We start from the raw sequence: 288358 nt of genomic DNA, 5'->3' as shown, positions 1-288358 counted from the left end.
TGGATTTGGGGCTGTTAAGTAATCAATAGTCTCCACCAAATTTTCTCTGGTAAAAAATTTAAAAGCATTGTTAAACACATCATGAAAATGCAAGTGGAATGAGAACTTCAGAAGATGGAGTTGCCATGACAACCCTCTCCTTGACTCTTTTGCAGATTGTAGGAACAGTGCCTGGTAATTTTCCTCCAGGAAATGCTCTGACTGCTGAAGCATGTTAGCTATTTTAGACAGGGGTGGCAATAGCCCTTCAAAGGCTACTGATGGATAGATGGGGCCACAGCTTGTGCCAGACAAGTCAATATATCACTGTAGTCTTTCATTATTCATGTGTCTTCTACTGAATACTAATCTGTAGTTGCCATCTTTATTTCATTTTCCCTGGCTCTAGATCTCCTTGTCTTTGTCTCTTCATCTCCATGTCTGTGTTTTGTTATAGGTCTTTCAATACAGACCACATAATCAGAGCCTGTGTGCACATACGTGTGCGTTTGTGGGTACCTCCTGATATTTTGTAGCCCCTGGTGATTTAGATCTACTCTCAGCTCAAGTCCATGACAAAACTGGGGAGAAACCCCGCCCCAGCCTAGGGAGCATAATGGAGGCCTGAAAAAGGAGTAGCCTGAGTGCCAGCAACTCAAGAATACAGGTATCTTTGGCAATAACCAGTTACCACAGCAACCAGTGATTAGAACTGGCTGCTCCCGACTAGCTGGACACTTGAATAACTTCATCTGAATTTCCACTGGAAAAGGAGTGAGACCCACCTCTCCTCCTCCCTGCTCTTTGAACAAGCCATGGGCTAGCATGCTGGGGCCCAGGGAATGGGCTTTTTGGCACCTACTGTGCCCGTTTATACTTTCGTATTTATATTGATTAAATGATTCACCTCATCAAAAATTTACACTGGTTGAGCCCAAAACAATTAACACCAGTCACACATACAATGGCAGTAGGTTAAGTTCTGCTGGGCTTACATGAGTTCATTTGTGCAAGCTGGTAAGGGAAAAAATCCATTTTGTTTTTTTTTATTCAGCTATTACTAAAGATGACTGGGAGGAGGGCCTCACTCCAGTATTAGAGAGACTACATTTGCACCATACAAACACCAGTTGCTGCCACAGGTCAGATGGTGGGAGAAAAAAAGGTACACGAATTAATTGTTGGTAGAGGGGTCTGCTGGTCCCCTCATTGAGGAGAACAATTTGGACCCATGCCCAAAAGAATAGAAACCCAGTCATATACTTTTATTCGGCAGTGCCACTACAAGTCTATTATCTGGAAGAGATCATAAAAATGGGAAAAGAACCCACGTGCAAAAAAATATTTATAGCAGATCTTTTTGTGGTTGTCAAGAATTGGAAATTGAGGGGATGCCTATCAATTGGGGAATGGATGAAAAGTTGTGATATATGAATATAATGAAATGCTATTGTTCCATAAAAAATGATGAGCAGGAGTACTACAGAAAAATCTGGAAAAACTTACCTGAAATGATGCTGAGTGAAGCAAGCAGAATCAGGAGAACATTGCACATAGTGACAGTCACACTGTGTGACTAACAACTTTGATAGACTTGACTCTTCTCAGCTATGCAAGAATCTAAGACAATTGCAAAAAGACTCATGATGGAAAATGCTATTCAGAGAAAGAACTGTGGAGTCTGAATGCAGATTGAAGCATGCTATTTTCTCTTTCTTTTTTGTTTCTTCTTTCTCATGGTTTTTCCCTTTGGTTCTAATTCTTCTTTTCAACATGACTAATGTGGAAATATGTTTAATATAATTTTTCAGGTAAAGCCTATATCAGTTTGCATGTCATCTTGGGCAGGGATTGGGGAGGAAGAGGGAGAAAATTTAGAACCTATAATCTTATACAAGTGAATACTGAAAACTAAAAATAAATAAAAATAGAAAAAATGGACTGTTTAGTGAATTGAAAATTGAGGGGATGACCATCAAATAGAGAATGGCTGAACAAGTTGTGCTGTATGATTGTGATGGGATATTATTGTGCCGTCAGAAATATTACGGTACTGTAAGCAGGATGGTTTCTGAAAAACCTGAGAAGATTTATGTATACTGGTAAAAACTGAAATGAGCAGAAGTCAGAGAACCTTGTAAACAGTAACAGCAATATTGCCATGTTGATTGACTTTGAGAGACTTAGCTACTCCAATCCACATGTTAATCTAAGACAATTTCAAAGGAGTCATGATGAAAAATGCTACCCACCTCCAGAGAGATAACAGATGAACATTGAGTGTAGACTGGAGCATACTTTTTCACTTTCCTTTTGCCTTTGCTTGTAGTTTTTTTTATCTTTTGCAACTTGGCTAAAGTGGAACCAAGGTTTGTAACAGTTCACATGGATAATTGATATCATATTCCTTGTCATCGAAATATGGGGTGGACAGGGAGAAAGAAGTCAGAGAACGTGGAATTGAATTTTTTTTAAATGAACATTAAAGATGAATAAAATAAATGGAAAGAAAATTACATGATCAGATCCTTTGAAAATTCGTTTATTGGGAAATGACTCTTAGGGTTCTAAATATGAATCAGTCACACAAGAAACATTTATGAAGCACCTACTATGTTTCTTGCGCTAAGCCATGGGGATACACAAGACAGATAAGAGACAGCCTCTTCTTTCAATGAGCTCAGAGTGTACAACATACAAATAACTATATGCAAACACGTTGTTTACAGGATAAATAGGAAATGATTATCAGGAAGAATGCAAGAGAATTAAGGTAGATTGAGAATGATTTCTTAGAGTAGGTGAGATTTTAATGAGATTTTGAGGGCACCCAGAGGTGAAGATGAGGAAGGAGAACATGGTAGGTATGGGGTCAGCTAAGAAAAATGCCTGGAGTCTGATGGTGGAGTATCTTGTTCGCGGAACAGCAAGGAGGCCATTTGGAATAGATAGCAAAATCCATGGGGAATAGGGTATAAGGTAGAAGAAGACTGAAAGTAAGAAGGAGATGAGGATCTGAAGGAGTTTGTATGCCAAAGTAGAGCATCCCATAAACATGGAGAGAAGAGAATAACAGGGAGAAGAGGGAGATCAACAGTCATCCAGGTCCAGAAGGACGAGGACTGAGAAAAAGTCAATCGATTTGGCAATTAAGAGATGGTTAGTGACTTTAGAGGGAGTAGTTTCAGTTGAATGGTGAAGTAGGAAGCCAGAACACAAAGAGTTAAGAAGAGAATGAGAGGAGAAGAAGTGGAGCCACCTGTTGCAGGTGATACGCTACAGGACTTTAGCTACAAGACAGGAGAGCTAAGGGAAGGATGATCATATGAAGCTCTTTGAGGATGGGGATCCATGAGCATGCTTGTAGTCCATGGGGAAGCAACCTGTAGACAAGGAGAGATTGGAGATTCAGAATGTGGGTACAATAAGACTGGGCTAGTCTGCTACATGATAGGATGTGGTGGGATCCCTTTTGCCTGCAGAGGGATTTACCTTGGAGAAGTTAAGAGCTGCCTTAGTATGTGAGAACTGTCTCAGTCCCCCTCCTCTCAACACTCTTCTCTTTCAAAATTCCTTATAACTGTTGATGGTACTATCCTCCCAATGATCAGGCTCACAACCTAGATGTCATCCTTCACTCTTTATTCTCTCACCATTCCCCAAAGCAACATATTGCCAAGACTTGTCAATTTGACCTCTGTAAGATCTCTCATATATGCCCCTTTATCTTCTCTGACAGTGCTACCACCTTGGTGCAGGCCTTCATCAATTCAAGTGACGGACAATTGAAGCAGCTTTCTGGTTGGGATCTCTACTCCCAGTACATCCCCATTGCAGCCTGTCCTATACTCAGCCCTCAAAATCATCTTCTTAAAACATAAGTCGGACCTTATACCCTCCCTCACATCCCTAATTTTTTATTCAACAAAATCCAGCGGCTCCTTATCAACTCAGGATCCATTATGAAATTCTCTTTTACATTCAAAGCCTTTCATATACTACCCACCCTCACTTTTCCAGTTTCTTTGCAACTTCCACACTCCTCTCTTTTCCTCCGGATCTCCCCTCACCCTTATGATAAATAGTCGGTGCAGTGTTGGGGTTCAGAAGGGAGTATCCGCCAGTAAGAGACCTTAAGTTAGAAAACACCTTGCAAACATAAGAGATCAGACCTCCTGCCAATATGGTTGCCTAAATGGGAAGCACATGACTCCTGTTCCAAGTGATCACTTAAGGAAAGCCCTGACTTTTGGACAAGAACCCCCCAAAATGATAGAGGAATGCAATGGGAAATGTCAGTGGGTGATTGATCCAAACACAAAGTGCACACAGAAAAATAAAAGTGCAGCACTCCAATCCCACTACCAATAGGTTCATTATTGTGAAAATGGAGTGAAGGAGGAAATGTCTCCCAGGTTTTTAATTCATCTTCTTATCCATGGGATATGGATGGGATATAATATGATGGGATCATGAATTAATTAGGGAGGTATAAAAATGATTGCCTTGCTGCAGGGAGAGCCTAGCCCAGGATCTTTCATCTCCCAAATCTCAGCCTTTTCTTTCAGTGTCTGCTCCTCACACCTGGAACATTCCCCCTAATCATCTCTGCCACCTGACTTCTCTGACTTTCCTCAAGTCTCAGCTACAATCTATAGGAAGCTTTTCCCTTTCCTACAAATTTCTAGCACTTTCCTTAGTTCCAGTATTTCCTCTGTATGTCCTGTTGTTCATTGTTGTTTAACTGCTGAGTCCCCCAGTAATCTGGGAGCTACTTGAGAGGGCAGGGCCTGTCTTAAAAGTTCTTCATATTTCCAGTTTTGCAGAGATACTGATACATAGTAAGTATCTTAAAAAATTTCAACTTACTAAATGGAACCTGATTGACCCCTGTTTTCCCTCATGTTGCTTCCGTGTCCTCTAAGGCCGTAAAAAGTCCCAGCAATGGAAAAAAAAAGTGTGCTGGGGACCCAGAGTGCAGAGGTGTTCCACCATATCGCGGGACCACGGGGCTCTGGGAGCGGCTCCCTTCCCCAGGCATGTCTTAGAAGCCAAACTTGAATGCCCACATGCCGGGCGTGTCCCTGAAATTGGCTGGGAGTGTCCTCTAGCTTTCCACCAGCATGGCAGTTCCCACCCAGTACCGGCCATTGATCAACTCCCTTCTCAAGGCTATACCTAGGGTACAGGGAGCAGTCAGGTACCCCAAAGCAAATATGCCCAACTCCTAGCTATCATAGAAGAGCTAAGCAAAGAGATCAGACCCACATGTGCAGGAAGCAAAAGCGCCATGGAGAGGCTAAAGTGAGGTATCATTCATGCTCGAGGATTAGTCCGGGAATGCTTGGCAGAGATTGGTCGAAATGTAAGATCCTAGCCTCGTACTTCACTTCCGAAGTTTTCCGTTTCTTTGTAAGTGGAATAGGTTTAGTGAAGATTTCTCAGATTGTAATTCTTCTCCCAGGGGTGAGGAAAGACCGAGAGGCTCAAGGTTACAATATTTTTAGAGTGGAATAAGTCCATATAAGGATATAAAACTGTATAGTACATTAGGGTCTCAATGATTGGATAAAACTTACATAATTCTTCAATGTCTTCATTTCAAAAGGGATTGGTTAGATTTCGTGTCTAGAATGTAAGATCATATTCTCAGCTAGTGAGAATAATGGTCAGTGGGGGGAGGAGGGACTTGCATTAGGGTCTATATAAATCACTGCCTTTTCTTTTGTCTTCGGCTTTCCTACTCCAAGTGAACTGGTATAGGATTGTCCCACTTCTCGAGAATCGAATAAGTAAACTTTCTGTCATCACTTTGAGAGGCCTCTGAGTAATTAATTTAAGTAAGGATCCGAGCCATCCCACACAGTTTTGGGGCCGCGATCTGTGGCTTTTCACAGAGACGGCTGGCAACTCAGTTCAAGGACAGGCACGCCTGTGGGGAGATTCTTGAATCCCCCATAGTCCTTGAAACGGGGTCGCTGGGCCTCCCTCTCTGCAAAGTAAAGACCCAAAGTAGAGGAACTCAGTGAGAACAGAAAGAACAGAGATAAGGAGTCCAAAGACTCTGAAGCTGTGAAGTGTGTGGAAATGCCAACTGGTTGGTGTTGAAGGTTGCAGTCAGGCAATTTGTATGAGAACGACCCTGCGGTAAGCGCAGGGGAGCCTGGGGGTCAATTCATTGAGTCTTAGATAGACTCGGGGAGAAGGTGACGACACCCAACCAAATTAGTGGACTGCAGGACACCAGGGTGAAGGGCCCCCCAAAAAACGTTTGCCAGGTGACTTCTAGTGGGTGGGCGACCCCCACTGAGAGCTGGCTAGAGAGCCAGCAAGAGAGCTAGCGAGAGAGCTAGCATAATTCGTTGAGTCTTAGACTCGGAGGTGTTGGTGACAACCCTCGTGCAAAACAATGGGAAAAAAAAGCAGTCCAAGAACCGAGCTTCAGAGTGGAGTCAGGAAGGCAATACCAGTAAATAGTCCCTTGGGAAATCAATTACAAAATTGGCACAAATTACCAAATTATAGAGGAAAGGACAAGAAGAAGATGATTAAGTATTGTTGTTTCATATGGGGTGAAAAGACATCGGAGGAGGAGGTACAATTTGGCCCAAATATAGTTCCTCTGAGGACTGGGTTTGCCAAAAATTTAAACCTGTATGTACTATTCTATTCTGTTAAATGTTTTGTCTATATATGTTGTGTTGGTATTTCTGTGTGAATGAAAGTCTGTGTGTCTCTGTTTTTATCTGATAAGGTTGTAAATTTAGCCAGCCAGCCAGCAGGAGCAGAAAGGCTGAGCTGAACTGTCCTTGAAATTCCTGTTACTCCTCTCTTCAACCCCTCCAGATTAGTTTCAGAGGGGCGGAGGGACAAGGAGGGAGAGAAAAGGGGAAAAAATTATTTTACTGTTCAGTTTATATGGTTGGTAACAGCAAGTAAAAGAATGTAGGATAAATGTCATGTTAGGAGTAGAAGGAAATAAGTTATGTGTAGTTTCAAAGGGGCTTGAGGGAAAGGCAAGAGAATTTAAGCAGGTAGAGATGATGAGAGGAGCAGGAGTACTGTGTAATCAGAAGGCTTGAAAGAAGTACAAAAGGGAGGGAAGGAATTTATCTTTTTCCCTCAGACCAAAGAGGCATGCTAGCAAGCATTTAACCATTTCCTGCCTCACCCAAAAGAAGAAATTTTAGTGTAATGGGAAATAACAGAAAGTTAATTGAATTCGTTCTGGTCGTATTTGGAATTGTGAATAGGTGAAATGTGTCATTCTTAATTTAATGTTTAAGATAGGTTAGAATTTATTAAAGTTTGGTGGAAGTAAGCAGAAGATTAGGAAGTAAAAAATCTCAAGTAAGCAACTTAGAGCTGAGAGTTTTGAATTTAGGTTTAATTAGATCAATGTATTTGATGCCAGACAATGTATTTAAAGTAAAAAAAAATAAGTTTAAGTTTTTCTTTTTCTTTGCAAGAGTGGGAGAGCCAGAAGGGGGTGGCCTTGGGACTGGCATAAATAAGAGGAGGGCAGAGACACCCAGTGGCATTTCTGCCAAAAATGTTAGATCCACTAACAAAAGGATAGGTATTTGTTAGATGCAACATTAATCTAATGTAATTGTTATACGATTTTAAATTTGTAATTTATTACATATAGATTGGGGTTTTCAAGGGATGTGATAGAAATTTGATAATTTGAAACTTATATTTGGTTATAAAAAAGGAATTGAATAGGTTAATGGCTTATTTTAAGTTTTAAGTAAACTTAAATAAGTTTAAATTTTTAGGTAATTCATCTAAATATTGTATTAGAAATTGTATTGTTAAGTTAATTAATGAATTGGTTAAAAAGAGCTGTTATGAATTTTTTTGTAAGAGTTTCCTTCTTGTAGCATTCTTATTAAGAAAATGAGAACGCTTTAAAAATGTACATGCATATTACATATATAGGTGTGATTTTCAAGCCTGTTCCATCTGAGGATGTATTAAGTATGTTAAAAGTTTATTTCTGCTGTTGAAAAGGAAATTTTAGCTAAAATTGTTTTTGACATGAATCAAGCATTTACTCTAAAGTTATGTTTGTAAAAGAAATTTTATGGGCAAATATGAAAAGGCTTTGGGTTTAGGTCGTTTTTTGTGATTTCTGTCAGTTTCAAGGGGATTGTGATAAATTGTAAACTGTTTGTAAGAGAGGAAATATTTGTTGTATTAAGAAATACTTTGTAAAATCTTTTGTATGGTTTTTGGAAGGCCTACCTATCCAATTTGTATTTGTAAGTTACAAAAGTGGGAAGAATTTAGTTTCTCTAATAGGATATGAAAATGCAATTAATGTCATCTGAAATTTATTGTTCGGGTTCATAGCTAAAACAATTTGTTATCACTTATGAAAATTATGTTTGCTATTTGTAATTCTAATGCTAAAACCTAAAGCTGGTACACTGTGTGTATATGTGGGGGAAAGAAGCAGTCCTCAGGCTATTAACAAGTAGAGTCCCAGCAGCTGAGGAGATTGTATATATATCTTGCTTTGGTGAGAATTTGAAAATGTATAAGAAATGATCTTCAGTGATTGGCTTTTTAGGGCAAATTTAAGATCTAAGATGTAAATAAAATCCCTGGGAACATTCTTTCTAAAATTTAATGGGAATAAATAGATATTGTATCATTGTTCCATAGAACAAGATTGGGATTTAAAGCTAACTGTAATTGTATTTTATTTACAGAGGGATTCAGGGAAAGGAGTCCCTTACAAAAAAAAAAAAAAAAGAGTGGCCCCAGGTGGTCTAGGAGTTCCAGGAATGGTCTTGATGGGAGTGGCCAGTAAACTGGAGATTTGGACTAATAGAATTAAGAGTGGGAAGTAGAATAGACTTGGGCATAGTGATAGAGTGGACCTTAGGAGAGCCGGTTCACGTGGAAAAAAAAACCCAAGGAGTTTTCAAAGTGAGGCTTTCCAGGGCCTTAAGACAAATGGGACTAAAACTCTTTTGGGGTAATGGACAACAGTCCCAACTTGGAATGAGATCTTTACAGGTTACAAAATGATGTAAAAGCAATTAGTATTAAAACAATTAACTGAATTAATTACTGAGGCTAAATCAGAGACATCTTCAGTATGAGGAAAAGAATTTCAGTCTAATTTTCTTAGAGGTAGGTAGCCTCTGGTAATATTTGGCATTGAAAGTTAAATGATTGTTTTGGTTTGAATTCATTACATGAACATAAAAATTCAAGTTAGTGTTTGAACTTATCACATGTGTAACTCATTCTTTTAGATTGAGCAGAGTTAGAAAGGGATAAAGTAGTTTGGGAAACAGATATAAATCTATTAGAGCAATGACTTATGATTGTTATTCAATCAGGAACTAGAACATGTATAGGAAGGCATGTAAGCTACTTAAGACTTGCTTCAAAAGATGTTCCTTGGCCAATGTGAAATTAGTCATGTCTGAAACTGATTATTGGACCTTGCTATTTTAAGATTTTCATGGACTATTATCTGACTGTTCTTCTGAGTCTAACTCCAGGTGTGGATAGCAAGAGAGGCGGTCTGAGCCACTGATCCATGATGCCAGTAAGCCTGTGAGATGGTGGTATGAACTGCAAAAAGGTGATCTCATGGGAAGGTTGGGAGAGCGGCTGTTCAGCCTGGGCTGAGGTAGGATTCTCCTGACTCAGTTTCCCCACTGACACCTGGTAGACTTTAAGCCTGGCTGAATGCCAGTTGACAATCTACTCCTGCCTAGAATTGACATGAAGTAAGGGAGATGTTGTTTCCCTGCAATGTCCCTACTCTTAATGGCAAATTCCTAAAATCAAAAGTTTTGTAAGCAATAATACCAGATCTATCGAATAATAGATTGTTGGTAGGGGAACATCTGAGGTTAAGTCTAAAATTAAGCTAATAGGTTTAGGACTTTAGACCAACAAGAGTAAGTTAGGGTCCTTTAATTCTTAGTAATAGTGTGGAGACAATTAGGTCAAGGGCTTGTGAGACTAGCGTACATAGTTATTATTTTGTCTCAGTTGGTTAATGTTAAATGAAAAATGGTTTGTGGCCTATATTGTAAATGCTTTAAAAGAAGCATCACATGATCAGAAGTTGGAATTGTTTTATGATGTGATATGCACTGTGTTAAAAATGATTATTTATTGTATTTATATAAGTACTGGAGCCTGGTATTGACTCCTTAGTGAAATCTCATCTTTCTAATGAGGGAATGAATAATGAATTACTGTGAAATGTAGAAGCTGCATTTTAATGTGAATTTTCTTTTAAAAAAAAACCAACATGACAATTTTTCAGGTTTCAATTTTGATTTTTGTAAGAATAGGAATGGTAGTCTAAGATGGTATTAAGTTCAGTTTTGTAGGAGAGTGGACATCTGGATTTCTACAAGATAAAGAGAAGAAGATGCTGAGATGCTGTGCTCAAGACTGTTTGAAGGAGCATCCAGACCAGAAAACTGCATAAGATGATACTTCTCCCCAGACTGCTGTATGAGATGGAACCTCTAAATGGACAGTTCATTAATTTAAATCTCTGTATCTGTACTTATAACAAGGGGACTGCCCTCTGTAATTTGCTAATGTGTCAGTCAACTTTGCTTCCTTCCCATATTCATATAAAAAGGGAGATAGATGAAGGGAAGGATTCATAGGGGAAAGAATGTGAAGAGGTATTTATTGATTGGATTTAGGTGTGGAAACAGGAATAAATAAGAGGAGGGGAGGAATATGGCTAAGATGTGCTTGAACCTTGAACTATCTATTTCCCCATCCCAATTCAGAAAATGTTTAGCATGATTAGGAAACCAGTAGACAAAGCTATGGAAGGTTATTGAATTTTAAAAAAATTTAAAGTTGTTTACCGTCATTTATAATTATTACTATTAGTTATTAAACTCCCATTCCTCATGCTTGGGAGACACACTTTGTCAGTATTAAAAGCTCCTTTTAAAGCTTGTGTGAGAACACACAGAATTTGGAAAGAGATAGCCAGTGAGGCCTGTATATAAATTCATTACATGTTTTGTTGTTTGGGGAACTATACTAGGGTTATTATTGGTTGTTCTTAACAGAGCAGTACTACAACATAGATTGATCTCAGATTATTTACTTGCAGAAGAAGAGGGAGTTTGTGGAAAACTCAATCTGTCCACATGTTGCTTGAAAATTGATGATAATAAAAAAATAGTGAAAGAGATCACCAAGAATATCAGGAAAAGTTGCTCACGTTCCTGTACAAACTTGGAACTCCCTTTTCAATACGTCTTGGTGGTCCTGGTTTGAAGGGTGCTGGTAGAAGAGATTACTGTGGTTTGGCCTCATGGCAATTAGTGGTGTTATATTACTTCCGATTTGTTTACCTTGTTTGATTTCACTTATTACTGGAATAGTTAGAAATTCTCTATTAAGGTTTGCTAGGCTAGAAGAGAGAACCGAAGGAGCCATTCGGTTGATGATACTAAAGAAGGAAGGACGGGCACCTGTGGAGACAAAAGACAGGTATAACCCTGATTGGGATGAGGAAATTAATAGACAGTGTGAGATCATGTTACAGAACTTTGGTTGAAATATCCGTGAGAAGTCTTCAGGTTAATAAATAAGAGGAAGGATTGAGTGGAATAGGTTTAGTGAAGATTTCTCAGATTGTAATTCTTCTCCCAGGGGTGAGGTAAGACCGAGAGGCTCAAGGTTACAATATTTTTAGAGTGGAATAATTCCATTTAAGGATATAAAACTGTGTAGTACATTAGGGTCTCAATGATTGGATAAAACTTACATAATTCTTCAATGTCTTCATTTCAAAAGGGATTGGTTAGATTTCGTGTCTAGAATGTAAGATCATATTCTCAGCTAGTGAGAATAATGGTCAGTGGGGGGAGGAGGGACTTGCATTAGGGTCTATATAAATCACTGCCTTTTCTTTGTCTTCAGCTTTCCTACTCCAAGTGAACTGGTATAGGATTGTCCCACTTCTCGAGAGAATCGAATAAATAAACTTTCTGTCATCACTTTGAGAGGCCTCTGAGTAATTAATTTAAGTAGGGATGTGAGCCATCCAACACAGTTGTGAAGAAGAAAAAATAAAACTTATTCTTCTGGTGACTTTCCAAACATTTGTATAAATTCCTTCTTTTGAATGGTCTAAAAGTTTGCTTTACACTTTTCTTTGTCCAATCCCCACCACAGTCTGAAAGAATAGAAGAAAAAGCAGTTTTGTAGTTAAGATTTGCATTATAAGTAGTTAAGAACAACCTAGGTCACTTTTATTTTAAAAGCATTGAGTCCAGAAATGGCATGTAGAAAGTTTTGCTTATGTTGCTGCCGGCTACAGTTTACGGCCCTCATAATCTGCCCCAATCTTTTTCTTCCTTTAAGTACACTTAAAGCCATTCAGATTGTCGTTCTTTTGCATCTTTTCCAGAATTTACAATAACTCTTAACGATTTTTTCATGAGTTAATGCTGACTGGTGGTTGGGTTTCTCCCAGTTAGGTCCACATGATAGAGACCCTGCTTTGAAAAGTAACATGTTTTGTTTGTTTGTTTATTATGTTTTCGGGGTGTAAGCATTTGCATGATTGTTCATTCTTTGAAGTCGATTTGAAACGCAGTAGTTATAAATAAAGAATACTGATCAGCCTACTAAAAAATTAAGAACACAGATAGTTACTTTTTAGATGAAGATTGTAGATATCAGGTCTTCCATTTGCCATAGAATGATTTTTTAAAAATCTGGATAAATTACTAAAACTATTACCTGCATCTTTGTATGTATTTATTACTTGATGTAACAAAGCTTATTTTCATTCACGAAAAAACAGCCCTACCAAAGGGCAGTCAGAACCAGAACCGCTCCAAGCTGGTGGATTCCTGAAGGCCACTGAAGTCCTCATACTCTTCCTTAGTAGCCTGCTCTGTAACCAGATGTATTTATGTAGAGAGGAGAGGGTTGTATTCATTCAGAATGGTTGTATCCATTCATGGTTGTATTTCTATGCTGTGTTGGCACAAAGTATACTTACTACGGTTACCTGCCCAGTGACTCTGAGTACCTCATTTTACCCCAAAACTGACCCTGAATTAAAAGACTGCTGGTGCTCAAGCCTCCTCGAACAGTCCGGCACAAGAGATATACTTAGGGACTTTTGGACTGACTGACATTTTCCAAAAGAAGCCTCCTCCTGGCTGTAGGAACTGCAGGACCAAACCTTTTCTTGTATGTTAGAGTCAAAGAGAAGAAAAATCATAGCAACAATTATATACGCGAAAGAGGTGAGGAAATTGGGGACACCATTCTAAGCTCAAAAATTTGAGGGAGAGCAGAGCTGATGATCAACAAAATGTGAATTAGGCAGTTCCTCATTTATTAGATTTTAAATCAAATTGCAGTCGAATAGGCACCATTAGTTCATTTGTTGAGTACCTACTGAATGTTCCCGTAATGTTAGACTGTGCCAAGGAGTGGTGGGGAATAGGAATGAGGAACGGTGAAGATTAAGGGGAACAGTTCCCCACCCCAGCACCCTAGCAAGTTCCAGAACTACATGAGCTGTCTCTGTTCTTCTCCGTCCTATTTCCCTTCATTCCCTTTGAACCACAGTTCCACCAAATTAGACATCCCTTTGTGATAATAACATTTAATACACGAACATGGATTTATGGGGTTTCAGAAAGTAGAAATGGGGATTGGTAGTAGGGATACGTACTACAACCCTTATTACAATTCTTTGCATAGAGTAAGTGCTTAAGAAATTCATTCATTCATTCATTCATGGCTGGCAATACAGAGGTCTTCTTGAATTGATTATAAATTTGGGGCTGCTAAGTAATCAATAGAGTCCACCAATTTTCCTGTGGAAAAAATTTGAAAACAATGGCCAACACATTATGAAAATGCAAACAGGGTGAGAACTTGAATAGATTGAGTTGCCATGACGACCCTTGCCATTACTATTTTGCAGATTATTGGAGCAGTGCCTGGTAATTTTCCTCCAGGACGTGCTCTGACTGCTTGAGCAGGTCTGTTAGCTGTTTGGGACAGTGGTGTGGATTGCCTTTGAAAGGGTACTGATGGAGAGAAGGGGGAGTAGCAATAGCTGCTTGCTTTGTGTGTCTTCTGCATACTATTCTGCAGTCACCATCTTTATTTCTCTTTCCCTGGCCCTGACCCTGGCTCTGTCTGTCTCTGTCTCTGCATCTCTTTGTCTGTGTTGCTCTCTGTTCCTCAATGTATACACAGTGACTGTACGTACATATGTGTTTATTTGTGTGTATCTCCTGATATTTTTTAGCTCTTGTTGATTTAGATCCCATACTAGCTGACAGTCCAGGACAAAGCTGGGAAGAAGCCCTCCCCTATTCCTGGCCTAGGAAGCATAATGGAGTCCTGATAAAGGGGTAGCCTGAGTGCCCCAACTCAGGATTCCTGGTATCCTAGGTGACTCACCAGTTACCATAGCAACCAGTGATTAGGACTGGCTGCTCTTGCCTTGCTGAACACTAAAATTTGCCTCTAGATAGATTATACTGCTACAGAAGTAGGGTCGGTCATTTGATCTGAGTTTCTACTGGAAATTTTGTGAGACTCCCTTTCCTACTCCCTGCTCTTTGAATAAGCCAGGGACAAGCATCCTGGGGTCCAGGGGTTGGGCTTTTTGGCATAGAGGCTTCAATGCCTGTTTATTTTTTCACATTTACATTGAGTAATTGACTCATCTCATCAATAATTTGCAGAGATTGAGCCAAACAAGTTAGCACCAGTCACTCATACAATGGCCGGGCGTTAAATTCTGCTGGGCTGACAAGGGTTCATTTGTACCACTCGGGAAAGGGAAAATTCCTTTTTTTTCTTTAGTATTGAGATATTACTAAAAATCACCAAGAAGGAGACATTGCTCTAGGATTAAAGAGACTACGTTTACACTCTACACCCTACAAGTCCAACCACACATCTGATGATGGGAGGAAGAGTTTATTCTTAGGTACCTTGGAAGGATCAAATATCTTAGGCAACTGTATCAATAGATTTGAGCTGTTACCGTCCCTAATTGAGAAAATCTCTAGTACAAACTGTGTGAGCTTAGGCAAACTCCCTTCCATCAGTGATATTCAGTGTTCGCAAGACCCTCTCAGGTCTGTCTGTCTGTATGCTCCAGACCTTTCCACTGTGGACAGTCTATTCATCCCTCCCTGGCGCGGTGACATTCTGGGTCCAAGGTCCCTTTCAGATCTGACATTATGTGATGCTAATACGATCTTCCCACCCTTTGACATTTTGTCTTCCAGGGTCCCCTTACATCTCTGACATTCCATATTCTCTGGTCTCTGGGGCCTCCCAGATCACACATTCTATAATCTTAGGATGTTTCCAGGCCTGTCATTCTATGATCTGTTATCTAAGTGTAACAATACCTTACAATCAAGAGCTCATTTTTAAAGTGAACCTAGCAGTAATATAATGCTGCTTCTCAGTCCATATGATTCCCACTTCTGCAGCTTTAGGGAAAGTCTTTTAGATGAAATTTTATAGGTTAGGAAAATTCCCAGAATTTGGGCAGAGATTGGGCTCTCTGCTTCAACTGGCATTTATACCCATTTCTGTTTAATCCCCATCCTTTTGTGGTTGAGGCAAAATCCAGGTTACTAGAAACCTTTGTGTGACTAAAAAGCACATTACTATAGTGTATATGGGTAGACTGATATTAAGGGGGGAAGCTGGGGAAGGAGCAGACATCTTCTTGGAACTTTCCCTGTCCTTGAGTAGGCGGGAGCACTAGTGGAACTAAGCCTGGGTGTACTCCTCTGAGATGCTCATAGAGCCAGTGTCTCTCTTCGATATTTTCCTTCTCTGACCCAGCTCAGTCCTGTCTTCTCTTTCTCCTCTTGATGGTTGACCCAGCTCTGCCAGTTCTTGGCTCATCTTGCTATGACTCTGCTCCTCCCTCTCTGCTTCCAAACCTTAGCAATCTCTTTTTCTGGGATGGGATCTCTCTTTCATGGAAGTTCCTAAGTGAATGACCAAATCCCTGAAGTCAGTCCTTTTGATTGATTCTAGAAGAGATATACAGACCTTGTTCGGACTTAGTTCTCATTAATTGATTCACTTAATATTTGTTGACAGTTTGTGTTTGGAAGTAATCTTATTTGCTGAAGCTTAATTTAGTTTCAGTTTGAATTGGTTCAGAAATGAAAGAGTCTCAAGTTTCATATGTACACACATATATATATATATATATATATACATATATTCATATTGTACTCATCCTTCTTTGCCGAAGAAAACCATGCCATCAAAGAAATGATGACGTGACTTGCACTTGACTGCTTTGAGTGAGGGAGGGCTGTGCAGGTCATCGGCCTCACTTCTCCTCCAGAGCCATCTCAATCCAGTGATCAGACATTCATCAGGATGACTGCAGATGACCCAGGATACACTGGGAGACCTTGGCCCCTTTAGGCCAAAGTCTGTACAGGTACTCAGTTAGGGTGAAGTAACGCCCATTCATTGAATAGACCTGTTTAAGAAGTAGCCTGGGCATGGCCCCTTCAATGAGGCCAAGAAAAGAAAAACATCAGTCTGGGAGGGAAACAGCAAGTTACTCTTTATAATCACTGTTAAGCCAGGATGGTCAAAAAGAGCCTTTAGGCAGGGATCAGAAGCCCCATGGTGTCTAAGCTTCACAGTGAAGTAGATTTAAGGTTCAGGGAAGGGAAGGGAAGGGGAGAAAAGGGAAGTGGAGAGGAGGGTAGAGAAAGGGAGAGGAGGGGAGAAGAGGGGAGGAGAAAGGAGGGGGGAGGAGAGGGGAGGGAAACTAGTCACTAAAATCTAAGTCAACTGGGCATCATTTGGTCATTCAAATTTACCTTCCTTTGGAGAGGAGAAAAAAGGGGAGGAGGACCTGATTCTACTTACAGGGGTATGTTGGTCCTTCATTGCCGAAGAAGACCATGCCATCAGACAAATGATGACATGACTTGCATGTACATATGTATGTGTGTATATATGTAAATATTATATATACATAGTATTGGTATTTGTTAGTAATAATAATAATAATAATAGTAAATAATAGTAGTAATGATGATGATGATGACAAAAGTCTCAGTCATTAAGTCTCAACTGTTAAGCCACAATCAGTAAGTCTCAATAGATATTCAATATTACCACAATTGATCAGCACCAACGGGGTAATAATCTACATCTGAATCAAGCAGGTAGGGAATCCCAGGTCACCCTCCAGAATCCCAGGGGAATGTCCTGGGCTATGCATCCACACCATAGGGAGAGAGGAGGGGTGGGATGCAGAAGGGGATTCTCGAAAATGGCTCAGAACTACCAGTCTTTTGTAGTACCTTCTAACCAAGAAGGCATTTTGCTAGTTGAATGCATGATCGATGGGAAAGCAGCTGTTCTCAAAACATCCTTGAAAGCATTTTTCTTTAGGAAAGTCTGATTTCAGGAGCGGTGGTCAGTCCTCCTTGGTAGCAGACATCATAAAATGTCCTTCAGTGTCTAGCTAGGAATAAGATTAGAGTCAGATTCCAGGCATACTGAGCGAGGCCAGAATGTCCTAAATAAACTTATGCATTACATAGTTAATTTGTCTAAGGAAGGTATTATTTACTTTGAAGGGGTGAGATAATCAGAAAAGTTCCTCACTTTTACATAAGGAGCATTCCACCACTAAGAGTCTGTGATCTAAGGACTCCTTCCCCAACCCTGCCCCCACCCCCACAGGCCAGCACCAGAGAGCTTTCCTTAAAATGAAAAATAAATTCTATCTCAAAACATCAGCAGGCATTATCTGTAGTGGAAATAAGCTAGAAGCCTTTCCAATAAGGTCAGGAGTGAAGAAAGAATCTCCATTATCACCACTATTATTTAATATTGTACTAGAAGTGTTAGCTCAAATAATAAGAGAAGAAAAAGAAATTGAAGAGGTTAGAAAGGCAATAAGGAAATAAATCTTTTTGTCTTTGCAGATAGTACACACAGAACATCCTAGAGAATAAACTAAAACTAATTGAAATAATTAACAACTTTAGCACAGTTGCAGGATATAAAATGAACCCATATCAATCATCAGCATTTCTATAAATAAGCAACAATGTCCAGCAGCAAGAGAAATATCAGGACTGTTTTCTGGGGCAATTTCTTAAAATAATGCCTAGCTTCTTTCTCTAATCACTAATTTCATTGCAGGAAGCAAGCCACCCTCCACTGTGGATGGAAGGGCCAGTGCTGGAAAGCAATACCATACCCTCAACTGCCAGAGCCCTACCTACAATATTAGTGTGAGTCACAGAGACTATAGAATATATATGTGGAGGTTAGGGGGAATGGAAATTGGGAGGAAGAAAGGAAGTAAATCACTGGTCATAATTGCTCATTTGTGTCAACTGTATGTGAGCTGGCACCCAGCAGGGTGCCTATACGCCCATGCCCCAGCCTTGCTAGAGAGAGCCCTGAATTCCTGCTCCATTCTGACCCTTAGACCTGCTCCCCTTCACCTTCTTAATGGTGATGGGGTGGTGAGGATAGTCCCTTCTAGACTCTCAACTCTGCAAGACAGTCTCCAGGATGTGTTTTAGGGAATCCTGGGTCTTGTCATTTGCCCTGCCAGTGGCATCTTTAGTGACCTTTCCATCCACACTGAAGATGATCCTTCCATTGTGCATTTTTGTCCCCAATTATAGTGAAAGGTCCTTTAGAGCACTGACCCTCTTTATATATTTGTAAAGGCAGCTTTTACATTGGTATGTAGAAAGCAATTAACCAATGTCAATCATTCATTTGTTTATTCATTTACTTCTCAGTAAAATCACTTGTATTTTGAGCCTTGGGAGCCTGTGTGCTTCTCAGGAAAGTTGATTCTGCTGGTAGAAGTGGGAGGGGATTGTCAAATGCTGAAGTTCCCATATTTTCTGGAGGGGATGGGGTTGTGGGGCAGAAAAGGTCAGGGACATGAAAGGTCTTTGTATGTATCTGCCCCCTTCATTACAAGGGAGTGTAGGTTGTGTTCAGGAAGGAACAGTACCTTTTGGTCAGATGGCTGCAGAGCCCTTTTCAGGGCTGATTTGCATCTGTTGTGTCCACCTGTTCCACCCAACTCTCACCTGTGGCTCCAACAAGCTGCAACATGAGCATAGGCCACACCCTGGTTTCGGCAGACAGGCCAAAGCAGGTTGAAGGTAACCAAGGGGTCTCAAACACATTGGTGAATTAGAGGGGTGTGTATCCCAAGAACATGAAGACTTCCCCTGGTGGAATGGGTGGATAAGAACAATCTGTTCCAATGACCATGAAGGCAGCTGAAGCAGGTAATGTGGAGTGCTTAGAGCTTGGTTAAACACCAAGGATGCCAAGGTCATCGACTGCATCCTGAGCAAGACCAGTCATCTTGATTCTGTCCTGTCCCTTGCCTCTGATGACTCTGGAGGAGAGAGAGGCTGACAACTTCGTTCAACTCTGCCTCACTTGAATCCAATTTGCACACGAATCAAAAGACATCACCAATACCATTTTACTATTATACTACCTCAAAGTTCTGTGGCGACAGGCAAGTGATGAAGCAGCAGGTGTGGATACACTGGGAGCTGTAGTCACAACCCTGCACACAGGTGGTCCAGGCCATAGGGTCATTTCTCACTGCAAGCAGCAGTGGGATTCGGCAGCCCCTTGGGTGTCTGAGCAGCCTTTTAAGGATAACACTGCTCATCTCCTGATGTGAGGAAGGGGGCTAGAAAAAGTGCCTTAAAAATTATCTGCTTACTGAACCACAGCAAGAGAGGAGTCCCATTCTGAAGCTGAAACACACACAAAAATGTACTGAAATATCTGAAAAGATGATTCCACTCACCATCGGCACATGGAATGTGTGCACACCTATAGAAAACACAAAATTCAGTAGACTTGGAAGACAAACTTCTCTTGTTGCAAGATAACTTAACATCCAAATGGCAGCCCTGAGTGAAACAAGGCTGGTAAATGAAGGCTAGTTTACTGAAGTCAGAGCTGAATACACATTTTTTTTTTCTGGAGTGGCTGCAGTGAAGGGGAGAACCGTGAAGCTGGCATAGTTTTGCAATCAAAACTAATCTAGTTGGCAAGCTAGTATCCCTGCCAAAAGGAGGGAATGACAGGCTCATGACAATGCAATTGCCTCTCGCAGGAAGATGTCATGCCATCATCATCAACCTATGCTCCCATCATGGAGAACCCTGATGAGGTCAAAGAAAAATTTTATAAAGACCAATAGACCCAACATGCCAGAAGAGGGCAAGCTTATAATTCTGGGTGACTTTAATGCTAGAGTAGACTCAGAATACCATACTTGGTAGGGAGTCCTAGGGATGAATGGAGTTGGAAACAGTAACAGTAATGGGCATTTTCTGCTGAAGACTTGTGCATTGTTTGACCTTCTCATCACCAACACTGATTTCCTTTACCTAAACGAGATAAAACTTCATGGATGTACCCTTGCAGCAAAGAATGATATCTAAAAGACTATGTGATTGTAAGGAGAAGAAACAGATAAGATGTGAGAGTGATGAAGGCAATGTGTGGTGCATAGTATTGGACTGATCATAGGCTTATCCTTTCCAAGCTAAATATTCGCATTTATTGAAAGTGTCACCCCTAAGGGAAAATGACTACTGGAAGAATTAACATCAACAAATTAGAGCTCTTCTCTTAACATGAACAGTTCGTTGCTAACTTGGAGGGAAACTGAGCCAACACACAGTTGGCAATAGTGGAGCAGAAAAGAAGTGGGAGGCTTTTAGAGATTTGGTGTGCAGCACTGCATTTACTCATCTGGGTCAGAATACTCGCAAACACCAAGATTGGTTTGATGAAAATTATTGGGAAATCTGGAAGCTGCTAAATGATAAACAAGAACTCCACAGGATTTACCAGCAGGATAATTCATCCGTCTCTAAGAAGGCAGCATTTAATTCCATCAAAAGTACTTACTTGTACTTACTTGGAGAGATGCAAGATTCATGGCTCAGTAAGAAGGCAGATGAAATTCAGTTTTATGCTGATAGTAACAATCCAAATTGCTTTTATGATTCCCTGAAAGCTATTTGTGGACCAAAAACCTATGGTGCATCACAACTAGTCAGTGCTGATGGAGCCCACATTGATTAGTGATAAAGATATGATCCTAGAGAGATGGGCTGAACACTTTTACAGACCATCATCAATCAATGCTAAGACCATTGACTGTTTACCTCAGGTGGAAGTCAGTCTCTCCTTAGCTGAACTTCCAACTGAAGAAAAGGTTTTGAGTGCTGTTAGGCTCCTTTCATGCGGCAAAGCACCTGGTGCTGATTCTATTCCATCTGAGATTTACAAGGTAAGGCGACCATTGCTCACACAAAAGTTAACTGAAATATTCCAGGTTATATGGCAAGAGGAGGTTATCCCCCAAGAGTTCAAGGATGTCTCCATCATCCATCTCTATAAAGGTAAAGGGAATAGGTTGTCCTGCAACAATCACTGGGGGGTCTCTCTCTTAGTTATTGCTGACAACATTCTTGCTAAAGTCCTCCTTAATAGACTGATCCTCCACCTGGAATATGGTCATCTACCTGACAGCCAGTGTGGCTTCAGAAAGGGTCCAGGAACAGTCGATATGGTGTTTGCTGTCTGACAACTCCAGGAGAAATGCCAGAAACAGAACAGAGGCCTGTACACAACGTTTCAAGATCTGACAAAGGCCTTTGACTCTCTTAGTCATGAGGACTTATGGAAAATTATGTCAAAATATGATTGCCCAGAGAAGTTCATCAGCAATGTATGTCAATTTCATGATGGCATGTTTGTGAGATTCTGGATAGTGGACAATGATTTCGTGCCTTCTCAGTCAGTGGAATGAAACAAGGCTGTGTGCTTGCTCCCATGCTTTTCAACATGATGTTTCAGCCATGTTGTCAAATGGTTTCAATGAGGATGAACACGGCATCAAGGTTAGCTACTGTACTAATGGCAAGTTCTTCAATTTGAAAAGGCTACAAGCCAAGACCAAAGTGGAGGGAGTGTTGGTGCATGATTTTCTGTTTGAAGATTATTGTGCACTCACTGCAGTCTCTGAAGCTAAGATGCAACAAAGTATGGATCAATTCTCTGTTGTCTGCGCTAATTTTGACCTAATAATTAACACCAAGAAAATACAGGTGCTCCATCAGCCACCACCACACCATCCATACTTGGAACCATCCGTTACAACAAATGGAGAAGTTTTGAATGCTGTAGATAAGTTCACTTACCTTGTTAGTCTACTTTCCAGGGATGTACACATTGACAATGAGGTTGACGCACGCATTGCCAGAGCTATCTCAGTGTTTGGGAGGCTCTGAAAAAAAGTACGTGAGATAAGAAGTATTAGACTGACTACCAAACTGAAGGTCTACAGAGGCCTTGTGCTGACCTCATTGTTGTATGCCTGTGAAATATGGACAGTCTACCAGCGCCATGCCAGGGAACTGAATCTCTTCCATTTGAACTGTCTTAGGAAGATTTTGAATATCACCTGGAAGGATAAGGTATCAGACACTGAGGTCCTTGCTCGAAGTAAACTTCCAAGCATTTAAACTATGCTTTAGAGAGCGCAACTCCAATGGGTTGGCCATGATGTTCAAATGCAAAATGCATGCTTGCCAAAACGACTATTTTATGGAGAACTTACATGGGGCAGGTGATCACATGGTGGTCAGAAAAAGTGATACAAGGATACTCTTAAGGTCTCCTTCAAGAACTTAGGACTTGGTCACATCAGAAAGGAGGCTATGCTCTATGAGCAAAGCAGAATTGAAACATCACAAAGAAAATGTAGGATTCTCAAATTTGGAGTATCCACCCCAAATGTTCAAATGCCCAATGATCTGTGCCCAATCTGTGGTAGAGCGTTCTGAGCTTGTATTTTTCTGATCAGCCACAATCAGAAATATTGAAATTTGACTTTATCATGGTGAGGTCATTTTGTTCCTCTTTGAGAATGAAGGACAACAACCATCAAGGGAGAGCAGCTGATCAAGGACCATTCTCCTATATCCTCCTATGGTGACGGTGGGGAAACTGAGAAAGATTCTCCTTAGCCGTTCGCATGATTACCACATGACCTAACACAAGGAATGTAACTTAGAGTTGATTTGCTTAACTGTGAGTGCCAGGGGAAGCAGCAGAATTAATGAAGCATGTAGCCAGGGTAAAAAGACCCTTATCTTATGAGTCATAAAACTTCTTAAGGGAGGAGGTGTCTGTGTTCAAGGACCTGGCCAGTCAAAGGCAACAGCTGGAAATTTTGGCCAGAGTTCATTCTTTGTTCTAATGGTCTTCTTTTCCCTGAAGTTACATATATAAAGGGACTGAGTGGGAGATGGATCTTTGAAGGTGTTTTGCAACAGAAGTGGGGATGCCTACTTCTGCTATCCCAGCCAGGACCTTGCCGACTGCTTCCTCCTTTCAACCTCCCCAGTTGTGTCAAAGTGTTGGAGCTCAGATTTGGCTGGTGACATATACTTTTTCTTTTGCTATTCTGTCATAATTTTTGTCTACTCTTTACATGTATACACTTGCTAACTTGCACCATTTGTAGTAACAAAACTTGATTCCCTATTAAGCTTGTTTTAGTGCGTATCATTGTATTTTAAGATCTGAACCTAAAGTAAAATTATTGCTCAGTCTACTTAATCCCGTTCGATTACACAGGGTAAACCGATCACAGACTCACATTTCCATAGGATACAGGGACCAAGTCCTCAGCTCCATGGCAGACAAAGAGAGCGAGGTCCCCTAGAGGAGTTGCCAGTGACTGAGACGGTGTGCAGCTTTTGCATTGTAAGAGAATGTGTGTGTCTCTCTGTGTGTGTATGTCTGTCTGTCCAGTGCTGTATCACTGGCCACATAGCTGCCTTAGCTATGGTGATTACAGGTTTCCTGAACAGAAGCATGCAATGGAACCTGGGGTGGACAATAGTGGGTCAGTCCTGGAGTCAGAAATACCTGGGTCTTTTAACCCCTCTGTGTCCCAGGCACCTCCCTAATCCGTGGTTGAGCAGCAGGACACTCTGAACTAGAGTGCTGCCACACCAGTGAGTCACAGGGGTGGATAAAATAATCACGCCAAGAATCAAAGCAAATCTCTGGGCTCCTGGTCTGACTACACCTGGAATATCCTGTTCACTTCTAGGATCCACATTTAGGAAGGACATTGACATATGAGGATGTTGAGGAGCCAGGAAACCTCACTCTATGAGGAATTGATGAAAGGAGGAAGGTCCTGTAGTGGAAGGAGCTGTGAATGTAGAATCAGAAACTTGGTTTCAATTCCAGCTCTACTTTCTACAACCTGTGAGACGCTGGTCAAGTCATCGAACCCCCCCACCCTCCAGGACTGTTTCCTCTAGTTTAAATTGAGGGGATTGGCTCCTGCCAGTTGTAAATTTCATGAATGTATACGTGGGTGACTTTTCACTCTGAAAAGAGAAGACAAAAGAGGCAGTGGTACCCAGAGGTATCTGAAGGACTATCACAAGGCAAAGGAAGGAGATTTGTACCTAACCCATTCCAATGATCCGTATGTCTATGTCTTAGCTAGTCCCAGATGGTTTTCATGATCACTACTTTATATTACACTTTCAAGTCGAGTACTGCTTCACTGCATTCATTCACATTTTTTTCTTTAATTCCCCTCAAATTCTTTATCTCATGTTCTTCCCAGATTAATTTGATTATTATTTTTCTAGTTCTATAAAATAACTCTTGGTTAGTTTATTGTGGCACTGAATAAGTCAATTAACTTAGGTAGAATTGACATTTTTATTGGTTCAACCTATCGATGAGTACTACGTGTTTATCTCTTGTTTACATCTGTCTTGGTGTGAAGAGTATTTTGTTACTATTTTCATGTAATCCATGGATTGGTCTTGGCTGGGAGACTCCCAACTATTTTAGATTGTTTGCAGTTATTTTAAATGGAATTTCTTTTTCTGTCTCTTATAGCTTCTTGGTAGTAATATAGAAGAGCTGAAGATTTACACGGGTTTACTTTGTATCATGCACCTTTGCTAAAGTTTTTCATTGTTTTCACTAGTTTTTAATTTGATTCTCTAGGGTGATCTAAATATACCACATGTCACCTGCAAAGAGGAGTAGTTTTGTTTCCTCGTTGCGTAATTTTATTCTTCCAATTTCTTTTTCTTGACTTACTTCTCTAGCTAGCATTTCTAGTGCAACGTTGAGTAATTGTGGTGATAATGGACTCCCTTATTTCATCTCTGTTCTTATTCGGAGGGCTTCAAGTTTATTCTCATGACACACAATGATGGCTCTTGGTCTTAGTAAGATGTTGCTTACAATTTGATACAAGGTACTTTTGATTGCTATGCTTTATAGTGTTTTAAATGGGAATTGGTTGTATTTTGTCAAAAGCTTTCTTTCTGAATCTTTTTATATAATTGCGCAATGTGAGTTGGTGATGTTACTGATATGATCAATTTTGCTGATGATTTCCCTAACATTGAAACAACCCTGTACTCCTAGTATAAATTCCACTGGTCATAGTGTATGACCTTTTTGATACATTGCTGTACTCTCCTTCCTAGGATTTCATTTCCAATGTTTTATTACTATTCTTTAACGAAATTCGTCAACAATTGTCTTTTCCTGTTTTTATTCTCCCTCGTTTAGGTATCAAAGCCATATTTTTGCTATAAAAATAATTTGTTTTTTTTTATCTCTTCTTTCAAATAGGTTATATACTATTGGGATGAGTTGTTCCTTAAACATCTACTAGAATTCACTTATGAACCCATCTGGTCCTTGGAATTTTTCTCTTACTGTACTTATTTATGTTTTGATCAATTTCTTTTTTTAGATGAATTTCTTTAAGTGTTCTATTTTTCTTCAGTTAACAAGGACAGTTTATATTTTTGTAAATATTCATCCATTTCCCTTAGATTTTCATTTTACCTGGCTTATGATTGTGTAAAATACCTCCTAATAATTGATTTAATTTCATCTTCATTGGTTATACATTCAGGCTAATCATTTTTGAGACTAGTAATTTGCTCTTCTTCTGTCTTTTTTGTACTCAAATACCCAATGGTTTATTTATTTTATTTATTTTTTCATAAAACCAAATCCTAGTTTTATTTGAGCCATTATTTCGAAGTTGTTTGGAGGGGAATGTTGAGAAATCTTGCTTTAGTGTTTCCTTTATTCTACCATCTAGCATCAATGACTTCTTGAATTGCATTAGTGATCATTTGTTCCTTCAGGAAGTAGAATAATCAGCAAAGGGAATTCCATATTATCACCTGACTCTGAGCGTTTTTACTGACTGTTCCCCCATACCCAGAATGCTCTCACTCTTCATCTCCACCTCTTGGCTTCTCTGACATCCTTCATATCCCAGATAAAATCTCTCCTTCTACAGGAGGTCTTGCTCAATCCCACCTAATTCTAGTCTGTTCTCACTGCTTATTCCTTTTACTTAATCTTGTCCATAGGATGGTCCTCTGTAGTTGTTTCCATGTCATCTTCCCCATTATGCTTAGTTCCTATCTCCCAGAGAATGTCTCTTGCCTTTCTCTGCATTCTCAGCATTTACTTAGCTCAGTTCCTTGCATTTGGTAGATGTTTTTTGACTGACTATTCTGCATCTGATTCTCACTAATAGGGAGGAACTGGTTCCTGGAATGGAAATGCTGGGAATTCTGGGAAGAATTGGTCACTCAGTCCTAGAGTTGGATATAAATGAGAGGCAATCTCGGCATAGTGTGAGAAGCCAGTGAACCCAGTAAGTTAGTATTCCAGAAATGCAAAGACCGTAACTAGTGAGGATAAAGACTTACTTTCAGACAAAAGTTTTGTTGTTTTTTTTTGTTTGTTTGTTTGTTAAAGGCTGGCAGGTTTATTGGATGAGTGCTTCAGTGAACTCCAAGCTCAGTACAAGAGGCAGATGACAAGGAAAAGTCAAGATCGGCCTTGGGCCCAGCACTTACAGAGGGACTTTCCCCCCAAGGACCCCTCCAAGACCCTGCTTTACCAAGAAGATTGTATAAATAATCCTACTTCTGAAACATTCAGACCTGGGTGGCTAGAAGGGGAAGGACCCTCGGAAACCTTAGGCTGGGGTCCTTTCCTCTCCCTGGGCTTTAAGGTATTGGGGGAGGGGGGTTCCCTGTCTTGGGGGAGCCAGGGCTGCCTTTGCCTGTGGCCACCAACACTGCCATCCCACACTGCTGGCCTGCTCTCTCTGACAAAAGCTTTTGAGAACCTAGAAAAGCAGTATGGCAGAAATTAGGTGTAACTCAGCATCTGACTAAATAAACCAAGGGAAGTTTTAAATGAATATATGACTTGGACAAGAGTGATACAGTACAAACAAATTCTCGAATTGAGAAATTACCTTTTTCATCTATAGAGGAAGAGTTCAGGAACAAAGAAGAGACAGAGAGAATCCTATGATGTAAAATTGTTGATTTAAACTAATCAAAATTCAATTTTTTTGTAAAAAGAAAATCAATGCAGCTATATTTTAAAAAAGAAGATAAAAAGGGAAAAAAATATTTGCAGCAAGTTTCTCTATTACGTAAGATACCTGGAGAAGTGATTCTAATTTGTAATCATAAAAAGAATTTCCCAAGTGGTAAATGGTCAAATGTTTTTAGAGGAAGAAATCTAAACTATTCACCATTTGGAACAATTCCCAATTTAATAAGTATAAGAAAAATTAAAATTAAAGCAACTCTGAAGTTCTATTTTACAACCCTGAGTAATTGCGCATTGATAGTAAAGGTAAGAAGATAGTTAAGAGAGTGACTAATTGTCCTTTATGAATTGATTGGTAAAAATGACAACAAAAAAGGGAAAATGACGATTGTTGGAGGGACTGGGGCAAAACAGTCCAATTGTTGTTGCCTGTGAATTGGTCCAGCCATTTTGAAAGTTAATTTTAAATCATGTTCCAAATGCACTAAACTGAGGATACCATTTGACCCAACTATACCACAACTGGGCCTATACCCCAATAAGATTTTAAAAAGAGGAGTACAAATGTGTACAAAAATATTCTAACAATTTTTGTAGAGGAGGTGGTAAAGTGGAGACAAAAGGGATACCCTTCAATTGACAGAATACCTAAAAAAATGATGTTATATGAATTTAATGGAATTTATTTTAGTCTAAGAAATGCCTAAATGAAGAGTTTCAGAGAAAACAAGGACAGAAAAACAAGAAAACAAATACAAAAGTCTGTCATATTGATGAAGGATTGTAGGATAGAAACATGAGCAATAGCTGGAAGTTTTAAAGAGAACAACTTGGGCATGACCTCAGAAAAATCTTTCTGAAAGTGGGAATTCTCCCAACATACAATGGGCTGCCTTGAAGGAGGGGTGTGTTCCCCCTCCTTGGAGGGGAACCAAGGAAAAGTTGGATGATCATTTGTCTGGTATATTATTCTGGGAATTCCTTTCATATATACATTGGAAGAGATGACTGCAATGGACTCTCTAATTATCAAGTTTTGTGCAAATACTGTGAACCAAGGTTAACAAGGAAATCTGAGGACAATATAGGTTTTTGAAAAGCAGTTTACTGGGGCTGGAGCAGATTGCATCTTAGAGCTGAGCTGAGCTCTCCCTGCACACGTCTGAGAATATGTGGGCAAAAATGGCAGACTTTAGGCTAATGCATCAATCCCTTAGTTCCAGTGATAGAAGCAAGAGGAGGCTGACCACATCCCCACCTCAAGCCTTTCCTTCCAGGTGCTTCACTGCCTAAGCTAGGCTGACTTGCCTGGTCCAAAGGGAACAGGTGGTATGAATGGTTGGCTGGTCCATTGTTCACAGGAGCTGCTTTCCCCAGTGATGCCTGTCGGAGAGGCCTGATTTCTAAGAACAAAGAGGTAATAGGCCATCCATGATATACATGAAGACTTTATTGTCTCCACCTAATAGCGTCTTTCCCGAGAAATGACTTTGTTTTTATTATCTAGATAATTTGTTTATATAAAATTAATATATTTTCTACACACACACAGACAGAATCAGAGATGCGTTCTCACAAACATACACAATATATACGGATATGTATATATGTAGGTTTATACATATATATGTATATGTACATATACATATATATATATATACATACATACAAATATGTCTATGCTATCCTCCATGATAGAATCTGTGTGTGTGTGTTCGCCCTTCGTTGTTGAAGAAGACCATGCCATCAGAGAAATGATGACATGACTTGCACTTGACTTTGAATGAGGATGGGCTATGCAGGTCACCAGCCTCACTTCTCCTCCAGAGCCATCTGAATCCAGTGACCAGATATTCATCAGGATGACTGGAGATAACCCAGGATGAGGCAATTGGGGTTAAGTGACTTGCCCAAGGTCACACAGCTAGTGAGCGTCAAGTGTCTGAGGTGAGATTGGAACTCAGGTCCTCCTGACTCCTGTACTGGTGCCCTATCCACTGCACCAACTAGCTGCCCCGATTTGTATAGAGTAAGTGCTTAACAAATGATCATTTATTCCTTCATTCCTTCATTCATGGCTGGCAGTACAGAGTTCTCCTTGAATAGATGATGGATTTGGGGCTGGAGTAACTGCTTTCCCTAGCAGTTTGTGCATAGAGGTGGAGATGTGGAGGAAATCTTCCCATTCCTTCCAATTGTTCAATAGATGCTCTTCCCCTCCCAGCAAATATATGCTGAATCACTAGAGCTCAGTGGCGTGGAGTTATCCAATCTAAAGTGCTGCTGTGGCTTGGGCTTCTCATTCTGATAGTTTGTTCCATTGCTGAATGAAATTAAAGGAGATATCACATTCAAAATGCTTCCTACTGCTTTCATTATTGAATTGGGTGAAAGCTCTTAAATATGTATGATCTAAATCATAGGAGGTCCAGGGTGCTTCCAGAGGTATATGTGTGTGACCCAGTCAAATGGATCCCACGATGAGGTCTTTGACATTGATTACTTTCCCACTTCTTCCCCCAGACCTGTTTTTCCTTAATGCTGAGCAGCTCAGATTCCCTTTTCCTGATGTTGTTCCTATTTCATCAGGGCTGGCACCTGCTGCACCTCTGGGATCATTACCAGGTGTATGCATGGAGACAAACATGAGGCATTTGAAAGGGTAAACTCTAGAGAGTGGAATATTATGTGTCATTCTTGGCAATCTGTGCCATTGGCAAGAAGTCTCTGACCTGATGCAAGGGTGCAGTATGACAGTGGAGATATTCCCTTATATACTTTTATGTTTACCCTGTGTGTACTCTGGCCTTTGGGTATCCATACTGATAGCAGTCACTTAACCACTAGCTGAAAAACGTTTTATGGATGCCGTTAAGGAAACCAACTTAACCCATTCTTAATGGAGGGAATATCCCTGGGAGAAAGCTTATTGGGAAAAAATCAGGGGAGAGCTCCTGGTTAAATCACTCAACAGATCCTTGTATTTTGGTGAGAATTCCTTCTCTCTGTTCCTAAAGGAAGTCTGCCAGAGTAAAACAAGTGTTGGGTATCTCCTGAGTATGCTCAGAGAGTTTTTAGATAGGGAAGCCTATTTTGACTGGAGTTCCACACAGCACTTTTTTTATATGTTCATAACCACAGTAGCTCCCATACCACCTCAGTTACAGCCATGCCTGTAACTCTCAGAATCATCGATGCATACCTTAGAACCCTCTACCTATCATATCAGGGAGAGCCTTTCCTTCTTCACAGACCCCTTTCCAGAAGAGGGCCTCCTTAAAGTTGCCACCCTCTTAGATAGAACTGAGTGTGGAAAAACCCTCTCCTATTTCTGCAAGAATGGGCAACAGACTTGGAAAGTATCCTTAAAAAATCTACTTTAAAATAAAACACAAATATCAACTATTTTCTTTAAAGGCACATATTAAAGAAGTTTAAAACAGACAGTAATACTTGTGGAACACAGAGATGCAACACTTCACTTAGCAATATTAAGTCAACAAATTGTAAGTCAACAAAAATTAAGTAGATGTGCACCCCTGGACGTGTTCTGGGTATCTGAAAATGATCAATCTCTGAGAGAAATCTTCAAAATATCAAAGAGTCAAGAGTGGAATCAAAATGAACTCCATAGTGACATTCCACAGGAATTCATCCAACAATGTGGGTAAAGAGCACCACAGAGCACATGCACCTCACATTTAGAAATGAAGGGGGTTTCTCATGGCAATGTCATAACGGATCATTGTGAGCAGAAGTTATAGATTGTGCTTCAGGTGCCAAGATTCAGCAATCAAAATTACCGTGGAAGGAAATAGTAGAAACCAAGCAAATTTTCCCTGGAGATTGTAAAACATTAGTACCTAATGAATACTTAGCAAGATATGAACTGGAGGCTGGAATTATCCATCAGAAGCTCAATATCTTTCAAAAGTAAATGGATGACAAGTGTTCCTGTTATAAATGGAGAACTCGGGATAGGCTTAGGAATTCAAAAATAAATTGTACTGGAACTGGAATATTGTCATGAGACAAAACTATCATCCCCATCTCCTTGGCATAGTTCTGATCGATACAAATTCAAGAACAATATGTATTTTTTGTCAGTCCACAAATGTTTATTAAGCATTTATTATGGATCAACTACTGTGATAAGTTCTGGGCTTAAAATATGAAAAAGGAAAGCTACTCCTTGCCCTCAAGGAGTATCCAATTAAATTTTTTAACAAATTTATTTGTTTATTTCTAGTTTGTGTCACTCACTTCCAGAAGTTTTAATTTTTTCCACCTCCCTACTACCCATTCCAAAAGATGACATGCAACGGAAACAAGCTTTAAATAATCATTCTTATTAAAGATATTTTCACATTAATCATACTGTATAGATGAATTAGAACATATGGGAGGATCCATGAGAAAGACAAAACAAAATAAAGCAAAACCAAAAATGGGAGCAAATAGTATGCTTCGATTTGCATTTAGACTCAATATTTCTTTGTCTAGACGTGGATGGCATTTTCCTTCATGAGTCTTTTGGAATTGTTCTAGGTCCTTGCATTGCTAAGAAGAGCTAAGTTTACCCAAGTCAGTCATTGCACAATGTGACTGCTACTGTGTACCATATTCTCCTGGTACTGCTCATTTCTCTCAGCATCAGTTAATGTAAGTCTTTCCAGGTTTTTCTGAATTTCGGTTGGTCCTCATTTCTTATAGCACAATAGTATTCCATTGCATTCACATACTACAACTTGTTCAGCCATTCCCCAATTGATTGACATCCCATCAATTTCTAATTCTTGTCCACCTCAAAAAGAACTGCTATAAGTAATTTTGTACATGTGGGTCCTGTCCCCATTGTTATGATCTCTTTGGGATTCAGCTCTAGAAGTGGTATTGCTGAAACGAGAGTATGTACACTTTTATAGCCGTTTGGGAATATTTCCAAATTGTTCTCCAGAATGATTGAATCAGTTCACAACTCCACCAACAACACATTAGTATTTCAATTTTACTGCATCTTCTCCAGCATTTATCATTTCCTCTCTTGTCATGTTAGTCAGTCTGATAGGTGTGAAGGGGTATCTAAGTTGTTTTGACTTCCATTTCTCTAAATAACTGTGATTTAGATTATTTTTATATGAGTATAGATAGCTTTAACTTCTTCCTCTGAAAACTGCCTATACACATCTTTTGACCAATTATCAGTCGGGAAATGACTTGTATTCTAATTAATGTGACTCAGTTTTCTATATACTTAAGAAATGAGACCTATGCTAGAGACACTGGCTGAAAAATTCCCAGTTTTCTGCTTCCCTCTCAGTATTGGATGAATTGGCTTTGTTTGGGCAAAAGCTTTTCAGTTTAATGTAATAAAAATCAACCATTTTGCATTTCATAATATTTTCTGACTTCTGTTTGGTCATATATTCCTCCGGCCACCAAAAATCTGACAGATAAACTATTCCTTCCTCTCCTAATTTGCTTATCATATCAGCCTTTATACCTAAATAGTGTACCCATTTGGATTTTATTTTGGCATATGGTTTAAGATGTTCATCTATGTTCAGTTTCTGCCTTATTATTTTCCACTTTTCCCAGCACTTTTTGTTAAATAGTCAGAAGAACAAAGTTTTTAAGAGCATACCAAGTGTTCCCAATTCCTAAGTTACTTGGATGAAAACCTTCCAACATATACAGACCTAGGAGAAGACCTGAAACCATGTGGGAACTATGTGAGGAACATGTGATCCTCACAGTCCTATCTACTCTTAGAATTGTCCTGTAGATGTATCCATGGAGCCTGCAGTAGAAAAGTTAATATCCAAGTACTTTAATTGAGTTACCAGAGACAGTAGTTCTGAGCAATGATCTGAGGAACATTACACAGAAAAGAAATAAAAACAAAGGTAGATGAATAATGATGATAATAATGATAAGCACTTCTCTTGTGCCTCATGGTTTGAAAAGCAGTTTGTATAACATCTCATTTGAACCTTTAAGATATCCAGAAATTTGCCCTGCACAAGTATTATTATCACCCCCATTTGACAGATATGAATATTGAGCTTTAAAGAGTTTAAGTGATCTGTCGATAGTCACACAGTGAGTAAGGCAGAACTTCAGTCTAGGTCTTGTGCCTCCAATTCCAGGTGTGTCTCCACTATGCCAGTTCACTAGGATAAGGGCACCTGGTATTGGAGAGGACAAAGTCCCCAATCTGAAATAGTTTCAGAAAGACATTTATTAAGAACTATGGTAGAGGAGACTGAGGTAGAAAGGAGGGTGTGGCTCCCTCTTTTACAGGCTCAGGAAATTTTATATGACGTAGGATTTAGATCAGGGCACCCACATACAAACAGTGGGGGTAGACAGTCTGACTCCCAGGGTGCCCCTCTGTCTCTCCTCACCTGACCTGATCCTCATGTCCTCTTTCGAGGAGAAAGGAGGCTGAGCTCTACCTCTTTCAGGAGCCCCCTATTTTCCTCCTCTGGGGCTTGTGAGGAATCCAAGTCCCATTCAAAGGCTGCTGGTTTGCAGAGACAGCTGCAGCTCCTGTGCTCTTTCTTCCCTTTTGTGGAGCCCCGGACCTCCTCTTTCCCCTTTCTCCTCTCCTTTCACCTTTTTGTCCCCCCTTTCCCTCTTTGTCCTACCCCTCCCAGTTTCTGTAAAGTGGTTGAACCTCCACAACCGCAGGCTGAGCTCAGTTGCTGCCCCCACCTATAGCCCCAACAGCTTGCCCTCAGGAACTTTGGAGCTTGTTCTGCCCTGTGTCCACCTCCAGGTAGAAGATGCATCTGCAGCACCCTCCCCTAGATAGATTGTATGATGCTGCCTGAAATGACGTGTGGGGGCCTCCCCATTGCTCTGGGCCTGATGTTAGAGAATACCTCCCTTTCTCTTCCCTTCTTCCTCTGCTCTGGGAGGGGACTAGCCCCTCCATGCAAGGATGTCACAGTACTTCCCCCTCCTCTCTTAAGGGCAAGTCTTCTTTGTCTGGAGGAGGATGTGAGTGGGATGTGCAGGGGAAGGTCTGCGTTCCCCTCACCCACGTCCCTTCCCTTTCCCTTCCTCTCCACTTGCCTTTCCCCCCATCTTCCAGACTAACTGATCCTGAGGGTCCTATTAGTGCCTAAGTGCCTGTGAGTGCGGTAAGTACCCCTGCTCCTTCCTCAGCCTCTCCCTTCGTCTCCTTCTATTCTCTCCCCCCATGGTATTCATGAAGCTAAGGCTCCGCTCCCCAATTGGCTTTTCTCATTGCCCAGGCAGATGTGTGACTGGGTGTGTGGATGGGCCTGGGAATATTGATAATTTGGTTTATGCCTGTATTTTGTATGTAGGGAGGATCATCTATGTTTGTGTAAGAATATCTAGGTGGGTGTGTGGATGTATGGATATGTGGTTATGTGACTCCTCCTCCAGGGATGTTCCTTCCTGCTCGGGCCTTTGTCTGGAGGGTTGGGGCTTGAGTCGCTGTAGGGTGGATTGAACCCTACAAAGAGGCCAACAGGGAGAAGCTTCTGAGGGCACTCCCTCTCTCCCCTCCTCAGGTGGACATTTCCATCTTTTCCTCCTCTCTTCCTCCCATCCTTGTCTTCACCTCGAGGCTTGGGAGAGAGGAGGCAGTCTAGAAACTCTTCCCCTCCCTCTTTCCAAAGAAGCTCTTTTGTTTAGTGTTATTTAATTAAATAGTATATTCGTTTTTGTTCTGGTTTTTTCTTTCGTTCTGAGGAATTTGGGGCATCTTGTCACAGGATTATTGATAGCTTGGATTTCTTCCTTTGAGAACTTCCTGTTGTTTTGATCTATTGGAGAATGACTCAATCTCAGAAACCGGAATCATTTCCTTCTATATCTTTTATATACAACAGTACTTAAAGATTTTTACTGAAAAGTGTCTTCCCTTATTTAACTGCATTCCATCTGTTTGTGCAAAAACATTTCAATTTTGTAGATGCAGAATTATCCATTTTACCGTCTGTGAACATTAGTCTAAGTCTTGTGCCTCCAATTCCATGTGTCTCTCCACTATGCCAATTCACTGGTGCCAGAACAGCTGGTCCTGGAGAGAAGAAAGCCTCCAATATGAACAGTTTTAGAAGAAAATTTATTAGTGCCATGTACACTGAAGCAGAAAAGAGGGTTTGGCTCCCTTCAGGCTATGAAAGGTTTATATGACACAGCACTTAGACCAGGGTACCCACACATAAATGGTGGAGGCATACAAGCTGCCACCCTGAGTGAGCCACCCACCCCCACCCCCGCGGTCCCTTCCCTCCCAACCTGATGTTCTCCTCCATCCTGCAGGAAGGAGGTTGAGCCCTGCCCCTCCCCAGCCCAGCCTTTCCTCCTGTGCTCTGGGGAATGGGAGGAATCCAAGTCCCTTTCCAAGGTTGCTGGTTTGCAGAAACTGCTACAGCAACTGTGCTCTTTCTTCACTTTTGTGGAGTCCAGGACAACCCTCCTTGGCCCTACCCTTTCCCCTCTTTGTCCTCCCCCTTCCAATCTTTCCCTCCTTTCCCCTCTTTCTCCTGCCCATTCCCCTGTTTTTCTCCCCTTTTCTACCTTCTCCTTCCCCTCTTGTCCTTATTCCCCTTTGTCCTCCCTTCACAATTTCTATGAAGTGACCGACCTTCCACAACCCCAAGCTGAGTTCAGCTGCTGCCTCGTCTCCTCCTCCAGCCTCAGTAGCCTGCCATCAGGAACCTAGGAGCTTGATCAGCTCCTGTCCCATCTCCAGGTGGAGGATTCACCTGAGGTCCCCTCCCCTAGCCAGTTTAGGTCATTGGGTCTGAGAGAAAGGACTGTGGGGGTTCCACACTGCTCTCGGGCTGATGTTAGGTATTCCTTCCTCTTCCCTTCCCCTTCTGCCCTGGGAGGAGACCAGCCCTTCCCTGCAGTGAAGTCACAGTGCCCATTCCCTCTCACTCTATATTAAGTACAATTCTTCTTTGTCTGGAAGAGGATGTGAGGGTCAAGCAGGGACTGGTCTGAGTGCAGTTCACCCTCTTTCCTTCCACTTCCCCTCCACACCCCACCATGCACTCGGTTACCCCCATCTTCCAGCCTGACCGATCCTGAGGGTACTGCTAGTGCCTAAGTGACTGTGAATGAGGTACGTGCCCCCTCTTTGCTCCTGCCTCAGCCTCTCCCTTTCTTCTTCTAGCTTCCCTTAGTCCCCTGGGAGGATATATGTAAGGGTGGGTAGAAGAGCCCGGGATATTCATCATCTTTCTTTATTCGTGTGTTGTGTATATAGGTAGAATAATTTCTGTGTGTGCGTGTGTGTGTGTGTGTGTGTGTGTGTGTGTGTGTGTTCAGGGATGATCATATTTATGTCTGCTGCTGCCTCGGGCTTCCTGCTGGCCCAGATATTTGTCTGGAGGTCTTGGGCCTGGAGGCGGGAGGGTCGTTGGATGGGGTGCAGTACAGTCTAGCAAGGGGAAGCATTTGGGGACAGTCCCTCCCTCCCTTCCTGAAGTCGAGGTTTCCATCCTTTTTTCCTCCCTTCCTCCCATCCTTAGCTTGTTCTCAGGGTTGGAGAGAGAGGAGACAGTCTTCCACTCCCCTTCTTCAGATCATCTCTTTTTTTAGTGTTATTTAATTAAATCGTAAATTCGTTTTTGTTCTGGTTTGAATCAGAATCCGATGAAAGGGGCATTTCCAGGTATTTGTGGTTGAAGAGAAAAAGGGAACTGTCCCTGAACTGCAGATCTGTATGATTTGCAGACAGAAATAAAAGAGTTTTTTTAATGTGCACTTCTCTCATTGTGAGAGATTTGGAGCATTTTGTCGAAGGGTTATTGATAGCTTGGATTTCTTCCTTGAAAACTTCCTGTTCCTTTGACTGCTGGAGAATGGCTCAATCTTAGAAACTGGAATCAATTCTTTCTATATCTTGGGTATGCAACCATCCTTAAAGAACTGTACTGCAAAGATATTATTCTTCATTTAATTAAATTTTATCTGTTTGTGCAAAAACATTTCAACTTGATAGAAGCAGAATTATTCATTTTCCTTTCTGCGAGTCTCTCCATAGCTTGTTGTATCATAACCTCTTCCCTTAATAGATGTGAAAAGTAATTTCCTCCTTGCTCCTCTAAGTTATTATGGATTCTCCTTTGACACCTAATTCTTGTGTCTATTTGTACTTTAATTTGAAATATGCAGTATGAAGTGTTGCTGTCCTATCAAATTTCTGAAAAACTGCTTTTACCTTATTCCATCTATATTTTTTAATCAAAAAGTATGTCTTGCCCTTCCCTTCACCCAGCTTGTCTTTGGATTTATTAAACACTTTTATTTCCTTGCTTGTACATATTGCATACCTAAACTTTCCCATATATCAGCCTCTTAATTTCTAACAATTTCTATTTGTTTTCAGGACAGCTAGGTATTCTTCAGGGCCTGAAGACAGGAAGATTCATCTTCTTTAGTTCAAGCCTGGCCTCAGACATCAGCTGCACAACCCTGGGAAAGTCATGACCCTGTTTTCTTCAGTTTCTTATCTGTCAAATGAGTTAGAGAAGGAAATGGCAAAACACTCCAGTGTCTGGTCAGGAAAACTCAGGCAAGACTAAACAATAACTATAATTGTTTCCATAATCACTGGTATGTAGCAGAGTTTGAGATTTGCTACTGATAATCACCCCAAACCCCTTTCTTTGCTCCTCCTTCCCCCCATTATTTCTCTTGAGATATTTGACCTCCTTAAAAAAAATTTTATTTGTGTTTTCTGTTTTTTCTATCGCCAGAGTATTTCATGTATCCCTGCCTCTCCCCATTCGCCAGAGCTATGCCATGTAACAAATTGTCTTTTTGTTTCAGGAAGGAAAAGAAAAACAAGCACAACTGATCAATGCATTTGGGAAAAGGTGTGCAATGTTTAACACCTGTGGAGTTCTGGCCTCCTAGACAGGGTAGGGTGAGGCTGATACTGCCTTCTCATGTTTGGTTTTCAGTACCACTTGATCTTTAACATTTTGGTATAGGTACTTTTAATTTTTTGTATGTAAATCTTTCTGTCTAAATTGTTGTAGTTACTGTGTGTATATACTGTTTTCTTGGCTCTGCTGAATTCACTTTGCATCAATTCACAAAGCTCTTTCCATACCTCTCTATACTCATCTAACACATCATTTCTTATAGCATGGTACCAGTATTCCATGACATTCATGTTCCATGCCTTCTTTAGTCATTCCACAGTTGATAAGCATCTACACTGTTTCCAATTCATACCTGTCACAAAAAAGTGCTGTTATAAATGTTTTGGAGTGTATGGGGACTTTTTTCTTATTGATGGCTTCCTTGGGGTGTAATCGAGTCCTAGTTTTAAAGACTTTGGACATTTTCTTGTTTTTCTTGCAGAATTTCAAATTGCTTTCTGAAGTGGATGTGCCATTTCACAGCTCCACCAACAGTGTATTAGTTTGTGTATACTTCCCCACTCTTATTTAGGTATCAAAACCTTATTTGTGCCATAAAAGAAATTTGATAGGACTTTTACTTTTCCTGTTGTTTCATATAGTTTATATAGTATGGGGATGAAATATTTTTTAAAATATTTAATAGAATTCTCTTTCAAACCCATGTGGTCTTGGGGATTTGTTCCTAGGTAACTCACTTGTGCCATGTTCAGTGTTTTCTTTTAAGGTAGGGTTGTTTACGTATTCTATTTCCTCTTTTGGTAACATGGGCATTTTATATTTTTGTAAGTTCATCCATTTCATGTAGATTGTCAGTTTTCCAGGCATATGATTGGGCCAAAAACCTCCTAAGCATTGCTTTAATTTCATCTTTATAGGTTATGCATTCGCCCTCTTGTTTTTGAGACTGGAAATTTGGTTTTCTTCTTGTTTTTGTTAATCAACTGAACTAATGGTTTATCTATTTGATGAGTATTTCCAAAAAACCAGCAAGTCGGCATCTACTTATATTTATTATTCCGAGTCTTTAAAATGTTTTCATAATCTCATCTTTGATTTAGTGATTTCCATTTTGGCGTTTAATTGAAGACCTTTCAGTGTTCTTTTTCTGCTTTTTAAAATTCCATGCCCACTTCCTTCACGCCTTCTTTCACTGTTTTGTTGATGTAAGCATTTAAAGACAGGGAGAAATTTCCCCTAAGTACTGCTTTGGCTGGATCCCACACACTTTGATATGCTGCCACATTGTTGTAATTGACTTTAATGAAATTATTGGTTAATTAGATGATTTGTTCTTCAATCCACTCATTCTTTAAGATCAGATTATTTGGTTTCCAATTAATTATTAATCTGTGTTTCCACACCTTGGTATTTTGTATTGCACTGTGTTCTGTAAAAAAACTGCATTTAATATTTCTGTATTTGTCCATTTGTTTATGAGGTTTCACATGCTAATATATGCTCATTTTTTGAAGGTGCCATGTATGGCTGATCAAAAAGTTATATTCCTTTTTATTTCTATTCAGTTTTCTCCAGGGTTCCAACATGTCTGACTTTTCTAATAATCTTTTCCTCTCCTTAACTTCTTTTTAAATTTATTTTATTCATGGATTTGTCCAATTCTGGGAGGGGGAATTCAGTAAATTTTGATATTTCCTTCAGTAAATCATTTAACCTTTTCTTTACAGAAGTTGGATGCTCTGCCATTTGGTGCCCATTTGGTTATTATTGATATTATTTCATTGTCTATGGTACATTTTAGCAAGATGTACTTTCTCTGCTCATCTCTGAATTAGGTTTCTGTCACCTTTTGCTTTGTCTAAGATCATGAGTTCTACCATTGCCTTTTATTCTTCATCTAAAGGCAAGGTGTATTTAGTGGGAGACTGTTGAGAGAGGGGCGGGGAGCAGATTGTCTAAAGCTTTTGGCAGTTTTACACTTCTCACTCTACTGTTTTCAGTCCTAGTTCAGGGGTTTGAAAGTTTTTGTGGTTCCAAAGTGATGTGATTTTGGAATAGCTTAGTTCATTTCGTTGCTGGTCTGTGCTCTGGTCCTTACCCAGGAAGAACCACTGATACCTTGGGAGTGCAATCGATACTGCTCCACAAGATCCCTGCACCTTCTTGCCAGAATGTGCTCCTCTCTGGCCTTGAAATGTGACCCAGAAGTCTGTAAAGGAAATGGGGTGTCCAAACAGCTTCCAGTAATTTATCTAGTGCTATCACAGGTGTCTCTGTCGCATCTTTCTAGTCAATTTCTAGATCCCCTTACTGTCTCTGGCTTGAGAGCCCCAAAGCTGCTGCTGCTTCTGACTATTAAAATTTAAAAAATAAATATAATAACTTAATAAAATAAGAATATGATAAAAAGGAATAACAAAATAATTAGAAAATGACTCTGAGTTACAAAATTTCCAAATAAATTAATAATGATTTCATAGTAATGATTGACAGGTTTCCTTTCCATTGGGTCAGCTAATTCCTCAGTAATAAAAATCACACAAAGGAGTGATTTCAGAGCTTCTTTTTATAAGAGAAAAGAGGAATAGGAAATTACAGCAATCTTAGAGAACTTGTTTGGAACATAATTCAGTTGGAACAGGCAGGTTATCCGAGTGCCTGGCTTCTTCCAGGCTTTCTTAACCCAAATTCCTGCTGTTGACAACATTCAGGTGGAAAAGTGGGATTACCCCAGAAGTGCTTGCTCCACATTTTACCACCAGAAAGCTTCCTTTCAAGGGGCCTGTAGTTTGAACTAAGACTGGGAAAGAGGAACTAATGATTTGTAATTAGCAATCACCCTCCACCCCCACCCCCCATCTGGTACTTGCCAGAAAGGGTAACTTAATCTCACAAGACTACACTACTTGACTGATCCTTAAACTCTAAATGAAGAATAACGAGGCAGTTTATTCCCGAAGTCTATCGAATTTAAACTTTTGTCAACTCCACTTTCTCCAGCTGCCATAAAGGGGAAGTTCTTTAAAAATAATTTTAAAAATTTTGCCTTTAGACACAGTCTTCGAATACTTTATTTTGTTCCAACAGTGATATATATCTTACTCTAAATTATGTGCTACTAAATAAGGACGTCTTGTCAGTCTGTCTATTCATTAAATCTATAGGTGACCTAGACTTAAAAGAATACCTTTATTAGTTTGTCTTAGCTCTTAGGGCTAGCTTTTCTTGAAGAAGGAAGCTTTATCCTACAATCCAACTAAAATTAAATCAAAGTGATCAATACTAACTGACCGAAATGTTGTTCCTTTTCAGGTCACCTCTTAGGCCGACCAAGGGTGTTTCATTCACATGGACTCCATTCCATACTCCACACCTATGTTACAGATTTCTTCCAGCTTCTCAAGTTGTCTTGACCTTGAGAGATGTCTCATCCTGACCTTTTGTTGGCTCTACCACTAGAAAATTTGATGTGAGGCATTATTTGGAATTGGTTTGGTGGGGAATGTTGAAAGAGCTTGGCTTAATGCTTCCTCTACTCGTCTTTCTAGGTAACAACTTCTTGAATTGCATCAGCGATCATTTGATCCTTTGTGAAGCGCAGGAATCGTCAAAGGAAAGAGGGCATGATCACCTGACTGAGCATTTTCACTGGCTGGGCCCCATACCTGATAGGCTCTCACTTTTCATTTCCACTTCTTGGCTTCCCTGGCATCCTTCACATACCAGAACAAATCCTACCTCCTACAGGAAGTCTTTCTTTGTCCCTTCTAATTCTGGACCCTTCCCACTGCTTAGTTCTTCCACTTTATTACTCCAAGATCTTATCTGTCCATAGCTATTTGCATGTTATCTTCCCCATTAGACTGTCTTTTTCCTTTCTTTCTCTCCTTAGCACTTATCAATGTGCCTGGCACATAGGAAGTGCTTAATGTATCTTCGTTGACTGACTATTCTAGATCAGCTTCTCAGTAATAGGAAGGAACTGGTTACTAGAATGGAAATGATGGGAATGCTGGGAGGAAATAACCTCTCCATCCCAGAATTTGTGATAAAGGAGAGGCAATCTGGACATAGTCTGAGAAGTCAAAAAACCTAGTAATTTAGTGTTCCAGAAATCCAAAGAACATAATCACTGGATGAAAGGACTTACTTCTTACCAACACCTTCTGAACACACTGAAAAGCAGCATGGTGAGAGTTAGGTAAAGACAAACATCTCACAACATAAAGCAAGACAAGTTCCCAATGAACTCATGAGTTAGACATAAAGACAGATATTATAAACAAATTCCAGAGTTGAGAAATTACCTTTCTCATCTCTCTACAGAGAAAGAGTTCAGGAACAAAGAAGAGATAGACAGGATCCAAGTAAGGAAAAATGTTCATTCACATTACGTTCATTTAAATTAATTCAATTGTTTTTGTGAAAAGAAAACTAATGCAACTAAAACTAGAAGAAAGCCAGTAAATGGGGAGACATCTGTGCAGAAAATTTCACAGTTATGTACGGTGTATAGAGAATCAATTTTCCTTTGGACACTTAAAAGGAATTTCCCAACTGATAAGCGGTCAAAGCCTATAAACCAGTAGTTTTCTCAGGACAAAATCTGAACTATCTACAAACATATGGAACAATGTCCAAAATTACTAATAGTTAGGAAAATGCAAATGAAAGTAACTCTGATGTTCTACTTCATAACCATAGGGCATTGGTACTAAGGAAAAGTAGATAGGTAGTCAAGAGAACCAGTAATTGGCCTTTACCAACTAATTGATAAAATCACAGGATAAAAGGGAAATGACAGTTATTGGAGAGACTGTGTGAAAACAAGCCCAGTAATAAAGTGTTGGTGCTGCTATCAGGAGGTCCAAGCAATCAGGGAATCATTTTTAAAGTATGTTCCCAAAACACTAAACTAAGCATGATTTTTTTTACCCAGCTATGTACTAGACCTATAGACCAAAAAGATCAAAGAAAAATGGGAAAGACTTGCATGTGCAAAAATATTGATAACATCCTTTTTTATAGTAGTCACAATGTAGAGACTAATGGGATGCCCTTCAATTGGCAGAATGCCCCAAAAATTATGTTATATTATTATAATGGAATATTATCCCATGATAAGAAATGCCTAAGTGAAGTGCTGAAAAGAAACTTGGAACATCAAGTTTCAAGAATCAAACGCCTTTTATATGGATAAAAAATTAGACTTGCTCTTTTTTGTCTCCATAGGTCAGGACGATGAGCAGTAGTTTGAAGTTATAAAGGGGCCAATTTAGACCTGATATAAAGAAAAACTTGTTAAAAATGAGCATTTTCCTAAAGAATAGTGGGCTGACTTGAAGAGGTGTTGGGTGCCCCCTCCTTGGTATTCAAGGAAAAGTTCAATGACTATTTGTCTCTATTTGTTTTGACACTGAAAATTCCTTTTATGCATAAATTGGATGAGGTGGCTGCTGTGGTCCCTTCTAACTCTCAAGGTTTTGTAACTTGCGTGAACCAAGGCTGACAGGAAAATCTGAGGACAACATATGGATTTTTCAATGGTATCTCATTTGCCTCCAGATTCATGTAAAGATAATTTTCAACACTCACTTAAAAATATTTTGAGTTGTAAGCTTTTGCCCTCCTTCCCTCACCTTTCCTCTCCCTGAGAGTAAGAAATCTGAGATGGGTTATACATGCTCAATCATACAAATCATATTATCATTTTAATCATGTTGTGAAAGAATACGTATAAAAAGGGGGGAAATCATGAAAAAATGCAGAAAGTGAAAAACTGTGTGTTTGATCTGCACTTAGAATTCATGAGTTCTTTTACTGGAGGCTAATAGCATCTTTCATCATGAGTCCTTTGGAATTGTCTTGGATCTTTGTATTGCTGAGAACAGGTAAGTCATTCACAGTTGATCATCCTGCAATATTGCTCTTACTGTGAACAGTGTTCTCCTGGTTCTACTCAGTTCATTTTGCATGAGTTCATTTAAGAATTTCCAGGTTATTCTGAAATTTAGGTGCACATCACATCTTGTAACACAGTAATATTCCATTCCAGTCATATGTGACAAGTTGTTCAGCCATTCCCCAGTAAAGGTACATCCCCTCGATTTCCAGTTTTTGCCATCATAAAAATGAGGTGTTACAAGTTTTTTGTACAAACAGGTCTTTCCCCTCATTTTCATCTCCTTTGGATATATACTGAGAAGTGGTTGTTGTTGTTGTGCTTGTCCTTCATTCTCGAAGAGGACCATGGCATCAAGGTGATGACATGACTGCAGTTAGCTTTGATTTCAGAGAGGAAGGGCTGCGCAAGGATACCACCCTCACTTTCTTCTCCTGAGCCATCTGGGTCCAGTGGCCTGATATTCATCAGGATGACTGCAGATGGCCCAGGGTGCAATATGAGACCCGGGGCCTTTCAGGGTAAGGTCTTATCACATTCTCACTTTGAGTAAATTATTTGATCAAAGGGTATGCACACATTTCTAGCCCTTTGGGGATAATTTGAAATAGTTCTCCTCAATGCCTGGACTGAGTCATAACTCCACCAACAGTGCTTTAATATGCCATCTTTTTCATGTCCACTCCTACATTTCTTATTTTCCTTTTTAGTCATGTTAGGCAGTCTCCTAGGAGTGAGCTGGTACCTCAGAGTTGTTTTAATTTGCATTTCACTTATCAGTAGTGATTTCTTGCATTTTTGCCCCATGACTATAGATACCTTTGGTTTCTTTGATCTGAAAGATCATCTGAAAGATCTGTTCATATCCTTTAACAACTTATAAATCGAGGAAAAAGTTGTATTCTTATAAATTTAATGTAGTTCTCTATATATTTGAGAAATAAGGCCTTTATCAAAGACAGTTATTGTATAAATAGTTTCCAGCTTTTTTCTTTCCTTCTAATCTTGGTTCCATTGATTTTTTTTGGGCAAACCACTTTTCACTTCAAAAAATTAAAATTGCCCATTTGCTGTCTCATAATGTGCATAATGTTTGGCAGTAAAATCTTACCTTCTCCATAGATCTGACAGGTAGAAACTATTCCTGGCTCTCCTCATTTGCTTATGGTATCTCTCCTTATGTCTAAATCACCTATCCATTTTGATCTTACCTTGTTCTTGTTCATCCTTCCTTCTGAAAGAAGACCAGTGACATCAGGAGGTGATGTCTTCACTTGCAAGTGAATTGGACAAAATGAGCCAGTTATGTGCAAAGTCATCCTTTCCTCCAGAATCATCTGAGGCCAGTAGCATTGGTCAGCACCACTGGAGATGGCCCCAGATGTAGTGGGAGACCTTTGCCTTTTCAAGATAAGGTCTTAGCAAGTCTCAGTTTGTCTGAGGCAATTCCCATCCATTGATTTAAGGTGAGGTAAAAATGAGGCAAAAGATGTCTAGTTTGCCTACTAAAAGAAAAATCCAACTGGGAGAGGAAGACTCCCAGGGTTTCTGGTCAGAACAGAAATAATTGCTGTTGACACTCACCCTGAACCATCAGAGTGGCATAAATCAGGTTGGACTATTCCCCACTGAGTGAGAGCCAGAGTGATTTGGGTTTAAGGCATAGTCTAGTTTTGTTTTATCAAATGCTGCTTTCCCAGAGCTCTGTTTAAAAAAATGGCAAATGATATTAGATGGGACAGAAGAGTTCATTTCCCCAGATATTTTTTAGTGATAGAATAAATAAGTAGGGAAGAGAACAAAAGATCTAGCTATCAAACTCCAGGATATCTTGTGAGATTTATGGACCAAAATTAAGATTACTTTGGGCATAGCACCATAGTATACAATTTAAAGTCTTGGTCAAAACTCAGTTTCCACAATGCTGTTTTCCATTTCCCCCCCCCCCCCCGAAGTTTATATTAATAGTGAGCTCTTGTCAAAAAAAGCAAGGCTACTTGGGTTTATCAAATACTACATTATTTTGGTCATTTACAACTGTGTCTTGTGTACCTAATCCGTTCCATTGATACGCTATTCCATTTCTTTGCCAGTACCAGATAGTGTTGATGATTAGTACTTCGAATACAGTCTGATTTCTGATACGGCTAAGCCACTTTCCTTCCCATTTGTTTTCAGTAATTCCCTTGATATTCTTGACCTTTTGTTCTTCCAGACGAATTTTGTTATGGCTTTTTTTTCTAGCTCTGTAAAATAATATTTAGGTAGTTTGATTGGTATGGCACTGAATTAGTAAATTATTTTAGGTAGAATTGTCATCTTTATTATATTGATTCAGCCTACCCATGAGCAACCAATTATTTCCCATTTGATTAGACGTGACTTAATTTGGGAGAAAAGTGTTTTGTAATTGTGTTCTTATAGGTTTATCTTGGCAGGTAGACTCCCAAGTATTCTATATTGTCTAAAGTTGCTTTAAATGGAATTTTTCTTTCTGTCTCTTGCTGTTGCACTTTGTTAATATATCCTGAAACTGTGGAAAAGTTGGTCATGATTTCAACTAGTTCTCTGGTTGATCCTCTAGGATTCCTTAAGTATACCATCACATCTTCTGCATAAAGTGATAGTTTTGTTTCCTTGTTGCCTATTCTAATTCCTTCAATTTCTTTTTCTTCTCTTGTTGTTAGAGACAATACTTCCAGTACAATATTGAATAATAGTGGTGATAATGGGAATCCTTGTTTTACCCCTGATCTTATTGGGGAAATTTCTAGCTTGTTCTCATTACAGAAAATGCTTGCTTATGACTTTAGAGAGATACTACTTATCAGTATGAGGAAAGCTCCATTTATTCCTATGGTCTCTAGTGTTTTTTCCCAGCAATGGATGCTGCATTTTCTCAAAACTTTTTCTTCACTTCTTGAGATAATCATATGATTTCTGTTTTTTTTTTTATTTACACGGTCACTTATGCAGATAGTTTTCCTAATATTGAACCAACCCTACATTCCTTGTATAAATCCCACCTGGTCCTAGTTTTTGATCCTAACAGTATATTGCTGCAATCTCCTTGCTAGTACTTTATTTAAAATTTCTGCATCAGTGTTTGGGAAATTGGTCTATTGTTTTCTTTCTCTGTCTTAGCTCTTTCTGGTTTAGGAATCAGCACCATATTGGCATCTTGAAAAGAATTTGACTGAACTCCTCCTTTGTCTATTTTCCCAAATACGTTATATAATATTGGATTTTTAATGTTGGGTAGTATTCACTTGTGAATTCTTCTCACCCTTACGATGTTTTCTTGGGGAGTTCACTGAGGATTTGTTCAGCTTCTTTTTGTAAAATGGGGTTACATATTCCAATTCATTTTGCATTATTCTGGACAATTATATGTTTGCAAATATTCATCTTTTTCACTTCAATTGTCAGATTTATTGACATACATTTGACATTGTAGCACCTAATCATTGTTTTAATTTCCTCTTCTTTGGTGGTGAATTCACTTTCTTCATTTTCAATACTGGTCATTTGGTTTTTGTCTTTCCTTTTATAACCAAATGAACCAATGGTTTACATTTCATTCTCCCCCCATTAATTCAGCCCTTCATTTGATTTCTAAGTTCAGTGTTTTTTTTAACTTTACTTCTTTTAAATCCCCTTTGATTTTTAATATTTTCAAATCATTGTTCAGTTGAGGATTTTCACATTGTTCTTCTGTTTTTTTAGTTGCTTGCCAAATTGATCAGTTCTTTCCCTATTTTACTGATGTAAGTCGTTAGAGGTGTAAAATTTGTATGTATCCCACAAATCGTGGTCCATTGTCTCATTACTGTCCAGAGTTCTTTCATATCTAACTTTTCTAAAATTCTAATCACCTCCTTAAGTTTGGTCTTCTTTATTTTGTGGTTAGATGGAATGATTTCTGAGAGGGGAAAGTTCAGGATCCACACTAGTAGTTTCACTGCTAATTTTTTCTTGTAACTCTGTTATACCATTTGGCGCATTTTAACAAGAAGTACTTAGCATCGCTTTTCATTGGATCCATTTTCACTTTTACTTTGTCTGAGATATAGATTGCTATCCCTACTTTGTTTTTCTTACTTCAGATGAAACAAAATGTATTCTGCTGTGGCTTTTTACCTTTACTCTGCATGTGTCTCTACTTCAAATGTTTCCTCTAAACATCATTCTGTAGGATTTTAGGTTGTAATCCACTCTGCTGCTTGTCTCTCTTTTGTGGGGGTCTTCATCCCATTCACATTTACAGTGACGATGACTAACTGTGTATTTACCCTATTTATACTTTGCTTTCTCTCTCCTTTAACCCTGTCCCTCCTAACTAGTACATTGATTCTGACTACCCTTTCCTTCAATATGCTCTCCCTTCTTTCAGCCCCGCCCCCACATATTCTTGCCCCCCTTGACTCTTATTTCCCTATAGGGTGAGATAGATTTCTATACCAAACTGAACGTGTATGACATTTCCTCTTTGAGTCAAATCTATTGAGAGAAGGTTTCAGGCCATGCCCACCCCCTCCCTTCTTTCCTTCCACTGTAATACGTCTTTTGCCCCTTTAAATATGTTATTATTTATTCCATTCTTCCTCTCCCTTCCTTCTTCTCCCTGTACAGTCCAAATCCTCACGCTTTAATTTTTCGTATCATCCTGTTAAAGTCAATTTATACCCATATCCTCAGTCTGTATATACTCCTTCTTCCTGCCCTATTAGAGATAGAATTCTTAAGAGTTACAATTATCAATTTGGGGTGGGTCTACCAGGCTGGCAGAGTTAAAATCAGGGATTTGCTTGAGCTTTCCACCAAACCCCTCCAAATACGTGGCAAAAAGGAATCTAAACAACTTCTAGAGCAGCATAACCCTCAAAAGGACAGAGTGAAACAAATTTCCAGCTCAAAACAACATGGATGATCGATGGAAAAGTTCTATTGCCCTGATTCAGGGGAATGAATCACTGGCAGCTGTGGTGGTTTCTGCATTGTGGGTTGAGCTATAGCTCTCTCTTGAGTGTTTAGAGTCAGGAAGAACTGAGTTCAGATTCTACCTCTGATATACTTATAAATGGACAAGTCTTTTTTCATCTCTCCACCATTTTGGTGCTGGCCTGGGCTAATTAAACTCAATGCTGAGAAGGTTTCCCTGAGACGTTCCTGTTTCAGTTTCACAGGTAACAAACTTGCTAGGACACATACCATCCAAGGGATGGAATTCCTTATGGTATGCCCTGATGAGATGTTGTGTGATTCCAAAGAAAGAAGCAGTCCATGCCAGTGAGGATTATATATGTCAGTTTTACTAGGCTTCCTGGAGCAAAATGCTTTGTGTAAGGCAATTTGCTCGTGAGACCAGCCCTATGGTGGCAACAGGATGGAGTGTTGGATCCTGCACTGCCCATGGGTCAGGCCAGGTGTTGTACAGGGAGAGAACAAAGAAGGCCAAAAGCCAGGGATGACTGGTGGTTATTTTATTTATCTGAGGTTTTCCCATGGGACAACTGAAGCTTCTCTTACTGTTTACATTAAGGGTAGTTTACAACCTCTTTGGGGTGATAGGTCCCACTCTCAGACCCTTGCACTCACTGTACATAAAGCTACTTGGGGAGTACGGAACACAGGTAGGGCAACTAGAGCTTTTCCTTAGGGTGGTTGGTGAATTTAGAAGGGACTGAGCACTTATGGAACTTTACTGATGTGAGAATAAGCTAATTTCTTACCCTTCCCTGACATCAAGGCAGCTTCATGGACAGTGACCTGGCGATACTCCTCTAGGATCTCTGAATTTTTCCATCTCAGTCGTTCACTGGTTAGAGCACTGTGCCTGGAGTTAGGAAGATCTGGGTTCAAATCCAGCCTCAGGCACTTACATGCTATGGGACCTTGAGCAAGGGCAAGTCCAAATGTTTCTGCCCCCTCAGTAATTTAAGCAACCCATCTGAATGTGTCTCTCATCTTACAGAAGGGTCTGGGACATTGAGAGGTGAGGTGACTTGAGTGTGGTCACGCTGCTAGTATGGATCTGAGGCAGGACTTGAATTCTGAGCCCTTCCGACTCTGAAGCAGAGATCCTTGGGCCTCAGAGAATCTCTCCTTCCCATCCAGACACAGTTCATGCATCACCTTTCCATGAAGCCTTTGTTGATCCCAGCTGCTAGTGGCCTGGCTCCCAGACTGCCCTTGTACTTTGATTTCATTTGTCTTTAATCTCTATATAATTTTATGCATTTTCTGTCTCATTAGAACCTAAGCTTCTAGTAGTTAGGGACTGTGTATCTCCAGAATCTAGCCCTGCACCTTTTATGCAGAGGTACTTACGAAATGCTTATTGATTGTTTAATTAGCACACCTGTCTTCAGCATATGTGAGAAGCTTGATCTATTCCTAAGGAATGAGTAAATTATTGAGTTGTAGATCTAAGCTAGAGTGAATATTAATGATTATAATTAAATATTTCATAGATGTCTCATGTATAATTTTCATCACTCCGCATTTTGTTATTTTAGTGATCATATTTACTTCATGTATTCCCAAATACTTTAATTTGATACATGCTGTGAGGTGTTGAATTCCTATCAAATTCCTGCCAAATTACTCTACAGTTATGCCATCTGTTTTTTGTTATTGTTTCTGTTCTTTCAACTGCATAGTTTTGCTTTGTGTAAATGGACTGTTGGGCAAGGGAGGGAGGCAGGAAGTGGGTCACCCACTTGTGAAGGTGGGTGCAAGGAGATAGTTTAAGGACACTCGGCAGCCAGGGACCAAGAAGCCAGAGCAGGAGAAGGATCAGACGATGGTGGAGCCATCCACATGATGACCTGGCTAGAATCGAGAAGAAGAACAAGTGTGGAATAGGCCAGACATGGTCACACACAGGATAGGACAAGCTGTGATACATGAACTGAAGAAAGACACACAATACCCAAGCATGAATGGACAGAAGACAGTCAGGTGGATACCAGACACAGATAAATGGGCAGAACATCCAAAAGTCTCCTCTCTCAGCACTGGAAGTCTCAAGTCAAGCCCTGATCCTGAGAGTGCAGAACTGGAAGGAATCACTCTGCACATAGAAAACCTCTTTCTTTCCCCTTCCCATCTCCCCTTGAATAACTTTTAGATACTTGACTTCATTTAAAAACTTTTTACTGGCGTTTTCTGCATCTTACGTCATGTTTTCCCATGTATTCCTCCCTCTCCCTATCCTCTTCTCTGACAGTCATGCGATGTGACAAATGATATTTTTTGTTTTAGGAGGGAAAAGCAGTCAACATAATTATAGTACACAGAGGAAAAGACAATTGAAGCAGAAGACACACTCTCTGACAACATTCCAGTTACTACAGGCTTACTCTCTGTGGAAACACATCTACCCTCCAAACACTCAGAGGAAAAGATGTTTGTGGTAGGAGACACTCTTTCTGAGAACATTCCAGTTACTACAGGCTTACTCTCTGGGAAGAACATCTAACCTCAGAATACTCAGTAGATGAGATGCTTATGGGTGGAGACACATACTCTGAGAATATTCTACTTGACAGAAGCTTGCTATCTGGGGAAGCACATCTCACCTCAGAACACTGAGTGGATGAGACACTTATGGGTGAGGACAAACTTTGAGAACATACTACTTACTACAGGCTTGCTTTCTGGGGAAGCACATCTACTCTCTGAACATTCAGAGGAAAAGATACTTGTTGCAGGAGACAGTCTCTCTAGGAACATTCCAGTTACTACAGGCTTACTGTCTGGGGAAGCACATATAGCCTCCGAACACTCAGCAGACAAGACATTTGGGGCTGAAGACAAAATCTGATAACATTCTACTTACTACAGGCTTGCTTTCTGGGGAACCACCTCTACTCTCTGAACATTCAGAGGAAAAGATACTTGTGGCAAAAAACGCACTCTCTGAAAACATTCCATTTACTTTAGGCTTATTCTCTGGGGAAACACATTGAGAAAAAAAAATGAAAAATGAAATAGAGACCTCTGAAGCATTCCTGTTGAAAAGACCAGAGCTGAAGAGAAAAATGTGACTTTCAAATACAAGATTCAAAACAAGCATTAAAAGGTAATTATGAAAGAGATGTCATAAGAAACTCAGTAAGCTTAAACTGCGTGCTTTTCTCTTAATAGAAGATGAAATGCATATCTTCTAAGGATTTTATCATTATTCAAGTAGGTAGAAGGATTCTCTTCAGAAAAGTTTGGGAGTGAGCGAATTAGGTGGGGAAAATGTAAAACAAACTGGAGAAATATGGACACTCTGGGAAAAGTAGAAGGGAGAGAAAGATTGGGAGGAATGATCTCACATAAAATATGTGTGTAAGGAAGAGTTTTTACATTGCATTGAAAAACGCGTGGCTGGGGTGGGGCTGGGGATGTCAGGCAGCCATTTCTCGGGCCTCAGTCATCTAAATTCATTCAAAAAGGGTAAATAAATATTGACTCAATTGGTCCTTAAATTCTGTCTTACCCTATAGGTAAGTAGGAGAAGGGGATAAGAGAAAAAAAAGTAGTGGCAAACAGATGAGCAGATAAAAGAAGGCAGTATCCACATGCAAAAGAGACATTAGAGGAACTACAGGATAAAATGAGAGAGAGAGAGAGAGAGAGAGAGAGAGAGAGAGAGAGAGAGAGAGAGAGAGAGAGAGAGAGAGAGAGAAGGAGAAACAGAGGAAAATCGGGAGGAAAATGCATAGTTAGTCATCCTAAAAGTGCCAGTGGAAAGAACTCATCTACAACATTGTAGCAGGTAGCCAAATGGATTAGAAAGCAGAATGGAAATCTAGAAAACTTATTTATGAAAGATTTCTGAAGAAAACTGAATGGGAATAGAGAGGAGTGCAGGCAGATGTTGTTTTGTGTAAATTCACATAAAAATTGGACTTTATGTAAAGAATTCTATAAGAAATCAGCATTTCCAAAGAATCACCCATGTAACCTTTACCAAACAGCAATGGTACCTCTTTCTTCTCCTGCCCCTCGCCTAGACACTCTGTCACCTCCTACCTGCCACTTCCCAAAAAGCCTTTAAAAAGTCCTCCACGTGAAAACAGAAGAAGAAACCTACAGAGAGAAAACCACCACTGCTATATCAGGGCTTGGCTTGGGACGTCCAACACTGAGAGGAGACCTTGGTTTCAGTCAGCCAACTCGCCAAAGAGTTTGATTGCTGATTTCTGGTATTTTGTCCATTCACCTTGGGGTACCGTGTGTCTGGGCCTTGCCTGAATATTCCGTGTCCAACCTGCCAGTGTGTTCTACCTGTCACTTCCAGCCAGGCCCTGGAGTGGCTGGCCCAATTAGCCATGGGTTCTTCCTCCTGCTCTTGCTTCTCCGTGCCCAGTCACTCCTTGTTCATGTCCTGTCAGTTCCTCGTCTGTGGGGGAACAGCCCCTTCCTGCCTCTCTCCTGTTGTTTTCCACATCCATGGACAGATTCACATTGTGGAAAGCGTCTGCAGAATAGTTCACTCAGGTTTTTTCTTTTAAATATTTACTTAGTATTTTATTTTTCCTCAATTACATGTAAAACAGTTTTTAACATTAGTTTATTAAATTTTGAGTTCTGTATTCTCTGCCTTCCTCCCTCCTTACCACTCTCATTGAGCAGGCAAGAAATCTGATATAGGTTATATCAGATATATGTGTAGTCATGTAAAACATATTTCTTTGTTGGTCTTTTTGTAAAAGAAAACAGACCAAAAAGACCCACTTTCAATAAAAATAAAGGAGGAAAAAATGTATACTTTGATCTGCTTTCAGATGCCATCACTTTATTCTCTGGGAATGGATAGCACTTTTCATACTAAGTACTTCAGAGTTGTCCTGTGTCGTTGTGTAGTTGAGAATAGCTAAGTTATTCACAGCTGATCATCTTACAAAATGGCTATTGCTTTGTACATTGTTCTCATGCTTCTACCCATTTCACTTTCTATTAATTCATGTAAGTCAAGTAAGATTTTCCTGAGAGCATCCTGCTCATACTATTTATAGAACGATAGCATTCGATTACAATCACATTTAACAAGTTGTTCAATCTTTTCCCAACTCATGGCTATCCCCTCAATATCCAATTCATTACCACCAAAAAAGAACTTCTATAGATAGTTTTGTACATATAGGTCCTTTCCCTCTTTTCTTTTCAAAAAAATCTCTTTTGGGATACAGTCCTAGCAGTGGTGTTAGTAGGTATATATGTAAGGTAGGTATGGTTTTATATCCCTTGGGTAACGGTTCCAAATTGCTTTCCAGAATGGAAGAGTTCACAACACTACCAACAGTGTATTAATGTCTCAATTTTCCCACATCTCCTGCAACATTTGTCATTTTCCTTTTCTGTCTCATCAGCAAAATTTATAAGTGTGAGGAAGTAGCTTGGAAGTTTCTAAATTTGTGTTTCTCCAGTCAGTAATGATTTAGAGCATTTTTTCATTTGACGCCAGATAGCTTTGAATATTTCATCTGAAAACTGACTTTTCATATAGTTGATCATTTGTCAATTGGAGAATGGCTCTTATTTTTATAAATTTGAGTTATATCTCTATATACTTGAGGCACAAGGCCTTTTCCAGAGAACCTTGGCTTCCAGAATTTTTTCACAGTTATGATTGCTAATTGTATTTCTCTTCATCCTCTTTGACCCTGTTTATTCTATTCTCTCTCTGTTCACCATGCTCCTCCTCAAAAGTCTTTTACTTCTTTTTTTAATGCATTAGAAGATTTTATTCTCTGTGATATAAACACCAATGTGCACAGAGTTGACATAATCTTTTTGCTTTACAAAAAAAAAGGATGGATGGAAATATTTATAAATCCTTCAGTAGTTTGTTGTTTTTTTTAAAATCATAAATGAAATCAGCAATTGTGTCCACTTGTCATCTCTGAATACTACATGAGCTAGTGTTATCTGGGAATTTGCACTTGTGTAGGTACTGAAATTTACCTAAGTCATTTCCTCATTCTTTAAAAATACACAGCAGTGATAGCTTAGACCACTGTGGCTTTTATAATTTAAAACAATTTGAGAATAGCAAATGCTTGTTTCCTTATTAGGAAACAAGAATACTTTCTTGTCATCATCCAGTATCAAAAATATTTCACAGTTTGGTTTACCTTTACCTAAGGGTAAAATTAATCCCTCCTACACCTAGATGAATTTTTTGGTATTCAGTAGTTCCAAAAGCAAATATGTCTAAATTTAGACTAAGTCTATAATGGCAGAGTATCCATAGCTAGGTGCTAATAGTCCACGTGTTAACAAAGAGAGATTAATATAAAATGTTCACCAGCATTATTCTTAGAAATTCTGCCACAGTTCTGCTTAGTGAGAGACCTGATTGGTTCTTGAGTATTTATCATATTCCCTATGAAGAAGCAAACATCAATAGATCTCTTCAAGGTGTTTTCCAATTTGGGCTTTTAATTTCCTAAAACATAAAAGATCTTCCCGTCCAATTTCAACCATTTTTTCTTCCCACGATTTCATTTCGTTATGTATGTATGTATGTATATATATATATATATATATATATATATATATATATATACACCTGCTCCCGAGATGATGACAGACTTTTCCACTCTTCATTTAAAAGCTTCATCATTTCCTGTGACGAAATCCCTTTTGCTTCCTTAAAGTGTTCAGAAATAAAAATGTTATAACCTGAGCGAGGTTTTTTGGGCTCAAGTTAACCAAGAAGGTTAACTCTCGTTTTTTCTTTATTGCTTCTTTTCTAATCTTCCTTCAACGCTTCTCTTCTTTCAAAATTTTTTTCTTATTAGGACTGGGCTTTGCCATATGTTTAGCGGTCTCCTCTTTGTATAGCTGTAAAGCTGCCTCGGTAGCATCTTCATATACTTTCTTCTGTGATTCTGGAAGCTCCCTCCAAGCTTCAGCAAACTTTGTAATTATCTCTGTACTTCTCAAATTTGGATTCTGTTGTGTGACTATGGGTCTACGTTCCATTGTAAATCGAATATATGAAGACCAAGGCTTCTTTGGAGTATCTGATAAAATGCAGTCTTTCATAAACCGTTCCAACCCACAGAGAGAACTGCTTTGAAGAAAAATTCATCGGGGGTGGCTCCAGCAGTGCTCGGCCCCCGCAGGCAGGCCCAGGGCCTTCAGGCCACCCCACCCCCCCCAACCAGGCTCCACCACAGGAGCGCCATGGCCCAGCCCACTCTCGTCCTCCCTCAGCTTGCGGAGGCGGCACGTCCCGAGTGTCAAGTCTTTTGCTTCTGAATGCTAGTTCCCTCAATCTGCCCTCCTTTCTCTCACCCACACCCCTTCTCTTAAGTCTTTCTCCTCCTAATTTCCTGTAGGGTAAGATAGCTTTGAATACCCAATTGAGTATGCGTATTATTCCTTCTTTGAACCAGTTCCAATTAGAGTCACTTACAAGCATTTGTGGCAACTTCTATCATCTTTATCTCATCTGTAAAATATCTTTCTTGCCACTTAATAATTTACCCCCTTGCTAGGAATCCCTTTCTCTTTCTCCCAGCGCATTTCTCTTTCTAACCCCTTCATTTTATTTTTATATATCATCCCTTCATGTTCAACTCACACCTCTGCCCTCTGTCCATATACACTCCTTCTACCTGCTCTATTAATGATAAATTTCTTATGAGTTTCCACGCACAAAGGTAAACAGGTTAACTTTATTAAGTACCTTATGATTCCTCATTCCTGTTTCCCTTTTTGTGCTTCTCTTGAGTTTTGTATTTGGAAGTCAAATTTTCTATGCAACTCTCGTGTTTTCATCAAGAATTCTTCAAATCCTCTATTTCATTGAATATCCATTTTTCTCTGAAGAATACTCAGTTTCAAAAGGTAGGTGATTTTTTGGTGGTAATCCAAACTTCACTACCTTCCAGAATATCATATTACAAGCCCTGTAGCCCTTTTATGTAGAAGTTGCCCAATCTCATGTAATCCTACCCATGACTCCTCAATATTTGAAATGGTTATTTTGGCGTGCTTGTGGTATTTTCTCCTTGACGTGAGAGTTATGGGATTGGGTTCTCCTATTCCTGAGAGTTTTCTGGGATCTGGAAGAAGGTAAGCAGTGTACTCTTTCAAAATCTATTTTGCTATCTGGTTCTAGAATATCAGAGTAGTTTTCCTTGATAATTTCTTGACAGATACTGCCCAGGGTGTTTTGTGTTTTTCATTATTGCTTTATGGTATTCCAATAATTCTGAAATTATTTTCTTCTTTTTTATTAATTAATTATATTTATTTTCAGTGTTCTCCAATTATTACCTATAACTTAGATTATTATTTTCCCCTCCCTCCACTCTCTCTTCTCCCTCTTTCCCTGAGACAGTATACAATTTCGTATAGGTTCTACGCACACATTGCTGCTAAATACATTTTCATTATAGTCATGCTGTGTTGAAGAATTAAAATGAATGGGAGAAATCATATAACAAACTAAAATGCTATACACACATACACACACAAAAAAATGATCTGCTACATTCTGCGATTAAATTCCATAGTTCTTTCTCTGCATGTGGAAGGTATTTTGTCTTAGAAGACCACTGAGAATTTTTTTTAAGTCCTTGCATTGCAATGAAGTTACAAGTCTACCAGAAAAAACTCTCGCACACTGTGGTCGTTGCTGTGCACATAGTTCTCCTGGTTCTGCTCCCCTCACTCAGCATCAGATCATAAAATTCTTGCCAGGCCTCTCTGAAGTCTTCCTGCTCATCACTTCCTATAGCACAATAGTATTCCATTACATTCATATACCACAATTTATTCAGCCATTCCCCAACTGATGGGCATCCACTTGATTTCCAGTTTTTGGCCACCACAAACAGTGCCGCTATAAAAAGTTTTGTACATGTGGGACCCTTTCCCATTATTATGATCTCTTGGGGATAGAAGTGCTATTGCTTGGTCAAAGGGTATGCACATTTTTGCAGCCCCCCAGGCACAGTTCCAAATTGCTCTCCAGAATGGCCAGATCAGCTCACAGCTCCACAGACAATGTATTAGTGTTCCAACTCTCCCACATCCTCTCCAACATCCATCATCTTCCTGTTCTGTTATGTCTGCCAATCTGATAGCTGTGATGTGGTACCTCATAGTTGTTTTGATTTGCATCTCTCTAATCGAAAGTGATTTAGAACATTTTTTCACATGACTATAGATATATTCAATTTCTTCCTCTGAAAATTGCCTGTTCATATTCTTTGACCATTTATGAATTAGGGAATGACTTGTATTTTTGTGTATTTGACTCAGTTCTCTATATTCTAGAAATGAGGCCTTTATCACCGACATTAGCTGTAAAAATTCTTTCCCAGTTTTCTACATCCCTCAGAATTTTAGCTGCATTGTGTTTGGTTGTGCAAAACCTTTTCGGTTTAATGTAATCAAAATTATTCATCTTGCACTTCATAATGCTTTCTATCTCTTCTTTAGTCAAAAATTCTTCCCTTCTCCATAAATCTGATAAATACACTATTCCTTGCTCCACCAATTTGTCTGTAGTATCAATCTTTATGCCTAGATCGTGTACCCATTTGGATTTTATTCTTGTGTACAATGTCAGGCATTGGTCTAAGCCTAGTTTCCACCCCACTTTTATCCAGTTTTCCCAGCAATTTTAGTCAAACAGTGAGTTCGTATACCAGAAGCAGGGGTCCTTGGGTTTATCAAATAGTAGATTGCTATATTCATTGATTACTCTGTCTTGAGTAACTAACCTATTCCACTGATCTAATCCTCTGTTTCTTAGCCAGTACCAAATGGTTAGGATGATTGCTACTTTGAGATCTGGTAGCGCTAGGCCACCTTCCCTAGCATTTCTTTTCATTAGTTTTCTTGATATTCTGGATCTTTTGTTCTTACAGACGAATATTGATAATATTTTTTCTAGCTCTAGAAAATAATTTTCTAATAGTTTGATTGGTATGGCACTGAATAAGTAAATTAATTTAGGTAGAATTGTCATTTTTATTATATGGGCTCGACTTACCCATGAGCAACTGATGTTTTTCCTCTTACTTAGATCTGACTTTATTTGTGTGAAAAGTGTCTTGTAGTTGCATTCATATATACCCTGGGTTTGTTTTGGCAGGTAAACTCCCAAATATTTTATAGTGTCTACCCTAGCTTTAAATGGGATTTATCTTTCTATCTCTTACTGTTGGGCTTTCTTACTAATATATAGAAATGCGGAAGATTTGGGTGGGTTTATTTTGTAACCTGCAACTTTGACAAAGTTATTTATTGTTTCAAATAGTTTTTTACTTGAATCTCTGGGATTTTGTAAGTATATCATTATATCATCTGCAAAGAGTGATAACTTAGTTTCTTCTTTGCTTGTTCTAATTCCTTCAATTTCTTTATCTTGTCTAATGGCTATAGCTAACATTTCTAGTACCATATTAAATAATAGTGGTGATAATGGATATCCTTGTTTCACCCTGATTTTATTGGAAATGCATCTAGCTTATCATCATTGTATATGATGCTTGCAGAAGATTTTAGGTAGATACTGCTTATTTTTTTGTGGAACATTCCCTTTATTCCTGCGCTCTCCAATGTTTTTAATAGGAATGGGTGTTGCATTTTTTAAAACGTTTTTCTGCATCTATTGAGATAATCATGTGGTTTCTGTTAGTTTTGTTGTTGATATTAGTAATGCTAATAGTTTCCCTAATATTGAACCAGTTCTGAATTCTTGCTATGAATCTTACCTGATCATAATGTATTATTCTCGTGATAAGTTGCTGTATCTGTTTTGCTAAAATCTTATTTAAAATTTTCACATCTATACCCATTAGAGAAATTGGTCTGTAACTTTCTTTCTCTGTTTTGTCTCTTCCTGGTTTAGTTATCAAAACCATATTTGTATCATAAAAATGTTATAGAAGGACTCCTTCTTCCCCAATTTTCAAAAATAGTCTATATAGTATTGGAATTAATCTTCCCTTCCTTCTTTCAGCCCCCCTCCCTTTTACTCCCCTTTACCCTTACTATTTCTTCCCTTCCTTTTTCTTCCCCTCCCCTTTCTTCCCCCTTCCCCTCCTACTGTCTATAGAGCTAGTTAAATTTATATACTTAATGAAGTTTATTGTTCCCTCCTTGAACAAAATCAGATGAGAGTATCTCTCAAACAATACTCACCTCCCTCCCCTCTTTCCCTCTACTATAATTTTGTACTTCTTCCTGTGATGTAACTTACCGTTTTGTGCTTCCTCCTTTTCACATCTCCTGTTGCAATCCCTTCAATTGCTTAAATCATATTTTTACCATCACATCATTTACTTTATACTCGTTCCCTCTATGTATATCCCTTTTATATTTCATAATAGATGTACAATTCTCAGAATTAACAAGTATCTTCCCTTATAGGGAGGTAAACAGTTTGCCCAAGTTGAGTAACAAGTTTTTCTTTTCCCCTGTTTACCTTTTTATGCCTCCCTTGTGAATTTTCTACTGAGTTCTAGCCTTTTTGTCAGGAATGTCTAGAAATCCCTAATTTCGTTGAATGTCCATCTACTTGCCTGAAATGTTATGCTGAACTTTGTTGAGTAATTGATCCTTAGTTGTAGTCCTAGTTCCCTTGCCTTACAGAATATCATATTCCAATTCTTTCTGTCTTTTAGTGTAGAAGCTCCAAGGTCCTGTGCGATCCTGACTGTAGCTCCTTAATATTTGAATGGTTTCTTTCTGGCTGCCTGTAGTATCTTCTCCTTCACTTGATGGCTCTGGAATTCGGCAACAATATTTCTTGGAGTTTTTAGTTTGAGATCCCTTTCGGGAGGTGAATGGTGGATTCTTTCAGTGACTATTTTGCCTTCTGGATCTAGCACTTCTGGGCAGTTTTCTTTGATGATTTCTTAGAAAATATTATCCAGACTTTTTTTTTCCATTGTGACTTTCTGGTAGGCTGATAATTCTTAAATTTTCTCTCCTGGATCTATTTTCCAGGTCAGTTGTTTTTCCAATAGGTATTTCACATTTTCTTCTCTCTTTTCATTCTTTAGATTTTGTTTGACTGATTCTTCATGTCTCATAGAATCATTAGTTTCTACTTGCCCAATTCTAATTTTTATCAAATTGTTTTCTTCAGTTAACTTTTGCATCTCTTTTTCCATCTGCCCAATTATTCCTTTTAAGGAATCATTTTCTCCAGTAAGTTTTGCACTTTCTTTTCCATTTGTCCAATTTTCCCAGTTAGGTTTTGTGCTTCTTTTTCCATTTGTTCAATTTTCCTTTTTAAAGAGATGTTTTCATCAGAGAATTCTTTTTTCATACTTTTCAAATCATTGACCAGCTTTTCTTCTATTTCCTTCTTCAGCTGTTCCAGGAGAGATCTTTGTGCATGCGAGCAGTTCATTGTCCCTTCTGAAGTTTCAGATGGAAGTACATTCTCACTACTGAATTTTTTGGTATTCTTCTTTTGGTCATTGCCCCCATAGAAAGAGTCTATGTTTTTTTCACCCTTGTTTTGCTTTCTTTTGCTCATGATGGTGATTTGTGTTGTGGTTTCTGGTTCTTTCAGTTACAAGTTGCAGAACTTGGTGTTGAGCTGACTGGTGTAAAAAAGCTAAGGGCAGATGCCTTTTTATCTTTTTGTTTTGCGTTTTCCAGATCAGCCTTGAGGCTAGCTTGTTAAGTGTGGGGGAGGGGTGGTCTGGTCATGGGAGATCTCCTCAGCTGAGTTGAGGCAAAGGCAAGCTCAGGGGTTGGTGATCTTAGGTGCCCTATTGTCTTCCCATTTTCCCTGGAGAATTGGGGCACACCTAGGTCCTAGTGAGAGTTTCACCTCCCCTGGAGCTCCTCTCCTAGCACTGAGGCACACTTGTGTCGTAGTGCGAGTTTCTACAACCCTGGGACCCCTCTTCTTCTGGTTTACCTCTGCCACAGTAAGAGGAATCCCACTTTGCTATTTTCCTAGCCTCAGGTGTTATGAGACTGTTTGCCCCTTCACTGTTTCCACTGATCCAGGGTTTTTCTGGGGAAATATTTTATGGTTCTTTCGAGGTCAACAAGGGGGGAAGAGAGAACATTTACTGATCATGCCACCATTTTAGCTCCTGGAAATTCAAGTAAGTGACTTACAAATGTTTAATCTTTGGGCCAAAAGTCTCAGGAACTCCTGCAGCTGATATCTGGGGCTCAGTGGCTGTCACTAGCTCGGCTCTGCTGGTCTCTCACCCTGGGCTGCTGCTCTGCCTTTCTGCCTGCTGTTGCCTCTGGCCTCCCCAGGGCCCTCCCACTCTGCTGCACTGGACTTGCTGTGCTGTGCGCTAGGGGCTCACCCCTGTGGAACAGATCCTTCCTGTTGACCTTCCAGTCTGTCCTGGGCTGTGAATCTGCCACAATCTGTCTCTTATTGGAATCTCCACCTCCAAAATTTGGTCAGATTCTCTCTTTATAGGTATCTGAAGGAGTTTGTCTAAGAGCTTAGGTGAGTTGCTGCTCTCACCCCACCATCTTGGCTCCACGCACCCCTGAAATTATTTCGCCTGTATCTAATTTCCTTGTTGGTGGTTTTTCCACTGAGGAATTTTATTTTGATTTATTTTTTCATTCTCTTGATTCTATTTGATTTCTTCTTGCTGTCTGTGTCATTAAATTAGTTTTCTCTTTCTCAATTCTAATTTTTAAGGAATTATTTTCTTGGTTTGGCTTTTGTATTTCCTTTTTAATTATGCCAATTCTCCTTTTATGGAGTTGTTTTCTTTAGTGGATAGCTGTACCTCCTTTTCCATTTGATCAATACTCCTTTTTTTCAGTAGTATTTTTAGGTGAATTTTTATCCGTCTTTGCCCATTTTTAGTTTCCCTTTACCAAGCTGTTTCCTCTTTTTTAATGATTCTCTTTCGTACTTCTCATTGCATCTCCCAATTTTTTTTCTGCCTCTTTTATATGATTTTTAAAGTCCTCTGTGAGCTTTTTCAGGACACGCTTTTAGATGTGAAATGAATTCAGATTTCTCTTTGAGGCTTTGCATGTAGATGTTTTGACATCATTGGTCTCTTCTGAGTTTATGTTTTCATCTTCCCTGTTGCCACAGTAGCTTTCCGTGGTCAGGACTTTGTTGTTGTTGTTCTTGTTGTTTTGGTAATTTTCCAGCCTATGATTTAACAATTGAAGTTGAGTTTTCCTCTTGGGGAACAGGAGGAAGTGTCCCAAGTTTCTCGCACTGAGGGTCAGGGCGTGTTATTCTGGTCCCTGGCTTGCTGTCCAGGTGCCTCAGGGGCTGGCCTTTTGCCTGCTCTGAACCTCCAGGCCTCCCAGGCCTAGACATTAGCCTGCTGATTCATGTATCCCCTGTTGGCATATGTGATATTACCGGAACCCACTCCAGACCTACCTGCATCTCCAAAACCCAACATATAAGGTGAAATATACTATGGATACTCAAGGCTTGTGAAATGAATGAATTTTATGCATGTGAAAGGAGGTAATATCTTGTCATAATAAACATTGTAGTTGACTCAGGAGAGAGAGAGAGAGAGAGAGAGAGAGAGAAGGGGGGTTTTGTATGTGTGTGTCATTATGGTCAGGGAAAGTGGAAGCTGTCTCATGGGCCTTGAGGCCCCTGAAAAGGGGTCCTACTGCATCATAGTCTCAACTATAGCTCTGTCTCCTGTGCTTTGAGGAAGGAAAACTAAGTTCAGATACTGCTTCTGATATTTACAACTTAAGTGACCCTGGACAACTCAATTAACATAACACTCTCCACCATTTTGGTGGCAGGCTTGACTAATTAAACTTAATGCTGAGCAGGTTTACCTGAGGCTCTCCTGTCTCCATTTTAGAGGAAATAAGCCTGTTAGGACACACAACATCCAAGAAATGGAATTTAGTATGGCATACCCTAATGGGAAGGTGTTTGATTGCAAAGAATAAAGCAAGGAGCACACCAGCATGGATTATATAAGTCAATATACTAGGCTGAATTAGGATCACTGTGTTGTACAAGGGAATTTACTCATGAGACCAGCCCTATGGTGGCAACAGTACAGAATATTAGATCCCTGGACCACCATTGGGTCAGGCTAGGTATTGTGCAGACAGAATGAAGAAAGTCAAAAGCCAAGGATGACTGGTGCTCAAGTATAAATTTTCGATGAAATAGTTGGAGCTTCTCTTGTTTACATCAAAGTTAGTTTACATACTCTGTGGGTCCCACTGACAAGTCCCACAGGTCCCACTCACAGACCATTGCAACCACTGAACATAAAGTTACTTGGGGAGTTCCTAATTCATGTAGGGCAGCTAAAGCTTTTCCTTAGGGTGGATGGCGAAATTAGGAGGGATTAAGCATTTGTAGAACTTCCCTGCTGTGAGAATGAGCCCTTTTCTTATCCTTCCCTGAACTCAAAGGCAGCCTCTTGGATAATGAATAGGTAAGAAGGGGCAAAGCCAAGATGGCGGACTAGAAAGAGACACATACGCAGGGTCTCCCCACACAGCCCATAAAATACCTGTAGAGAGGGACTCTCAAAAAAATTCTAGAGCAGCAGAAGTGGAGAACAACAGAGTGGAGGAGATTTCCAGCACAGGGTGAACTGAAAGACCCACGGGAAATGTTGGTTGTACCAGACGTGGACCTTAGCGCAGAGCCCAGCCCAGCCTTGGCCATGCAGCGCAACACAATGAGGCTCTGGGAGGAGGAAACCTTAGGGGTGGAATCTCCAGTCTCAGGAGCAGGTCCTCAGATCCCTCAACCCACAGGCACCAAAAGTCAGTGACGGTTTTTTTTTCAGCTGGCCAGGAAGGGCGAAGGGCCTTCCCACAGCTCTGGCCTCAGGCAGCATCCCGCAGAGGCCACATCCTGCAGGCAGCAGCAGTTTTCACGGTGCCTCCAGACCACTGTTGGATCGTAAAAACCCCTGGGGACCCTGAGGAGCTGATTCTTGCCTCTGCCCTGTGTAGAGGCCCTGAGCGAGACTGGTGACACTGCCCTCCACAGCTTGACTGTATCCCACCCCCCAGTGCTTTCTTGGCGGAACTAGAGGCCAGGTGGCTGTGGAGAGGAAACTCTGATAAGATTCTGGGCACAAAAATCCCTCCCTGAGCCCAGACCAGTTCATATTTGATCGTGCCACCTTGGAGGAAATGAGATTTTGCAGATTCTCAGAGTATACCCTACTCTTGACAAAGGACCCAAAAGTTAAGTAACTAGTTGAGCAAGTGCCCAAAAAAGGGGGAAAAAATAAGACCATAGACAGTTACTTTCTTGGTGAACAGATATCTTCTCCCATCCCTGCAGATGAGGAAGAACAATACTTGCCATCAGGGAAAGACATAAAAGTCAAGGCTTCTGTATCCCAAATATCCAAAATAAATATTCAATGGACTCAGGCAATGGAAGAGCTCAAAAAGTATTATGAAAATCAAGTAATAGAGGTGGAGGAAAAATTGGGAAGAAAAATGAGAGAGATGCAAGAAAAGAATGAAAAGCAGGTCAACACCCTGCTAAAGGAGACCCAAAAAAATGCTCAAGGAAATAACACCTTTGAAAATAGGCTAACTCAATTGAGAAAAGAGGTCCAAAAAGCCAATGAGGAGAAGAATGCTTGAAAAAGCAGAATTAGCCAAATGGAAAAGGTGGTTCAAAAGCTCACTGAAGAAAATAGTTCTTTAAAAATTAGAATGGAACAGATGGAGGCTAATGACTTTATGAGAAACCAAGAAATCACAAAACAAAACCAAAAGAATGAAAAAATAGAAGATAATGTGAAATATCTCATAGGAAAAACAACTGACCAGGAACATAGATCCAGGAGAGACAATTTAAAAATTATGGGACTACCTGAAAGCCATGATCAAAAAAAGAGCCTAGACATCTTTCATGGAATTATCAAAGAAAACTGCCGTGGTATTCTAGAACCAGGGGGCAAAATAAATATTGAAAGAATCCACCGTTCACCTCCTATAAGAGATCACAAAAAAAAGAAACTCCTAGGAACATTGTGTCCAAATTCCAGAGTTCCCAGGTCAAGGAGAAAATATTGCAAGCAGCTAGAAAGAAACAATTCAAGTTTTGTGGAAATGCGATCAGGATAACACAAGATTTAGCAGTTTCTACATTAAGGGATCGAAGGGCGTGGAATATGATATTCCAGAAGGCAAAGGAACTAGGACTAAAACCAAGAATCACCTACCCAGCAAAACTGAGTATAATACTTCAGGGAAAAAAGTGGTATTTCAATGAAATAGAGGAATTTCAAGCATTCTTTTTTTAAAATTATTTTTATTTTTATTTTTTTATTATTTTTAATGGTTTACAGTCACTGCCATAAAATTAAGATTTTATCCCCCCCACACCTACCCCCCACCACCCCCCTCCCCCCTCCCCCCACGGCCGCATACAATTCTGTATAGTTCTACATATACTTTCCTACTGAGTACATTTTCACTATAGTGATGTTATGTACTCGAACTAAAAATGGAAGAAATCATATAACAAATCAAAACACGATACACAAAAACACGCATACACACAAACATGATCTGCTGCATTCTGCAAATGACTTCCATATTTCTTTCTCTGAATGTGGAAGGCATTTTGCCTTACAAATCCACCACTGGGATTTTTTTTTAATTAAGTTCTTGCATTATTACGAAATTCCAAGTCTACCAGAAAAAAACTCTCTCACACTCTGGTTGTTGCTGTGCACAAAGTTCTCCTGGTTCTGCTCCTTTCACTCAGAATCAGATCATATAAGTCCTTCCAGGCCTCTCTGAAGTCTTCTTGTTCATCATTTCTTATGGCGCAATAGTACTCCATTACATTCATATGCCATAATTTATTCAGCCATTCCCCAATTGATGGGCATCCCCTTGACTTCCAGTTTTTGGCAACTACAAAGAGTGCTGCTATAAATATTTTTGTACATGTGGAACCCTTTCCCATTTTTATGATCTCTTGGGGATAGAGTCCTAGTAGTGATATTGCTGGGTCAAAGGGTATGCACATTTTTGTAGCCCTTTGGGCATAGCTCCAAATTGCTCTCCAGAATGGTTGGATGAGCTCACAGCTCCACCAGAAATGAATTAGTGTTCCAACTCTCCCACATCCTCTCCAGCATTTATCATTTTCTTGTTCTGTCATGTTTGCCAATCTTATAGGTGTGATGTGGTACCTCAGAGTGGTTTTGATTTGCATCGCTCTAATCAAAAGTGATTTAGAGCATTTTTTCTTATGATTATAGATATCCTTAGTTTCTTCTTCTGAAAATTGCCTGTTCATATCCTTTGACCATTTATCAATTGGGGAATGACTTGTATGATTATATATTTGAGTCAATTCTCTATATATTCTAGAAATGAGGCCTTTATCCCCGAACTTAGATGTAAAAATTCTTTCCCAGTTTACTACATCCCTCCGAATTTTGGTTGCATTGGGTTTGGTTGTGCAAAAACTTCTCAGTTTAATGTAATCAAAATTATCCATTTCGCATTTCATAATGCTTTCTATCTCTTATTTAGTAAAAAAATTCTTCCCTTCTCCATAAATCTGATAAATACACTATTCCTTGCTTCTCCAGTTTATTCATGGTTTCAATCTTTATACCTAAATCATGTACCCATTTGGACTTTATTCTTGTGTACGGTGTCAGGTATGGTTCTATGCCTAATTTCCACCACACCGTTATCCAGTTTTCCCAGCAATTTTTGTCAAACAGTGAGTTCTTATCCCAGAAGCTGAGGTCCTTGGGTTTATCAAACAGGAGGTTGCTATGTTCCTTGCCTACTGGGTCTTGAGTGCCAAGTCTATTCCACTTGTCTACCTCTCTGTTTCTTAGCCAATACCAAGTGGTTTTGATAACTACTGCTTTATAGTACAATTTGAGGTCTGGTAGCGCTAGGCCACCTTCCCAAGCATTTCTTTTCATTAGTCCTTTTGATATACTGGACATTTTGTTCTTCCAAATGAATTTTGATACTATTTTATCCAGCTCTAGGAAGTAATTATCTGATAGTTTAATTGGTATGGCACTAAATAAGTAAATTAATTTAGGTAGAATTGTCATTTTTATTATATTAGCACAGCCTACACATGAGCAACTGATGTTTTTCTACTTACTTAAATCTGACTTTATTTGTGCAAAAAGTGTCTTGTAATTGTGTTCATATAATCCCTGGGTTTGTTTTGGCAGGTAAACTCCTAAGTATTTTATAGTGTCTACCTTAGCTTTAAGTGGGATTTTTCTTTCTATCTCTTGCTGTTGGACTTCGTTGGTTATATATAGGAATGCAGAAGATTTGTGTGGATATATTTTGTAACCTGCAACTTTGCCAAAGTTGTTTATTGTTTCAAGTAGTTTTTTACTTGAATCTCTGGGATTCTCTAAGTAAATCATCATATCATCTGCAAAGAGTGATAACTTAGTTTCTTCTTTGGCTCTTCTTATTCCTTCAATACCTTTATCTTGTCTAATCGCTACAGCTAACATTTCTAGTACCATACTGAATAATAGAGGTGATAATGGACATCCTTGTTTCACCCCTGATCTTATTGGGAATGCATCTAGCTTATCCCCATTGCATATAATGCTTGCTGAAGGTTTTAGATAGATACTGCTTATTATTTTATGGAAAGTTCCCTTTATTCCTATGTTCTCCAGTCTTTTTAATAGGAATGGGTGTTGTATTTTGTTAAAAACTTTTTCTGCATCTATTGAGATAATCATGTGGTTTTTGTTAGCTTTGTTGTTGATGTGATCGATAATGCTAATAGTTTTCCTAATATTGAACCAGCCCTGTAGTCCTGGTATGAATCCTACCTGATCATAATGTATTAATCTCGTGATAAGATGCTGTATTCATTTTGCTAAAATCTTATTTAAAATTTTTGCATCTATATTCATTAGGGAAATTGGTCTATAATTTTCTTTCTCTGTTTTGTCTCTTCCTGGTTTGGGTATCAAAACCATATTTGTATCATAGAAAGAATTTGGGAGGACTCCTTCTTCCCCAATTTTCAAGAATAGTGTATGTAGTATTGGAATTAACTGTTCTTTAAATGTTTGATAGAATTCACTTGTGAATCCATCTGGCCCTGGAGATTTTTTCCTAGGGAGTTCATTGATGGCTTGTTCAATTTCTTTTTCTGAGATGGGGTTGTTTAAGTATTCAACTTCCTCTTCTGTTAATCTGGGCAATTTGTATTTTTTAAAATATTCGTCCATCTCGTTTAGATTATCGAATTTGTGGGCATAAAGTTGGGCAAAGTAGTTTCTAATTATTGTTTTAATTTCCTCCTCATTGGAGGTGAGTTCCAAGCATTCCTTATGAAAAGACCAGAGCTGAAAAGAAAATTTGACTTTCAAACACAAGAATCAAGAGAAGCATGCAAAGGTAAACAGCAAAGAAAAATCATAAGGGACTCAGTAAAGTTGAACTGTTTACGTTCCTACATGGAAAGACAATATTTGTAACTCTTGAAACTTTTCAGTATCTGGGTAGTTTGTGGGATTACACACACACACACACACACACACACACACACACACACACACACAGAAACAGAGAGCACAGAGTGAATTGAATAAGATGGGATCATATCTTTAAAAAATTAAATTAAGCTGTGAAAGAGAAATATATTGGGAGGAGAAAGGGAGAAATGGAATGAGACGAATTATCTTTCATAAAAGAGGTCAGTAAAAGACTTTTCAGTGGAGGGAAAAAGAGGGGAGTTGAGAGAAAAACATGAAGTTTACTCTCATCACATTCCACTAAAGGAAGGAATAAAATGCACACTCATTTTGGTATGAAAACCTATCATACAATACAGGAAAGTAGGGGAGAAGGGGATAAGCAGGGTGGGGGGATGATGGAAGGGAAGGCAGTGGGAGGAGGGAGCAATTTGAAGTCAGCTCTCTTGGGGAGGGACAGGATCAAACGAGAGAACAGAATCAATGAGGGGCAGGATAGGATGGAGGGAAATGTAGTTAGTCTTACACAACACGACTATTATGGAAATCATTTGCAAAACTACACAGGTGTGACCTGTATTGAATAGCTTGCCTTCCCAAGGGGAATGGGTGGGGAGGGAGAGATGAAGAGAAGTTGGAACTCAAAGTTTAAGGAACAACTGTTGAGTATTGTTCTTGCAACTAGGAAATAAGAAATACAGGTAATGGGATATAGAAAGTTATCTTGCACTACAGAACAAAAGAGAAGATGGGGATAAGGGAAGGGAGGGGTGTTAGAAGCAAGGGCAGATTGGTGATAGGGGCAATTAGAATGCTCGGCGTTTTCAGATAGGGGAGCGGAAAATAGGGAGAAAATTTGGAACCCAAAATTTTGTGAAAATGAATGTTAAAAGTTAAATAAATATATTAAAAATATAAAAATAAATAAAAAAATTTGAGTTCCAGGTTCTCTCCCTCTCTCCCCTCCCCCCCACTGAGGTGGCAAGCGGTTTGATGTGGCTTATACATGTAAAGTCATGCAAACCCTTTTTCTGTGTTAGTCATGTTGTGAAAGAAAAGACAGGCAAAAAAAACTGAAGAAAAATAAAGAAAAATGTGCTTCGATCTGCAAAAAAGAAAAAAAATGAATAGGTAAGAGTTTTCTGAATTTTGTGAATCCTTCCATCTTGGTAGTTCACTGGTTAAGGAACCAGAAATTGTTTGAATTTATTAAGTGCCTTATGTTTTCCTTTTCCTGTGAACTTTTTTATGCACCTCTTGAGTTTTGTGTTTGGAAGCCATATTTTCTGTTCAGCTTTAGTCTTCTCATCGAGAATGCTTGAAAGTTATCTGTTTCATTTAATATCCACTTTCCCCCTGAAGGACTTTACTCATTTTTGTTGGGTAGTCATTCTTGGTTGTAATCCTAGCTCCTTTGTCCTCCAAAACCTCATATTCAAAGCCCTGCCATCCTTGAGTGTAGAAGCTGCTAAATCTTGTGTTATCCTAGCCATGGCTCCACTATACTTAAATTGTTTCTTTCTGACTGTTTGAAAGGTTTTCTGTTTCACCTGGTTGCTCAGGAAGTTAGGTATAACATTCCTGGGAATTATTATTTTGGCATTTATTCCAAGAGGTGACTGGTTGGCTCTTTCGATTTCTCTTTTATCTTCCTCTCCAAAATTTCATAGCACCTTTCCTTGATAATTTCTTGAAAGGAGCTGTCCAGAATCTCATTTTTGATCATGGTTTTCAGCTAGTCATCCAATACTTTTAAACTTTACTCTCTTGGATCTACTTTCCAGGTCATTTGATCTTCCAGCGAAATGACACATTGTCTTCTATTGAATCATTCTTTTGGTTTTGTTTTATTCTTTCTTGATTTGTCATAAAGTCATTAGGTTCCATATGCTCGTTCCTAATATTGAAGGAATTATTTTCTTCCATGAACTCTTGCTCCTCCTTTTCCATTTGGCCAATTTTCCTTTTAAAAATGTTTTTCTTCGGTAAATTTTTGAGCGTCTTTTTCTGTTTTACATTCAGCTAGCTGGGACCATGGGTAGAGTTCAGGCCCTGAAATGAGAAAGACTCACTTTCCTGAATTCAAATTTGTCATCAGACCCTTACTACCTGTTTGATCTTGTGCAAGTCACTTAAGGCAAACAGCCTTACTTCCTTATCCATGAAATGAGTTGAGGAAGAAAATAGCACCTTGTACCTTGGACCAAAAAAAAAAAAAAACATAAATTGAGTCCCAAATGATCGGGCACAACTGAATGGACTCCAAAACAGCCACAACAGCAATACAAATTTGGTTTTCTTTTTCCTTTTCTTAAAAAAAAATCAAATCAATATTAACAAGTCTAAAATTGAATTAATGAATTTGGTATGTCAACTCATTGTTGTCATTCCCTTCTATGAAATTATTGATCTGTTTCTTGCCGTATTCTTCAGGATTAGATTGTTTAGTTTCTAATTGATTTTTAATCTATGTTTTGGTTGCCATTCATTGAATATGATTTTAATGTTCAATGATCTATATAATATTTCTGCTTTTTAGCATTTGTTGTGAGGTTTTCACGCCCTTATAGACTGTCAATTTTTGTGAAGGTACCATATATAGCTCAAAAAATGGTGTACTCCTTTCTATTACCATTCAGTTTTTTTCCAGAAGATTCCCACATCTAACTTTTCCAATATTATATTTACCTTTTTAATTTCTTTCTTGTGCTTATGTGTTTAATGGTAGATTTATCCAGTTTTGAAAAGAGAAAGTTGATGTCCTCCACTTGCATAGTTTGACGTCTATTTTCTCTATAACTCAATTAGCACTTCCTTTAAGATTTTGAGTGCTATGCTATTTGATTCATACATTTTTATCATTAGTATGAATTCATTTTCATGAATGTTAGTTACCTTGAATGAAATGCCATTTCTCTGCTTATCTCTTTTTTAATTAAATTATTTCATTTGTTTTCAGTGTTCTACAATCATTTCCACGTATCTTAGATTTTTTTCATCTCCCTCCGCCTCCTTCCTCACTCAATCCCCGAGAAGGCATACAATATTATATAGGTTCCACATATATGTTCGTATTAAATACATTTTCACCCTAATCATGTGGCATAGAAGAATTAAAAAGAATGGGAGAAATCATAAAACAAAACAAAGCATAATAGAAAAGAAAATGGTCTGCTTGATTCTGCAATCAAATTCCATAGTTCTTTCTGAGGACGTGGAAAGCATTTTACCTCAAGTGTCCATTGGGAATTTTTAAAGTCCTTGCATTGCAATGAAGTACTGAGTCTACCAGAAAAATTCCTCACACACTGTGGTTGCTGCTGTATACAAAGTTTTCCTAGTTCTTCGCCTTTCACTCAGCATCAGTTCATATAAGTCTTTCTAGGCCTCTCTGAAGTATTTCTGTTCGTCATTTCTTTTTCTTTTCTTGCTGTGCAATTATAATTAATTATTTTTTAATTTTTTAAAAAAGTTATTTATTTAAGTTTTCAACATTCGTTTCCACAAAATTTTGAGTTCCAAATTTTCTCCCTGTTTCTCCCCTCCCCCACCACAAAATGCCGAGCATTCTAATTACCCCTATCACCAATCTTCCCCCCTTCTAACATCCTACCCTTCCCTTATTCCCTGTCTTCTCTTTTGTCCTACGGGGAAAGATAAATTTCTATACCCCATTACCTTTATTTCTTATTTCCTAGTTGTATGCAAGAACAATATTCAACATTTGTTCCTAAAACTTTGAGTTCCAACTTCCCTTCCTCCCTCTCTCCCCACCCATTCTCATTGGGAAGGCAATCAATTCAATATAGGCCATATATATGTAGTTTTGCAAATGACTTCTATAATAGTAGTGTTGTGTGAAACTAACTATGTTTCCCTCCATCTTATCCTGCCCCCCATTTCTTCTATTCTCTCTTTTGACCCTGTCCCTCCCCAAGAGTCTAATTGCTCCCTCCTCCCATTGCCCTCCCTTCCATCATCTCCCCCACCCTGCTTATCCCCTCTTCCGCCACTTTCCTGTATTGTAAGATAGGTTTTCATACCAAAATCAGTGTTCATTTTATTCCTTCCTTTAAACAAATGTCATGAGAGTAAGCTTCATGTTTTATCTCTCACCTTCCCCCTTTTTCCCTCCACTGAAAAGTCTTTTACTGACCTCTTTTATGAAAGATGATTTGCCCCATTCCATTTCTCCCTTTCTCTTCCCAATATATGTCTCTCTCATCCCTTCATTTCATTTTTTAAAGATATGATCCCATCCTATTCAACTCACCCTCTGCTCTCTGTCTCTCTGTCTCTGTCTCTGTCTCTCTGTCTCTCTCTCTGTCTCTCTCTGTCTCTCTCTGTCTCTCTCTGTCTCTCTCTCTCTCTCTCTCTCTCTCTCTCTCTCTCTCTCTCTCTCTCTCTCTCTCTCTCTCTCTCTCTCTCTCTCTCTCTCCATCCCTCCCTCCCTCCCTCCCTCCCTCTGTGTGTGTGTGTGTGTGTGTGTTTGTGGAATCCCACCAACTACCTTGATACTGAAAAAAATTTCAAGAGTTACAAATATTGTCCTTCCATGTAGGAATGTAAACAGTTCAACTTAATAAGTCCCTTATGATTACTCTTTGCTGTTTACCTTTGCATGCTTCTCTTGATTCTTGTGTTTGAAAGTCAAATTTTTTTTTCAGCTCTGGTCTTTTCATCAAGAATGCTTGAAAGTCTTCTATTTCATTGAAAGACCATTTTTCCCCCTGAAGTATTGTACTCAGTTTTGCTGGGTAGGAGATTCTTGGTTTTAGTCCTAGTTCCTTTGCCTTCTGGAATATCATATTTCACGCCCTTCGATCCCTTAATATAGAAGCTGCTAGATCTTGTGTTATCCTGATCGCATTTCCACAAAGCTTGAATTGTTTCTTTCTAGCTGCTTGCAATATTTTCTCCTTGACCTGGGAACTCTGGAATTTGGACACAATGTTCCTAGGAGTTTCTTTTTTTTTTGTGATCTCTTTCAGGAGGTGAACGGTGGATTCTTTCAATATTTATTTTGCCCCCTGGTTCTAGAATACCACGGCAGTTTTCTTTGATAATTCCATGAAAGATGTCTAGGCTCTTTTTTTGATCATGGCTTTCAGGTAGTCCCATAATTTTTAAATTGTCTCTCCTGGATCTATGTTCCTGGTCAGTTGTTTTTCCAATGAGACATTTCACATTATCTTCCATTTTTTCATTCTTTTGGTTTTGTTTTGTGATTTCTTGGTTTCTCATAAAGTCATTAGCCTCCATCTGTTCCATTCTAATTTTTAAAGAACTATTTTCTTCAGTGAGCTTTTGAACCACCTTTTCCATTTGGCTAATTCTGCTTTTTCAAGCATTCTTCTCCTCATTGGCTTTTTGGACCTTTTTTCTCAATTGAGTTAGCGTATTTTTAAAGGCTGTTTTCTTCAGCATTTTTGGGGGTATCCTTTAGCAAAGTGTTACCTCCTTTTCATGTTTTTCTTGTATCTCTCTCATTTTTCTTCCCAATTTTTCCTCCACCTCTCTTACTTGATTTTCATAATCCTTTTTGAGCTCTTCCATGACCTGAGACCACTGAATATTTATTTTGCATGTTTGGGATACAGAAACCTTGACTTTTATATCTTTCCCTGATGTTGTTCTTCCATTGTTCTTCCTCATCTGCAGGGATGGGAGAAGATATCTGTTCACCAAGAAAGTAACTTTCTATGGTCTTATTTTTTTCCCCTTTGTTGGTCATTTTCCCAACCAGTTACTTGACTTTTGGGTCCTCTGTCAAGAGCAGTGTGTACTCTGGGGATCTGTAAGTTCTCGGTTCCTCCAAGGTGGCACAATCAACTGTGTACACTGATCTGAGAGCAAGCAGAAAATTTTGTGCCCATAATCTTAGCAGAGTTTCCTCTTCAAAACCACCTCGCCTCCAGTTCTGTCAAGCCAGCACTGGGGGCTGAGATTCAGATAAGCTGCAGGGGTAGGGCCACTATTCATTGTGATATAAAGATCAGCTGCTACAAGGCCTCTACACAAGGTTGAGGTAAGAATCAGCTGCTCAGTGCCCCCAGGGGTTTTACAATCCAACAATGGATGCAAGCTGCTATGGGGGGTCCTGTGGGAACTGCTGCTGCCTGCCCTGATTGGACCTCTGCAGGCTGAAGCCTGAGGCCTGAGATATGGGAAGGCCCTTCTCCCTTCCCAGCCAGCTGAAAAAACCCTGTCACTGACCTTTGGCGCCTGTGGGTTAAGGGATCTGTGAACAGCTGCTACTGTGACTGGGCATTCTGCCCCGGAGGCCTGCTCCTGTCGTCCTCCCAGAGTGGCCCCTCACAGCCAAGAACGGGCTGGGCTCTGCTCTGCATCTGATGCAGCAGATGTTTCCCCTTGCCCTTTCAGGTCACCCTGGCCTGGAAATCTTCTCCACTCTGTTGTTCTGTGGCTTCTGCTGCTCTAGAATTTGTTGAGAGTCTTTCTTTACATGTATTTTATAGGCTGTGGGGGGAGAGATAGCATATATGTGTCTTTCTCCTCTGCCATTTTGGCTCCGCCCCTCCGTTTGTCATTTCTTATAGCACAGTAGTATTCCTACTTATCTCTTTTAATGATATCTCCTTTGACTTTTGCTTTATCTGGGATCACGATTACTTCCCCTGTTTTTTTCCCCATCAGCTGAAGCATAATAGTCCATTATTGCAATTATTTTTCTTCTGTATGTCTCTGTTTCAAGCATGTTGCTTGTAAACAAGATATTGTTGCATTTTTGTTTCTAATCCCTTCTGCTGTCTGCTTCCATGTTTAGCGCTAATTCATACTATTTACATTCAGAGTTATGATAATTATCTGTGTATTTGCCTCCATCTTAGTTTCTGCTGTTCTTATCTTTCTCTCCTCTTACCCTGTTCTTCCTCAAAAGTCTGTTTTGCTTCATACCATTACTTCCTTTAATCTGCCCTCACTTTTATTAGGTCCCTCATCTTTACTTTTTCCTTTGCCTCTCTACTTCCATGTTAGGCTACATAGATCTCACCACCGAAATGAGTGTCATTCTTTGAGTCAGTCATCATGAGATTAAGGTTCAGGGCTTATTCACCACCCCTCCTCATCTTCCCCTCCATTCTTAGAGAAAAAAAACTCATCTTGTTCCTTTCTCAATTTTTTTTTCTATTTAATTAAGAAATATTAACAACATATCTTTTATGTTATCACTGTGTCTACTTATAGCGTTTGGATGATAACATTCTTATTTTAAATCTGACCACAAATACAGATTGAAATTCTAAGACATCTTATAGTAACATCCTACTATGGGAATTCGGAGATCATCTAATATCAGTCTATTAAGGAATAGATTTTCTTTTCTACTTATACAACACCTACTCACCTGTGGAGATCATACATATTTGCTATATAAGGAATATAGGACCACAGTCATATCAATGACATATATAGTAACAGCCAGAAAACTCCCTTAATTCTGTTTGATTTCAGCTATGAGACAGATCTGATGGTCAATTACGTAGTCACAGGGTATCAAAGACTACACTCAGGATTAACCAGGTGGAGAAATTTACTGTTCAGAAAGGAAATAGCAGAATGGAGAAGCTGAGTGAAGAGGATTCTAACTTAGGTCATGCCAAAGTTGTCCCCAGAGCGTTACTGAGCCACAGATACCCACCAGCTTTAGCAGATCTCAGACTGTTGCACAAGTCAGATTCTACTATTAGTTTCAGATCATTACTCTAATCAAGACACAAAACAATAGTAAATTATAATCTCAAAATTTTTGCCTCTAACAGCAAAATTTCACTAAGCACAATTTATGGCTGAAATATTAATAATTCCTCATGTTTCCATGACAGTTACATTTCACCTTTCCTTTACTTATAAATGAAAACTGAGCACATTCTGGAGTTTCAAACATACAGCATGCTTGAGAGTTGACTCATTGATGCTTTTCAGTCACATCCCTAAACCACCCCTATACATTTTTGTAATTTTTATGTGATAGCTCAAGATTTTCATATTAAACTCACCTTATTATAATAAACTCATTTATATTGTTATCTATTTCAAAATAAAATGTATCCCATCAAATGTTTAACACTGTTCAAATATTTGTTTTTAATATGTTTTTAAAGCTTGACTCATAATCTAATTGCATCTATATTAAAAAATATATCTGTCTAACAGCATTGCTGTTGTAATAGAATCTCAAATTTCACAACATAAGAGAATTTAGAAATATACTGCCCTATCACTGTCTAGACCACTACACTTGTTCATGTTGCCTATTGGTCCTGACCAGAGTTGCTCTACACGGCCTGATTGGCCTATGTATCCAGTTGGGAGTGGCAGGAGAGGTGCTGAGTAAGCTCAGTGTGGAAGTCAGTTGATTGGTTTTTGGTTTTAAATTCTATAATTTCTTTCAGGTTCGAGGTGCTTTGTATCATGGAGACAGTGAAAGTTTCTTTCTCTTTAATGCATAATTTCTCTTTTGCTGAGCCTGAGGGGATTAGAGAAAATGTTAGGTTTTCAATCTATCTTGTGTATGACTCTTATTCTTATACATTTGAATCAGCTGAATATACATCATAAAAACAAGACATGTAATTTATTAGAAAAACTTGCTGCGCAGATTTGTTTCCAACTTCAGAAAGGAGGCATAGTTTAATAGGTCTGTATTGCTTTCCAGAATGGCTAGTCAGTGCACAATTCTATTGACAGTACGTAAAAACAGCTGTTTTCCTACACCCCCCTCTAGCATTTGCCTGCTTTATATTTTTATGGATGTTGCTTTTTTCCTTTACTTGCATAGTTTTAAAGTCTTGTTCTAGGGATATTTTAACAGTAACGTTAATCTGAAAATCAATAGAAAATTGGAAATCATAACGAAAGACATTTTTTGGTGACAGCAAATTCTATTCTTTAATGTTAAATTATTGATTCTAAATTGAACTAATAGATTCTGCTTCAGTTCCCCAGAGGAAGAATACATTTTTGGCAACTACTAAACTACAGCAGATAAAAGACAATAATGTGACACTTGATCCAAATAAAGCACAGAAAACTTTGTTTAGAAATATTTTATACCTAGAGCATTACACATTTTTTCTGAAAAACTACAGCTTATAGAAATTATATATGGCCAACTTTTATCAAGTGTTAATATTTATGATATTTTTTAGCTGAAATATCATTCACTTGTAAAACCTATCTCCTGTTACACAAAATAATCACAAGCCTTAATGGATCTGAGAGTTGGTTTCACAAATGCACCCACAAGGTGTCAAGCTAAACAGTATTTGAAATGCAAAAAAAATACTAGTTTTTAAATAGTTTGGTAAAATTATATTTCCGTAGCTTATGCACATTCACACCATTTTTTTTCTGGGAAACGTTTACAGAAGTTAAGAGTAAGATCTAACTGGCTTTTAAAATATACCATATGCAACTTCAGCATCATAAAAATAATTAAAAGAATCATAAAATACTGTTTAGCAGTTAACAAACATCTACTTTGAAACATTAAACAAAATATAACATTTTCTGGAATAGCTCTTTGGTATTCTATTTTTTCTTTTATTATTATTATTATTATTATTATTATTATTATTATTATTATTATTATTATTATTATTATTATTATTATTTTTCACTGTTCTACAATCACTTCCATATAACTTAGAATTTCCTCCCTCCTTCCCATCCTTACCCTCTCCCAGCCCCTCCTCCCCGAGAAGGCATACAATTTTATATAGGTTCTTCACATACATTCCTATTAAGAACATTTTCACCTTAATCATGTTGCATGGAAGAATTAAAATGAATGGAAGAAATCATAAAACAAACCAAAACATAATACAAAAGAAAAATATCTGCTACATTCTGCAATCGAGTTCCATAGTTCTCTGTCTGGATGGCCTTAAGAGACCATTGGAAATTTTTTAAGTCCTTGCATTGCAATAAAGTTTTAAGTCTACCAGAAAAAATGCTCGCATACTGTGGTTGCTCTATAAAGTTCTGATTCTTCTCCTTTCGTTCAGCATCAGTTCATTTAAGTCTTTCCCAACTTGTGTGAAGTCTTCCTGTTCATCATTTCATACAGCACAGTAGTATTCTATTACATTAATATTGCCACAATTTGTTCAGCCATTGCCCAATTGATGGGCATCCCCTTGATTTCAAGTTTTTGGCCACCACAAAGAGTGCTGCTATAAATATTTTTGTGCATGTGGGACCCTTTCCTGTTTTTATGATCTCTCAAGGATACAGTCCTAGAAGTGGTATTGCTAGGTGAAAGGGTGCACATTTTTGTAGCCCTTTGGGCATAGTTCCAAATTGCTCTCCAGTATGATTGGATCAACTCACAGCTCCACCAACAATGAGTTAGTGTTCCAACTCTCCCACATCTTCTCCAACGTTGTCTTGTTAGCCAATCTGATAGGTGTGATGTGGTACCTCAGAGTTGTTTTTATTTGCATCTCTCTAATCAATAGTGATTTAGAGCCTTTTTTCATATGACTACAGACAGCTTTGATTTCTTCCTCTGAAAACTGCCTGTTCATATCCTTTGGCTACTCATCAGTTGGGGAATGACTTGTATTCTTGCACATTTGACTCAGTTCTCTATATATTTTAGAAATGGGGCCTTTATCACAGACACTAGTTGCAAAAATTCTTTCCCAGTTTTCTGCTTCCCTCCTAATCTTGATTGCATTGGATTTGTTTGTGCAAAAACTTTTCAATTAAATGTAATTAAAATGATCCATTTTGCATTTCACAATGTTTTCTATCTCTTGCTTAGTAAAAAATTCTTCCCTTCTCCATAAATCTGATAAATATGCTATTCCTTGCTCCACTAATTTGTTTATGGTATCAGTCTTTATAGCTAGATCATGTACCAATTTGGACTTTATTCTTCTATACAGTGTCAGGCTTTGGTCTATACCTTGTTAACATCATAGTGTTATCCAGTTTTCCCAGCAATTTTTGTCAAAAAGTGAATTCTTATACTAGAAGCTGGGGTCCATAGGTTTATCAAACAGTAGATTGCTATATTCATTGACTACTCTGTCTTGAGCACCGAACCTATTCCACCAGTCTACCCTCCTGTTTCTTAACCAATATCAAGTGGTTTTGATAATTCCTGTTTTATGATACAATTTGAGATCTGGTAGAGTTAGGCCACCTTCCCTAGCATTTCTTTTCATTAGTTTCCTTGATATTCTGTACCTTTTCCTCTTCCAGATGAATATTGATACTATATTTTCTAGCTCTACAAAATAATTATCTGATAGTTTCATTGGTAAGGCACTGATTAAGTAAATTAATTTAGGTAGAATTGTCATTTTTGTTTTATTGGCTCAGCCCACCCACGAGTAACTGATGTTTTTCCACTTACTCAGATTGGGCTTTATTTGTGCGAAAAGTGTTTTGCAATTTTGTTCATATAGTCCCTGGATTTGTTTTGGCAGGTAGACTTCCAAATATTTCATAGTGTCTTCCCTAGATTTAAATGGAATTTTTCTTTCTATGTCTTGCTGTTGGGCTCTGTCATTAATATAGAGAAATGCAGAAGATTTGTGTGGGTTTATTTTGGAGCTTGCAACTTTGGCAAAGTTGTTTATTATTTCAAGTAGTTTTTTACTTGATTCTCTGGGATTCACCAAGTATATCAGCATATCATCTGCAAAGAGCAGTAACTTAGAATTGTCTTTGCTATTGTAATTACTTCAATTTCTTTTCTTCTCTTATTGCTACAGCTAACATTTGTAGTACCGTGTTGAATAATAGTGGTGACAATGGACATCCTTGTTTCACCCTTGATCTTATTGGAAATGAATTTAACTTATCCCTATTGCATATCATGCTTGATGAATGTTTTAGGTAGATACTGCTTATTATTTTGTGGAAAGTTCCATTTATTTCTGTGTTCTCCAGTATTTTCAATAGGAATGGATGTTGTATTTTGTGAAAAGCTTTTTCTGCATCTATTCAGATAAACATGTGGTTTCTGTTAGTTTTGTGTTGATTATAATCAATAATGTTAATAGTTTTCCTAATACTGAACCAGCCTTGCATTTCTGGTATAAATCCTACCTAATTATAATGTATTTTTCTCATGAATAGTTGCTGTATTTTTTTTTTGCTAAAATCTTATTTTAAATTTTTCCGTCTATATTCATTAGAGAAATTGCTCTATAATTTTTTGCTCTGTTTTTGCTCTTCCTGGTTTATGTATCAAAACCATATTTGTATCATAAAAACAATTTGAGAGGATTCCTTTTTCCTACTTTTTCCAAATAGTCTATATAGTATTGGAATTAACTGTTTTTTAAATGTTTTATAGAATTCACTTGTAAATACATCTGGCCCTGGAGATTTTTTTCCTAGGGAGTTCATTGATGGCTTGCTTAATTTCTTTTTCTGAGTTGGGGTTATTTAAGTATTCAACTTCCTCTTCTGTTAGTCTGGGCAATTTGTATCTTTTAAAATAATCCTCCATCTCATTTAGATTGTTGAATTTATGGGAATACCGTTGGGCAAAGTAATTTCTTATTATTGTTTTGTATTCCTCCTCATTGGAGGTGAGTTCACCTTTTTCATTTTTGATATTGGTAATTTGGTTTTCTTCTTTCCTTTTTTAAATCAAATTGACCAAAGGTTTATCATTTTTTTTCATAAAACCAACTCCCAGTTTTATTTATCATTTCAATAGTTTTCTTAATTTCAATTTTATTATTCTCTCCTTTGGTTTTCTGTATTTCTAATTCGGTATTTACTTGGGGATTTTCAATTGGTTTTTGTTTTTTTTTCAGTTTTTTCAGCTGCGTGCCCAATTCATTGATGTCCTCTTTCTCTATTTTATTCATGTAGGTAGTCAAAGATATAAAACTTCCCCTAAGAACTGCTTTTGCAGTATCCCTTTGAATTTGGCAGGTTATCTCATTATTGTCATTCTCTTGAATGAAGTTGTTGTTTGTTTCTATAATTTTTTGTTTAACCCACTCATTCTTTAGGATTAGATGGTTTAGTTTCTAACTAATTTTTGATTTATGTTTCCATGGCCTTTTATTACACTTAATTTTTATTGTATTATAGTCTGAGAAGGATGTATTGACTATCTCTGCCTTTCTACACTGAATAGTGAGGATTTTATGGCCTAGTTACATGGTCAATTTTTGTCTACGTCCCAGTTATCACTGAGAAAAAGGTGTATTCCTTTCTATCCCCATTCAATTTTCTCCAGAGATCTATCATATCTGCCTTATCCAGAGTTCTATTCACTCCTTAACTTCTTTCTTGTTTATTTTGAGGTTAAATTTACCAAGTTTGGAGAGGGAGAGGTTGAAGTCCCCTACTAGTATAGTTTTACTGTCTATTTCTTCCTGTAACTTCCTTAACTTCTCCTCTAAGAATTTGGATGCCATACCACTTGGAGCAAATATGTTTAGTAATGAAATTGCTTCGTATAGTTTCCCTCTTTATCTCTTTTGATTAGATCTATTTCTACTTTTCCTTTGTCTGAGATTAGGATTGCTACCCCTGATTTTTTTTTACATCAGATGAAACACAATGAATTCTCCTCCAACCTTTTACCTTTACCCTATGTGTATCTCCCCTTTTCAAATATGTTTCTTTAAAAAAAAACATACTGTTGGATTATAGTTTTGAATCCATTCTGCTATCCGTCTCTGTTTTATGGGAGAGTTCATCCCATTCATGTTAACAGTTATGATTACTATTTGTGTCTTTCCTTCCATCCCTTTTCCACTTGTTTATGCTTTTATTTCTCCCTTCTCCCTTCCCCTCCCCAATGGAGTTTTAATTTTTGACCACTGTCTCCCTCAACCTTCTCTCCCTTCTTTCAGCCCCTCTCCCTTTTAATCCCCTTTTCCATTATTACTTCTTCCCACCCTTTTAGCCTCCTCTCCCTTTTCTTTCCCCCTTTCCCTCCTATTGTCTATAGAGCTGGTTGTGTTTCAACACTTAACTGAGTTCATTGTACCCTCCTTGAATCCAGTCAGATGAGAGTACCACTCAAACAATGCTCATTTCCCTCTTTTATAATAAACTTTTGTGCCTCTTCCTGTGATGGAATTTTCTCTTTTGCTGCCCCCTCCTTTTCATATCTCCCATTACAATCCCTTCACACCTTTAAATCTCATTTGCTATCATTACATCATTTAATTTATTTCCACTCTCTCTATCTATATCCCTTTACATTTCGCTAAAAAATATACAATTCTCAAAATTAACAAGTATCATCTTCCCTTATAAGGATGTAAACAGTTTGTCCATATTGTGTAACAAGGTATTTCCCCCTGTTTACCTTTTTTATGCCTTTCTTGAGACCTGCATTTGAAGATCAAATTTTCTGTTAAGTTCTGACCTTTTCATCAGGAAAGTCTGGATATCCCTTATGTCATTGAATGTCCTTCTCCTTGCCTAAAACATTATGCTCAAATTTACTGGGTAATAAATCCTTGGTTGTAGTCCCAGCTCCACTGCCATACAGAATATTGTATTCCAGTTCCTTTAATCTTTTAATGTGTAAGCTTCAAGGTCCTGTGTGATACTGACTGTAGCTCCTCCATATTTGAATTGTTTCCTTCTGGCTGCCTGCAGTATTTTCTCCTTCACATGATAGTTCTGGAATTTGGCAACGATAGTTTGGGGTCCCTTTCAGGAGGTGAACAGTGAATTATTTCGATGACTATTTTGCCCTCTGGATCTAGGACTTCTGGACAATTTTCCTTAGTGATTTCTTGGATGATACTGTCCAGGCTCTTTCACCATGGCTTTCTGGTAGACCAATAATCCTTAGATTTTTCTGTCCTGGATCTATTTTCCAGGTCAGTTGTTTTTACATTTTCTTCTATCTTTTCCTTCTTTAGATTCTGTTTGACTGATTCTTGATGTCTTATAGATTCATTAGCTTCTACTTGCCCGATTCTGCTTTTTATCCATTTGTATTCTTCAGTTAACTTTTGCATCTCCTTTTCCATCTGCCCAATTGTTCCTTTTAAGGAGTTATTTTCACCAGTTAGGTTTTGTACTTCCTTTTCCTTATGTCCAATTTTCTTTTAAGGAGCTGTTCTCTTCAGTGAATTCTTTTTTCATATTTTAAAAATCGTTGGTCAGTTTTTCTTCTATTTCTCTAATCTGTGTTTTAAAATCCTTCCAGAGCTCTTCTAAGAAGGCTCTTTGTGCATCTGACCAGTTCATATTCTCTTCTGAAGTTTCATATGGGAGTACAGTCCCAATGCTGACCTCTTTGGTGTTTGTGTTTTAGTCCTTGTCTCCATAGAAAGATTGCATGGTCTTTTCTTTTCTGCTTTGCTTTTTGCTCATGATAATAACCCTTTTCCTGGCTTTTAAGATACATCTCTATGTCTGTGACACAGGGAGCTCTGTCCTACAGTTTTTATGCCTAAAACTTGAGCCTTTATGTGTTGTGGCCTCTGATTTTTTCAGCTAGAAATTAAACACTGCAGCTTACCTGATGCTCAGCTAGCTGGTGTTGGAAATCAGAGGCCAGGTGAGGTCTTTTTGTGTTTCCCCACAGTTACTCTGGAGGTAGCTCGTTAAGTGTAGGGGAGGGGTGGTCTGGACGCTGGAGGCTCCTCTGCTGAGCTAGAGCATAGGCAAGCTCAACTTTCTGTGCTAATGTCTTTCTGATTCTACTGGAGTGCTGAGGCATTCCTGCAGTCCTGGTATTGGCAGTTGCTGACTTCACCCCCCTGGGGTTCAGGAACTTCATTCAGTTTGTTGAAGTGGGACTGCCTGGGATAGCTCTGATACTGCACTAATCACCTTTGGCCACAGCAAGAGGAACTCTCTTTAGCCATCTTTCTAGTCTCCCATGCTGAAAGTCTGTTTGCCCCTTCTGCTGCTCCCACTGTTCCAAGGTTTTTTCCAGGAAAATAACATCTGGGCTGGTCAAGGTCAACAAGGGGAGGGAGATAGAAGTTACCAATCACTCTGCCATCTTGGCTCCTGGAAACTGAAAAATCACTCTTTGGTATTCTAGTTGGCTTTCCAGGACCAAAATATGGACTTCCCACAAATAAAAGCTTCAGTGTGATTTCCCTTAGTGATCAGCTGTGAATAAGTTCCTTCTTTTGACAGTGTCACCATAGGATTATAAAGAGTGTAAATACCTAGGATTTTTACTTCAAATCATACCAGAAACTAAACCAAATTTTACGTAGATAGGCATTGTAAAAGAAATATTGGTTTGTGGTCAGTTACTCCAATAAAAAGGATGCAATTAAATATTTTACAGTTATAATTTGACAAAGCATGTAACAGTAATTATTGATGCATGATTCACTCACATGACAATTTTTGCATAAGCTGAATAAGCATTATGGGAACCACTTAAAAGATGCAAACATTTGTTAGGTGATATTATTATCCTTAGAATACACAGAATCATACTTAAAGTGTTAGAGCACAGAATTAAAATCTTGTAACACAAAATTAAAATTAAAGTATTTGAACAAACAATGAGAATTAAAATATTCACACAGATTTAGAATAAAAGTTTGGGAACACAGAATTAGATTTAGTCTTAGAACACAGAATTAGAGTAAAAGCCTTAGAACACAGAATTAAAATTAATGTCTTAGAACAAAAAGTTAGAATAAGTCTTAGGAAACAGATTTTTATTTAAACTCTTAGAACACAGGAGAAGTATGAAATTTTTAAAGCACAGAATTAGAAATAAAATCTTAGAAGACATAATTAGAATTAAAGTCATTTAACACAGAATTAGAATTAAAATTTTAGAACATAGAATTAAAAGTAAAGTCTTAGAACCCAGGCTTAGAATTAAAATCATAGAACACAGCATTGGAATTAAAGTCTTAGAACAGAACTAGAATTGGTCTTCCAACAAAGAATTAGACTTAGTCGTCGAACAAAGAATTACAATTAAAGTCTTAGAATTAGAATTAATCTTGGAACACAGAATTAGAATATGTCTTAGTTCTCAGTATTAGATTTACAATCTCAGAACACAGAATTCAAACTAAAATCTTCGCATGCAGAAATAGAATTAGTCTTAGAGCACAAATTTACAATTAACATCTGAGGACACAGAATTGGAATTAAAAATCTTAGAACCCAGAATTAGAATTAAAGTCTTAAAACACAGAATTAGAATTAATCTTACAGCACAGAATTAGTATTAAAATATAAGCACAGAGATTTAGAAGTACACTCACAACACTGAATTAGATTTAAAATATTAGCCCACAGAGCTAGAATTAGTCCTAGAACGCCAAATTAGAAATAAAGTATTAGAACACAGATAAAGAATTCAAATCTTAGTAGACAGAATTAGAATTAGTCTTAGAACACAGAATTAAAATCTTAGAACACAGAATTATAATTAAAATCTAGAAACACAGAATCAGATTTAATGTCTTAGAACATAGCATTAGATATAGGCTTATACCACAGGAATACAATTAAATTCTTAGAAAGAATAATTAGAATTAGTTTCAGAACACAGTATACGAATTAAAATCTTGGAATACAGAATTAGAATTAAAACCTTAGAACACATAAGAAGAAAAACTGTCTTAGAACACCGAATTAGCAATAGCCTTAATATAAAGAATTACACTTAAATTCTTAGAAATAAAAATTAGAATTAATTTTAGAACCCAGAATTAGAATAATTCTTAGGAGACAGAATTAGAATTAAAGTCTTAGAAGGCAGAATTAGAATTAAATCTAGGAACAGAGTATCTGATTTACTCTCTTAGAACATAGCATTAGAAACAATCTTATAACACAGAATTACAATTAAATTCTTAGAAGAATTAGAATTAGTCTTTGAAGACAGAATTAGAATTTTCCTTAGAAGACAGATTCAGAATTCAATTCTTAGAACACTGAATTAGATTCAAAATCTTAGCACCCAGAACTGGAATTAAAGTATTTGATCACACAATTAGAATTAAAATCTTCTGACAATGATGTAGAGTTAAAGTCATGGAACACAGAAGTATTAGAACACAGAATTAGAAATAATTGTAAAACACACAATTACAAAATTCTTAGAAAGGAAATTTAGAATTAGTCTTAGAAGACAGAATTAGAATTTTTCTTACAACACAGATTTAGAATTAAAATCTTAGACCACAGATATGGATTTAAAATCTTAGCAAACAGAATTACAATTAAAGTTTTTGGAAACAAAATTAGAATTAAAATCTTATGACAATGTTTTAATATTAAAGTCTTGGAATACAGAATTAGAATTAGTCTCAGAACAGATAATTATAATTAAAACCTTAGAACACAGAATTAGAATTATTGTTGTTGAAAACAGTTTTCGAATTAGTCTTAGAAAACTGAATTCATTTTAAAGCCTTAGAACACCGAATTACAAAGAAAGCACTAGAACACAAAATAAAAATTACAGCCTTAGAAGACAAAATTAGAAATCGTCTTAAAACACAGAATTACAATTAAATTCTTGGAAAGAAGAATTAGAATTAACCTTAGAACACATAATTAGAATTATTCTTAGGACACAGAATTAAAGTATTAGAGCACAGAATTAAAATCTTAGAACACAGAATTACAGCTAAAGTCCTTGAACACAGACTTAGAATTAAAATCTTAGAACACAGAATAAGAAATAAATTCTTGGTACACAGAGTCAGAAATTAGTCATATTACAATTAACGTCTTAGAACACAGAATTGGAATTAAAATCTTAGAACACAGAATTAAAATTAGCACAGAATTAGAACTAACGTATTAGCACACAGAATTAGAATTAGTCTCAAAACACAGAATTAGAATTAAAGTCTTAGGACACAGAATAAGAATTAAGGTCTAGGTACACAGAACTGGAATTAGTTTTGGAATACAGAGTTAAAATCTTAGTGCACAGAAGAATTAAAATGTAAGAACAGAGAATCAGATTTTGTGTGTTAGAACAAAGCATTAGAAATAGTCTTAAAACACAGACTTGCAACTAAATTCTTAGAAAGAAGAATTAGGTTTAGACCTAGAAGACAGAATTAGAATTTTTTACAGGACAGATTCAGAATTAAAGTCTTAGAGTACCAAATTAGAATTTATATCTTAGCACACAGAATTGGAATTAAATTATTTGATCACATAATTAGAATTAAAATATTCTGACACTGATGTGGAGTTAAAGTCTTAGAATATAGAATTAGAATTATTCTCATTACACAGAATTAGAATTAAAGTCTTAGAACACATAATAAGAAGTAATGTCTTAGAACACAGAAATAGAAATGGTCTTAATATACAGAATTACCCTTAAATTCTTAGAAAGAAGAATTAGAATTAATTTTAGAAAACATAATTATTCGTAGGGGAGACAGAATTAAAATTAAAGTCTTAGAACACAGAATTAGAATTAAAATCTAGGAACACAGAATCTGATTTACTCTCTTATAACATAGCATTAGAAACAGTCTTATAACACAGAATGACAATTAAATTCTTAGAAGAATTAAATTTAGTCTTAGAAGACAGAATTAGAATTTTTCTAAGAAGACAGATTCAGAATTAAAGTCTTAGAGCACAGAATTAGAATAAAAATCTTAGAATGCAATGAAAATTAATGTTTAACGACAGAGAATTAGAATAAGTCTTAGGAAAAAGAATTTGATTCAAAGTCTTTAACACAGAATAAGAATTAAAACCTTAAAACACAGAATTAGACATAAAATCTAAGAACACAAAATTAGAATTACAGTCATGGAACACACAATTGGAATTAAAATCTTGGAACATAGAAATAGAATTAAAGTGTTGTGACACTGAATTTGAATTGATCCTACAATGTGACATTGCAATTAAAATTTTAGGAAAGAGTATTAGGATGTGCCTTGGAATATATCTTAGAACACAGACTTAGAATTAGTCTTTGAACACAGAATGAGAATCAGTCTTTGAACCCAGAAATACAATTAAAATCTTAGTACACATAATTAGAATTTAAGTCTTAGAACCCAGGCTTAGAATTTAAAATCTTAGAACACAGAATTAGAATTAGTCTTAAAACAGAGAATTATAATTAACATCTTAGAACACAGAATTGGAATTAAAACCTTACAATAAAGAATTAGAACACAGAATTAAAATTAAGTCTTAGAATACACAATTAGAATTAAAATGTAATTAGTCTTTGAACATAGAATTAGAATAAAAATTTTAGAACACAATTAAAATTAAGTTTTTAGAACAAAGAATTAGAATAAATCTTAAGAAGGAGAATTCGATTGAAAGTTTTTTACACAGAATAAGAATTGAAATCTTAAATCACAGAATTAGTAAAATCTTAGAACACAGAATTAGAATTAAAATATTTGAACACAGAATTCCAATTAGTCTTAAAACGCAAATTAAAATTAACATTTTCAGAAAGAGTATTAGAATGTGTCTTTGAACAGAGAATTATAATAATATCTTAGAGCTCAGAATTAGAATTAGTCTTTGAACACAGAATGAGAATCAGTGTTCTCAGCAATACAATTAAAATATTAGAACACAGAATTAAAATTAATGTCTTCGTCAAAGAATTATAACTCTTAAGAAACTGAATTCGATTGAAAGTCTTGGATCACAGATTAAGAAATGAAATGAAATCTTAGAACACAGAATTAGAAATAAAATCTTAGAACACAGAATTAGAATTAAAATCATTAAACACAGAATAGAATTAAAGTCTTAGAACACAGAATGAGAAGTAAAATCTTAAAAGTAATATCTTTAAATTACAATTGAAGTCATTGAACACACAATTAGAATTTAAATCTTAGAACACAGAATTAAAGTCTTAGAGCACAGACTTAGAATTAGTCTTACAACACTGAATTAGAATTACTGTCTTGGAACACAGAATTAGAATTTCTTAGATATCAGAATTGGAATTACAGTCTTAGAACACAGAGTTACAATTAAAATATTAGCACATAGAATTACAATTTGTCTTGGAACACAAAATTGCATTTGTCTTAGAACACAGAATTAGAATTAGTCTTACAGCACAGAATTAGAATTCAAGACAACACACAGAATTAGAATTAGTCTTAGAACAGAGAATTAGAATTACAACACTGAATTAGAATTACAGTCTTGGAACACGGAATTAGAATTTGTCTTAGATATCAGAATTGGAATTACAATCTTAGAACGCAGAATTAGAATTAAGATCTTAGCACAAAGAATTAGAATTAGTCTTAGAACACAAAATTACAATTATCATCTTAGAACACAGAAATGAAATTAAAATCTTAGAACACAGAATTGGAAGTAAAGTCTTAGACCACAGATTTGAATTAAACTCTTTGAACACGCAATTAGAATTAAAATATTCAGACAGATTTAGAATGAAAGTTGGAACACTGAATTAGAATTATTCTTAGACCACAGAATTAGAATAAACATCTTAGAACAAAATTAAAATTGATTTCTTAGAACAAAGAATTAGAATAAGTCTTAGGAAAACAGAATTAGTGGGGGGGGGGGGGGGCGGAGCCAAGATGGCGAAGTAGAAAGACGCACATACACATAGCTCCGAACCCACAAATCACAGAACGGCTAGAGGAGACCAAGCCAGGGCAAATTCTGCACCCAGAGACCACGGAGTATTGGAGCGAGGGAGATTTCTGCTCCGGAGAGACCTGTGGACCTCTCGCGGGGGGTCCTTCGCCCCGCGGACTGGGCGCCGGGACGGGGAGCAGAGTGCGGCCCTGCAGCGGCCACGACGCTGAGGGGAGGAGATCCGAGAGGGCTACGGGGACGGGATCTCCAGCGGCCACGCGGGTCCTCCCACCCACAGAGGGACCTGAAAACCTCTCGCAAAAGGTCCATCGCGCTGCAGATGCGGAGCCCAGCCTGGACCTGCGGCGGCCCCGGCGGCGGCCACAGCTCTGAGAGGCACAGATCTGAGAGGGCTCCGGAGGCGGGATCTTCAGCGGCGGCACGGGCCCCCCCACCAACAGGTGACTGACAGGGGTGGGTGAGAGAGTCTCTTTGGCGGGTTGAGAGGGGAGTGGGGTGCCCCCAAGGCTCGGGGTCCCCCAGGAGGTGGGGGCTGAGAGGTGGCTGTGGATGGGGGCTCCCCAAACGGGAAGGAGCCTGGATCCATTGTGGAAGGTCTGTACATAAACCCCCAGAGGGAACTATGCCTGAGAGGCGGCCCTGCCCCTGACCACCTGAACTTAATTCTCACACTGAATAGCAGCCCTGCCTCGGCCAAAAATCCTAAGGCGGGAAGCAGCACTTGAATCTCAGTCCCCAAATGCTGGCTGGGAGGACCAGGAGGCGAAGTGGGTGTGAGGAGAACATTCAGAGGTCAGGCCAGTGGTTGGAGAAAATGCCAAGAAAAGGGAAAAGAAATAAAACTATTGAAGGGTACTTTATCAGAGAAAAGACACTTCCTCCCTTCCTTTCTGATGGGGAGGAACAATGCTTGCCATCAGGCAAAGACACAGAAATCGAGGATTCTGTGTCCCAGCCCACCCAATGGGCTCGGGCCATGGAAGAGCTCAAGAGGAAGTTTGAAAATCAAGTTAGAGAGGTGGAGGAAAGACTGGGAAGGGAAATGAGAGGGATGAGGGAGAAGCATGAAAAGCAGATCAGCTCCCTGCTAAAGGAGAACCAAAAAAATCTTGAAGAAATTGGCACCTTGAGAACTAGCCTAACTCAGCTGGCAAGGGAGGTGCAAGGGGCCAATGAGGAGAAGAATGCTTTCAAAAGCAGAATTAACCAAATGGAAAAGGAGATTCAAAAGCTCACTGAAGAAAATAGATCTTTCAAAACTGGAATGGTACGGATGGACGCTAAGGACTTTTTGAGAAAGACAGATATCTCAGAACATACCGCGCAGATTCGAAAAATGGAAGATAATGTGAAATATCTTATTGGAAAAACAACTGACCTGGGAAAACAGAATTAGATTGAAAGTCTTTAACACAGAATAAGAATTAAAATCTTAAAACACAGAATTAGAAGTAAAATCTTAGGACACAGAATTAGAAGTAAAGTCATGCAAAACATAATTTGAATTAAAATCTTAGGTCATAAAAAAAAAGAATTAAAGTCTTGCAACACTGAATTCAAATTAGTCTTGCAACGCAATATTACATTTAAAATTTTAGGAAAGAGTATGAGAATGTGCCTTGGACCAGGGAATTAGGATAATATCTTAGAACACAGAATGAGAAGCAATCTTTGAACTCAGAAATACAATTAAAATTATAGAACACGTCATTAGAATTAAAGTTGAGACCAGTTCACATTCCCTTCTGGGTCATTGTCAGCTGAAATTATAGATTTTGCTTCAGGAATCCATATTTAGCAATCAGCACAGACTATAGAAGGAAGTGGTAGAAACTGAACAACTCTTCACCGCAGGTTGTAAAACATGAGTACCTAATCAAAACGTGGGCAAGACATGAACTGGTGGCTGGAATTATCCATCAGAAGCTCAATATATTTCAGGTGATAGATGTTCCTATTACAAATGATAACCTCAGGAGAGATATCAAATGACGTTCCTCCCCACCAGACCTGATCTTTGTCTCCTCCCGCCTGGAGAAAGGAGGCTGAGCCCCGTTCCTTTCTCAGCCACCCTGTCCTCCTCTGCTCTGAGGGATGGGAGGAATCCCAAGTCCCATCCAAGGGGGCCTGGTTTGTAGAAGCTGCTACAGCTCCTGTGCTTTTTCTTCCCTTTTGTTGAGCCCAGGACAACCCTTCCTCGACCTACCCTTTCTCCTTGTCTTCCCCCGTCCCTCTTTTCCCCCTTTCCCCTCTTTTCCTTCCCCTACTTGTCAACCCTTGTCTCTCTTTGTCCTCTCCCTTCCCCTCTTTTTCCTCCCCATTCTCCTCTTTGTCCTCCCCCTCCCGGTTTCTATTAAGTGGGCGACCCTCCACAACCCCAAACTGAGCTAAGCTGCTGTCCACTCCCAGCCCCAGAATCCTGCCCTCAGCAACCTGGGAGCCTGGTCAACTCCCGTCCCACCTCCAGGTGGAGGATGCATCTGCACCCCCTTCCTTAGCCAGTTTAGGTCATGGGGGCTGAGAGAAAGGACTGTAGGAGGGCTCCCTACTGCTCTGGAGCTGATATTGAAGATTTCTTCCCTCTTCTCTTCCCCCTCTGCTCTGGGAGGACACTAGCCCTTCCCTGAAGTCACAGTGCCCGCCCCCTCCCAGCTTATATTAAGTGTGAGTTTTCTTTGGAGGAGGATGTTAGCGGGTCAAGCAAGGACAGGTCTGAGTTCCCCTCACCCACTTTTCTTCCCCTTCCCCTTCCCCTCCACACAGCACCCTGCCCTCGTTTACCCCCATCTTCCAGACCGACCGATGCTGAGATTCTTGCTAGTGCCTTAGTGACTCTGAGTGAGGTAAGTGCCCCCTACCTACTTCTGCCTTAGCTTCTCCCGTTCTTCTCCTTCTCTTCAGCCCTGTCCCCAAACTTTTCATGAAACAGAGCACGCCCTCTACAATTAGCTTCCTTTAGTCCCCTGGGAGGATGAGTGTAAGGGTGGGTGAAAGGGCTGGGATTATCAATATCTTTGTTTATGTGTGCGTTATGTATGTAGGTAGAATAATCTGTGTGTGTGTGTGTTCAGGGGTGGTCATGTTTGTGTCTACTGCTGCCTAGGGCTTCCTGCTGGCCCAGACATTTGTCTGGAGTTCTTGGGCTTGAGGGAGGACGGGGAGGAGGTCGTGACTTGGGATTCAGTAGAGGACAGCAGGGGAAAAGCATTTGGGACACTCCCTGTCTCCCCTCCTCAAGTGAAGGTTTCCATCCCTTCTTCCTCCCTCTCTCCCATCCTTGACTTGTTCTCAGGTTTTGGGAGAGAGGAGGAAGTCTAGGAAATCTTCGCGTCCCTTTCTCCAGATTGTCTTTTTTGTTTAGTGTTATTTAATTAAATCGTATATTTATTTTTGTTCTGGTTTGATCCAGAATCTGGTGAAAGGGGCGTTTCCAGGCACTTTGAACAAGTTCAAAATGTGGTTGAAGAGAAAGAGGAGACAGTCCCTGAACTGCGAATCTCTATGATTGATTTATTGACAGAAAGAAAATAATTATTTGATGTGTACTTCTCTCATTGTGAGGGATTTGGAGCATTTTGTCATAGGACTATTGATAGCTTGAATTTCTTCCTTCGAAAACTTCCTTTTCCTTTAACTGTTGGAGAATGGTTCTTAATCTTAGAAACTGGAATCAGTTATTTCTATATCTTGGATATGCAACCTCCTTAAATAACTTTACTGCAAATACATTATTCCTCTTTTAATTAAATTCAATCTGTTTGTGCAAAAACATTTCAACTTTATAGAAGCAGAATTATTCATTTTAATTTCTGTGATTCTCTCCACTGCTTGTTATGTCCTAATCTCTTCTAATAGATGTGAAAAGTAATTTCCTCCTCACTCCTGACACCTAATTCTTGAGTCTATTTGCATTTTAATTTGAAATATGCAGTATGAAGTGTTACTATCTTTTCAAATTTCTGAGAAACCCTATCTATTTTTTTTTTTATCAAAAAGTATGTCTTGCCCTTCTCTCTGCTCAGCTCCTGTCTTTGGATTCATTAAACACTTTTATTTGCTTGCTTCTGTACATTATATACCTACACTTTTCCATCTTTCAGCCTCTCAATTTGTAACAATTTTCAATTGTTTTCTGGACAACTAGGTATTCTGCAAGGTCTGAAGACAGAAAGATTCATCTCCTTGAGTTCAAAGCTGGCCTCGGATATCAACTGCACAACCCTGGGAAAGTCATGACATTTTTTTTCTTCAGTTCCTCATCTGTCAAATGAGCTGGAGAAGGAAATGGCAAAACACTCCAGTGTCTGGTCAGAAAATCTCAGGCAGGACTATACAGCAACTATAATTGCTTTTATAATCCCTGTTGTGTAGCAGAGTTTGAGATCTGTTACCAATAATCATTAATGCAAAACCCCTTTCTTTTCTCTTCCATCCCTCCATTATTTCCCTTGAGATACCTGACTCTTTAAAAAAAATTTATTAGTATTTTCTGTTTCTTCTCTTCACAGGGCATCCCATGTATCCCTCCCTCTCCCCATCCTCCAGAGCTATGCTATGTAACATTGTAGTTTTCTTTTAGGGAGGAAAAGAATAGCAAGCACAAATGATCAGTGCATTCAGGAAAAGGTGTGCAATGTGGACCTCTCAGCTCCAGGACAGAGTAGGGTGAAGGTGATGATGTACTCTCATGTTTCCTTTTCAGTCTCACTTAATCTTTAATATGTTGTGATGAGACTTTTAATTTTTTGCATGTAATTCTCTCTGTTTAAATTGTTGTAGTTACTGTGTGTATATACGGTTTTCTTGGCTCTGCTGCTCTTGCATCAATTCACAAAGAATTCTCCATACCTCTCTGTACTTATCTAACACATCATTTCTGAGAGCTTGGAAGCATTATTTCATGACATTCATGTCCCTTGCCTTGTTTAGCCATTCCCCAGTTGATAAGCATCTACACTGTTTCCAATTCATAGCTGCCACAAAAAGTGCTGTTATAAATGTTTTGGAGCATATGGGGACTTTTTTCTTATTGATGGCTTCCTTGGAGTTTAATGGAGTCCTTGTTTTAAAGACTTTGGACATTTTTTTACTTTCCTTGCAGAATTCCAAATTACTTTCTGAAATGCATGTGTCATTAACAGCTCCACCAGCAGTGTATTAGTGTATGTATAGTTTTACACCCTTATTTAGGTATCAAAACCTTACTTGTGCCATGAAAGGAATTTAATAAGACACTTTCTTTTCCTGTTGTTTCAAGTAGTTTATATAGGATAGGGATGAAATGTTTTTTTTAAATGTTTAAAGTACAATTATTTACGTATTCTATTTCTTCTTTTGTTGACATGGGCAATTTGTATTTTTGTAAGCATTCATCCATTTCGTGTCGATTGTCAGTTTTCCTAGCATATGATTGGGCCAAATAACTCCTGAGCATTGCTTTAATTTCATCTTCATTGCTTATGCACTTTCTGTTTTGTTTTCCAGACTGGCAATTTGGTTTTCTTCTTTCTTTTTATTAATCAACTTAACTAATGATTTATCTGTTTGATGAGGATTTTCATAAAACCAGCACCTATGTTTATTTATTATTTTATGTTTTTAAATTTTTTTCATAATCTCTTCTTTGATTTATTGATTTCCATTTGGGTGTTTAATTGGAGACCTTTCTTTTATTCTTTTTACATTTTTTAAAATTTCATGCCTACTTCCTTCATTTCTTCCTTCACTGTTTTATTGATGTAAGCATTTAGAGGTAAGAAGAAATTTCCCTTAAGTACTGCTTTGACTGGATCCCACAAATTTTGATGTGTTGCCTCATTGTTGTAATTCTCTTTAATGAAATTATTGTTTAATTAGATGATTTGGTCTTCAATTCACTCATTTTTAGGATTAGATTATTTAGCTCCCAATTAATTTTTGGTCTGTGTTTCCATCCTTAATAATTTATACTGCATTGAGTTCTGTAAAAACTGCATTTAGTATTTCTGTATTTGTCCATTTTTATGAGCTTTTTATGTGCTAATATATGTTCATTTTTTGAAGGTGCCATGTGCAGCTGAAAAAAGTTATATTCCTTTTTATTTCTATTCAGTTTTCTCCAGGGTTCTATCATTTCCAAATTTTCTAATATTCTTTTTCTCTTCTTGACTTCTTTTTTATTTATTTTATGCATAGATTTACCTAACTGTGAGAGGGGAAATTTGGGGTCACCCCTTAGTATAGTTTTACTATTTCCTTCTGTAAATCATTTAACTTTTTCTTTTCAGAAGTTTTCTCTGTCATTTGCTGCCTTATTGGCTTATATTGGTATTATATTATTGTCTATAGTTCCTTTTACCAAGATGCTCTTTCTCTGCTCGTCTCTTTGAATTAGTTCTGTTTTAGCTTTTGCTTTGTCTGAGATTGTGAGTTCTATCATTACCTTTTATGCTTCAACTAAAGCCTAAGTGTGTTTAGTAGGAAGCTACTGGGAGAGGGACAAGGAGTAGATTGTCTGAAACTTTAGTCATTTCACACTTTTGACACTACTGTTTTCAGTCCTAGTTCAGGGGGTTTGAAAGTTTTTTGTGGATCCAAAGTGATGTGATTTGGGAATAGGTTAGTTCATTTCTCTACTGGTCTATGCACTGGTCCTTACCCAGGATGAACCACTGACTCCTTGGGACTGCAATTGGTAATACTCCACAAGTTCTCTCTCCCTTTTGACCAGAAGTGATGCTATCCCTCAGTACCCCTGTGAAATAGGCATTGCTAGTGATAATTTTCCTCAGTGTCCCTGCAGCCTCTTGCCAAGAATGCTCTCCTCTTTGCCCTTGAACTGTAACCCCAACGTCTGGGAAGGCAATGGAGCATGCAAACAGCTCTCAGTGTTTTATCTAGTGCTAGCACAGGGGACTCTAATGTCTTTCTAGACATTATGATCTCTGGCTTGAGAGTTCCAAAGCTGCTGCTTCTTCTGACTATTAAAATTAATAAAATAAATATAATATAATAAGAACATGATAAAAAGAGATAACAAAATAATTAGAAAATGACTCTGAATTACAACATTTTCAAGTAAATTAACAATGATTTCATAGTAATGATTGACAGGTTTCCTTTAAGTCAGATCTACTAATTCCTCAGTAATTAGTGCCAAAGGAAGGATTTCAGAACTTCTTTTTATAACAGAAAAGAAGAATAGGATATTTCAGCTATCTTAGGGAACTTGTTTGGAACATAATTCAGTTGGACAAGGTAGGTCATCGGAGTGCTTTGCTTCTTCCAGGCTTTCCTAACCCAAATTCATACTGCTGGCAACATTTAACTGGCAAAGTGGTATGACTCCAGAAGTACTTGCTCCACAGCTGAAGCATTTTATCACCAGAAATATTACTTTCAAGGGACCTGTCACCTGAACTGAGAGTGGGACAGAGGAACTTGCGATTTGTAGTTAGCAGTCACCCTCCACCTCCATCCCGTACTTGCATCAAAGGGTAAAAATCTTCAGAACACTACACTACCTTAAGCTCTACCTGCAGAAAAATAAGGCAGATTATTCACGAAGTCTAAAGAACTCAACCTTTTGTCAACCTCACTTTCTCCAGCTGCCATAAAGGGAAACTTAGCTTTAAAAAGAGTCTTCTAATGCTTGATTTTGTTCCTGCATTGATATATGTCTTACTCTAAATTATCTGCTACTAAAATATGAAGTTTTGTCACTCTGTCTATTCATTAAATCTGTAGGTGACCTGGACTTAAAAGAATACCTTTGTTAGTTCGTCTTAGCTGGTAGGGCTAGCTTTTCCTGAAGAAGGGAGCTTACTCCTACAATCTCACTAAAATTAAATCAGAGTCATCAATATTAACTGATTGAAATGGTATTCCTTTTCAGTTCACCTCTTAGAGCGACCATTGGTGTTTCATGCACATGACCTCCAGACGAGCCTCCTCCCCTGTGTTGCAGATGTCTCCTTAGAGCATCTCAAGTTGTCTTGGCCTTGGAAGAATGTCTCAACCTGACATTTTGTTGGCTCCACCACTCAAGAATTTGAAGTGAGGTGTTAATATAAAGTTGTGTGATGGAAAATATTGAGAGAGCTTGGCTTGATGCTTCCTCTACTCAACTTTCTAGCTAATATCTTCTTGAATTGCATTAGTGATCATCTGATCCTTTGTGAAGGGCAGGAACCATCAAAGGGAAGAGGGCATGATCACCCGACTGAGCATTTTCACTGGCTGGACCTAGGCTCTTACTTTTCATTTCCACCTCTTGGCTTCCCTGGCATCTTTCACATTCCACATCAAATCCTATCTCCTACAGGAAGCCTTTCTTTGTCCCCTCTAATTCTTGACCCTTCCCACTGCTTATTCCTTTCACTTTATTATTCCCAGAGCTTATTTGTCCATAATTGTTTGCATGTTATCTTCTACATTAGACTGATTTCCTTCAGAGGAGAGATTGTCTTTTTCCTTTCTTTCTCTCCTCAGAACTTAGCAATGTGCCTAACACATAGAAAGTGCTAGGAAGGAACTGGTTGCTAAAGTGGAAATGATGGGAATGCTCAGAGGAAATTAACACTCAATCCTAGAATTTGTGATAAAGGAGAGGCAATCTGGACATAGTCTGAAAAATCAATGAACTTAGTCATTTGGTGTTCCAGAAATCGAAACACCTTAACTACTAGGGGAAAGGACTTACTTCTTGCCAAAAGATTCTGAGCACACTGAAAAGCAGTATGGTGCAAATTAGGTAAAGAGAAATATCTTGCAACATAAACCAAGACAAATTCCAAATGGAAGCATGAGTTAGACATAAAGGTAGATATTATAAATAAATTCCAGCATTGAGAAATTACCTTTCTCATCTATATATAACAAAGAAGAGATAGAGAGGATTCCAGTAGGCAAAAATGGTCATTCACATTACATTCATTTGAATTACTTCAAATGTTTTTGTGAAAAGAAAATGTATGCAACTAAAACTAGAAAAAGCCAATAAATGGGAAAGCATCTCTGCAGAAAGTTTCACAGATATGTAATGTATATAGGGAATAAATTCTCATTTACAAACTTAAGAGTAATTGCCCAAATGATAAATAGTCAAAGCATATAAACCAGTAGTCATCCCAGGAAGAAATCTAAACTATCTACAAACAGTATGGAACAATGCTCAAAATTACTAATAGTTAAGAAAATGGAAATTAAAGGAACTCTGATGTTCTCCTTCATAACCATAGGGCATTGACACTGAAGAAAAGTAGACAGATGATCAAGAGAATAAGTAATTGCCCTCTACCAAATGATTGGTAAAATGATAGGAAAAAAAAGAAAAATAACAATTGTTGGAGAGACTGTGTGAAAACAGGCCGAATAATAAAGTGTTATTGCTACTATGAGTTTATCCAACCATTCCGATAATAATTTTTGAAGTATGTTCCAAAAGCCCTAAACTAATCATACCTTTTGACCCAGCTATGCCTCTACTGATGCCTATTGACCAAAAAGATCAAAGAAAGATGAGAAAGACCTGGGTGTGCAAAAATATTGATAACATCCTTTCTGATAGTAGTCACAACACGGAGAGTAGTGGGGTGCCGTTCAATTGGCAGAATGCCCCCAAATTATGTTAATATAAATGTAATGGAATATTATCACACAGTAAGAAATGCCTAAATTGTGTTGAAGAGAAACTTGATATATCAAGTATCAAGAATCAAAAGCCTGTTATATGGATAAAGGATTAGACTTTTTCTTCTTGGCTCTATAGGTCAGAACCATGAGCAGTACTTGGAAGTTGTAAAGGGGCCAGTTTAGGCCTGATATCAAGAAAAAAATCCTAAAAATTTGCATTCTCCAAAAGAATAATGGGCTACTTTGAAGAGGTGATGGTTTTCTCGTCCTTCGTATTCAAGGAAAAACTGACCGATCATTTGTCTCTGACACTGGAAATTCCTTTCATGTATAGATCAGATGAGGTGGCTGCTTGGGTCCCTTCTAACTCTCAAGTTTTATATAGCTTGTGTGAGCCAAGGCTGACAGGAAAATCTGAGGACAATATATGGACTTTTCAATAATTTTTCATTTCCCTCCAGAGCCATGTAAATATAATTTTTAACATTTAAAAATATTTTGAGTTGCAAATTTTCTCCCTACTTCCCTCATTTTTCCCATCCCTTTGAGAGGAAGGAATCTGGTATGGGTTATACATGTTCAATCATACAAATCATATTACCATTATTAGTCATGTTGTGAAATAATACATAGAACTAAAGGGGAAAACCGTGAAAAAATATAGAAAGTGAAAAGTTGTATGTTTGATGTGCATTTAGAATTCAGTTCTTTTACCAGAGGTGGATAGCATCTTTCATCAGGAGTGCTTTGGAATTGTCTTGGATATTTGTATTGCTGAGAGCAGATAAGTCTTTCACAGTTGATCATTGTGCAGTATTGCTGTTAATGTGTACAGTGTTCTCCTAGTTCTGCTCAGTTCATTTTGCATCAGTTCATTTAAGTCTTTCCAGTTTATTCTGAAATCTGGGTGCACATCATTTCTTGTAACACAAAAATATTCCATTCCAGCCATCTGTCACAACTTGTCCTGACATTCCCCGGTCACGGTACATCCTCTCAATTTCCAGTTTTTGCCACCATAAAAAAAGTTGTTACAAGTATTTTCGTACAAATAGGTCCTTTTCTCTTTTTTGATCTCTTTGGGATATGGAATGAGAAGTGGTATTGCTGGATCTAAGGGCATGCACACTTTTATAGCATTTTGGGCATAGTTTGAAATAGTTCTCCAGAACGGTAGGACTCGTTCATAATTCCACCAACACTGCATTAATGTCCCAATTTTTCCACTTTCCCTTCTAAATTTGTTATTTTCCTTTTTCGTCATATTAGGCATTCTCCTAGGTTTTATCTGGTACATCAGAGTTGTTTTCATTTGCATTTCACTAATGAGTAGTGACTTCATGTGTTTTTCCCGCATGACTTTGGTTTCTTTTGGTTGATGGCTTTGGTTTCTTTCTTCTGAAAACTGTCTGGTCAAATCCTTTAACAACTTATCAATTGGGGAATAACCTGTATTCTTATTAATTTAATGCAGTTCTCTATTTATTTGAGGAATGAAGTCTTTATTAAAGACAGTTGTAAAAATGGTTTCCAGATTTCTGCTTTCCTTTTCATCTTGGTTGCATTGGCTTTGTTTGGGTAAACCCTTTTTCACTTAAAACAATTAAAATTGTCCATTTGTTGTCTAGTAACGTTTGTTCTCTTCTTTGGCAGTAAAATCTTCCCTTCTTCATGGATCTGACATGCATAAACTATTCCTGGCTCTCCTCTTTTGCTTATGGTATCTACCTTTATGTCGAAATCACCCATCCATTTTGTTCTTTATTGTTATTCTTGATCTTCCTTCTGGAAGAGTATCAGTGACATCAGGAGGGTGATGTCTTGACTTGCAAGTAAATTGGATAAAATGAGACAGGGTGTACAAAGTCATCCTCTACTCCAGAGTCATCTGAAGTCAGTGACAAGACATTGGTCAGCACCACTGGAGATGGCCCCAGATGCAGGGGGAGACCTTTGCTTTTCAAGAAAAGGTTTTCTCATATCTCAGTTTTTCTGAGGCAACTCCCATCGAGTGATTTAAAGTAAGGTAAAAATGAGCAAAAGATATCCTAGTTTGCCTACTAAAAGAAAAATCCATCTGGGAGGGGAAGACCCTCAGGGTTTCTGGTCAGAACAGAAATAATTGCTATTGACACTCACTCTGAGCCATCAGAGTGGCATAGGTCAGGACGAAATATTCCCTATTGAGTGTGAGACAGAGTGATTTGGGTTTAAGGCATAGTCTAGTTTTGTTTTATCAAATGCTGGTTACCCAGAGCTCTATTTCAAAAAATCATAAATGATATTAGATGGGGCAAAAGAGTTCCTTTTTTTTCCAGATATTTTTTAGTGATAGAATAAATAAGTAGGGAAGAGAATAAAAGGTCTAGCTACCAAACTGCAAGATATCTTGTGAGGTTTATGGGACCAAATTTTAGATTACTTTGGGTAGAGCACCATGGTATGCAATTTAAGATCTTGGTCAAAATCTATTTTCTGCAATGCTGTTTTCCATTTTTTTTCCTGAAAATTTTTACAAATACTGAGTTCTTGTCAAAAAAAAGGGACTCTTTGGGTTTATCAAATACTACCTTATTTTGGCCATTTACTACTGTATCTTGTGTACCTAATCCATTCCATTGATGCCCTATGCTGTTTCTTAGCCAGGACCAGATAATGTTGATGTTTACTGCTTTGAATACAGTCTGAGATCTGATATGGCTAGGCCACTTCCCATTTCTTTTCATTAACTCCCTTGATATTCTTGACCTTTTGTTCTTCCAGACAAATTTTGTTATGGTTTTTTTCTAGGTCTCTAAAATAATTTTTAGGTAGCTTGACTGGGATAGCACTACTGTAAGGTAGAACTGTTATCTTTATTAGATTGGTTCATTCTACATATGAGCAACTGATGATTTCCCAGTTGTTTAGACATGACTTTGTTTGTGAGAAAAGTGTTTTGTAATTCTGTTCATATAGGTGCTAGGTTTATCTTGGCAGAAGAGTTCCAATTATTTTATACTGTCTAAAGTTATTTTAAATGGAATTTTTGTTTCTATCCCTTGCTGCTAAACTTTGTTGGTAATATATGGAAATGCTGATGATTTATGTTGGTTTAGTTTATATCCTGAAAGTGTGGAAAAGCTGTTAATGATTGCAACTAGTTTTCTACTTGATTCTCTGGGATTTCAACTAGTTTTCTACTTGATTCTCTAGGATTGCTTAAGTATACCATCACATCTTTTGCAAAGAGTGATAGTTTTGTTTCCTTATTGCCTGTTCTAATGCCTTCAATTTCTTTTTCTTCTCTTATTACTAGAGCCAATATTTCCAGTAAAATATTGAATAACAGTGGTGATAATGGCGATATTTGTTTCACCCCTGATCTTATTGGGAAAACTTCTAGCTAATTCTCATTATAGATTATGTTTGCTTATGATTTTAGGGAGATACTACTTACAGCTCCAATGGGCTGGCCACATTGTTCGAAGGCAAAATGTACACTTGCCAAAAAGATGATTTTATGGAGAACTCGCATGGGGCAGGTGATCATATGGTGACCAGAAGAAGTGATACAAGGACACTCTCAAGGTCTCTCTCAAGAACTGTGGATTTGCCTGTGCAACATGGGGGACATTGGCACAGGACCACTCAGCATGGCTGTGCCCACATCAGAATGGGTGCTGTGCTCTTCAAGCAAAGCAGAATTGAGATAGCACAAAGTAAATGCGGGATGTGCAAATTTGGGATATTCACCCAAATATTCCTACAGACTATCTGTTTCCAACCTGTGGTAGAGCATTCCAACTGATCAATTCATATTGATCAGTCATAGTCAGACACACTGAAATTTCACTTTGTCATGGTGGTGGCATTTTGATTTTCTTCAAAGATGAAGGACAACAACTAACAACTTGCCATTTTAATGAAAGGTACATTTATTCCTATGGTCTCCAGTGCTTTTCCCAGGAATGGTTGCTGCATTTCGTCAAAACCTTTTTCTGCACCTCTTGATATAATTATATGATTTCTTTTGTTGTTTCTTTTTTACATGGTCACTTATGCAGATGGTTTTCTTAATATTGAACCAGCCCTACATTCTGTGTATAAATACCACCTGGTCCTAATTTATGATCCTAGTGATATATTGCTGCAATCTCCTTGCTAGTACTTTATTTAAAATTCCTACATCTGCATTCATTTGGAAAATTGGTCTATAGTTTTCTTTCTCTGCCTTAGCTCTTCCTGGTTTAGGTATCAACACCATATTTGTGTCATTAAGGCAACTTGAATGGACTCCTCCTTTACCTATTTTCCCAAATAGGTTATATAGCATTGGAATTAATTATTCTTTAAATGTTGTGTAGTATTCATTTCGGAATTATCTCACCCTGGGGATGTTTTCTTAGATACCTTTTTCACTGTTTTCATTGTTTCAATGGAATTCATTGAGTGTTTTCATTCAATGGTTTCATTGACGGCTTGTTCAATTTTTTTTCTAAAATGGGGTTACATATTCCATTTCCTTTTCTGTTATTCTGCACAATTTATAATTTCGTAAATATTCACCTTTTTCACTTCGACTGGCAGATTTATTGTCATACATTTGGCAAAACAGCACCAAATCATTGCTTTAATTTCCTCTTCATTGGTGGTGAATTCACCTTTTTTATTTTTGATACTGGTCATTTGGTTTTGTCTTTCCTTTCTTAAACCAATTGAACCAGTGATTTAATTTTATTATTTTTTCTTTCACTAATCCAGCCCTTCATTTGGTTTCTTAGTTTAGGGTTTTTTTTAACTTTCCATCTTTTAAATCTCTTTTGATTTTTAATATTTTCAAATCATTGTATAGTTAGGGATTTACTAATCATTATTTTTCTACTGTTTTTAGTTGCATGCCCAATTGATTGATCAGCTCTTTCATTATTTTACTGAGGTAAGCCTTTAGAGATATAAAATTTGGATGCATCCCACAAATTATGGCCGTTATCTCATTGCTGCCCAGAGCTCTTTCATATATTTCTTTTCTAAAATTCTAGCACTTCCATAAGTTCTATCTTCTTTATCTTGTGACTAGACCGAACTAGTTCTGAGAGGGGAAAGTTGAGAACTCCCACTAGTAGTTTTACTCTCAATTTTTGGGTGTAACTCATTTAATGTAAATATGGATGTTATAACATTTGGTACATTTTAGCAAGAAGTACTTATCAGCTTTTTTTGTTAGATCTATTTTGACTTTTGCTTTGTCTGAGATACAGATTTCCCTCCCTGCTTTCTTTTTTTTTAATTTATTTATTTAACTTTTAACATTCATTTTCAGAAAATTTTGGGTTCCAAATTTTTCTCCATTTGTCCCCTCCCCCACCCCAAAACACCCAGCATTATAATTGCCCATATCACCAATCTTCCCTCGCTTCTATCATCCCTCCCTTCCTTTGTCCCCATCGTCTCTTTTGTCCTGTAGGGCCAGATAAATTTCTATATCCCATTACCCATATTTCTTATTTCTTAGTAGCAAGAACAGAAATCGACAGTTGTTCCTAAAACTTTGAGTTCCAACTTCTCTTCATCCCTCCCTCCCCACCCATTCCCTTTGGGAAGGCAAGCGATTCAATATAGGCCATATCTGTGTAGTTTTGCAAATGACTTCCATAATAGTCATGTTGTGTAAGACTAACTATATTTCCCTCCATCCTATTCTGCCCCCCATTGTTTCTATTCTCTCTTTTGATCCTGTCCCTCCCTAAGAGTGTTGACTTCAAATTGCTCCCTCCTCCCATTGCCCTCCCTTCCATCCTCTCCCCCCACCCTGCTTATCCCCTTATCCCCCACTTTCCTGTATTGTAAGATAGGTTTTCATACCAAAATGAGTGTGCATTTTATTCCTTCCTTTAGTGGAATGTGATGAGAGTAAACTTCATGTTTTTTCTCACCTCCCCTCTTTATCCCTCCACTAATGAGTCTTTTGCTTGCCTCTTTGATGAGATATAATTTGCCCCATTCTATTTCTCCCTTTCTCCTCCCAATATATTTCTCTCTCACTGCTTAATTTCATTTTTTTAAGATATGATCCCATCCTATTCAATTCACTCTGTGCTCTCTTTCTCTCCGTGTGTGTGCATGCATGCGTGCGTGTGTATGTAATCCCACCAACTACCCAGATACTGAAAAGTTTCAAGAGTTACAAATATTGCCTTTCCATGTAGGAATGTAAACAGTTCAACTTTAGTAAGTCCCTTATGACTTCTCTTTGCTGTTTGCCTTTTCATGCATCTCTTCATTCTTGTGTTTGAAAGTCAAATTTTCTTTTCAGCTCTGGTCTTTTCATCAAGAATGCTTCAAAGTCCTCTATTTCATTGAAAGACCAATTTTTCCCCTGAAGTATTATACTGAATTTTGCTGGGTAGGTGATTCTTGGTTTTAGTCCTAGTTCCTTTGACTTCTGGAAACTTCGTGGACTTTCCACGCCCTTTGATCCCTTAATGTAGAAGCTGCTAGATCTTGTGTTATCCTGATTGTATTTCCACAATAGTTGAACTGTTTCTTTCTAGCTGCTTGCAATATTTTCTTCTTGACCTGGGAACTCTGGAATTTAGCCACAATGTTCCTAAGAGTTTCTCTTTTTGGATCTCTTTCAGGAGATGATCAGTGGATTCCTTTAATACTTATTTTGCCCCCTGGTTCTAGAATATCAGGGCAGTTTTCCTTGATAATTTCATGAAAGATGATGTCTAGGCTCTTTTTTTGATCACGGCTTTCAGGTAGGCCCATAATTTTAAAATTGTCTCTCCTGGATCTATTTTCCAGGTCAGTTGTTTTTCCAGTGAGATATTTCACATTATCTTCCATTTTTTCATTCTTTTGGTTTTGTTTCGTTATTTCTTGCTTTCTCATAAAGTCATTAGCCTCCATCTGTTCCATTCCAATTTCGAAAGAACTATTTTCTTCAGTGAGCTTTTGAACCTCCTTTTCTGTTTGGCTAATTCTGGTTTTCAAGCATTCTTCTCCTCATTAGCTTTTTGAACCTCTTTTGCCAATTGAGTTAGCCTATTTTTCAATTTGTTATTTTCTTTAGCATTTTTTTGGGGTCTCCTTTAGCAAGGTGTGGACCTGCTTTTCATGCTTTGCTTGCATGTCTCTCATTTCTCTTCCCAGCTTTTCCTCCACTTCTCTTACTTGATTTTCAAAATCCTTTTTGAGCTCTTCCATGGCCTGAGCCCGTTGAGTGGGCTGGGATACAGAAGCCTTGACTTCTGTGTCTTTCCCTGATGGTAAGCGTTGTTCTTCCTCATCTGAAGGGATGGGAGGAGACATCTGTTCACCAAGAAAGTAACCTTCTATGGTCTTATTTTTTTCCCCTTTTCTGGGCATTTTTCCAGCCAGTGACTTGACTTCTGAGTTTCCTCTCCACATCCACCTTGCCTCCAGACCCGTCCAGCTAGTGCTTAGGGTCTGAGATTCAAATGCTGCTTCCCAGCCTCAGGGCTTTTGGCAGGGGCAGGGCTGCTATTCAGTGTGAGATTAAGTTCAGGTGCCCCCACACGGGGCTCAGTTCCCTCAGGGGGTTTATGTGGAAACCTTGAACAATGGATCCGGGCTCCTGCCCATCCTAGGAGCCCCCATCTGCTGCTGCCTCCTGAGGGGTTCCGAGCCATGGAGACACCCTGCTTGCCTCTGGGCAAGCCAAAAAGACCCTCTCACCACCCCCCAGCTCCCGTGGGTGGAGGAACACGTGCTGCTGCAAGAGACTCTCTCCCCAAAGCCTGCCCAGACTCGCTCCCCCAGTGCAGCACAGCCAAGGCAGAGCTGGGCCCCACTCCAGGTCCAATGCTCGATGGAACCCCGTGCCAGTCCCCCAGGTCTCTCCAGAAGAGAAATCTCCCCCATCCCGCTGTTCCACAGCCTCTGCTACTCCAGAATCCGCTGGGAGCTCCTCCCCACAGGTATTTTATGGGCTGTGGGTTAGGAGCTTGCATATGTGTACCTTTCTACTCCACCATCTTGGCTCCTCCTTTCTTTTTTTTTTTTTTTACTTCAGATGAAGCATAGTATATTCTGCTTTGGCTTTTTACCTTTACTCTGTGTGTGTCTCTGCTTCAAATGTTTCTTCTAGACAACATAATGTAGGATTCTGGGTTTTAATCCACTCTACTATCTGTTACTCTTTAATGGGGGATTTCATCTCATTCACATTTACGGTGATGATCACTAACCGTGTATTAACACTGTTTGTACTTTTCTTTCTCTCTCCTTTCTACCTGTTGCTCCTCAGTAGTGCATTGATTCTGACTACCCCATCTTTCAGTCTGCCCTCTCTTCTATCTGTACCCCTATGTATTCTTGTCCCCCTCCACTCCTACTTCGCTATATGGTAAGATAGATTTCTATGCACGACTGAATGTGTATGTCATTTCCTCTTTGAGTCAAATCTACTGAGAGAAAGTTTCAGGCCATACCCACCCCCTCTCGTCTTTCCTTCCACTGTAATAGGTCTTTTGCACTTTTCAATGTGGTATGATTTATTCCATTCTTCGTCTCCCTTTCATATACTACCATTACAGCCTAAGTTCTCACCCCTTAATTTTTTATATCATACCATCAAAGACAATTTATACCTACACCCTCAGTTTGTATATACTCCTTCTCACAGTCCTATTAGAGATACAGTTCTTAAGATTTACAATTGTCACTTGGGAGTGAGGGTAGCCATGCTGGCAGAGTTAAAAGCAGGGACTCAATTGATCTTTCCCTCAAACCCCTCCAAATACCTGTCAAAAATGAGTCTAAACAATTTCTAGAGAGGTATAACCCACAAAAAGACAGAGTGAAACATATTTCTAGCCCAAGACAACCTGGATGGTTGATTGGAAAGGTCTATTGCCCTGGGCTGGGAGAGGAGCACAGTCCAGTGTGAGCCAAGCCAGCACAGACTGGGCACCCCAGCAAACTGAGAACAAGACTCAGGGAACTGACCACCACCAGCTGTGGTGGTTTCTGCTTCATGGATTGAACTGCAGCTCAGTCTTGAGTGCTTTGAGTCAAGAAGGACAGGGTTTAGACCCTGTCTCTGATATAGGTATAAGTGAAGTGACTCTGGGCAAGTCTTTTAACCTCTCCCCACCATTTTGGTGCCAGTCTGGGCTAATTAAATTCAATGTTGAGAGCATTTCCCTGAGGCTCTCCTATTTCCCTTTCAGAGGAAACAAACTTGTTAGAACATACACCATCCATGAGATGGAATTCCTTATGGTACACTCTAATGGGAAGGTGTGTAATTCAGAATAAAGATGGAGACCATGACACTGTGGATTATATATGTCAAATTTACTAGGTTTGCTGGAGCTAACCATGTTGAGTAAGGCAATTTACTCATGAGACCAGCCCTATTGTGGCAACAGGACAGAGTGTTGATTGTCTGCACTGCCCTTGGATCAGACCAGGTACTGTGCAGGAAGAGAAAAAAGAAGGCCCAAAGTCAGGAATGACTGGTGGTTATTTTTAATATATTTTAATGATCATATTTACTTTGAGTATTCTCTTATACTTCAATTTGATATGTGCTGTGAGTTGTTGATCTATCAAATTGCTGCCAAACTACTTTACAGTTATGCCATCTTTTTTTGTTGTTATTTCAACCATAAAGTTTTTTCTTTGTGTAAGTGGACTGTTGAGCAAGGGAGAGGGGTAGGTTCTATGGTAATGGCATAACACACTGAGAGGAGCAAGTCTTATGCCTGGCCAGCAGGCTGCTCTTCCTCCTGTGGAGCTCGCGAGTAAAAGAATGAGGTGGGAGAGCGGGTCATGAAGCAACTCCAATTTATTCAAGCAAGCACTCTGGTTATATAGTCTCTGCCAGTCAGCCCAACGAACCATGGTAACACACACAAACAAACCTGAAACTATAGTAATGAACACAAGCCGGAACTATAGTAACAAACACAAACCAGGGGTGGGGCCATCCCTTCCAGAGCCATCTTGTTCACCTTTCCCTGCTCCAGACTCAGTTTACCTGATGTCCGTCAGTGTAGTGTCCCAGATGGTGTGGTGGTCAGCGCCCCTTACAGGTAGGAAAGTTGTCACTAGCTTATGAAGGGAGGGTGCAAGGAGATGGTTTAAGGACATACGGCAGCCAAGGACCAAGAAGCCACAGTAGGAGAAGGATCAGATGATGGTGGGGCAATTCACATGATGGTCTGGGTAGAATCAAAAAGAAGAACAAGGGAGGGATAGACACATAGAGGCTGCACATGGCCACAAACAGGAAAGGACAGACTGTTACACATTGTAGGAAACAAAGAAGTTTCATTTCCACAAGGCAAAATCATCCTAAAGTGAAAGTTGATCTGTAGCCTAGTAGAGTCAGGTGAAGAATGTCAGAAACTAATGCCCAGGTCTGATGAGTTTGAGGGAAGGGTTATCAGAAAGGAGAATCCAACCGCGTTTGTTAATAGGACTATAGAAGATTATGACCCTAAGGGGAATGGACCAGTCCATTATCTGATGAGAGGATCTATCCTGCATGAACTTGATAAAAAATTCACTTCCATATCTCACTCTGCCTTTCAGAAGAAGCGTGGAGTTCACCTTATCCAAGGCATTCAATTCCTCTGAACTTCATTTTAATAAATTTTACTTGTTTCCTTTTTGGTGAGTCAAGTTTGTAGCTAACAACATGGACCAAATAAGGACACGAATGAATAGAAGACAGCCAGGTGGATTCCAAACACACAGATAAATGGGCACAGCAGTCTAAAATCTCTGCTCTCAGCTCTGGAAGTCTCAAGTCAAACCCTGATCCTGAGACTGCAGAGAATCACTCTGTACATCCAAAATCCCTTTCTTTCCTCTACCCACCTCCCTGACTTCATTTAAGAACTTTTTATTGGTGTTTTCTGTATCTTATATCATGGTATCCCATGTGTCCCTCGCTTTTCCTTTCCTCCTCCCTGAGAGCCATGCCATGTGACAAATGATATTTTTTTTTTGTTTTAGAAGAGAAAAGCAGTCAGCATATCTATAGTACACAGAGGAAAAGACAATTGAGGCAGAAGACACATTATCTGATAACATTCCAATAACAGCCTTACTCTTTGCAGAAACATATCTACCCTCAAAACATTCAGAGGAAAAGACTTGTGGCAGGAGACACTCTTTCTGAGAACATTCCAGTTACTACAGGGTTACTCTCTGGGAAGAACATCTAGCCTCAGAACACTCAGTGGATGAGATACTTATGGGTGGAGACACGAACTCTGAGAATATGCTACTTACTACAGGCTAGTTCTCTGGGGAAGCATATCTACTCTCTGAACACTGAGAGGTAAAGACACTTGTGGCAAGAGACGCTCTCTGAGAACATTCAAGTTACTACAGGCTTACTCTCTGGGGAAGCACATCTAACCTCAGAACACTCAATGGATGAGATAATTATGGGTGGAGACAAACTTTGAGAACATTCTACTTAGTACAGGCTTACTTTGTGGGGCAGCACTTCCACTCTCTGAACATTCGGAAGAAAAAATACTTGTGGCAGGGGACAGTCTGTCTGGGAACATTCCAGGTACTACAGGCTTACTCTCTGGAGAAACACATCTAGCACATCTAGCCACTGAGCACTGAGCAGACAAGATATTGGGGCTGAAGACACAATCTGAGAATATTCTACTTACTACAGGCTTTCTGGGGAACCACCGCTACTTTCTGAACATTCAGAGGAAAATATACTTGTGGCAGAAGGTTCTCTCTCACAACATTCCAGTTACTATAGGCTTACTCTCTGCGGAAGCACATTGAGAAAAAAAAATGAATAATGAAATGGAGAACTCTGAAGCATTCCGATGAGAAGACCAGAGCTGAAAAGAAAATGTTACTTTCAGTTACAAGACTCAAAAGAAGCTTTAAAAGGTAAATATAAAAGAGAAATCATAAATGACTCAATAAGGTTGAACTGTGTACTTTAATAGAAGATGAAATGTATATCTTCTAAGAATTTTATCATTATCCAAGTAGGTAGGATTCTCTCTAGAAAGAGGATCTGAGAATGAGCCAAATTAGGTGGGGAAAATGTAAAACAAAGAGATAGGGGAGAAATATGGATGCTCTGAGGAAAGGAAGAAGAGAGAGAAAGAATGGGGACAATTATCGCACATTAAATAGGCTTGCAAGGAAAACCCTTTACATTGGATTGAAAAATGCGGGGTGGGGCTGGGGCCGGGGATGTCAGGCAGTCAATTCTTGGACCTCAGTCATCTAAATTCATTCAAAAAGGGAAAATCCATATTGACTCAATTAGTCCTAAAATTCCATCTTACCCTACAGGTAAGTCACAGAAGGGGATAAGAGAAAGCAAAAATAGTGATAAAAACTTGGGCAGATAAAAGACGGCATTGTCCTCATGAAAAAAAATTAGAGGAAGGACAGAATAAAGAAGGAGGGAGGGAGGGAGGGAGAGAGAGAGAGAGTGAAGGAGAAACAGAAGAAAATAGGATGGAAGGAAATGCATAGTTAGTAATCTTAAAAGTGTCAGTGGGATGAACTCATTCATAAAATGGAAGCAGGTAGAAAAATGGAATAGAAAGCAGAATAGATTGCTAGAAAACTTATTTATGAAAGGCCTCTGGAGAAAACTAAATGGGAATAGAAAGGAATGCAGACAGATGTTGCTTTATGTAAATTAACATTATTAAAATTGAACTTTATGTAAGGAATTCTATAAAAAAAAAATCAGCATTCTCAAAAAAACATCCATGTGAACTTTACCATAGAGCAATAGGATCACTTTCTGCTCCTTTCCCTCGGCTTGGATCTCTGTCACCTTCTACCTGCCACCTCCCAAAAAGTCTTTTAAAAGTCCTCCGTGTGAAAGCAGAAGAGACTCTCAAAGAGAAAGCGACCACCACTGCTGGATCAGCGCTTGGCTTGAGACCTCCAGCTCTGACAGAGGAGATTTGGGTTTCTTTCAGTCGACGGACACGCCAGAGAGTACCGTTGAGTAGAGAGTACTCAATTTTATTAGGTCCCTCTCCTCTTTACTTTTTCCTTTCACTCTCTACTTTCCTGTTAGGCTATATAGATATCACCACCAAACTGAGTGTCATTCTTTGACTCAGTTATGATGAGGGTAAGGTTCAAAGCTTACTCACAACCCCTCCTTATTTTACCCTCCATTCTTAGAGAAAAAATTCTCATCTTTTTCCTTTTTAAAAATTTATAATTCCATTAAATTAAGAAACATTTGCATTATATCTTTTATCTTATCACTTTTTCTGCTTTGATCTTTTGGAGGATATCATTCCTATTTTATAATCTGACCACAAATGCAGACTGAAATTCTAAAATATCGCATACTTACATCCTACTATGAGAGTTCAGAGATGATCTAATAATAATCTATTACTGAACAGATTTTGTATTGTATTTATTCAACATCTCCTACTCACTTGTAGAGATTATACAAATTTTCTATAAAAGGAAAGTAGGACCAAAATCGTATCAGTGACATTTGTAATAACAGCAGGAAACCTCCCTTAGCTCTGTTTCATTTCAGGCGTGAGCCATGTCTGACAGGCAATTATGTAGTCACAGAGTGTCAAGAAAAGGCTCAGGATTAACCAGGTGGGGAAATTTACTGTTCAGAAAGGAAATAGCAGAATGGGGAAGCTGAGTCAAGAGGGTCCTACCTTAGGTTAGGAAAGCCGTCCCCAAAGTTTTCCCAAGGCACAGAAGTCCAGCTTTAGTAGTTCTCAGACTGTAGCACAAGTCATTTCTACTATTAATTTCATGGCAATCAGAGCATTCCTCTACTCAAGACTCAAAACAATAATAAATTATGATCTCAAAAGTTTGTACCTCAAATAGTGAAATTTCACTAAGCACAATTTCGGGCTTGAGCATTAATAACTCCTCATATTTCTCTAACAATTGTATTTTACTTTTCCTTTACTTATAAATTAAAACTAAACACATTCTGGTGTTTCAAACATACAGCATGCCTGAGAGTTGACTCATATTGATGTATTGCAGCCACATCCTTAAACCACCTCTATGTATTTTTGTAATTTTTATGTGGTAGCCCAAGATTTTGAAATTAAACTCATCCCATTATAGTAAACTTATTTGTGTTATCATCTGTTTCAAAACAAAATATAGCCCATTAAACGTTTAACACTGTTCAAATATCTGTTTTATCTCACTTTTTAAAAGTTTCATTCTTAATCTAATAGCATCTATATTAAAAGTATATATATATATGTATATATATATATATATATATACATATATATATGTGTGTGTGTGTGTGTGTGTGTGTGTCTAACTGCATTGCCAATATAATGGAACTTCAAATTTCACAATATAAGATAATTTAGAAATATAATAATAAGAAACACAATATCTTGTATTGAATACCTGAAACAAAATTTATTACCAGTTCGATATCAGTTCAGCCAAGTGTATTTCTAAATTATCCCATTTAAAAATAATTATTCTTTTTACCTCTGGTATTTTATATTAGTCATACCTAAAACCAGGTATCCAATTAAATTCAGTTAAAGAAATAATTTTAACAAGGCAAATTTTTATAGTGCTTACCATATGCCAGTCACTGAGTTAATCACCTTACAATCATTGTATCATTTGATTCTCACCACAACACTGGGAGATGGGTATGATTATATGATTTTTTTTTTGCTTAGAGGCCATGAAGTTAATGCAAACATAGATGACATAACTTGCTGAAGATCTCAGAGTTAATAAATTTTCTACGACCATAGTGTAACTGAAAATTGCCTGCTTTTTTAATCACCTTTTTTAAAAATTTTTTAAATTTGTTTTAAATGTTTTCCATTACCTTTATTTGGGAACCTGATCTGAGAGGAGAGGAGTTAACAGGTCCAGGGGTGGAAATTCTCTGTACCTGGGACTCATGGAGTTCTTTGAGTTACAGTGAATTTATCTCAGATAGGAGTCAGCTGAGCTGGGATGGGGTGGGGGATTCAAGATGTCCCTGAACTAAGCAATGATTTTTTTATGGTCAGAAAAGGGTTAACAAGATGCAGTTATGAGATACAACAAAATGTCTTTTTTTTTATCCTTCACTCTGGAATTACTTTCAAACTAACTACATCCATTACACTGAAACAAGAGGTTATATCAAGCTTCAGGGGGGAAAATGTCTAATTTCTGTTTACCACTAAAACTTTTAGAGAATTTAATTCTGATTTTTCCTTAAAACACATTGTACTTTGAGGTACCCCAAAATTCATTGAATTATTTCAGCACAAGTTAAGCTTCTTCTAATTGAAAATTATTAATCATTATTTCCATTTCCTTAATCTGCAAATCTCTACAGCCTACTAAGATGTCTTTGGAAGTTTTTTTTTTTTAACTGAAAGTCCATACTGGATGTTATTCCTGCTTATGGTGATAACTGCTTCAGCTTTTTAGCAGTTTCTCTGGATGTCTGCATTGTTTTTGGAGAGAGATACAGAGATATATAGAGAAGTTTAATATTGTCTCTTTTCCTAATGCCATGTAATATCAATATTTACATATATTTTCCAAATTGTGAGTTTTAATTCTCTCCTTCCTTCCTTTCCCTTGTCATGGAGCAGGCAATAATTTGATGTAGGTTATATGTATGCAAAACAAATTTCCATATTACTCATGTTATGAAAGAAAACAGGCAAAAAACCCAAGAAAAATTAAAAAGCAAAATGAAGTGTGATTTGATCTGTATTCAGAGTCCATCAGTTAATTCCCAGGAGATGGATAGTATTTTTCCCCATAAGTCCTTCAGAACTTTCGTTGATCTTTGTATTTCTAAGGAGAGATAAGTCATTCAGAGTTGATCATCATGCATTATTTCTGTTACTATGTACAAATTTCTCTTGGTCCTGCTCATTTCACTTGCTTCAGTTCATGTAAGTCTTTACAGGTTTTTTTCTGAGAGCATCCGACTTGTCATTTCTTAGAGTACAATAGTATGCCATCACTATCATAGGCCTTAAATTATTCAGTTATTCCCCAGTTAATGGGAAAACCCTCAATTTCCAATTGTTTTCCACCATCAGAAATATTTTCTAGAATATATACAGTACATATAGGTCTTTTTACTGTTTGCTTTTTATGTCTTTGGGATGCCATCCTAATAGTGGTACTGTTGGGTCTAAGATTATGCATGGATTTATTGTCCTTTGCTCTCCAGAATGGATGAACTGCTTCACAACTAGAAGAATAGTGTATTAGTGTCTCAATTTGCACACAATCTCCTCCGCAATTTTTCATTTTCTTTTCTTGTCACATCTGCCAATCTGATAGCTATAAGGTAATACCTTGGGGCAGATCCAAGATGGTGGAATACAAAGACGCATTTTTTCTAACCCTTCCCCCACAGCCCACAAAATACCTGTAAAAATGACTGTCAACAAATTCTAGGGCAGCAAAAGCCACAGAATGACAGAGTGAAAGTGGTTTCCAGCCAAAGGTAACCTGGAAGGCTGACAGGAAAGGTCTATCCCATGGGAAACTGAGCAGAAGAGAACCCAGCCGTGACTACACAGCACGGAAAGGAACAGGACCAGAACAGGCCTCTGGGGCAGAATCCCCAGCAGAGAGGGTCCCAGATCCCTCAACTCACAAGTGACAAAGAAAGCTTTAAAGGTTAGTATGGGAGGGCTTTCCCAACTGGGTGAGAGGGGAGCAGGGTCCCCCCAGCACTGGCTCCTGCGGTGGCAGAGGCAGCGGCAGCAGCAGCAGGAGGTGGTGGGCGGCTATGGTGGCTGTAGAAGCAGCCTAGGTCCATTGTCCAAGCTGCTCAACTTAAAGCCTTTGGAGGAATTGAGCATCTGATCTGAACCTCAGCCCTGAGCACAGTCCTGGGGGAGGAGGAGTACTGGGACCCTCCTCTTGACAAAGGATTCATAAGTCAAGTAACTGACTGGGAAAATGCCCCCAAAAGGGGAAAAATATAAGACCATAGAAGGTTACTTTCTTGGTGAACAGGTATCTCCTTCCATCCTTTCAGATGAGGAAGAACAATGCATACTGTCAGAGGAAGTCAAGGCTTCTGCCCCCAGTACCTCCAAGATGAATACGAAGTGGGCTCAGGCCATAGAAGAGCTTGAAAACCGAGTCAGTAGCTTGCTAAAGGAGAACCAAAAGAATACTGAGGAAAATGACACCTTTAAAAATAGGCTAACTGAATTGGAAAAAGAGAAGAAGGCTTTAAAAAGCAGAAATAGCCAAATGGAAAAGGAGGTTCAAGAGCTCACTGAACAAAATAGTTCTTTAAACATGAGAGTAGAGTTCAGGGGAGCTAATGAAAATACGATAAAAAAGAAGTTACAAAACAAAACCAAAACACTGAAAAAATAGAAGATAATCTGAAAGATCTCATGGGAATAACAACTTACCTGGAAAACAGATCCAGGAAAGACAATATAAAAATTATGGGACTACTTAAGAGCCAAGATCAAAAAACGAGCCTAGACATTATCTTTCATGAAATTATCAAGGAAAACTACCCTGATATTCTAGAACCAGAGAGCAAAATAAATATTGAAAGAATCCACCAATCACCTCCTGAAAGAGACTCGAAATGAGAAACTCCTAGAAATATTGTGGCCAAATCTCAGAGTTCCCAGGTCAAGGAGAAAATATGTCAAGGAGCTAGAAAAAACAATTCGAGTGTTGTGGAAATGCAACCAGGATAACACAGGATCTGGCAGCTTCTACATTAAGAAATTGAAGGGCTTCAAATATGATATTTCGGAAGTCAAAGGAACTGGGATTAAAACCAAGAATCACCTAATCAGCAAAACTGAGTATAATACCTCAGGGGAACAAGTCGTCATGCAATGATATAGAGGATTTTCAAGCATTCATGATGAAAAGACCAGAACTGAATATAAAATCTGACTTTCAAACACAAGAATCAAGAGAAGCAAGAAAAGGTAAACAGGAAAGAGAAATCATAAAGGACTTTCTAAAGCTAAACTGTTTACATTCCTACAAGGAAAGGTATTTGAAACTCTCGAGACTTTTCTCAGTATTTGGGTAGGTGGAGGGATTATACACACACACACACACACACACACACACACAGAGAGAGAGAGAGAGAGAGAGAGAGAGAGAGAGAGAGAGAGAGAGAGAGGCAGAGAGTTCAGGGTGCTGAATCAGAAGAGACGATATCCATAAAAAAAAAATTAAGGGGAGAGAGAAGAAAACCTTGAGAAGAGAAAGGAAGAAATGGAATGGGGCAGACAATCACTCATAAAAGAGATAAGAAAAATCTTTTTCAATGGAAGAGAAAATGGAGGAGGTGAGAGGGGAAAAGTGAAACTTACTGTCTTCACATATGGCTTAAGGAGAGAATAACATGTCCACTAAATTTGGTATGAAAATCTATCTTATACTACAGGAAAGTAGGGGACAATGGGACAAGCGGGATGAGGGGAATGATAGAAAGGAGGGCAAACGGGAGAAGGAAGTAACTAGAAGTAAACATTTTTGGGAAGGACAAGGTCAAATGGGAGAATAAAAAAAGAAGGGGGGACAGGGTAGGATGGAGGGCAATATAATTAGTCTTATACAACATGACTATTATGGAAGTCTTTTGCAAAACGACATATATATATATGTATGTATGTATGTATGTATGTATGTATGTATGTATCCTGTATTTAATTGCTTGCCTTCTCGGTGGGGATAGGTGGGGAGGGAGGGAGGAAGGGAGGGAGAGAAGTTGGAATTCAAAGAATTAGAAACGAATGTTGAGAACTGTTATTGCATGTAACTGGGAAATAAGAAATACAGGTAATTGGGCATAGAAATTGATCTTGCCCTACGAAAAAAAGAGAGAAGATAGGAATAAGGGAAGGATGGGATATGATAGAAGGAAGGGTACATTGAGGGAAGGGGTAATCAGAATGGAAGGTATTATGGCGTAGGGGGAGGGGTGAGATGGGGAGAAAAACTGGAACTCAAAATTTTGTTAAAATGAATGTTGAGATCTAAAAATAAACAAATAAAACTATTAAAAAATAAAAATAAATAAAAAATAAATCTCTCTAATCCTGTGTCCCCTATGTTTGTATGTCCCCATCTGTCTGTCCGTGTTTCCCCATCCATCCGCGAATGTATCCCCACTTGACTGTGTGGGTCTATCTTTCTGTGTGTCCCCAGCTGTCTCTTTGTGTACCCATCTGTTCCGTCCGTGTGGCCCCATCTCTCTCTCCTTGTGTCCTCACCTGTCCGTGTGTCCCCAACCATCCAGGGGTCCCCATAGTCCATGTATCCCCATCTACCTGTGACTCCTTCTGTCTGTGTGACCCCATCTGTCTGCGTGTCTCCTATCACTCTGTGTATCCTCATCTGTCTCTTTGTCCCTAGCTATCTATCTGTGTTTCCACATCTGGGTTTCCCAATCTGTCTGTGTGTCCCCAACTGTCCGTATGTCTCCTATCTCTCCTTGTGTCCCCATCTCTTTGCTTGTCCCCTGCTGTCTGTGTTTTGAAATCTGTTTAATCATGTGTCCCCTTCTGTCTGTATGTATCTGTATGTCCCCATCTGTCTGTCCGTGTGTCCTCATCTGTTGCGTGTCTCCATCTGTGTCATCTATCTGTGTCTCCATCTGTCTGTGTTCCCAAATGTCCATGTGTCTCCTATCTGTCCGTAGGTCCCCATCTGTCTGTGTGTCCCCAGCTGTCTTTCTGTGACTCCATCTGTCCGTGTGTCCCCATCTGTCTGTGCATCCTCACCTGTCTGTCCTTGTTTCCCCATTTGTCTCTGTGTCCCCATCTGTTGTGTGTCTCCATCTGTTGTGTCTCTCCAATCTGTCCGTGTTTCCCCATCAGTCCCCATTCTGTCTGTCCATATGTCCCCATCTCTCTGTGTGTCCCCAACTGTTTTTCCATGTGTCCCCAGTTGTCCATGCCACTCCTTCTGTCTGAGTGTCCACATCTATCTGTGTGTACCTATGTGTCCCCAGCTGTCTCTCCTCGGGTCCCCATCTGTCCACGTGTCGCTATCTGTCTTGTGTCCTTAGCTTTCTCTCCTTGTGTCCCCATCGGTCTGTCCGTGTGTCCCCATCGGCCTGTCCGTGTATCCCCATCTGTCTATCCGTGGGGCCCCATCTGTCTGTCCGTGTTTCTGCATCTTTCCCTGTGTCTTCTATCTGTCCGTATGTCCCCATCTGTCTCTCCGTGTTTCCCCCTCAGTATTTCCCAATCTGTCTGTCTGTGTATCCCCATTTGGCTGTGTGTCTCCTATCTGTCCTTGTTTCCCCATTTGTCTGTTTGACCCCTGCTATCTGCCTGTGTGTCCCCATCTGTGCTTGTGTCGCCATCTGTCCATGTGGCCCTGTGTGTCCGTGTGTCCCCATCTATGTGTGTCTCCATCTGCCTGTGTGTCCCTGTCTGGGTGTCTCCTGTCTATCTGTGTGTCTTCATCTGTCTGTTTTTACCCTGTTGTCTGTCTGTGTGTCCCCATTCTGTCTGTCCGTGTATCTCCATATCTTTGTGTGTCCCCAACTATTTTTCCGTGTGTTCCCATCTATCCGTGTGACCCCATCCGAGTATCCCCATCTCTCTCTGCGTCACAGCAGTCTGTGTATCGCTATTTATCTGTGTCTCCATCTGTCTGTGTGTCCCCATCTGTCCGTGTTTTCCCAGCTGTGTCTGGGTGACTCCATCTGTCAGTGCGTCTGCTATCTGCCCTTGTGTCCCTAGGTGCCTGTGTTTACCCAGCTGTCTGTCTTTGTATCCTCGTCTGTCCTTATGTGTCCTCTCTCCACGTATCCCCAACTGTCTGTAAGTCCCCAGCTCTCTGCCAGTGTTTCCCCCTCAGTGTTTCCCATTCTGTCTGTCGGTGTGTCCCCATAATTCTGTCCGTGTGGATTCATCTGTCTGTCGCCAGCTCTCTGTCCGTGTGTCTCCATCTGTGCTTGTGTCCCCATCTGTCCGTGTGATCTTGTATGTCCCCATCTATCTGTTTCTCCATCTGCCTGTGTGTCCCCATCTCTCCGGGTGTCTCCTGTCTATCCGTGTGTCTCCATCTGTGTTTCTACCCTGTTGTCTGTCCGTATGTCCCCATTCTGTCTGTCCGTGTATCCCCATCTCTCTGTGTGTCCCCAACTATTTTCCCGTGTGTTCCCATCTATCCGTTTGACCCCATATATCTGGGTGTCCTCATCTGTCTATGAGTCCCCAGCTGTCTCTCTTTGAATCCCCATCTGTCGATCGATGTGTCTCCAATTGTACAGGTGTCTTGTATTTGTCCGTCTGTCCCCATCTGTCTGTTACCCATCTCTGTGTGTGTCCCTATCTGTCTGTGTGTCCCCAGCTTTCTCTCCTTGTTTCCCCATATGTCTGTCCGTGTATTCCCATTTGTCTGTCCCTCTGGCCTCATCTGTCAGTCCGTGTGTCTCCATCTGTCCCTGTGTCTCTTACCTATCCATTTCTCCCCATGTATCTGTGTGTCTCCATCTGTCTTTGTGTTCCTATCTGTCTATGTGTCCCCAGCTGTTTCTCTTTGTGTCCCCATCTGTCGGTCTGTGTGTCCCCAACTGTCCGTGTGTCTCGTATTTGTCCATCTGTCCCTATCTGTCTGTGTATGCCTATCTATCTGTGTTTTCCCAGCTGTCTGTCTGGGTGACTCCATCTGTCAGTGTGTCTCCCATCTGTCTGTGTGTCCCCGTCGGTCTGATTGTCCCCTGCTGTCTGTCCTTGTTTCCCCGCCTGTTTTTCCCAATCTGCCTGTCTGTCTGTTTGTGTGTCCCCATCTGTCCGTGTGTCCCCATTTCTTTGTCCGTGTATCCCCAATTGTCTTTCCATTTGTCCCCATCTCTCTGTGTTTTGAAATCTCTCTAGACGTGTGTCCCCATCTCTCCATATGTCCACATCTGTCTGTATGTCACATCTGTCTGTGTATCCCCATCTGTCTGTCCTTGTGTCCCCATGTGACTCTGTCTCCCCATTTTTCTGCCAGTGTGTCCCCAGATGTCTATCTGTGTGTCCCCTTCTGTCTGTCTGTGTATTCCTATCTGTCCATGCATGTGTCCCTATCTGGCTGCCTGTGTTTCCCCGTCTGTCTGTGTGTCCCCAACTTTGTCCTTTTGCCCCCATCTTTCCGTGTTTCCCCTTCTGTCTTTGTGTCCCCATCTGTCTGTCGGTATGTCCCCATCTGTCCGTGTGTCCATGTATCTGTGTTTCCATGCGTCTGTGTGTCCCCATCTTTCCGTGTGTCTCAGGTCTGTTCGTGTGTCCCCATCTGTCTGTTTGTCCTCAGCTGTCTGTCCGTGTTTCCCCATTCGTCTTTCCCAATCTGCCTGTCCATGCGTCCCCATGCATCTGTGTTTCCATCTGTCTGTGTTTCCCCATCTTTCTATGTGTCTCCTATCTGTCCCTGTATCCCCATTTGTGTGTTTGTCCCCAGCTGTCTGTCTTTGTGTCCCTATCTGTTTGTGTATCCCCATCTGTCCATCCATGTATCTCCTATCTTCCCTATGTCCCCATCTGTCGGGCTGTGTGTCCCCATCTGTCCCTCACTAGAGCTTCTTGGAAGACCTCCAGCTGTGGTGATTGGCACCTTGGATGATTCCTGTATTTTATCTTTCAGATCACTGAGGCCCATTGCTTGTGTTCCTTTTAACATGACCCGTAGTCTCTGATTCCTCTCTAGGCCGAGACATAGCACCTCTGTCGTTACATTCGAAGTCTTTCTGAGCCTATTTCGTTTTTTATTATTGCGATTATTATTTTATTTGTTTTCAGTGTTCTACAATCACTTTCATACAACTTAGTTTTTCCCCCTCCCTCCTCTTCCTTCCCCCTGTCCTCCTCCCTCGCTTCCCAAGACAGGATTCAATCTTACATAGGTTCTATACATAACATTCATATTAAATACATTTTCACCTTAGTCATGTTGCATAAAAGAATTAAAATGAATGGGAAAAATCATAAAACAAACCAAAACGTCGTACAAAAGAAAATGATGTGCTACATTCTGTAATTGAATTCCACAGTTTTTTTCTCTGAATATGGAAGGCATTTTACCTTAAGAGACCACTGAGAATTTCTTAAGTCCTTGCATTGCGACGAAGTTCTAAATCTACCAGAAAAAATCCTCACACACTGTGGTTGTTACTGTGACTAAAGTTCTCCTGGTTGTGCTTCTTTTGCTCAGCATCAGTGCATATAAGTCTTCCTAGGCCTCTATGAAGTCCTCCTGTTCAGCATTTCTTACAGCAGAACAGTATTCCATGACATTCATATACCACAATTTATTCAGTCATTCCCCAATTGATGGGCATCACTGTGATTTCTTATTTTTTTTAAGCAATTTCTTATGGGGTTGGATTTTTTCTTATACATTCTTCTCCTCTTTCCCTGAGGAGTTCATTTGGAGGATTGTGGCCTGGTTCCTGGGGTCCCTCTTCACCAAGTGGCTGTCTGCTTTCGAGTTCATGGATCATTTTAGTGGGTTGCTACTGGCACCTCATTTGGGACCCCATGCTGTGAATCATTCCATCGATCTTAAATTTTTTTGTGTAGATTCCTCTTTTACGTACTGGGTCTCGTTTTCAGACCATTGCAGGTACTCTGGCCATTTCCATGTATACACTGAAAGCTTCATGGCTCCATAGGCAATCCGTGGATAGATTTCTTGAGTGCCTGCTACAACCCATCCTCAGCCTTCACTGTGAGTGACTGAATTCTGGATGGACTCTAGCTGCGCATTCCAATTTCTTGACCACGGGGGTACTTTGGGGGATTTCTGCTCTAGTTCTAGCTGTGGTTTCCTTTTACTTATTATGTTTATTTATTTATTTTTAGTTTTCAACACTCATTTCCACAAAATTTTGAGTTCCAAATTTTCTCCCAATGTCTCCCCTTCCACCACCACAAAACACTGAGCATTCTGATTACTCTTTCCCCCAATTTGCACTCCTTTCCATCACATCCTTCCCTTCCCTTATCCACATCTTCTCTCTTTTTTAGTAGAGAAAGATAGATTTCTATACCTCATTACATGTATTTCTTACTTCCCATTTGCATGCAAAAACAATTCTCAACATTTGTTCCTAAAACTTTGAGTTCCAACTTTTCTCTCTTGCTCTCTCCCCACCCATCCCCACTGAGAAGGCAAGCAATTCAATATAGGCTATGTATGTGTAGTTTTTCAAACGATTTCCATAATAATCATGTTGTGTAAAACTAACTATATTTCCCTCCATCCTATCCTGCCCCCATTTATTGTATTATCTCTTTTGACCTTGTCCCTCCCCAAAAGTGTTTACCTCTAATTACTCCCTCCTCCCATTTTCCTTCCCTTCTATCTTCTCCCCCACCCTACTTATCCCCTTCTCTTCTACTTCCTTGTAGTATAAGATGGATTTACATACCAAATTGAGTTTGCATGTTATTCCCTCCTTAAACCAAATGTGATGAGTAAACTTCACTTTTTCGCTCTCAACTCCTCCCTTCTCTCGTCCATTGAAAAAGTTTTTTCCTTCCCTCTTTTATGACAGATAGCTTGCCCCATTCCATTTCTCCCTTTCTCCTCCCAATATGTTCCTCTCACCCCTTAATTTTGTTTTTCAGATATCATCCCTTCCTTTTCAACCCACCCTGTGCCCCTGTCTATATCTAGCTATCTATGTGTGTGTGTGTCTAGATAGATAGATAGATAGACAGATATGTAGATAAATAGATAGATATAAATATAGATGTGTGTGTATGTGTGTGTGTGTATAATCCCTCCACCTACCCAATTACTGAGAAAAGTTTCAAGAACTACAAATGGTATCTTTCCATGTTGAAATGTAAACAGTTCAACTTTAGTAAGTCCCTTAGAATTTCTCTTTCCTGTTTACCTTTTCATGCTTCTCTTGACTCCTGTGTTTGAAAGTCATATTTTATATTCAGCTCGGGTCTTTTCAGCAAGAATGCTTGAAAGTCCTCTATTTCATTGAATGACCATTTTTTCCCCTGAAGTATTATACTCAGTTTTTCTGGGTAGGTGATTCTTGCTTTTAATTCTAACTCTTTTGACCTCTGGAATATAATATTCCAAGCCCTTCGATCCCTTGATGAAGTAGTTGCTAGATCTTGTGTTATCCTCATTACATTTCCACGGTGCTCGAATTGTTTCTTTCTAGCTGCTTGCAATAATTTCTCCTTGAGGCTTCTGGTTCCAGGAGTCAAGATGCTGGAGTGATTTGTAATTATCTCCTTTCCTTTGTTCACCTTCAAGAGAACAGAACATCTCCCTAGGAAAAAACTCTGAAACAGTAAGAGCAGCAGAAGGGGTAAACAGACTCTTATCCTGTGAGGCTAGGAAGATCGCTAAGGAGGGTTCCTCTTGCTAAGGCTGAAGGTGACCAACGCAGTAGCAGAGCTGTCCCAGACAGCCCCACCTCAACAAACTAGGAGAAGATTCTGAGCCCTACGAGGGATGAAGCCAACAACTCCCAGCACCAGGACGCCAGGTGTGCCTCATCACCCCAGGGTAATCAGAAAGACACTAGCCCAAATGGGATCACCAACCACTGAGCTTGCCTACGCTCTGATTCAGCAAAGGAGACCTCCTTTGACCATATTAACCCTACCCCACACTTAACGACTTAGCTCCAGGGTAACTTCGGGAGAAATCCAAAAAGAACTCACCTGGCCTCTGCTTTCCAACACCAGCTAGCTCAGCATCAAGTAAGCTGCAGTATTTTAGTCTCCAGCTGAAAGATCCAGAGGCCACAACACATAAAGCCTCACATTTTAGGCACAAGAAATGTGGAACAGAGCTCCCTGGGCCGCAGACACAGAGATCTACTTTAAAAGCCAGGAAAAAGTTGACTATCATGAGCAATAAGCAAAGCAGAAAAGAAAAGACAATAGAATCTCTCCATGGGGACAAGGAGTCAAATACTAACTAGGTCAGCATTGAGACTGTCCTCCCACCTGAAACTTCAGAAGGGAATATGAACTGATGTGAAGCACAAAAAACCTTCATGGAGAAGCTCAGGAAGGAGCTATATATCCCCACAAAATAAACCCACATAAATCGCATGCATTTCTATATACTACTAACAAAACCCAAGAGAAAGAGGCAGAAAGAGAAATTCCGGTTAAAGCTATCATAGACACTATAAAATATCTGGGATTCTACCTGCCAAAACAAACCCATGGACTATATGAACACAATTACAAAACACTATTCACACAAATAAAGTCATATCTAAGTATAAAATCCAAATTACAGAAATAGAAGAAAATCTGACCAATGACTTTAAAAATATGAAAAAAGAAATCACAGAAGAATTTAAAATGAAAATTGGACAAATGGAAAGGGGGATGCAAAAGTTAAGAGAAGAAAACAATTTAATAATAATTAGAATTGGGCAACTAGAAGCTAATGAATCTATAAGACATCAAGAATCAGTCAAACAGAATCCAAAGAATAAAAAGACAGAAGAAAATGTAAAATATCTAATTGGAAAAACAACTGACTTGGAAAATTGATTCAGGAGAGAAAATCTAAGGATTATTGGTCTACCAGAAAGCATGATGAAAAATAAGAGGCTGGACAATATCATCCAAGAAACCATGAAGGAAAATTGCCCAGAAGTCCAAGATCTAGAGGGCAAAATAGCCATCAAAGAATCCACAGTTCACCTCCTAAAAGGGACACCAAACTAATAACACCAAGGAATATCAGCGCCAAATTCCAGAACTATCAAGTGGAGGAGAAAATACCGCAGGCTGTCAGAAAGAAACAATTCAAATATCGAGGAACTACAGCTAGGATCACACAGGAACTTGCAGCTTCCACATTAAAAAATATAAGGAATTGGAATACAATATTCCTTAAGGCAAAGAAGCTGGGACTATAACCAAGGATTAATTACCCAGCAAAGTTGAGCATAATATTTCAGGGAAGGAGAGGGACATTCAATGAAACAAGGGGCTTCTGGAAATTCCTGAAGAAAATATCAGAACTCAATAGACAATTTGGTCTTCAAACGCAGGTCTCAAGAGAGGCATAAAAAGGTAAACAGGGGGAAAAATACTTGTTACTCAATATGGGAAAACTACTTACATTCCTTAAAAGGAAAATGATACTTGTTAATCTTGAGAATTGTATATGTATTATGAAATATACAAGGGATATACATAGAGAGAAAGAGTGGGTATAAATTAAATGATGTGATGATAACAAATTTGATTTAATGGAGTGAAGGGATTGTAATGGGAATTGTGAAAAAGAGGGGTCAGAAAGAGGTAAATTCCATCACAGGAAGAAGTGTAAAAATATATTACAGTAGAGAGAAAGTGGGGAGGGAGAGGAGCACTGATTGAGAGGTATCTGATTGGATTCAAGGAGGGTACAACAAACTCAGTAAAGTATAGAAATACAACTAGCTCTATAGGCAGTAGGGGAGGATGGGAGAAAGAAAAGGGAGGGGAGGATAAAAGGGAGGGTAGAAGCAGTAAGGGAAAAGGGGTTTAAAAGGGAGGGTGGCTGAAAGAAGGTAGGGAAGACTGAGGGAGGCAGTGGTCAAAAACTAAAACTCTACTGTGGAGGGGAAGGGAGAAGGGAGAATTAAAAGCGTAAACAAGGAGAAGGAGATGGAGGGAAAGACACAGGTAGAAATCATAACTGTGAATGTGAATGAGATAAACTCTCCCATAAAACGGAGATGAATAGCAGAATGGATTAAAAACCATAACCCAACAATATTTTATTTATAAGAAACACATTTGAAATGGTGGCATACAAACAAGGTAAAGGTTGGAGCATAATATTTTGTGCTTCAACTGATATAAGGAAAGCAGGGGTAGCAATCCTAATCTCAGACAAAGCAAAAGCAGAAATAGATGTAATCAAAAGAGATAAGGAAGGAAATTATATTCTGCTAAAAGGCACCATAGACAATGAAGCAATATCATTACTAAACATATCTGCTCCAAGCAGTATAGCATCCAAATTCTTAGAGGAGAAGTTAAGGGAGTTACAGGAAGAAATTGAAAGTAAAACTATAGTAATGGAACCTCAACGTCTCCCTCTCTGAACTTAATAATTCTAACCTCAAAATAAATAAAAAAGAAGTTAAAGAGGTGAATAAAAGGTAGATATGATAAATCTCTTGAGAAAATTGAATGGGGATAGAAAGGAACATACCTCTTTCTCAGAGGTACATGGCACATATGCAAAAATTGACCATGTACTAGGCCATTAAAAACCTCACAATCCAGTGCAGAAAGGAAGAGATAGTCAATGCATCCTTCTCAGATCATAATGCAAAAAAATTATATGCAATCTAAGGCCATGGAAAAATAAACCAAAAACTACTGGGAAACTAAACAGTCTAATCCTAAGGAATGAGTGACTTAAACAAAAAATTATAAAAACAATCAATAACTTCATAAGAGAATGACAATAATGAGACACTTACCAAATCTTAGGGGATACTGCAAAACCAGATCTTAGGGAAAGTTTTATATCTTTGAATGCCTACATGAATAAAATAGAGAAAGAGAATATCAATGGTTTGGACATGCCGCTGAATAAGTTCAAAAAAGAACAAATTGAAAAACCCCAAGTAAATACCAAATTAGAAATACTGAAAATCGAAGGAGAGATTAATAAAATTGAAATTAGCAAAACTATTTAACTAATAAATAAAATTAAGAGTTGATTTTATGGAAAAAAAACAATAAAATTGATAAACCTTTGGTCAGTTTGCTTTAAATAAAGAAAGAAGAAAACCAAATTACCAACATCAAGAATGAAATGTATGAACTAACCTCCAATGAAGAGGAACTTAAAATAATAAGTAGAAATTACTTTGCCCAATTGCATGCCCGTAAATTTGACAATCTAAATGAGATGGATGATTCTTTAAAGAATATAAGTTGCCCAGATTAACAGAAGAGGAATTTGAGTACTTAAATAACCCTATCTCAGAAAAGAAAATTGAACAAGACATCAAGGAACTCCTTAGGAAAAAATATCCAGGGCCAGATGGATTTACAAGTGAATTCTATCAAGCATTTAAAGATGAGTTAATTCCAATACTATACAGACTATTTGGTAAACTTGCCAAAGAAGGATTCCTACCAAATTCTTTTTGTGATACAAATATGGTTCTGATACCTAAACCAGGAACAGCCAAAACAGGAAAAAAAAATTATAGACCAATTTCTCTAATGAATATAGATGCAAAAATTTTAAATAAGATACAAGCAGAAAGAATATAGCTATGTATCACAACAATAATACAATATGATCAGGTAGGATTTATACCAGAAACGCAGGGCTGGTTCAATATTAGTAAAAGTATTAGCATTATTGATCATATCAACAACAAAACTAACAGAAATCACATGATTATCTCAGCAGATGCAGAAAAAGCTTTTGACAAAATGCAACACCCATTCCTATGGAAAACACTGGAAAGCACAGGAATAAATTGAACTTTCCATAAAATAATAAACACTATCTACCTAAAACCATCAGCAAGTATTATATGTAATGGTGACAAGCTAGATGCATTTTCAATAAGTTCAGGGGTGAAACAAGGATGTCCATTATCATCACTGTTATTCAACATGGTATTAGAAATTCCAGGTGTAGCAATAACAGGAGAAAAAATAAATTGAAGGAATTAGAATAAGCAAAGAAGAAACTAAGTTATCACTCTTTGCAGATGATATGATGACATACTTAGAGAATTCCAGAGAGTCAATTTAAAAAAACTACTTGAAATAATAATAAGCAACTTTGGCAAAGTTGCAGGTTACAAAATAAACCCACATAAATCAGTTGCATTTCTATATGTTACTAACAAAACCCAAGAGCAAGAGGTAGAAAGAAAAATCCCGGTTAAAGCTACCATAGACACTATAAAATATCTGGGATTCTACCTGCCCAAACAAACTCATGGACTATATGAACACAATTACAAAACACTATTAACCCAAATAAAATCATATCTAAGTAAGTGGAAAAACATCAGGTGCTCGTGGATAGGCCAAGCTAATATAATAAAAATGACAATTCTACCTAAATTAATTTACTTATTCAGTGCCATCCCAATAAAACTATCAGAGAAATAATACTTAGAGCTAGAAAAAATAATATCAAAATTCATCTGGAAGAAAAAAAGGTCCAAAATATCAAGGGAACTGTTGAAGGGAAATACTGGGGAAGGTGGCTTAGCCCTACCAGATCTCAAGTTGTATTATAAAGCAACAATCATCAAAACCACTTGGTACTGGCTAAGAAACAGAGAGGTGGACCAGTGGAATACATTAGGTACTCAACTAACGTATTAGTTTAGTAAACCCAAGGACCCCAACTTCTGGGATATGAACTCACTGTTAGACAAAAATTACTGGTAAAACTCAAAAACAGTGTGGCAGAAACCAGGTGTAGACCAATGCCTGACACCATACACAAGAATAAAGTCCAAATGGATACATGATCTAGGTATAAAGATTGACAGTATAAACAAATTAGGGGAGCAAGTAATATTGTACTTGTCATATTTATGGAGAATGGGGAAATTTATGACCCAACAAGAGACAGAGAATATCATGAAATGCAAAATGGATAGTTTTGATTACATTAAATTGAAAATTTTCTGCGCAACCAAACCAAATTCAGCCAAAATTAGGATGGAAGCAGAAAACTGGGAAAGAATTTTTGCAACTAGTGTCTGTGATAAAGGTCTCTTTTCTAAAATATATAGAGAACTGAGTCAAATGTGCAAGAATACAAGTCATTCCCCAATTGATAAATAGTCAAAGGATATGAACAGGGAATTTTTCAGAGGAAGAAATTAAATCTATCTATAATCATATGAAACAATGCTCTAACTCACTATTGATCAGAGAGATGAAAATCAAAACAACTCTGAGGTACCACATCACACCTATCAGATCAGCTAACATGACAGAACAGGAAGATGATTAATGTTGGAGAAGATGTGGGAGATTTGAAACACTAATTCATTGTTGGTGGAGCTGTGAGCTCATCCAACCATTCTGGAGAGCAATTTGGAACTATGCCCAATGAGCTACAAAATTGTACATACCCTTTGACCGCGCAATATTGCTTCTCAGACTCTATTCCAAGGATATTATAGAAATGGCAAAGGACCCCACATGTACAAAAATATTCGTAGCAGTTCTCTTAGTGGTGTTCAAAAACTGGAAATCAAGGGGATGCCCATCAATTGGGGAATGGCTGAATAAGTTGTGCACATCAGTGTAAGGGAATACTAATTTGCTATGAGTAATGATGAACAGGATGACTTTAGAGAAGCCTGAAAATACTTATATGAACCGCTGCTGAGTGAAAAGAGTAGAACCAGGAGAACTTTGTACACAGCAACAACCACAGTGTGTGAGGAATTTTTCTGATAGACTTAGTACTTCACTGAAATGCATGGAGTCAAAAAATTTCCGATGCACTCGAGGCAAAATGCCTTCCACACCCAGAGAAAGAACTATGGAATTGAATCACAGATAGAAATAGACCATTTTCTTTTGTATTATGTTTTGTTTTGTTCTGTTTGGTTTTGTGGCTTCTCCCATTCATTTCGATTCTTCTATGCAACATGCTTTTAATAGGAATGTACCTGTACAACCTGTATAAGATTGTATGCCATCTAAGGGAGGGAATGTGTAGGGATGGAACAATGAGGGGGAGGGAGTGGGAAAATACTAAGATATATGGGAGTGATTGTCGAACACTGAAAACAAATAAGATAATTCAATTAAAAATATTTTTCTCCTTGACCTGGGAACTCTGGAATTTGGTTACAATATTCCTAGGAGGTTTTCTTTTCAGATGTCTTTCAGGAGGTGATGGGTGGATTCTTTCTATATTTATTTTACCCTCTGGTTCTAGAATATCAGGGCAGTTTTCCTTGGTAATTTCATGAAACATGATGTTTAGGCTCTTTTGTTGATTATGGCTTTCAGGTAGTCCCATAATTTTTAAATTGTTTCTCCTCCATCTATTTTCCAGGGCAGCTGTCTTTCCAATGAGATATTTCACATTGTCTTCATTCTTTTCATTCTTTTGGTTTTGTTTTTGTAACGTCTTGGTCTCTCATAGAATCATTAGCTTCCATCTGCTCCATTTTAATTTTCAAAGAAAGAACTTCTTCAGTGAGTTTTTGAAGCTCCTCTTCCATTTGAGTAAATCTGCTTTTTAAAGCATTCTTCTTCTCATTGGTTTTTTGGACCTCTTTTGTCAATTGAGTTAGCCTATTTTTAAAAGTATTTTCTTCAGCATGTTTTTGGATCTCCTTTAGTAAGCTATTGACTAGCTTTTCATGATTTTCTTGCTTCACTCTCATTTCTTTACCCAATTTTTCTCCACCTCTCTTACTTGATTTTCAAAATCCTTTTTGAGCTCTTCCATGGTCTGAGAGCACTACATATTTATTTTGGAGGTTTTGGATGCAGAAGTCTTGACTTTTACGTCTTCCTCTGATGGTATGCATTGTTCTTCCTCACCTGAAACGAAGTAAGAAAATACCTGTTCACCAAGAAAGTAACCTTCTATAGTTTTATTGTTTTCCCTTTTGGGGGTATTTTCCCAGCCAGTTACTTGAATTTCAACTCCTTTGTCAAGAGGGGGATATGCTCTAGGGACTTGTAAGTTCTCAGTTCCTCCAAGATGGCACAATCAAGGGAGAGGAGTTTACTCCTCTCCTGGCCTGGGTCCATCTCTGTGAGCAACCACAAGCACTCTTCTCTGCCCTGGATCTGCAAGTAGAATTCTTTCTCCGCAATCACTTCCAGCTCCCCCACACCAGCACTCTTCCTCAACCCAGAGCTGCCACTCAGGGCTGAGATCTAGATCAGCCGCTCAATTCCCCCAGGGGCTTTAGGCTAAGGGCTCCAAAAATGAATGCTGCCACTGTAGTTGCTGCTGTGGGCAGGGCCTGACCCTGTTCCTTCTCACACAGGTGGAAGAGCTTTCTCACTGATGTTTGAAGCTGTCTTTGACATTTGTGGGTTGAGCAATGTGGGAACTGCTGCTGCCAGTCCCTGCCTGAAGTCTGTTCTGGGCCCTGTCCCTCCCATATTGTGAGGCCCATGCTGAGCTGCACTCCACTCTGCACCCAGTGTGATAGACCTTACTTCTCAACAGGCTGTCTTGGGCTGGAAATCTCTTTCACTCTGTCGTTTTGTGGCTTCTACTGCTCTTGAATTTGTTTAGAGTCATTTTTTAGAGATATTTTATGCACCATGGAGGGGAGTTTCTACGGGTCTGGCCTTCTAGTCTGCCATCTTGGTTCCACCCCCTAAAGAACTATTTTCTTCAATGAGCTTTTGTACCTCCTTTTCCATTTGGCTAATTCTGCTTTTTAAAGCATTCCTCTCCTCATTGGCTTTTTGGGCGTCTTTTGCCATTTGAGTTAGTCTATTTTTAAAGGTATTATTTTCTTCAGCACTTTTTGGGTCTTCTTTAGCACTCTGTTGACTTGCTTTTCTTGAATTTCTTGCATCCCTCTCATTTCTCTACCCAATTTTACCTCCACCTCTCTTACTTAATTTTCAAAATCCTTTTTGAGCTCTTCCATGGTCTGAGAGCATTGCTTATTTATTTTGGAGATTTTGGATACAGAAGACTTGACCTTTATGTCTTCCTCTGATGGCATGCATTGGAACCTGTAAGTTTTTAGTTCTTCGAAGTTGACACAATCAAGGAAGAGGAGTTACTCTGTCCTGGCCTGCACTCTTGTCTGGGAGCAATCACAAGCTTTTCTGCCCAGGAACTGAGAGTAGAATTACCTCTCTGGAGCTTCCACCAGCTCCACCAGGTCAATGCTCCTCCTTATCCCAGGACCACCACTCAGGGCTGAGATCAAGTTCAGCTGCTTGATTCCTGGAGGGGATTTAGGCCAAGGACTCCAAAAATGGATGTTGCCACAACCTGGGGCCTCCTGGGGCCAGGGCTAGAGCAAGACCCTGCTCTCTTCTCACCCAGGTGAAAGTGCTTTCTCACTGACCTTTGAAGGTGTCTTTGGCATTCGTGGGATGAGAGATCTGGGAACCACAGCTGCTGCTGGGATTCCATGCCCTGGGGTCTGCTCCATTCCTGTCTGTGCCATGCTGCACTGTGTGGCCAAACTGTGCTCCACTCCCCTCCCAGCCTGGTGTGATAGACCTTTCCTGTTGGCCTTTCAGACGGTCTTGGGCTGGAAATCGCTTTCACCCTGTCGTTTTGTGGCTTCTGCTGCCCTAGAATTTGTTTAGAGTCATTTTTTTCCACAGGTATTTTCTGATCTGTGGGGAGAGAGCTTCTACAGTTCATCCTTCTACTCCACCATCTTGGTGCCACCCCCCTAATTTTTTTATGAAGATAAATGAAAAGAAAATTGCTTTGACAATTCATTTATTAGGGATTGACTCTTACCCTAATAAATTTGAATCAAGTAGTCAATAAACCTTTATGAAGCACCTATTATGTACCTTGGGCTAAGCCCTGAGAATACAAAGACAGATAAAAGACAGTCCCTGCTCTCGGTGAGATCATAGTGTAAAGGGAGATACAATATGCAAATAACTATGTACAAACAAGCTATATACAAGATAAATATGAATAAGTAACAGGCAGAATGTAAGAGAGTTAAGGTAGATTGAGAAAGATTTTCTATAGAGGGTAGGATGTTAGCTAGGTCTTAAACAAAACCTAGGGAGTCAGAAGGTGGAGATGAGGAAGGAGAACATGGTAGGCATGTGTTCAGCTAAGAAAAATATTTGGAGTCTGGAGGTGAGTGTCTTGTTCAAGGAACAGCAAGTAGGCCAGTTTTACTGGACTGCAAAATCTATGGGGAATGGGGTAGAAGGTAGAAGAAGATTAGAAGTTCATAAGGGGGGTGTGGATCTGAAGGACTTTTATGCCAAATCAGAACATCCCATAAACATGGAGAGAAGAGGATAACATGGAGAAGATAGAGATCAACAGTGCCAAAGGCTATAGGTCCAGAAGGCTGAGGATTTAGAAAATGCCAATTGATCTGGCAATTTAGAGATGTTTAGTGACTTTGGAGGGAGCAGTTTCAGTTGAATGATAATGCAGGAAGCCAGAATACAAAGAGTTGAGAGAGTGAGAGGAAAAGAAGTGGAAGTAGGTCTTTCAGGAGACTTTCCCTGGGAGTTTAGCTGCAAGAATCAGGAGAGCTAAGGTGTTGAGGGATCATATGATGTTCTTTGAGGATGGGGGACCCACGAGCTTGTTTGTAGTTCATGGGGAAGCAATGAGTAGAGGAGAGATTGGAGATTCAGAATGTGGGGATAATAAGAGGGGGGCAGTCTGCTCAATGACAGGATGAAATGGGATCCCTTGTGCATACAGTTTGCCTTGGTGAAGAGAAGAGCCACCTGAGACGGGAGTGAAGGAGGTGATAGTGGCAGAAGGCATGTGGGTGAGGTGAGATGAGGAGGGGAAAAGAGGGAGCTGTCAACCAATGGCCTAAGTGTTTTTAGTAAACTCTGAGACAGGCTGACACGTTACAGGAAAGGGAACTGTTGGAGGCTTGAGGAGATACGAAAAAGTTTGCATTAGTTTTTGTGGTGAGTGGAACCATGAGTTAATTAGGGAGGTAACATTTTTGATTAGGCCTGGCCATGACAGGTAGGTGGTGCAGTGGATAGAACACCATGCTTGGAGCCAGGAAGATCTGGTTTCAAATACAAGCTTAAATACTTACTAGCAATGTGACTCTGGGCAAGTAATTTAACTCTTTTGTCTCCATTTCTCATCTGTAAAATGGGAATGCACTGAAGAAAGAAATAGCAAACCCCTCCAATATCTTTCCTGAGAAAAACTCATATATAAACATCCATGACATCTCTGAAAATCGGACATCACCGAGCAGTTGAACAATACCAAGCCCTGGACTACTGGGCAAATATTTCCCTGAATGCCTGATTTTATACTGGTAAAGGCTCAGTCAAATTTTCCATAAATTTCCTTCAAAAGAAAGATCAATCTTTTTTAAAAAAATTATTTCCCCAAAATTTCTGACTCCTTTTGTTGAAGAGATAGATGGGAGAGCTTGTTCAGATGTGAATGAATTCACTTAGACCTTCTCTTTAACCAAAGGGAGCTTTATTGACACAAAAGCAGTGGACCTGAGATTTAGAAAAGGGCTAAACAAAGGCAGTGATACAGGAAAAGGATTAATCTTACCTAGGATGATTTTAGGGTCTCCTTATGGAGGTTGGAGATATAGGATTAGTCTTGCAAGATAAAGACACAGGACAAGGAGGATGACTGATACAAGTTAAGGGAGATGAGGAATTCCCATTTCCCAGGATGGGGGATAGGGACAAGGAATTTTATGGTCCAGGATAAGGAGAAGTGTTTTGGTAAGGGGAGATTTCGGGCACCTTCAGGTTAGATAATAAACCAGGGGTTTAACAAAGTCAATATTTCATATTATTTTTAACTCTTAGGGCATTGTTTGTATTCACATTATTTCCCCATTCAACTACTAGGTAAGAGAACTCTTTCCGGGAAAAATGGGCGAAGGTCATTGTCTTCAGTAGCTGCTTCCTACTGAACAGGGGCTAAGAGTGCACTTCAGGGGCCAGAATAGGTTAGAGGGGTGATCAGCGTGGGGTGCAGAATGCAGTGCCAACTGAATCCAGGGTGGAGAGAAGCAAACCCCTCTGGGTTATCAATAAAAAGTTACTGTGGGTGAGAAGATACAAAGTGAGCAAGTAAGTTAAACAACCAGAGACCAGTTATAAGAGCGAGTAAAATGACCAATAATGGGGTCATAATGGGGGAAAGAAGGGAGAGAAATCATGACCCCCAGGAGGAAGTGGAGGGAGCTATTAGGCTGGAGTGGATGTCTTGCATCCAAGATGCTGCCTGTAATATCCTTTCAGTGCTCAAAGGAAAAATTCCACCCAGGATCTTCAGGAAATAGGGGGAGAGCTATGGGGAGTAAGCTAGTATCCTGGTCATGGTGGTGGCACACCCAGCAACGATGTACTTCACTCCACCCCACAGAGTTCCCTATTTCAATTAAGGCATTAGACTTCCAGTCCCGAGGAAGCAAGTCTAACCCTAGGCACGCTGTGGGAATCAGAAATCAGTGGGCTAGAAACAGAAGTGGTTCAAGGTGGGGCCCAGAGCACAGCATAGCTAGAAAGCACACAGGCAAGTCCGAGTGGGGGGCTTAAATGCACAGTCTTTTCTGCCTAGTCATGCCCTGCATCTTTTCTCACATCCAGCATCCTGCCTCCTGCTTACTTCTCTGTCTGCCTCACCATCCACCCAAATGCTTTTGGGAAAGAGAAAAAGGACCTGTCTCTGCCTGAGTTGGGGTGGAGAGGAGAGTAAAATGAGGCTGAAGCAGCATCCAGGCTTTGAGGAGAGTGTAGAACATGTATTCTCGTTGCATGAGAATCTGCAGGTGGACAGCATAGTCTAGGAGACACAAATCTGACAAACAAGTTCAATATGCAGGCCCCAAATAAAAGGAGCATTAAAAGTGATTTCAGAAAAGAGGAAAAACAAAGAAAGAAACCAAGAGCCCCACGATATTGTTATTTACTTTTGACATACAGGATTTTCTGATCTAGTTATTTTCTCAAAAGTTTCCACTCTGATTCCAATTCTTCTAGGGGGATCATATGCTATTGAGGATCCAACTTTATACATGTAAATATAAGTAACAACACTTTGCAAGTAGAAGCTCTCTACCCTTGAGTTCCATAGTTATACAGATGAACTGACTTATAAGAGACTGACTTTAACTCCAGTTACCACGAAAGACTTGGGAGGATACATAAGTAATTAATTCCAAAAGAGTGAGTATCAATAAATTGCTTATAATAAAACATGTTTGTACCACAGAACAGAAAACACACGGTGTAAATCGGTATTATTTCTACAGTAGTAACAAAGTTTGAATGACGTTAAATTTTCCATTAATATAAAAATATTCCATGTTACCTCCCTCTAAGAAAATTGTAAGGAAACCACAAGCTGAAAATGTTTCTGATCTAGTTTCAGTAATTAATAGAATAGCAGGCAGGTCCCTCAATCAGTTGTACCAATACCCAACTATTCTAACATCATTTTAAAACATTTAAGGATCTTATTCCATACAGACATACATTTAGTAACAGGCAGATGACTAGGAGAAATACTCAATTACTAAGTTGTTTAAGATATAAAAAAGAATATGTTCTTTGGCTAAATAGCTCACATCTTAAAAACAAGCTTTATCTCAGCCTTAGTCTATGGGATAATGATTCAACATTGTGTTTATCCCTTGGTTCTACAATTTTATTTTCCCTTTATTTAATTATTTCCGTATCATTCAGAAAGAATGTTCTATTCCAGGGACTTAATCTTTGCTTACAGAAATTTGCCATAAAGAAAAAAAGCAAGGACATGACTGGATAAAACATAACAATTTTGCAAACACGGAGTATCAATTCCACCTCATAGCAAGAATCAGGAATAGTCAGATGGGGAAACATTCCTTTTCAAAGGAACACAATGGGGAAACTGAGCTGGGAGAATCTCATCCTAGGCAGAGGCTAGGATTGTCCCCTCAGTTTTTCTAGAGGAAGATCTCGACCTGTAATAGTCACATTTTCTTTGAGTAGCTTGTGGCATTTCTCTCTGATGATGGATTATGGACTATTGATGGACCTTTTTATGATCCATCAGATAACTCAAAACATAGTTCGTTATAGTCCCAAGAGCTTTTACTTCAGATGACAAGTTTCATTAATGAAAAATTTACCAGGGCTCACATTCCAAATTTAAAATTTGTCCTTGTACAAAATCCAATTACTATAGATCATTTCTATATATTTTATGTCCACCCTTTAAAAATTTAGTGTGGCACCATACCTTTCAGATCGACATTCACAAGATTAGTGCCCTATCTTAGAACATATGAAGCATGAGCCAATGTCTCTTCCTCTGAAAGCACCTATTTTACCAGTCAGGTAACTGTAGCTTACTTGAATGAGCAAATCAAATCGGAATCCATAATCATTAGTGGTAACATTTTAATATCTAAGGCCCTATCCTCTTAGCACTTTTAAAAGAAAAGATTATTATACATAAATTCACTGTTTTTGCTAACCTATGAGCAACTCTCAGGGAAGTCCTGCTGAGTCCAGCTGCAAGGTTCTAGTGTCCAGCAGGCTGGGGAGAGAAGGGCGATGTTGCAGGCATGGTCATGGAGACAGGGAGTATTGGGGTGCAGAGGGAAAGGCGTACCCACAGTTTTCCCAATTTCCTAGTGACCAGAGAATGGAGAGAATTGGACTTACACTTCCAGATAGGATTTTGGAAGTTGCGTCCAGGTCCATGGACTCCAACCTCTGGACCAAGATCCTTCCAGTCTCTACTTGAGAGGAGTTGTAGTTCCTTGTCTCTTTTACCTTGGACATTTATGAAGCTAGAAAATGCATATCCTTCAGGGGAGAGGAAGAAAAGGACAGGGTGAGAGAGAAGGCTTACATCTAGGCAGGTTTCTAGGCTCAGAGGCCCACCTACTCACCTCCCCCAGCGTTCCATGATGGAGGGGAAGGAACAACACAGGGTAAACTATGGTGCAGGGGGGGACAACAGTGTAAAAAGTCCTCTCAATCAGAGCATTGCGCCTTTTGTTTCAGTTTTGGAGACCAGATTTCTTACTAAGCTTGTTTTGTTTAGAAATCCCCTCACAAATTACTTTTCCAGATTATATTGTGGTCAGGCTGTGCTACTATGGAACACTAACTAATTTTCCTTAAGATATCCTCTCAGAATTCCCTTTACAGCTGACTCCAAGAAACCTCTTGTCACTTTTCCCAACATCCTGGGAAGAGGGGAGAAAAAATGTGACCGACCCAGCACAAGGGTTTCTCCTTATAAGAGGGTCCACAGTCCAACTGACCACTCAGAAGTCAGAGGAGCTTCAGATATCACTGGCATTTTCTGGACACTCCAGTGGTCTTGCTGCTAGGGAAATAGTAGGAGCAGAAAGGTCTGGGGAAGAGAACAAAGAAAAGGGTGCCTACTTCTTATCCCAGTGGCTAAGAGAAGAACAGAGGAGTTTGATTAATATTTGGACTCCTGCATTTCTGCCCCAAAATATTGAAGAGAGAAATGGGAGAGATGGTTCAGATGTGAATGGATTCACTTAGACTTTCTCTTTAGCCAAAAGGAGCTTTACTGATGCAAAAGCAGTGAGCCTGGCATTTAGAAAGAAGCTAAACAAAGGTAGTGGTACTGGAAAAGGATCTATCTTATATAAGATGATTTTAGTGTCTCCTTATGGGGGTTGGAGATCTAGTGTAAGTCTTGCAAGATAAAGAAGTCTTGTAAGATAAAAATACAGGATGAGGAGGATGAATGATGCAAGATAAGGAAGATAAGGGAATCCCATTCTCCAGGATAAGGGTGAGGACAAGGAATTTTATGGTCCAGGACAAGGGGAAATTTTGTGGTAAGGGGAGACTTGAGAGTGCCTTCACGTTAAAAAATAAACCAGTGGCTTCACAAAGGCAATCCTTAATATTATTTTTAACTCTCAGGGAACAGTTTGTATTCACATAATTTTGGTTGGGCCCCATTAAGACATTATCCACCTAAACACATTGGGGATAACATCAGCTCAATCCTGTCACCACCGCTATGAATGCTTATCCTATATCAGATGACTTTTGGTATGATGGAGAGTTTAAAAGAAAATTTTGATGATGTTTTCATCTGAATTCATATTGACTCTGAATGAATTGAGTCCTTTATTCATAAATTTTGGATTTGATTTAGTTCCATTCTGCCTGCTTAACCAGGAAGGAGCTGTAGCATGGGATAAAATTCAATAAAAATGTGGTTTAAAATGAGTCGGAGGTTTGGACACGAAATGGAAGACTAAAAGTGTGATATCTGTTTTGTCCACAAGACAAAGATCTCCATTGTGTAATAGATTCCTCTCTGGCCTAAAACTTTCATTACAATGGACTATTACCCTGTCCACAAGATGTTACCGTAAAAAACTCCCAAAACAATCACTAAGTTCTGCAATGTAGATGTTGACCACTAAATGTCACCAAAACCATCATATAATATCCTTCAAGATCATTTTTTGACCACCAGACGTCAGCAAAACGATTTGACATAATCTTCAATGGCATTAAATTGATAAAAAAAAAAAACAACAACAACAAATTACTAAAAGCCTACTACGTGCTGTACTGTGCTTTGGCTTTTAGGAATGCAAAGATGAAAAGGAAGCTCCCTTCACTCAGAGAAAAGAGCATCCTATTAATGGAGACCAACTGTGTATGACAAATACAAAAGCCAATAAATCTGACCTAAAAAGAGGAAGAAAACAAGTCTCATCCTTCCTTTCTAGAGGTGAAAGGTCCACGAGATGACAACATGAATTTACTTTCAGACATTTGCAATATATCTATTCAATTTACTGAATTTTTCTTTAAAATATTTTTCTTCTATAGGATGTATACTATATACTTTTGTTATTCAGTCATTTTTCAATTGTGTCAGACCTTTCCTTAACCTATTTGGATTTTCTTGGCAGAGACACTGGAGTGCTTTGGCATTTCCCTCTCTCACTCATTTAACAGAAAAAGCAAACAGGAGTAAGCAACTTACCCAGACACACACAGCTAGTGAGTGTCTGAGATCACATTTGAACTCAGGTCTTCCTGACTCTGGACCCAGAGTTCTATTCACTAAGCCCCCTAGCTGCCCTGATCTCTGTATAGTAGACATATGAACTATCTATTGGTCAAGGCTCTCAGAGTGAATAGGAAGAGACCAGGGAGCTCAGCCCTGAAGGGGGCCCTTCCTTTCAGCAGCACTAATTTCTTTGCTATTATCTCATCAAGGACCCATCCACATTTCTCTACTAACCTCTTTTAGCCTCAGTTACTTCATCTCTAAAATCGGAATGATCCTGGCATTTCCTACCTAAAAGGGCTTTTGTAAGCAATCCATTTGATCTATCTCAGAGTTAAAAGGAAATATGAGTTGTTTTATCATTATTATTTTCTCAAGTGATCTCTGTCTTGGGAACAGGAGAGAAAGTAGAGGGAAGCAACTAAGAGGAAGCCTGTGCAAGGACCAGGAGTGGATGAAAAGTGAAGTACCCCAAGTACAGCAAATACCAGAGAACACTAGGCATAAGGAGAGACTGAGCCCTGGGAAGAACGGCTTTCCCAGCAAGGTGGGAAATGAAGCCTGGAGTCTGGGCCAGCAAGAGAGTGTCAGGGGCAGGTAAGAGTAGGAGCAGGAGAGGTGAGAAGGGATTTCCCATACCACTCAAAGGAAGGGAGTCAGAAAGCAAGGACATGGAGACAAAAGCCTGCTCCAACCAGAGCAGAGATACTGGTGCTTCCTCAAGGACCCTGGGGACACAGAGCCTGCAGACATTAAAAAGAATATCTAAGAAGAGAAAGGTAGAACAGAGATGTGGCAATTAGGAAATCATGAAGATGATTCAGAAAGGGCCACATGGGTAACACAAAGCCCTCCTGGAAACAATTTCTGGATGCTCGCATCTGGACCCCCTGAAGAAGGGATTGAACAAGGGCACCAGTGTATTTACACTTGGAAGAGAGGCTGCCAACTTTCTAGGAGAGAAGAGGACAGAGATGGAGACTCCCCTCCCCATAGCCCCAAAGGGCCAAAGCAGACAGTTCACAGGAACCTCGACTCTTACACCTGGAAAAGACTGAGAAATAACCTTTCATTTCCTAACTGAGACACAGTGAATTCTCTCTATGATATCCCTGAAAAGAGGCCATCCAATCCCTGCTTGCAGTCTTTCAGTAATGGGGAGCTCACTAACTTCCAACCTAGATCATTCCTTCAAAAAGTTCAGTTTTCCATTATGTTAGGACAAACCAGCATCCCTGTAATCAATCTGTTAATCAATCCCAAAGGTATTTATTAAGTACCAGGAGCTTTGTGCCAGGAGCTTTGTCTTTCCTCTTGATTTTAGGTCTCCATTCTAAAGCCACACCAAATCTGATCCTTTTACCCTGTGACAGTCCTTCAGATACCTTCAGCTATCACTGCCTTAGCTGTCATCTACTTTCAGAGTGAAATGCCACCCACTTATAGACTCGTGGGATTTAGGTCCAATACCTTCCTCTTAAAGTAGGGGAAACAGGTCTAGAGGGGTGAGGTTCAGTGATTTGCCAATCATCTCACAGGCTGTAGGGAGTGGAGCTGGAGTTCAAATCAAGGTCCTGATTCTACAGTCAAGGTTCTTTCCACCACAAGACCGTCTTCTTTTCATCTGTTTCTCATAGGGTGAGGATTCCAGGCCCCTCGCCATCCCTGTCTGTTATCGTCTTTCCTAAATGTGGATTCCAGAAGCTAACACCATATTCTATGGTCTGACCAGGACCATAGGGAGTATCTTTGATTCTTGACATGATTATTTTATCTATCCCTGTGATTTCTCTGATGTGTGGTGGGGGTAATCCAGCTTGAAGAGTGCTGTTGCTCATGTCAATCAGTCACGTATAAGGGAGTTGTCTGGATGCAGAGGGTTTAAAATGGTCACATGGCCAAGCCAATAGATAGGACTTGGATCCAGGTCGTCCTGACTCCCAGACTACCTCTATTGTCTACCCCAGGCTCCATCACGTAATTATGTTAATGTAACCTGAAATCACTGTAGCTAAGGCAGCCACAGGGCTAGGGACATAGCACTGGACAAACACACTCACTCACAGTGGAAAAGCTCCACATGAGTCGAGCTCATTCACAACCCTGTGCCCTCCAGGAGACTTCATTCTCTTGGTCTGCCATGTGGCTGAGGATTTGGTCCCTGTGTTCTCTGGAAATTTGTCTCTGATGGTTTTACCCTGTCACCCCAAGAGGACATAAGAGAATGACTCTTGGCCAGTGGGTCCCTCTTTAATGAAGCAGGAATATACCTTCAAAGATCTTAGATGTCACCCTACAACCCCAACTTTCCAGATAACATGGGAACTTCCGGCTTTCAAAATCCACATTCACCTCTACCAGCAGTATCAGTTTTCACATAGACTCCCAAGGCTCAAAACATAGCTAGATTTAATGAATGTATGAAGAAATGAATGAATGAATGAAAAGCACCGGTTGTGTTTACGATGTACCAAGAACCATCTTTGTCAACTTGCTGGTTTGGGGATGGTGAGAAGGTCAAGAGTGAAGGATGACACTTAGGTTGTGGGCTTGTGTGCCTGGGAAGATGGTGGTCCCTTTCACAATAATGTGGAATTTTGAAAGGGAAAAGTGTTGAGGGCCAGTGGACTTAAAGAGTTCAACTTTGGAGACGTGAAATTTAAGATGTCTATAGGGACATCCACTTGGATATATCCAATAGGCAAGTTGGAGATGCAAGACTGGAGGCCAGCAGAGAGGTTTAAATCGAACAAATAGCCAGTACACAGGGATATATTGAAGATAAGTGAGAGAATGGGAATGAAAGAGGGAGTAATCTAATACCCTTGTGCAGGTAGAGAGTCCTTTGGGTCAATAAGGAGTAAGTACATCTCTGTGTGAGAGAGGGGGTGGGAGGAGACAGTGGCAGAAGGAATTTGAGTGAGGTGAGAGGAAGAGGAGGGGAGAAGGAGGAGGTCTTGGGGAATGACATCAACATTTTCAGTTAGATATGAGGCAACGTTCTCAGCTGAGATGGTGGGTGGGTGCTGGAAGGAGCCATGGGAGGGATGACAATTTTCTGAAGAGCAGTTGTGATGATTAGGATAGTGAGTTAATTAGAGAAGTATAAAAAGATTTCCTTGGGACTCCAGAAGTTCCTATTTCACCTTTTGGGGAAATCCAATTGCTCTTTTAGTAGCAAAAGAAGAAGCATGGATCAAATCCATGTTGTGGGGAAATACTGGTAGACATTAATCATATTACACACGACTTGGAATTGGAATTTAAAAATATCATGGTGAATTTGACATTTACCAATGCAGTGTCAAGGGTTTTCAGATTGGGGAAAAAAAATTGAATGGATTGCTGGCACACTCCTTACATTATTCTGTTAAAATAGCAAAACAGCTGCAGGAAGAATGAGGTTTTCTGGGAACTGATTTCCCTGAACCCAGGTTTTGTAGACCACCTGCCTTTTTTCATTGATAATGATGCAGGATCTGTTGCTGTCTGTGGTGATCACAGATTGCCAGCATGGGTCTATGGACATCTGACCATGGTACTCTTTGTGTTTTTGAAGAACCAAGGGGTGATTGTTTCCAATTGTGTCATTTTTCAGTTGAGTCTGACTCGTTGTGACCCCATTTGGTGTTTTCTTGGCTAAGGTACTGCAGTGGTTTGCCATTTCCTTCCCCAGCTCATTTGACAGATGAGGAACTGAGGCAAGGAAAGTTACTTGACTCATCCAGGTTCACACAGCTAATAAGTGTTTGAGACCAGATTTGAATACAGGAAGATGAGTCTTCCTGACTCCTGGCCCAGCACACTATCTACTGTGTCACCTAGCTGCCCTGGTTGTGCTACCATGTCCCCAAGGCAGGCGTCTCATTCATATGTGAGTATTGCTAGATTGGCTGGTTTACTGAAGAGCTTTTTGGTGTCTTCAGTGCTGAAGTGAAAGTTTTTATATATGTTGATATCTCATCTAACCTAAGCTGTTGTGTAAATCCTTGAAAACTCATTTTTTACGAAAGGTCAAACTCTGATAAGGGCTTCTCACATTAGAGAGAGCATAGGATGAAGGCAGAAATTCCACAACAGGATTGAATTCAGGCCAGAAATTTCTTCAGCTGTTGAATGTTCACGAGGTGAAATTGGATATGTTTTGGAAATCACTCTTCTTTTGACATTTAAAAAGGAAGCTTGGGGTGGGGGGGGAGCCAAGATAGCAGAGTAGAAAGACGCACATACACATAGCTCCGAATCCACAACACATAGAACATCTGTATAAAGTAACTCACAGCGAATTCTGGGGCAATGAGGCCACAGAACAGTGGAGTGAAGGAGATTTCTGTTCCAGAGGGACCTGCAAACCTCTCACAAAAGGTCCATCGCACTGCGGACGTGGAGCCCAGCCCAGCCCTGCTGCGGCCGCAGCACCAAGAGGAACAGATCCAAGCAGGCTTCAGGGACGAGATCTCCAGCGGCCGCACAAGTCCCTCCACGCACAGGTGATGGGGGTCGGTAAGAGGGTCTATTTGGCAGGTCGATAGGGGAGTGGGGTGCCCCCATAATTCAGGCCCCCTTGGGAGGCAGAAGCTGAGGCAGCGGCAGACCAGGGCTCCCAAAGCAGGCAGGAGCCTGGATACATTGTTGAAGGTCTGTGCATAAACCCCCTGAGGGAACTGAGCCTGAGAGGCGGCCCTGCCCCAACCTGAGCACCTGAACTTAATCTCACACTGAATAGCAGCCCTGCACCCGCCAAAAGCCCTGAGGCTGGAAGCAGCATTTGAATCTCAGAATCCAAACGCTGGCTGGGAGGATCAGGAGGTGAGGTGGGTGTGAGGAGAATATTCAGAGGTCAAGTCACTGGCTGGGAAAATGCCCAGAAAAGGGAAAAGAAATAAGACTATAGAAGGTTACTTCCTTGGTGAACAGGCATTTCCTCCCTTCCTTTCTGGTGAGGAAGAACAATGCTTACCATCAGGCAAAGACAGAGAACTCAAGGCTTTTGTGTCCCAGCCCACCCAATGGGCTCAGGCCATGGAAGAACTCAAAAAGAATTTTGAAAATCAAGTTAGAGAGGTGGAGGAAAAGCTGGGAAGAGAAATGAGAGACATGAAGTCAAAGCAAGAACAGCAGGTCAGCACCCTGCTAAAGGAGAACCAAAAAAATGCTGAAGAAAATAATACCTTGAAAAATAGGCTAACTCAATTGGCAAAAGAGGTTCAAAAAGCCAATGAGGAGAAGAATGCTTTCAAAAGCAGAATTAGCCAAATGGAAAAGGAGATTCAAAAGTTCACTGAAGAAAATAGTTCTTTCAAAATTAGAATGGAACAGATGGAGGCTAATGACTTTATGAGAAACCAAGAAATCACAAAACAAAACCAAAAGAATGAAAAAATGGAAGATAATGTGAAATATCTCATTGGAAAAACAACTGACCTGGAAAATAGATCCAGGAGAGACAATTTAAGAATTATGGGACTACCTGAAAGCCATGATCAAAAAAAGCGCCTAGACATCATCTTTCATGAAATTATCAAGGAAAACTGCCCTGACATTCTAGAACCAGAGGGCAAAATAAATATTCAAGGAATCCACAGAACACCGCCTGAAAGAGATCCAAAAAGAGAAACTGCTAGGAACATTGTGGCCAAATTCCAGAGTTCCCAGGTCAAGGAGAAAATATTGCAAGCAGCTAGAAAGAAACAATTCAAGTATTGTGGAAATACAATCAGGATAACACAAGACCTAGCAGCTTCTACATTAAGGGATCAAAGGGCATGGAATAGGATATTCCAGAAGTCAAAGGAACTAGGACTAAAACCAAGAATCACCTACCCAGCAAAACTGAGTATAATACTTCAGGGGAAAAATTGGTCTTTCAATGAAATAGAGGATTTTCAAGCATTCTTGATGAAAAGACCAGAGCTGAAAAGAATATTTGACTTTCAAACACAAGAATGAAGAGAACCATGCAAAGGTGAACAGCAAAGAGAATTCATAAGGGACTTAATAAAGTCGAACTGTTTACATTCCTACATGGAAAGACAATATTTGTAACTCTTGAAACTTTTCAGTATCTGGGTACTGGGTGGGATTACACACACACACGCACACACACGTAGAGACAGAATGCACAGAGTGAATTGAAGAGGATGGGATCATATCTTAAAAAAAAATGAAATCAAGCAGTGAGAGAGAAATATATTGGGAGGAGAAAGGGAGAAATGGAATGGGGCAAATTATCTCTCATAAAAGAGGCAAGCAAAAGACTCATTAGTGGAGGGATAGAGAAGGGAGGTGAGAGAAAAACATGAAGTTTACTCTCATCACATTCCACTAAAGGAAAGAATAAAATGCACACTCATTTTGGTAGGAAAACCTATCTTACAATACAGTAAAGTGGGGGATAAGGGGATAAGCAGGGAGGGGGGGGATTATGGAAGGGAGGGCATGGTGAGGAGGGAGCAATTTGAGGTCGACACACATGGGGAGGGATAGGATCAAAAGAGAATAGAAGTAATGGGAGACAGGATAGGATGGAGGGAAATATAGTTAGTCTTATACAACACAACTATTATGGAAGTCATTTGCAAAACTACACAGATTTGGCCTATATTGAAGTGCTTGCCTTCCAAAGGGAAGGGGTGGAGAGGGAGGGAGGTAAGGAAGTTGGAACTCAAAGTGTTAGGATCAACTGTCGAGTAATGTTCTTGCCACTAGGAAATAAGAAATACAGGTAAAGGGGTATAGAAAGTTATCTGGCCCTACAGGACAAAAGAGAAGATGGAGACAAGGGCAGAGAGGGATGATAGAAGAGAGAGCAGATTGGTCATAGGGGCAATTAGAATGCTTCGTGTTTGGGGGGGGAGGGGATAAAAGGGGAGAAAATTTGTAACCCAAAATTTTGTTAAAATGAATGTTAAAAGTTAAATAAATAAATTAAAAAAAAAAAAGAAGCTTTCCCCTCATCCTTCTAGCCTTAAAACATCTAGAGAGATGAGGGTACACTAGTGAGAGGAGAGAATAAAGGACAGCAAAATCTAGTGGATTCATCATTCCGTTCTGATTCAGAAAATCTGCGCTCACATCCTGCCTGTCTATCTATGGACACTTACTGGCTGTATGACCTCAGACAACTCCCATCACCACACTGGGGTTCAGTTTTTTCCTCTGTAAAATGAGAATATTCAATTAGTTGGCCTTTGAGGTCCCTTCCAACTCTATATCTCTGAGCCTAAGTGTGATTTGGGGCAAATCCCTTGACCTCCCTGGGCTTCATTTTCCTCTGTAGCAGAAGGGGATTGGACTAGAAGGACTCTGAGGGTGCTCTGAGCTGGAGATTTAAGCCTATGATCCTGTGGACCCATATGGTGGCTTGAGGTAAGGACTGGATGAAAAGAGAACTGAGGAAGCAGACAGAGAGCACACATGAGAGACTGGAAGGAGAGGCTTTGTTCAGCATGGAGGCCATGGTGCAATGGCAAGAACAGGGGAATATGGAGTTAGAGGAGCCAGATTGCTGTCCCAGCTCTACTACTGCTACAAAGACATCTAGAGTCTCCCTCAAAGTCTGATTTTTGTGTACACCAATGTTAATTTTTCTTTTACACTCTGCTTGGGCTTCCCTGATTTGACAGTGCTAAAGTCTTGGTCAAAATTGACTAGTTATTTAACCAATACCCTTCCTAGTTAAGACCAGCCATTTTCTTGTACCTATTTTCTCTAAGTTTTGTGCTTGTCAGTAGGCAGTATACACATGTACCAGTGGCTGGGTGTGCCCATGTGCCTCCCTTTCCCTGGCCTGATTTTGTCTCCTTCTGCCTTGAAATGCACCTCTTCCCCACACCACCCTTTTCTTCCTGTTCCCTGGGGGTCTTCAGGAAACAAAGTCCCATTCAGGGACTGGTGGTCTTCTGTTGCTTGTATGTGGAGCCCAGGACACCCCATCTGCCCCCTTGCCCTCTCCGTCCTGGTTTTCCTTAAAGAGGCTGATCTCTGGAAACCCCATTCTCATCTCAGCTGCCCCAAGCCCCCTCCCATCCCACCCACCCCAGCAGCCTGCCCTCAGAAACCTGGGACCTGGCTCAGTCCAGTGCCTCCTCCAAATCGAGTATGCACTGCGGCCCCCTCGAATCCCAAGGCTGAGTGATGGGAGTAGAGAGAAATTACTGATTGGGGACTCCCCCTGCTATGAGCCTGACATCACAGAGCCCCCTCCCGTTTCCTCCTCCTCCCTCTCCTCTGGTTAAATACTAGCCCTGCTCCTACTGGGACTTCCCCTTACCGGTCTGTCACACCCTTGACCAAGGTCAGTTCTCTTTGTTTCTGGAGGATGAGGATGAGGAGGAGGAGGAGCGAAAGGAGTAGGAGGAGGAAGAGTGAGTTCTCTTTTCCCCTGAGTCTGAAGGTTGGGGGGGGCACAATAAGCAGCTGCAGATCTGCTGCCCCCAATTCCTTTATTCAAAAGTGCTCTCAATCATGAATATTGGCTTTCTGACAGTCTTATTATTTATTGTCAAATGCAATAGTAAAAACTAAGCAAATGGGAAAAAATGCAAGTTAGAAGGTAATTTGTATTAACTTTCAGATTCTAGGAAGGATGACAGGGTTTTGATTCGAAAATCATCTTAGTCCTTTAGGCTAAGACTCAGATTTTACATATGATGAAACTAAGGTGCAGAAAGATGAAGTACTATGCCAAATTTGTGCTGTAAGGAGTAGAACCTGAATCCAGGCCTACATCCTCTGATTATGAATCTAATATCTTTTCTGCTCTGTGATGTTGGGTACTTTACAAGATCCTCAAGGTAAATAAAAATCAGTTATATTTTTAAAATTCTACTTTAAATATTAAATTAAAAGATGAATCCCCCATCACACTCCACACTCAAGTCTGATGGATTCCAGAAGTTCCTGCTTTTTCCCATATGGGAGTGTAAGAAGTAATACCCGTCACTATGGCCCCTCCTCTCCCTTCCAATACATCCCCCCTTATATTCTCTTATGCCCCCTCTTCAGTCTTCTCCTGAGCCTCCTCCAACCCAAATTGGCTTTACTGTCAGGGGCATGTGTGTGGCATGGGGGCATCATAGGAATATTAATGCCTTTATGGGTGTGTTGTGTGTGTAGATAGAATCATGTGTGTCAGTGTGTGTAAGTTTATGTACACAGGTGTATCTGCTTCTCCAGGGCTGCTCTTGCCTGGGGTTTCCTGCCTGCCCAGACCTTGATCTGGAAGTCTAGGGCCTTGAGACATCATGGGATTTCGTGGGGAGGGGTGGAGGTCAGCAGGGAGAAGCATTTGGGCACCCTCCCTCCCCTCCTCAGGTGGATCTTCCCATCTTTTCCTTCTTCTTCCTCCTAACCTTGGCTTGGTCTGGGGGCTGAGGAGAGAGAAGACAATGTAGGAACTCTTCCTCTCCCCTTCTCCATAGCATCTCTTTCCTCTGGTGTCCTTCAATTTAATGGTATAATTGACATTTGTCACATGTGTCACAGTTTTCACTTGTGTCACATTATATAATATATGTCATAAATAAATGTTGCTGTGTTTTGGATAGTTTGTTGTGGTACTGAATATGTCAATTAACTTAGGTAGAAATGTCACTTTTATTGTCTCAGCACCAATGAGGACTTCTTATGTCTCCTCTTGTTTACATCTGTCTTTGTGTGAAGAGTGTTTTGTCATTCTTTTCATTTATCCCATGCTTTGGTCTTGGCTGGAAGACTCCCAACAATTTTATGTTGCTTACATTATTTTAAATGGAATTTCTCTTTCTATCTCTTCCTGCAGGTATTTGCTGTAGCTTGTAGCTTGTTGGTAGTATAGAAATGCTGATGATTTACATGGGTTTATTTTGTATGATACAACATTGCTAAAGTGTTCATTGTTTCCACTAGTGTTTTCATTTGATTCTGTAGGGTGCTTTAAATATGCCATTTCTCATGTGCAAAGAGGGGTAGTTTTATGTCCTAATTGCCTGTTTTTATTCCTCCAACTTCTTTTTCTTGATTTCTTTCTATAGCTAGTATTTCTAGTACAGTGTTGAATAATTGTGGTGATATTGCTCCTCCTTATTTCACTTCTGTTCTTATTTGAAGGGTTTCAAGCTCATTCTCATGACAGATAATGCTTACTCTTGGTTTTAAAAAGATATTAATAAATAATAAGTAATGTGAAGAAAGATTTTGCTGATTGTTATGCTTTTTAGTGTTTTTAAGAGGAATTCGTTGTATTTTGTCAAAAGCTTTTTTTCTGCATCTTTTCATGTAATTGCAGGATTTTTGTTGATAATGTTACTCATGTGGTGAATCATGCTGATGGTTTCTTTACACTGAAATAGCCCTGCATTCCCAGCATAAATCTCACTGGTCATAGTGTATGGCCTTTGTGATGCATTGCTGTAATTTCCTTTCTACTTAATTTCCAATATTTTATTGCTATCCTTTAAGGAAATTGGTCTACTCTGTTTTTGCTCTCCATTGTTTAGGTACCAAAGCCATATGTTTGCTATAAAAATACTTTGCTTTCTTTACCTATTCTTTGAAATAGGTTATAAAACAGTGGGATGAATTGTCCCTTAAAGGTCTGTGAGAATTCACTTATAAATCTATCTGGTCCTTGGGATTTTTGTCTTAGGGAATTTTTATATGTATATATATATATATATATATATATATGTATATATATATATATATATATATATATATATATATATATATATGTCTTCATCAATATCTTTTTTTAAGATGGAGTTCTTTAAGTGTTTTATTTCTGTTCTGTGCACTGTTTATATTTTTGTTTTTTTAAAAAATTAATTTATTTAAGATTTCAACATTCATTTCCAAAAAATTTTTGGGTTCCAAATTTTCTCCCCATTTCTCCCCTCCACCCACCCCAAGACGCTGAGCATTCTAATTACCCCTATCACCAATCTGCCCTCCCTTCTAACATCCTTCCCTTCCCTTATCACCATCTTCTCTTTTGTCCTGTAGGGCAAGATAACTTTCTATACCCCATTACCTGTATTTCTTATTTCCTAGTTGCAAGAACAATACTCAAAAGTTGTTCCTAAAACTTTGAGTTCCAACTTCTCTTCATCCCTCCATCCCCACCCATTCTCTTTGGGAAGGCAAGCAATTCAGTATAGGCCATATCTGTGAAGTTTTGCAAATGACTTCCATAATAGTCGTGTTGTGTAAGACTAACTATATTTCTCGCTATCTTGTCCTGCCGCCCCATTTATTCTATTCTCTCTTTTGATCCTGTCCCTCCTCAAGAGTGCTGACTTCAAATTGCTCCCTCCTCCCATTGCTCTTCCTTCCATCATCCACCCCACCCTGCTTATCCCCTTCTCCCCCACTTTCCTGTGTTGTAAGATAGGTTTTCATACCAAAATGAGTGTGCATTTTATTCCTTCCTTTAGTCAAAGGTGATGAGAGTAAGCTTCGTGTTTTTTCTCTCACCTCTCTACTTTGTCCCTCCTTTGATAAGTCATTTACTTGCCTCTTTTATGAGAGATAATTTGGCCCCTTCCATTTCTCCCTTTCTCCTCCCAATATATTTCTCTCTCACCACTTAATTTCATTTTTTAAAGATATGATCCCATCGTATTATATTCACCCTGTGCTCTCTGTCTCTTTCTCTATGTGTCTGTGTGTGTGTGTGTCTGTGTGTGTGTGTGTGTGTGTGTGTGTGTAATCCCACCAACTACCCAGATACTGGGAAAAGTTTTCAAGATTTGCAAATATTGTCTTTCCATGTAGGAAAGTAAATAGTTCAACTTTAGTAAGTCTCTTATTATTTCTCTTTGCTCTTTACCTCTTCATGCTTCTCTTCTTTCTTGTCTTTGAAAGTCAAATTTTCTTTTCAGCTCTGGTCTTTTCATCAAGAATGCTTGAAAATCCTCTATTTCATTGAAAGACCATTTTTTCCGCTGAACTACTGTACTCAGTTTTGCTGGGTAGGTGATTCTTGGTTTTAGTCCTAGTTTCTTTGACTTCTGGAATATCCTAATCCACGCCCTTTGATCCCTTAATGTAGAAGCTGCTAGATCTTGTGTTATTTTGATTGTATTTCCACAGTACTTGAATTGTTTCTTTCTGGCTGCTTGCAATATTTTCTCCTTGACCAGGGAACTCTGGAATTTGGCCACAGTGTTCCCAGGAGTTTCTCTCAGGAGGTGATCAGTGGATTCTTTCGATATTTATTTTGCCCCCTGCTTCTGGAATGTAAGGGCAATTTTCCTTGATAATTTCATGAAAGATGATGTCTAGGCTCTTTTTTGGATCATGGCTTTCAGGTAGTCCCATAATTTTTAAATTGTCTCTCCTGGATCTATGTTCCAGGTCAGTTGTTTTTCCAATGAGATATTTCACATTATCTTCCATTTTTTCATTCTTTTGGTTTTGTTTTGTGATTTCTTGGTTTCTCATAAAGTCATTAGCCTCCATCTGTTCCATTCTAATTTTGAAAGAACTATTTTCTTCAGTGGCCTTTTGAACCTCCTTTTCCATTTGGTTAATTCTGCTTTTGAAAGCATTCTTCTCCTCATTGGCTTTTTGAACCTCTTTTGCCAATTGAGTTAGCCTATTTTTCAAGGTGTTATTTTCTTCAGCATTTTTTTGGTCTCCTTTAGCAAAGTGTTGACTCACTTTTCATGCTTTTCTTTCATTTCTTTCATTTCTCTTCCCAGTTTTTCCTTCACCTCTCTTACTTGATTTTCAAAATCCTTTTTGAGCTCTTCCATGGCCTGAGCCCATTAAATATTTATTTTGGATGTTTGGGATACAGAAGCCTTGACTTCTGTGTCTTTCCCTGATGGTAAGCGTTGTTCTTCCTCATGTGAAAGCATGGGAGAAGATATCTGTTCACCGAGAAAGTAATCTTCTATAGTCTTATTTTCCCCCCTTTTTTGGGCATTTTCCTAACCAGTTACTTGACTTTTGGGTCCTTTCTCAAGAGTAGAGTATACCCTGGGAATCTGTAATGTCTCAGTTCCTCCATGGTGGCACAATCCAGACTGTACACTTATCTGGAAGCAGGGAGAGATTTTTGTATACAGAATCTTGGCAGTTACCTCTCCCCAGCCACCTGGCCTCCAGTTCTGCCAATTCAGCACTGGGGGCTGATTTTCAGATAAGCTGGATGGGCAGGGCCGCCATCCAGTGTGAGACAAAGACCAGCTCCCTCTGGGCCTTTACAAAGGGCTGAGGTAAGACTCAGCTCCTCAGTGGCCCCAGGGGTTTTACGATCCAACAATGTATGCGGGCTGATGTAGGGGCTGCCATGAGAACTGTTGCTGTCTCCCCAATGTTTCCTCTGTGGGCCTCTGCCTGAGGCCAGAGGTGTGCAAAGGCCCTTCTCCCTTCCTGGTCAATTGAAAAAAAACCCATCACTCACCTTTGGCGCCTGTCGGTTGAGGGATCTGCAGACATACTGCTGCTGCAACTGGGGATTCCGAGATTGGAGATTCCGCCCCTGAGGGCTGTTCATGAGCCATGTGTTTCAAGACCAAGGCTGGGCTGGGCTCCATGCTCCATTCCGAGTCCAATTCAACTGATATTTCCCGTGGGCTTTTCAGGTCATCCTGGGCTAGAAATCTCTTCCAGGGGCGGAGCAAAGATGGTGGAGTAGAAAGACGCACGTACACATACCTCTGAACCCACAACCCATAGAACATCTACAAAGAAGTAACTCAAGGCGAATTCTGCACCCAGAGGCCACAGAACATTGGAGCAAGGGAGGTTTCTGTTCCGGAGAGACCTGCAAACCTCTCGCAAAAGGTCCTTCAACCCGCGGACTGGGTGCTGGGACTGGGAGCTGAGTACAGCCCTGCCGCGGCCACGGCACCGAGAGGAAAAGATCCGAGCGGGCTTCAGGGACGGGATCTCCAGCAGCCACGCGGGTCCCTCCACCCACAGAGGGACCTGCAAACCTCGCACAAAAGGTCCGTCGTGCTGCAGATGCGGAGCCCAGCCCAGACCTGCCACGGCCGCGGCACTGAGAGGAACAGGTCCGAGCAGGTTTCAGGTATCTCCAGAGGCCGCACAAGTCCCTCCACCCACAAGTGACGGGGGTCAGTGAGAGAGTCTCTTTGGCAGGTCGAGGAGGGAGTGGGGTGCCCCCATGGCTCGGGCCCCCTCGGGAGGAAGAAGCTGAGGGGCGGTGGCAGACCAAAGCAGGCAGGAGCCTGGATCCATTGTTGAAGGTCTCTGCATAAACCCCCTGAGGGAACTGAGCCTGACAGGCGGCCCTGCCCCAACCTGAGCACCTGAACTTAATCTCACACTGAATAGCAGCCCTGCACCCGCCCAAAGCCCTGAGGCTGGAAGCAGCATTTGAATCTCAGAACCCAAACGCTGGCTGGGAGGATCAGGAGGCGAGGTGGGTGTGAGGAGAATATTCAGAGGTCAAGTCACTGGCTGGGAAAATGCCCAGAAAAGGGAAAAGAAATAAGACTATAGAAGGTTACTTTCTTGGTGAACAGACATTTCCTCCCTTCCTTTCTGATGAGGAAGAACAATGCTTACCATCAGGCAAAGACAGAGAACTCAAGGCTTTTGTTTCCCAGCCCACCCAATGGGCTCAGGCCATGGAAGAACTCAAAAAGAATTTTGAAAATCAAGTTAGAGAGGTGGAGGAAAAGCTGGGAAGAGAAATGAGAGACATGAAGTCAAAGCATGAACAGCAGATCAACTCCCTGCTAAAGGAGACCCAAAAAATGTTGAAGAAAATAACACCTTGAAAACTAGCCTAACTTAATTGGCAAAAGAGGTTCAAAAAGCCAATGAGGAGAAGAATGCTTTCAAAAGCAGAATTAGCCAAATGGAAAAGGAAATTCAAAAGCTCACTGAATAAAATAGTTCTTTCAAAATTAGAATGGAACAGATGGAGGCTAAGGACTTTATGAGAAAGCAAGAAAGCACAGAACAAAACCAGAAGAATGGAAAAATGGAAGATAATGTGAAATATCTCATTGGAAAAACAACTGACCTGGAAAATAGATTCAGGAGAAACAATCTAAAAATTATGGGACTACCTGAAAGCCATGATCAAAAGAAGAGCCCAGACATCATCTTTCATGAAATTATCAAGGAAAACTGCCCTGATATTCTAGAACCAGAGGGCAAAATAAATATTCAAGGAATCCACAGAACACCGCCTGAAAGACATTAAAAAGAGAAACTCTTAGGAACATTGTGGCCAAATTCCAGAGTTCCCAGGTGAAGGAGAAAATATTGCAAGCAGCTAGAAAGAAACAATTCAAGTATTGTGGAAATACAATCAGGATAACACAAGACCTAGCAGCCTCTACATTAAGGGATCGAAGGGCATGGAACAGGATATTCCAGAAGTCAAAGGAACTAGGACTAAAACCAAGAATCACCTACCCAGCAAAAGTGAGCATAATACCTCAGGGGAAAAATTGGTCTTTCAATGAAATAGAGGATTTTCAAGCATTCTTGATGAAAAGACCAGAGCTGAAAAGAAAATTTGACTTTCAAACACAAGAATGAAGAGAACCATGAAAAGGTGAACAGCAAAGAGAAGTCATAAGGGACTTACTAAAGTTGAACTGTTTACATTCCTACATGGAAAGACAATATTTGTAACTCTTGAAACATTTCAGTATCTGGGTACTGGGTGGGATTACACACACACACACACATGCACACATGCACACATACATAGAGACAGAGTGCACAGAGTGAATTGAAGAGGATGGGATCATATCTTAAAAAAAATGAAATCAAGCAGTGAGAGAGAAATATATTGGGAGGAAAAAAGGAGAAATTGAATGGGGCAAATTATCTCTCATAAAAGAGGCAAGCAAAAGACTCATTAGTGGAGGGATAAAGAGGGGAGGTGAGAGAAAAACATGAAGTCTACTCTCATCACATTCCACTAAAGGAAAGAATAAAATGCACACTCATTTTGGTAGGAAAACCTAACTCACAATACAGGAAAGTGGGGTTAAGGGGACAAGCAGGGTTGGGGGGGATGATAGAAGGGAGGGCATGGGGAGGAGAGTGCAATTCGAGGTTGACACTCATGGGGAGGGATAGGATCAAAAGAGAATAGAAGTAATGGGGGACAGGATAGGATGGAGGGAAATATAGTTAGTCCTATACAGCAGAACTATTATGGAAGTCATTTGCAAAACTACACAGATTTGGCCTATATTGAATTGCTTGCCCTACAAAGGGAAGGGTTGGAGAGGGAGGGAGGTAAGGAAGTTGGAACTCAAAGTGTTAGGATCAACTCTCGAGTAATGTTCTTGCCACTAGGAAATAAGAAATACAGGTAAAGGGGTATAGAAAGCTATCTGGCCCTACAGGACAAAAGAGAAGACGGAGACAAGGGCAGAGAGGGATGATAGAAGAGAGAGCAGATTGGTCATAGGGGCAATTATAATGCTTGGTGCTTGGGGGGGAGGGAGGGGATAAAAGGGGAGAAAATTTGTAACCCAAAATTTTGTGAAAATGAATGTCAGAAGTCAAATAAATAAATTTCATTTAAAAAAAATAGGCAAGCAAAAGACTCATTAGTGGAGGGATAAAGAGGGGAGGAGAGAGAAAAACATGAAGTCTACTCTCATCACATTCCACTAAAGGAATGAATAAAATGCACACTCATTTTGGTAGGAAAACCTATCTTACAATACAGGAAAGTGGGGGATAAGGGGATAAGCAGGGTGGGGGGGATGATAGAAGGGAGGACATGGGGAGGAGAGTGCAATTCGAGATCAACACTCATGGGGAGGGATAGGATCAAAAGAGAATAAAAGTAATGGGGGACAGGATAGGATGGAGGGAAATATGGAAGTCATTTGCAAAACTACACAGATTTGGCCTATATTGAATTGCTTGCTTTCCAAGGGGAAGGGGTGGAGAGGGAGGGAGGTAAAGAAGTTGGAACTCAAAGTGTTAGGATCAACTGTCGAGTAATGTTCTTGCCACTAGGAAATAAGAAATACAGGTAAAGGGGTATAGACAGCTATGTGGCCCTACAGGACAAAAGAGAAGACGGAGACAAGGGCAGAGAGGGATGATAGAAGAGAGAGAAGATTGGTCATAGCGGCAATTAGAATGCTTGGTGTTTGGGGGAGGAGGGTATAAAAGGGGAGAAGATTTGTAACCCAAAATTTTATGAAAATGAGTGTTAAAAGTTAAATAAATAAATTTAAAATGTTTAGCCTTAAAAAAAAAAAAAAGAAATCTCTTCCACTCTGTTGTTCTTCACCTCTACTGCTCCAGAATTTGCTGAGAGCCCTTCTCTACAGGTATTTTATGGGCTGTGTTGGGAGACCCTGCGTATGTGTGTCTTTCTACTCTGCCATCTTGGTTCCACCCTCTGTTTATATTTTTGTAAACATTCATCCATTTCCCTCAGATTTTCATTTTACCTAGCTTATGATTGTGTAAAATACTTCTTAATAATTGGTTTGTTTTATCTCCGTTGGTTATGCATCCACTCTACTCATTTTTGAGACTGGTAATTTAGTTTTCTTCTTTCGTTTTTTTTTTGTATTCAAAAACCCAACCATTTGTTTTTTGTTTTTTGTTCATAAAAATAAATCCTAGTTTTATTTGAGCCATTATTTGGAATATCATATTCCACGCCCTTTGATCCCTTAATGTAGAAGCTGCTAGATCTTGTGTTATCCTGATTGTATTTCCACAATACTTGACTTGTTTCTTTCTAGCTGCTTGCAATATTTTCTCCTTGACCAGGGAACTCTGGAATTTGGCCACAGTGTTCCTAGGAGTTTCTCTTTTTGGATCTCTTTCAGGAGGTGATCAGTGGATTCCTTGAATACTTATTTTGCCCTCTGGTTCTAGAATGTAAGGGCAGTTTTCCTTGACAATTTCATGAAAGATGATGTCTAGGCTCTTTTTTTGATCATGGCTTTCAAGTAGTCCCATAATTTTTAAATTGTCTCTCCTGGATCTATGTTCCAGGTCAGTTGTTTTTCCAATGAGATATTTCACATTATCTTCCATTTTTTCATTCTTTTGGTTTTGTTTTGTGATTTCTTGGTTTCTCATAAAGTCATTAGCCTCCATCTGTTCCATTCTAATTTTGAAAGAACTATTTTCTTCAGTGGCCTTTTGAACCTCCTTTTCCATTTGGTTAATTCTGCTTTTGAAAGCATTCTTCTCCTCATTGGCTTTTTGAACCTCTTTTGCCAATTGAGTTAGCCTATTTTTCAAGGTGTTATTTTCTTCAGCATTTTTTTGGGTCTCCTTTAGCAAGGTGTTAACCTGCTTTTCATGCTTTTCTTTAATCTCTCCCATTTCCCTTCCCAGTTTTTCCTCCACCTCTCTTACTTGATTTTCAAAATCCTTTTTGAGCTCTTCCATGGCCTGAGCCCATGGAATATTTGTTTTGGATGTGTGGGTTACAGTAGCCTTGACTTCTGTGTCTTTCCCTGATGGTAAGCATTGTTCTTCCTCATCAGAAAGGAAAGGAGGAATTTTCTGTTCACCAAGAAAGTACCCTTCTGTAGTCTTATTTTTTTTCCCTTTTCTGGGCATTTTCCCAACCAGTGACTTGACTTCTGAGTTTTCTTTCCACTCCCACCACACCTCCAGATCTGCCCAGCCAGCACTTGGGGTCTGAGATTCAAATGCTGCTTCCCAGCCTCAGGGCTTTGGGCAGGGGAGGGCTGCTATTCAGTATGAGATCAAGTTCAGCTGCTTGGGTGTGGGCAGGGCCGCCTCATGGGGCTCATTTCCCTCAGGGGTTTTATGCTGAGACCTTCAACAAAGAATCCAGGCTCCTGCCTGCTTGGGGAGCCCCTGTCCGCTGCCTCCCCCACTGCTGCCTCCTGAGGGCGCCTGAGTTATGGGGACACCCCACTCCCCTCTCGACCAGCCAAAGATACCCTTTCAACGACCCTTGTCACCTGTGGGTGGAGGGACTTGCGTGGCCCGCTGGAGATTCTGTCCCTGAAGCCTGCTTGGATCGGATCTGCTCCCCTTGGCGCCGTGCAGCCAAGGCAGGGCTGGGCTCTGCTCCAGGTCCAGGGTGCCACGGCCCTTTCGCATCAGGTTTTCAGGATTCTCTGGAACAGAAATCTCCTCCACTCTGTTGTTCTGTGGCTTCTGCTGCTCCAGAATTTGTTGGGAGTTCTTCTTTACAGATATTTTATGGGCTGTGGGTTCGGAACTAGCATATGTGTGTCTTTCTACTCCTCCATCTTGTCTCCTCCCCCTATTTAAGCCATTATTTTAAAGTTGTTTGGAAGAGAATGTTGAGAGATCTTGGTTTAGTGCTTCCTTTACTCTAGCATTAATGGCTTCTTTAGCTACAGTAGTGATAATTTCTTCCTTCAGGAAGTAGAATAATCAACTAAGGGAATCCAACATTTTCAACTGAAATCTGAGCATTTTCACTGACTGTTCCCCACGTCTAGAATGCTCTCACTTCATCTCCACCTCTTCACTTCCCTGGTATCCCCGATAAAATCCCTCCTTCTACAGGAGGCCTTGCTCAATGCCACCTAATTCTAATCTGTTTCCACTGCTTATTCCTTTTATTTAAACCTGTCCATAGCATGGTCCCCCGGGGTTATTTCTGTGTTATCTTCCCCTTTATGCTTAGCTCCTTTAGCAGAGAGTATGCATTTGTCTTTTTCTGTTTTCCCAGTATTTACTTAGCTCAGTTCCTGGCACATGATAGATGTGTATTAGTCTGCATCTAATGCTCACCAATAAGGAGGAACTGGTTCCTGGAATGGAAATGATGCCAATGTTGGGAAGTAGTGACCACTCAGTCCTTGAATATGGGATAAAGGAGAGGCAATCTGGGCATAGTATGAGAAAACAGAGAACCTAATAGGTTAATGTTCCATAAATGCAAAGACCACAACTAGTGAGTGTAAAGACTTACTTTCAGATAAAAGCATTGTTTGGGGTTTTTTTTGTTAATGACTGGCAGGTTTATTCGATGAGTTTTTCAGTGAACTCTGAGCTCAATACAAGAAGCATATGCCAAAGAAAAGTCAAGGCAACTCCTGCCCCACATACCTCCAGGGGGAGCCCTGCCCAAAGCCTTCTCCAAGCCCCTGCTTCATCAGGGAGATTGTCTAACTAACCCTACTTCTGAACCATTCAGACCTGGGTGGCTGGAACAGGAAAGGATCCTCGGGAGCTTTGGGGCTGGAATCCTCTCCCCTCTCTGGGCTGCAAGCTATTGGGAGTTGGCTGCCTGCATCCAAGAGAAGCCTTGCGCTAAGGGGAGGGGATCGACCCGTGAAGCTGCTTGTGCCCACAAATCAACCTCATGCCAGGGACTCCCCAGGACACCTCTCTTTCTCTGGATCTGGGTGACCTGTGGGACCTTGTCTCCTGGGTTACCTTTTTATTAAATAAAGAGCAGTAAAAACCGCATCTGGGTGTGGGTGAAAGAAGGAATGAGCAAGGGCTTGATGGAGACATTCTGGGGCAAGGTGGGGGCTCAGTTACCATCGCTGGAGTCCCCCACCAGCCCAGGACAGACCAAGCCAGGGTCTGGGATAGGGGGATGGAGTGGCTCCACCAGAATAGTTGAGAACTTGGTGTCCCCAAAAATCACATTCATCCAAGTCTCAAAGAAACATTGAAGGTCAATGATCAACTGGAGGTTGACTTTGTTCTCTGTGAGTTAGTTGAATTGTTTGAACATGCATCCCATGTCCTGAGCCAACTCCTATGGGGAGCTTTAGGGGGGTGAGAGTTTCTCCTGGAGGCACGATGATCAGAGTGAGTTCCAGAGTACTTGGCTGCTCCACAGAGGATGTGGGGTCCATGGCCAATCGGTGCAGGGGGTAGAGCAAGGCCAGCAGCATGTGCTCAGTCTTCTGCTGGTTAGTAGGTGACAGCTTGTCAGGGCAGGTGTTCCCATGAGGGTCAAGGCCACATTCTCAGGCCAAGAAGAGAGACCTCATTTTTGCATTCCTTCACCTCCTGGCACAGGGAGCAGCTCCGTTCTGCCCCGGGAACCTTCTGCAGGGTTTGCAGGTGGCACTCCAAATGTAAGCAGAGTTCACACTGGCTACACATCACCAGGTCCTCTACCTTCTGGCAGATATGGCATATAGTAGCACTATCATTTAAGGGTCCAAGGAACCCAGTGGCCATGGTGGCAGCCACAGCTACATCAGGGCCTCCCAGCACTTCCAGGCCAGATCTGGTGCTGCTGCTGGTGGAGGTCAGGTGGGGGGCCTCTGGCCTTGAGGCCTCCAGGGGAGACAGGAGCAGCAGTTTTGTCTCCAAGCTCCACCACCCCTGGGGGAAGGGGGGCTCCAATGCCAGCCTGTCTCTTCCTTCTTGACCATGACCATGGGTGGCATAGGAGGACCCCTGGTGCCCTGTAAGGAGCGCTGACCGCCACACCATCTGGGACGCCACACTGACGCACATCAGGTAAACTGAGTCTGGAGCAGGGAAGGGTGAACAAGATGGCACTGGAAAGGACGGCCCCACCCCTGGTTTATTTTTGTCAGTATAGTTCCAGCTTGTGTTCATTTCTATTGTGTGTGTTACCATGGTTCACTGGGCTAGCTGGCAAAGACTATATAATCAGAGTGCTTGCTTGAATAAATCAGAGTTGCTTCATGACCCGCTCTCCCTCCTCATTCTTTTACTCGCGAGCTCCACAGGAGGATGAGCAGCCTGCTGGCCAGGCATAAGACTTGCTCCTCTCGGTAAGCTATGCCGTCACCATAGCAACTTGGCGCCCACCAACGTGGGGCCACAAGCAGGGGGAAGGAGCAGGAAGCTCAGCCAAGGGAAATTAGGTCCCTTAAGGAACTCAGCCGAGGGAGTCAGGTCCCTCAGGAATCTCAGCTGAGAGAATCAGGTCCCTCAGTACCCCCCGAGTGAGTCAGGCTCTCCAGAAGCCTAGACAGTGTACAGGAGCTACCAGGACAGGGTCAAAGGCCGATACCTGAGCGTGACAGGAAACGGTAGCCTGTCTGCCTCACCGAGTCCTCCGGAAAGCGGATCCGAGAAGCGGACGCAGGAGAAGACGAGCACTTTCAGCTCGAGTGAGACGAGGTGTAACCGTGAGTAAGATTGAAATGGGGCAAAGCTCACAAAAGTTGAGTCAGGGTCAATACACAGCAATAATTTACAAAAAAATCAGGAAACATGGAACTACGGTAAGTTTGAGAAATATAAGGAAGTTCATAGATACCATCTGTGAAATCTGTCTTTGGGTGTCAGAACGACCTCCTATGAGTTTAGACTCTTGGGTCATTGTTGGAGAGCAGTTAACAGCTTTTGAACTCGAAAACCCAAAGAAATTGGATCCTCATACTTTCTTCCTATACAACATGCTGAAGAATGTGTTCATAGAGGAAGACGGTGGCAAGGCAGTGCAAATGAGAACATTTACCACATCCTCACAGACGACCCCCTCTGAGTCAGGGAGTAGTACAAGGGACAATAGCCCAGAAAGGCAGCCAGCATCCATCTATCCAAACTTAGAGTTGGAACAAGAGAAATGGCGAGAGAGAGAGACAGTTCGGGAACTGAGAGAGGACATGCAAGAGTTAACTGAAAAATTAAAGGGCTTGCTGAAAACTAAAAGGAGGGTTAGCTGGAAAAAGGAGTTCACCGATGGTGAGAAGGGAGGGAGCACAGATAGTGAGATAAGAGGAACAATTCTGACACCTAGCGACAAGATGAGGGAAGTACAAATAATTTTCAAAAAATCAGCATTACAGCAGACTCCAGAAAAGCTGAGAGAGGATGGTGATTACACCAGCTTAAGGGAGATTGGCGGGGAATGGATAAGTGCATTCCCTGTATTGGAGGATAAAGCAGAGGATGGCTCCGTGACGAGGACTCACGGGCCCATACCTGCCTTACAGATAAAAGAATTGAAAAAGGCGGTTACAGATTATGGGATAAATGCTCCTTATGTCCTCATAAGATTAAAAGAATTGGCTAATTATGTATTAACCCCAAATGACTGGAAATTAATCATGAGAGCCATCTTGACTCCTGGACAATATGTTTGCTTTCGTCAGCTTTTGGCAGAAAAATTAAGAACCATAGCAACATCGGTTAATGCTGGCAACACTACAGATGCCCAGTGATATTATGATATGTTATTTGGGTCAGGAGAGTATGCAGAAGACATTAAGCAAATAGGACATGATCTAGTGCTGTATGAGAGGCTAGCCCAAGGGGTGGAGCAGGCCTTTATACTGATTCCTGAGAAAGGTCCTAAGAAGGTATCTCTGCAATCACTGAAGCAAGGAAATGCAGAACTCTTCACTGATTTCTGTGCCCAAGTAACTGAGGTTGTCACCAGGACTATGGGTGAAGTGGAAGGTACTGCTGTAGTGATAAAGGACATCCTCCAATCAGGAGCTAATGCAGATTGTAGGAAGGCTATGCTAGGATTACTCAAGAACTGTTCCATTGAGGACATGTTAAATAGGTGTGAGGAGGTAGGATCTCAGACATACCTAGCAAGAGTACAGGCATCCATCTTCGCAGGGGCACTGAGAAATTATCAGGGAGCTGGATCAAGAGTGAGATGCTTTAAGTGTGGAAAAATAGGACATAACCGGAGGGAGTGTAGAGACAATGCAGAGGGAAGAAAGGGACTCCAGAACCAAGGGAACAGAACACCATTTAAGAGTAGGCCAACCACACCCTGTCAAAAATGTAAGAAAACAGGACATTGGGCTTCGGAGTGTAGGTCATTCCCTCCTCTCAAGGGTAGTGCTCAATATTTAAACATGCAGACGGGCATCCCTCCAGCCCAGGAGAAAAGGAGGGGCTACTGGGAAGACACAGAGACGATCCCACAGGCCACTTTAGAATTCAGGAGGAGGTACCAGACACTCAAGTCGGTGCCATACAGTCAAAATTAATTAGAAGCCTAGGGAATTTCCTGATACCTCCATGCACAACAGTATGGTTACCAATAGAGGAAATATGCACCAAAACAAAGCAAGAGATTATCATTTCTGCACCAGCAAATGCTTACAAAGGCTTACAGGCTGTAGTACAGCAACCACCAATTGGTACCTTACCTAAGATCCTGATGTGCAACTCTAACAATGTGAAGGCTGAGGTTGATAGAGGGCAGCCGGTAGCACAATTCGTACAAATGAATCATAACATAGAACAAACAATATATTGGACTCAACAAATTGGCAATCAGAGACCAATGCTTACTGTATATATAGAAGGAATACCTAAAACAGGCCTTGTTGACACTGGTGCAGACAGAAGCGTATTCCCTTTTTCACAATGGGAATCTCAATGGCGTATAGGAGAGGAAAACAATGTATATGGCATAGGAGGCTCACAATGGGCCAGGGAGGTGGCCAGACCACTACGGTGGACTTTTGAGGACAGATAGGGAAAATTTTGGTCACAAGTATTGGAAGGGCTTCCCATGATACTATGGGGAAGAGACCTGCTTACACGACTAGGGATAAGATTAACAACAAATTTTTGAACGGGTCCATTGATGACAGCGCCGTGAGAATTCCACGACCAAAATTAGGATGGATCTCGGATGAGCCCATCTGGGTGGATCAATGGACCCTAAAATATGAAAATCTCACCGACCTGAAAGACCTAGTACAAGAACAGTTAGAGTTAGGACACACTGAGGAATCCTTTAGTCCTTGGAACTCTCCTGTATTTGTCATAAAAAAGAAATCTGGAAAATACAGAATGTTGACTAATTTGAGAAAGATCAATGACATCATGCAGCCAATGGGTGCTTTGTAGCCAGGTTTGCCATCACCCAATGTAATTCCCAGCAGTTATAAACTTTGGGTGATTGACATCAAGGATTGTTTTTACAGTATTCCTGTTCATACTGAGGATAAGGAAAGGTTTGCATTCTCTGTACCCAGTGTCAATCTACAGGAGCCATACCATTGTTACCAATGGAAGGTACTACCCCAAGGAATGAAAAACAGTCCCACAATTTGTCAGTGGTATGTAGACAAGACATTACACCCAGTCAGGAAGAGATTTCCCCAGGTGTTGATACTCCATTATATGGATGATATCTTAGGAGCTCGTGATAACATTGAAATCTTAGAAATGACATTACAAATGATAGAGAGAGAATTCCTCAAACAAGGCTTAAAAATAGCATCTGATAAGATACAGAAAGACCTGCCTATACATTACTTAGGACACACCATATTAGAACATCAAATCCATAATAAATCACCTGTAATAGATGTGTCTAAAATCAAGACTCTCAATCATATGCAAAAGGAGAGCTTCAGTGGATCAGACAACAATTAGGAATACCTACAGGTGAATTACATCCATTGTATGACATGCTGAAAGGAGATCCTGACTTAAATTCACCACTAGAATGGACTCCTCAAGCGTTGGAGTGCATCTCCAAAATTCAAACAAAAATTGTAGAGGCTAGCACCAGGAGATATGTACCAACAGAAAGTATATGTATATATATATATATATATATATATATATATATGTGTGTGTGTGTGTGTGTGTGTGTGTGTATGTGTATATATATATATATATGTATGTATATATATATGTGTGTGTATATATATATATGTATACACACACACACACACACACACACACACACACACACATATATATATATATATATATATATATATATATGTATGTATATATATATATATATATATATATATATATATATATATATATATATATATATATATATATATATCCTTTTCACTGTGGAACTTCCCACAGGATGCCTTCACCAAGAAGAAGGAATATTAGAGTGGATACACTTGAAGAGAATACACAACAGGTCTTGTGTCCCTTACTGTGTACTAGTTGCAAAAGTGGTTTACAAGGCAATTCAGAGAGTGAGAAAACTGATAGGAAGAGATCCTGATGCCATCTACTGTAGATACACTAAAGAACAAATAGAGAAATGCTGTACAGAATACCCAGAATGGCAAGTCATTATTAATCAAAACTTCAAAACAGGGAACCTAAATAAGGCTATAAGCATATACCAGGAAACACCATGGACACAGGCTGAGAAACACCATGACACTCCGGTCATAGGAAAGAATGTATTTACTGATGCCACAAAATTAAATAGAGCAGCCACGTATGTATATCAAGATAAATGGTTGCAGGTATATGATACTCCATTCTCATCCACCCAAAAGAACGAACAATTTGCGGTCTGGAAGGCTTTAGAAATTGATGAGCCTATCAATGTCATTACTGACAGTAGATATGTAGCAACACTTATAGCAGACCTAGAGACTGCCTGCATATCAACTCAATTAGAAATTGGACAGTTGCTAGCAGAAGTCCAAAACACCATAAGAGGACTATGTTCCCATTCCACATTTTACATATAAGATCACACTCCAATCTACCAGGGCCTCTAGCAGAAGGAAATGAGGTTGTGAATCGAGTAGTGTCAGGAGGTGTATACCTAGAAACCACTGAGGAAGCTCAGCAGGCTCACAATAAGTTTCATATATCAGCAAAATCATTAAGACATTTATATAAACTTACTAAGAAAGAGGCCCGAAAGATTGTAAAATCATGCACACCATGCATTCCTTTCCAGCCACCGATGCCATGCAGAGTGTACAATCCTAAGGGATCACATCCTAATGATATCTGGCAAATGGATGTGACTCACATAGCTTCATTCGGGAGGCTTGAATATGTCCATGTATCTATAGACACTTTCTCCGGTTTCATCATGGCTACTCTACGCACCGGAGAGGCAGTCAAGGATGAGTGTAGCCATATGCTTCAATGTTTTGCCGCCCATGGGGTCCCACGACTATTAAAGACTGATAATGGCCCAGCATACACTGCTTTGGCCTTCCAAAAATTTCTCTCAGAATTCGGAATCTCTCATGTGACTAGGATCCCCTATAACCCCACAGGACAAGCCATAGTAGAACGTGCGAACCGCACCATAAAACAATATGTCCAAAAACAAAAAGGGGGAGCTTCAGGACCCAGGTCCACGGCACATGATCAATTAAAATTGGCACTTTACACTATCAATTATTTAAAATTCGATGAGCACGGTCTTACGCCTGCCATGAAATACATGGTCAGATCAGGCAGACCACCATATGATTTTAAGAAAAGATTGGAATAGACGCCTCCAGCCACGGGACAGACAGCCATGTGGCGAGATCAGGAAGGGCAATGGCATGGACCACATACCATACTAACTTGGGGCAAGGGTTATGCTTGTATCTGTACAGGAGACAAGGAGATTTGGGTACCAGTGAAAAGACCACAGATCGTACAGCACCAGGAAGAAATCACAGGGATCTGCCAGAGAAAGAAGAAGAAACTACAACACCTGAGCCATGAAATTAGTCAGCTGCATCTTACTGCTTCTAACAGTGAGCCAGGCCAAGGACCAGTATTGGACCTTTGGACATTAGTAGACATTTCAACTTTACAGGACTGGTGAAGGGCTATCCTTGGTGTTTGTACAAATAATGTATCAGTGGGATTTAGGGAACAATTGAAGATGGATCACAAATTCTACCAGGCCATTCTAATGTTAAGAAATGATGTAATAGCAATTGGGGATGAACTGCAGGCCATAGAAACACAATTGGCTTTAAGATGTGATTACAGATATCGTCATTTTTGCATGATGAACAAATTTTACAATGATACTGAATTTAATTGGGAAGAAATAAGAGCTCAGTTACATGGTTTAACACTCACCAACGTTTCAAGTGAAATGAAACTGTTGGAAAAATTGACATTGGATATCAATACTCAAGGGACAAAAAAGTTAATACCTGAAAATTTTGTTTCAGACATGATGCAACATTTTGGTCATTCCACCTCATTGTTTGATTGGCTAGGTCCATTGTTGTCAGGAGGTATTGTTATCTTGATTGTTATATGTCTCATACCAGCATGTCTCAGATATGCCCTACGAACTGTAAAAGATACAATGAAGATGCTTACTGAAAATCAGTTCAAGCTGAGAGATGTACAAACCCGTGAAGGTCATCGAGTCTAAAACAAAAAGTGGAAGTTGTAAGGGACGCTGACCGCCACACCATCTGGGATGCCACACTGACTCACATCAGGTAAACTGAGTCCAGAGCAGGGAAGGGTGAACAAGATGGCGCTGGAAGGGACGGCCCTACCCCTGGTTTGTTTTTGTCACTATAGTTCCAGCTTGTGTTCATTTCTATAGTTTCGGGTTTGTTTATGTGTGTTACCATGGTTCACTGGGCTAGCTGGCAAAGACTATATAATCAGAGTGCTTGCTTGAATAAATCAGAGTTGCTTCATGACCCACTCTCCATCCTCATTCTTTTACTCGCGAGCTCCACAGGTGGACGAGCAGCCTGCTGGCCAGGCATAAGACTTGCTCCTCTCGGTAAGCTATGCCGTCACCATAGCAGTGCCTCTGGCTGCTCCACCCTCTTGACAGCAGTTAGGTTGTAGTCCTCGTTGGTGGTCCCCAGGAAGACCTTGAAGGGAGGGCTAGCTGTCCACAGTCAGACCCACATCTAGGTGCTCCAGGTTCATCCTGAGGACCTTCCTTGTGAGGCCACTCACTTTCCACTAAATTGACCTACACCTTTCCATGCCAGACACGTTGGGCTCAGCACTGTAGCAGTCATCTGAGCAGTAGCTCCCATAGTCTTCCTGCAGGTCCATGGCCTGATTCCCCCCTCAAGGCTTGCCGGGAGTTGGGGAGGGTCCATGGAACCCCGGGTCACTCCTTTCGGAAGCAATTTTACCAAAGGCCTCGGTGCTTTTGGTCCAAGCATTGAGGTCCCACTGGAACTTCGTGCCCCTCTGGAGCTCCATGGGGTCCACAATCATCTTGAGAGTACAGTGGAACTGGAAGTAAATCCGTTCTGACAGCAGTACAGCCATTTTTTTTTTATTGCTTTTCAGGGCCCAGGAGGCAAAGTGCTGGATATGCTGCTGGTTTCTCTGGATCTCGGTCATGGTCCAGTGCTGACACTCCTGCTGGCCTTCCATCCCCTTCCGGGAGTCATTGACAAGCACTTGTTCAGCTCTTTCATGATTTGCAGGATGACCTTTTTCACATCCACCTAAACATGTCTATCATCTGGTGGATGGAGGTGTGCACCTCTTTGGTATTCTTCTGCAAAGTGGCATGCTTATCCCCCAAGTGCTTGACCAGGAAGGCCACGAGCTTCCTCTGGTTTCTCACAGCATTCTCAAGAACTGGTATTGATGGTCCTTGTGGGCACTGAGCTGGCAATCTCGACAGGTGAGGGTGTCGCAGGTCCCTCAGAAGATGGCTGGGGCTCCTATTTGTGGGCTGAGCAATAGACAGTGCATTCTCCATCACCGGACTTGGCAGGGCCAGTGGACTGGACGGTGTGGTCCTTGGTGTACTTGACCCACTGATAGCCCCCATGCACGTCTCACATAGGGACTCTGAGCAAAGGGCACAGCAGCTGGTGGCAGGAGCGTTGTCCTCACAGTTGATGCAGCACTTTTTGGCATCCTTGGTGTCCTGGGCCTCCCTGGTGCCGCTGTCTCTAGTGAAGTAGTTTTCCACGATGTCCTTGGTGAAGTACTGCTTCTTGCAGACTGGACAATCCACCACTTGGCCATTGCCAAAGTTGTTGGAGGCAGCAGGAACAGGCCGCACACCTACTGCATGCAGGGCAGCAGGCATGGCTCCCAGTCAGGTTGCAGGTGCTCTAGGCACACTCCGAATTACTCTTGCAGCTTGGCCACCAAGCTCTGTCCACTCCCTAGCAGCGCAGTGGCCCCAGAGGACTAGGAGGCAAGGGCCACAGGCCCCGAAGCTCCCCCAGAGGAGGCCAAGGTCCAGGCTGCCACCCCCACCCCCACCCCTGGGCCCATGCTTACTGGTGTGCCTGTGGCTCATTTTGAGAGCCTTGTCTGCCCATACCCACTGTCTACAAATGCTGCCATTCTGTACTGCTGGCCTGATGTCTGTGACAAATGCTTTTTTTTTAAAATTAATTTATTTATTTAACTTTTAACATTCATTGTAACAAAATTTTGGGTTACAAATTTTCTCCCCTTTTGTCCCCTCCCCCCACAAACACCAAGCATTCTAATTGCCCCTATGACCAATCTGCTCTCTCTTCTATCATCCCTCTCTGCCCTTGTCTCCATCTTCTCTTTTGTCCTGTAGGGCCAGATAACTTTCTATACTCCTTTACCTGTATTTCTTATTTCCTGGTGGCAAGAACATTACTCGACAGTTGTTTCTAACACTTTGAGTTTCAACTTCTTTACCTCCCTCCCTCCCTACTCCTTCCCTTTGGAGGGCAAGCAATTCAATATAGGACAAATCTGTGTAGTTTTGCAAATGACTTCCATAATAGCTGTGTTGTATAAGACTAACTAAATGTCCCTCCATCCTATCCTGTCCCCCGTTACTTCTATTCTCTTTTGATCCTGTCCCACCCCATGAGTGTTGACCTCAAATTGCTCCCTCCTCCCCATGCCCTGCCTTCCATCATCCCCCCCACCCTGCTTATCCCCTTATCCCCCACTTTCCTGTATTGTAAGATAGGTCTTCATACCACAATGAGTGTGCATATTATTCCTTCCTTTAGTGGAATGTGATGAGAATAAGCTTCATGTTTTTCTCTCACCTCCTCTCTTTATCCCTCAACTAATAAGTCTTTTGCTTGCCTCTTTCATGAGAGATAATTTGCCCCATTCCATTTCTCCCTTTCTCCTCCCAATATATTTCTCTCTCACTGCTTGATTTCATTTTTTTTTAAGATATGATCCCATCCTCTTCAATTCACTCTGTGCATTCTGTCTCTACGTGTGTGTGCGTGTGTGTGTGTAATCCCACCCAGTACCCAGATACTGAAATGTTTCAAGAGTTACAAATATTGTCTTTCCATGTAGGAATGTAAACAATTCAACTTTAGTAAGTTCCTTATGACTTCTCTTTGCTGTTCACCTTTTCATGCTTCTCTTCATTCTTGTGTTTGAAAGTCAAATTTTCTTTTCAGCTCTGGTCTTTTCATCAAGAATGCTTGAAAGGCCTCTATTTCATCGTAAGTCCTCTATTTCATTGAAAGACCAATTTTTCCCCTGAAGTAATATACTCAGTTTTTCTGGGTAGGTGATTCTTGGTTTTAGTCCTAGTTCCTTTGACTTCTGGAATATCCTATTCCATGCCCTTTCGATCCCTTAATGTAGAAGCTGCTAGATCTTGTGTTATCCTGATTGTATTTCTACAATACTTGAATTATTTCTTTCTAGCTGCTTGCAATATTTTCTCCTTGACCTGGGAACTCTGGAATTTGGCCACAGTGTTCCTAGAGTTTCTCTTTTTGGATCTCTTTCAGGAGGTGATCAGTGGATTCCTTGAATACTTATTTTGCCCTCTGGTTCTAGAATGTCAGGGCAGTTTTCCTTGATAATTTCATGAAAGATGTGTCTAGGCTCTTTTTTGGATCATGGCTTTCAGGTAGTCCCATAATTTTTAAATTGTCTCTCCTGGATCTATGTTCCAGGTCAGTTGTTTTTCCAATGAGATATTTCATATTATCTTCCATTTTTTCATTCTTTTGGTTTTGTTTTGTGATTTCTTGGTTTCTCATAAAGTCATTAGCCTCCATCTGTTCCATTCTAATTTTGAGAGAACTATTTTCTTCAGTGAGCTTTTGAATCTCCTTTTCCATTTGGCTAATTCTGCTTTTGAAAGCATTCTTCTCCTCATTGGCTTTTTGAACCTCTTTTGCCAATTAAGTTAGGCTAGTTTTCAAGGTGTTATTTTCTTCAACATTTTTTGGGTCTCCTTTAGCAGGGAGTTGATCTGCTGTTCATGCTTTGACTTCATGTCTCTCATTTCTCTTCCCAGCTTTTCCTCCACCTCTCTAACTTGATTTTCAAAATCCTTTTTGAGCTCTTCCATGGCCTGAGCCCATTGAGTGGGCTGGGATATAGAAGCCTTGACTTCTGTGTCTTTGCCTGATGGTAAGCATTGTTCTTCCTCATCAGAAAGGAAGGGGGGAAATGCCTGTTCACCAAGAAAGTAACTTTCTATAGTCTTATTTCTTTTCCCTTTTCTGGGCATTTTCCCAGCCAGTGACTTGACTTCTGAATATTCTCTTCACACCCACTTTGCCTCCGGATCCTCCCTGCCAGCGCTTGGGGTCTGAGATTCAAATGCTGTTTCCCAGCCTCAGGGCTCTGGGCGGGGACAGGGCTGCTATTCAGTGTGAGATTAAGTTCAGGTGCTCAGGTGGGGGCAGGGCCGCCTCACGGGCTCAGTTCCCTCAGGGGGTTTATGCAGAGACCTTCAACAATGTATCCAGGCTCCTGCCTGTTTGGGGAGCACTGGTCTGCTCCCACCTCCGCTTCTGCCTCCCCATGGGGCCTGAGTTATGGGGGCACCCCACTCCCCTCTCCACCCGCCAAAGAGACCCAATCACCGACCCCCGTCACCTCTGGGTGGAGGGACCCACACAGCCACTGGAGATCCCGTCCCTGAAGCCTGCTCGGATCTGTTCCTCTCGGTGCTGCGGCCGTGGCAGGGCTGTGCCTGCCTCCAAGTCCACGGCGCCCAGTCTGCAGCGCAAAGGACCTTCTGCGAGAGGTTTCAAGGTCCTCTGGAACAGAAATCTCTCTCTCTCCAATGTTCTGTGGCCTCTGGTGCTGCAGAATTCGCAGTGAGTTGCTATTTACAGATATTCTATGGGTTGTGCGTTCAGAGCTATGTGTATGTGTGTCTTTCTACTCCGCCATCTTGGCTCCGCCCCCGACAAATGCTTTTGAGAAAATGGGAAAAGCAGTATGGCAGAAATTAGGTGTACATCAGCCTCTCACAAAATAAACCAAGAGAAGTTTTTTTTTGTTTTGTTTTGGTTTTTTGTTTGTTTGTTTTTAAAGAACCATTTATTCACTGGATCTGGGTCAAATTAGATACACATGCAATTTTTAATTTACATCAGTGAATTTAAATTTTGAAATATTTTTACATGAAATAAAATTGACATTCAACAGTTACACTAAGGTGAAAAAACTCTCACCTTATTAATAAACTGCTGCAAGTATTTTGCCCAAAGTCAAAAAACTTTTTACTCTGAACATGAAAACCTGTAAGAAATACTAAATCAATAGTACAAAACTCTTACTTGTAGTTTTCCCCCTTGCAAAGATCCAAACAAGTGCAAGTAATTAATAAACTTCAGTCACAACATTATCCTTGACAGCCCCACACCATAAACAGATGCTTCAATTTTCAACTCATCATCAGAGACCAAGAAAAAGTCATTTTTTATAAGAAAACCAAATTCACATGTGCCTAAAATGAAAAACAAGGAGAAGGAAAAAGAAAAGAACACTTGCCCTAAGAATTATCCTCAGTCCTCTTTAGCTAGACTGTGGCCCAAAATACTTCTGTTTCTGATCAAATAAATGGTGGCTGTATAACAGTGCAAGAATATCCAAGAGAAAACTTTAATCTTTTAGTATCAGGAATCTGGATTTTCCCAATATAGATTAACATACACCTTTTAAGTGCCAACACAGAAGTGAGAGAAAGAGCTGGACATACCAGCTCAAAAAGACTAATTCACTACCACTTGCTGAAAACAGCCTCCAGCCTTGGTTTGCCACGTCAGAAGTATCAGTCAGAAACCAAAACTGCTTGGTTAGTTGCTTGTTCTATACTTTAAATTACATGGTTGAGACCTGAGATCTAAGCCCAAGAACATTCCCAATTTCTTTAGGGGAGAAGAGAGTTTGTGGGTTGTCAAATAAAAATAAAAATGAAAATAAATAATAAATAATAAATAAATTAAATACAAGTACACAGTTATGATGGCATGTGCCACGAGGTCAATGGTTCTGTCTGTTACTAGTGGGAGAGTTTTTGATGATTTATCTGTCATTCCTTAGAACTTCACAGAACTGGGTTTTTTGGCTGCAGGTTTAGAAATCCAAAGACATGTACAACAATTTTTAGTAAAAGACTATTTGCCTTAGTGCTGTGTTATGAACAAAATGTATTTCATTGTGAAACCAAAGAAAAACAGGAGAAACAAATGTGACTAGATCACACTTCAATTATGGTATTGGAGTACTGGAATGCTCTGTGTGTTGGAGACAGTTTTCAAATGAAAGTTATACCAATTCAGTGTCAAAGTTGTCAGGACAGCCTGGTTTAAGAAGGTGTGTTTTCAAAACCTAGTCATAAGCAAGAAAGAGAAGCAATGAGTGTATAGGTCAGAAAACAAAAGCTTAGAAACTATGTGACATCGTTGTGACCAAGATGTTTGTTAGTGAACTGGGAGTTTGGGACCATCAGCAAAAGCCATCTCTGACAGCCATCCGGACTTTAAAAAATCTCTTCAGGTAGTAGATCTGTCCAATGTCATGGCAACTAATATGAGGACTTCAAAGAAGGACCAGAGGACCACTCTGCTGTTTGTGTTGTCATTAATTGTTATGTGTATTCTCTCTCGGACGTCCATGTATTCCTGTTAGAGCTTTACTGCTATCATCACCACAACAATCTCATTAATCATCTCTTCCAGCTTGTTCTGATGAGCTTCTGTTTCTACGTCTTGGCCCTTTGGAGATTCTGCAATCTCAATAGTGAACACCACTATCTTGGGAGTCATGGTGGACTTTCTGTTGCTGAAATAAAACTTTGAGCTATAAATAAAATAAACCATGAGAGCTGCAAAAGTGTATTTCCCACTGGACTCTCTGTCTCCTTTAGAGATTCCTTAATTATCAGGTCCTGTAATGTCCAGGAAGCTGGCCTCGGCCACCTCCAAGATGAGGCCCATCTTGGTGCCGAGGTGACTCACTCCAAGAAGCACTTCTCCAGTGCCATGGATGATAATGTCTGCTTCGATAGAAGCACGACCAGCAGCATCAGCACCTCCGAGAGCGTCACCATGGCTTGCTAGAGGCCACGGGGTATAACTAGGGACTGGGACTAGGGCCAAGACTGCAGTCTCCTCAGCAGCCATCGCTACCGCCTCTTCCTTAGCCTCCGTATCTTCCTAAAAAGAAGTTTTCAATGAATACATGAATTCGACAAAAAGGAGGCATTACAAACAAATTCTCGAATTGAGAAATAGCTTTTCTATCTATAGACAGAGGAATAGTTCAAGAAAAAAGAAGAGACAGAGGATCCTACAATGTAAAATTGATTATTTAAAGTACATAAAATTCAAATGCTTTTGTAAAAAGAAAATTAATGCAGGTAAACTTTAAAAAACAATGTAGAAAGGAAAAAAATCTTTGCAGCAAGTTTCTTTGTTATGTAAGGTATATGGAGAACCAATGCAAATTTGTAATCATAAGAGGAATTTCCCAAGTGATAAATGCCCAAATGACATACACAGGCAGTTTTCAGAGGAAGAAAACTAAACTATCCACCATATGGAACAATTTCCAAATTACTAATAACTAGGAAAATAAAAATTAAAGTAATTTTGACATACTACTTTACAACCCTGAGTAACAGGGCATTGATAGTGAAGACAAGAGGAGAGATAGGTAAGGGAGTAACTAATTGTCCTTTATGAGTTGATAGGTAAAAATGACAATAAAAAGGGGGAAAATGACAATTGTTGGAGGGACTGGGGGAAAACAGGCCCATTAATAAATTGTTGTTGCCACTGTGCATGGTTGCAGTCATTCTGAAAATTGAATTTAAAACATATTCCACTAAACTGAGCATGTCTTTTCACCCAACTATACTACAACTGGGCCTATACGCCCAAAAGATTTTTTAAAGAGGAGTACCAATGTATACACACATTCCAACAGTTTTTGTAGTAGTAATGGTAAAGTGGAGAATAAAGGGATACCCTTCAATTGACAAAATATATAAATAAATTATGCTACATGAATTTAAGGGAATATTACTGTAGTTCAAGAAGTGCCTAAATGAAAAGATTCAGAGAAAACAGGGACATAAAAACAAGAAAGCAAACACAAAAGTCTGTCATGCAGATGAAAGATTATAGGGCAGAAACATGAGTAATAGCTGGAAGTTATAAAAAGAACAATTAAGGCATGACCACAGAAAAATCTTCCTGAAAGTGGGAATTCTCCCAATGTGCAATGGCCAGCCTTGAAGGAGCGGTGGGTTCCTCTTCCTTGGAGGGGAAAAAAGGAAAAACTGGATGACCATTTGTCTGGTATGTTATTCTGGAGAATCCTTTCACATACAGATTGGAAGAGATGACTACTATGGACTCTCTAACTGTCAAGTTTTGTGCAAATTCTGTGAACCAAGGCTCACAAGGAAATCTGAGGACAACATAGGGTTTTGAAAAGCAGTTTACTGGAGCTGGAGCAGACTACATAGTAGCGCTGAACTGAACTCTCCTTGGACACATTTGACTATATGTGTGCAGCACTGGCAGACTGTAGGCTAATGCAGTAATGCCTTAGTTCCAGTGATAGCATCAAGAGGAGGCTGCTCCTCTAACCACCTCTAACATTTTCCTCTGGGACTTCATTGCCTTAGCTAGGCTGGCTGGACTGATCCAAAGGCAGCAGGTGGTAGGGATAGTTGACTGGTCTCTTGTTCACAGGAACTGCTCCCCCCAGTGATGCCTGTCAGAGTGGCCTGGCTTCGAAGAATAAGGTGGTAATTGGTAGTTCATGTTCTACAAGAGGACTTTCCTGTCTCCAGCTAGTAGTGTCTTTCCCCAGAAATGATTTTGTTTTTATTTTGTAGATAATTTGTATATATAAAATGAATGTATTTTCTACACACACAGACACAGAATCAGAGACACATACTTTCAAAAACATATACAATATGTATGAATATGTATGGGGGCTTATGTGGTTGTGTATACATATATGTACATATATACATATGTGTACATATATACATATATGTATACATATATGTCTATGTTGTCTTCCATGGTAGAATATATGTTACTCAAAGGAAGAGATTGGTTGTTTTTTGGTATCCCTAGGGCCTACCAGTGTCTGGTAAATAGTAGGTGCTTAAAATACCTGTTGGTTAATAGCTCGATATTTGGGGCACCTGGGACTTTCAGTTTTCATCAAATAATATCACAGACATGACTGTCTCACTTTGCTCAGGTTTGGGTTTGGCAGGGAAAATAAGATAAATGGGTAGAGAACTTGGCATAAGGTATTTGGGGCATTCACTGTACCATGGTGTTAGAGGGAGACCTAATAATCTTTACACCACAGACTTACTACCCAACAGAGTATCTTTTTCTCCACTGTCCTTCTCGAGTTACCCTCTACCTTCAATCATGGTTTCAAATATATTGCTCTGATTACCAAGGTCCCCTGCTCTGCCACATTCACCTGCCTCTATACTCTCTTGCAAACAGACACCAGGATTGTATCTTCCTGCAATCCTTGACTCTCCTATGTTTCTCTGTGCATAGCACCCAGGCCATCCCTTCAAGGAACTCACTGACCTCCCAGTCTTGAAGAACTTCCTCAATCCACCTCTACTCCCCCTCCCTTGGAATAACTGCTTTCCCTAGCCGTTTATACACAGAGCTGGAGGTGTGGAGGGCATCTTCCTATTCCTTCCAATTGCTCGATAAATGCTGTTCCCCCTCCCAGCAAATTTGTGCTGAGTCACAAAAGCTAAACTGCGTGGAGCTGTCCCTTCCAAAGTGCTGATCTGGCTTGGGCTTCTCATCTTCCCAATTGCTCTTATCAAGCTTAATAAAAATATCCCCCTCCTATCAACCCTATGTGTCCTCACAGAGGCCCTCAGCCAGGGCCTCTCTACAAGTACAGGTGTGTCTGGTGGAATTCCTCAACTGAGCTGGGTAGAGGGGAATGACAGATTACCTAATCCTTCTGTACATGATGTTAGATCCTTCTGTTACATCATCACACTATTGGGCCAGCATCCCCACTTTAAGAATCAAGTTCCACCATATCCTCATATTCCCATCCAGTCTTATTTCGCACTGGATAGATCACTGTTACCTTCACTGCAGGAAATTGCATTATGTACACACAAGGTTGAAATATGAATCATGAAAAAAGTAACAAAACTTTCAGCTCTGGGATGGTCATAACCAAGGATGATATTGTATTCAGTTGCTGAATGAAATTAAATTAGATATCACATATAAAGTGCTTTCTACTATTTGAATTTTTTCTTTTTTTATTTTTAATGTTCTACAATCAGTACCATAAAACGTAGATTTTTTCACCCGTACCCCCCACCACTCCCCGCCCTTCCCAAGACCGCATACAATTCTATATGGGATCTACACATGCTTTCCTATTGAATATATTTTCACTATAGTCATACTGTGTAGAAGAACTAAAATAAATGGAAGAAATCATATCACAAATCAAAACATAATACACACACACACAAGTGCTCTGCTACATTCTACGAATGAATTCCATATTTCTTTCTCTGAGTGTGGAAGGAATTTTACCTTCGAAGACCATTGGGAATATTTTTTTAAGTTCTTGCTTTGTTACAAAGTTCCAAGTCTAACAGAAAAAACTCTCACACACTGTGGTCATTGCTGTGCACAAAGTTCTCCTGGTTCTGCTCTTTTTGCTCAGCATCAGATCATGTAAGTCCTTCCAGGCCTCTCTGAAGTCTTCTTGTTCATCATTTCTTATGGCTTAATAGTACTCCATTACATTCATATATAATAATTTATTCAGCCATTCCCCAATTGATGGGCATCCCCTTGATTTCCAGTTTTTGGCAACTACAAAGAGTGCTGCTATAAATATTTTTGTAGATGTGGGACCCTTTCCAATTTTTATGATCTCTTGGGGGTACAGTCCTAGAAACGATGTCGCTGGGTCAAAGGGCATGTACATTTTTGTAGCCCTTTGGGCATAGTTCCAAATTGCTCTCCAGAATGGTTGGATGAGCTCACAGCTCCACCAACAATGAATTAGTGTTCCAACTCTCCCACATCCTCTCCAACATTTATCATTTTCCTGTTCTGTCATGTTTGTCAGTCTTATAGGTGTGATGTGGTACCTCAGAGTTGTTTTGATTTGCATCTTTCTAATCAAAAGTGATTTAGAGCATTTTTTCGTATAATTATAGATATCTTTAATTTCTTCCTCTGAAAATTGCCTGTTTGTATCCTTTGACCATTTATCAATTGGAGAATGACTTGTATTGTTGTACATTTGACTCAGTTCTCTGTATATTCTAGAAATGAGGCCTTTATCCTCACGATTAACTGTAAAAATTCTTTCCCAATTTACGACATCCCTCCGAATTTTGGTTGCATTCGGTTTGGCTGTGCAAAAACTTTTCAGTTTAATGTAATCAAAATTATCAATCTTGCGCATCATCATGCTTTCTATCTCTTCTTTTACTACTTTCATTTTTGAATTGGGTTAAAGTTCTTAAATATCTATGGTCTAAAGCATAGAAGTGTCAGGGTTCTTGCAGGAGTATGTGAGTATGATTGTGATAGATCCAGTCACAGGGTTCCCATCATGAGGCCTTTGATATTGATTTTCGTCCCATTGCTTCCACCAGACCTATGCTATATCAATGCTGAGCAGCCGAGATTTCTTTTTCCTGATATTGTTACCATTTCATCAGGGCTGGCATATGCTGCCCCTCTAGGATCATTGCCAGGTGTATGCATGGAGACAAACATGAGCCCTTTGAAGAGGGTAAACTCCAGAGAGTGGGATGTGATGTGTCATTCTTGGCAATCTGTGCTATTGGCAAGAAGCCCCTGTCCTGCTACAAGGGTGCAGCATAGCAATGGAGATATTCCCTTATATACATTTATGTTTGCTCTGTGTGTACTCTGGTCTTTGGGCATCCATAATGATAGCAGTCACTTAACCACTAACTGAAAAATGTTTTATGAATGCCATTAAGGAAACCAACCTAATCCCTTCTTAATGGAGGTGACGTACCCAGGAGAAAGCTTATGGGGGAAAAATCAGGAAGGAGTTCCTGATTAAAACATTCAACAGGTCCTTGTATTTTGGTGATGATCCCTTCTATCTATTCCTAAAGGAAGTCTGCCAGGGGGAAACAGTCTTGGGTGTCTCCTGAGCATGCTTAGAGTTTTTAAATGGGGAAGCCTATCTTGGCTGGTGTTCCAAATAACACTTTTTTATATGTCCATAAGCACAGTAGTTCCCATACCACCTCAGCTACAGTCAGGCCTGTAACTCTCAGAGTCATCCAAGCATGCCTTAGAACCCTCTACCTACCAAATCAGAGGGAGTCTTTCCTGCTTCCTAGGTCACCTCGAAGATGACCTTGTTAATGTAGCCACCCTCTTAGACAGAACTGAGTATAGAAAAGCCCTTTCCTATTTCTTCAAAAATGGGCAACAAGTTTGGAAAGTATCCTAAAAAATCTACTTCAAAATAAAACACAAATATCAACTCTTCTTATTAAAGGCACATATTTAACAAGTTTAAAACAGATAGAAATACTTGTGGAACACAGAGATATAACACTTCACTTAGCAATAGTAAAAGTAAGTCAAGAAAAATTAAGTAGATACTCACCCCTGAATGTGGCCAGTGTATATGAAAGTCAGCAATCTCTGGTGGAAACCTATAAAATATCAAAGATCCAAGAGTGAAGACAAGATGAACTCCACAGTGACATTCCACAGGAATTCATCCAACAATGTGGGTACAGAGAACCACAGAACTCATGCTCCTCATATGGTTTTCTTTATAGAAATGAAGGGGGATTTTCATGGCAATTCAACATTGGGTCATTGTCAGCAGAAATTATAGATTGTGCTTCAGAAGCCCAGATTGGGACAGCAGCACAGACTGCGGCAGGAAATAGTAGAAACTAAACAACTCTTCCCTGGAGGTTGGAAAACATTATTACCTAATGAATACTTAGCAAGACATGGAATTATCCATCAGAAGTACAATATCTTTCAAAAGGAAATGGATGGCAAGTGTTTCTCTTATAAATGGAGACCTAAGGATATCCTTGGGAATTCACAAATAAATTAAACTGTAACTGGAACATTGTCATGGGACAAAACTATTATCCCCATCTCCTAGGCATAATAGTGATCTACACACATTCAAGTACAATGGTTTTTTTTTTTTGGCAGTCCACGAATATTTATTAAACGTTTAATATGGGCCAAGTCCTGTGATAAGTTCTGGGCACACAAATATGAAGAAAAAGAAAGCTACTTCTTGCTCTCAAGGAGTATATAAACAATATTTTTTTTACAAAGTTATTTATTTATTTTAGTTTGCAACATTCACTTCCAGAAGTTTAAAATTTTCTCCACCTCTCCCCGTCCCATCTCCAAGATAACATGTAACCTGAAACAGACTTTACATATACATTCTTTTAAAACTATTTTCACATTACTCATATTGTATAGATGAATTAGAACATATGGGAGGAGCCATGGAAAAGGAAAAAAAATAAGCAAAACTAAAAAAGGAATCAAATAGTACACTTCGATCTGCGTTCACACTCCATATTTCTGGATGTGGGTGGCATTTTCTTTCATGAGTCCTTTGGAGTTGTTTTAGGTTCTTCCATTGCTGAGAAGAGCTAAGTCTACCAAAGTCAGTAATTGCACAATGTGACTGCTACTGTGTACAACGTTTTCCTGATTCTGCTCCCTTCTCTCAGCATCAGTTAATCAGTAAATCTTTCCAGGTTTTTCTGAACTCTGGTTGATCCTCATTTCTTATAGTACAAAAGTATTCTATTACATTCACATACCACAACTTGTTCAGTCATTCCCCAGTTGATTGACAGCCCCTCAATTTCCAGTTCTTGGCCATCACAAAAAGAGTTGCTATAAATATTTTTGTACATGAGGGTCCTGTTCCCATTGTTATGATCCCTTTGGGATTCAGCCCTAGAAGTGATATTGCTGAATCAAGGGTACGTACACATTTCTAGTTGTTTGGGGATAGTTCCAAATTGTTCTCCAGAATGGTTGGATCAGTTCACAGCTCTTCCAACAATGCATTAGTGTTGTAATTTTCCCACATCTTCTTCAAGACTTGTCATTTTCCTCTCTTGTCATGTTAGCCAATCTGATATGTGTGATGTGGTATCTAAGTTGTTTTGATTTCCATTTCTCTAATCAAGGGTAATTTAGAGCATTTTTTATATGAGTATAGATAACTGATTTCTTCCTCTGAAAATTGTCTATTTATATCTTTTGACCAATTATCAATTGGGTGACAATTTGTATTCTTATTAATGTGACTCAGTTTTCTATATATTTGAGAAATGAGGCCTTTACCAGAGATACTGGTTGTAAAAATTCCCAATTTTCTGCTTCTCTACTAATCTTGAATGAATTGACTTTGTGCAAAAACTTTTCAATTTAATGTAATAAAAATCAAACGTTTTGCATTTCATAATGTTTTCTAACTACTGTTTGGTCATATATTCCTCCATTCACCATAAATCTGACAGGTAAACTATGCCTTGCTCTCCTAATTTGCTTGTCATATTAGCCTTTATATGCAAATTGTGTACCCATTCATACTTTATTTGGGTATGCGGTGTAAGATGTTAGTCTATGCTCAGTTTCTGCCATATTATTTTCCACTTTTCCCAACAATATTTGTTATATAGTGAGAACAAAAATTGTAATGGCATATCAAGTGTTCACAGTCCTTAAACTGCCTGGATGAAAAGCTTGCAACATATAGAAACCTAGGGGAAGACCTGAAAACCATGTGGGAACAGTGTGAGGAACATGTGATTCCCACCATCCTTTCTCCTCTTATAATTGCCCTAAAGATGTATCCATGGAGCCTGCAGCAGATGAGTTAACATCCCAGTATTCTGATTGAGTTATAAGAGATAGTAATTTTGGGCAATGATATGAAGTACATAACGCAGAAAAGAATCTATCACATGAAATGTAAACTCCATCAAAAAGATTAAGAAGGATGAATAATGATGATAATAATAATGATAAACACTTCTCTTGTGCTTTATGGTTTGAAAAGCAAATTGCAAAACATGTCATTTGAACCTTACAAAGATCCAGCAATTTGCTTGGCACAGGTATTATTATCACCCCCATTTGAAAGATATGAATATTGAGCTTTAGAGAGGCTAAGGGGCTTATCTATGGTCACACAGTGAGGAAGGCAGAGATTCAGTCTAGGTCTTGTACCTCCAATTCCATGTGTCTCTCCATTATGCCAATTCACTAGGGGCAGGACAGCTAATATTGGAGAGAACAAAGCCCTCAGTCTGAATTAATTTTAGAAAGACATTTATTAAGACCCATGGTAGAGGAGACTGAGGTAGAAAAGAAGGTGTGGCTCCCTCTTGTACAGGCTCTGGAAGCTTTAAATGACAGATTTTAGATCAGGACACCCACACACAAACAGTGGGGGCAGACGGGCTGCCTCGGGGGGTGGAGCCAAGATGGCGGAATAGAAAGACACACATACGCTAGCTCCGAACCAACAGCCCATAAAATATCTGTAAAAAAGAACTCCCAAAAAATTCTGGAGCAGCAGAAGCCACAGAACAACGGAGCAGACGAGATTTCCGTTCCAGAGAGGCCTGAAAACAGACACGAAAGGTCCATTGCGCTGCAGACCCGGAGCTGAGCCCAGCCCTGCCTTGGCCGGGCGGCACTGAGAGGAGCGGATCCCAGCAGGCTTCAGGGACAGAATCTCGAGTGGCCCCGCAGGTCCCTCCACCCATGGGCCCCAAAGGTTGGTGAGAGGGTCTTCTTGGTTTGCCAAAAGGGGAGGGGGGTGCCCCCATAACTCAGGCCCCCTCGGGAGGCAGCAGCAGAGGCGGGAGCAAACTGGGGCTCCCCAAGCAGGCAGGAGCTCCAATCCATTGTTTAAGGCCTTCTGCATAAACCCCCTGAGGGAACTGAGCCCGTGAGGCGGCCCTGCCCCCACCTGAGCACCTGAACTTAATGTCACACTGAATAGCAGCCCTGCCCCCGCTGAAGCCCTGAGGCTGGGAAGCAGCATTTGAATCTCAGACCCCAAGCGATGCCTGGGCAGATCTGGAGGCAAAGTGGGTGTGAAGAGAATACTCAGAAGTCAAGTCACTGGCTGGGAAAATGCCCAGAAAAGGGAAAAAAATAAGACTATAGAAGGTTACTTTCTTGGTGAACAGGTATTTCCTCCCTTCCTTTCTGATGAGGAAGAACAATGCTTACCATCAGGGAAAGACACAGAAGTCAAGGCTTCTGTATCCCAGCCCACTCAATGGGCTCAGGCCATGGAAGAGCTCAAAAAGGATTTTGAAAATCAAGTTAGAGAGGTGGAGGAAAAACTGGGAAGAGAAATGAGTGACATGCAAGCAAAGCATGAAAAACAAGTAAACACCCTGCTAAAGGAGACCCAAAAAAATGCTGAAGAAAATAACACCTTGAAAAATAGGCTAACTCAATTGGCAAAAGAGGTTCAAAAAGCCAATGAGGAGAAGAATGCTTTCAAAAGCAGAATTAACCAAATGGAAAAGGAGGTTCAAAAGGCCACTGAAGAAAATAGTTCTTTCAAAATTAGAATGGAACAGATGGAGGCTAATGACTTTATGAGAAACCAAGAAATCACAAAACAAAACCAAAAGAATGAAAAAATGGAAGATAATGTGAAATATCTCATTGGAAAAACAACTGACCTGGAAAATAGATCCAGGAGAGACAATTTAAAAATTATGGGACTACTTGAAAGCCATGATCAAAAAAAGGGCCTAGACATCATCTTTCATGAAATTGTCAAGGAAAACTGCCCTGACATTCTAGAACCAGAGGGCAAAATAAGTATTCAAGGAATCCACTGATCACCTCCTGAAAGAGATCCAAAAAGAGAAACTCCTAGGAACACTGTGGCCAATTTCCAGAGTTCCCTGGTCAAGGAGAAAATATTGCAAGCAGCTAGAAAGAAACAATTCAAGTATTGTGGAAATACAATCAGGATAACACAAGATCTAGCAGCTTCTATATTAAGGGATCAAAGGGCATGGAATAGGATATTCCAGAAGACAAAGGAACTAGGACTAAAGCCAAGAATCACCTACCCAGCAAAACTGAGTATAATACTTCAGGGGAAAAAATGGTCTTTCAATGAAATAGAGTACTTTCAAGCATTAATGAAAAGACCAGAGCTGAAAAGAAAATTTGACTTTCAAACACAAGAATGAAGAGAAGCATGAAAAGGTAAACAGTAAAGAGAAGTCATAAGGGACTTACTAAAGTTGAACAGTTTACATCCCTACATGGAAAGACAATATTAGTAACTCTTGAAACCATTCAGTATCTGGGTACTGGGTGGGATTACACACACACACATGCACACGCACACACACATAGAGACAGAGTGCACAGAGTGAATTGAAGAGGATGGGATCATATCTTTAAAAAAATAAAATCAAGCAGTGAGAGAGAAATATATGGGAAGAGAAAGGGAGAAATGGAATGGGGCAAATTATCTCTCATAAAAGAGGCAAGCAAAAGACTCATTAGTGGAGGGATAGAGAAGGGAGGTGAGAGAAAAACATGAAGTTTACTCTCATCACATTCCACTAAAGGAAAGAATAAAATGCACACTCATTTTGGTAGGAAAACCTATCTTACAATACAGGAAAGTGGGGGATAAGGGGATAAACAGGGTGGGGGTGACGATGAAAGGGAGGGCATGGGGAGGAGGGTGCAGTTTGAGGTCGACACTCACGGGGAGGGACAGGATCAAAAAAGAGAATAGAAGTAATTGGAGGCAGGATAGGATGGAGGGAAATATAGTTAGTCTTATACAACACGACTATTATGGAAGTCATTTGCAAAACTACAGAGATTTGGCCTATATTGAATTGCTTGCCTTCCAAAGGGAGGGGGTGGGGAGGGAGGGAGGAAAAGAAGTCGGAACTCAAAGTTTTAAGAATAACTGTGAAGTACTGTTCTTGCCGCTAGGAAATAAGAAATACAGGTAAAGGGGTATAGAAACTTATTTGGCCCAACAGGACAGAGGAGAGGATGGAGACAAGGGCAGAGAGGAATGATGGAGGAGAGAGCGGAGTGGTGATGGGGGCAATTGGAATGCTCGGTGTTTTGGAGTGGGGGAGGGGACAAGGGGGGAGAAAATTTGGAGCCCAAAAATTTTGTGAAAATGAATGTTAAAAGTTAAATAAATAAATAAATTTTTAAAATAATCCATCTCGGAGAGGAAGACCCTCAAGGTTTCTGATCAGAGCAGAAATAATTGCTATTGACACTCATTCTGTGCCCTCAGGGTGACGTAGGTAAGGTTGTATTATTCCCCACACAGTGAGAGCCAGAGTGATTTGGGTTCAAGGTATAATCTAGTTTGGCTTTATCAGAGCCTGGTTTCGCAGAGTTCTATTTCAAGAAATCATAAATGAAGCTAGATGGGACAGAAGAGTTCATTGTCCCAGATTTTTTTTAGTTATAGAATAAATAAATAGGGAAGAGAACAAAAGATCTAGCTACCAACCTCCAAGATATCTTGTGAGATTTATGGGACCCAAACTTAGATTACTTTGGGCAGAGCACCATGCTATGCAATCACTATTTCTGCAATGCTGTTTTCAAGTTTTTCCCAGAAGTTTTTAGAAATAGTGAGTTCTTGTCAAAAAAAACAACAACAAAACAGAGCTACTTGTGTTTATCAAATACTACATTATTTTGGTCATTTACTACTGTGTCTTGTGTACCTAATCCGTTCCATTGATACACTATTCTATTTCTTAGCTAGTAGCAAACAGTGTTGATGATTCCTTCCCATTTGTTTTCATTAATTCCCTTAATATTCTTGACCTTTTGTTTTTGCAGATCAATTTTGTTTTGTTTTTGCTCTAGCTCTATAAAATATTTTTTCAGCAGTTTGATTAGTATGGCACGGAATTAGCAAATTAGTTTACAAAGAATTGTCATCTTTATTATATTGGTTCAGCCTACCCATGAGTAACTGATGATTTCCCAGGTGTTTAGAAATACCTTTATTTGTGAGAAAAGTGTTTTGTAATTGTGTTCTTATCTTGGCAGGTACACTCCCAAGTATTTTATATTGTCTAAAGATATTTTAAATGAAATTTATCTCTTGCTGCTAGGCTTTATTGATAATATTAAGAAATGCAGATGATTTGTGTTGATCTAGTTTATATCCTGCAACTGTTGAAAAGTTGTTAATGATTTCAAATAGCTTTCTAGTTGATTCTCTGAGATTCCTTAGGTATACCATCATATATTCTGCAAAGAGTAAAAGTTTTCTTTCCTTGTTGCCTATTCGAATTACTTTAATTTCTTTTTCTTCTGTTATTGTTACAGCCAACATTTCTAATACAATATCGAATAATAGTTGTGATAATGGACATCCTTGTTTCACCCCTTATATTACTGGGGAAACTTCTAGCTTATCCTCATTATAGATAATGCTTGCTGATGATTTTAATGAGATACTACTTATCATTTTAAGTAAAGTTCTGTTTATTCCTATGGTCTCTAGTGTATTTCCCAGGAACAGATGCTGTATTTCATCAAAAAACTTTCTGCACCTCTTGAGATTATCACATGATTTCTGTTGCTTTTTTTATTTACATGGTCACATATGCAGATAGTTTTCCTAATATTTAACCTAACCTACATTCTTTGTATAGATCCCACCTGGTCCTAGTTAATGATCCTAGTGATATACTGCTGCGGTCTCCTTGCTAGTGCTTTATTTAAAATTCCTGTATCTGTACTCATTGTGGAAATGGGTCTGTAGTTATCTTTCTCTGTCTTAGATCTTCCTGGTTTATGTATCAACACCATATTTGTGTCACAAAGGGAATTTGACTGGACTCCTCCTTTGATATTTCCCCAAATAGGTTATATAGTATTGGAATTTTAGTGTTCACTTGTGAATTCATCTCACCCTGGGGATGTTTTCTTATGGAGTTCATTGATGTCTTGTTCAATTCGTTTTTCCAAAATGGGGTAACACATTCCAATTACTTTTCTGTTATTCTGGATAATTTATATTTTCATAAATATTCATCTTTTTCATTTCAGTTGTCACATTTATTGACATACTTGTGGCAAAGTAGAACCTAATCATTGCTTAAATTTCCTCTTCATTGGTGGCGAACTGACCTTTTTCATTTTCCATAATAGTCATTTGATTTTCGTCTATCATTTCTTAAACCAAATGAACCAATGGATTTCTTTTCGTTATGTTCTCCTATTAATCTGGCACTTCATTTGATTTCTAAGTTCAGTGTTTTTTTAGCTTTTCATTTTTAAAATCTGCTTTGATTTTTAATATTTTCTTTTTTTAATTTTATTTTTCATTTTTAACACAGTTTATAACAGATAAAACAATTCAAACTTTTGGTCAGATGATACTTGTTTTTAAAACATTTATCATGGGGGAGGACCCAAGATGGAGGAGTAGAAAGACACACATATGCTAGCTCCGAACCCACAGCCCATAAAATATCTGTAAAAAAGAACTCCCAACAAATTCTGGAGCAGCAGAAGAGACAGAACAATGGAGCAGACGAGATTTCTGTTCCAGAGAGCCCGGAAAACCTGACGCGAAAGGTCCGTAGTGCACTGGACCTGGAGCCGAGTCCAGCCCTGCCTTGGCCACGTGGCACAGAGAGGAGCAGACACGAGCGGGCTTCTGGGACAGAATCTCCAGAAGCCACGCAGGTCCCTCCACCCACAGGTGACAAGGGTTGGTGAGAGAGTTTTTTAGGGTGGCCGAGAGGGGAGTGGGGTGTCCCTGTGGCTCGGGCCCCCTCGGGAGGCAGCAGCAGGGGCAATAGCAGACAGGGGCTCCCAAAGCAGGCAGGAGCCCAGATCCATTGTTGAAGGTCTCAGCATAAACCTCCTGAGGGAACCGAGTCCTGTGCGGCAGCCCTGCCCCCACCTGAGCACCTGAACTTAATCTCAAACTGAAGAGCAGCCCTGCCCCGCCAAAGTCCTGAGGCTGGGGAGCTGCATTTGAGTCTCAGACCCCAAGCGCTGGCTGGGCACACCTGGAGGCAAGGTGGGGGTGGAAAGAAAATTCAGAAGTCAAGTCACTGTCTGGAAAAATGCCCAGAAAAGGGGAAAAAAATAAGACTATAGAAGGTTACTTTCTTGGTGAACAGATATTTCCTCCCTTCCTTTATAATGAGGAAGAACAATGCATGCCATCAGGGAAAGACACAGAAGTCAAGGCTTCTGTATCCCACACATCCAAAATAAATATGCCATGGGCTCAGGCCATGGAAGAGCTCAAAAAGGATTTCGAAAATCAAATAAGAGAGGTGGAGGAAAAAGTGGGAAGAGAAATGAGAGAGATGCAAGTAAAGCACAAAAAGCAGGTCAACACCTTGTTAAAGGAGACCCAAAAAAATGCTGAAGAAAACGACACCTTGAAAAATAAGTTAACTCAATTGGCAAAAGAGGTTCAAAAAGCCAATGAGGAGAAGAATGCTTTCAAAAGCAGAATTAGCCAAATGGAAAAGGAGGTTCAAAAGCTCATTGAAGAAAATAGTTCTTTAAAAATTAGAATGGAACAGATGGAGGCTAATGACTTTATGAGAAACCAAGAAATCACAAAACAAAACCAAAAGAATGAAAAAATGGAAGATAATGTGAAATATTTCATTGGAAAAACAATTGACCTGGAAAATAGATCCAGGAGAGACAATTTAAAAATTATGGGCCTACCTGAAAGCCATGATCAAAAAAAGAGCCTAGACATCATCTTTCATGAAATTGTCAAGGAAAACTGCCCTGAGATTCTAGAACCAGAGGGCAAAATAAGTATTCAAGGACTCTACCTATCACCACCTGAAAGAGATCCTAAAAGAGAAACTCCTAGGAACATTGTGGGCAAATTCCAGAGTTCCCTGGTCAAGGAGAAAATATTGCAAGCAGCTAGAAAGAAACAATTCAAGTATTGTGGAAATACAATCAGGGTAACACAAGATCTAGCAGCTTCTACATTAAGGGATTGAAGGGCGTGGAATATGATATTCCAGAAGTCAAAGGAACTAGGATTAAAACCAAGAATCACCTACCCATCAAAACTGAGTACAATACTTCAGGGGAAAAAATGGTCTTTCAATGAAATTGGGGACTTTCAAGCATTCTTGATGAAAAGACCAGAGCTGAAAAGAAAATTTGACTTTCAAACACAAAAATGAAGAGAAGCATGAAAAAGTAAACAGCAAAGAGAAGTCATAAGGGACTTACTAAAGTTGAACTGTTTACATTCCTACATGGAAAGAAAATATTTGTAACTCTTGAAACTTTTCAGTATCTGGGTACTGGGTGGGATTACACACACACACATGCACACACACACACACATAGAGACAGAGTGCACAGAGTGAATTGAAGAGGATCGGATCATATCTTTAAAAAAAATGAAATTAAGTGTTGAGAGAGAAATATATTGGGAGGAGAAAGGGAGAAATGGAATGGGGCAAATTATCTCTCATAAAAGAGGCAAGCAAAAGACTTTTTTAGTTTGGGGAAAAAGAGGGGAGGTGAGAGAAAAACATGAAGTTTACTCTCATCACATTCCACTAAAGGAAGGAATAAAATGCTCACTCATTTTGGTATGAAAATCTATCCTACAATACAGGAAAGTGGGGGATAAGGGGATAAGCAGGGTGGGGGAGATGATGGAAGGGAGGGCAACGGGAGGAGGGAGAAATTAGACTCGTGGGGAGGGACAGGGTCAAAAGAGAGAATAGAAGCAATGGGGGGCAGGATAGGATGGAGGGAAATATCGTTAGTCTTACATAACATGACTATTATGGAAGTCATTTGCAAAACTACACAGATATGGCCTGTACTGAATTGCTTGCCTTCCAAAGGTAATGGGTGGGGAGGGATGGATGAAGAGAAGTTGGAACTCAAAGTGTTAGGAGCAACTGTCGAGTACTGTTCTTGCTACTAGGAAATAAGAAATACAGGTAAAGGGGTATAGAAAGTTATCTGGCCCTGCAGGACAAAAGAGAAGATGGGGACAAGGGAAGGGAGGGATGACAGAAGAGAGGGCAGATTGGTAATAGGGGCAATTAGAATGCTCGGTGTTTTGGGGTGAGGGGAGGGGACAAATGGGGATAAAATTTGGAACCCAAAATTTTGTTAAAATGAATGTTAAATAAATTAATAAAAAATGAAAATAAAGAAAAAAAGAAAACATTTATCATATGGACCACAAAAGAATTTATTTTTAAACATTAACCAACTGATAAGAATTAAAAGGCCCTAACTTATTGTTGTTGGTCTAAAGTCCTATGCCTATTAGCTTAATTTTAGCCTTCACCTCGGATGTTTGCCTACCAATAATCTATAATTTAATAGATCTCATATTAAGCTTACAAATCTTTTGAGTATAGGAAATTGCCACCAAGAGTAGGGACATTGAAGGGATGCAATATCTCCCCAACTTCATGTCAGTTCCAGGCAGGATTAGATTGTCCACTTGCATTCTGTCAGGCTTAAAGTCTGCCAAGTGTCAGTGGGGAAACTAAGTCAGGAGAATCTTACCTCAGCCCAGGCTGAACAGTTGCTCTCCCGCTCTTCCCATGAGATCAACTTTTGCAGTTCATACCAGCATCTCACAGGCTAATTGGTATCAAGAACTGGAGGCTCATATCGCCGTTCTTGCTACCTATACCTGGAGTTTGACTGGGAAGAACAGTCACTTAATAGTCTCATAGCATCCAAAAATGGCAAATTCCAATAACCAGGTTTCAAATATGATTATAATTTCGCTTTAGCTAAGGAACATCTTTTGAGGCAAGTCTTAAGTGCTGCACATGCCTTTCTATACATGTTCTAGTTCCTGATTAAAAAGCAATCATAAAATCAAATTTACCATTGAAACCTTAACTTTTCCATCATTGCCAAATTTTACCTGAGGTTATGTTCCTCTAGGAAATTTAGAGTAAAATTCTTTTCCCCAAACTAAAGATATCATTGATTTATTCTCAGTAATTAATTCACTCAATTGTTTTAACACTAATTTCTTTTACCTCACTTTGTAACATGTCCAGTTTTTCTCCCCATCACTCCCCTCCCCCCACTTCTTAATACCTTGCATTATGATTACTCTTTCCCTCAATGGACCCTCCATTTTATCACACCCCACCCTTCCCTTATCCCCATCATCTCTCTTTTCTTGTGGGGCAAGATAAATTTCTATACCCCATTTCCTGTATTTCTTATTTCCCAATCATACGCAATAAAAATTTTCAACATTCATTGCTAATACTTTGAATTCCAACTTCTCTCCCTCCCTCCCTCCCCAGCCACACTGAGAAGGCAAGCAATTCATTACAGACTAAATATGTGTTGTTTTGCAAAAGACTTCTATAATAATCATGTCGTGTAATACTAATTATATTGCCCTCTGTCCTACTCTATCCCCTCTTATTTTTTGCCCCACAATTGACCTTGTCCCTTCTCGAAAGTGTTTATTTCTAATGACTCCCTTCTCCCATTTACCCTCCCTTCTAACATTTCCCTCACTCCACTTGTCGCCTCCTCTCCTACTTTCCTGTGCTGTGATATAAATTTTCATAACAAATTAAGTGGGCACATTATTCCCTCCTTCAGCCCCATGTGGAGGGAGTAGCTTCATTTTTCCCCTCTCCCCTTCTCCCTTTTCTCCTCCATGGAACAAAATTTTTCTTATCTCTTATATGAGGTATAGCCTGCCCCGTTTCATTTCTCCCTTTCTGCTCCCGGTATTTTCCTCCCTCACCACTTAATTTTTATTTTAGTGTGTGTGTGTGTGTGTGTGTGTGTGTGTGTGTGTGTGATTATCATCTCTTCTGATTCAACACACCCTGTACTCTATGTCTATATATGTGTATGTGTGTGTATGTACAATCTCTCCATCTACCCAAATAGTGAGAAAAGATTCAAGAGTTATAAATGTGTTCTTTCCATGTACTGTAATGTAATATAAACAGTTCAGCTTTAGAAAGTCTTTTATGATTTTTCTTTCCTGTTTACCTTTTCATGCTTCTCTTGATTCTTTTATTGTAAAGTCAAATTTTCTATACAAATCTGGTCTTTTTCTCAGTATGAATGATTGAAGGTCCTCTATATCATTGTATGACCTTTTATTCTCTTGAAGTATTATACTCATTTTCTGGGTAGGTGATTCTTGGTTTCAAGCCCAGTTCCGCTGACCTCTGAAATATTCAATTCCAAGCCTTTTGATCCCTTAATGTTGAAGCTGCCAGATCCTGTGTTATCCTGATTGTATTTCCACAATACTCAAATCATTTCTTTCTAGCTGCTTGCAGTGTTTTCTTTTTGATCTGGGAACTCTGAAATTTGGCCACAATATTCCTAGGAGTTTCTCTGTTCGGGTCTCTTTCAGGAAGTGATAGGTGAATTCTTTCAATATTTATTTTACCCTCTGGTTCTAGAATACCAGGGCAGTTTTCCTTGATAAGTTCATGGGAGATAATGTCTAGGTTCTTTTTTTGATCATGGCTTTCGGGTAGTCCCACAAGTTTTCAATTGTTTCTCCTGGATCTATTTTCCAGGTCAGTTGTTCTTCCAATGAGATGTTTCACATTATCTTCTATTTTTTCAAATTTTTGGTTTCGTTTACTAACTACTTGGTTTAACTCATAGTCATTTATTTCCCTGAATTCAATTCTCTCTTTCAACGAATTGTTTTGTTCAGTGAGCTTTTGAAACTTCTCTTCCACTTGACTAATTCTGTTTTTTAAAACCTCCTTCTCCTCATTGGCTTTTTGGACCTCTTTTTCCAATTGAGTTAGCCTCTTTTTAAAGCTGTTATTTTCCTCAGCATTTTTTGGTTCTCTTTTAGTAAGCTGCTAACTTTGTTTTAAGGTCTTCTATTGCCTGGGTCCAGTTTCAGTTCCCTTTGGAGACCCTGGAGGCAGAGGCCTTGACTTCCTCTGACATTATGCCTTGTTCTTCCTCATCAGAAGGGATGGGGGGAGACACCTGTTCCCCAAGAAAGTAACCTTCTATGGTTTTATTTTTTTCCCTTTTTTGGGCATTTTCTCAGCCAGTTACTTGACTTCTGAGTTTCTTCTCCACAACCACCTCCCCTCCAGTTTCTCCAAGCCAGCACTGAGGGCTGAGATTTAGATGAGCTGTTCCAAAGTCTCAGGGGTTTTAGGTGGGGGCAGGGCTTCTATTCAGTGTGAGATTAAGATCAGCTGCTCAGGAGGGGGCAGGACCACCACACAGGGCTCAGTACTCTCAGGGGCTTTACAATGAGACCTTCAACAATGGATGCGGGCTACTGTATGCTTTGGGAGCCCCATCTGCTGCTGCCTCTACTCCTGCCACCTGAGAAAGCCCGAGTTATGGGGACAACCTGCTCCCTTCTTGGCCAACTGAAAAGACCCTCTCACTGACCTTTGTCGCCTGTGGGTTGAGGGATCTGCGCTGCCCCTGGAGATTCTGTCCCTGAAACCTTCTCGTTTCTGCTCCTCCTGGTGCCATGTGGCCAAGGCTCTGCTCCGGGTCCAGTGGGACAGACCTTTCCTGTTGGTCTTTCAGGTCACTCTGGGCTAGAAATCTCCATTCCGTTGTTCTGTGGCTTTTGCTGCTCTGGAATTTGTTGGGAGTTCTTCTTTACAGCTATTTTATGTGCTGTGCGGTAAGAACTCGTGTATGTGTCTTTCTACTCCACCATCTTGGCTCCCATAGATTTTTAATATTTTCAAATCATTGTTTAGTTGGGGATTTTCACTTCATTCTTCTACCTTTTTTAGTTGCATGCCTGATCGATCAGCTCTTTCCCTGTTTTGCTGATGTAAGCATTCGGAGATGTGAAATTTGAATGTATCCCACAAATCGTGGTGTCTTGTCTAACTGCTGTCTAGAATTCTTACATATCTATCTTTTCTAAAATTCTAATCACCTCCTTAAGTTCTGTTTTCTTTCTCTTGTGGTTTTATTGAACCAGTTTTGAGAGGTGAAAGTTTAGGACTCCCACTAGTAGTTTTACTGTTAATTTTCTCCTGTAATGCATTTAATGGAAATTTGGATATTATAACATTGGGGTGCATTTTATCAAGAAGTACTTAGCGACTCTTTTCAAAACATCTATTTTGACTTTTGCTTTGTCTGAGATATAGATTGATATCCCTGCTTTGTTTTTTCTTGCTTCAGATGTAGTATAATATATTCTGCTTGGGTTTTTTACCTTTGATCTGTATGTGTCTCTGCTTCAAATGTTTCTTCTAAACAACATACTGTAGGATACTGGGTTGTAATCAATTCTACTATCTGTTTCTCTTTTGTGGGGGACTTCATCTCATTCATATTTACAGTGATGATGATTAACTATATATTTACCCTGTTTATACTTTTCTTTCTCTCTCCTATCACCCTGTCCCTCCTAACTAGGGTATTGATTCTGACTACCTCTTCCTTCAAACTGCCCTCCTTTCTTTCAACCCCCCCACCCCCCAAGTATTCTTGTCCACCTCCACTCCTACTTCCCTACAGGATAAGCTAGAACTCTATACCCAACTGAATGTGTATGTCATTTTCCCTTTGGGTCAAATCTATTGAGAGAAGGGTTCAGACCATGCCCACCCCTCCCTTCTTTCCTTCCACCGCAATAGGTCTTTTGCACCTTTAAATGTGATATTATTTATTCCATTCTTCCTCTCCCTTCCCTCTTCTGCCTGTACAGCCCAAGTTCTCACTCCTTAATTTTTTATATCATCCCATCAAAGCCAAATTATAACCACACCCTCAGTCTGTATATACTTCTGATAGCCCTATAGGAGATACAGTTCTTAAGACTTGCAATTATCGATTAGGAGTGGGGGTTGCCATTCTGGCAGAGTTAAAAGCAGGGACTCACTTGAGCTTTCCCCCAAACTCCTCAAAATATATGTCAAAAATGAGTCTAAACAACTTCTAGAGTAGCATAAACCTCAAAAAAACAGAATGAAGCAAATTTGCAGAGCAAGACAACCTGGATGATCAATGGGAAAGTTCTATTGTCCTTGGCTAGGAGAGGAGCACAGTCCAGCATGAGCCAAGTCAGCGCAGACTGGGTGCCCCAGCAAACCTGGAATCAGACTCAAGGGATTGAAAGGTTGGCAGCTGTGGTGGTTTCTGCTTCATGGGATGAACTGCAGTTCTGCCTTAAGTTCTTAGAATCAGGAAAATCTGAGTTCAGATCCTGCTTCTGATATGCTTATGAGTGGAGTGACTCTGGGAAAGTCTTTTAACCTTTCTCCACCATTTTGGTGCCAACTTGGGCTAATTAAATTCAACATTCAGAGCGTTTCCCTGAGGCTCTCCTATTTTCTTTTCAGAGGGAACAAACTTCTTAGGACACACACCTTCTATGGGATGGAATTCCTTATGATATACCCTAATGGGAAGGTGTGTGATTCCAAAGCAAAATGCAGGCCATGACAGTGAGGATTATATATGTCAAATTTACTAGGTTTCCTGGAGCTGACTGTGTTGTGTAAGGCAATTTACTGATGGGACCAGCCCTATTGTGGCAACATGAGAGAGTGTTGATTTCCTACATTGCCCTTGGGTTATGTTAGGTATTGTGCAGGAAAAGAACAAAGGTCAAAAGCCAGGGATGACTGGTGGCTATTTTTATTTATACCCAAGTTTTCTCATGGGACAATTGCAGCTTCTTTTGCTGTTTACGTTAAATAATATATTAGGGGTGATAGGTCCCACTCCCAGATCATTGCACCCACTGTACATAAAGCTATTTGGGGAGATCCTAACTCAGGCAGGGAAACGAGAGCTTTTTCTCATGGTGGGTGGTGAATTTAGAAGGGACTGAGCACTTCTGGAACTTACCTGCAGTGAGAATGAGCTCTTTTCTTATCCTTCCCTGATGTCAATGCAGCCTCGTGGACAGTGACTTGGCAATAGTCTTCTAGGATTTATGAATCTTTCCATCTCAGTGGTTCACTGGTTAGAGAACTGAACCCTAAGTTAGGAAGAACTGAGTTCAAATCCAGGCTCAGCAACTTACATGTTATGGGACCTTGGGCAAAGGCAAGTCCAAGTATTCCAAGTCAAGCACTCTTTCATCTTTCTGTCTCCTCAGGAAGTTTAGCAACTCATCTGAATGTGTCTGTGATCTTGCAGGGTAGTCTGCGGCACTGAGTGGTGAGGTGACTTGACTGGGGTCATGCTGCTAGCACGGATGTGAGGCAGGACTTGAACTCTTAACTGTTCTGACTCTGAAGAAGAGTTTCTTGGGACTCAGACAATCCCTCTCTTCCATCCAGACACAGTTCAAGCATCACCTATTCCATGAAGTCATTTTTGATCCCACCTTCTGGTGGCCTGGCCCCCAGACTGCTTTGCCTTTAATTGTCTTTAATCTCTATATGCTTTTATGTATTTTCTGCCTCATTAGAGCCTAAGCTTCTAATAGTTAGGGAATATGCATCTCCAGAACTCTAGCCCTCTGCCTGTTATGCAGGAGGTACTTAAGAAATGTTTGTTGATTGCTTAATCAGCCCACATGTCTTTCTCTGTTCCCAGTATATAGGAGGAACTTAATCTCTACCCAAGGAATGAATAAATTAGTGAGTTGTAAGTCTAAGCTAGAATAAATATTAATGATTATAATTGCATATCTTATAGGTGTCTCATTTATAATTTTCATCACTTCTCACTTTTATTATTTTAATGTTCATATACGCTTCATGTATAACCTTATATTTTAATTTGATATGTGCTGTGAGGTATTGGTCTCCTATTGAATTCCTGCCGAACTGTTCTACCCTTATGCCATCTTTTTTGTTGTTGTTGTTTCAACTACAGAGTTTTTGCTTTGTTGGTCAAGGGAGGGAGGCAGGAAGGGGGTTACTCACTTGTGAAGGGAAAGTGCAAGGAGATGGTTTAAGAACACATCGTGGCCAGGGACCAAGAAGCCAGAGCAAAAGAATCAAAGGATGGTGGAGCCATCCACATGATGGCCTAGCTGGAATAGAGAAGAAGTAGGAGATAGGCCTGACACAACCACACACAGGAAAAGACAGGCTGTTATACATGGCCCAAAGAAAGACACATGGTACCCAAGCATAAATGGACAGAAGACAGCCAGGTGGATGCCAGACACACAGATAAATGGGCAGACAGTCAAAAGTCCCCTCTGTCAGTGCTGGAAGTCTCAAACCAAGTCCTGATCCTGAGGCTGTAGTTGTGGAAGGAATCACTCTGAACATTCAAAACCCTTTTCTTTCCCCTTCCCACCTCCCCACGAAAACCTTTAGATACTTGATCTCATTTAAAAGCTTTTATTGGTGCTTTCTGTATCTTATACCATGTCTCCCTCTCCTCCTCTCTGATAGCCATGCCATGTGGCAAATGATTTTTTTTTTTTGTTTTAGGAAGGAAAAGCAGTCAACATAACTGTAGCCACACAGAGGAAAACACAATTGAGGCAGAAGACACACTCTCTGACAACATTCCAGTTATTACAGGCTTACTCTCTGTAGAAACACATCTACCCTCTAAACACACAGAGGAAAAGATACTTGTGGCAGGAGATATTCTCTGAGAACATTCCAGTTATTACAGACTTACTCTCTGAGGAAGCACATCTAGCCTCAGAACTTTCAGTGGATGAGATACTTAATGGGTGGAAACACATACTCTGAAAACATTCTACTTACTGCAGGCTTGCTCTCTGGGGAAGCACATCTACTCTCTGAACATTCAGAGGAAAAGACACTTGTGGCAGGATATACCCTCTGAGAAAATCCAGTTACTACAGGCTTACTCTCTGGGAAAGCACATCTAGAACATCTAGCCTCTGAACACTCAGCAGACAAGACATTTGGGGCTGAAGACACAATCTGAGAAAATTCTGCTTATTACAGGCTTGCTTTCTGGGGAACTACCTCTACTCTCTGAACTTTCAGAGGAAAAGGTACTTGTGGCAGAAGACGGTCTTTCTGACAACATTCCACTTACTATAGGCTTACTCTCTGGGGAAACATATCGAGAAAAAAATTAATAATGAAATAGAGGCCTCCTGATGAAAAGACCAGAGCTGAAGAGAAAATGTGACTTTAAAATACAAGATTCAAAAGAAGCATTAAAAGGTAAATATGAGAAAGAAATCATAAGTGACTCAAGCTTAAACTGTGCACTTTTCTCTTAAAGAAGATGCAATGCATATCTTCTAAGGATTTTATCATTATTTAAGTAGGTAGAAGGATTCTCTCTAGAAAGAGGTTTTGAGAGTGATCCAGTTACGTGGGGATGATGGAAAACGAATAGATAGGGGAGAAATATGTACGCTCTGGGAAAAGGTATAAGGGAGAGAAAGAATGGGGGAAATGATCTCACATAAAATAAGAGTGCAAGGAAGAGCTTCTATATTTGACAGAAAAATGTGGGGCTGGGGGTGGGACTAGAGATATCAGGCAGCCAATTCTTGGACGTCAGTCATCTAAATTCATTCAAAAAAGGGAAGATACATATTGACTCAAGTGGTCCTAAAGTTCTATCTTACCCTTAGTGTAAGTAGGAGAAGGGGATAAGAGAAAGAAAAAGTAGTGATAAAAAAGGAAGGCAGATAAAAGAAGGCAGTATCCATATGCAAACCAGAGAAAGGAAAAATGGGAAGAGAGAGAGAAAGAGAGAGAGAGAGAGAGAGAGAGAGAGAGAGAGAGAGAGAGAGAGAGAGAGAAGGAGAAGCAGAAGAGTATAGGAAGGAGGGAAATGCATAGTTAGTAATCTTGAAAGTGTCAGTGGGATGAACTCCTTCATAAAATGGAAGCAGGTAACAAAATGGATTAGAAAGCAGAATGGAATGCTAGAAAACTTGTTTATGAAAGGCTTCTGGAGAAAGTTGAATGGGAATAGGAAGGAATGGAGACAGATGTTGCTTTATGTAAACTCACATTATTAAAATTGAGCTTTATGTAGGGAATTCTATAAGAAATCTGCATCCCCCAAAAAACCCCCATGTAAACTTTACCATAGAGTAATGGGATCTCTTTCTGCTCCTGCAGCTGGGCTTGCACCTCTATCACCTCCTGTTTGCCACCTCCCACAAAGCCTTTAAAAAGTCCTCCATGTGAAAGCAGAAGAAGAGACGTGCAGAGGGAAAGCCACCACCACTGCTGGATGAGGGCTTGGCTTGAGACCTCCAGTGTTAATAGAGCAGACCTTTGTTTCAGTCCGCTGACCCTCCAGAGAGTTTGGTTTCTGATTTTTTGTATTTTGTCCCTCTGCCTTGAGGTACCATGTGTCTGGGACTCTCCTGAATATTCCGCGTCCAGATCCCATCTGTCTGACTGCCAGCATGTTCTTCCTGTCAGTTCCAGCCAGTCCCTGGAGAGGTTGGCCCCGTTAGCCGTGTGTTCTTCCTCCTGCTCTTGCTTCTCTGTGCCCAGTCACTCCTTCTCCATGTCCTTGAACAATATGCAAGTTCCTGCCCCGTAGGGGCACAGCCCCTTCCTGCCTTCCTCCTGTTGTTTTCTACATCATGTGTAAATTCACATTGTGGAAAGCGTCTGCAGAATAGTTCACTTATGTTTTTTTCTTTTAAATATTTACTTAGTATTCTGTTTTTCCCCTATTACATGTAGAACAGTTTTTAACATTTGTTTGTTAAATTTTGAGTTCTATATTCTCTGTGTTCCTCCCTTCTCACCACCCTCATTGAGCAGGCAAAAAATCTGATGTAGTTTGTACATGTATAGTCATGTAAATCACATTTCTTTGTTAGTCTTTGTGTAAAAGAAAACATAGACCAAAAAAACCTTCAATAAAAATACAGAAGGAAAAAATGTATGCTTTGATCTATTTTCTGATGCCATCACTTCTTTCTCTGGGAATGGATAGCACTTTTAATTCTAAGTACTTCAGAGTAACCCTGTATCATTGTATAGTTGAGAACAGCTAAGTTATTCACAGCTAATCATCTTACAACATTGCTGTTACTGTATACATTGTTCTCCTGGTTCTACCCATTTCACTTTCTGTCAATTCATGTAAGCCAAGAAAAGTTTTCCTGAGAGCATCCTGCTCATTAGTTGGTTGTTGTCCTTTGTTTTCGAAGAGGACTAAAATGACATCACCATGATAAAGTGAAGTTTCAGTGATCCAACCAATAAGAGCTTGGAATGCTCTACCGCAGGTTGGGCACAGGTAGTCCGTATGAAATTTTGGAGTGGATACTCCAAATTTGTGCATCCTACGTTTACTTTGTGCTGCCTCAATTCTGCTCTCCTCATAGAGCACAGCACCCTTTCTGATGTGGACATGATTCTGAGCGATCCTGTGCCAGTGTCTCCAATGTTGCACAGTCAAATCCAAAGTTCTTGAGAGAGACTTTGAGAGTGTCCTTGTATCTTTTCTTCTGATCACCATGTGATCGCCTGACCCATGTGAGTTCTCCATAAAATAGTCCTTTTGGTAAGCGTATATTTTGCATTCAAACAAAGTGGTCAGCCCAGAGCTGTGCTATCTGAAGCATAGTTTGAATGCTTGGCAGTTCACCTCAAGCAAGGACTTCAGTGTCTGGTACCTTAATCTGCCAGGTGATCCTCGAAGTCTTCTTAAAACAGTTAAAATGGAAGTGATTCAGTTTCCTGGCATGGTACTGGTAGACTGTCCATGTTTCACAGGCATACAATGAGGTCAACACAATGGTTCTTCAGTTGGATAGTAAGTCTAATATCTCTTCTTTCCCAAAGTTTTCTTCGGAGCTTCCCAGACTAGCTCTGAAAATGTGTACATCAACCTCATTGTCAATGTGTACATCCCTGAAAAGTACACTACCAAGGTAAGTGAACTTGAGGTGTAGTGTGTGGTTAGGGAGGACCAGTACCTTGGTGCTATGATCCTGCTCATCATATTTATAGAATGATAGTATTCCATTACAATCATATATCACAACTTGTTCAGCCTTTCCCCAACTGATGGCTATTCCCTCAATATCCAATTCATTGCCACCAGAATAGAACTTCTATAGATATTTTTGTACATGTAGGTTCTTTCTCTTTTTCCTTTTCAAAAACTGTCTTTTGGGATACAGTTCTGGCAGTGGTATTGGCAGGTCAAAGTGTATGCGTGGTTTTATGCTCTTTTGTCATAGTTACAAATTGATCTCCAGAATGGTAGAGTTCACAACTCTACAAACAGGATATTAATGTCTCATTTTTCCCACATCCTTTGCAACATTTGTCATTTTACTTTTCTTTCTTATTAGTCAGATTTATGGGTATGTGGAAGTAGTTTAGAACTTTTTAAATTTGTATTCCTTCAGTAAGTAATGATTTAGAGTATTTTTTTCTTATAGCTCTAGATAGCTTTGAATACTTCACCTAAAAACTGACTTCACATCTTTTGATCATTTATCAGCTGAAGAATGGTTGTTATTTCTATAAATTTGACTTAGTTCTCAATGTATTTGAGGCATGAGGCTTTTTCCAGAGAACCTTGGCTTCCAGATTTTTTTCACAGTTATGATTGCTAATTGTATTTCTCTCCATCCTGTTTGACCCTATTTATTCTAATCTCTCTCCATTCATCATGGCCCTCATCAAAAATGTTATGCTTCTGAATACTAGTTTCCCCAGTCTGCCTTCCCTTCTCTCACACCCTCCTCCTCTTATGCCTTTCTCCTTCTACTTTCTTGTAGGGTAAGATAGCTTTTAATAATCAATTGACTGTGTGTGTTATTCACTCTTTGAACCAATTCCAATTAGAATCATTTATAAGCATTCCCTGACACTTCTCTCATCTTCCTCTCCTCTGGAAAATTTCTTTCTTAACACTTTTAGATAATTTACCTCCATTCTGCTTCTCCATTTCTCTTTGTCCCACTGCATTCGTCTTTCTCATCCCTTTGTCTTATGTTTTAGATATCATCCCTTCATGTTCAACTCACGCCTTTGCCCTCTGTCTACATATACTCCTTCCAACTGTCCTCTTAATGAATTTCTCATGAGTTCCCATATAGGGAGGTAAACAGGTCAATTTTATTAAGTACCTTATGATTCCTCTTTCCTGTTTCCCTTTTTATGCTTCTCTTGAGTTTTGTATTTAGATGTCAAATTTTCTGTGCAATTCTGGTTTTTTCATCAAGAATGCTTCAAAGTCCTCTATTTTATTGAATGTCCATTTTTCTCCAAAGGACTATACTCACTTACATTGTGGAGGTTAATATTAGTGGTAATCCTAGATCCTTTACCTTCCAGAATATCATATTCCAAACCCTCTAATTCTTTAATGTGGAAACTGCTCAATCTTGTGTAATCCTACCCATGGCTCCTCAGTATTTGAATTGGTTCTTTTGGGTTGCTGGTAGTATTTCCTCCTTTACCTGAGAGTTCGGGGAATGGGTTCTACTATTCCTGCGAGTTTTCATTTTGGGATGCATTAGAAGGTGATCAAGGGATCTTTTAAAACCTATTTTACTCTCCGGTTCTAGGATATCAGGGCAGTTTTTCTTGATAATTTCTTGACAGATGCTGCTCAGGCTCTTTCTTTTGTTTTTGATTATTGTTTTCTGGTATTCCAATAATTATGAATTTATGTCTCCTGGATCTAATTTCCAGGTCAGTGATTTTTCCAATGAGGAATTTTATTTTCATTTTCATCTGTTTTTCCATTCTCTTGATTTCATTTGATTTCTTCTTGCTGTCTCAGTGTCATCGAATTAGCTTTCTCTTGCTCAGTTCTAATTCTTAAGGAATTATTTTCTTTGTTTAGCTTTTGTATTTCCTTTTTCATTTTGCCAATTCTTCTTTTTAAGGAGTTGTTTTCTCTAGTGAATTGTGGTGCCTCTTTTCCCATTTGACCAGTACTCGTTTTAGTAGTTTTCTTAGGTGAATTTTTGTACGTTTTTGTCCATTTTCATGTTTCCTTTACCAAGCTGCTTACCCTTACTTCGTTATTCTCTTGAATACCTCTCACTACTTCTCCCAATTTTTCTTCTTTCTCTCTTATATGATTTTTAAAGTACTCTGTCAGCTCTTTCAGGGCATCTTTTTAGGACTGAAATGAATTCAGATTTCTCTTTGCATGTAGATGTTTTGGCATCATTTGTCTGTTCTTAGTTTGTGTTTTGATCTTTCCTGTCACCACAGTAGCTTTCTGTGGTCAGGGATTTGTTGTTATTGTTGTTGTTTTGGTAATTTTCCAGCCTATGCTATAAAAATTAAAATTGAGCTCTGCTCTTGGGGTAGAGGGGGAAGTGTCCCAAGTTCCTTGAACTGAGAGGCAGGGCTTGTTGCTCTGGCCCCTGGCTTGTTACTCTGGTGCCTCAGGGGCTGGCCTTTTGCCTGTTATGCCTGAACCTCCAGGCCTCCCAGGCATAGCCACTAGCCTTCTGATTCAAGCATCCCCTCTGGGAAAATGAGGTTTTTCAGGAAACCACTCTTTATCTACCCACATCTTCTAAACCCAACACATAAGGTGAAGTGTACCACAGATGCTTAGAGCTTGTGGAAAAAATGAATTTTATGTATGTAAATGGAGGTAACATCTGGTTGAAATGAACAATGAAGTTGACCCAGAGGAGAGGAAGAGAGAGAGAGAGAGAGAGAGAGAGAGAGAGAGAGAAAGAATATATGCATTGGGGTCAGAGAAAGTGGGAGGTAATGTCTCATGGGTCCTGAGGTCCCTAAAAAGGGTTCTTATTGCATCATACTCTGGACTATAGCTCTGTCTCCAGTGCTTTGAATAAGGAGGAACTGAGTTCAAATCCTACTTCTGATACTTACAAGTTGACTGACCCTGGATAAGTCCCTTAACAAAGCTCTCGCCACCATTTTGGTGCCAGGCTGGGCTAATTAAACTTGATGCTGAGCATGTTTCCCTGACACTCTCTTGTCTCTATTTTAGAGGGTACAAACTTTTTAGGACACACACCACTGAAGGAATAGGATTCAGTATGTTATACCCTAATGGGAAGGTGTTGAATTTCAAACAAAGAAGCAAGGAGCACACCAGCATGGATTATATATGTCTCTTTACTAGGATGACTAGAGCTCACTATGTTGTGTAAGGGAATTTACTCATGAGACCAGCCCAACGGTGGCAATAGGACAGAATATTGAATCTCCACACCACCATTTAGTCAGGCCAAGTATTGTGCAGAGACAGAAAAAAGAAAGTCAGTAGCCAGGGATGACTGGTGGTCGAGTATATGTTTTCCATTGAAATCATTGAACCTTCTCTTGTTTACATTAAAGGCAGTTTGCATGTTCTGTGAGGTGTTAGGTCCCACTCACAGACCATTGCACCCACTATACATAAAGCCACTTGGAAAGTTCCTCACTCAGATAGGGCAACTAATAGGGTGGGTAGTAAATTTAGAAGGGACTGAGATTTGTAGAACTTCCCTGCAGTCAGAATTAGCTGCTTTCTTATCCTTCCCTGGCCTCAAGGCAGCCTCCTGGATAGTGGCTGGGCAAGAGTCTTCTAAAATCTGTAAATCCTTCCATCTTGGTGCTTCACTGGTTAGAGAACCAGAAATAGACAGTTTAAATCTATTATGCCCTTTATGATTTCCCTTTATTGTTAACTTTTTTGTGCTCCTCTTGAGTTTTGTATTTGGAAGTCAGATTTTCTGTTCATCTTTGGTCTTTTCATCAAGAATGCTTGAAAGTCGTCCATTTCATTGAATGTCCATTTTCCCCCTGAAGGAATATACTCATTTTGGCTGAGGAGGTCATTCTTGGTTGTAATGCTAACTCCTTTTTCTTTCAAAATATAATTTTCAAAGCCCTCTGATCCTTGAATGTAGAAGCTGCTAAATCTTGTGTTATGCTAACTGTGGTTCCACTAAAATTGTTTCCTCCTGACTGATGGCAAGATTTTCTCTTTTGCCTGGTTGCTCTAGAAATAGGCTATAACATCCCTGGGAATTATTATGTTGTCATTTTTCCCCTAGGTGACTGGTGGACTTTTTCGATTTCTTTCATCTTCTCGTCCAAAAACATCAGGGAAGCTTTCCTTGATAATTTCTTGAAAGGGACTGTCCAGGATTTTATTTTTGATCATGGCTTTCAGCTAGTAGTCCAATACTTTTAAAATTCACTCTCCTGGATCTACTTTCCAGGTCATTTGATCTTCCAGCGAAATGTCACATTGTCTCCTATTTAATCATTCTTTTGGTTTTGTTTTATTGTTTCTTGATTTATCATAAAGTCATTAGCTTCTATCTGGTCATTTCCAATACTGAAGGAATTATATTCTTCTCTGAATTTTAGTACCTTCTTTTCCGTTTGGTCAATTTTCCTCTTAAAAATGTTTTTCTTCTGTAAATTTTTGTGTCTCTTTTTTCTGTTTTTCATTCAGCTAGCTGGGACCATGGATAGAGTTCTGACCCTGAAATCAGAAAGATTCATTTTCTTGAGTTCAAATTTGGCCTCAGACACTTATTGCTTATGTCACCTTTTGTAAGTTACCTAAGTCACTTAAGACAAACGGCCCTGCTTCCTCATCCAAGAAATGAGTTGGGGAAGGAAATAGCAAATCACTCCTGTATCGTGGACAAGAAAGCCTCAAATCAGATGAAAAATGGTCAGGCACAACTGAAGGAACCCAAAACAGGCACAACACCAATACAAATTTGGTTTTCTTCTTACTTTTTAAAAAAATCAATATTAACAAGAACCAAATTAAACTAATTAATTTTGGTATGTCATCCATTCTTGTCATGCCTTATTCTTCAGAATTAGATTGTTTAGTTTCCAATTGATTTTTAATTTATGTTTTCATTGCCATTCATTGAACATAATTTTAATGACCTATGGTCTAAATAATATTTCCTTTTTAGCATTTGTTGTGAGCATCACTCCCTTACACATTGTCAATTTTTTTGAAGGTATGATATATAGCTCAGAAAATGGTGTACTTCTTTCTATTCTCATTCAGCTTTTTTCCAGAAGACTCTCACATCTAACTCTTCAAATATTGTATTCACCTTTTTAATTTCTTTCTTGTGAGTTCAATGGTAGATCTACCCAGTTTTGAGAGGAGAAAGTTGATGTCTGCCACATGGGATAGTTTGCTTGTTTATTTTCTGATATAACTGGGTTAACGTTTCCTTTAAGATTTTGGATGCTATGTCATTTGATTTATACAGTTTGAACATTAATATTCATTCATTGTTTATGGTCCCCTTGAGTGACATGCCATTTCACTGATTATCTCTTTTAATGATGTCTGCTTTGCCTTTTGCTTTATCTAGGATGTTGATCACTATCCTTGTTTTTTTCCCATCAGCTGAAGCATAATAATCCCTTATTTTAATTATTTTTTTTCTGTATGTGTCTCTGTTTCAAGAATGTTGAATTTAAACAACATGTTGTTGCATTCTTGTCTCTCATCCCTTCTGCTATCTGATTCCATATTTAGGGCTAATTCATTCCATTTATATTCAAGGCTATGATTATTGCCTGTACATTTCCCTCCATCTTATTTTTCCCCTGCTTATAATTATCCCTCTCTCCTCTTACCCTGTCCTTCTCAAAAGTCGATTTTGTTTTATACCATTACTCCCCTTAATCTGCCCTCACTTTTATTAGTAACAGCCTCTTCTTTACTTTTTTCTTTCCCTTTCCACTTCCTTGTTAGGCTATATAGATCTTACCACCCAACTGAATGTCACTCTTTGAGTCAATTGTGATGAGAGTAAGTTTCAAGGATTACTTACCACCTCTCTTCATCTTCCCCTCCATTCTTGTAGAAAAAGATTCTCATCTTGCCGGGAGTCAAGATGGCAGAGTGATTGGTAATTGCTGTCTCCCTCCCCTTGTTGACTTTGAACAGCCCAGAGAATACTTCCCCAGGAAAAATCCTGGAACAGTGGGATCAGCCGAAGGAGTAAACAGTCTCTATTTTTAGTTTTCTACATTCATTCCCACAAAATTTTGAGTTGAAATTTTCTCCCCATCTCTCCCCTCCCCCACCCCAAAACACTGTGCATTCTGATTACCCCTTCCCCCAATCTACCCTTCCTTCTATCATATCACTCCCTTGTCTTATCCCCATCTTCTCTCTTTTCTAGTATGGCAAGATAGATTTTTATATCCCATTACCTATATTTCTTATTTCCCAGTGATATTCAAATGTACAAGAATACATATCATTCCCCAATTGATAAATGGTCAAAGGATAGTTTGCAGAGGAAGAAATTATAGGTATCTATATTCATATGAAAAAATGCTCTAAATCACTATTGATTAGAGAGATGAAAATCAAAACAGATCTGAGGTACCACATCACACCTATAGGATTGGCTAACATGACAAAACTGTAAGATGATAAATGTTGGAGAAGACTTGGGACAGTTGGCACACTAATTCATTGTTGGTGGATCTGTGAGCTGATCCAGCCATTCTGGAGTACAATTTAGAACTATGCCCAAAGGGCTATAAAAATATTCATACCCTTTTATCCAACAATCTCGCTTCTGGGACTGTATCCCAAAGAGATAATAGAAATGGGAAAGGGTCTCATAAGTGCAAAATTATTTATAGCAGCTCTCGTTGTGGTGGCCAAAAACTGGAAATCTAGGGGATGCCCATCAATTAGAGAGTGGCTGAACAAGTTGTGGTATATGCATGTAATGGAATGCTATTATGCTATAAGAAATGATGAACAGGGAGACTTCAGAGAGACCTGGAAAGACTTGCATGAACTTATGCTGAGTGAAAGGAGGAGAACAAGGAAAACTTTATAAACAGCAACAACCATAGGAATTTTTCTGGTAGACTTAGTACTTCATTACAATGCAAGCACTTAAAAATTTCCCAGTGCACTCTTGAGACAAAACACCTTCTTAATCCAAAGAAAGAACTATGAAATTGCATCACATATTGAAGCAGAGTATTTTCTTTTTTATTATATTTAGGTTTTTTATGGTTTCTCCCATTCATTTTATTTCTTCTATGTAACATGACTAAGGTGAAAATGTAAATAATAGGAATGTATGTGTAGAACCTATACAAGATTGTATGCTGTATCAGGGAGGGAGAGTGGTGGGAGGGGGGAAGGAGTTGGAGGAAGGTGAAACAATCTAAGACATACAGAAGTGATTGTAGAACACTGAAAACAAGTAAAATGATTTTTAAAAAATTCTCATCTTTGTCCTTTCTCAAAATTTATTATTCCACTTAATTAGGAAATATTTACACTATATTTTTCATGTTATCTCTTAGACTACTTCTAACTTTTGGAGGATATCATTCCTATTTTATAATCTGACTACAAAAACAGACTGAAATTCTAACATCTCTTCTATTTCCATCCTACTATGGGAATTCAGAGACAATCTATATCAATCCATTAATGAATAGATTTTGTACTGTTTTTGCACAACATCTCCTATTCACCTGCTGAGATCATGCAAATTTGCTATAAGAGGAATGTAGGACCATAGTCATATCCATGACATGTAATATCAACAGGAAAACTTCCATAGCTCTGTTTGATTTCTGCCATGAGTCATATTTCACAATCAATTATGTAGTCAAAGAGTATCAAAAACAAGGCTCAAGATTAATAAGGTGGGGAAATTTCCTGTTTAGGAAGGGAATAGCAGAATGAGGAAGCTGAGTCAAGAGGATCCTGGCTTAGGTCACGCTGAAGTTGTCCCCAAAGTTTTTCCCAGGCACAGATATCCAGCTTTAAAATATCTCCGATTATAGCACGTCATTTTCTACTATTACTTGCAAGACAATTCAAACAACCATTCCTCCAATCAGGACTCAGAACGAGAGTAAACTATGATCTCAAAATATTTGACCTAAAATTGCTAAATTTGAGTACAATTTGGTTTCATTTAACTCTTTCTTTACTTATAAATTAAAACTAAGCACATACTGGAGTTTCAAGCATACAACATGCCTGAGAGTTAACAAATATTGATGTATTGTAGTCACATCCTTTAATCACCCATATACATTTTTGTAATATTTATATGATAGCCCAAGATTTTCAAATTAAACTCACCCTATTGCAAAAAAATTATTTTTATCATCTATTTCAAAACAAAATATATCTCATTAAATGTTTAACGCTGTTCAAATATTTGTTTTTATCACCTTTTTTTAAAAGCTTGATTCATAATCGTATAGCATCCACATTAAAACATATATTTATCCAATGACATTGCTGATATAAAGGAATCTCGAATTTCACAATATAGGAGAATTTAGAAATATAATGCCCCACCAAGTTTCCACAGTCTAAGCCACTACACTGGTGGGTGTTGCCTATTGGTGCTGACCAGAGTTGATTTACACAACCTGGTTGGCTCATGCAGCCAGTTTTGAGTGGCAGGAGAGGTACTGAGTAAGCTTAGTGTGGAAGTCAGTTGATTGGTTTGGGGTTTTTAATTTTTTAATTTCTTTCAGATTCCAGGTGCTTTGTGTCACGGAGACAGTGAATGTCTCTTTCTCTTTGCAGCATAATTCCTCTTTTGGAGAGCTTGAAGGAATTAGAGAAAATGTTAGGTTGTCAATCTGTCATGTGTATGAATCTTATTTTTATACATTTGAATCAGTTGATGATACATCATAAAAATGAGACATTTAACTTATTAGAGAAACTTGCTGCGCAGATTTGTTCCCAATTTCAGAGAGCAGACATGTTTTAATAATTCGGTATTGCTTTCCAGAATGGCTAGGCAGTACACAGTTCCACTGACAATACAGAAAAGTATCTGTTTTATTACACCCCCTCAAGCATTTGTCCGTTTTTTATTTTTATGGATTTTTTTCTTTAATCGTAATTTGCATAGTTCAAAAACATTGTTCTAGGAATATTTTAACAGAATATTAATCTGACAGTTAATAGAAAACTGGAAATCATAATGAAAGGGATTTTTTTGGTAGCAGCAGATCATATTCTTTAATGTTTAATCTTTAATTCCAAATTGAACTAATTAATTCTGCTTCAGTTCCCCAGAAGAAGTACACAATTTTGGTAAATACTGAACTACAGCTGATGAAAGACAATTTGACACTTGATCAAAAAAAAAACACAGAAAACTTTGTTTAGAAATATTTTATCCTTAGAATATTACACCTTTTTGTGAACAAGCATAATTTATAGAAATTATACACGGCCAATTTTTATCAAATATAAACATTTACTATGTTTTGTTTAGCTGAAATGTCATTTGAGATGTAAAAACAATTTCCTGTTACAAAAAAAGTCATCACAACCCTTAATGGATCTGAGAGTCGTTTTCACAAGTGTACCAACAAAATGTCAAGCTAAACAATATTTTAAATACAAAAAAATACTCATTTAAATAGATTGTAAACATATTTCTGTGGCTTATGTACATACACACCAGTTGTTTTTTTTTCCTAGGATATCTTTACAGAAGTTCCACCTTAAAACATTCTGTATGCAACTTTAGTTTAGAAATAATTACAAGAATCATAAAATAATAGTTAGCAGTTGAAATCACCTGCTTTGAAACACTAAACAAAATATAAGATTTTCTCGCATAGCTCTTCTATATTCTAGTTGGCTCTCCAAGACCAAGGTATGGACTTCCCACAAATAAAAGTTCCTTTAGTGGTCAGCTGTGATTAAGTACCTTCTTTTGGAAGTGGCACCATAGGATTACAAAGAGAGCTATGTACCTAAGATTTATATTTCAAATCAGACTAGAAATTAAATCAAATGATACATAGATATGCATTGTAAAAAGAAAGAGAGACTGGTTTGTAGTCAGTTACTCCAATAAAAACGATGCAGTTAATTTTTTACCTTAAGATAATTTGATATAGCATGCAACAGCAATTATTGATGGAAGATTCGGTTACATGGCAAGTTTTGCATAAGCTAATTAATCATTATAAGAAATACTTAAAAGATGCAAACAGTTGTTAGTTTACATTTTATGATGCTCCTAAATTCAGGTAATAACTTTAATTTTTTTTAATTTCGTTCCGCTTGAAATTTCAAAATGAACATCACATGTCCATCATTCAGCGTCTTAAATCATATAAACTTCTGCAAATGCAAAATCAAGACAGATTGTGTTTGTATTATACCACAGAATGTTGGCAAATCAACACAGTGCTCTGTAATATAAGCAATCAAGTTTACATTGGGAGTTATATCACTTTAATTATACAACAATATCACTTAAGTATCAATTGAGAATGTCATAGTCTTTCAAAGACAGTTACTTTTGTAGAAATAGAAGGCTTGGATTTGTATTTCAAGGAAAGTACTTTCCTTCTTTCCAAAAAAGTTATTGCAACATGAAAACTATTTGGGCAATCATGCTAGAAAAGGTAACTGCTTTATTTTGGAGTTGGTCCAAAACCAGGTAGAGTCTCATGAATTAAATATTATAAAATGTAACTTTATGGAGATTCAACATACCAGTTTTTGGTCAAGGTATCTGTTTGAAATATCCTTCTATCTTCAGATATTGGAAACTTGATATTGCATGGTATTTTCAGGTAAAGTTAATTCCAGTTGATCCCATATGCTGGGAAGCCCTTCACTCTCTCCTCTTTTCCCCTCAAAAGTTGCAGTCTTTCTCCAAGCTATCTAATATCTGTCTAATATACAGATATGCTTCTTAAATACCAAAGTTGTTATTTTTTCTTCCTAGAATCTTTATTTATTTTTAATATTCGTTTATTTTTAGTTTTCAACAATCATTTCCACATGATATTGAGGTCCAAATTTTCTTCCCATCTCTCCCCTCCCCCACCTCAAGACAAAGTGCATTCTGATCACCCCTTCTGCCAATTTGCCCTCCCTTCTTTCACACCCCTCCCATCTCTTTTGCCCATCTCCTCTATTTTCTTATAGGGTAAGATAGATTTGGATACCCCATTACCCGTATTTCTTATTTCCCAGGTGCATGTAAAAACAGTTTTTAACATTTGTTTTTAAGACGTTGAGTTCCAACTTCTCTCCCTTCCTCCCTAGCCACCCACCCCCACTGAGAAGGTAAGCAATTCAATATAGGTTATACATATGCAATTATGCAAAATACTTCCATAAAAGTGATGTAATGAAAGACTAACTGTATGTCCCTCCATTTTATCCTATCCCCCATTTACTCTTTTCTCTCTTTGACCTTGTTCCTTCCCAAAACTGTTTTCTTCTAATTACTCCCTCCTCCCATTTGCCTTCCCTTTTCTCATTCCCCCTTATCCCCTTATTAACCCCACTTATCCTCTTCTCCCCTACTTTCCTGTAGTGTAACATAGATTTTCATACCAAATTTAGTGTGTATATTCTTCCCTCCTTAAACCAAATGTGATGATAGTAAGCTTTACTTTTCCCTCTAATCTTCCCCCCTTTCCTCTCTATTGAAAAAGTTTTTTCTTGCCTCTTTTATGAAAGATAGTTTACCCCATTCGATTTCTCCCTTTTTCTTCACAATATATTCCTCTCTCACCCCTTAATTTCGTTTTTTTGGATATCATCCCTTCCTATTCAACTCACCCTGTGCCCTCTGTCTATATGGATATAATCCCTCCAACTGCCCAAATACTGAGAAAAGTTTCAAGAGTTACAAATATTATCTTTCCACGTAGGAATGTAAACAGTTCAACTTTAGTAAGTCCTCTTTCCTGTTTACCTTCTCATGCTTCTCTTGATTCTTGTGTTTGAAAGTCAAATTTTCTATTTAGCTCTGATATTTTCATCAAGAATGCTTGAAAGTCCTCCATTTCACTGAGTGACCATTTTTTCCCCTGAAATATTATACTCAATTTTGCTGGGTAGGTGATTCTTGGTTTTAATTCTAGCTCTTTTGATCTCTGGAATATAATATTCCAAGCCCTGCAATCCATTAATATAGAAGCTGCTAGATCTTGGGTTATCCTTATTGTATTTCCACAATATTAGATTATTTTCTCCTTGACCTTGGAACACTGTAATTTGGCTACAATATTCCTTGGAGTTTTTCTTTCCGTATCTCTTTCAGGAGGTGATTGGTGGATTCTTTCAATATATTTTTTACACTCTGGTTCTAGAATATCAGGGCAGTTTTCGTTGATAATTTCACAGAAGACGATGTCTAGGCTCTTTTTTGATCATGGCTTTCAGGTAGTCTCATAATTTTTAAATTGTCTCTCCTGGAACTATTTTCCAGATCAGTTGTTTTTCCAATGAGATATTTCACATTGTCTGCTATTTTTTTCATTCCTTTGGTTTTTTTTGGTTACAATTTCTAGATTTTTCATACAGTCCTTAGCTTCCATCTGTTCCATTCTAATTTTAAGGAATTATTTTTTCAGTGAACTTTTGGATCTCCTTTTCCTTCTGGTCAATTCTGATTTTTAGGGCATTATCCTTATTGGCTTTTTGGATTTCTTCTGTCATTTGGATTAATCTAGCTTTCAAAGTGTCATCTTCTTCAACATTTTTAGCAAAGAGTTGACTCGTTTTTCATGATTTTCTTGCATCATTCTCCTTTCTTTTCCCAATTTTTGCTTTACTTCTCTTACTTGATTTTCAAAATCCTTTTTGAGCTCTTCCATGGCCTGAGATCAATTCACATTTTTCTTGGAGGCTTTGGATAGAGGAATTTTGACTTTGTTTTCCTCTGTTTGCATGCTTGTCACTAAAGTAAGATTCTGTAGTCTGATTCTTTTTCATGTTTTTGCTTATTTCTCTTACCATTTGCTTGACTTTTGAGCTCTTTGTCAAGATAGTTTTCTACTTCCAGTGGGGATGGGATGTGTGTTGTCAGGTGCTCGATCACCCCACAATCTGTGAGCCTAGAGCTCCAGAAACAGTGCCTGCAGTTGTCCCTGCTGCTGCTGTGGCTGCCATGTGTTCCTCCGCCACCCTCCCCCTTCAGTCTCACTGGACCACTCCATTCTCCTGCACTGGTTCCACAGACTTTTCCATTGACCTTCCAATTTATCCTCAGTGTTTTGGGGTCATGAAGTCTGGAAACCACCAGAGGTGTGAGAGATTCAGTCTACCCAAGGCCTGCTTAGTTCCTCTCTGTGCACTCTTGGCCCACTCTGGACTGTACTCTCCTCCCAGTGGAGTGTGATAGACACTTCCTGGCGACCTTCCAGGCTATCTTGAGCTGGAAATTTGCTTCACTCCGTCATTCTGTTGGTTCTGCACCTCCAGAATTTGATTTTAATTCTAATTCTATCTTCTCTGCTTAATTCCAACTCTGTTTTCTAAGGTTTTGATTCTAATTCTATGTTCTTATACTCATTCTAATTCTATGTTAGAAGCCATTAATTCGAATTCTTTGTGCCAAATTTTTTTATTCTAAGTCAATGTTCTAAGATGATGATTCAATTCTGGGCTCTAAAATTTTAATCCTAATTCTGTGTTCTAAGGCTTTATTTCAAATTCTGTGGTGTAAGAGTTTAATTCTAATTCAGTGTTCTTAGATTTTAATTCTAATTCTGTGCTCTAAGATTTTAATTTAGTGTTCTAAGAATAATTGAAATTATGTATTCTAAGACTTTGATTAAAATTCTGTGTTCTAAGATTTTAATTATAATTCTATGTCCTAAAACATAATTCTAATTCTGTGTTTTAAAATATTAGTTCTAAGTCTGATTTCAAAGAATTTCGTTCCAATTCTTTGTTATTAGCCTAATTTAATTCTATGTTCTAAGATTTTAATTATAATTCTAACTTCTAAAACTTTAATTCCAGTTCTGTGTTGAAAGATTAATTCTAATTATGTATAAAAAGTCTTCAGTTTCATTTCTGTGTTCTAACACTTTAGTTCTAATTATGTGTTCTAAGACTAATTCTTTTTCTGTGTTCTAATAATGTAATTCTACTTTTGTGGTCTAAGATTTTAATTCTCGTTCTGTGTTCTAATACTTTAATTCTAAATCTGTGTTCTAAGAATAGTTTCAGTTCTGTGTAATGACTTCAATTCTAAATCTGTATTCTATATCTTTAACTATAATTCTATGTTATAAGCCTGTAATTGTAATTCTGTGTTCTAAAACTTGAATACTAGTTCTGTGACCTAAGAATAAGACTAATTTTCACTTCTAAGATTAATTCAAATTCTTCTTTCTCAGAATTTAATTGTAATTCTGTGTTTTTGGTATGTTTCTAATTCTGTGTTCTAAGACTTTAATTCAAATCTTTGTTGTAAGACTTTAATTCTAAATCTGTGTTCTAAGATTTTAATTATAATTCTATGTTTTAAAACTTTAATTCTAATTTTGTGCTTTAAATTTTTAGTTCTAAGTTTGCTTTCAAGTACTTTAATTCCAATTCTTTGTTCTAAGCCTAATTTCATTCTGTGTTCTAAGATTTTGATTATAATTCTAATTTCTAAGACTTTAAATCCATTTCTGTGTTCAAAGACTCATTCTAATTATGTATTCTAAGTCTTCAATTTGATTTATGCGTTCTAAGACTCTAATTCTAATTTTGTGTTCTAATATTTTATTTCTAATTCTTTGTTCGAAGAATTTTATTCTAAATCTGTGTATTGATTGCAATTGTAAATCTATGTTCTATGTTTTTAATTATACTTCCCTGTTTTGAGTCTGCAATTCTACTTCTGTGCTCTAAGACTTGAATACTAGTTCTGTTCCCTAAAGATAATTCTAATTCTCTGTTCTAAAACTATTTCTAATTTCACTTTTAAAGAATTTAATTGCAATTCTGTGTTTTCTTGAATATTTCTAATTCTGTGTTCTAAGACTTTAATTCAAATACTGTGTTGTAAGGCTTTAATTCTAATTCTGTGTTCTAAGATTTCAATTCCAGTTGTGTGTTCAAAGGCTTTAATTCTAATTTTAAGTTCTCACATTTTAATTCCAATTTTCTGCTCTAAGATTTTAATTCTAACTCTCCGTACTAAAATTTTAACCCTAATTCAAGTTTCTAAGACTTTAATTCTAATTCTGTGGTCTAAGAATTTAATTCAAATTCTGTGATCTAAGAATAATTCTAATTCTGTGCTTTAAGACTACTTCTAATTCAGTATTCTAAGGCTAAACTCTAATTCTTTTTAAGCTTTTAATTAAAATTCTGTGTTTTTTAAATTAAATTGTTTTATTTGTTTTCAGTGTTTGACGATCACTTCCATATAACTTAGATTCCCCCCCACTACTTCCCCTTCATTCCCCCCTCCCTCCCTGCTTCCTCCCTGAGATGGCGCACAATCTTATAGAGACTCTACATCTACATTCCTATTAAATACATGTTGCATAGAAGAATTAAAATGAATGAGAGAAACCATAAAATAAAACAAAACATAATACAAAAGAAAATGGTCTGCGATCCAATTCCATAATTCTTTCTCTGCGTGTGGAAGGCATTTTGCCTGACGAGCCTATTGGAAATTTTTAAGTCCATGCATTTCAGTGAAGTACTAAGTCTAACAGGAAAATTCCTCACACACTGTGGTTGTTGCTATGTACAAAGTTCTCCTGGTTCTGCTCCTTTCACTCAGCATCAGTTCATATAAGTCTTTCCAGGCTTTTCTGAAGTCTTTCTGTTCATTGTTTCTCATACCACAATAGGATTCCATTACATTAATATACCACAACTTGTTCAGCCATTCAATAATTGATGGGCATCCTATTGATTTCCAGGTTTTGACCACCTCAAAGAGAGCTGCTAGAAATATTTTTGTACATGTGGGACTCTTTCTCATTTCTGTGATCTCATTGGAATAGAGTGTCAGAAGGGATATTGCTGGGTTGAAGGGTATGCACATTTTTGTAGCCTTTTGGGCATAGTTCCAAATTGCTCTCCAGAATGGCTGGATCAGTTCACAGCTCCACCAACAATGAATTAGTGTTCCAACTCTCACACATCTTCTTCAAGATTTATCATCTTCCTGTTTTTTCATGTTAGGAATCTGATAGGTGTGATGTGGTACCTCAGAGTTGTTTTGATCTGCATCTCTCTAATCAATAGTGATTTAGAGCATTTTTTCATATGACTATAGATAGCTTTAATTTCTTCCTCTGACAACTACCTGTTCATATCCTTTGACCATTTATCAGTTGGGGAATGATGTGTATTCTTGTACATTTGACTCAGTTCCCTATATATGTTAGAAATGAGGCCTTTATCACAGACACTAGTTGCAAAAATTCTTTCCCAGTTTTCTTCTTCCCTCTCAATCTTGACTGCATTGAGTTTGTTTGTGGAAAAACTTTTCAATTTAAAGTAATCAAAATCATTCATTTTGCATTTCATAATGTCCTCTATCTCTTGTTTGGTTAGAAATTTCTCTATTCTCCATAAATAGGACAAATACACTATTCCTTGCTCCCCTAATTTGTTTAAAGTATCAATCTTTATACCTAGATAACATATACATTTGGACTTTATTCTTGTGTATTGTGTCAGGCATTGGTCTGTGCCCAGTTTCTGCCACATTGCTATGCAGCTTTCCCAGAAATTTTTGTCGAACAGTGAGTTTTTATCCCAGAAGCTGGGGTCCTTGGGTTTATCAAAGAGTAGATTGCTACATTCATTGACTACTGTCTTGAGTACCTAACCTATTTCACTGGCTTTGCCCTCTCTTTCTTAGCCAGTACCAAGTGATTTTGATGTTTTATAATACAATTTGAGGTCTGGTAGGGCTAGGCCACATTTTCTAGAATTTCTTTTCATTAGTTCCCCTTGATATTCTGAACCTTTTGTTCTTCTAGATGAATTTTGACATTATTTTTTTCTAGCTCCAACAAATAATTATCTTGTAGTTTGATTGGGATGGCACTGAATATGAAAATTAATTTTGTTGGAACTGTCATTTTTATTATATTACCTAGCCTAAGCACGAGCAACTGGTGTTTTTCCACTTATTTAGATCCGATATAATTTATGTGAAAAGTGTTTTGTGATTATGTTCATATGGTTCCTGGGTTTGTATTGGCAGGTAGACTCCCAGATATTTTATGGTGTCTACCATAGCTTTAAATGGGATTTCTCTTTCTATCTCTTGCTGTTGGGCTTTGTTAGTAATATATAGAAATGCAGATAATTTATCTGGGTTTATTTTATAACCTGCAGCTTTGCCAAAGTTGTTTATTATTTCAAGCAGTTTTTCACTTGATTTACTGGGATTCTCTAAATGTATCATCATATCACCTGCAAAGAGTCATAACTTAGTTTCTTGTTTGCATATTGTAATTCCTTCAATTACTTTTTCTTCTCTTATTGCTACAGCTAGCATTTCCTTCTTTGATTTTTTTTTAAATTTTACTTTTTTTTATTTATTCTTAGATTTCAACATTCATTTCCACAAAATTTTGAGTTCCAAATTTTCTTTGCATCTCTTTCCTCCCTCCACCCCAAAACGCCATGCATTCTGATTACCCCTTCCCCCAATTTGCCCTCCCTTCCACCACATCCCTCTCTTCCCTTATCCTCATCTTCTCTCTTTTCTTGTAGGGCAAGATAGATTTCTATACCCCATTACTAGTATTTCTTACTTCCCTGTTGTATGCAAAAACAATTCTCAACATTTGTTCCTAAAACTTAGAGTTCCAACATCTCTAGCTTCCTCCCTCCCTAACCCATCCCCACTCAGAAGGCAAGCACTTCAACAGAGGCTATATATGTGTAATTTTGCAAAAGACTTCCCTAATAGTCATGTTGTGTAAGACTGACTGTATTTCCCTCCATCTTATCCTGCCTCCCATTTATTCTATTCTCTCTTTTGACCTTGTCCCTCCCCAAAAGTATTTACTTCTAATTACTCCCTCCTCTCATTTGCCCTCTCTTTTATTATCTCCCTCACCTCACTTATCTCCTTCTCCCCTACTTTCCTGAAGTTTTAGATAGATTTTCATACCAGTAAGTAAGTTATTCCCTCCTTAAGCCAAATGTAATGAGAATAAGCTTCATCTTTTCCATCTCGCTTCCCCTTTTCACCTCCATCGAAAAAGCTTCTTCTTGCATCTTTTGTGAGAGCTAATTTGTCCCATTCCATTTCTCCCTTTCTCCTCCCAATATATTCCTTTCTCACCCTTTAATTTTATTTTTAGATATCATCACTTCCTTTTCAACTCACCCTGTGCTCTCTGTTTATGTGTGTGGTGCGTGTGTGTGTGTGTGTGTGTGTGTGTGTGTGTGTGTATAATTCCTCCAACTACCCAAATACTGAGAAAAGTTTCAAGATTTACACATACTATCTTTCCATGTAGGAATGTAAACAGTTCAACATTAGAAAGTCTCTTATGATTTCTCTTTCCTGTTTACCTTTTCATGATTCTCTTCATTCTTGTGTTTGAAAGTCAAATTTTCTACTCAGCGCTGGTCTTTTCATCAAGAGTGCTTGAAAGTACTCTATTTCATTGAATGACCATTTTTTCCCCTGAAGTATTGTACTCAGTTTTCCTGGGTAGGTGATTCTTGGTTTTAATCCCAGTTCCTCTGACCTTTGAAATATCCTATTCCAAGCCCTTTGATCCCTTAATGTAGAAGCTGCCAGATCCTGTGTTATCCTGATTGTATTTCCACAATACTCAAATTGTTTCTTTCTAGCTGCTTGCAGTATTTTCTCCTTAACCTGGGATCTCTGAAATTTGGCCACAATATTGCTAAGACTTTCTCTTTTCAGATGTCTTTCAGGAGGTGAAAAGTAGATATTTTCAATATTTATTTTTTCCTCTGGTTCTATAATATCAGGACAGTTTTCCATGATAATTTCATGGAAGATAATGTCTAGGGTATTTTTTGATCATGGCTTTCAGATAGTTCCATAATTTTTAAATTGTCTTTCCTAAATCTATTTTCCAGGTCAGTTGTTTCTCCAATGAGACGTTTCACATTATCTCCTATTTTTTCAAATTTTTGGTTTTGTTTTTTAACTGTTTGGTTTATGTCATACTCATTAGCCTCCCTGAACTCAATTCTCTCTTTCAAAGAACTATTTTCTTCAGTGAGCTTTTGTACTTCCTCCTTCATTTGGCTAATTTTGCTTTTTAAAGCCTTCTTCTCCTCATTGGCTTTTTGGACCTCTTTTTCCAATGGAGTTGGCCTCTTTTTAAAGGTATTACTTTCCTCAGCATTTTTTTGGGGGGGGGTTATCCTTCACAAAGGTGCTAACTGGTTTTTCAAGCTCTTCTATTGCCTGAGACCAGTTTAAATTCACTTTGGAGGCCCTGGAGACAAGGGCCTTGAATTCCTGTGACTGCATGCCTTGTTCTTCCTCATCAAAAAGGATGAGAGGAGACACCTGTTCACCAAGAAAGTGACCTTCTATGGTCTTATTTTTTTTGCCTTCTTTGGACATTTTCCCAGCCAGTAACTTGACTTCTGAATCCTTTTTCAAGAGGATGATCCTATTGTCCCTCCTCTCCCCAGTACCATGTTCAAGTCAAATCTCAATTCGACTCAGCTGCTCAATTCCCTGTGGCTTTGGTTGGGGGTGGGGCCTTCAGTCAGGGCTGAGGTTTAGATCAGCTGCTTCCTACCACCAGAAGCTTTAAACTGAGCTGCCTGGACAGTGGATCCAGGTTGATTCCTAGCCATCATAGCTGCCTGCAGTCTAGTGCTGCTGCTGCTGCTGTACCTTGGGGCTATTGCTGGATGAACCCCATTCCCCTCTCGCCCAGTTGGGAAAGCTCTCCCACACTGACCTTTGGAGCTTTCTTTGTCAGTTGTGAGTTGAGGTATCTGGGACGCTCTCTGCTGAGAACTCTGCCCTGGAGGTCTGTTCAGGTCCTGTTCCTCCCAGTGCAGCATGGCCAGGGCTGGGTTTTGCTCTGCTCAGTGTCCTGTGAGATAGACCTTTCCTGTTGGCCTTCTAGGTTACCTTTGGCTGGCAACCTCTTTCACTCTGTTGTTCTGTAGTTTCTGCTACCCTTGAATTTGTTGAGACTCATTTTTTACAGGCATTTTGTGGGCTGTGGGGGAAGCGCTACGGTATATGCATCTTTCTACTCTGGCATCTTGGCTCTGCCCATTCTAATTTTTAAAGAACTATTTTCTTCAGTGAGCTTTTGAATCTCCTTTTCCATTTGGCTAATTCTACTTTTTAAAACATTCTCCTCATTGGCTTGTTGAACCTCTTTTGCCAGTTGAGTTAGCCTATTTTTAAAGGTGTTATTTTCTTCAGCATTTTGGGGGTCTCCTTTAGCAAACCATTGACTCTTTTCATGATTGTCTTGCATCACTCTCATTTCTCTTCCCATTTTTTCCTCCACCTCTCTTACTTGATTTTCAAAATCCTTTTTGAGCTTTTGCATGGCCTGAGACCATTGTATACTTATTTTGAAAGTTTTGGGTGCAGAAGCCTTGACTTTTGGTTCTTCCTCTGATGGTATGCATTGTTCTTGTTCATCCCAAACTATGGAAGAACATATCTGTTCACCAAGAGATTAACCTTCTATGGTCTTATTTTTCCCTGTTTTGGCATTTTCCCAGCCAGTTACTTGACGTTTGAGTCCTTTGTTAAGAGGAGGGTATACTCTGGGGATCTGTAAGTTCTCAGTTCCTCCAAGGTGGCACAATGGAGAGAGAAGAGTTTACTCCTCTCCTGACCTGCGCTGCGGTCTGGGAGCTCCCAAAGCTTTTCTCCTCAGGATCTGCAAGTAGAATTCTCCTTCCAGAGCCTCCACCAGCTCCACCATGCCAGCACTATTCCTCATTCCAGGGCTGCCACTAAGGTCTGAGACCCAGATCAGTGGCTCAACTCCCCCAGAGTCTTTAGGCCGAGCGTTGCAAAAATGGACTCTGCTGATGCTGCCACCACCATCGTCTCAAGCCGAGGTTAGGGGAGGACCCTGCTCCCTTCTCACGCAGTTGAAAAAGCTTTCTCACTGACCTCTGAGGCTGTCTTTGGCATTTGTGGGTTGAGGCATATGGGAACCACAGCTGCTGTCAGGGATTCTGGTCCGAGGCCTGCTCCTGTCCTGTTCCTGAAGGTGCCACAAGGCCAAGACTCAGTTGAGCTCTGTGGTCTGTGCTCTACTCCATGGTCCTGTGTGATAGATATTTCCTGTCTGCCTTCTAGGCTACATTGAGCTGGAAATCTCTTTCACTCTGTTGTTTTGTGGTTTCTGCTGCTCTCGAATTTGTTTAGTCATTTTTAAAGACATTTTATGGTCTGTGGGGGAAAGCTAGAGTAGGTGCATCTTTCTACTATGCCATCTTGACTCCACCCCCCTAGAAAAAAAAACTTTTTCAATAGAGGGGAAAAAAGGGGAGTTTAAAGTGAAAGAGTCAAGCTTGCTCTCATCACATTTGACTCTAGGAGGGAATAATATTTACACTCAATTTGGTATGAAAATCTACCTTGCAGTACAGGAAAGTAGGAGATAAAGGGATAAGTGGGGAGCAGGGGGCATGATAGAATGGAGGGCAAATGGAAGGAGGGATTAATTAGAAGTAAACAATTTTGGGGAAAAACAAGGTCAAAAGAGAGAATAAAATAAATTGGGGGGCAGAATAGGATTGAGAGAATTATAGTTAGTCTACCACAACGTGACTATTATGGAAGTCTTTTGTACAACTACACATGTATAGCCTATATTGAATGGCTTACCTTCTCACTGGGGATGGGTGGGGAAGGAAGAAAGGAGAGAATTTGGAGCTCAAAGGTTTAGGAACAAATGTTGGTAACTGGTTTTGCATGCAACTGGGAAATAAGAAATGCAGGTAGTGGGTTATAGAAATCTACCTTGCCCCACAAGAAAAAGAGAGAAGATGGGGATAAGGGAAGAAAGGGGTGTGATAGAAGGGAGGGTAGATTGGGGAAAGGGAAATCAGAATGCACGATATCTTGGAGTGGAGGAGGGGAGAGATGGGGAGAAAATCTGGAACTCAAAATCTTGTGGAAATGACTGTTGAAAACTAAAAATAAATTAATTAATAAATAGACAAACAAACAAATAAATTAAACCTGCTTTCTAAGACTAGTTTTAATTCTGTGTTCTAAGAATTCAATTCTAAATCTGCATTAAAGTTTTAATTCTAATTCTGTGTTCTAAAATTTTAATTCTTTTTTATTATTTATTTTCAACGCAGCTTATAACAGATAAAGCAATTCTAACTTTTGGTCAGCTGATACTTCTTTTTAAAGCATTTACAATATGGACCACAAAAGAAAAAAAAATTTTAACCATTAACCAACTGAGACACAAATAATATTTATGTTGCTAACTTCACAAGCTCTTGACCTAATTGTCTCCACAGTATTACTCAGAATTAAAGGACCCTAATTTATTGTTGTTGGTCTAAAGTCCTATCTATGCCTGATAGATTAATTTTAGACAACCTCGCATGTTCTGCTGCCCATAATCTATAATTGAATAGATCTGGTATTAAGCTTACAAACTTTTTGACTGTAGGAAATTGCCACCAATAGTAAGAACATTGCAGGGATACAATATCTCCCCAACTTCATGTCACTTCTAGGCAGGATTAGATTATCCACTTGCATTCAGTCAAGCTTAAAGTCTGATGTCAGTGGGGAAACTGAATCAGGAGAATCCCACCTCAGCCCATGCTGAATAACCGCTCTCCTACCCTTCCCTTGATATCACCTATGCAGTTAATACCAGCATCTCATCAGCTTACTGGCATCATGGATTGGAGGCTCAGATCGCTTTTCTTGCTGCCCATACCTGGAGTTAGACTCAGAAGAACAGTCACTTAATAGTCCCATAACATCTAAAAATGGCAAGTTCCAATAATCAGGTTTCAAATATGATTATAATTTCACTTTGGATAAGAACATCTTTTGAGGGAAGTCTTAAGTGGCTTACGTGCCTTTCTATACATATTTTGCTTCCTGATTAAATGGCAATCTTTAAATCAAATTTATCATTAAAACCTTGACTTTTCCATCAACGCCAAATTTTACCTGAGGTTACCTTCCTCTAGGAAATTTAGTCTGAAATTATTTTCTCCAAACTAAAGATGTCATTGATTTATTCTCAGTAATTAACTCAGTCTATTGTTTTAATACTAATTGCTTTTACCTCACTTTGTAACGTGTCCAATTTTCCTCCTCATCATTCCCCTCCCCCTGCTTCCTAATACCTTGCATTCTGATTACTCCTTCCCTCAATGTACCCTCCTCTCCATCACACCCATCCCTCTCCTATCCCCATCTTGTCTCTTTTCTTGCAGGGCAAGATAAATTTCTATACCCCATTTCCTGTAGTTCTTATTTCCTGATTATATGCAATAAAAATTCTCAACATTCATTTCTAATGCTTTGAATTGCAACTTCTCTCCCTCCCCCCTCCCTCCCCAGCCATACTGAGAAGGCAAGCAATTCAATACAGACTAATTATGTGTTGTTTTGCAAAAGACTTCCATAGTCATCATGTTGTGTAATACTAATTATATTGCCCTCTGACCTACCCTATCCCCCCTTATTTCCCCCCTACAATTGACCTTGTCCCTTCTCGAAAATGTTTATTTCTAGTGACTCCCTTCTCCCATTTACCCTCCCTTCTAACATTTCCCTCACTCCACTTGTCGCCTCCTCTCCTGCTTTCCTGTGCTGTGATATAAATTTTCATAACAAATTAAGTGGGCACATTATTCCCTCCTTCAGCCCCATGTGGAGGGAGTAGCTTCATTTTTCCCCTCTCCCCTTCTCCCTTTTCTCCTCCATGGAACAAAATTTTTCTTATCTCTTATATGAGGTATAGCCTGCCCCGTTTCATTTCTCCCTTTCTGCTCCCGGTATTTTCCTCCCTCACCACTTAATTTTTATTTTAGTGTGTGTGTGTGTGTGTGTGTGTGTGTGTGTGTGTGTGACTATCATCTCTTCTGATTCAACACACTCTGTACTCTATGTCTATATATGTGTATGTGTGTGTATGTACAACCTCTCCATCTACCCAAATAGTGAGAAAAGATTCAAGAGTTATAAATGTGTTCTTTCCATGTACTGTAATGTAATATAAACAGTTCAGCTTTAGAAAGTCTTTTATGATTTTTCTTTCCTGTTTACCTTTTCATGCTTCTCTTGATTCTTTTATTGTAAAGTCAAATTTTCTATACAAATCTGGTCTTTTTCTCAGTATGAATGATTGAAGGTCCTCTATATCATTGTATGACCTTTTATTCTCTTGAAGTATTATACTCATTTTCTGGGTAGGTGATTCTTGGTTTCAAGCCCAGTTCCGCTGACCTCTGAAATATTCAATTCCAAGCCTTTTGATCCCTTAATGTTGAAGCTGCCAGATCCTGTGTAATCCTGATTGTATTTCCACAATACTCAAATCATTTCTTTCTAGCTGCTTGCAGTGTTTTCTTTTTGATCTGGGAACTCTGAAATTTGGCCACAATATTCCTAGGAGTTTCTCTGTTCGGGTCTCTTTCAGGAAGTGATAGGTGAATTCTTTCAATATTTATTTTACCCTCTGGTTCTAGAATACCAGGGCAGTTTTCCTTAATAAGTTCATGGGAGATAATGTCTAGGTTCTTTTTTTGATCATGGCTTTCGGGTAGTCCCACAAGTTTTCAATTGTTTCTCCTGGATCTATTTTCCAGGTCAGTTGTTTTTCCAATGAGATGTTTCACATTATCTTCTATTTTTTCAAAATTTTGGTTTCGTTTGCTAACTACTTGGTTTAACTCATAGTCATTTATTTCCCTGAATTCAATTCTGTCTTTCAACGAATTATTTTGTTCAGTGAGCTTTTGAAACTTCTCTTCCACTTGACTAATTCTGTTTTTTAAAACCTCCTTCTCCTCATTGGCTTTTTGGACCTCTTTTTCCAATTGAGTTAGCCTCTTTTTAAAGCTGTTATTTTCCTCAGCATTTTTTGGTTCTCCTTTAGTAAGCTGCTAACTTTGTTTTAAGGTCTTCTATTGCCTGGGTCCAGTTTCAGTTCCCTTTGGAGGCCCTGGAGGCAGAGGCCTTGACTTCCTCTGACATTATGCCTTGTTCTTCCTCATCAGAAGGGATGGGGGGAGACACCTGTTCCCCAAGAAAGTAACCCTCTATGGTTTTATTTTTTTCCCTTTTTTGGGCATTTTCTCATAAAGAAACCATTCAAATATCGAGGAGCTACAGTCAGGATCACACAGGACCTTGCAGCTTCTACATTAAAAGATCGAAAGAACTGGAATATGATATTCCACAAGGCAAAGGAGCTGAGAGTACAACCAAGGATCAATTGTCCAGCAAAGTTCAGCATAACATATCAGATAAGGAGATGGACGTTCAATGAAGTGAGGGATTTTCAGACCTTCCTGATAAAAGGCCAGAACTCAATAGAAAATTCAATCTTCAAACGCAGCTCTCAAGAGAGGCATAAAAAGGTACACAGGGGAAAAGAATAACTTGCTATTCAATTTGGGCAAACTGTTTATCTCCCTTTAAGGGAAGATGATATTGTTAATCTTGAGAATTATATATCTATTATGATATATAAAAGGGATATACATAGATAGAGTAAATTATGTGATGATAAAAATGTGATTTAAACAAGTGAAGGAACTGTATCAGGAAATGTGAAAAGAAGGAAGCAGAAAATGGTAAATTGCATACAGGAAGGAATACAAAATTACATATTTATAGAGGGAAAAAGGGGAGGGAGATGAGCATTGTTTGAGAGGTACTCTCATCTAATTTGGTTCAAGGAGGGAACATCAAACTGAATTATATAAATCTAAGTTGCTCTATAGGCAGTAGGAAAAGAAAGGGGAAAGAAAGGGGAGGGGAGGCTAAAAGTGAGGGAATAATAGCAAGGGTGAAGGGGAGCGAAAGGGAGGGGGGCTGAAAGAAGGAAGGGAAGACTCCAGGAGGTGGTGGTAAAAAATTAAAACTATTGTGGAGGGGAAGGTAGAAGGGAAAACTGAAAGCACAAACGGTGGGAAAGAGGATGGAGGGAAAGACATAGATAGTAATCATTACTGTGAATGTGAATGGAATGAACTCTCCCATAAAACGGACACAAATAGAAGAATGGGTTAAAAATCATAATCTAACAATATATTGTTTACAAGAAACACATTTGAAACAGGGTGGGGGTAGATACACACAGGGTAATGATAAAAGATTGGAGCAGAATACATTGTGTTTCAGTTGATGTAAGAAAAACAGGAGTAGCAATCCTAATCTCAGACAAAGCAAAAGCAGAAATAGATCTTACCAAAAGAGATAAGGAAGGGAACTGTATCCTGCTGAAAGGCACCATAGACAACCAAGCAATATCATTACTAAACACATATGCTCTAAGTGGTATAGTATCCAAATTCTTAGAGAAGAAGTTAAGGGAGTTACAGGAAGAGATAGACAGCAAAACTATACAAATGGGGGACCCCAACCTACCTCTCTCTGAAGTTGATAAATCTAAACTTAAAATAAACAAGATCCTCTATTGATAAATGGTCAAAGGATATGAACAGGCAGTTCTCAGAGAAAAAATGTAATGATATCTATAGTCCTATGAAAAAATGCTCTAAATCACTATTGATTAGAGAAATGTAAATCAAAACAACTCTGAGACACCACATTCCACCCATCAGACTGGCTAACACGACAAAACAGGAAGATGATAAATGCTGGAAAAGATGTGGGAGAGTTGGAACACTAATTCATTGTTGGTGGAGCTGTGAGCTCATCCAACCATTCTGGAGAGCAATTTGGAACTATTCTCAAAGGGCTGCAAAAATATGCATACCCTTTGACCCAGCAATACCTCTTCTAGGAGTGTATCCCCAAAAGATCATAAAAATGGGACAGGGCCCCACATGTACAAAAATATTTATAGCAGCACTCTTTGTAGTTGCCAAAAACTGGAAGTCAAGGGGATGCCCGTCAATTGGGGAATGGCTGAATAAATTGTGGTGTATGAATGTAATGGAATACTATTGTGCTATAAGAAATGGTGAACAGAAAGACTTCAGAGAGGCCTGGAAAGACTTATATGATCTGATGCTGAGCAAAAAGAGTAGAGCCAGGAGAACTTTGTACACAGCAACAACCACAGTATGCGAGGATTTTTTCTGGTAGACTTAGAACTCCATTGCAATGAAAGGACTTAAAAAATTCCCAATGGTCTTTTAAGGCAAAATGTCTTCCACATCCAGAGAAGGAACTATGGAATTCAGTGGCAGAATGAAGCATAACATTTTTTTTGTATTACATTTTGGTTTATGTATGATTTCTCCCATTCATTTTAATTCTTCTATACAACATGACTATGGTAAAAATGTATTTAAGAAGAATGTATATGTAGAACCTATGTAAAATTGTATGCCGTCTGGGGGAGGGAGGGAGGAGTTTGGGAGGAAGGAGGGAGGGAAAAAGTCTAAGCTATATGGTAGTGATTGTACAACACTGAAAATAAATAAAATAAATGCTCCCCTTTACAGTTTAGGGACCACTAGCAGTAACTCTCCTAAATATGTTTACATAATATACTTTCTAGTTACAAAGAAGTATTTCTCTGTACCCACTCTTACTTGCCCCATATTTGGCAGATAGAACTCAGGTGTTTCACACTGAGGTGTGTGTGTGTGTGTGTGTGTGTGTGTGTGTGTGTGTGTGTGTGTGTATGTTGGTTGTTTTTTTTTTTCTGGGGGGGGAGGGACTAAGATGCACAGAACCAAAGCAGATCATAAATCTCAAGCCTTTCACGGGAAGACTTATGGGAATAAATGTGGAGGGAAATAATCAGAACCATGAAAAAATATACACAATGATCACAGTGATAGAAGAGGAAAGAAGAAAAGAAAGAGGTATATAATTATAATCAACCTTAACCCTAGGGAAGAGATGAGAAAATGAATTTTCGTCTGTTCTTTGCAAAAGCAGCAGACTATGAGTACGGAACAATGAAGTGCCTGACACACCTAGTAGGTGCTGTATCCTCTTCCATTCTCCTGTTAGACTCAGATATTAAGGTTGTGACACAAATATTTTTATCTCTTTCTTTTTATTCTTTGTTACAAGTGATAGCATCCTGAGATGAGATGCGACTACCTCTTCTGTTTCCTGAGCACAATACGAAATTTTGGTCTATTGCCCGATTTCCGCCAGACTGCTTTCCGTTTTTCCCAGCAATTTCTACCAAATAATGGATTCTTACCCCAAAAGCTTAAATCTTTACATTTGTCAAACACAGTTCATTCAGAAATAAAGATAGTGTATAAACAAAAATCATAGATAAAAGTTTAAATTAAGGGGAAAAACCGGACAGAACTTTTCTAAAAAAAAAATTGCAGTTTGAGGCCCTAGGCAGAATTCAGGGGTAGGATTACCTCTGAGTTCAACAGCAGAATAGAATGATAGAGAGAGCATTAGAGTCCTCTGGCATAAGGCTGCTGTCTCTAGGCAGAGTCCAACTCAGGAGCAGCCCTGAGTGTCTTGAAGGAAGGGCCTCATCTTGGCCACATTCAGAACCAGGCAAGGCCTGCTTGTGACATTCCACAGTACTGATGTGAAGTTTGACCTGAGCACAGCCCCACCCCTCCTCTACAGCCTAGACATTGAGGCTGCTGATACAAGCAAATCAACCCTCTCACTCACCCAAATACTGTATGAAAAACTTTGAACTCAGAGAGGCTCAACGGGTAACGCCAAGTAAGGAAAAGCTAGTGAAGTCTTTGCAAGTGGAGAGTCAGGGGGAAAAGTGTCTTGGTCCAAAGGATTATAACAGTACTTGGAAGAAATGAGAGAAAAGATGCTTAATGAAATTTCTAGAGAGGATAGAAGGCAAGGAGAATTGATAACTTAGCCAAGACCTGGATTTCCTGGAAATTACAATGGGTCCAATACAAAACAATGACTAAAGATGATAACAAAAAATATTAATTGGAGGAAATAATAAGAAATAACAATAAATGAATAATAAAAGGAAATACAATGAAATAATAAGAAAATGTAAGAAACAATATAAAAAACAACTGACTCAGAACCAGGCCAAGGAAAGATAAACTAAGAAATATCATACTGTCTGAAGACTATGATTAAAAAAAGTCTGGAACTTCAGAAACATTTTGAAATGGAAATATTAGAGCCAAGAGAAATGTAGAAAGATACACATATTTGTTTAATTGAAAGGGCAATATGTGAAGAAGAATTGTTTACATGTTGATGAAGGGATGGGAAATAAATGTGTCCTCAGAATACTAATATCTTTAATGATCATAGAGAAAGGACAATAAGACAGAGGGCCTGTGGATGGCTTTCTTCTGTTTTGATTATCTCAGGAGGTAAAAATAGGAGAGATTAGGGGGGGACTATATTGGAAAGGAAAGGAGAAGGAAATCACCCTCATGTATACAACAGAGGAATAAGATGAAAAGTATTTAATTATGGAGGAAAGTGTGGGAGAAATGTGTATACCAGGAACTTCACTTTCATCTGAAGTGGATAAAGGGATTTCAACACAATTACATGCCACCCCTCAAACATAACACAACACACACACACACACACACACACACAGATCTCAGTATAGAAATACAATACACTCAAAAGGAAAACAATAAAGGACAAGAAAAGGCCAGAGAGCAATTTTAAGAGGGAGGGCAGGATGAGTAAGGGAATAATCATAAGCAAAATAAACTGGATTAAAAAGAAAAGAAGAGTAAAAACCTGGGATCGTGGGTGAGACAAGAAGAAAAGACTGGCAGCAGAGTAAAAGCAGAAGTTTAATTTATAGATCACAATTGATCAGTACCAATCAGTATCAATACTTAATTTCTCATGAGTAGGTAGAGCTAATATAATAAAAATGACAATACTAACTAAATTATTCAAGGTTGTACCAATAAAACTCCCAAAAGAATAGATTGTAGAGCTAGAAAAATAACTTAACCATCAATTTGGAGGTACAAAGAAGTCAACAATCTCAAGCATAATAATGGAAAAATGGGAAGTGAGAAGGTCTATCTGTACTGGATCTCAAACTTTATCACAAATCAGTATTCATTAAAGCAATTTGATATTGGTTTTAAAAACATGTCTATCAGCAGAAAAGCTTAGGCAGAAAGCTTACAGAAACAAATGCAGTAATGTACTGTTTGAAAGCCCAAAGATCCCCAGTTATGGGAGGAAGGACACATTAGTTGACAAATACTTCTGGAAAAATTAGAAAGCAATCTGACAGAACTTAGTTACAGACCAACATTCCCAGCATTCACCAACATGAGCTCCAAATGGATACATGACTCAGACAGACATGAAACGTCAAAGTATAAACAAATTAGAGGAGAAAAGAAGAAAGTACCTTTGAGATCCATAGAAAGAGTTTATGATTAAAAAATGATAAACCCCTTATGAATTAAGATGAAACCTACTACTAACCTCCAGACAGAAGGATGATGAACTTAAAGTGTAAAAAGAGCCATACATTTTTAGACATGGCTAATGGGCGAAATTTTTTGCCACACAATGTTTTGAGGGATGTTTTTCATTTTAAAAATTTACTCAATTTGGGGGGGGGGGGAGAGCAGGTATTGGGAGAGACAAATGAATTTAAATACTTGCTCCTTGAAAAATAAAAATAATTGAAATTGAAAATTTATAAAATAAAAAAGTAGTTAGGTCATCTGATTTTTAAAAGAGAGGAATATCAAATTGTTCATATCAAAACTGAAAAAGAACCGTTCACAATAATTACAAAGAAAATTAAAAATCTATTTTGTCCAGTTATATACTAATATAACCAGTTAAAGGATATGGATGAAAACTTAGAAAAATATAAAATACCCAGATTAACAAAAGGAGAATTAGACTACTTAAATTAAACAACCCAGTATTAGAAAAAGAAATTTAGCAAGACATAAATCAATTCCCAAAGGGGGAAAAAAAAAAGAAATACCGAAATACAATATGATTTCAAAATTTCCTAACGTCCCTCCACACAAAATAGTATAAGCCATGAAGCAGGACGAAAAACGTGGAATCAAAGAGACTTCCCCTACTTTTCATGAGGAGAAAAGTATTACCCCATCACTACGTTGGTGAAAGCCTGTCTCTAACTCAGCTCTTGGGCGCCCTCACTGGAAAATGAGTCTTTAAGAAGTGCCTTTTCAGAAAGGATGAACGACCGAGAATATAGCGGACTGAAAGACAGAAAATGAGTATTTGGCGGAAAACTGAGCCCTCTCTGTCCCTAAGCCCTCCCGCCATTCCACTCTCAGACAATCCCATCTTAGCATGGTGGTCTAACTTTAGTGCCAGGGAGTGTGACTGCTTCCCAGGCTGGCTAGGAGTGGCTGGTTTAGTCCCGAGATGTGGGCCTTTCCCACATTGTCCTCAAACCTGAGTAGACTTGGTTTCAACTTGATTGCCTATATGCCCCCCATTTGAAGATGGGGAAACTGAGACTGGGGGAGGGAATGGCCCTGCAAGAAATTCAGATAGGAGTTTCTCCCCCTCACTGGATGTTCAGGCCACTACACCCTCTTCCCCCCAAGCCTGACCTCAGTCCTCACCCCACCCCTCCGTAGCAGTGGCTAGATGATTGACTGGGGCCTTTTACAGCTTAGCTTCGTTGCCCATAAGAGGAGCCTCCAGTGGCTCTCCTTCCTCTTCCCAGCCACATTCCTGGGAAGACCCATGCTCCAGAAGCTTGTCCACAGTGGGCCACAGCTGCCAGTCTCATTGCCCTGAGAGCCCGAGTGTTCCAGTCAGATCAGAGAAGGGGCAGCCAGTCTTCCAGCTGGTTGGGCCGGCAGTCCCGAGACTAAAGGAGTTGCGAGCCCGCCCGTCTGTCGTCCAACCAGTTCTGCCCGCCTGCCTCGTCTGGCCTGCCTCCTGTCCAGCCTGTCTGCTGTCCAGCCCTCCTGCTGAAGCTGCCCCACCAAACTGGGTGTTCCAGGTATCCACCTGTGAGTCCAGATGGCACTTTCCACTTCCAAGAGGGAGACAGCCCAGGAGCTCCCAGAAGGGGAGCCGGTGCTGACCTTCCATGGCTGGACCATGTGCCCGGGCCACTGTATCAGTGTGAGCATAGAAGACAAAGAAGCGAAATACCTGGTACATTACCAAAGTGGGACCAGGGTCAGTCCAGCAGCTGTGACCGCCCCCTCCCCTGTGCCAAGCCCCGGAAGGCCCACCCTTCCCATGGCTGGGGCTCAGCTCAGAAGCCTGAGTCAGTAGCAAGTAGTTCCAAGGCCAAGCACAGCACCAGTCGAGCGGGCCCCAGCACCAGCACTAGCAGAGCAGGTCCTAGCATCAGCAGAGCAGGCCCCAGCACCAGCCAAGGTGGCCGGAGCCCCAGAAGCAATCCTTTAGGGGGTGCCATGTTCACAGGGCTGCTGATGGGAGAAGCCACAGCAATGGGCTCATATCCCAGGGAGCAGGGTAGAGGTGGGGGGGGGGTGGTGGAGCCAGCATCAGTGGTCTACAATCCTCTGCTCCCAAAGAAGCCTCCCGAAGAGTCCCTCCGCAGCTGGGACTATGAGTGGATCCTCTAGAATCAGGTGCTTCGCTACTCTCAGGACCAGTTGAAGCCAGACAGGAACAACACTATTCAGCTGTCCACCAGAAAAGAGCAGAAACAGGCTTTCCTCAAGAGCAGACACTCCCTCACCTATGGTGATAGTGATGACCATGATGACTCAAATGAAGGGACCACTTCTGGAATGATGCCACCGCCACCCCCCAAGTGAAGCCCCCCAAAAGGATCCCACGAGAGCCCGGACCACTGGGAGTGAGCTGCCGACATGATGCTGGGGATCCCCAACAGAATTCTACCACAGGCAGACTTGAAGTCCAAGTCAACCTGTCCATGTCCCTGAGGCCTCTGCTCATGCTAGATTGGGACAAGAAGAAGCTCTGCAACTTGCCAGCCAAGGTCAGTGCTGATGCCATCCTGTTTGAATATGCCACCTTCCCTCTGAAGGGTCCCACCAGAGATCAAAGCTATGCTGTCTGGGGCCTGGTGGCTGTGGTCAAGGAATGCTTTAATGTACTCCTAAGCACCTAGCTACTTTATGATTTCGAGAGGCCACAATATGATGAATTGGTGGTCAGCCACCCCTCAAGTCATATGTTTCAGCTCTATGGAGGTGTCCAACTGTTGCACCTCTTCCAGCAGTTGGGCTCAATGCTCACCTGCACTGCTCTGGATGACAGCAGCATGAATGTGCTGCTGAGCCATTTGCAAGATTTTCTAGATTTTCTGGCTGACAACCCTTCTCTGCTGTTTAATGATGCCAGCGACTATGAGCCAGCCTCTGAGGAGCACCTGAAAGTAGCTACATAAAGGTATAGTGGTTTGGGTTCCTACCACATGAGCATTTCCTGGAGCCAATCAATTGGGTATATCAGCCCATATCTTGCTGAAATGATCTGTTCCCATAATGTTCTTTTGGGGGTGGATGTTTGTTTTTTTTAATTTTCCCTTAACTACTTCCACGGAGAAAACCTCTTTTTGCAGAACAGTGACTAGTGTTTGCAGCAATAGACACAGAGACTGGGAATGCCAAGTGGGATCCTTCCCATCTGCTTAGATGACCACATCACACGCCGTCTACTTTGCATTCTGATGGCTCCACACCTCAGCACTTAGGCCCTGTGTGACTGCTCAGAGACAGAAGACCTTGATGGAAGACTGTTAGTGCCAACTATATTGCCACTTTAGCAAGGTTTTCTGGGACTTCGGCTGGGTACCTGTTCCTTCTTGCAACCTGACCACGTTTCTCTTCCAACTGCTTTGTCTCTCTGTGCCCATTACTGAACTGTTCTGCTGTTTGCTACATGGATTCCAATGCCTAACTTGGTAATAAGAGAAAAACACTCATCTGAATGCAGGGAAGTCCAGGAAAGGTCCACCTTCAGAGGGCTTTCAAAAGTGTCCAAAAATGTACTGATTTTACTGCTCCCAAAAAGGTATACGTTTTCAATGGTTCTGTGTTTTTAAATCTCTGCACTTAGGACATGTGTGAATGCTCTGTGTCCAAAGACCTTGATTAATGGTTATTTGTGCCAAAAATGTCACCACATGTACTGGGGTGGAGGTGGGATAAGGGTGTTGAGTTACCTAGTACATGGGACTAGTTAACTACACCTTCTTGACATGTGACTGTGTTCTTCAACACGCTTTATCTCCATGCCCCAAATAATAATGTTTGCTATGTTGATTTCAATGCATAATTGGGTGGTAAGAGAAAAACACTCATCTGTATTGAGGGATGTCTAGGAAAGTTCTGACTTCAGAGAACTTTCAAAAGTGTCTAAAAATGTATTGATTTTTCTGCCCAAAAAGGATATACATATTTTGATGGTTCTGTGCTTTTAAATCTCCCCACTTAGGAACTGTGTTAATGCTCAGTGTTCAAAAACCTTGATTGATGATTGTTAGTGCCAAATATGCTACCACTTTAACAGGGTTTTCTGGTACATGGGCTGGCTACCTGCCCCTTCTTATAACATGACTATGCTTTTCCTCCAAGTGTTTTATCTCTATGTGCCAATGACTGAACTGGTCTGATATTTGCCATGTCGAGTCCAGTGAATAATTGGATGGTAAGAGAAAACCATCCATCTGTGTTGAGGGATGTCTAGGAAAGTTCTGACTTCAGAAGACCTTCCAAAGTATCCAAAATGTATTGATTTTCCTGCCCAAAAGGACAGGAAATATATATTTTGATGGTTCTGTACTTTTAAATCTCTGCACTTAGGACCTGTGTGACTCCTCAGTGACAGAAGACTTGAAATCTAAACTTAGGTTTGTATCAAATTAAAGTTCCACAAAACTCTGTCATAAATAGCAAAGCTTCATTAATCATATGTTATGGCAGAATAGAATTATTGTGTTCATGTGAATTCATACAGTATTCATTGATAGAGTTTTCATATATTCAATGTAGTTGTTGTTGGTAGAATTCACCACCTATATATCTATCCTAAAGTACATCGAAATAGAGGCAGCTAGGTGATGCAGTGGACAGAGCACCAGTGCAGGAGTCAGGAGGACCTGAGTTCAAATCCACTTCAGACACTTGACACTCACTAGCTGTGTGACCTTGGGCAAGTCACTTAACCTCAGTTGCCTCATCCTGGATCATCTCCAGTCCTCCTGACGAATATCTGGTCACTGGATTCATATGGCTCTAGAGGAGAAGTGAGGCTGGTGACCTACACAGCCTTCCCTCACTCAAAACAAAGTCAAGTGCAAGTCATGTCATCATTTCTCTGATTGCATGGTCTTCCTCGGCAACGAAGGATGAACACACATCTAAATAAATGTGATGGACTTCAAACCTCCCCTCTTTGTCTACTCCATAGAGAGGATAAAGGAAAAGGAAGCACATTGGGCCACTTTAGGTGAGTTGGCCAATGTCAAAACCATTCTAAGTTCTAGAAAAAGCTTTAACCCACCAAGTAAGTGAAAGGGAGTAACTCCACTGAAATGATGGGAACACACTCTGACTGAATGTTGGCTGAGTTGAACAAGCAGAAAGAATACTAAATTCTGGAGTTTGACATGAATCCAATGAGCTCTAGTTTATACACAGTGAATACTTGTTCAAAAATGTAACCCTACTACACACTAATTATAACAGATAGAATTTCATGATTTTCTTAAATGATCTCAGGGTGTGAAACTCACATATCATGTAAAAATCTAACTCCTAAATTCTCTCCTTTGGCTGGGAGAGGCCCTGACATAGCTCCTTAAACTGCAGCATTAGGAAGTTTCACCACGTGGTCAGTGGGCCTAATCCTAAGGAGTCCCCCCCAGACAAAACGCTCATCAGAGGTTTTTACTTTGTTTTCACACCATTCATGTCACCTTTCTATGCCTCAGTTTCCCCTTCATTAATAGGAAACTGTTAAAGTAAATGACCTCTATGGGCCCTGGTAGCCTATATCTAATCTCACACCAGGAACCTCTGATTTCTAGGCTTCAGTTTCCCTTTTGGTAGCAGAAAGGGTTTAAATTATATGAGCTCAATGGGCCCTGACAGCCTTTGGGTGATTTCACACCAGTCACTCCCTCTTTCTAGACTTTATTTTGCCTTTCAGTGAAAGTAGGTCCAAGGACTCCATTGTGTTAGAAGGGTCTGCCAGTTTATACCTGATCCCAGACCAGTCACTTCAGCGTTCTAGGCCTTGTTTCATCTTTCAATGAAACAGGGCTGAGGTCTCCATTATCTCAGAGGAGTCTGCCAGCTTCTGCTTTATCCCAAACCAGTCACTTCAGCTTGCTAGGCCTCAGTTTCCCTTTCAGTCCCTTGACAAGCATACAGTATGTGAACTGAGGGGACTCTGCCATCCTATGGGTGATCTCACACCAGTCAAGTCAGTCACTAGCTAGGACTCAGCTTCTGTTTAATTTACAGCGAAAGGTCAGACCACTTGATCTGACAGGGGTCAGCCATTTTGTGGATGATCTTAAGTCACTTCAGTCCTCTCAGCCTCTGAAAGTCCCTCTCTTATACTCTCCAACCCTATCCCTCTGTCCTCTTATTTCTTTCTGAATTTAGAAGGCTTTTGTACCTTTCTAGACATGTTTTCCCTCTTTCATCCATTTCTGATGACAGTAAGGTTCCAGCACTACCCATCCTCCCCCTACTAACTTCTTCTGTATCAATTCTCTTTTATGCCTCATTTGTGTGAGATAATTACTCCTTTTTATCTCTCCCAAACCGGAGTAGAGCACAAAGGGCTGAATACGGCATCCACCTGGATATGAACAAGCTCTTTAAATGGGGACTAAGACAGATCTCAGGTCAGACGAAGAGAGTTGATCTGTTCTCACCAAAGGAACGCTCTCTCTCCACTCTCTAGGGAGGCACTCAGGAAAGCAGGGACCTACTCAGGATCCAGCTTCCCCTATATGTCTTCCATGCCTGTCTCTCCTGAAAAATTCCTAGAAGACCCACCCAACAAGCTCTGGCTCCAACTACTTTTACCCAGGTAGAGAGTAATGCCTCCGTGTTCTCGCCCACAATCTGGAGTTACAGCTGTTGGCTCTCAGGTCTCCCTCAGGAGTCCTGCACCTTCCAGAGCAGCTGCATCCTCTGATCTCGTAGCTCAGGAGAGAGCCTCATGTGCCCTCCAGGAGGGCCGGGACCCCAACAACCCTGGGAAACATAAGCAGTTTGAGGGGATCAAGCTCTGGAGAGGGGTTGAAGGTGGGAGGCTGAAGTGTTCCCAGGAACCTCTATGTACAGCTTAACATGAAGAGCCCCCTCCCCAGGGCAGATATTGCTGTGAAGAAACACTGAACTCCTAGACTTGGGGAAGTATCTGCCCCTCACTGGGCCAGCCTGATCCTTCTACCTCAATCATTATACTTCAGCTTCCAGAACCCATCTGAAACCCAGAATTTCTAAGGGCAGAGAATATTAGAGTTGATAGAGACCTTTGAACACAATCTTCAGTCACAAACTCACAAAACAACTCTTTTGAGGGAGGGGTACATATCAGTTCAGGCACGAGAAGTTTCTGATTTGGGGAGGTGGGGATTGTGAATGAGGAGGATGGCTGATATCCCTTCGTGGCTCAATAGGCCCTCTAGCTTTCCGCACTGGGGACTTCCTAAATGGAGGTCACCTGGTCCTAAGCAGTAGTTTTAAGGAAGAGGGAGGGGGCAGGAGAGAGAGAGACAGAAGCAGAAAGATACAGAAACAGGCAGAGAAAGAGACAGAGAGGCGAGGGGAGAGAGAATCAGAAACAGAGACAATCCAAGAGGACAAAGATAGAGAAGCAGAGAGAGACAGAGAAAGAGGCAGAGAAGTGGGGGGGGGGGGAGAGACAGAGATAGAGAGGAGGGAGGGGGAGAGAGACAGAAACAGATATAGATGGAGACAGAGACACAGAGAGACACAGATACAGAGAGAGATAGAGAGCAGGAAGGTACAGACACAGAAAGAGATAGACAGAGAGGGACAGACAGAGATGCAGAGAGATGCAGAGAAAGAGACAGAGAGAGGGGGGAGAGACAGAATCAGAAACACAGAGACAGAGAGGAGAGAGATAGGAGAATGAAGAGAGAGGGTGAGGTGCTGTGTTAACAGCTCACCTCACTTGAACCGCTCTCAAAAGGGGCTTAAATTAAGCCTTCTTCCCATGGGCAGGTTTCTACCCTACAGCTCTATTCACTTTCAAAGCTTGGAGTCTGCTTCAGCAAGTCTCTGCCATCAGAGCTTCCTCTCCTCTCTGCTCCTCTCCACTCTCAGAGGTCTGCTCTCCTCTCAGAGGTGTTCTGCTCCTCACTCAGAACTCTTCTCAACACTGGCTCGCCCGTTCACTGCCGGCTCTCTTCAATGTCTGTTTTCTCAACACTGGCTCTCTTTATATACAGTTCTACTCAGCATCCGACTGGTTACAACAGACATGCTCGTATCTGATTGGTTAGAGCCCACTTACATGTCTGATTGGCTAACATCCAATCCAGAAAACAGCAAAGATCCTACTTTGTTTGCTCTTACACCTTCAAGGCATGAAATCCAGCCTGTGTTCGGAGAAGACTTCATCCCAATCCCTCCTGCTTCTAATCCCTACTCTCCTGAACTGGGGTGGGAACATCACTGTCTCCAAATTGTTACTAGCCTCCCACCCTGTGAAAGATCTGGGGCCACCCCTTACCAGGGGTGGGGAACTTGTGGCCTTGAGGCCATGAATGGTCCTCTAGGTCCTCATGTGTGGCTGTTTGACTGAATCCAAACTTCACAGAACAAATTCCCTTAATAAAAGTATGCAGGTGGAGCCTTTAGACCAAGTCCAACTTTTACAGAACAAATCCTTTTATTAAGGGGTTTTATTGATCATTATTTATTCGTTTGTGATTATTTCATGCATTTATTGTGGGCTTCAGAGTACAGTAGGTTTAAGGTTTAAGGTGAGGAGAGGAAAGGACAGGAGAGGAGAGGACGGGAGAGGGCAAGACAGGAGAGGACAGGACATCAGACATGGGAGAAGATTCTGGGTGGGTGGGTTGCAGCAGGGGCTCCAGGTAGAGCCAGACTAAGGCTTGAGGACACATGGAGGAGGCAGACCCTGCAGCTCAGCTGTGGGGTGGGGTGGGGTGGAATCAGGGAGGGCTCCAGGGAGGAGGAGGCACCTGACCAGAGTCTTCCAAGGCTTTCTGCCGCCTCTTAGAAACCGCTGAGGGCCCCCCTGCCTGTCAGCCCCTGGTCCCGCCCTCTCCTCACTCCCTCGTGGCCCCTGGGAAGACCACTCCCTGAGTGTGAGGCTGGCTGTCCCCCCAGTCCCACGTGTGTTCTCGTCCACTGGGCGACTCTGCCCCCGTGGTGCCAGGACGTCCTTGTGGCGTGCCAGCTGAGGCGGGTCCTGTCGGAAGCCACGGAAATGTAGCCCGGGGTGCAGAAATGTACCGCAGAGCCTTAAGCCTCCCTTAGCTCGGTAAGAAGCCCGAGGTCGACCCTCCACGGCCCCCACGCCTCGGCACCACGTCCACGCTCCTCCTCCCTCAGCCCACTTGTGAGCTCTCGAAGCGCGGTCTGACCTCTACCCTGACTGGCACTGCAGGGGCTGGGCTGGCTCCAGGGCCAAGCTTGGTCAGCGCCATGGAAGGCGCAGCCTGGTCTTCTTTGCAGTTCAGCAGGTGGGGGCAGTCGTTAGGAGCCCCTGGCCCCTTCCCTTCCCTATCTGCTTTTTGTTCTGGGGGGTTTTTTTGCGGTGTGGGGGCGGGGGAAGGGAGGGCTCTCGTGGCTCTAGGGTGCGAATCCTCTGTCGTCCTGCAGGGGGCGATGGAGGGGAAGGGATGCGGAGGACCTCCTCGCCTTCCCCTGAGTGCTGAGGCTGGAAGCCGCCCTCGCGGAGGAGCCCCTGGTGGTGAGGCGACCAGACCAGCACGTGCTTCCCCTCCCCCTGCACTTTCCTGTCCCGCCCCAGCACGAGGCCGGAAGTCCGCAGAAGCGCATCCGCCCAACAGCGCGACGCTCGGCTCGTCGTGCTCACAGCAGGCACTGCCGTCATCTGGGAGGCCCCTGGGCGGGTGAGGGGGCGGGAGGGGGTCGTGGGGCCCCGCGCTTGTGGGGGTTTGGGGCGGCGGGGGAGGCCCGGGCCTTGTCCCCTGATTCCTTCTTCCAGCAGGAAGCCTCTGGCCCTCCCTCCGTCTGTCACCCCGGCCCTCCCTCCCTCCCTCCTTCCGTCCCTCCATCTGTCCCTCCATCCCTCCCTCCTTCCACCCTTCCATTCCTCCCTCCATCCCTCCCTCCTTCCGTCCCTCCATCCGTCCCTCCATCCCTCCCTCCTTCCGTCCCACCCTGTCTTCATCTGTCCTTCTCTCCCTGTGTTCCTCCCTCCATGCAGCACTCCGTCTGTCAGTCCCTCTGTCCGTCCTCCCGCTGCCCCGGCTACCAGTGTGTCTGTCTTAGCCTCGGCTAGTGGTGAGCGCCCCCGTGTCCTGCCCCCTTCTCCCCAGGCCTGACCCCAGAGAGGCTCCTACCTCTCCCCCTCCTCCCAGACATTGCCTTTGGTGATGACCTTTATGATTATCCACAGCCCTGAACGCCCAGGAGGGAGCTCCTGTCCTCTCTTCTTTGAGGCCAACCTTGACCCTTCTCCCCAGACCTGACCCCAGAGAGAGCCCCCTCCTCCTCTTCTTCCTCTTCCTCCTCTCAGAGACTGACCTTGACCAAACTACCCAGGCTGGACCCCTAAGAGGCTTTCTTCTCACATTCTGCCCTTGACTTTGTCTACTATCCACAGACCTGAGCTCCCAAGAGCTCCCAGAGGCATCACCTCCCACAGTGACATCATCATTGTCAAGGGCTTAGCCCAGAGGTTGGCACATGGTAGATCCCCAATAAATGATTAGATCTTTCCCCAAGCTGTTGGAGTGGGGTTGGGGGTAAGTGTGGGGGTCAGGTGATTTGTTCTCAGAGACTGACCCTACTCATTCTCCCCAGATCTGAGCTCCTAAGAGGTATCTCCTCCCAGAAACTGAGGCTGGCCATTCCCTCCAGGCCCGAGCTCCTGAGAGCCAGCTTCTCCTACCATGACATAATATTTGTAAAGATAATATTTACCCAGTACCTAGCACATAGTAGGCCTGTAATCACTTATTATTTTCTTCCCTCCAGACTTGTGCAGGGGGTCTGATCTTAGAGACTGACCTTGCTCATTCTCCCTGGCACTGAGTTCCCAGAAGAAGTCAGACAGACTCTGGGCATCTGTCCTCAGGCATCCAGAAGCCGGTACACCAGAGACTAAGTCTGAAGCCCTCCAACCCCACCTTCTCCTCTGCCTAATCCATACTTGATCTGACAACTATAAGTATCTGTCTTTCTTTGCTTCCTATTGTCTGCTGGACCGGTATCTCAAAAACTTTTCCTCCCAGACTTACCTTGACCTGAACTATTTAGAGGCAGCTCCTCTAAGAAATGGACCTTGCCCTTGCCTTTGCTGTTCTCTGCAGATCTGAGCCCCCAAAAGGTTCTTCTCCCAGAGACTGAAGTTGGCCTTCCCCTCCAGACTCCAACTCCAAAGAGGCATCTCCACCCAGAATGAGATAATACTTGAGATGGTATTAGTGCAGTGACTGGCACATAATAGGCTTGTACTAAATGATTATTCCCTTCCCCCAAGGTGTTCAGGGGGTCTGATGTCAGAAGCTGACCTTGCTCTTTCTCTCAGGGACTCAGTTCCCAAGGGATTCTCCAGTCAGACTGACCTTGGCCATCCACCCTGAGAGGTGTGCACCCAGAGCCTCTCCAAATCTGAGGTCCTCCAGCCTCACCTTCTCCTCTGTCTCATAGAGACACCAACATTTGATCAGCCACCTGTGAGTATCTTTCTTTCTTTACTTTGTATTTTCTCCTAGACCAGTGTCTCAAAAGCTTTTCCTTTCAGACTGAACTTGACTTGAGCTCCATAGAGGCAGCTCCTCTACAAAAGTTTTGCCCTTGCCTGTTCTCCAGAGCTGAGCCCCCATGAGATATCAGCTCCCAGAGACTGAGGTGGGTCATCTCCTCCAGACTCCAACTCCTGAAAAGTTTTTTCTCCCAGAATGAGATAATATTGTGAAGGGTGTAGTCCAGTGCCTGGCACATAGTAGGTCTATATTAAATGATTATACCCTTCCGCCAGGGTGTCCAAGGGGTCTGATATCAGAGGCTGACCTTGCTCTTTGTCTCAGGGACTCAGTTCCCAAAGGATTCTCCAGTCAGACTGACCTTGGCCATCCTCCCTCAGAGGTGTGCACCCTGAGCCTCTCCAAGTCTGAGGTCCTCCAACCTCACCTCCTCTATCTCATAGAGACACCAACATTTGATCAGCCACCTGTGAGTATCTTTCTTTCTTTGCTTCCTATTTTCTCCTAGACCAGTGTCTCAAAAGCTTTTCCTCTCAGACAGAACTTGACCTGAGCTCCTTAGAAGCAGCTCTTCCAAGAAATTGACCTTGGCCTTGCACATTCTCCCCAGATCTGAGCCCCCATGAGGTACCAGCTCCCAGAGACTGAGGTGGGTCATTCCTTCCAGACTCCCACTCCTGAGAGACATCTCCACCCAGAATGAGATAATAGTTGTGAAAGGTTTATTCAATGACTGGCCTATAGTAGGCCTATATTAAATGATTATTCCCTTCCCCCAAGCTGTCCAGGGGGTCTGATTTTCAGATACTGAATTTCATATTCTGCTTAGCACTGAGATTCCAAAGGAATCTCCAGTCAGACTGACCTTGGCCATCCTCCCTCATAGGTGTGCACCCAGAGTCTCTCCACGTCTGAGGTCCTCCAGCCTCACCTTCTTCACTGCCTTATCTCAAAGAGACACCAACATTTGGTCAGCCGCCTGTGAGCATCTTTCTTTCTTTACTTCCTATTCTCTCCTAGACCAGTGTCTCTAAAGCTTTTCTTCCCAGACTGACCTTGACCACTCTCACCAGGCTTGAGCCCTGAGCAAGTCTTGAGCAGCTCCTCCAAGACATTGACCTTGCCCTTGCACATTCTCTCCAGATCTGAGACCTGAAGGGGTATCTCCTTCGAGAGACTGAGGTGGGTCATCCTTTCCAGACTCCTACTCCTGAGAGGCATCTCCACCCAGAATCAGATAATAGTTGTCTAGTGTTCAGTCCAGTGACTGGCACATAATAGGCCTGTATTAAATGATTACTTGCTTTACCCAAGCTGTCTAGGAGGTCTGCAACTCTGAACTCCCAAGAGGTAACTTCTCTCCTGTCTTCTCTTCTCAGAGACCCACCTTGTCCAGGCCAGGACCAGACTTAGGACCACAGGTGAGAGTTGGACAGCAACCAGAGACCAACCTTGACCTTTCTTCCCAAGCCTGACCCCCGGAGAGCTTCCTTGCCCTCTCCCTTCCCCTCCTCCTTCTCCTCTCCATCCTCTTTTCCTCCTGCTCCATCTCTTTCCCCTCCCCCATCCTCTTTCCCCCCATCCTATTTCTTATCCCCTGCCCCTTCCCCTCCTCTCTCTCCCCCTCTTCCTTGCCTTCTGCATCCCCCTCCCCTTTCTCCCCCCTCCCCAAAATTGACTTTGGCCATGACCTTGATGAATATCCTCAGCCCTGAACTCCCAGGAGGTAACCCCTCTCCTCTCTTCTCCTCTCAGAGACCCACCTTGACCATTGTCAGTATGACTGACACCATCTTCCTCCTCCTCCTCCTCCTCCTCGTCTTCATCCTCATCCTCCTCGTCTTCATCCCCATGTGTTCCTTCTCCTCCTCCTATTCCCTGATGATGACATTGAAGATTATGCACAATCCTGAACTCCCAGGAGGAATCTCCACTCCAAGTTCGACCTCGACCATTCTCCCAGTGCCTGACCACCAAGAGAACTTCTCCCCTCCACAAATGTTATTTAATGTATTCTAGTCTCATATTGAGTGAAATTCATTATTGTTTACTATTATTACTTTCATACTATACAAGTCAGGGAGTTTGCTAGTAATCCAAGTTACCTTAATTATCTGATTTGCAATGGGTTAAAGAAAAGTGCTTGACATTAATTTGATAATTCATTGTATTGGAAATACTGTCAGAAACTATACTATTCCTTCATCTCTTTGGGATCTGGATGTAATTGTTAAAAGACTGACGTAAATATGTGGAGAAAATCAGTAGCAGATTAGTAACTGTGTTAGGGCGGTAATATTTTAAGATTTCAGGCTCTACCCCCATGCTTATTGTGCATTGTTGGGACCTCATTGAAGAACTAGAAATGGCAAAGGAAAAGATTTTTAGAAATCAGTCTTTAACTGGCTTTAGTCTACAAAGCAACGTCAGCTAACAATCTGGAGAATCCTGCCCACCCCACTTTTCAGCATAATCTATGGAAAGCCCCTAGTAAATCTAATACTGTATTAATGTTGGATATGGTAAATATATGTGGCTATGGATACTGGTTACCCTGATCTGTGACTATTGCAAAAGATATTAAAGCAACCCTTCCTTTTGGTGTTCAGACTGAGAATTGTTTCATTATCTCCCTCTGAGAAAGCTCTCAAAGGTTTCCCTGCTTGGGAATCCTGGCCACCCCTAGCCAGCACAACTCCTTGAGAAAAGAAACCCTTCATCTGGAATCTTAGAGTAAGAAAATTTTGAAAAAAATAACTTAGAACACTTAGTCCAGCCCAATCTAATGGAACCTAATGATAACAGGCATGAATTCAAACTGTCCACCTTTCTAAGTGTACTTCTATATTGGCTGACTACTTGGATCAGCTCCTACCTGCTAAGTCTCTGAAAGGGAAAAGAGTCAGGGTGTTGAGAGGACATCCAGCTCCATAAGGAAGCAAAGGAAAAGATTTTATGGAGCTGGAAATCACCATGGCATGTATTTCAAAAATGGAAATATATTAATTTATGGACAATAATCTCTTTTCTTTGGAAGTGCCAAGAGTACTGGGCCTTGGACATTAAATTAAGTGAAAATGTTACCATTAGGGGATTGTAAATTATATATTTTATAATTATGTATGTATAGAATATATGTCACATAATTTATAATACATGATTATATGTATAGAATATAGAATATCTAGAATGTACATATGTAATATAGTTTTATATATATATATATGTATATATATATATATATATATATATATACATAGAATGTAAAGAGAGCTGAGAGCCCAGGACTGTGGGGGATGGGGGGTGATGGGGATGATGAGCCACCCTGCTTTTGTGTGTGTGTGTATGTGTGCGTTCATACTTCATTGCACAGGCAGTCAGTCAGCTCCTTTGCAGCTATCAGGTGTTACCAGGCCTGGTGCTAAACTCTCGGAATACAAGGAAGGCTTAAAAGAAACAATCAATTATCTGAGGAGGCAGTGCCAGTCTCAGGCTGATCTCACACCAATTGTTTGGGATTTCTAGGTCTCAAGTTCCTTTTCAGTAACAGCAGAGGGTTAGTCTCCAAGACCTGAGATGTCCCTCACTGCCACCCTCTGGATGATGTCACAACAACCACTTCAGCTTCCAAGGCCTCAGTTTCCTTTTTAGTAACATAAGCGCTTGGACTTCATGATTGGAGATGCTCCTCACAGCCAAACTCTGGGTGATCTCAAATCAGAAACCTCAGCTTTCTGGGCCTCACTTTCCCTTTCAGTGAAATCAGCATCAAGGTCTCAGTTACCTGAGAGGGACCTGCCAGCTATACCACAAAGTCATAACAAACGCTAGAGCTTTCTGGACCTCAGTTTCCCTCTCAGTGCAAAGCCTTGGTAAAATTGTATGACACCATTGTGCCCTGGCAGCCTAGGTGGTGTCTAACACCAGGAATGTCAGCTTTGTAAGCCTCAGTTTCCCTTTTGGTAACAGCAATGAGTTAAATGATAAGTTCTGAATGGGCTCTGGTGGGTTTTGGGTGATCTCACACCAATCACTTCAGCTTTCAAGGCCTTATTTCATCTTTCAGTGAAAGCAGGCCTGGGGACACCATTATCTCAGAGAAGTCTGCCAGTTTATGCCTAATCCCAGCTTGCTAGGCCTTAGGTTCCTTTTCAGTCCCTTGACGGTCATAAAGTATGTGAACTGAGGGGGCTCTCACAGCCTAAGGGTGACCTTACACTAATAAGGTCTGCTTTCCAGGACTCATGCTGCCTTTGATTGAGGAGAATGTTGGACCCCTTGATCTTACAGGGGCCAGCTATTTTGTGAGTGATCTTCAAAGTGTCACTTCAGTTCTGTGGACCTCTGTTTCCCTACCTATGACAACATCAGGTTGAATTCTGTGACTTCACAGGCCCTTGACAAGCTATGGGTGATCTCACAACAATCACTTCAGCTTAGTAGGCCTCATTGCTAGACCTATTGCTTTTACTAAAAGGGAAACTGAGGGTTAGAAAGCTGATGTTCCTGGTGTGGCATATCACTTAGGCTGGGAGGGAAGCCTCAGGTCATATACTTTTCCTGAGGCTTTTCACTGAGAGGGAAACTGAAGACCAGAAAGCATTAGTCTTTGTTATGACTTTACACTAAAGTTAGCAGGACCATCTCAGATAACTGAGACCTACATGCTGTTTTCAGTGAAAGGGAAAGTGAGGCCCAGAAAGCTGTTTCCTGATAAGAGATCACCCTAAGTTCAGCAGTGAGGGACAAATAAGACCATGGAGTCCAATCCCATGTGTTACTGAAAGGGAAATAGAGGCCTAGGTAGCTGAAGTGGTTGTTGTAAGATCACCCAGAGGGTGGTAGTGAGGGGCATCTCCCATCATGGAATCTGACCACCTACTTTACAGAAAGTAAAATTGAGACCAGAAATCTGAAGTGAGTGGAATAAGATTAGCCCTAGGCTGGCAGTGCCTCCTCAGATAATGGAGTCCTAGTATCTGGTTTCAAAGGAATGGAAACTGAGGTCTAGCATATTGAAGTGCCTGTAGAGAGTTCATGCAGGTGAATTCAGAGCATCTCAGATCATGGAGACTAACCCCCTGTTGTTGCAGAAAGGGAAACAGTGACCTAGATAACTGAAGTGGTTTTTGTGAGACCACCTAGAGGGTGGCAGTTAGGGTCATTTCATATCATGGAGTCACAACCCCTGCTCTTACAGAAAGGGAAACTGAGGCCTAGAAGTCTGAAGCCAGAGTCTGGCACTGACTCTTCAAATAAAGGAGTCCTAGCAGCTGCTTTCAAAGGAATGTAAACCGAGGTCTATCATGTTGAAGTGCCTAGAGAGACATCAGAGAGATGAAGTCAGGGGCATCTCATATCATGGAGTCTGACCTGCTGCTGTTATAGAATGGGAAACAGAGGACCAGGAAGCTGAAGTGGTTGTTGTGAGATCACCCAGAGGGGCATCTCCCCTCATGGAGTCTGACCACCTGTGTTCCTGAAAGGGAAATTGAGGCTTATAAATACAATGGATTGCTGTGAGATCAGCCTGATGCTGTTACTGCCCCCTCAGATAATGGAGGAGCATTGGAAAGTACCTGCTTTCGTGTTTGTCCTTCGTTCCCGAAGAAGACCATGCCGATCAGAGAAATGATGACAAGATTTGCACTTGAATTTGTTTTGAGTGAGGGAGGGCTGTGCAGGTCACCAGCCTCACTTCTCCTCCAGAGCCATCTGAATACAGTGATCTGACATTCCTCAGGATGACTGCAGATGGCCCAGGATGCATTGGGAGCAGGTGAGTACCTGCACCTACTTTCAAAGAAATAGAAACTGAGGTTTATCAAGTTGAAGTGCCTAGAGAGAGAGATCACACAGTAGCAGTCAGGGGTATCTCAGATCATGGATTCCACACCCCCCTACCCCCCAGCTGTTACAGAAAGGAAAACAGAGTTCTTGAAAGCTGTAGTGGTTGTTGTGAGATCACCCAGAGACTGGCAGTGAAGGGTGTCTCAGATCATGGAGTCCAAACCCCTGTGTAACTGAAAGGGAAATTGTGGCTTATAAATCCGAACAATTGGTGTGTGATCATCCTGAGGCTGTTACTGTCTCCTCAGATAATGGAATCCTAGAACCTCCTTCAAAGGAATGAAAACTGAGATCTAGTATGTTGAAGTGCCTAGAGAGAGATCACAAAGAGTAGTCAGGGGCATCTCAGATCATGGAGTCCAACCCCCTAATCCTACTGAAAGGGTCACTGAAGCCTGGAAAGCTGACTTTCTTATTGTGAGATGCCACATTGGCTAGGAGGGCACACTCGGGTCATTTACTTTCACTGAGGCTTTTCACTAAATGGGAAACTGAGGTCCAGAAAGCTTTAGTAAATGTTATGACTTCACCACAAAGCTGACAAACCCCTCTCAGATAATTTAGACCTAGATGCTCATTGAAATGAAAGGGACAGTGAAGACCAGACAGCTGAGGTGTCTGATGGGAAATCACCCAGAGGTCGTCAGTGAGGGGCATCTCAGATCATGGAGTCTGACCACCTGCTCTTGCTCACAGGGAAATAGAGGCCTGGAAATTTGAAGGATTGCTGTGAGATTACCCTAGGCTGTTAGTGTCTCCTCAGATAATAGAATCCTAGCACCTCCTTTCAAAAGAATCGAAACTAAGTGTGTGCCATGTTAAAGTGGGAAGAGAGAGATTATAGAGGAGAAATCAGGGGCATCTCAGATCATAGAGTCCAAACCTCTGTGTTACTGAATGGGAAATTGCGGCTTATAAATCCACACAATTGGTGTGAGATCACCAATAGGCTGGGAGAGGCCCCTCAGTTCACATGTGTTATGACTTTCAAGGGATTGAAATGGATAACTGAGGCCCAGGAAGCTGAAGTAACTGGTTTGAGATTGGGCATAAGCTTGCAGACTCCTCTGAGATAATGGAGTCCTCAATCCCACTTTCACTGAAAGGGCTCAAGAGCTGAAGTGACTGGCATGAGATCACCCAAAGGCTTCCAGGGAACTTTCAGCTCATATAATTTAACCTATTGCTGTTACAGAAAGGGAAACTGAGACAGAGAACGCTGACTTTCCTGGTATGAGATAGCATGTAGGCTAGGAGGACACACTCTGGTCATAAACTGTTACTGAGACTTTTCACTGTTAAGGAAACTGAGGTCCAGAAAGTGTTAATGACTGTTAGGACTTCACCCTCAAGCTAGAAGGACCCCCTCAGACAATTTAGACCAAGATGCTGCTTTCACTGGATAGGAAAGTGAGGTCAAGACAGCTAAGGTTCCTGATGAGAGATCACCCAGTACCTGGCAGTGAGGGACATCTCAGATCATGGATTCCAATCCCCTGATTTTGCTGAAAGGGAAAAAGAGGCCTAGGAAGCTCAAGTGGTTGTGAGATCCACCCAGAAGGTGTCAGTGAGGTGTATCACAGATTATGCAGTCTTTCCCCTTGTTACTGAAAGGGAAATTGAGATTATAAATCCAAATAATTGGTGTGAGATCACCCTGAGGCTATTACTGCCTCCTCAGATAATGGAGTCCTGGAACCTGCTTTCAAAGGAATGGAAACTCAGATCTAGGATGTTCAAGTGCCTAGAAAGAGATCACAGAAGAGAAGTCAGGGGCATCTCAGAACGTGGAGTCCAATCTCCTGTTGTTGATGAAGGGCATACTGATGCCTAGAAAGCTGACTTTCGTGTTGTGAGATACCACATGGGCTAAGAGGGCACACTCTTGTCATATACTTTTACTGAGGCTTTTCACTGAGAGGGAAACTGAGGTGCAGAAGGGAGGGCTAGACAGCTAAGATGTCTGATGGAAAATTATCCAGAGTTTGCGATTTCCCTAGACTCATGGGCTAAGAGACTATTTACCCCTTCTGCTGATCCCACTTTTCCAGGATTTTTCCTGGGGAAATATTCTCTGGATTTTTCAAGGTCAACAAGGGGAGCGGTAGAGCATTTACAGATCACTCCACCATCTTGGCTCCAGGAAGTTCAAGTAGATGACTTACAGACATTTAATCTGCCAGCTGATATTCTCAGGAGTATCTGCTGCAGTTGCCTGGGGTTCTGCGCTCCTCTCTCTCTCAGATCCACAGAACTCCCATCCTTGGCTGATATGTTTGAGAATCCGCAGTGCTGCTGCTGCTTCAAACTACCTAGAGCTTAGGTGAGTACTTGCTCTCACATAGGCATCTTGGCTCCCCACACCCCTGTTACCACACCCCTGTTATTTTTTTTCAGACATTCTATGAAACTCGGACACTTCTTTTTTTTTGTTATATCGTTTTTATTTTTGTTTTATTTTGTTAAATGAGAAATATTATTTTGTTTTATTTTATTAAATGAGAAATGTGAAACAGTGAAAAAACAAAAGAACTTTTAAAATAACTTTTAAGAAATTTACACCAAGTAATAGAATATTGTAAGTGGTAAAAATAAATTCCTGAACATTCCAAAGACTGGGATAACAAATGTGAAGTCTTTTCCTGAAGAAGGCCCAAATAGATAATAAAATTACTTCCAGTTAGGAGGGAAAAACTCTGGTTTCATTAAGTGAAACAATTTATTCCTTTGAAAGGATTTATCTACTGCATCAATTTGTTCAATTTCATAGTAAAGTGTTTCTAATTTGTACATCAAACAGGATACAAACAAGAGTTTGCTAATTTATCAACATATTAAAAATGCAGGTTGATCAAAGTACTTGAGCTGCCTGAAAAAAATCAGAATTTTTCAAGATACCAATAAGATAAAAAAAACAACATGTACAAACTATTATCAGTATCCATCCTATTTTTGATTAAAAATACTCTTCAGTTTTTACAATGACCTTCAGTTATCAACTCCTATTTTGGATCCTGTGAATCCATCAGGGTTTACTAGGAAATTTGTATTCGAATGTGTAACTCAAAGGCAATTAACTCAGTGGTTACAAGCTTAAGTAGTAAATAGTATCCCCCTAAAAAACTGTTTTTCCAAAATATAGATAGAAGAGCACAGAATAAAAAATGCTTAATAAATAATACTTGGTACACAAATGAAATGAATAATAATTTAGAATTATACAGGATGCTATAGAGACTACGGAAGGAAAATGAACTGAATCAGGCTGTATTATTGAAAGGGAAACTGTGACCTAGAAAGCTGAGGGGAATGGAGTGACCCTTCCAAAGTGGGCAGTGAGTGGCATCTCAGACCCTGGAGTCCCACCCTCTGCTGTTAATCAAAGGGAATATGATTCCTGGAAAGCAGACCTGACTGGAATGAAACCACCCATAAGGTTGCAGAGCCCCCTCTCCCCACATACTTTAACCAGCCAAGGTTTTGAAGGGGAGTAATCTTGAGGGAATGATGTTGAAATCAACCAAGGCTGACAGGGCCCATTCATCTTCTGTTATTTAACCCCTTGGTGTCACTGAAAGGGAAACTGAGGCCTAGAATGCTCAGGTGAATGGCATGATATGCCACAAACTGTGGCAATGGGGGACATCTCAGTCTGTGAAGTCCAACCACTTGCTGTTACTGAAACAAAAACTGTGGCCAAGGAAGCTGAAGTGACTAGTATGAGATCCCCCATTACCTGACAGGGGCCTATGAAATAATAGTATTCAACCTGCTTCCCTGTCACAGCAAGGGAAACTGAGACTGAGAGGACTGAAGTGACTTTTTTAAGATTATCCACAAAATAGCTGAGCCCTGTCAGATCAAGTGGTCCAACCCTCTCCTGTTAATCAAAGAGAACCTGAGTCCTGGATAGCATACCTGACTAGTGTGAGATCACCCACAGGATGGCAGAGCCCCCTCAGTTTGCATACTTTATGCCTGTGAAGAGAGGGAAAAGGATACTGAGGCCTAACAAATTGAAGTGACTGGTTTAGGATTAGGCATAAACTGGCAGACTCCTCTAAGATAATGGAGTCCTTCGCCCTGCTCTCATTGAAAGTGGAAATAAGGCCTAACAAGCTGGACTGACTGGTGTAAGATCACCCAAAGGGTACCAGGGCCCTTTCAGCTCATATAATGTAAACCATTGGTGTTACTGAAAGAAAAACTGTGGCCTAGAAAGCTTATGCTCCTGGTGTGAGACACCACATAGGTTGGGAGGGCACACACGTATATTTCAACGAGGCTTTTCTCTGAGGGGGAACCTGAGGGCCAAAAAGTTTTAGTGACTGTTATGACTTCACCCTCAAGTTGGCAGGCCCCTCTCAGAAAATCTGAATATGATATTCCAGAAGTCAAAGGAACTAGGATTAAAACCAAGAAACACCTACCCAGCAAAACTGAGTATAATACTTCAGGGGGAAAAATGGGTACTCAATGAAATAGAGGACTTTCAAGCATTCTTGAGGAAAATAGCAGAGCTGAATAGAAAATTTGACTTTCAAATACAAGAATCAAGAGAAGCATGAGAAGGTAAAAATAGGAAAGAGAAATCATAAGAGACTTAGTAAAGTTGAACTGTTTGCATTCCTACATGGGAAGATAATATTTGTAACTCTTGAAACTTATCAGTATCTGGGTAGTTGGAGGGATTATATACATATAGACTGAGGGCACAGGGTGAGTTGAGTAGGAAGGGATGATATTTAAAAATTAAGGGGTGAGAGAGAAATATATTGGGAGAAGAAAGGGAGAAATGGAATGGGGCAAATTATCTCTCATAAAAGAGGCAAGAAAAATCTTTTTCAATGAAGGAGAAAAGAGGGTAGGTGAGAGGGGAAAAGTGAAGCTTACTCTCATCACGTTTGGCTTAAGGAGGGAATAACATGCACACTCAATTTGGTATGAAAAACTATTACGCTCCAGGAAAGTGATAAGTGGGGTGTGCTGAAGATGACAGAAGGGAGGGCAAATGGAATGAGGGCATAATTAGAAATAAACACTTTTAGGGATGGACAATGTCAAAAGAGAATAGAATAAATGGGGAGCAGGATAGGATGGAGGGAAATAGTTTTTCACAATATGCCTTGTATGGAAGTCTTTTGCATAACTACACATATATAGCCTATATTGAATTGCTTGCCTTCTCGGTGGGGGTGGGGAGGGAGGAAGGGAGAGAAATTGGAAATCAAAGTTTTAAAAATAAATGTTAAAAATTTTTTTTCCACGCAACTGGGAAGTAAGAAATACAGGTAATGGGGTATAGAAATCTATCTTGCCCTACAAGAAAATAGAGGAGAAGGGGATAAGGGAAGGGAGGGGTGTTATAGAAGGGACAGAAGATTGGGGAAAGGGGTAATCAGAAAGCATGGTGTCTTGGGGTGGGGAAAGGGGAGAGATGGGGAGAAAATCTGAAATTTAAAATCTTGTAAAAATGAATGTTGAAAACTAACAAAGATTTTTCTTCTCTGACTTTAACACACTGAAAGACTTGGGCCTTCAGCATCCAACAGCCAAAATGAGCTTTTCTTTGCCCATTGTCTCTCCATCAAGATTTCTCTTAGCACAGAATTAACATTAGAAGGTTATACTTCCGTGGAAATCGCATCAGCTTTTTCCTAAGTACAGCAGATTCACTGACAATGGTTTTGGAGGCTTTGATACCAGGAAAGTGACAATCAATGGCATCTTGCCTGACGCTTTTTGTTTTCTACTCAAGTAGTACAGCAGCAATATGAATACCTTCTAACGAGAAATGTATAAAATTTCAGAGATCATGTCTTCCATACCTCATCGGTATGTGACATTTTAAAAATTGGAGTGAGATAATTTCTGGGTAATTGGATCAACATTTTAATGCACCACGCTCTATAGCTAGGAGGGGAAGGGATGCGGAGGACCTCCTCGCCTTCCCCTGAGTGCTGAGGCTGGAAGCCGCCCTCGCGGAGGAGCCCCTGGTGGTGAGGCGACCAGACCAGCACGTGCTTCCCCTCCCCCTGCACTTTCCTGTCCCGCCCCAGCACGAGGCCGGAAGTCCGCAGAAGCGCATCCGCCCAACAGCGCGACGCTCGGCTCGTCGTGCTCACAGCAGGCACTGCCGTCATCTGGGAGGCCCCTGGGCGGGTGAGGGGGCGGGAGGGGGTCGTGGGGCCCCGCGCTTGTGGGGGTTTGGGGCGGCGGGGGAGGCCCGGGCCTTGTCCCCTGATTCCTTCTTCCAGCAGGAAGCCTCTGGCCCTCCCTCCGTCTGTCACCCCGGCCCTCCCTCCCTCCGTACTTTCTTTGGTCCCTCTGTCCATCTCTGCATCCACACGTGCCTTGGGCCCTTCATTCATCCCTCAGTCTGACCCTCCATTTTCCCCTCCGTACATCTGTCCATCCCTCCCTCGGTCCCTCCCCCTCTCCGTCCTCCCCTCCCTCCCCCCTGCTCCTCCTGCTCGCCCTCCTCCTCCTCCTCTCCCTCCTCCTTCCCATCTCTGTCCCCCTCCCTTTTCCCCTCCCCTTTTCTCTCTTCTCCCCCTCTCCTGCCTCCTCGTTCTCCCCTCCCTCCCGTCCTCCCCCTCCCTCCCCATCTCCCTTCCTCCTCCCCCTCTCCCTTCTCCTGAGTCCCCCCTCCCCTTTCCCTTCCACCTCCTCTTTCCCCTGTACTCCTGTCCCTCCCCTTGTCCCTCCTCCTCCCTTTCTCCCTCTCCTCCCTCCCCCTCCCCCTCCCTCTTCCTCCTTCCTCCTCTTTCTCCTCTTCCCTTTCCCTCCCCCTCTTCTTTGCCCCCCCTCCCCCGTTCTCCCAGAGATTGACCTTGGCCACGACCTTTATCACTATCCGCAGCCCTGAACTCCCCGGATGTAACTCCTCTCCTCTCTTGCCCTCTCAGGGACCCAACTCAACTACTCTCAGTATGAATGAAGCCACAGAGAGCCTCCTCCTCCTCCTCCTCGTCCTCCTCATCCTTCTCCCTCCCCCCGCTCCTCCTCCCAGATCATGAGTTTGAGGATTTCTTTGAAGGTGATTATCCATTGTTTTGAACTCCCCAAAGGTAAGTTCTCTCTAACCTCAGCCTTGACCATTCTCCCAGGCCTGACCCTAAGAGAGACCCTCGCCATCCTCCTTCCCATGCCATTCCTTCTCCCCCTGTTCCCTCTCCCTCCTCCTCTTCCTCTCCCTCCTCCTTCCCCCCTCCTCCCAGAGAATGACCTTGGCCACGACCTTGATGGCTATCCTCAGCACTGAACTCCCAACATGTAACTCCTCTTCTCTCTTCTCCCCTCACAGACACGCCTTGACCATTCCCACCATGACTGGCACCATTTTCCTCCTCCTCCTCCTCCTCCTCCTCCTCCTCATCCTTTTCCCTGAGGATGTTTCAAGATGATGCACAACCCTGAACACTCAGAAGGAAACTCTACTCCAACACTGACCTGTAGCATTCTCCCAAGGCCTGACCACCAAGAGATCTCCCCCCACCCCCAAGTGCCATTGAATTTATTCTACTCTCATTTTCAGTGGTTTATTATTGTTTACTATTATTACTATTTTATTTAGTGTTATTACTATTATTGTTTACTATTACTGCTTTCATGCTGTATGGGTCAGGAAGTTTACTGATAGGCCAAGTTACCTCAGTTATCTGATTTGCAGTGGGCTAAAGAAAAGTGCCTGACATTAATTTGATAATTCGTTGTATTGGAAATACTGTTAGGAACTGTACTCTTCTTTCATCTCTTTGGGATCTGGATGTAATTGTTAAAAGACTGACGTAAATATGTGGAGAAAATCGGTAGCCGATTAGTAACTGTGTTAGGGCGGTAATATTTTAAGATTTCAGGCTCTACCCCCATGCTTATTGTGCATTGTTGGGACCTCATGGAAGAACTAGAAATGGCAAAGGAAAAGATTTTTAGAAATCAGTCTTTAATTAGCTTTAGTCTACAGAGCAAGGTCAGATAAAGATCTGGAGAATCCTGGCCACCCCACCTTTCAGCATAATCCCTGGAAAGGCCTTAGTAAATCTAATACTGCATAAATGTTGGATATGGTAAATGGATATGGATATGGATATTGGTTACCCTGATCTGTGACTATTGCAAAAGATATTAAAGAAACCCTTCCTTTTGGTGTTCAGACTGAGAATTGTTTCATTTCCCTCCTCTCTGAAAGCTGTCAAAGGTTTCTCTTGGGGACACTGGCCACCCCTAGCCAGTGCCACCCCTCAAGAAAAGAAACCTGTCTGTAATCTTAGAGTAAGAAATTCTAAAACCAACTTAGAACACTTAGCCCAGGCCACTCTAAGCGAACCTAGTGGTAACAGGTGTGAATTCAAATTGTCCACTTTTCTAAGTGTGCTTCTATATTGACTGACTACTTGGGCCAGCTCCTATTTGCTAAGTCTCTGAAAAAGAAAAGAGGTAGGGCATTGAGAGGGTGTATAGCTCTATAAGGAAGCAGAGGAAAAGATGATATGGAACTGGAAATCGTCATGGCATGTCTTTCAAAAATGGAAATATATGAATTTATGGACAATAACCTCTTTTCTTTGGAAGTGCCAAGAGTACCAGGCCTTGGAAATTATATTAAGTGAATTACATGTGTATAGAATATAGAGCATTTGTAGTATATTACATATAATATAGTTATATATGTGCATAATAAGTAGAATGTGAAGAGAGCTGAGAGCCCAGGACTGGGGGATGTGAGGCGATGGGGATGATGAGCCACCAGAGGAGATGGAGAAGGAGAAGCAGGACAAGGACTGAGGACCAAGAGAGCCTAGCGTCAGGAAAGCCCAGAGGAGAGTCACCCAGGGCCGACCGGGCCCGGCAGATGCCAGTGCTGTAAGGATGAAGCTGGAGAAAAGGCTGGCAGCGGCTGGCAAGGAATAGGTGTCCGGGAACCCTGCAGGGGGCCCTCTGTGTTGAGTGATGGGTCAAAAGGCAGGCTGCAGAGGCGGGGAAAGGGAGAGATGGGAGGAGAAGTGGAGGCAATGGCAATGGAGTGACATTTGATGGAGTGTGGACAAGGATCGGCTGCTTCAGGTAAGGAGTCACTCTCCAGAAGGGGCCGCATCTAGAAGTGGCCTCTGTCCACCCAAAGTTGACTGGGATGAGGAGGTGGATGCTAAAGAGGAAACCCTTCACCGAGATCCCTGGAAGAGCTCCTGGAGAGCCCCTGTTGCTGGGGGCTGCCATGTGTCCACTATTTGAAAAGAAAAACTGACCCTGTGTTCTCAACAGCTGTTCCTTCCCTCGGAGGTGACCTGTGGGACAAGCCCTGGGCCCTTTGATCCCTGAGGAAAAGAAATGCCCCCTCTGACTTCAACCACTCCCAACCCGTGCAGCTCCCTAAGGATACCCATCTTGGAGAGGAAACCTGGTGTTCAGTTTATTTTGTAGCGCACTGGGCAGACGCAACAGCCAGCAGATTGGCACAGGCTGGCAGTCACCACTTAGCAAATGCCTTCTTTGCTCCAGGCACCTTACTAAGCACTGGGGATCCAGAGAAGGGCCAAAGGCAGTTCCTGACCTCAAGGGCCTTAAGCTTAAACTGGTGGAGGCAGAGGAGGTGACATAGAAGCAACCCAGGACAGAGATGATTTTGGCAGAATAAGGAGGAGACGATAAATGGAAAGAAGGCGTACTTAGGAGGCAGGAGTCTTATTGCAGAAGCTGAGACTTGGAAGACCCTGGGGGAGAGGAAGGGTCTCTGGCACCTTTGAGATAACGGGTGAACTCAGAGCAGCACAGATATCCTTTGGCGCCTTGCAGCTTTCCCCGTGAGAGCAGCCCCCCTTTGTTCTGGATCTGTCTCCTTGGGACAAGGTGGTTGGCACACCTTCCTTCTCTGTCCTTCCCCACCATGAGGCTGGGAGCTCTTTGAGGGCAGGGACTTTGGGGGCTTGGGTTCTTTATTTTGGGCCTTCCTTGTATCCCCAGAGCTTAGCAAGGAGCCTGGTAACACCTCATAGCTGCCAGTGAGCTGACTGACTGTGTTGGTTGGTGATAGAAGAGAGCAGAACAAAACCATCCTCACCCCTCTCGTACCCAACAGTCTTGTAAAGGCTTGGAGTCAAACAGGAGACAGGGAACAGAACTTAGACTCCTTTGTCTCCAAAGGAGAGTGGGGCCAAACGATGTGAAATTTGTCCATAGAAATAGGGGGGAGCCAATTTGTGAAGGAACTCAAATCCAAAGGAAAGACTTTCCGGTTCATCCCAGCTTTGAGAAGGAGCCAGCGTGTCTTCTTGGGCAAGAAGAGTGCTACTTGTATACGGTGGTCAGTCAGTCAAGAAGCATTTGTTAGGCACCTGCTATATGCCAGGTACTGGCCCAGGGTCTGGGGAAAAAATCCAAGTAAGAGTGGAGCCAGTCCCTACTGTGTAGAAGTGCACACTCCAGTAGAGGAAGCAAAATCCAAAAGGCAGCTAAAGAGGGAGAGCTAGGAGGACTGACTGAAAGGCCAGTGAAAGGCTCAAGGCAGGGGAGCTGGTGGGAAATGTTTGGAAAGACAGTTCTGGGCCCCATCTTTAAACAGAGGCGCTGGAGAAGAGGGTGCTGAGCAGATGCGAATGCCAGACAGATTCAGGCTTGCAGAGCATGGAGATGGGTTCATGAGGAGCTTCTTGGGGAAGGAAGGCAGGGCAGAGAAGGCCAAAGTGGAGGCTGTGCCCCGTACCTGGAATGCTTTCCCCTCTAACCTTCACCCCTTGGGATCCATGACTCCCGTCAAAGTTTAGCTAAAGGTCCAAATTCTCCAAGAGGCCATTCTGGATTCCCCAGGTGGTTAGTCCTTTTCTGCGTCCCCAACCTGACTCCTTCCTAATACCTGTGGGTTTATATTTCATGTAGTCTGTGTTAACTTAAACTTTAGGACATGGGGCTTCCTGCCTGGAGGGTAGGGGATGGTTTTGTTTTAGTCTCTTCTACCACCACCCAGCACAGTCAGTCTGTCAGCTCCCTGGCAGCTATCAGGTATTACCAGGCCCCGTGCTAAGCTTCGGGGATAGAAGGAAGGATTAAAAGAAACTACCAATTATCTGAGGAGGCAGTGCCAGCCTCGAGCTGATCTCACTTCACTTTTCTAGGCCTCAATTTCCCTTTCAGGAACATCAGGTGGTTGGACTCCATGGTCTTAGGAACCTCAGATTTCTGGGCCTCACTTTCTCTTTCACTGAAATCAGCAAATAGGTCCCAACTATCTGAGAGGGGCCTGCCACCTGCAGCATGAAGTCGTAACAGTCACTGACGCTTCCTGGTCTTCAGTTTCCCTCTCAGTGAAAATCCTCTGTAAAATTATATGACACAAGTGTACCCTGCCAGGCCAAGTGGTATCTAACACAAAGAAAGTTAGTTTTGTAAGCCTCAGTTTCCCTTTTGGTAACAGAAATGGGTTAAATAATATGTGCTGAATGGGCTCTGGTGGACTTTGGGTGACCTCACACCAGTCTTTTCAGCTTGCGAGGCCATTTTTTGTCTTTCGGTGAAAGCAGGCCTGAGGACACCATGGTCTCACAGAAGTCTGCCAGCTTATGCCTAATCCCAGCTTGCTAGGCCCTAGGTTCCCTTTCATTCCCTTCACACATATAAAGTAGGTGAACTGAGGGGGCTCTCACAGGCTAAGGGTGACCTTACACCAGTAAGGTCTGCTTTCCAGTACTCATGTTGCCTTTTATTGAGAGGAGAGGGTTGGACTCCTTGATCTGACAGGGGCCAGCTATTTTGTGAATGATCTTTAAAGAGTTACTTCAGTTCTCTGGGCCTCCATTTCCCTACCCGTGACAACATCAGGTTGAATTCTGCGATTTTACAGGCGCTTGTCAAGCTACGGGTGGTCTCACAACAATCGCTTCAGCTTAGTAGGCCTCATTGCTAGGCCACTGCTTTTACTAAAAGGGAAACTCAGGCATAGAAAGCTGATGTTCCTGGTGTGGCATACCACCTAGGCTGGGAGGGAGGACTTGGGTCATATTCTTTTCCTGAGACTTTTCACCGAGAGGGAAACTGAGGACCCGAAAGCTTAGTGATGGTTATGACTCCACCCTAAAGCTGGCAGGACCATCTCAGATGATGAAGACCTAGATGCTGATTTCACTGAAAGGGCAAGTGAGGCCCAGAAAGCAGAGGTTCCTGATAGGAAATCACTCCAAGGTTAGCAGGGAGGGACATCTAAGACCATGGAGTCCCACCCCTTGCGCTACTGAAAGGGAAATAGAGGGCCAGGTAGCTGCAGTGATTGTTGTAAGATCACCTAGCCTTTGGCAGTGAGGGACATCTCACATCATGGAATCTGACTACCTGCTTTAACAGAAAGGAAAACTGAGGCCTAGAAATCTGAAGTGAGTGGAATAAGATTAGCCCTAGGCTGGCAGTGCCTCCTCAGATAATGGAGTCCTAGTACCTGGTTTCAAAGGAATGGAAACTGAGGTCTAGCATGTTGAAGTGCCTGCAGAGAGATCATGGAGGAGAATTCAGAGCATCACAGATCATGGAATCTGACCCCCTGCTGTTACAGAAAGGGAAACAGAGGCCTTGGAAGTTGAAGTGCTTGTTGTGAGATCACCCAGCAGTGGCAATGAGGGGCACCTCAGGTAATGGAACCTGGCCCCCTGCTGTTACTGAAAGGGAAATGAAGGCCTAGAAATCCAAAGGATTTTTGTGCAATCAGGCTGAAGCTGTTTTTGCCTCCACAGATAATGGAATCCTAACTCCTGCTTTCAAAGGAACGGAGACTGAGATCTAGCATGTTCAAGTGCCTAGAGAGAGATTACAGAAAATTCAGGGGCATCTCAGGTCCTGGAGTCCAACCCCTACAGTTACTGAAGTGAAAATTGAGGCCCCAAAATCCTAAGTCTTTGATGGTTCATCATCTTGAGGCTGGCACTGCCTCCTCAAGTAATGGAGTCCTAGCACCTGCTTTCAAAGAAATGGAAACTGAGGTCTAACATGTTGGATTGCCTGGAGAGCAATCACATAGAAGTCAGGGGTAACTAAGATAAAGGATTCTGACCCCCTCCAGGTAATGAAAGGAAACCAAACCCTAACAAGTTGAAGTGATTGTTGTGAGACCACCCATAGCTTGACAAGCGCCTGTAAAATCGGAGAATTCAACCTGATGTTGTCACGGGTAGGGAAATGGAGGCCCATGGAACTGAAAGTGACACTTTGAAGATCATCTGCAAAATAGCTGGCTCCTGTCAGATCAAGGGGTCCAACCCTCTCTTCTTAATTGCTGAGAACATGAGTCCTGGAAAGTGTAATGTCACCTGCAGTCTGGAAGAGGTGCCACAGTTCACATGTTTTAGCACTGTCAAGGGATTGAAAGGGAAACTGAGGCCTAGTAGGCTGAAGTGACTCATTTGTAATTATGTGTCAGCTGGCAGACTCCACTCTGATAATGGAGTCTTTATCCCTGCTTTCACTGAAAGAAGAAATAACACTTAGCAAGCTGAAGTGACTGGTGTGAAATCACTCAAAGCCCACCAGGGCCCTTTCACCCCATATAATTTAGCCTGTTGCTTTTACTAAAAGGGAAACTGAGGCCTAGAACGTTGAATTTCCTGGTGTGAGATATCACATATGCTGGGAGGGAGGACTTGAATCATATACTTTTACCGAAAGTTTTCACTGTGGGGGAAACTGAGGACCAGAAAATGTTAATGGTTTTTATGACCACTCTAAAGCTGGCAAGCTCCTCTCAGATAATTAAAACTTAGATGCTATTTTCACTGCAAGGAAAAGTGAGTCCCAGAAAGCTGAGGTTCCTGACAGGACATCACTCCAAGGTTAGCAGTGAGGGACATCTATGGAGTCTGACCCCCTGTGGTTAGTGAAATGGAATCTGGGGCCTAGAAAAAAGAAGTGATTGTTGTGAGGCCAGCCCTGGTCTGGCACAGCCTCCTCAGAAAATGGAGTCCTCAGCCCTGATTTCAGTGAAGATCAAACTAAGGCCTAGCAAGCTGAACTGACTGGTATGAGATCACAAAAAGGCTGCCAGGGATCTTTCAGCTCCATATCATTTAACTCCTTGCTGTTACTGAAAGGGAAACTGAGGCTTGGAATGCTCAGGTGAATGGCATGATATATCCCAAAGAGTGGCAGTGAGGCATCACAGATCCTGGAGTCTTACCCTCTGTTGTTGCAGAAAAGGAAACAGAGGCCTAGGAACCTGAAGTGCTTGTTGTGACATCACTCAGAAGGTGGCAGTGAAGAACACCTCAGGTAATGGAATCTGATCCCCTGCTCTTACTGACATGGAAATTGAGGACTTGAAATTTGAAGAACTGCTGTAAGATGAACCCTAGGATGGCAGTGTCTCTTCAGATAATATAGTCCTTGCAGCTTCTTTTTTACTTTTTTTAGTTTTAAAAAAAAAAATTTATCATTATTTTATTTGTTTTCAGTGTTCTACAATCACTTCCATATAACTCAGAATTTTCTTCCTCCCTCACCTTCCTTTCTCCCTCCCTCCCCAAAATGTCATACAATTTTATATAGGTTCTACACATAGATTCCTATTAAAAACATTTTCACTTTAGTCATCTTACATGGAAGAATTAAAATGAATGGGAAAAATCATAAAGCAAACCAAAACATAATAGAAAAGAAAATGATCTGCTACATTTTGTGATCAAGTTCCATAGTGTTTTCTCTGGATGTGGAAGGCATTTTGCCTTAAGAGTCCACTGGCAATTTTTTAACTCTTTGCATTGCAATGTTGTTCCAAGTCTACCAGAAAAAATCCTCACACACTGTGGTTGTTGCTGTGTACAAAGTTCTCTTGGTTCTGCTCCTTTCACTCAGCGTCAGTTCATATAAGTCTTTCCAGACCTCTCTGAAGTCTTCCTGTTCATCATTTCTTATAGCACAATAGTATGCCATTACATTGATGTACCACAATTTATTCAGCCATTCCCCAATTGATGGGCATCTCCTTGATTTCCAGTTTTTGACCACTTTAAGGTGAGCTGCTATAAATCTTTTTGTACATGTGGGACTCTTTCCCATTTTTATGATCTCTTGGGGACACAATCCTAGAAGCAACATTGTGGGATCAAAGAGTATGTATATTCTTGTAGCCCTTTGGGCATAGTTACATATTGCTCTCCAGTGTGGTTGGATCAGCGCACAGCTCCGCCAACAATGAATTAGTGTTCCAACTCTGCCACATCTTCTCCAACATTTATCATCTTCCTGTTCTGTCATGTTAGCCAATCTGATAGGTATGATGTGGTTCCTCAGAGTTGTTTTGATTTGCATCTCTCTAATCAATAGTGATTTAGAGCATTTTTTCATATGACTATAGATAGCTTTGATTTCTTTCTCTGAAAACCGCCTGTTCATATCCTTTGACCCTTTATCGATTGAGGAATGAATTGTATTCTTGTACATTTGACTCAGTTCTCTATATATTCTAGAAATGAGGCCTTTATCACAGACACTAATTGCAAAAATTCTGTTCCAGTTTTCTGTTTCCTTCCTAATCTTGTTTGCATTGGGTTTGTTGATGCAAAAACTTTTAAATTTAATGTAATCAAAATTATCCATTTTACATTTCATGTTTTCTTTCTCCTGTTTAGTCAAAAATTCTTCCCTTTTCCATAAATTTGATAAATACACTATTCCTTGTTCCACTAATTCATTTATAGTATCAGTCTTTATACCTAGAGCATGTACCCATTTGGATTTTATTCTTGTGTACAGTGTCAGTCACTGGTTTATGCCTAATTTCCACTATACTGTTATCCAGTTTTCCCGGCAGTTTTTGTTGAATAATGAGTTCTTATCCCAGAAGCTGGGGTCCTGTTTATCGAATAGGAGATTGGTATATTCATTGACTACTCTGTCTTGAGTAGCAGCTTTCTTTCTTTTAATAGAATAGAAACTGAGTGTCTACCATACTGAAGTCCCTAGAGAGAGATCACAGGAGAAAAGTAAGGGTCATCTCAGATCATGGGGACCGACCCCCTGCTGTTGCAGAAAGGTAAACAATGACCTAGATATCTGAAGTGCTTATTGTGAGATCACCCAGCGGATAGCAGAGAGGGGCATCTCAGATCATGGATGCCAATCCCCTCTGTTACAGAAAGGCAACCAGAGGCCTAGGAAGCTGAAGTGCTTGTTGTGAAATCACTCAGAAGGTGGCAGTGATGGGCACTTCAAACCATGGAGTCTGACCCCCTGCTGTTATAGAAAGGGAAACAGAGGCCTTGAAAGCTGTAGTGGTTTTTGTCGGATCACCCAGAGAGTGGCAGTAGGGAGCATCACAGATCATGGAGTCTGACCCCTTACTCCTACTGAAAGGGAAACTGAAGCCTAGAAAGCTGACTTTCTTGTTGTGAGATACCACATAGCCTGGGAGGGCACACTTGGGTCATGTACTTTTACTGACACTTTTCATTGAGAGGGAAACTGAGGTCCAGAAATCTTTAGCGACTGTTATGGCTTCACCATAAAGACAACAGTCCCCTCTCAGATAATTTAGACCTAGGTGCTCATTTCAATGACAGGGACAGTGAGGACCAGATACCTGAGGTGTCGGATGGGAAATCACCCAGAGGTTGTCAGTGAGGGACATTGCAGATCATGGAATCCAGATGTTGTTAAAAGGAAACAATGGCCTAGGTAGCTGAAGTGGTTGTTGTGAGATCACCCAGAGGGTGGCAGTGAGGGGTATCTCAGATCATGTATTTCAATCTCCAGTGTTACTGAAAGGGAAATTGTGATTAACCAATCCAGACAACTGGTGTGAGATCACCCTGAGGCTGTTATTTTCTCCTCAGATAATGGAATCCTAGCACCTGCTTTGAAAGAAATGGAAACTGATATCTAGCATGTTGAAGTGCCTGTAGAGAGATAACAGAGGAGAAATCAGGGGAATCTCAGATCATGGAGACCACCTCTTGTAGCAGAAAGGGAAACAGTGGCCTAGATAACTGAAGTGGTTGTTGTGAGATCACCCAGAGGGTGGCAGTGAGGGGCATCTCAGATCATGGAGTCACACCCCCTGCTCTTACAGAAAGGGAAACTGAGGCCTAGCAAGTTGAAGTGATTGGTGTGAGATCACCCACACCTTGGCAGGGGCCTGGGAAATGACACACTTCAGCCTGCTGCTGTCACAGAAAGGGAACTGACACTCCACAGTGCTCCAAGTGACTTTTGTAAGATCATCCACAAAATTCTGGCCCCTGTCAGTTCAGGGGTTCCACCTCTCTCCTCTATTTTTAAAATTGAACTATTTTATTTGTTTTCAGTGTTTGACAATCACTTACATATATAGCAGATTTTTTTCTACTCCCTCCCCCTCTTTCCCTCCTCCCTCCCTGAGATAGCATGCAATCTTATATAGATTCTACATGTACATATTTATTAAATGCATGTTGCATAGAAGAATTAAAATGATTGGGAGAAACCATAAAACAAAACAAAACATAATACAAAAAAATGGTATGTTTCTCTCTGGGATCCAATTCCACAGTTCTTTCTCTGGATGTGGAAGATGTTTTGCCTGAAAAGTCCACTGGAAATTTTTTAAGTCCATGAATTTCAATGAAGTACTAAGTCTACCAGAAAAATTCCTCACACAATGTGGTTGTTGCTGTGTACAAAGCTCTCCTGGTTCTGCTCCTTTCACTCAGCGTCAGTTCATATAAGTCTTTCCAGACCTCTCTGAAGTCTTCCTGTTCATTATTTCTTATAGCACAATAGCATTCCATTACATTGATGTACCACAATTTATTCAGCCATTCCCCAATTGATAGACATCCCCTTGATTTCCAGTTTTTGGCCACCATAGAGTGCTGCTATAAATACTTTTGTACGTTTGGGACCCTTTCCCATTTTTATGATCTCTTGGGCCTAGAAGCGGTATTGCCGAGTCAAAGGGTATGCATATTTTTGTAGCCCTTTGGGCATAGTTTCATATTGCTCTCCAGAATGGTTGGTTTAGCTCACAGCTCTACCAACAATGAATTAGTGTTCCAACTCTCCCATATCTTCTTCAACATATATCATCTTCCGATTTTGTCATGTTAGCCAATCTGATAGGTATGATGTGGTTCCTCAGAGTTGTTTTGATTTGCATCTCTCTAATCAATAGTGATTTAGAGCATTTTTTCATATAATTATAGATAGCTTTAATTTCTTCCTCTGAAAATTACCTGTTCATATACTTTGACTATTTATCAATTGAGGAATGACTTGTATTCTTGCACATTTGACTCAGTCCTCTATATATTTTAGATATGAGGCCTTTATCACAGACACTAGTTGCAAAAATTCTTTCCCAGTTTTCTGCTTCCCTCCTAATCTTGGTTGCATTGGGTTTGTTTGTGTAAAATCTTTTCAATTTAATGTAATAAAAATTATTCATGTTGCACTTCATAATGTTCTCTATCTCTTGTTGGGTCATAAATTTCTCTATGCTCCATAAATCTGACAAATATACTATTCCTTGTCCCCCTAATTTTTTATAGTATCAATCTTTATACCTAGATCATGTATCCAGTTAGACTTTATTCTTGTGTATTGTGTCAGCCATTGGTCTATACCCAGTTTCCACCACACTATTATCCTGTTTTCCCAGCAGCTTCTGTCAAACAGTGAGTTCTTATCCCAGAAGCTGGCTTCCTTGGGTTTATCAAACAGTAGACTGCTATATTCATTAACTACTATGTCTTGAGTACCTGACATATCCCACTCTTCCACCCCTCTGTTTCTTAGCCAATACCAAGTGGCTTTGATGATTGCTGCTTAAATAAAATTTGAGATCTGGTAGGGCTACGCCACCTTCCCTAGCATTTCTTTCCATTAGTTCCCTTGATATTCTGGACCCTTTGTCCTTCCAGATGGATTTTGACATTATTTTTCCTAGCTCAAGAAAATAATTATCTGGTAATTTGATTGGTGTGGCACTAAGTAAATTAATTTAGGTAAAATTTTCACTTTTTTTAATATTAGCTTGGCCTACACATGAGCTACTGATGTTATTCTACTTACTTATATCTGACATTATTTGTGCAAAAAGTGTTTTGTAATGGTGTTCATATAGTCCTCGGGTTTGTTTTGGCAGGTAGACTCCCAGATATTTTGTAGTGTCTACCATAGCTTTAAAAGAGATTTCTGTTTCTATCTCTTGCTGCTGGGTTTTGTTATAGAAATATAAAAATATATATATATGTATATACATATATAAATGCAGATGATTTATGTGGGTTTATTTTGTAACCTGCAACTTTGCCAGAGTTGTTTATTATTTCAAGCAAATTTTTACTTGATTCTCTGGGATTCTCTAAGTATATCATCATATCATCTGCAAAGAGTGATAACTTAGTTTCTTCTTTCCCTATTCTAATTACTTCAATATCTTTTTCTTCTCTTATTGCTACAGTTAGCATTTCTTTTTTTTATTTTTTTATTTTTATTTTTTTTAATGTTTGACAATCACTGCCATACAATTGAGATTTTATCCCCCCCACACCTACCCCCTACTACCCCCCTCCCTCCCCACGACTGCATACAATTCTGTATGGGTTCTACATATACTTTCCTACTGAGTATATTTTCACTATAGTCATGCTATGTAGTCAGACTAAAATAAATGAAAGAAATCATACAACAAATCAAAACATGATACACAAAAACATACACATACACAAACATGATCTGCTACATTTTGCGAATGACTTCCATATTTCTTTCTCTGAGTGTGGAAGGCATTTTGCCTTGAGAACCACCATTGGGATTTTTTTTTTAAGAAGTTCTTGCGTTATTATGAAATTCCAAGTCTACCAGAAAAAACTCTTGCACACTGTGGCAGTTAGCATTTCTAATACCATATTGAATAACAGTGGTGATAATGGACATCCTTGTTTCACCCCTGATCTTATTGGAAATGCATCTAGATTATCTCCATTGCATATAGTGCTTGCTGATGGTTTTAGGTAGATACTGCTTATTATTTTATGCAAAGTTCCATTTATTCCTATGTTTCCCAGTGTTTTCAATAGGAATGAGTGTTGTATTTTGTCAAAAAATTTTTCTGCATCTATTGAGATAATCATGTGGTTTCTGTTAGTTTTGTTGCTTATCTATTCAATAATGCTAATAGTTTTTTCTAATACTGAACCAGCCCTTCATTTCTGATATAAATCCTACCTGAGCATAATGTATTATTCTCATAACAAGTTGCTGTATTATTTTTGCTAAAATCTTATTTAAAATTTTTGCATCTATATTCATTAGAGAAATTGGTCTATAATTTTCTGTCTCTATTTTGACTCTTCCTGGTTTAGGTATCAGAACCACATTTATATCATAAAAAGAATTTGGGAGCACTCCTTCTCCTGCAATTTTCCCAAATAATCTATATAGTATTGGAAAGAATCGTTCTTTAAAGGTTTAATAGAATTCACTTGTAAATCCAGCTGGCCCTGGAGATTTTTTTCTAGGGAGTTCATTGATGGCTTGTTCAATTTCCCTTTCTGAGATGGGGCTATTTAAGTACTCAACTTCCTCTTCTGTTAATTTGGGCAATTTACATCTTTTAAAGTAATTATTCATCTCATTTAGATTGTTGAATTTATGGGCATACAGTTGGGCAAAGTAATTTCTAATTATCGTTGTGAGATCACCCAAAGGGTAGCAATGAGGGACACCTCAATTGTGGAGTTTGATCCCCTGCTGTTAAAGACAGGGAAGCAGAGGCCTAGGAAGCTGAAGTGGTTGCTGTAAGATCCACCCAGAGGGTATCAGTGAAGGGTATCACAGATTATGTAGTTTTTTCCCCCTGTGTTACTGAAAGGAAAATTCAGGCTTATAAATCCAAAGGATTGGAGTGTGATCACACTGAGGTTGTTATTGCCTCCTGAGATAATGGAGTCTTGGAACCTGCTTTCGAAGGAATAGAAACTGAAGTCTAGGATGTTCAAGTGTCTGGAAAGAGATCACAGAGAAATCAGGGGCATCTCAGATCGTGGAGTCCAACCCCCTGTTGTTGCTGAAAAGGATACTGAGGCCCAGAAAGCTGACTTTTTTGCTGTGAGACACCACATAAGCAGGGAGGGCACATTCTGGTCATATACTTTTACTGAGGTTTTTCACTGAGGGGAAAACTGAGGTCCAGAAAGGTTTAGAGACTGTTATGACTTCACCATAAAGGTGACAGGCCCATCTCAGATAATTTAGACCTATATTCTCATTTCAGTGAAAGGGATGGTGAGGACCAGACAGCTGAGGTGTCTGATGGGAAATCACTCAGAATTTTGCAGTGAGGGGCATGTGAGATCATGGAGTTCAACTCCCAGATGTTGTGAAAAGGAAACAGAGGTCTAGATAGCTGAAATGGCTGTAGTGAGATCACCCAGAGAATGGCAATGGCAGACATCTCAGATCATGGAATCTGACCCGTTGTTGTTGCAGAAAGGGAAACACTGGCCTAGATACCTGAAGTGGTTCTTGTGAGATCATTCAGAGGGTAACAGCTAAGGCTATCTCAGATCATGAAGTCCAAACCCCTGTGTTACTGAGAGGGAAATTGCAGCTTATAAATCCAAACAATGGTTGTGAGATCACCCTGAGGCAGTTATTGCCTCCACAGATAATGGAATCCTAGCACCTGCTTTCAAAGGAATGGAAACTGAGATCTAGCATGTTGAAGTGCCTAGAGACAGATTACAGAGGAGAAGTCAGGGGCATCTCAGATCGTGGAGTCTGATACCCTACTCCTACTGAAGGGGAAACTGAAGTCTAGAAAACTGACTTTGTTGTGAGATACCACATTGGCTGGGAGGGCACACTCTGGTCATACACTTTTATTGAGTTTTTTCACTGAGTGGGAAACTGAGATCCAGAAAGCTCTAGTGACTATTATGGATTCACTGTAAAGGTGACAGGACCCTCTCAGATAATTTAGACCTAGATGAGGGGCATCGCAGAGCATGGAGTCTAAATCCCTGATGTTGTTGAAAAGGAAACAGAGGCCTAGATAGTTGAAGTGGCTGTGGTGAAATCATCCATATGGTGGCAGTGAGGGGCATCTAAAATCATGGAATCTGACCCACTGCTCTAACTGAAAGGGAAATTGAGGCTTGGATATTTAAAGGATTGGTGTGAGATCACCCTGAGGCTGTTATTGCTTCCTCACATAATGGAATCCTAGCATCTTTGTTCAAAGGAATGGAAACTGAGCCCCCTCAGTTCACATACTTTATGCCTGTCAAGGATGGAAAGGGATACTGAGGCCTATCAAGGTGAAGTGACTGGTTTGGAATTAGGCATAAGCTGGCAGACTCCTCTGAGATAATGGAGTCCTTAGCCCTGCTCTCACTAAAAGTGGAAATAAAGCCTAGCAAGCTGAAGGGACTGGTGTGAGATCATCCAAAGGCTACCACAGCCCTTTCAGTTCATATAACCTAACCCACTGCTGTTACTGAAAGGAAAACTGTGGCCTAGAAAGCTTAGGTTCCTGTTGTGAGATACCACATAGGCTGGGAGGGCACATGCAGGTCATATATTTTAACAAGGCTTTTCTCTGAGAGGGAAACTGAGGGACAGAAAGTTTTAGTGACTGTTATGACTTCACCTTCAAGCTGGCAGGCCCCTCTCAGATAATCTGAATATGATATTCCAGAAGTCAAAAGAACTAGAATTAAAACCAAGAATCACCTACCCAGAAAAATTGATGGAGAAGGTGATTGAGGGGGCACACAGGAGGAGAAGATGAATGGACATGAGATTAGGGGAACATGGCCTTGACCTTAAGAAGAAGAATGATCACATTATTAGCAGAGGTTGGAGTAAAGGAGGAGAGATTGGTGGGTGATAAGAAGAGGGGAGAAAAGCATGCTCTGAGTAGAAGCTTCTTGTTTTCTCTAACTGGGAGCCAAATTAGGGCAGGTTTTGAAGGACAGGATGAGGAGTTTGCATTTTGAAGAGTGATTTATGGCTGAGGAGTATTCATTTCAGAGCTGTGCCGAAGCTGGACTAGAGAGAGGATAAACCAGATACCAGAAGACCAATCAGGAAGCGGCTGCTGTCCTGCAGGAGAGAGGAAATTAAGTTTCTGATGAAGAATGCTTGAAGAAAGATGATATGAATGGGGTTCCTGCTGATGCTTGCTACATAGTCCCAAAGGCTTCTGGTTGGTTATATATGCAAATGCAGTGGAGGCCAAGGTGCCATCTGAGACTTTTTTTTTTGAGTGTCAATTTATTCTTATTTTTTTTGTATTTAAATTTTTTTATTTAAGTTTTCAACATTCATTTCCACAAAATTTTGGGTTCCAAATTTACTCCCCATTTTTCCCTTCCCCACCCCAAAATGCTGAGCATTCTAATTATACTTATCACCAATCTGTCCTCCCTTCTAACATCCCTCCCTTCCCTTATCCCCATCTTCTCTTTTGTCCTGTAGGGCAAGATAAATTTATATACCCCATTACTTGTATTTCTTATTTCCTAGTTGCAAGAACAGAACTCGACAGTTGTTCCTAAAACTTTGAGTTCCAGCTTCTCTTCATCCCTCCCTCCCCACCCATTCCCTTTGGGAAGGCAAGCAATTCAATATAGGCCATATCTGTGTAGTTTTGCAAATGATTTCCATAATAGTCATGTTGTGTAAGACTAACTATATTTCCCTCAATCCTATCCTGCCCTCTGTTTCTTCCATTCTCTCTTTTGATCCTATCCTTCCCCAAGACTGTTCCCTCCTCCCACTGCTCTCCCTTCCATTATCCCCCCCACCCTGCTTATCCCCTTCACCCCCACTTTCCTGTATTGTAAGACAGGTTTTCATACCAAAATGAGTGTGCATTTTATTCCTTCCTTTAGTCGAATGTGACGAGACCAAGCTTCATGTTTTTTCTCTCACCACCCCCCTTTTCCCCTCCACTGAAAAGTCTTTCACTTGCCTCTTTTATGAGAGATAATTTGTCCCATTCCATTTCTCCCTTTTTCCTCCCAATATATTTCTCTCTCACTGCTTAATTTCATTATTTTAATATATGATCCCATCCTATTCAATTCACCCTGTGCTCTCTGTCTCTCTACGTGTGTGTGTGTGTGTGTGTGTGTGTGTGTGTGTGTGTGTGTGTGTGTGTAATCCCACCAACTACCTAGATACTGAAAAAAGTTTCAAGTTACAAATACTGTCTTTCCCTGTAGGAATGTAAATAGTTCAACTTTAGTAAGTCCCTTATGACTTCTCTTTGCTGTTTACCTTTTCATACTTCTCTTCATTCTTGTGTTTGAAAGTCAAATTTTCTTTTCAGCTCTGGTCTTTTCATCAAGAATGCTTCAAAGTCCTCTATTTCATTGAAAGACCAATTTTTCCCCTGAAGTATTATACTGAGTTTTGCTGGGTAGGTGATTCTTGGTTTTAGTCCTAGTTCCTTTGACTTCTGGAATATCCTATTCCATGCCCTTCGATCTCTTAATGTAGAAGCTGCTAGATCTTGTGTTATCCTGATTGTATTTCCACAATACTTAAATTGTTTCTTTCTAGCTGCTTGCAATATTTTTCTCCTTGACTTGGGAACTCTGGAATTTGCCCACAATGTTCCTAGGAGTTTCTCTTTTTGAATCTCTTTCAGGAGGTGATTGGTGGATTCTTTCAATACTTATTTTGCCCCCTGGTTCTAGAATATCAGGGCAATTTTCCTTGATAATTTCATGAAAGATGATGTCTAGGCCCTTTTTTTTGATCATGGCTTTCAGGTAGTCCCATAATTTTTAAATTGTCTCTCCTGGATCTATTTTCCAGGTCAGTTGTTTTTCCAATGAGGTATTTCACATTATCTTCCATTTGTTCATTATTTTTTTTTATTTTTCATTTTTAACACAGTTTATAACAGATAAAACAATTCAAACTTTTGATCGGGTGATATTTCTTTTTAAAGCACTTACAATATGGATCACAAAATAATTTTTTTTAAACATTAACCGAGACGCAAATAATATTTATGTTTCTGACTTCACAAGCTCTTAATGTAATTGTCTCCACAGTTTTACTAATAATTAAAGGACCCTAACTTGTTGTTGGTCTAAAATCCTATGCCTAATAGTTTAATTTTAGACTTAACCTCGGATGTTCCCCTACCAATAATGTATAATTGAATGGATCTGGTATTAAGCTTACAAACTTTTTGACTATAGGAAATTACCACCAAGAGTAGGAACATGGCAGGGATACAATATCTCCCCAACTTCATGTCAGTTCCAGGCAGGATTAGATTATCAACTTGCATTCAGTCAGGCTTAAAGTCTGCCAGGTGTCAGTGGGGAAATTGAGTCAGGAGAATCCTACCTCAGTCTGAGCTGAATAGCTGCTCTCCCACCCTTCCCATGAGATCACCTTTTGCAGTTCATACCAGCATCTCACAGGCTTACTGGCATCATGGATTGGAGGCTCAGACTGCCTTTCTCGCTATCCATACCTGGAGTTAGACTCAGAAGAACAGTCATTTAATAGTCCCATAGAATCTTAAAATAGCAAGTTCCAATAATGAGGTTTCAGATACAACTATAATTTCACATTGGCTAAGGAACATCTTTTGAGGCAAGTCTTAAGTGGCTTACATGCCTTTCTATACATGTTCTAGTTCCCGATTAAAAAACAATCATAAAATCAAATTTACTATTAAAATCTTAACTTTTCTATCAATGCCAAATTTTACCCAAGGTTACTTGCTTCTAGGAAACTTAGACTAAAATTCTTTTCTCCAAACTAAAGATGTTTCTGATTTATTCTCAGTAATTAATTCAGTCAATTGTTTTAATACTAATTGCTTTCACATCACTTTGTAACATGTCCAATTTTTCTCCCCATCTCTCCCCTCCCCCCACCCCCAATACATTGCATTCTGATTACCCCTTCCCTCAATATACCCTCCCTTCTATTACACCCCTCCCTTCGTTATCCCCATCTTCTCTCTTTTCTTGTAGGACAAGATAAATTTCTATACCCCATTACCTGTGTTTCTTATTTCCCGGTTACATGCAATAATAATTCTCAACATTCGTTTCTAATACTTTGAATTCCAACTTCTCTCCCTCCCTCCCTCCCTCCCTATCCATCCCCACTGAGAAGGCAAGCAATTCAATACAGATTAAATATGTGTCGTTTTGCAAAAGACTTCCATAATAAACGTTTTGTGTAATACTAACTATATTGTCCTCTAGCCTACTTTATCCCTCCTTATTTTTTTATTTCCTTATTTGACCTTGTCCCTTCCCCAAAGTGTTTATTTCTAGTTACTCCCTTCTCCCTTTTTCCCTCCCTTCTATCATTCCCTTCACTCCACTTGTTGTCTCCTCCCCTGCTTTCCGAGTGTAAGATAAATTTTCATACCAAATTTAGTGAGCATGTTATTCCCTCCTTAAGCCATATGTGAAGAGAGTAAGCTTCACTTTTCCCCTTTATCCTTCTCCCTTTTCTCCTCCATTGAACAAGATTTTTCTTTATCTCTTTTATGAGTTATAGCCTGCCTCATTCTATTTCTCCCTTTTTCCTCCCAGTGTTTTCCTTCTTCACCCCTTAATTTTTATTTTACTTTTTTGTGGATAACATCTCTTCTGATTGAACTCAACCTGTACTCTGTGTGTGTGTGTGTGTTTGTGTGTGTGTACAAACCCTTTACCTACCAAAATACTGAGAAAAGTCTCAAGAGTTACAAATGTTATCTTTCTATGTAGGAATGTACATAGTTCAGCTTTAGAAAATCTTTTATGATTTCTCTTTTCTGTTTACCTTTTTATGCTTTTCTTGATGCTTGTGTTTGAAAGTCAAATTTTCTCTTCATTTCTGATCTTTCATCATGAATGCTTGAAAGTTCTCTATATCATTGAATGACCATTTATTCCCTTGAAGTATTATACTCAGTTTTGCTGGGTGGGTGATTCTTAGTTTTAATCCCAGTTCCTTTGACTTCTGGAATATCCTATTCCAAGCCCTTTGATCCCTTAATGTTGAAGCTGCCAAATCCTGTGTTATCCTGATTGTATTCCCACAATCCTGGAATTGTTTCTTTCTAACTGCTTGCAGTATTTTCTCTTTGACCTAGGAACTCTGAAATTTGGCCACAGTATTCCTAGGAGTTTCTCTGTTCGAGTCTCTTTCAGGAGGTGATCAGTGGATTCCTTGAATACTTATTTTGCCCTCTGGTTCTAGAGGACAGTTTTCCTCGATAATTTCATGGAAGATAATGTCTAGGCTCTTTTTTTGATCATGGCTTTCAGGTAGTCCCATAATTTTAAAATTGTCTCTCCTGGATCTATATTCCAGGTCAGTTTTATCTTCTATTTTTTCAAGCTTTTGGTTTTGTTTTCTAACTTCTTGGTTTATCTCATAGTTATTCATTTCCCTGAACTCAATTCTCTCTTTCAGAGAACTATTTTGTTCAGTGAGCTTTTGAACCTTCTCCTCCATTTGGCTAATTCTGCTTTTTAAAGCCTCCTTCTCCACATTGGTTTTTTGGACTTCTTTTTCCAATTGAGTTAGCCTCTTTTTAAAGGTGTTATTTTCCTCAGCATTTTTTTTTGGTTCTCCTTTAGCAAGCTGCTAACTCACTTTTCAAGCTCTTCTATTACCTGAGCCCAATTTAAGTTCACTTTGGAGGCCCTGGAGGCAGGGGCCTTGACTTCCTATGACAGTATGCTTTGTTCTTCCTCATCAGAAAGGATGGGAGGAGACACCTGTTCACCAAGAAAGTAACCTTCTATGGTCTTATTTTTTCCCCTTTTTTGAGCATTTTCCCAGCCAGTCACTTGACTTCTGAATCCTTTGTCAAGAGGAGAGTACTATCACCCCTCCTCTCCCCAGTACTGTGTTCAAGGCTGAGATTTGACTCAGCTGCTCAATTCCCTGGGGCTTTGGGTGGGTGCTGGGCCATCATTGAGGGCTGAGGTTTAGATCAGCTGCTCCCTACTGCAGAGGCTTTAAGCTGAGCTGTCTGGACAATGGATCCAGGTTGATTCCCAGCCACCATAGCTACCTGCAGTCTGGTGCTGCTGCTGCTTCTGTAGCCTGGGGCTATGGATAGAGGAACCCCATGCCCCTCTCACTCAACTGGAAAAGCCCTCCCACACCGACCTTTGGAGCTTTCTTTGTTGCTTGTGGGTTGAGGGATCTGGGACCTTCCCTGCTGGGAACTCTGCCCTGGAGGTCTGTTCAGGTCCTATTTCTCCCAGTGTAGCATGGCCAGGGCTGGGCTCCGCTCTGCTCAGAGTCCTGTAAGATAGACCTTTCCTGTTGGCCTTCCAGGTTAGCATTGGCTGGAAACCTCTTTCACTCTGTTGTTCTGTGGCTTCTACTGCTCTAGAATTTGTTGAGAGTCATTTTTTACAGGTATTGTGTCGGCTATGGGGGAAGTTCTAGAGTATATGCGTCTTTCTACTCCACCATCTTGGCTCCACCCCCATATGTTTTTATTGTTAAATATTATGGCAACAATATGAGAAAAATAATGATAATGACCATACCTTGCCCTAATCTGTGACAAATCAAACTGGCTTTTTGAGGTGAAAATATCTTGGGATTATATTTTGTTATATTATTCTGAGTTTTGATTTCAGGTATGTTTGAATTATCATGAAATCAATAATCTATCATTCAAGGGAAAATACATGGGCACCTCAAAGAAAGTTAGATCAGACAAATGCTAGGTGGATATCTGTGCCTGGGAAGGTGGAGGGGATGACCTTGCATAGGAAAATGTAGCATCTTCTTGTCTCAGTTTCCCCATTGTGCTGTTTCCTTTTTCAACAGGAAATTTCTCCCCTGGCTAATGCTGAGTGTGGATATGACAGAACATTTCTAAAATATTGAGTTTTGCTTCACGATAGGCTGTTCCAAACCAAAGGTTAACTCGATTCTTATCAGGACTCAAATAATGTCAAAAAGAAACTTTATTCTGTTATTCTTTTGAGAGGTTGATCTGTGCCCAGGAAGGACAGTTTTGGTTTTGTTTTAAAAAATATTCCTCTTTCCTTTCATAAGAAATCTCTATAACCACAGCAGATAAGTGTAAAAGTTATTTTTTTATTTGACGAATTTTGTGAAAATAATAGTCAAACGTCTCTGAATTCTTCTATGTGATCTTTCTCCAGGCACTTCAACATGCTAGAACTCAGTTTCTATTCCTTTGAAAGCAAGTGCTAAGAATCCATTATCTGAGAAGCCAGTGTCAATCTCTCAGCTGACCTCACACCAATTCTTTGGACTTATAAGCCTCAGTTTCCCTTTCAGAGACAGCAGGGAGTCAGATACCGAGATGCACCTCACTGCCGTTCTCTGTGTGATCTCACCACAGCCACTTCAGCGATCTAGGTCTATATTTCCTTTTCAGCAACATCAGGGGTTGAACTCCATGATCTGAGATGCCCCTCACTGCCAACCTCTGCGCTATGTCCCATCAGGAGCCTCAGCTGTCTGGGCCTCACTATCCCTCTTAGGGAAATCAGAATCTTGGTCTAAATTATCTGAGAGGGAACTGTCAAATATAGGGTGAAGTCCTAACAGTCACTAAAGCTTTCTGGACCTCAGTTTCCCTTTCATTGAAAAGCCTCAGTCAAAGTATATAACCTGAGTGTACCATCCCAAGACTATGTGGTATCTCACACCAGGAAAGTCAGGGTTCTTGGCCTCAGTTTCCCTTTCTGTAACAACAATGGGTTAAATTATATAGTTGATAGTTCCCTGGAAGCCTTTTAGTGATCTCATGCCAGTCATTTCAGTTTTCAAGCCCTTTTTTTTGCCTTTCAGTGAAAGTGGGACTGAGGACTCCATTGTCAGTGGAGTTTGCAAGCTTATGCCCAGTCCCAAATCAGTTACTTCAGCTTGCTAGGCCTCAGTATCCATTTCAATCCCTTTAAAGTCACAATGTATGTGAACTAAGGGGCCTCTCCCAGCCTATGGGTATTCTCACACCAGTCAGGTCTACTTTCCAGGACTCGTATTTCCTTTGATAAGAGGAGAGGATTGGACCCGTTGATCTGACAGGGACCAGTTATTTTGTGGATGATGTTAAAAAAGTCACTTCAGCTGTCTGGGTCTCAGTTTCCCTATCTGTGACAGAATCAAGTTGAACTCTGTGATTTCCCAGTCCTGTGGAAAGATATGGGTGATCTCATACCAATTACTTCAACTTGTTGGGGCTTGGTTTCCTTTCAGTACCTGGAGGGGGGTGGAATCCTCTAACTTTCATACCCCTGACTTCTTCTATGTGATCTTTCTCCAAGCAATTCAACATTCTAGACCTTGGTTTCCATTCCTTTAAAAGCAAGCGCTAGGACTCCATTATCTGAGGAGGTAGTGCCAGTCTCAGAATGATCTCACACCAAAGAGTTTGAATTTTTAGGCTTCAGTTTCCAATTTTTAGACTTCAATTTCCCCTTCAGTAACAGCATGGGAACAGACTCTATGATCTGAGATGCCCCTTGCTGACAGTCTCTGTGTGATCTCACATCAGGAAACTTGGCTTTCTTGGCCTCACTTTCCCTTTTAGTGAAAATAGCATTTAGGTCTCAATTATCTGAGAGGGTCCTGTCAGTTATAGGGTGAAGTAATAACAATCACTACAGCCTTCTGCTTCAAGTTTCCCTCTCAGGGAAAAGCCTTGGTAAAAGTTTATGACCCCAGTGTGCCCTCCCAGCCTAGGTGGTATGACACACCAGGAATGTCAGCTTTTCAAGCCTCAGTTTCCCTTTCAGTAAAAGCAATAGGCTAAATTTTGTTGGGTGAAAGGGCCCTGCTAGGCTTTGGGTGATCACACACAAGTCACTTCAGATTCCTAAGTGGTTTTTTTTCCTTCAGTAAAAGCTTGACTGAGGACTCCATTACCTTAGAGGAGTCTGCCAGCTGATGCATAATGCCAAATGAGTCACTTCAGCTGACTAGGCCTCAGTTTCCATTTTGATTCCTTGACAGTCCTAAAATATGTGAACTGAGGTGCCTCTCCCAGGCTGTGAGTGACCTTACACCAGTAAGTTCAGCTTTCCAGGACCCATGTTTCCTTAGATTAAGAGGAAAGGCTTGGACCCCTTGATCTGACAGAGGCCAGCTATTTTGTGGATGATCTTCAGAAAGTCACAGCAACACTCTGGGCCTCTGTTTCCCTTCCAATGACAGCTTCAGGTTAAACTCTGTGACTTCACCGGCCCTTGTCAAGCTATGGGTGATCTCACATGAATCACTTCAACTTCTTAGGGCTTGGTTTCCTTTCAGTACCTGGAGAGTGTCAGAATCCTTTATCTTAGGTACCCCTAACTTTTTCTATGTGATCTCTCACCAGGCAATTCAACATGTTAGACCTCAGTTTCCATTTCTTTGAAAGCAGGTGCTAGAATTCCATTATCTGAAGTCAGTGGCAGCCTTGTGTTGATCTCACATCAATCTCCTTGGATTTCCAAGTCTCAGTTTCCCTTTCTGAAACAATGAGTGGACAGACTCCATGATCTGAGATATGTATCCGTGCCTTTTTCTATGTGATCTCTCTCCAGGAACTTCAGACCCCATGATGTCAGATGCTACTCACTGCCACACTCTATGTCATCTCACAACAACTACTTCAGCTTTCTTTTTTTTTTTATTTTGTAATGTTTAACAATCACTGCCATACAATTGTGATTTTATCCCCCCCACCTACTCCCCACTCCCCCCCTCCCTCCCCACGACTGCATACAATTCTGTATAGATTCTACATATACTTTCCTATTGAGTATATTTTCACTATAGTCATGCTATGTAGTCAGACTAAGATAAATGAAAGAAATCGTATAACAAAACAGAACATGATACACAAACACATACACATACACAAACATGATCTGCTACAATATGTGAGTGACATATTTCTCTCTCTGAGTGTGGCAGGCATTTTGCCTTGAGATCCTCCATTGGGATTTTTTTTTTTTTTGGTAAGAAGTTCTTGTGTTATTACAAAAATCTAAGTCTACCAGAAAAAACTCTCACACACTGTGGTTGTTGCTGTGCATAAAGTTCTCCTGGTTCTGCTCCTTTCACTCAGCATCAGGTCATATAAGTCCTTCCAGGCCTCTCTGAAGTCTTCTTGTTCATCATTTCTTATGGCACAATAGTACTCCATTACATTCATATACCATAATTTATTCAGCCATTCCCCAATTGATGGACATCCCCTTGACTTCCAGTTTTGGGCAACTACATAGAGTGCTGCTATAAATATTTTTGTACATGTGGGACCCTTTCCCATTTTTATGATCTCTTGGGGATATAGTCCTAGTAGCGATATTGCTGGGTCAAAGGGTATGCACATTTTTGTAGCCCTTTGGGCATAGTTCCAAATTGCTCTCCAGAATGGTTGGATGCGCTCGCAGCTCCACCAACAATGAATTAGTGTTCCAACTTTCCCACATCCTCTCCAGCATTTATCATTTTCTTGTTCTGTCATGTTTGCCAATCTTATAGGTGTGATGTGGTACCTCAGAGTTGTTTTGATTTGCATCTCTCTAACCAATAGTGATTTAGAGCATTTTTTCATATGATTATAGATAGCTTTAATTTCTTCCTCTGAAAATTGCCTGTTCATATCCTTTGACCATTTATCAATTGGGGAATGACTTGTATGATTGTACATTTGGATCAGTTCTCTATATATTCTAGAAATGAGGCCTTTATCCCCGAGCTTAGCTGTAAAAATTCTTTCCCAATTTACTACATCCCTCCGGATTTTGGTTGCATTGGGTTTGGTTGTGCAAAAACTTCTCAGTTTAATGTAATCAAAGTTATCCATTTTGCATTTCATAATGCATTCTATCTCTCCTTTAGTAAAGAATTCTTCCCTTCTCCATAGATCTGATAAATACACTATTCCTTGCTTCTCCAGTTTATTCATGGTATCAATCTTTATACCTAAATCATGTACCAATTTGGACTTTATTCTTGTGTATGGTGTCAGGTATGGGTCTATGCCTAATTTCCGCCACACTGTTATCCAGTTTTCCCAGCAATTTTTGTCAAACAATGAGTTCTTATCCCAGAAGCTGGGGTCCTTGGGTTTATCAAACAGAAGGTTGCTATATTCCTTGCCTACTGCATCTTGAGTGCCAAGTCTATTCCACTTGTCTACCTCTCTGTTTCTTAGCCAATACCAAGTGGTTTTGATAATTGCTGCTTTATAGTACAGTTTGAGGTCTGGTAGCGCTAGGCCACCTTCCCAAGCATTTCTTTTCATTAGTCCCTTTGATATTCTGGACCTTTTGTTTTTCCAAATGAATTTTGATATTATTTTGTCCAGCTCTAGAAAGTAATTGTCTGATAGTTTAATTGGTATGGCACTAAATAAGTATATTAATTTGGGTAGAATTGTCATTTTTATTATATTAGCCCGGCCTACCCATGAGCAACTAATGTTTTTCCACTTACTTAAATCTGACTTTATTTGTGGAAAAAGTGTCTTGTAATTGTGTTCATATAATCCCTGGGTTTGTTTTGGCAGGTAGACTCCTAAGTATTTTATACGGTCTACCCTAACTTTAAATGGGATTTCTCTTTCTATCTCTTGCTGTTGGACTTTGTTGCTAATATATAGGAATGTAGAAGATTTGTGTGGGTTTATTTTGTACCCTGCAACTTTGCCAAAGTTGTTTATTAATTCTAGTAATTTTTTTACTTGAATCTCTGGGATTCTCTAGGTAAATCATCGTATCATCTGCAAAGAGTGATAACTTAGTTTCTTCTTTGGCTATTTTAATTCCTTGGATATCTTTATCTTGTCTAATTGCTACAGCTAACATTTCTAGTACCATATTAAATAATAGTGGTGATAATGGACAACCTTGTTTCACCCCTGATCTTATTGGGAATGCATCTAGCTTATCCCCATTGCATATAATGCTTGCTGAAGGTTTTAGATAGATACTGCTTATTATTTTATGGAAAGTTCCCTTTATTCCTACATTCTCCAATGTTTTTAGTAGGAATGGATGTTGTGTTTTGTCAAAAGCTTTTTCTGCATCTATTGAGATAATCATGTGGTTTTTGTTAGCTTTGTTGTTGATGTGATCGATAATGCTAATAGTTTTCCTAATATTGAACCAGCCCTGTAGTCCTGGTATGAATCCTACCTGATCATAATGTATTAATCTCGTGATAAGATGCTGTATTCATTTTGCTAGAATCTTATTTAAAATTTTTGCATCTATATTCATTAGGGAAATTGGTCTATAATTTTCTTTCTCTGTTTTGTCTCTTCCTGGTTTGGGTATCAAAACCATATTTGTATCATAGAAAGAATTTGGGAGGACTCCTTCTTCCCCAATTTTCAAGAATAGTGTATGTAGTATTGGAATTAACTGTTCTTTAAATGTTTGATAGAATTCACTTGTGAATCCATCTGGCCCTGGAGATTTTTTCCTAGGGAGTTCATTGATGGCTTGTTCAATTTCTTTTTCTGAGATGGGGTTGTTTAAGTATTCAACTTCCTCTTCTGTTAATCTGGGCAATTTGTATTTTTTAAAATATCCATCCATCTCATTTAGATTATCGAATTTGTGGGCATAAAGTTGGGCAAAGTAGTTTCTAATAATTGTTTTAATTTCCTCCTCATTGGAGGTGAGTTCACCCCTTTCATTTTTAATATTAGTAATTTGGTTTTCTTCTTTCTTTTTTTTAATCAGATTGACCAAAGGTTTGTCAATTTTATTAGTTTTTTCATAAAACCAACTATTGGTTTTATTTATTAATTCAATAGTTTTCTTAATTTCAATTTTATTAATCTCTCCTTTGGTTTTCAGTATTTCTAATTTGGTATTTACTTGGGGATTTTCAATTTGTTCTTTTTCTAGCTTTTTCAACTGCAAGCCTAAGTCATTGATCTCCTCTTTCTCTATTTTATTTATGTAAGCATTCAGAGATATAAAACTTCCCCTAATAACTGCTTTTGCAGTATCCCATAAGTTTTGGTATGTTGTCTCACTATTGTCATTCTCTTGAATGAAATTGTTGATTGTTTCTATGATTTCTTCTTTAACCCAACCCTTCTTTAGAATTAGATTATTTAGTTTCCAATTGATTTTTGGTTTCTCTTTCCATGGCCTTTTATTACATGTAATTTTTAATGCATTATGATCTGAAAAGGATGCATTGATTATCTCTACCTTTCTGCACTGGATTGTGAGATTTTTATGTCCTAGTACATGGTCAATTTTTGTAAATGTTCTATGTACCGCTGAGAAAAAAGTATATTCCTTTCTATTCCCATTTAATTTTCTCCAAAGATCTATCATATCTACCTTATCCAGAGTTTTATTTACCTCCTTAACCTCTTTCTTGTTTATTTTGAGGTTGGATTTATCGAGTTCAGAGAGGGGGAGGTTGAGGTCCCCCACTAGTATAGTTTTGCTATCAATTTCTTCCTTCAACTCCCCCAACCTCTCCTCTAAGAATCTGGATGCTATACCACTTGGAGCATACATGTTTAGTAATGATATTGCTTCATTGTCTATGGTGCCTTTTAGCAGGATATAGTTTCCATCCTTATCCCTTTTGATTAGATCTATTTCTGCTTTTGCTTTGTCTGAGATTAGGATTGCTACTCCTGCCTTTTTTACATGAGCTGAAGCACAATATATTCTGCTCTATCCTTTGACCTTTATCCTATGTGTATCCCCCCGTTTCAAATGTGTTTCTTGTAAGCAGCATATTGTTGGATTATGGCTTTTAATCCATTCTGCTATCCGTCTCCGTTTTATGGGAGAGTTCATTCCATTCACATTCACAGTTATGATTACAATCTGTGTATTTCCCTCCAACCTCTTTCCCACCATTGGTGCTTTTAGCTCTCCCGTCTCCCTTCCCCTCCTCAATAGTATTCACTTTTCTCCCCCTCCTCCTGCAGCCTTCCCCTCCTTCTTTTGACCCCCCTCCCTTTTAGTTCCCTTTACTCTTATTGCTTCTTTCCTCCCTTTTAGCCACCCTCCCCTTTCTTCCCCCTTCCCCTCCTACTACCTATAGAGCTAGTTAGGCTTATCTACTTAAGATTATTGTTCCCTCCTTTGAACAAATCAGATGAGAGTACCTCTCAAACAATGCTCATCTCCCTCCCCTCCTTCCCTCTACTATAGTTTTGTACTTCTTCCTGTGATATAATTTGCCATTTTCTGCTTCCCCCTTTCCACACCTCCTATTACATTCCCTTCTCATACTTAAATCATATTTTTGACATGACATCATTTACTTTATGCCCGTTCCCTCTACATATATCCCTTTTATCATAATAGCTGCACAGTTCTCAAGATTAACAGGTATCATCTTCCCTTATAGGGAGGTAAACAGTTTGCCCTAATTGAGTAGCAAGTTTTTGTTTTTGTTTTTTCCCCTCTGTTTACCTTTTTATGATTCTCTGGAGACCTGCATTTGA

The 288358-nt window shown here is 40.2% G+C and overlaps 1 protein-coding gene, 2 long non-coding RNA genes and 4 pseudogenes across 3 annotated transcripts; 4 read left to right on the top strand and 3 right to left on the bottom strand.

The window, feature by feature from the left end:
• Window positions 1-5018: 5018 nt before the first annotated feature.
• LOC140515276 (cyclin-dependent kinase 2-associated protein 1 pseudogene) lies at window positions 5019-5356 on the top strand (annotated as a pseudogene).
• A 50312-nt stretch (window positions 5357-55668) lies between these two features.
• LOC140516274 (transcription factor A, mitochondrial pseudogene) lies at window positions 55669-155969 on the bottom strand (annotated as a pseudogene).
• A 7027-nt stretch (window positions 155970-162996) lies between these two features.
• On the bottom strand, window positions 162997-172388 carry LOC140516273 (transcription intermediary factor 1-beta pseudogene; annotated as a pseudogene).
• A 4222-nt stretch (window positions 172389-176610) lies between these two features.
• Window positions 176611-177429, bottom strand: LOC140515713 (transmembrane emp24 domain-containing protein 2 pseudogene; annotated as a pseudogene).
• Window positions 177430-236201: 58772 nt separating this feature from the next.
• Window positions 236202-237570, top strand: LOC140516272 (mortality factor 4-like protein 1). Its single transcript, XM_072627294.1, has 4 exons — window positions 236202-236352; window positions 236442-236672; window positions 236972-237273; window positions 237364-237570. Exons 1-4 carry the CDS (start codon window positions 236202-236204, stop codon window positions 237568-237570), a joined length of 891 nt encoding a protein of 296 aa, XP_072483395.1.
• Window positions 237571-247229: 9659 nt separating this feature from the next.
• LOC140515150 (uncharacterized) lies at window positions 247230-248704 on the top strand. Its single transcript, XR_011970859.1, has 3 exons — window positions 247230-247278; window positions 247476-247517; window positions 247852-248704. It is a non-coding gene; the product is annotated as an uncharacterized lncRNA (long non-coding RNA).
• A 9210-nt stretch (window positions 248705-257914) lies between these two features.
• LOC140515149 (uncharacterized) lies at window positions 257915-260101 on the top strand. Its single transcript, XR_011970858.1, has 3 exons — window positions 257915-258108; window positions 258855-259016; window positions 259253-260101. It is a non-coding gene; the product is annotated as an uncharacterized lncRNA (long non-coding RNA).
• The last annotated feature ends 28257 nt before the right edge of the window (window positions 260102-288358 follow it).

The sequence above is a fragment of the Notamacropus eugenii genome, chromosome X (assembly GCF_028372415.1).
Source record: "Notamacropus eugenii isolate mMacEug1 chromosome X, mMacEug1.pri_v2, whole genome shotgun sequence".
NCBI lineage: Eukaryota > Metazoa > Chordata > Mammalia > Diprotodontia > Macropodidae > Notamacropus > Notamacropus eugenii.
Note: the sequence above shows the minus strand (reverse complement) of the source record. Positions and strands in the feature narration are given on the sequence as shown.

Coding starts and splice junctions, on each gene's coding strand:
- LOC140516272 (XM_072627294.1), top strand. CDS start 236,202: ATGGCACTTTCCACTTCCAAGAGGGAGACAGCCCAGGAGCTCCCAGAA. Junction 236,673..236,971: donor TCCCAGGGAGCAGGGTAGAG/GTGGGGGGGGGG, acceptor CCACCCCCCAAG/TGAAGCCCCCCAAAAGGATC. Junction 237,274..237,363: donor TGGTCAAGGAATGCTTTAAT/GTACTCCTAAGC, acceptor CATATGTTTCAG/CTCTATGGAGGTGTCCAACT.